The sequence below is a fragment of the Onthophagus taurus genome, chromosome 6 (genome assembly GCF_036711975.1).
Source record: "Onthophagus taurus isolate NC chromosome 6, IU_Otau_3.0, whole genome shotgun sequence".
NCBI lineage: Eukaryota > Metazoa > Arthropoda > Insecta > Coleoptera > Scarabaeidae > Onthophagus > Onthophagus taurus.
Window position 1 is genome coordinate 14,812,438 of NC_091971.1, and position 242,012 is coordinate 15,054,449.

General features: G+C 31.9%; 25 protein-coding genes, 3 long non-coding RNA genes and 1 other non-coding gene across 49 annotated transcripts; 16 read left to right on the forward strand and 13 right to left on the reverse strand.

Moving 5' to 3' along the window:
* Positions 1-17,437: 17,437 nt before the first annotated feature.
* LOC111419541 (gamma-glutamyl carboxylase) lies at positions 17,438-20,088 on the reverse strand. Of its 3 annotated transcripts, none has more exons than XM_023052368.2 (8): positions 19,921-20,088; positions 19,606-19,787; positions 19,399-19,554; positions 18,995-19,346; positions 18,776-18,939; positions 18,484-18,710; positions 18,201-18,426; positions 17,438-18,148 (listed from the first exon to the last, which is right to left on the reverse strand). In XM_023052368.2, the coding sequence occupies exons 2-8, from the start codon at positions 19,700-19,702 to the stop codon at positions 17,457-17,459; spliced, it is 1,914 nt and encodes a 637-aa protein (XP_022908136.2). In that variant the 5' UTR covers positions 19,703-19,787; positions 19,921-20,088; the 3' UTR covers positions 17,438-17,456. The 3 variants fall into 3 exon arrangements, with proteins under 3 accessions (XP_022908136.2, XP_022908134.2, XP_022908137.2); XM_023052366.2 differs by having other exon boundaries at positions 19,606-19,852; XM_023052369.2 differs by lacking the exons at positions 19,606-19,787; positions 19,921-20,088 and having other exon boundaries at positions 19,404-19,511.
* Positions 20,089-23,291: 3,203 nt separating this feature from the next.
* Positions 23,292-26,005, reverse strand: LOC111419531 (exosome component Rrp6). Its single transcript, XM_023052352.2, has 8 exons — positions 25,842-26,005; positions 25,305-25,697; positions 24,708-25,226; positions 24,457-24,647; positions 24,245-24,404; positions 24,032-24,180; positions 23,811-23,973; positions 23,292-23,748 (listed from the first exon to the last, which is right to left on the reverse strand). Exons 1-8 carry the CDS (start codon positions 25,926-25,928, stop codon positions 23,368-23,370), a joined length of 2,043 nt encoding a protein of 680 aa, XP_022908120.2. The 5' UTR covers positions 25,929-26,005; the 3' UTR covers positions 23,292-23,367.
* On the forward strand, positions 25,220-28,584 carry LOC111419550 (transmembrane protein 98-like). 2 transcript variants are annotated; one of them, XM_071196944.1, is made up of 5 exons: positions 25,220-25,306; positions 27,582-27,827; positions 27,887-28,121; positions 28,170-28,376; positions 28,431-28,584. In XM_071196944.1, exons 2-5 carry the CDS (start codon positions 27,670-27,672, stop codon positions 28,512-28,514), a joined length of 684 nt encoding a protein of 227 aa, XP_071053045.1. In that variant the 5' UTR covers positions 25,220-25,306; positions 27,582-27,669; the 3' UTR covers positions 28,515-28,584. The 2 variants fall into 2 exon arrangements, with proteins under 2 accessions (XP_071053045.1, XP_022908149.1); XM_023052381.2 differs by lacking the exon at positions 25,220-25,306 and having other exon boundaries at positions 27,371-27,827.
* On the reverse strand, positions 28,368-30,026 carry LOC111419549 (WD repeat-containing protein 18). Its single transcript, XM_023052379.2, has 2 exons — positions 29,828-30,026; positions 28,368-29,771 (listed from the first exon to the last, which is right to left on the reverse strand). Exon 2 carries the CDS (start codon positions 29,766-29,768, stop codon positions 28,581-28,583), a length of 1,188 nt encoding a protein of 395 aa, XP_022908147.2. The 5' UTR covers positions 29,769-29,771; positions 29,828-30,026; the 3' UTR covers positions 28,368-28,580.
* Positions 30,027-30,084: 58 nt separating this feature from the next.
* Positions 30,085-37,364, forward strand: LOC111419548 (uncharacterized). Its single transcript, XM_023052378.2, has 5 exons — positions 30,085-30,376; positions 30,430-30,728; positions 30,793-30,950; positions 31,006-34,303; positions 36,455-37,364. The coding sequence occupies exons 1-5, from the start codon at positions 30,210-30,212 to the stop codon at positions 36,529-36,531; spliced, it is 3,999 nt and encodes a 1,332-aa protein (XP_022908146.2). The 5' UTR covers positions 30,085-30,209; the 3' UTR covers positions 36,532-37,364.
* Positions 37,365-38,025: 661 nt separating this feature from the next.
* On the forward strand, positions 38,026-43,617 carry LOC111419540 (ypsilon schachtel). The gene is made up of 5 exons (XM_023052365.2): positions 38,026-38,192; positions 38,945-39,008; positions 39,071-39,104; positions 42,398-43,078; positions 43,145-43,617. The coding sequence occupies exons 1-5, from the start codon at positions 38,132-38,134 to the stop codon at positions 43,187-43,189; spliced, it is 885 nt and encodes a 294-aa protein (XP_022908133.1). The 5' UTR covers positions 38,026-38,131; the 3' UTR covers positions 43,190-43,617.
* On the forward strand, positions 39,176-39,318 carry LOC111419551 (small nucleolar RNA SNORA53). Its single transcript, XR_002706962.2, has one exon. It is a non-coding gene; the product is annotated as a small nucleolar RNA SNORA53 (small nucleolar RNA).
* Positions 43,618-44,839: 1,222 nt separating the features above from the next.
* On the reverse strand, positions 44,840-50,772 carry LOC111419539 (chitinase-like protein EN03). Of its 2 annotated transcripts, XM_023052363.2 has the most exons (8): positions 50,388-50,772; positions 49,863-50,110; positions 49,278-49,410; positions 46,048-46,218; positions 45,658-45,826; positions 45,342-45,598; positions 45,242-45,277; positions 44,840-45,129 (listed from the first exon to the last, which is right to left on the reverse strand). In XM_023052363.2, exons 1-8 carry the CDS (start codon positions 50,491-50,493, stop codon positions 44,918-44,920), a joined length of 1,332 nt encoding a protein of 443 aa, XP_022908131.2. In that variant the 5' UTR covers positions 50,494-50,772; the 3' UTR covers positions 44,840-44,917. The 2 variants fall into 2 exon arrangements, with proteins under 2 accessions (XP_022908131.2, XP_022908132.2); XM_023052364.2 differs by lacking the exon at positions 45,242-45,277.
* Positions 50,773-52,572: 1,800 nt separating this feature from the next.
* LOC111419521 (connector enhancer of ksr) lies at positions 52,573-69,433 on the forward strand. Its single transcript, XM_023052337.2, has 7 exons — positions 52,573-52,733; positions 52,814-52,977; positions 53,114-53,895; positions 53,970-54,159; positions 59,738-60,899; positions 64,444-65,966; positions 68,527-69,433. Exons 1-7 carry the CDS (start codon positions 52,676-52,678, stop codon positions 68,704-68,706), a joined length of 4,059 nt encoding a protein of 1,352 aa, XP_022908105.2. The 5' UTR covers positions 52,573-52,675; the 3' UTR covers positions 68,707-69,433.
* Positions 69,434-70,761: 1,328 nt separating this feature from the next.
* Positions 70,762-72,175, reverse strand: LOC111419530 (uncharacterized). 4 transcript variants are annotated; one of them, XR_011640763.1, is made up of 3 exons: positions 71,257-72,175; positions 71,153-71,203; positions 70,762-71,098 (listed from the first exon to the last, which is right to left on the reverse strand). It is a non-coding gene; the product is annotated as an uncharacterized lncRNA (long non-coding RNA). The 4 variants fall into 4 exon arrangements; XR_011640761.1 differs by having other exon boundaries at positions 70,762-71,203; positions 71,257-71,562; positions 71,630-72,099; XR_011640762.1 differs by having other exon boundaries at positions 70,762-71,203; positions 71,257-71,331; positions 71,387-72,098.
* Positions 72,103-73,998, forward strand: LOC111419529 (reticulocyte-binding protein homolog 1-like). 2 transcript variants are annotated; one of them, XM_023052349.2, is made up of 6 exons: positions 72,103-72,287; positions 72,367-72,456; positions 72,533-72,697; positions 72,824-72,979; positions 73,035-73,340; positions 73,398-73,998. In XM_023052349.2, the coding sequence occupies exons 1-6, from the start codon at positions 72,269-72,271 to the stop codon at positions 73,910-73,912; spliced, it is 1,251 nt and encodes a 416-aa protein (XP_022908117.2). In that variant the 5' UTR covers positions 72,103-72,268; the 3' UTR covers positions 73,913-73,998. The 2 variants fall into 2 exon arrangements, with proteins under 2 accessions (XP_022908117.2, XP_022908118.2); XM_023052350.2 differs by having other exon boundaries at positions 72,186-72,287; positions 72,344-72,456.
* Positions 73,999-74,138: 140 nt separating this feature from the next.
* LOC111419517 (AT hook containing transcription factor 1 homolog) lies at positions 74,139-94,943 on the forward strand. The gene is made up of 17 exons (XM_023052333.2): positions 74,139-74,430; positions 74,487-74,776; positions 74,833-74,977; positions 75,032-75,154; positions 75,205-75,404; positions 75,459-75,608; positions 80,107-82,168; positions 82,679-82,871; positions 82,923-83,274; positions 83,331-83,697; positions 83,760-84,119; positions 84,319-85,131; positions 89,952-90,682; positions 90,734-91,697; positions 94,534-94,605; positions 94,659-94,726; positions 94,788-94,943. Exons 1-17 carry the CDS (start codon positions 74,334-74,336, stop codon positions 94,845-94,847), a joined length of 7,047 nt encoding a protein of 2,348 aa, XP_022908101.2. The 5' UTR covers positions 74,139-74,333; the 3' UTR covers positions 94,848-94,943.
* LOC111419518 (EF-hand domain-containing protein 1-like) lies at positions 94,880-101,169 on the reverse strand. Its single transcript, XM_023052334.2, has 5 exons — positions 100,867-101,169; positions 100,459-100,812; positions 100,085-100,404; positions 96,422-96,587; positions 94,880-96,368 (listed from the first exon to the last, which is right to left on the reverse strand). Exons 1-5 carry the CDS (start codon positions 100,912-100,914, stop codon positions 94,992-94,994), a joined length of 2,265 nt encoding a protein of 754 aa, XP_022908102.2. The 5' UTR covers positions 100,915-101,169; the 3' UTR covers positions 94,880-94,991.
* Positions 101,170-105,094: 3,925 nt separating this feature from the next.
* Positions 105,095-106,108, reverse strand: LOC111414689 (Platelet-activating factor acetylhydrolase alpha). Its single transcript, XM_023046092.2, has 4 exons — positions 105,955-106,108; positions 105,688-105,894; positions 105,509-105,631; positions 105,095-105,457 (listed from the first exon to the last, which is right to left on the reverse strand). Exons 1-4 carry the CDS (start codon positions 106,018-106,020, stop codon positions 105,176-105,178), a joined length of 678 nt encoding a protein of 225 aa, XP_022901860.1. The 5' UTR covers positions 106,021-106,108; the 3' UTR covers positions 105,095-105,175.
* A 484-nt stretch (positions 106,109-106,592) lies between these two features.
* Positions 106,593-110,999, forward strand: LOC111414685 (fumarate hydratase, mitochondrial-like). 2 transcript variants are annotated; one of them, XM_023046087.2, is made up of 5 exons: positions 106,593-106,673; positions 107,020-107,092; positions 107,153-107,278; positions 109,602-110,365; positions 110,417-110,999. In XM_023046087.2, the coding sequence occupies exons 2-5, from the start codon at positions 107,090-107,092 to the stop codon at positions 110,919-110,921; spliced, it is 1,398 nt and encodes a 465-aa protein (XP_022901855.1). In that variant the 5' UTR covers positions 106,593-106,673; positions 107,020-107,089; the 3' UTR covers positions 110,922-110,999. The 2 variants fall into 2 exon arrangements, with proteins under 2 accessions (XP_022901855.1, XP_022901854.1); XM_023046086.2 differs by lacking the exon at positions 106,593-106,673 and having other exon boundaries at positions 106,880-107,092.
* A 3,262-nt stretch (positions 111,000-114,261) lies between these two features.
* On the reverse strand, positions 114,262-115,551 carry LOC111414697 (splicing factor 45). Its single transcript, XM_023046121.2, has one exon. It carries the CDS (start codon positions 115,490-115,492, stop codon positions 114,290-114,292), a length of 1,203 nt encoding a protein of 400 aa, XP_022901889.2. The 5' UTR covers positions 115,493-115,551; the 3' UTR covers positions 114,262-114,289.
* Positions 115,552-115,586: 35 nt separating this feature from the next.
* On the forward strand, positions 115,587-116,037 carry LOC111414698 (NADH dehydrogenase [ubiquinone] 1 alpha subcomplex subunit 7-like). Its single transcript, XM_023046122.2, has one exon. It carries the CDS (start codon positions 115,651-115,653, stop codon positions 115,969-115,971), a length of 321 nt encoding a protein of 106 aa, XP_022901890.1. The 5' UTR covers positions 115,587-115,650; the 3' UTR covers positions 115,972-116,037.
* Positions 116,038-116,766: 729 nt separating this feature from the next.
* LOC111414696 (TLD domain-containing protein mustard) lies at positions 116,767-183,054 on the reverse strand. 7 transcript variants are annotated; one of them, XM_023046110.2, is made up of 15 exons: positions 155,049-155,458; positions 150,125-150,416; positions 136,457-136,522; positions 136,272-136,366; positions 134,399-134,472; positions 133,696-134,335; positions 132,916-133,502; positions 129,926-130,065; positions 129,535-129,855; positions 129,215-129,348; positions 128,248-128,480; positions 128,067-128,189; positions 127,844-127,918; positions 117,910-118,188; positions 116,767-117,857 (listed from the first exon to the last, which is right to left on the reverse strand). In XM_023046110.2, the coding sequence occupies exons 2-15, from the start codon at positions 150,367-150,369 to the stop codon at positions 117,552-117,554; spliced, it is 3,318 nt and encodes a 1,105-aa protein (XP_022901878.2). In that variant the 5' UTR covers positions 150,370-150,416; positions 155,049-155,458; the 3' UTR covers positions 116,767-117,551. The 7 variants fall into 7 exon arrangements, with proteins under 7 accessions (XP_022901878.2, XP_071052797.1, XP_022901883.2 ...); XM_071196696.1 differs by lacking the exons at positions 129,535-129,855; positions 150,125-150,416; positions 155,049-155,458 and adding exons at positions 179,214-179,385; positions 182,674-183,054; XM_023046115.2 differs by lacking the exon at positions 129,535-129,855.
* Positions 134,592-135,278, forward strand: LOC139430073 (uncharacterized). The gene is made up of 2 exons (XR_011640637.1): positions 134,592-134,677; positions 135,076-135,278. It is a non-coding gene; the product is annotated as an uncharacterized lncRNA (long non-coding RNA).
* LOC139429926 (uncharacterized) lies at positions 181,816-182,315 on the forward strand. The gene is made up of 2 exons (XR_011640522.1): positions 181,816-181,919; positions 181,981-182,315. It is a non-coding gene; the product is annotated as an uncharacterized lncRNA (long non-coding RNA).
* Positions 183,055-187,585: 4,531 nt separating the features above from the next.
* LOC111414701 (ribosomal protein S8) lies at positions 187,586-193,530 on the reverse strand. 2 transcript variants are annotated; one of them, XM_071196526.1, is made up of 4 exons: positions 193,437-193,530; positions 188,275-188,657; positions 187,968-188,097; positions 187,586-187,753 (listed from the first exon to the last, which is right to left on the reverse strand). In XM_071196526.1, exons 1-4 carry the CDS (start codon positions 193,513-193,515, stop codon positions 187,644-187,646), a joined length of 702 nt encoding a protein of 233 aa, XP_071052627.1. In that variant the 5' UTR covers positions 193,516-193,530; the 3' UTR covers positions 187,586-187,643. The 2 variants fall into 2 exon arrangements, with proteins under 2 accessions (XP_071052627.1, XP_022901893.1); XM_023046125.2 differs by lacking the exon at positions 193,437-193,530 and adding an exon at positions 188,986-189,057.
* Positions 189,250-191,193, forward strand: LOC111414695 (Factor interacting with poly(A) polymerase 1). Of its 4 annotated transcripts, none has more exons than XM_023046108.2 (6): positions 189,250-189,408; positions 189,563-190,008; positions 190,080-190,198; positions 190,253-190,320; positions 190,484-190,649; positions 190,704-191,193. In XM_023046108.2, exons 1-6 carry the CDS (start codon positions 189,265-189,267, stop codon positions 191,045-191,047), a joined length of 1,287 nt encoding a protein of 428 aa, XP_022901876.1. In that variant the 5' UTR covers positions 189,250-189,264; the 3' UTR covers positions 191,048-191,193. The 4 variants fall into 4 exon arrangements, with proteins under 4 accessions (XP_022901876.1, XP_022901877.1, XP_022901873.1 ...); XM_023046109.2 differs by having other exon boundaries at positions 190,710-191,193; XM_023046105.2 differs by having other exon boundaries at positions 190,080-190,320.
* A 755-nt stretch (positions 193,531-194,285) lies between the features above and the next one.
* On the reverse strand, positions 194,286-201,535 carry LOC111414705 (karyopherin beta 3). Its single transcript, XM_023046132.2, has 4 exons — positions 201,372-201,535; positions 200,729-201,040; positions 195,521-197,611; positions 194,286-195,463 (listed from the first exon to the last, which is right to left on the reverse strand). Exons 1-4 carry the CDS (start codon positions 201,450-201,452, stop codon positions 194,636-194,638), a joined length of 3,312 nt encoding a protein of 1,103 aa, XP_022901900.1. The 5' UTR covers positions 201,453-201,535; the 3' UTR covers positions 194,286-194,635.
* Positions 201,536-201,771: 236 nt separating this feature from the next.
* LOC111414706 (nucleostemin 2) lies at positions 201,772-203,861 on the forward strand. Its single transcript, XM_023046133.2, has 2 exons — positions 201,772-201,860; positions 201,931-203,861. Exon 2 carries the CDS (start codon positions 201,931-201,933, stop codon positions 203,821-203,823), a length of 1,893 nt encoding a protein of 630 aa, XP_022901901.2. The 5' UTR covers positions 201,772-201,860; the 3' UTR covers positions 203,824-203,861.
* Positions 203,862-206,525: 2,664 nt separating this feature from the next.
* Positions 206,526-208,141, forward strand: LOC111414707 (mitochondrial nicotinamide adenine dinucleotide transporter SLC25A51). The gene is made up of 3 exons (XM_023046134.2): positions 206,526-206,930; positions 207,076-207,227; positions 207,278-208,141. Exons 1-3 carry the CDS (start codon positions 206,873-206,875, stop codon positions 208,016-208,018), a joined length of 951 nt encoding a protein of 316 aa, XP_022901902.1. The 5' UTR covers positions 206,526-206,872; the 3' UTR covers positions 208,019-208,141.
* Positions 208,142-210,276: 2,135 nt separating this feature from the next.
* LOC111414700 (S-formylglutathione hydrolase) lies at positions 210,277-212,608 on the forward strand. The gene is made up of 5 exons (XM_023046123.2): positions 210,277-210,802; positions 210,867-211,084; positions 211,158-211,397; positions 211,606-211,828; positions 212,291-212,608. Exons 2-5 carry the CDS (start codon positions 210,867-210,869, stop codon positions 212,471-212,473), a joined length of 864 nt encoding a protein of 287 aa, XP_022901891.2. The 5' UTR covers positions 210,277-210,802; the 3' UTR covers positions 212,474-212,608.
* Positions 212,609-212,958: 350 nt separating this feature from the next.
* Positions 212,959-214,998, reverse strand: LOC111414710 (rhomboid family intramembrane serine protease rho-7). Its single transcript, XM_023046138.2, has 7 exons — positions 214,681-214,998; positions 214,432-214,621; positions 214,243-214,362; positions 213,815-214,073; positions 213,638-213,762; positions 213,481-213,582; positions 212,959-213,247 (listed from the first exon to the last, which is right to left on the reverse strand). The coding sequence occupies exons 1-7, from the start codon at positions 214,716-214,718 to the stop codon at positions 213,059-213,061; spliced, it is 1,023 nt and encodes a 340-aa protein (XP_022901906.2). The 5' UTR covers positions 214,719-214,998; the 3' UTR covers positions 212,959-213,058.
* Positions 214,999-217,323: 2,325 nt separating this feature from the next.
* Positions 217,324-224,741, reverse strand: LOC111414690 (protein RCC2 homolog). 2 transcript variants are annotated; one of them, XM_023046093.2, is made up of 5 exons: positions 224,636-224,741; positions 223,940-224,273; positions 223,557-223,883; positions 217,947-218,600; positions 217,324-217,883 (listed from the first exon to the last, which is right to left on the reverse strand). In XM_023046093.2, the coding sequence occupies exons 2-5, from the start codon at positions 224,270-224,272 to the stop codon at positions 217,755-217,757; spliced, it is 1,443 nt and encodes a 480-aa protein (XP_022901861.1). In that variant the 5' UTR covers position 224,273; positions 224,636-224,741; the 3' UTR covers positions 217,324-217,754. The 2 variants fall into 2 exon arrangements, with proteins under 2 accessions (XP_022901861.1, XP_022901862.1); XM_023046094.2 differs by lacking the exon at positions 224,636-224,741 and adding an exon at positions 224,512-224,605.
* Positions 224,742-225,103: 362 nt separating this feature from the next.
* beta'CO (coatomer subunit beta') lies at positions 225,104-232,002 on the forward strand. The gene is made up of 5 exons (XM_023046091.2): positions 225,104-225,213; positions 225,280-225,631; positions 229,368-231,585; positions 231,646-231,769; positions 231,823-232,002. Exons 1-5 carry the CDS (start codon positions 225,211-225,213, stop codon positions 231,856-231,858), a joined length of 2,733 nt encoding a protein of 910 aa, XP_022901859.2. The 5' UTR covers positions 225,104-225,210; the 3' UTR covers positions 231,859-232,002.
* The last annotated feature ends 10,010 nt before the right edge of the window (positions 232,003-242,012 follow it).

The window sequence follows — 242,012 nt, forward strand, 5'->3', positions numbered from 1 at the left end:
GAGAAAACAATATTTGAAGTTTTGATAAAATTTTCGATGATGCAATCTTCATCGATAATTTTCAAAATTCGCTATAAAATTAATTTCTTGAAGGATCCTTGTGGAAATATCACTAATTATTAATTAAAGTATCCTCTTTTTAATGCAACAAGCCGTTTTGAAAAATCACTTTCAGTTTTTGAGAAATAAATTTTTGAAATGATCGACAATTTTTTCGCATTTTGCAATTTTCGCCGATTAAGTTTTAAAAATTCGTATAAAATCTATTTCTTGGAATATGAGTATGAAAATTTCTCAAAGTGTTAATAAAAGTGCGCTCTTTCCAATGAACCAACCCGTTTTGGAAGGTAACATTTATTTTTTGAGAAAACAATATTTGAAGTTTTAATAAAATTTTCGATGTTGCAATTTTCATCGATAACTTTCAAAATTTGTTATAAAATTCATTTCTTGAAGGATCCTGGTAGAAATATCACCAATTATTAATTAAAGTATCCTCGTTTTAATGCAGCAAGCTGTTTTGAAAAATCATTTTTAGTTTTTGAGAAATAAATTTTTGAAATGATCGACAATATTTTCGAATTTTGCAATTTTCGCCGATTAAGTTTTAAAAATTCGTATAAAATCGATTTCTTGGAATATATACTATCATTATTAATATCTACAACAGGCATATGTCATACAACTTTAAGGTGCTATAAAATTGCAATTTATATACTAGAAGTGAGGTCAAAAAAACTAAAATAATTAATTCACACTTTACTCAAAACTTAAAAAAACTAAAACTCGTCTTTATAACTATGTAGAAACGTTTTCACGGCACTTATGAAAAGCATCCTAATTAAAACTGTGCATACTTCCTTATTATATGCCTCATTGCAAATTGTACTAACTCTTTGATTGAAGATATTGCTCTATACATTTTGCACCTTTGGTTATCGTTTTGATTAAATTTATAAGGATGTTCTGCAAACTCTTCTTGGGTTGTAATAGTTGCCAAAAACTATGAGATAAGATCATATTGGTAAACAATATCTCTTTATTTCTGGTAAAAACACTTCTTGAACCTGTTATATATTTCAATTCAACCTTCTGATATTGAGTTAAATCAATAATAAAAACTTTCTTTAATAGAGATTAATAACGGAAATTTTATATTGCGCATTAATAAAGGAAAAATCTTATACAATGCAAAACTACGTGACTTTTTTCCTCTCTATCAAAGGAAATTCCCATTAGACATAAAAATACAACGAAACTCGTTTTAAATTAACTTTAAGCGATTATAAAACTGTTGTTATGAGATATCTTCGTTGTTACATGGTCTAGAATACTTAACGTAAAGTATCTTCACAATAATCATAAACACACCGGCATACTTAGAGCACGTAACTAATAAATTTGTGGTCATCGACTCATCAATTATATACTCTAATCACTATGTAATAAAAGTCATTTTATACTATATTTCTTATTTTGTAATTAGTTTTGATTAATAATAGCATACAAGACATTTAAATCTTGCGATTTTTTTCTTTTCTCTTTCACACAATTTTATTATTATTTTTTCCTTAATTATAACGTTTAATCACACGATTAAGGACACTATAGAATGACTACTCAGTACAATACAATTGAGAGAAATTTTCTAAGTAAGAAGAAAACTTTTGTTACAAATTAAAAGAGTAAAAATTAAAGAGTAAGTTTCCCACAGACACTTTTATCGTGGTTTTCAGATCCTTATTTCAAATGGACGATGCCGACGGTCCCCAGTGAGAAATTTCACACGATTCAAACGATAAAAAATTTTTGCCTGTCTTTCCTTCAGGTTGTCACCATCAGTTCGATGAACTCAAGTAAGTAAAAGAAAAAAATTGAACGTGTCATTCACTTTCTCTCTTATGTATTATGTGAACCGTTTAAGCGTTTAAGTGAAGTCTTTAAGATAGAAAGCTAATCAATACAATGTCTATTTTATGACAGTTAAAACTATGAATTATTCTTATTATATTATATAATAACGCAATTTGTAATATGATGTAAATCATCTCTATAATTTATGGTAAACTAATAGTTTTCCACTTTCTTCATTTCTACGTAATAACTAATAACTTTTTCCGAAGTGTTTACTGCGGGTGTGGACGAAGAAGTTTATTACGTAACTAACAAAGTGAACATAACGTACACATAACGTAATTCTTGGGAACCGCATATTGCAGATGTCGTTGAAGAGAACTGTGGAAAGAAGTAACCCCACTACTACTTACTTTCCGATCGAAACACCTGCACCTTTTGCAAATACGTCCATGACCGTGCTACAAGAAAATAATAAAAAAATATCAAAAAAAAATTCGAATACACAATAAATTGTTGGAAAAATAAATTATTTTGTCAATCTTCACTAATTTAGCCAATCAATTTTCCAGTCGTTAATCACACCAATTATAAAACTTTTCACAATTAAAAAAAATTGTCTACCAAAACGACGCACAATTTTTTTAGTTGCCACTAAAAATATTTTTTTTAATTACCATTTTCCAAACCATAAATTTTCCAATATCTAATTTTTTTTCGCTCCACTTTATACAAAACCAAGTTAATTGCGTGCTAAATAACTTTGCGTGCACGTTCTACAAACTGCATCACAACATTGTAGTTGATGGTTATTGAAAAATCTTTGTCAGAAGACAAATCGAGTATAATAACACGTTCCTATTAGCCCCATTTCTCGCCCCTCATACTCAACGTAATCGTAAATCGGTAATTACCACGGTAATTTTCAACGAGATCTACGATAAACGAAACCGATTTTGGTCATACCTCTTTTTGAGGTTCAATAACGATTTCTCTTGGATGCTTTTTAATTTATTTTGTTTCGTTACTTTTTTTTTATTTACACAAGTCGGCGAAGAACCGTTTTCTTTCTTTCACCGATTGACAGCGAAACTACAGCAACACGAACTCGATGATCATAATATATAAATTGCCGGAAATTCCACAGCGACCTATTACAGCAGGATGTTGAACGTTCGTCGTCTAGTTCTGGACTATGAAAGCGTTTCCCTATTTCTGCTTTCTAAAATTAATCAAATTTTTGTGGTTTAAGTATAAAATAATTCATTTCCAAATACATTATTTATTGGTATAATATGTATGTATAAAGAGATATATCTTAAAAATTAAATGATCAAGTTATTTTAATACAAAAAATAATAATAAGTTTAGCAGAATGTTAATTTGAAAGTATAAATTGAAGTTCACCAAGTTACTCAGTGCTATTCTTTACTTAACCCTTTGTGTCCCGACGGTGTTTTAAAGTACCGGTGGTTTTAAACACTCATTTTAAACTGTAGTCATCTATTCGACGCATTTAGAGCTGTCAGTACTTTCTACTATACAAGAAAGAATCTATATAAAAATGAATCCGCACTCTAGCGTTTTTAGGTATATTTAAACTTGTTCATCCAGATGTGAGGTTAGAAGTTTAGTGAAAAGTAATGTTGTGGAATTTTGTTGTTCAAAAAGGTATCTCTTTGATAAATGGTTATTAAGTGTGATTTTTACAGATCATTTTAAAAAGAAAGCATTGAGCTTTCATTTAAAATAAGTCTTATTCCTTAATTGCAATAAATACGGCTTCCAGGAATTTTTAAATTAGCAGCTTTTTTGACAATTTTAGGTGCGAAAATATAAGTTTTGTTTCAACATTTTTTTCTCAATATTTTTCCCATCCAACCTAACAATTACTATACACCATTTTAAAGAGAAAGCTTTGAGCTTTAATTTAGAATAAGTCTCATTCCTTAATTTCAATAAATACGGCTTCCAAGAATTTTTAAATTAGCATATTTTTTGATACTTTTAGGTTATACGAATATGTAAGTTTTGTTTCAAGATTTTTTTCTCAATATTTTTCCAATCCAACCCAACAATTATTATACATCATCTTAAAGAGAAAGCTTTGAGCTTTAATTTAGAATAAGTCTCATTCCTTAATTTCAATAAATACGGATTCCAGGAATTTTTAAATTACCATCTTTTTTGACACTTTTAGGTTATGCGATAATTTAAGTTTTGTTTTAACATCTTTTTTCTCAATATTTTTCCAATCCAACCCAACAATTATTATATATCACTTTAAAGAGAAAGCTTTGAGCTTTAATTTAAAATAAGTCTTATTCCTTAATTTCAATAAATACGGCTTCCAGGAATTTTTAAATTAGCATTTTTTTGACAATTTTAGGTGCGAAAATATAAGTTTTGTTTCAACATTTTTTTTCTCAATATTTTTCCAATCCAACCCAACAATTATTATACATCATTTTAAAGAGAAAGCTTTGAGCTTTAATTTAGAATAAGTCTCATTCCTTAATTTCAATAAATACGGCTTCCAGGAATTTTTAAATTAGCATCTTTTTTGACATTTTTAGGTTATACGAAAATGTAAGTTTTGTTTCAACATTTTTTTTCTCAATATTTTTCCAATCCAACCTAACAATTATTATACATTATTTTATAAAGAAAGCTTTGAGCTTTAATTTAAAATAAGTCTCATTCCTTAATTTCAATAAATACGGCTTCCAGGAATTTTTAAATTAGCATCTTTTTTGACATTTTTAGGTTATACGAAAATGTAAGTTTTGTTTCAACATTTTTTTTCTCAACATTTTTCCAATCCAACCTAACAATTATTATACATCATTTTAAAGAGAAAGCTTTAAGCTTCAATTTAAAATAAGTCTCATTATTTAATTTCAATAAAGACGGCTTCCACTTAGATTATGCGAAAATATTCAAATAAGTAAATAAGTCACTAGTTTCAAAACTTTTGCCTTCTTGGGACACAAAGGGTTAAAATCAGTTATCAAAGTGTTATCAAGTTGGTAATTCCTAGTAAAAGTACATATCGTGGCTTTCACTATAAATATATGGTAGCACTGTCTTTCAAATTCGACAAATTGATTAGATATAATAGTCCTATATAAGTTTTTTGCTGTTCAGATTCTTCCAAGAACTCCGACTTCTACTGAACGTATATACAGGGTGTAATATAAATAAGTGCACTAAATTTAAGGACGTATTATGATAATAGAAACAATTATTGGTAATAAATACATGGACTAATTAAGCTCATTTCCGAGATAATTGCAGTGGATCAATAAAGTATTTGAGCATCGCATATTTATGAAGTATACATATACTGTAATAATCTTTCATTTTGTAAACATATATATTTGTTTAACATTTATTTTGTAAATCATTTCAGTTATTTTTAAAAGATTCAAGCAACAAGTTTTTGTATTAAACAAAAACCAGAGAATCGAAGCTAGTAAAGTAATATAGCCGAGAATAAATATAGTTGTTCAGTCTTATGATACTATGAGGTGCTTCCCGAATCCAGATTTAGATCCAATTGAGAATTTTTGGCATATAATGGATTTGGAATTGAGGAAGAAAAATATTTCCAATAAAACAAACTTGAAACGATGTCTTCAGGAATCTTGGGATTATGCAATTTTCGATTGTATCAAGATCTTTTCAGGATAGGATTTGTACGGAGCATATAACATGTTGCGTACCGAGCGCAACATAACATAATCATGACCAAATAATCCGTAAAACCACAAGAAACACCAGATGATTCACGAGCACTGCCGATTCATTTGGCTATTAAAAGAGAGGAATCTCACAGCTATAAATTTTTATGGTTCGCAAACAATGAAACTTTAACTAAAGTAGTATTTAATTAATTATGTACTTTAACATATTACAAAATTAAATTTTATTTTTAGTAAATAAGAAATACTTCATCTAATTTAATCTTTGTTATAAAAAAGAACAAAGTAAATTTTTATTTAACATTATTTTGTATATTTACGACCTTCAAAAAATAACACAAACAATAATTTTTGTTACATTGTCCATTTTATTTATTTATTTAAGATACGCAACTTTGCCCCCATTTAACCATTTCTGTATGTTTTATGGTTTCTGAGATCCCGATGGTGGAGGTCGATTTTGAATTACCTTGTATACAGGATGTCTTTTCTTTGCTAAAATTACATTCAAAATAGATGTATTGTACATCAATGGATTCAGAAAAACAATCTCTATCCAATGACGCGAAGAAAAATATACGGAGCAATTTAAAAAACAAAAGTTAATAATCGCTTGAAATTGAAAATTTATTTGTAGCATGAATCGTAGTATTTATAAAACCATTTCATTTGATACCTGGGTCATGAAAATCGCAATGTAAATAACAGAGTTACAGCTTGGGGCGTTTTTTGTGTGACACTCTGTATATAAAAAAAAGTACTAGATGATTAGTACAAAAATTTTTAATGTAGCAGTACAGAAGCCATGTACAGAGTCTTAGGAACGCTTCTATTTTCATTGTTCGATGGTGACATGTTGATACTATATAGATGGGTCTCTTTTCCCTTTCACAATACTCACTTCAAGTGAGCATCATTTCATTTTCTTCAGAAGTATGGACGAGTATGCAACATTGATGTTGGCATCTAAATCTTCTATCACGTAGTCGTCGTAATTCCAGAGTTTCTTTGCATTCTTGTTCAACTCCCCTTTATTGTGTGAAATAACGTCTATACATGGCGACATCAGTATTTACTCTTCAATATTGCTATTTTTTAGAAAAAAGGATTTCTCAGTTACAGGTTATTTTGTCATAAAATATGAAGTTTATAGTTATAAAGTTTTTAAATCAAAACGATTGTTATACTTTATTAAGAAAAATGATACTTTATATGTGTGAACATAAGTTTATAATTAAACATTTCTTTTAATGATACATTGTAATTTTAAAATGTTTTGAGGATATCCTTAAAAAACAAATGGGTGTGAAACATTCCAAAAATAAATAAAATGTGTTTAATATGCTGACCACGTCAACATGTTTGTCACTGTACGAATTCTTTGATTAGCGGACCGTAAAAAATCCAGATAGAGAACCAAACAATATTCCAGTGTACCGAGTTATGCTGCGAAGACAACAGTAACCTTGACGCGTGTTACTCGTGAACAATCCATTAAGACCAATTTGGACAGTTAATTGGATTTTCTGTTCAACGTGTCTGGATAAACTTAAGTACGGAGTGAAAGACGTCTTTGATGAAAAAATTAGTATTCCTGCGCACCTTTGTTCTAGGAGTTTTAAAATAAATATTTGTTTTCTTTGCATCTAATTATATACTGTTGTTATTTTCATTTATTTTTTATGGTTATGTGATCGCTGATTATATTTGGTCAGTTCTAAGTAGTAAAATAAATACATAAGAACACGATTATTGCATATTAAAAAGAACCACAAGGTAATTTATATTCATTGAAGTGGGTTTAATAAATTTCACGGTCAATAGCTATCGTTAACACAAGTCAGTAATTATTTTTTATGATTACAAATAGAATTGTTTCTTGGTTTTCATTTTATTAAGCAAAAAAGTAAATTTAAAAAAATTTAAAATATACCTAAAAATAATGTAAAGTGGATTTACATGTTATGTTGTCTCATAAAATACATAATCATAGGATTTTTTTCCAAAGCAATAAAGTTGTTTCTTATGTTACTATTTTTAATATATAACTCATATATTAGTCATAATAAATATTTCCACAGTTTTAAAAATTAAATAAATTAAATCTCCTTTTAATTTGTTACGCAGAAGGATAATCTTGTAATAATCGCATTCTCATCCCTTATTGTTGTTAAAATTGTTAATAATGACTGAATCATAAGTGAAAATATCCTTGAAAGCAGAAATAATCCTTGAAGTCAACTTGCAATTTAATCGGCGTATTCAACCGCGAATAACACGGTAATTGAGTGTTGTTGAAGTGAGATTGTTGAGAAAAAAATTGTCTTTTCGATCACTTCGTGTCTCTTCCAAGCGCGTCATGAAATAAAATAAAATGTTTAAATCCAACAAATTATTTTTTTGATACAAAGTTTTTGATACGCTTTTAATCAATGTTGTGCCTTAAAAAAAAGGAAAGTTGAGAAGATTCAGACCATTGAGCAGTCTTAATTGCAAGGCATTGAACCGCGGTGAACTTGCATCATAAGTGACCACTGTCATTTTGCTTTCTCTACGTCACCTTTCACCACTTTCTCTCAACTTTATCTTAAGATATAAAATAAAATTAATTAAATTATCTTAATTTAATAAATTCCTGAAAAAAATGTATCTACTGGTTTCTAAGCAAAGTTGTTTGGTGTACTTGAAAACTTTACATCATGTAATCACTCGGCGAAGCGATCACTGATAAAATCGCGATTTATTTACGGTCGGAAGACGTCGGTAAAGGATTTATTTTCAAGTTTTCACGTTATGGATACGGTTCATAAATCAATCGATAATAACATAATTACGGTTGGGAAAAGTTTTGATGATCGGGTTGGGTTCTAATTGTATTTTAAAAGAATAAATATAAATTAAAAGGTTGAAACAAACAGTTGACCATTAGAGTTTGTCAACTTACAATCTGCGAACAACAATTTAGATGGTAAATGCAAATCAATACAAGGAAAACCACTGAATTTCATTAAAAGTTAATTCGCTTAAACAATAAGTTTGAATCAACTCAATATATTCTGCTTTTGCACGATAGAACCTTCCAGTTTATTTATTTTTAATATATATTTTTATTCATTTGAAAAATTTTAGTTTGGATTTTTACTTACAGTCAGTTTTAAGAGTTTCCTGCTTAAAATAGTTACTTTATATTAGTGATGGAACGGATAGTGATTTTGCGAAAAGCCGGATATTATAATTTCTGGTACATTTTTGAAGTGATTGCCACATTATTGCTTGATATTTATTACATTATTATCACATTATTGATATTTGAATAAAAATGAAATTTATAAGAAAGCTGATAAGACATTGTAAACTTATTAGGATCCAAGATACAAAATAAACTTTTTTGATGCTGATTTAACTAACGAAGCAACAATCTAAAAAGATGATACTTTAATTAATAATTGGTGATATTTCCACAAGGATCCGTCCATAAATGAATTTTATAGCGAATTTTGAAAATTATCGATGAAAATTGCAACATCGAAAATTTTATGAAAACTTCAATTATTGTTTTCTCAAAAACTAAAAGTTATTTTTCTAAACGGGTTGGTTCATTGGAAAGAGGACACTCTTATTAACACTTTGGGAAATTTTCATACTCATATTCCAAGAAATGGATTTTATACGAATTTTTAAAACTTAATCCGCAAAAATTGCAGAATTCGAAAAAATTGTCGATTATTTCAAAAATTTATTTCTCAAAAACTAAAAGCGATTTTTCAAAACGGGTTTTTACATTAAAAAGAGCACACTTTAATTAATAATTGGTGATATTTCCACAAGGATCCTTCAAGAAATTAATTTTATAGCGAATTTTGAAAATTATCGATGCAAATTGCAACATCGAAAATTTTATTAAAACTTCAAATATTGTTTTCTCAAAAACTAAATGTTATTTTTCAAAACGTGTTGGTTCATTGGAAAGAGGACACTCTTATTAACACTTTGAGAAACTTTCATACTCATATTCCAAGAAATAGATTTTATACGAATTTTTAAAACTTAATTGGCGAAAATTGTAAAATTCGAAAGAATTGTCGATCATTTCAAAAATTTATTTCTCAAAAACTAAAACAGATTTTTCAAAACGGCTTGTTGCGTTAAAAAGGGGATACTTTAATTAATAATTGGTTATACTTCCACAAGGATCCTTCTAGAAATGAATTTTATAGCGAATTTTGAAACTTGTTAATGAAAATTGCAACATCGAAGATTTTATCAAAACTTCAAATATTATTTTTTCAAAAACTAAAAGTTACTTTCCAAAACGGGTTGGTTCATTGGAAAGAGCGCACTTTTATTAACACTTTGAAAAATTTTCATACTCGTATTCCAAGAAATGGATTTTATACGAATTTTTAAAACTTAATCGGCGAAAATTGCAAAATGCGAAAAAATTGTCGATCATTTCAAAAATTTATTTCTCAAAAACTGAAGGTGATTTTTCAAAACGGTTTTTTGCATTAAAAAGAGGATACTTTAATTAATAATTGGTGATATTTCCACAAGGATCCGTCCAGAAATGAATTTTATAGCGAATTTTGAAAATTATCGATGAAAATTGCAACATCGAAAATTTTATGAAAACTTCCATTATTGTTTTCTCAAAAACTAAAAGTTATTTTTCTAAACGGGTTGGTTCATTAGAAAGAGAACACTCTTATTAACACTTTGGGAAATTTTCATACTCATATTCCAAGAAATAGATTTTATACGAATTTTTAAAACTTAATCCGCAAAAATTGCAGAATTCGAAGAAATTGTCGATCATTTCAAAAATTTATTTCTCAAAAACTAAAAGCGATTTTTCAAAACGGTTTTTTGCATTAAAAAGAGGACACTTTAATTAATAATTGGTGATATTTCCACAAGGATCCTTCAAGAAATTAATTTTATAGCGAATTTTGAAAATTATCGATGCAAATTGCAACATCGAAAATTTTATTAAAACTTCAAATATTGTTTTCTCAAAAACTAAAAGTTATTTTTCAAAACGTGTTGGTTCATTGGAAAGAGGACACTCTTATTAACACTTTGAGAAACTTTCATACTCATATTCCAAGAAATGGATTTTATACGAATTCTTAAAACTTAATCGGCGAAAATTGCAAAATTCGAAAGAATTGTCGATCATTTCAAAAATTTATGTCTCAAAAACTAAAACAGATTTTTCAAAACGGCTTGTTGCATTAAAAAGGGGATACTTTAATTAATAATTGGTTATACTTCCACAAGGATCCGTCAAGAAATGAATTTTATAGCGAATTTTGAAAATTATCGATGAAAATTGCAACATCGAAAATTTTATCAAAACTTCAAATATTATTTTCTCAAAAACTAAAAGTTATTTTTCAAAACGGGTTGGTTCATTGGAAAGAGGGCTCTCTTATTAACACTTTGGGAAATTTTCATACTCATATTCCAAGAAATGGATTTTATATGAATTTTTAAAACTTAATCCGAAAAAATTGCAAAATTCGAAAAAATTGTCGATCATTTCAAAAATTTATTTCTCAAGAACTGAAAGTGATTTTTCCACCACTACTTTATATTCTCAGGCGATTTTGTTAAATTGTCGACCTACCTTCTTCAATATGATTCTTCGATGTTCTTCCAACATGAGGCACTCGTTGGAGCTTTTTTTTCTCCACCAATAGTTATTTTAGTTCATTAGTTTTCAATTTGTTAATGATAAGACGTTTTTCCTCTATTCTTCTATGATTACCAATTCTTTTTGTAAACATATAATTTTTAACGCCATGATTTACTATTTGCGTGAGATTTTTGCTTGGGTTTTGTTATGAATCTTTTAAAAACTGTTGGTCAAGAAACCTATAAAAATCCTTCATTGCTTGAAAGTGACACATTATTGCACTTTAACCCTAACCCAACTGGAAATATTTCTTCAACGCAGATTTCTCTGCCAAATAATCAGCGTCAACACTACATAGTCCAAAATTGCGTATCTATGTGTATGTCTATGCCAATGACTGGAATTGATCTTACATAGGACAAGGTTCTGATTGGTCCCTATTGGTGGATGTGTGTGTCCACAAACCATCAACGAGATGATTAGTGAGGAAATATGATGAGGTTCGTGAATTGTCTACGGAAGGGATTTTCAAAAGAAACTCAATTGAAAATAACGGAATTGAGTTTCTGTTTTTGAGAAACTATTTGGCAGAGAAACCTGTCTTGAAGAAATATTTCCAGTTGAGTTTATAAGTTGATTGAGTTAATAAGTTGATTTTATAAGACTTCTGCAAAGGATGCCCCATGAATCTAAATGATTTAATAAGAACATGTTGAAATATTGGTTTCCATCATTTCAATGCCTCTTCTTTGCATTGTTCTGGAATTACCATGATTAATTTTATTAAGTAAACATTTTTACTACATTTTTCTACATTACACTAAATAAATCCTATTATTTTAAGAGTATTGAGTCATTTATGCAAGTTTCTCTTTGCATACATTTTTTTTTAATGGTACAATAGAAGTGCGTGTAAAATGATAATAATAAATTGCAAACAGTTACAAATCCGACCCTGATACGGACGATTATATTGCCGTCAGAATCGTTACTCAAACTGCTACATAAACGTCGCAGAATGACCGTTATATGAAAGTAGAAATTTCATATAATATGTAGGTACGCGAGCGCGTCCCGGTTCGACCGGAAGTGGCTGAGGTGCGTCGGAATGTTGGTCTTTTCAAAGAACAAAAAAGAAGATGAGAAAAATTAAACATCGTTTGAAATCTCCAACCGTAACCGAAACCTCTCTTGTTATTATCTGTTCCACGTCATAAAACTAACAATAAGAATAAAAGAGAATACTTTTATATTTTTTATTAAAAAAACATATTGGTTGTCTGCGACTATTTTAAGTTTAACTTTTTTACAACGTTCTAAACAAACCGGCGGAAGTCGTATATAACTTAAACGTAGGGTCAATTTGCATTTTCAGCGCACAAGAAATTACGGTAACTTTCCCAGAAGTCGTTCGAGTCATTAACGCATTCTCTCTTCCGAGTTATGAAAATCGTTTCGTGTCAATACACCTTTAATTACATGTCCCGTTCAACTTTTCAAGCTAGATTAAATATGAAATTAAACAATTTTATGTGTTAAACATTTTATTTTTTGTTAAAAGTGAAATGTAGATCACGTCATTTCCCATAACGAATTGAATCGGGTGAGAGATTACACGCCCACTTAATCGTTCGTTAAGAAATTTTAGGGTTTAAAAAGCCGGTAACACAGTTTCAAAATCGCCGCGGCACAACACAGACATCGAGTCCTCCTTTCGAAGGCACCAAAACGTCCATATACGGACGGCGTGGCTTCAATAGGGCCGAGATAACGATCTTGAATGAATGGAACAGAAGAATATCTTTGCTTCTTCATCTCTTTTGCTATAACCGCTCTTGGCGGTCTCTTCGTCTTCACCCAACCCCAATACTTTCTACTACGATGCAACGTCTCTCTAATGGCACACTTTGAATTTGTTGCGAAAGAATCAAATTCTTAGATTAAAAAAAGAACAATTGTCTTAGAAACTTGTGTCTATAAATAGTTCATGGCTTTTTACACGTAAGACTTTTAGATATGAGGTTATAACCATTTGTGATGTTTTAACAAATTTGTTTATTAAATAGAAGCGCACTTCACTGGTTCTTTTCGCATTTATTAAATTAACATATAAATAAAATCTTTTAAATACATTCTGACGACGTGCCAATAATACGGAGTTCTATTTTTAAAAGTTTTTGGTTTATTTATTTCATAAACGATAATTAACATGTATTACAGTATCAGTTTGGTTAAATAATGGTGTATTATTTTTTATTTATAAAGCATGGATAAAATAATAATAGAAATGATAAGCTGCGTAACAAACTGAAATTATCGAAAATTTGACATCGGCTTAACAAAATCGATTCGATAAATTCCTAAGCCGCCAGATGTTAATATTTTGTTTGGTAGAAATTTGCATTATATCTAAAACAAATATAACTCACATAAACACTCCTATACTATTATTGTTCGATAGTTTACACATCCTCTGCAGCGGGATGTTGGCTAAAATATTGCCTACAACAACCAACCACAATCCAATACAGCTTGTACTAACTTCTGCAAAACATTGACACACCGGTAATCTCTTCTCACGTCCAGTGCAGAAAAGTTGTGACGTTCTAGCAGTGATGCATAATCCGTTGCACGATCAGGGTAAGATCCGTCCAAGTGTAGAGACCAATATTTGAGAAATCTCCTCTGAAATCTTTCCATATAAGTCTATGACATACATATATACTGTGGTAACCAAATTACAAATCCATATTCCATTTTGGACAATAGTACACATTAATGTTAGAAACCAAGCGAAGAGATATTACACCACTCTACCAAGACGTAGACTCTATAAACGTGGGCTTAGTCATTTGTATAGACTATGAAAGTTTTTATGATTCCTGAAAACATAAATCTTCTTAAGAATTATTTAGTTACCACATAAACCTGAGCTGAAATGTACAAGATGCAACATAACGTGTTGCAAAAACATGATTGTGGAAAATTTTCTAAGGATATCTATAAACCTCAAGAGTAAAAACATCGAGGGAGTGCATTATATATACTTCGGCATTAGATAAACCGTGGCAGGTCGAATAACCTTGATTTGCTTCAACAACTTGGTTTTGAACCATCATAACTTGGTTTGTTTCACCACATCTTAATTTTCTTCTATCACAACTTACTTCACCGTAATTTGATTTTCTACTATTTTAATACCTACCACCTTTATTTTGTTGTACTACAACTTTTTTTTACTTCATAACAGAATTATGATTCTCCCTAACTTGTTTTTTTTGCAATCACTATAAAGAAAATCTTTTATCGTTTTATATATTTATTTATTTTTTGTTAATCGTTTTAAAATAAACAATGCTCAATTGATTTTCTTGGGAACATAACATTATTAGTATAATATGAAAGTAACGAAAGTTGACAGTGATGTAAAATTTTACCATAAGTACACCCTTTTCAATATGGTTTTCAAGGTTTCACCGAAAACTATTCATAACATAGCTCAATACCTAATAATGTCGATTGCATCAGTTTTGCAATGGCCATTTTCATTGCAACTAATTCACGCTAATTACAAACATTAGCATTCATTCAAATATCTCTACAAGCAAACGTCATAAGACAACAAATCCTAATTTGTCATTTTCACGACAATCATATAACGTTGAAGTTTTATTTTATGTGAACCTTATCTTTCCAACAATAACAGAGGAACTATTTAATAAAGTCAACAAATTTTTAGTAAACCATGGCTTGAATTAGATTTTTAAGGTTCAACTAAAAACTACTTTCAATACTGATAACTAATAACGTAAGTTAAGCAGTTCTATCCCATTCGAATTTTGCAGTTCTTCCTCTGAAGAGAATGTAATTACTATAATAATAAGGTCGTCTTATGCTAGCTATTTTGTGATAATGATAAAAAAACAACTCATCAAAATATTATAGTAATTAGCTAAATTTGTCAAAATTTAAGAAAATATGTAAACATCTAAAATTTATCACAATCTCATAATATCTATTAAAATTTAGGAAAATCTGACTTAGGTTACAACATACTAAATTTTTTTTTCTTCTCAAAACCATCAATTTTATCTTTGGAATTAATCAATATCCTTCCATGCAATCTAGTCACTAGCATACTTCAAATCTCTCAACATTGTCTGTCATCCACCAGTATCATACATCTTTCAATAACATTACAGACATTCCTTAATATCATCCCTGACTCCCTTACCACAAATTGCTGTTTCTAACAACCTTCCACATTATCTCTGGCATTCCTTAATATTGTCCTATTCAATACGGTTCCTGGCACACTTTAACATCATGTCGAAAATTCCTTAACATAGTTTCTATCGTTTCCCAATATCATCTCATACACATAGGTAAAATGTTGCAGACCATTGTGTTAAGGGTACAATTTGCTACAACTTTTGTTGTAAAAGTTTTTCTGTATCATGCTTCGAATACCGATTTTTTTAACTCTCTTCTAATTTTCATATTTTTGAAAAATTCTCTATATTGATGCATCTGGGAGCAAAAATGTCACACACCATTGTGTTTAGGGTACAATTTGCTACAACTTTTGTAGTAAAAGTCTTTCTGTGTTATGTTCAGGATACCGATTTTTTTTAACACTCTTCTAATTTTCATATTTTTGAAAAAATCTCTACATTGATGCATCTGGGAGTAAAAATGTTACAGACCATTGTGTTAAGGGTACAATTAGCTACAACTGTTGTAGTAAAAGTTTTTCAAACCATCGGTATCATTCTTGACATCTCTCAATATCATTTCTGGCATTCCTCAACAACGTCCCATTCGATTAGTTTTTAGCATACATAAATATCACATTGCACATCCCTTATCGGGCATTTCTCAATATCGTCTCATTCCAAACGTTTCTTAACATCATGCCTGTCATCTCTCCATATCATCCCATCCACCTCTCAACATCATCCCGGATATCCTTTAATATCGTACCTGGTAATTCTTAATATCGTCCAATACAATGTTCTCCTTGTCACACTTCGACATCATAAATGAATCAATAACATCCCAACACGTCTTAACATCGTCATAAATACCCCTTAATAATAATAATAATAATATTTTTTGGCACAACCCACATACTTTACATATTTAACATTAAAAAAAATCAAACCTGAATATATAAAAAAGAAAAATAAACATATATATCTATTATATTTATATATACTTATATTATGTATATATTACAATAGAACGGGGTTGCAACCAAATGGACTGCGTTTGGCTCGTAACATAGTCACGTTCCACTGCTCCACACAGCCCGGAAAAAATACTTCTTTCAAACAATGTAGATAGATAACAATATAGATAGATTAAGCTAATTACCTCAAACAGCTTTTGACCAGAACCACTAATTGACCAATTTGAACACATCGAACATTGCCACACCTAACGAACCTACCCTCACCTATAAATATTTAAAGGTGATAAATATTTTATGACGGCCTTTTTAAATTCATATCTCGACTTAAAACAAAAGCAACTATTAAGATCAATGAAATACTGTGCAACATTACATGAAAATGATTTCTTAAATAGTTGAGTCCTATGCCTTGGAATTGCGACCGACCTGACTTCGGTAAGTTATACGACAATACGGGTAAGGAGGCATTCGTCAAGTCACCACACTATGAAAAAACAAAGCGGTATGTAAAAACCTTCTCTTCCTCATATTTAGCCAATTGGCGACCTTTAAAATATGAGAAACATACTGAAGACGTTTAATGCCATAGATTAAATGTAAGCAACTATTCTGCACTCTCTGAATTCTACCAACACTAACTTGATCTATAAACGAATGATAAAGTGCATCACAGTAATTAAAATGTGATAGTACAAATGACTCGCATAACAATTTTCTAAGTTTGACATTTAAAGAATGTCAAATTTCCTCAATCTTAATTCTGAATCTATCCAGACTCCTATCCAGTATTTGGGAGTCATCTTTAGCACTCCTCAGTATCGTCCAAGATAGCATAGTGCTCTCTGACAACCATCGATATCGTCCCAGATATTCTTCAATACCGTATCTAACATCCCTCAATATCATACCATTAACCTATCAATATCGCTGCAAACAAGGAGTGTTAAAGGAGGCACCTTTTAGCATCGTTCTAGTCAGTACTCAATATCGCCTTTGATAACCATCAGCATCGTTGACACGTTAAAGTATTAAAAAAAATTGTTAAAATAAAATTTCAAATTTTATTTTATCGAATTCTAGTTCTTCGAACCATAGGAACATCAAATAACATATTAAGTATAGAATTATAAATAATACTAAACATTTTATATAAATTTTCAAAAAATACACCGCTCTCTTCAATAAAGGGAAATGGAGAAAATTGTCGTTTATTCCCAATTATTGATCGATCGGATTCTTTAAGATTTTCCTGAGTTTTATTGACATAAGTATACATATAAGACGAAGGTATATCACTTATCGTTGTTACTTTATGAAAAACACCACTTTGGACGTTAACTCTATCACCTTTACTCAATTTTATTATATTTTCTCCGTCTTCATCGTCGCAATATTCGACTTCTCCGGCCAAAACGGTTAATGAAACGTTTCTTAAATTATCTGCAATGTAATTGTCGAGGTAGAGTCCAGGAAAATCAGCTATAAAAAGTACATCACTGTAATTTGACCAAGAATAAACATGATTTTGAATTTCAGTCATCATCTTTCTATAGTCGTTGTATTCATTAAGTAAAGGCATTAAAAATTCTGGTGTTTCAAATATCGACCAATTTGCTTTTAATAAGTCATAATTTGGATCGTACATTCTTTGCTGAAATCTTCCATTCATCGAGCACCAAACGTCTAAGTAAATTGAGATATCATTCGAGGTTAAGTATTTTGTGATAAGACTTGAAGATTTTGGTTTTAATGATTGCTCTAAAAGAATTGGGATTATTTTAAGATCTTTGATTAATTTAGGATTATGAACCATGTAATTCGGTTAATAAATTTTTTTGTAAACATTCTGCGTATTGTACAACCATATCGGCGTGTTTATTCCATCGACTATTCGTAGTCCAAGCGGATGGATCCAAAAAATGTTCTTTTCCCGTACGATTATCAACAACTTTAACAACTACTAAAATGGTATCCCAGGAATGCACCATCATATCCCATGAGTAACCATATAAACCATTTGTCCAGTTGTTAAATCCCTGAAAGAAAAAGATTTTTTTGACCTGAAATTTTTATTATGATTTATTTTATATTACCTTGGTTATAAAATGGGAGTAAGGTAAAAATCCTTGTAGTCCGCAATATATCACAACTAAAAATGTAATAAATTTTTTTTTTAACCCAATGGTGTTGCCACCATATAAACAATTTTTATTCTTTTTGGTCTCTTTCCAAAAATTAAATTTATTTGTTAATAGATTTTTGGGCCAATCAGATAGGCAGAAAATTGGCAACGTTGCCAAACAAACATAAGGAAACATGCCTAAAAACGAAACAATTTTGTTGATTTATTGAATTAAATAGGGATAAAGAATAATAACGATTTACCTATATTAAACATGCGACTATTTACTAAATGGAAGGTCCCCACAAAAATCAACGCAATAGAGCGCGTTTTTGAGACAACCAAAAAGAAACTTGCTGTTAAATCTAATAAAAATCCGAAGCAATGTATCACAATGTAATCGATTTGATTTAGAGAAAGAATAAACCTAAAAAAATATTATCATAATATCATAATAAGTATAAATTTCTTAACGAATTTACTTTAGTGGGTCAAAAACCCAATGCAAACCTAAATTTTTCATTGAATATCCTTCAAACCACTCCATATCGGTTTTCTTTAACCCGGCGTAAAAATAAAGAAGAAAAATTTGGAATTTTAATAAGAAATAATTCCAATACGGAATTTGTTTGTTGTTTATATCCGGATTTAAAAGCGCGTCGATGGACCAAAAATAATTAGCAGAATTTGCAGTTAAAATTAACCCAATTAATCCGTATAAATAACTGTGATTATTCCAATATGATTTATCTAATAAAAAAATGTACCAATATGGAATAATGAACATTAAACAGCTCCACTTGTATTTAAACCCCAACATTATTCCCAAAGATCCTAAAACACCCAATATTCCAAAACGAAAACTTGTTATTAAACATTTATATACCCAACCACATAATTCCATAAAGTATACTAATATATTGTAGTGACGTCGGGCGAATAAAAGGAAATAATGGGAAATGACAATTTTTTGGTTCACCCCATATAATATCGATATTTCCACCACTTCTTTCCTCAACTATATCAATCGCCATTAAAAATCCTACAAAATAAAACCAATTAATAAAAAAAAATTAATTTAAAAAAATCTTACCAAAAAGAATCCTTATCACAGCTAAACTAGACGGATCACATGGTTGATACAACTTCTTTATAAACCAATTTATAACATTTAAAAGATATTCGAACATCTTTCAATAATTTTAAACCCGTCACTGAGAAGAAATTTCGCTCACCAACGAATTGAACTTTATCAAGATTTCATTACCTTTGACCCTATTTGATAAGTTCACAGACTATGTAAGCACGTAATTGCCGAAGAAAAATGTTTAAACGGAAAACTAAATATAAAATCGTTCGAAAATAATATCTATGAATTAAACGATTATCTATAAATTTCTATAATTACCGTTGTGTTTAAATTTTTTTTAAATACACAGATGTTTTCTTGGGAGACCAAAAATAGTGCGTGTATTAAAACATTTATGATCGGACTCTATGAGGGAAATGTAATTCGTTGCTAAGAAACGCAGCATCCAACGCAGCTTTTAGGATGGATCAATAAATCTTTATGTTTATTGAAAAAAAAATGTTTATCGACATTTTATTTTTAAAAATTAAGAAATTTTTATTATTAAATTAAAGTTAAAGAATTTTCTGAGTAATAAAATTTCTTTATGTGATATTCCATAAATAAATTTAAATGCAACTTCACAGTATACAATTAAAGTATTAACTGTTAACTTAAGTTTTATTTAATTAAGTTGGGTGGTCTACACTCAACTTTCTCAGAATTAGTTGCGGTGAGGAATATGGCTATCAAATTTAAATCGTATTCTACTTCTTCTTTAACGAAGACTATATGAACAACCTTATTCTAAACTCTGTAAAATTTAAATAACCTAAATATTACGATATACATACATCTCAACGTGTTCAATAGCTTGAGGTGTCATTTAGAATATCATTTGTCTTTGATGATGGCCCTAGCCGAAACTATATAGTTAGGTAACAAAAAATGTAATAATAAAGAAAATATAGCTTGAAAAGTGTGCCATCTTATGAAGTCTTATGATCATTTGTGGGTATTTAAAAGAAATTGGTATGCTACATCGATGAACCATTTATATAAACAATGGTAGGTTATAGCGAAAAAACAAATACGGCAGCAGGTTTTGAGAACATTTGGCAGTCAGTGGTTAAGAATAATTGATGTAATAGTATTTTGTGAGTATCGTTTCTTTGTGGGTAATGATATAATAGTTAATCCTGGCCTAAGGATTTACTACCTTTCTGTACTCTTTTAAAAATCGAATAGAAGAGTTGTGTGATAATTTTCGCAACAAGTTTTAAATGAGAAAAGTTACACCACCTTTCATATTTTCTTATGGGTCTGAACAATTAGCCCAATTAGTAAGTGTATTAAGTCTATACGCTCTTCTAACACTTGATTGTAATTAACTGTGATAACTTAGTCACATCTAAGATGGTTCATGTTGATGCAATTGTTAGATTCAGCTTTTTATGGTTTTCTCGCTTTTCACAGTGAGATTCAAGCCTTACGCAGTGTCTGTTCAGAAGGAGATGGGTAATAGAGTCGCCTGGATGATTAAGTGATATAGATATTTTAGATCACTTTTTAGCTTCTGTGCGTCTGAAAACGCAGACTTTCCACAATCTTTAATAGTAAACCATAATTTGTTATTGGAGAAGCTATTATATCAAATTTGAATAGGAAAAGCACACATATTGTGAGTTCATATTTATCTCATCGCCTATAATATGTAAATTATAATGGAAAACAATTAAAGCTGTAGTTTTAAAACCAACTTAGCATATTCGCTGATGGCACGTGTGTATTGAACCTAAGAATCGTGCATTACATCTTGGGTTGGGTTGGTTTAGTACTTGATGTGTTGCCAGACAATATCTTATTATATATGTATTGGTAGTGCCAATACTAGTGCGTAGTGCTTCACGAATGGAGAAGTATGTGTTGTTGTGGTCGATCTGAGATTTCATCCGTTCTTCCTATTGGTTTCCTTTGGAAAGGAGCAGACATTTCGTCAAGATCTCACCTGGTATGTTTAGTGGGTTATCGTAGTTTGCCGACAGGAGGAGCGTGTGTGCTCATATGGCTCAAGTGTAATATAAAACCACTGTAATCAATAAAATAGACATCTTGCTGATTAAAGCCAGCGTTACACGTAGCAGTCGACTGCTATGATAATAAGTGACAGTGGACGTTGTTTAACTGTTAGCGTCAAGTTGGCGTGTAACGCTACTGCTATACATAAAGTAGAAAATTAATTTAGCAGTGATAAAAGACTAGAGAAGTTGTAGACTGTGATAAATTATCAGTCTACAGCTATGGCAATAGACATGTTACACGTAAATTTTGACGCTAATTTAAAACCACCCCCTCTCTGTAGTTACTGCCATAGCAGTCGACTGCTACGTGAAGCGCTGGCTTAAGTGAAGTATAAGTAAAAAGCTGGAGATGGTGTTAATTACTATTATATTAGACGCAACACTAAATTTGAGATTGAAGCCTGAGTTTTATAGCTCATATAAATTCTTGGGAAGTGATTTCAATGACATTTTCCGCATTTATAGTTTATTCATGCGTACATATCATAAATAATAATTATTATTGTTAAATCCGAAACAATCAAGTTTGCTGTTATTAGTGTGCGCATTATATTATTCCTGCTTGTCTCATTGCTTTTGTAGTGAACTCATACTGTGAACAGTTGTATCATACTAAAAGTATATCCGGTTTCATGGAAACAACCTTAATGACATCATTCCTGTGTTCATTTTCTTGATACTCAAGAAGATCCTCAGGCAAGTTAGCGTTCACTTAAATAATTATTATATTCTTCCCAGATTCAATCAATTTTTAACAGTGGATTCGATTGTTTGGCTTTAGCGTGTGTTGACCTACTATATGTTCACTGTATATAGTTCAGATGTATTACATACGTTACTTAAATGCAATTGATTGACGAGCGTTACGAAAGATATAAACAAACAACTCCGCAACCTATTAGTTTTGTTTCACTTTAAGTACTTGATGTAATCTTAAAACAATTTACTGTGAGAGATTTTTACAATAAACATCACGTTTTAAAACATTGTGCTTTCCGCACATTTACTTGTTATTTATCTTTATGTATCTTATTGCATAAAGATTTTCAGCACTTAATATACCCTCTTAATAACGTAATAATTATCTCTAAAAAGCAAGGTATCATATGTTCCATGCTAAATTTGTATAGTTTCTTATCTTTACATTACGTTATTGTAAAAAATAAGTTATGGTGAAATTTTTCATAATACTCCATATTCTTTGTGCTCTGTGTTCACCAGAAATACACACAGCTTTTCCATCAGTGCTGTAGACTTCGAAGATCACTATGCTAATGGACGTATCTGGCAGACAGCCTAAGGGTAAACGTAGATGGAGGAGCCAATCTATTTTTTTCATAATTCTCGCCAAATTCTATACTCTAGTATACCATCAAATTCCAGCCATTGAAGAAGATATATCAAAGGTATAAAAAACCATATCCTTCCGTATAAATTACATTTAAATCATTTTGTCTTAATTATTCAAAACATACCAATTGATGTGGAGCTATGTAGAAAAAAGTATTGACAATATTCTCATCTCTTCCACTTTCTTTTAGAAGACCTAACCTTACAAACTCAAAAATTAACGATTTTTTTCTAAATAAAATAAAACATTAATAAAATGCTTTGGGGAATAAAAAAGTATTATAATCAAACTTTTTTTATTGAAAAAACAATATCTTACTTAAAAAATATTTAAAATAATAATTACCCAAAAAAATTAAGTGGGTTCTTTTTTAGATAGCGACTCTTTTTCATCTTGCTTAAGTTTTTTCTTAGCCTCTTCAGTTTCAACGAAAGGCCTCACCAATTTATATCTTTCATAAGGTGATAAAATCCTTAAAGACACCTTTTTTGAACCATCCAAATTCGGCGTATCATTCGAATTAAACGTGGAATGATTACTAAGTTTTTGTTCCAATTTTAATTTTTCATTTTTATGTTCTAAATCAAATTCTGTTTTACTATTTAATAAAGTTGGTAAATCATCCCTAAAATCAGGTTGATATGTCCAATCATGCGGACAATGAAGAGGATTTGACGTGTTGATTTTGTGATTTTGTACATTACCAGAAGTGCGTGTATTTTCTTTCATAATGGGCTAAAATCATTAAAAAATATATTACTTAATTATAGAATTTTTTAAAATTTTTTAATTTTTACTTTTACTAAAGGTTGTTCTCTGGCTTTTAATATTATATGATGCATTTCTAATAAATTTGATTTCACCAATGGTGGAATTGGGTTACAACATGCAAGAATTCCTTGCATTTCTTTTGGGAGAAGCTCTGATATTTGAAGTAACATATGATTGGGTAAAATGTATCTTAAAATTAATACAAAATTATTTTAAACCAAATTATTTTTGATGTTTCTTCACTTACTGCAAACTCTCATCTTCTTCTCGAGCCAATTTATCTCGCCAACTATACAAGAATTTTAATGCATACAATTGGCGATTATCAAACATTCTTTTACATTTTCTATAAAAATCTAAATAGCTATCTTCTTTTAAAATCGGTTTATAATATCTCTAAAAATAAAAAGAATATCTTACATAAAATTTTTTTTAATTAATTATCATTTAATAAACAGACCTTTTTACAAACTTCTGTACTTTTTTGAATAACAGACAAAAGCAAATTATCTGCACCTTTATTACCCTGTTTTAATAATTCATTTTTCAAAACTTGATAAATATATATTAAATAATGAGTATCTTCGCGAGCATAAGTTTTTAATTCATCAGGTAAAGGTCTAAAAAGTGTTTTAATTAATATTTTTTTCGAATAAAAAGTTAAAATTTTACCGTATTCGCCAATCAGCTAATTGAAAATGTTTATTAGGTTGAAATTTACAAAATCGTTGTAATAAATAAGCTAAAGAAAGTGCTGAATAACCGAGTTGTTTAGCAGCTTGGTGAGTATCGAACATATTTACTACATACAAGGATAAATCTCTTTGTAACCATTGAACATCACAATCAGCTCCATGAAAAACCTAATAATCATAAAAAAAAATACTAAAATATCTCAAGGATAATAAATAAATTTTTTTTACTTTTACAATAGATGGTCTTGTGAAAATTTCATTTAAAATTGATAATTCATCCCTTAACAAAAGTGTATCAATTAAATAATCATCCTCAATAGTAGAAATTTGCATTAAACAAGTAATTCCCATAAAACTCCTATAAGAATGATGTTCCAAATCAACAGCAATTACTTTATGAGATCTTAATTTCTCAACCAATTCTTTTAAATCCTCTACTGTGTTGATTTCATGTAAAGGTGTATCTTCAAGGGATTTAGGAACAATGGGTTTTTGTTTAAGTAATTGTTCCGGTGTAGGTTGGAATTGATCAAGTTCCATTTCGTACGGATGACAATAAGATTCACCAAATTCAGTTTCTTCCAAGTATAAAGCTAGTGGTTTTATTGAATTTGGTTTATCTGTGATTCTTGGTTGCCAAGGATAATTATTGCTGTTGTCAATTTTGTCTTTAAAATACGTTTGTGGTCTTATTATGTTCTTTCCTGTTAGGAGATGTACCGCAACTGGAAGATTCGCCTTCTCGGCCTAAATCAATTGACAATTAAATAAAGAAATAAATCGGATTTTTAACCTTAAAACAAAATTTCAATGTCAAATACTTACAGGTGAGTTTGTATTAATATTCATTAATTTATTATTATTCGTTTTATTCCATGCACCATTAATTGGTATATGTTGCACAACGTTTTGTACTTCAACCGGTTGTAGATTTTTCTTTTTAATTCCATTCATTTCATCGATATTATCACCTACTCGTTCCAAAATCATATCGTTACCTTCAACTATTAATTCAATCTTTTCTTCAGGGCTTTTTGTTTTTATGTTGTCGTTAATATTATACGTTTTTAAGATGTTATTCATTAAATTTAATAACCGATTACTTTCGTCTGTCATAATTTTTTTAAACGATTCATTTATTTGATAGAAATTAAAATCTGTATCGGACGGAAGAGCATTTGAATTTCTGATGCCATTTGAAGCCATTTTATAACCATCCTTTAAAAAACGGAACATTACCACTTAAAATTTTAAATTATAAGACTGTAATAATCAAAAATCAACAGACAAACCCCCCTTTTTTTTGTATAAATCTCACATGTCGTAAACATAACCTCAAAATTAAAAATGTTTTAAAATTACCTTAGAAAAGCTATCAAAGTCAATTTTAGGTCTGGTTGTTTCCGTTACATCCATAGGTTCTGTATCGTTACTTTTTTTAGAGGACATTTTTTTTGTAAAGATTAAATAATATTTAAGAAAATAACATAACCTTATCTGATGGTTTTTTTAAGGTTATGTTTGGAATACAGTCACTGCTGCCATCTATCATTCAAAAATATTTTATTCAAAAATAAATAATAAATAAAATTTATTGCAAAAGAATTTTATTAATGCAGAGGTTTTTTTGTTAATTCACTCAAAAGCTCAAGTATATAGAATATGATAACCAAAATTATGAAATTATACAGTCAGTCCCAAAAGTCATCGTACACCAATGGTTTTTGCAAAATTTCTAAAACTATCGTATACCTATAAAACTTATTTTATTTACCATAGTTATAATTATTTTATTTGTAAATTTGTAAATAAAAAAACACTTAAATTCCTAACCTTACCTAACCTACCAGCAATCGTTGCACTCCATTTATCACATAAACAAACCCCAGGCCACCCCGAAGAACGGAAAGAGGCGTAGAAATTAGAAAAATTGTCATAATCCCCGAGATCCACGAAGCATTACAGAAGAAGTTATTGCAAATCCTCGGACAAAGGCCCCAAAAATAGCTGCACACCTTCAAAATCAAGTTAATAAAACTGTAAGTGCAGAAACTGATAGAAAAGTTTTGCGATCTGCCGGCTACAACGGACGAGTACCGCGAAAGAAACTTACAAAAATGCATAAAGAAAAGGATATGCATTTTTGGAAAGGGGTGATGTTTGCAGACGAGTCAAAATACAACATTTTTGAATCTGGAAAGCCGGTACAGCGCTAGATTTAAAAATCTTCTACCAAAACAGTTAAGCATGGGGGTGGATCTGTTATGCTGTGAGGATATGGCTGCTTCAGGAGTCGTGAGTTTAGTTTTTATTGATAATATAATGGCCAAATGGCAATATTTAAATACTTTAAAGGCCAAAACAAAATGCTATACAATTAAGCCTTAGAAACAGTTGGATCTTCCAACAGGATCAAAACCCAAAACATACAGCGCATGTAGTTCGCGAATGGCTTTTATATAATGTGTCTAAGCAGCTACATTCTCTGTAGTGAGCTGAGGGAACAGACGATGGACAGGAAGCAGATTTTGGGAGAGGGTGATGAGGGCAAAAGATGGATGAGGGAGGTGATTGGGGCAAGGAGCTTATTTTCTTGAGTTTAAGAGTTTTTTTACTTACAAATCCGTTTAAAATGAATAATTATAACAATTTAAAATAGAAAACCGTTGGTGTACGATGACTTTTGGGACTAACTGTATTAAAAAGATACGAAGTTTTCAAAGATTTTTTTAAATTTCTTTAATATTTCCAATTATGCTTAAAAATAAGATTTTATTTTACCAATTATTTCAATTATCAAGTTTTTAATATTAACACTAAATTAAATATACTTCATAATCAGTTTAAGCTGAAACACATAAAGTGACCTTCAAAAGTTGTATTAATTTCATTCCCCACTATGGTTCAACTTTAGAGAGCAACCTGTAGCTCCTGCTGGTAGCAGGAAAACAGTATAGATAGACCCACCGCGTAACCAATTTACAACGCATATACGATTACCTCAAAACTTATTTCTTAACAACTTTTATAGTGTATCGCTTTTAATAAAATGTCGTAGTTAAAACACCATCTAAAAAAGATACAACCTTTTTTGCGTTCTAGATGTCTTTTCGGTTCATCTCTTTGGTGATACCAAATGTTAAAAGGTGTTAATTTTCGTTAATCCCAAGAACTTAACAAGTACGTAAAAATGTCTTCGGAATACACAGAGATGATGGCAGCGATTGCCATAGGAGTGCTTACGGCGATTTTTATCAGCGCTTTTGTAATATTAGTCGTTATATGTAGGCGACAACGAGTGTTTTATTATAAATCTACGTTTTGTGCCAGCCAAGAAGATTTTGCCAAGTACTATACTTATTAATCTTTAAAATTTTAATATATTATCTATAAAAAAAACGTTATAGACCCGAAGTAATGCTTATTGAACCAGATAAATCAGAAGTAGAAATTGACACAACAGAGTTATACCCAAATCTTGAACAAATTTTAACCGATGAACAATGGATTGACGACGCAACAGGTTTAATTCCCCATTGTTTATCGATTTTAAAAACTTGTAGATCTTTAACTGAACGTTTAACCGGATTGGCTATGAGTGCTACACAAACGTCAGGATCTGGATTAAATCAAATTATTGAGGTAAGAAGTAGTATTTAATTTAAGTTAAATTTAATTAATTGATTTTAGAGTGCCAGAAAAATTTCAAGTAGAGTTGATGATATGGTACGAAGTATGTATCCACCGTTAGATCCTCGTTTATTAGAAGCTAGAGCAGCAGCTTTAGCTCTTGCAGTATCTCATTTAGCACTAATTGCGAGATATGAGTGTGAACAAAAAGGAAAATCACTGAAGTGGATTGATAAAGCGCTTATTGAAATGGACTCGCACATTTCAGTTTGTATTTATTTATTCCTTATCAAATTAAATATAAAAAAAGAATTTTTTTAGGTATTAAGAGACTCTGCTTTACCTATATTTCAAGATGGAAGCAGATTACAAAGTGTAAGCATGACTAATAGTGCTATACATTGATTATAATGAATAATGTAATTTTTTTTTGTTTTGTATAAAAATTGTATATTGAATAAAATGATTAAATTAATTCGTTCCGAATTTCTTTTTAATTATCATATTTAGCGTTTCATATAATTGTTTATTAACAATTTCCAATTCTTCTACATTATTATTCGAACAACTTCTTAAACCACCCATCATTACATTATTATCTTTCTCATCAATGCTTATATCATCATTTTGAACAACAAACACTGTTCCCAAATCGTCTAATTGTGTTTTCTTTAACCCTTGTACTTGTAATTTAGGAGTAAACGTTTTTGAATGAATATTACTATGACCGGAAATAAATAATAACCCTGAAGGTGGTAATTCTTGTTTAAAAACTCTAATTTGCTTCCGCGTTTTTAAATCCCAAATGATAATAGAACAATCTTCAGAAGCGGTTGCTAATAAATTATGAGTTAAATTTATATCCATGGATGTGATCTTCTTAGAGTGGCCTTCAAATGCGTTTTCATGGTCGTCTATGTGTTGCATTTTTATATCACCTTTTATTTCAATAACATTTATTTTCCCATTATTGTCGCCAATGTAAACATTCCAACTTGTAGCATCTAATACAATTGATGTTAAGGGGGAGTTAAATGCAAACACGAGCAATGGCTCCCCACTTTCTAAATCATACATTCTACAAGTTTGGTCCAAGGACACTGAAACCAGACGAGAATGACTCCCAAATAGACCAATATCTAAATCAGTTATTGCATCTGCATGATCATTTTTGACATATAAAGGTTCAGAATTTCTATTTATTATCTTCGAGACTGCATCATCAAAATTATATGTTGTAAGGATACCATCCTTTCCAGCAATCACAATATGTTGAGTGTTAGAAATTTTTATACAAGATATAGGTTGATAATTTTTTTGTAAAACATTTAATAACTCTCCTGAGCAAATCATCCAGATATAAACACTTACTCCTATTCCAACTACTAAGTATGTACATGTATTATCAATGCATATTGCTTCAGCTTTATCAGGCAATATCAATCTTAATTGTGATTCTTGACCGTTGATGGACCATAAATGTAATAATGGTTTATTTAATTCAGCTATTAGAACGTAATCTTTTCGTAGTAAACACAAACTATTATTTAATGCTTTATGTTTACTTGAATAAACGTGTTCAACATTTCCAGTTGTATAATTCCAGCAATTAATTGTAGAATTATTAGAAGAGTTACACACCCCTAGTAAGTATTCCATATCCTGTAATCATATAAAGATCATGATAAATAAAAAATTAAGTAATTGGTGTTACTTACTTCAAAGTAAAGTTTTATAATGTAATACAACTCATGCTGTATTTCTACTCATAAGATAGTAAGGTTAGAATTTTGAATGACAGTATTGCCACTAGTAATATAAAAAACATATTTCTATAAAATATTGCATACAATTTCTTGTGATAAGCATAATTACATACAAATGTATATAATTAAGAGATTAAACGTAGTTTTTATTTATGTGGAATTAAGAGTGGTAATAGTTAGTTTAACATTTCATAGTTGGTAATGCGCAAATGCGTCACGTTTGAAGGTTAGGAACTCGTTAAGTCTCGTTTCGTTGTAAAAAGACGTTAAAATACTCATAGTATTGTGTAATTAACGATTAGTAGAAAATTTTAGTGTTTATCAGTGTGTTGCGATGTCTTCGAACAAACCGACGTCCAGTACGTTACGAAACGGTACCACTAGCACAGGAAAAACCGTTTTCAATGGTATCACATCGACCCCTATATCGTCTCAAAAAACTTGGATGTCAAATTCATCACTTTCGCCTCTTAGATTAACACCTTTACGGGGACCACCACGGTAAGAATGAAATTTAATGAATCATCAAAATAATCTAATTTTGTTTCTTTTAGATATTCATTGTCCGAAGCTCCAAATAGACCAACAAGTACTCCAAAACCACAAAGTTCGCCATTAACAAAATCATCAAAACATAATTATTCTAATTTAGTAGCTTACACAGATGCAAAAAGTCCTGGTTTGTCTAGTAGAATTGTTCAATATAGTAATGAAACGAGAGATAACCAAACCCTAACCCATCAAACTAGGTATGGAAGTCCGGGTATTTTCCCAGTGGTGCATTTTTTTAAAAAAGATGTTCCTGTTATTTCTCCTAAGCCAAAGAAAGTTATGGTACGATTGGCTTCTCCAGGTAAGAATATTATCTTATAAATTTTGGTGTGAATTTGTATTTATTTAAATTTATTTATTCACAGATGTACATTGGTATAATAAAACAAAATTTAATAAGCCTAATATTAATGAAACAAGAAATGGACATCATACACCTCAAGTAAACAGCTCTGAAACAGAAACAAGAAGTGTTCTAGATGCTCTAAGAGAGATTTCCCGGAAAAGAATTCACACTGATTCAGTAAGATTAATAAAATAAATATTTTAGACCAAATTAATGTATTGTTTTTATTTAGGAATTTGAATCTACGCCCGAAGCGTCATGTAAAAGACAAAAACGAACCGAACCCGATAATGGAACATTTGAAACAAATAAAAGAGCGAGAGAAGATTCTCCAAAATCGTCAGATAACTCTAATGCAATCTCTCCGACTTCTCACCAATCTAAAAAGATTTGTGTGGTTGATGTTTTAGCCGCTTCATTCACGTCGTCCCAATTATTCAAAGAAAAAATGCAAAATTCCCTTAAACGAAAATCAGAAGTTGAAATTGAGAAACCAATTAAATTAGGAGCTAAAAGACATACGACACTTTCTAATGCAGAAACGCAAACAGTAAATATAGAACCTAAAATTATAATTCAAAAAGTAGTTGATCCACGCCCATCTGAAGTATTACCAGAAAAAAATATTGAGATTAAATCCCCAGATCCTAAAGAATCTGATGGTAAGATGGAAGAAGATGAATCTTCAAAACAATCGATTATTTTTGATGAAAATAAATTGGAAGTACAACGTAAAAATAAATTAGCAGTTTTGCTTGGAGTGTTAACTGGCGAAAAAACAAATATAATTCAAGAGAATGACAAAAATGAGCAAAAATCTAATGATAAAGAATCGAATCATGAGCAGAAATTAGTTGGAATTCTTTCCCCTATGAATAAAGTAAAACATGATAAACATGTTCATTTCAATTTAACACCCGAAGTGAAATCAATTAGTAGCTCAGCATCTATTATAACTGAAAAAATTAATGAAAAGGTTAAAGAAGAAACAAAGAAAAATAATACAAATGTTAGTACTGGTTTAATTTCATTAAAACCTGAAGTTACAACACAAATTACAACTGCATCTTTATCAACAATCACAACAACTACAAGTACATTAGCTTCGCCTATTGTAACTACAATGGTAACGACTACAAGTGTGAAATCGAATGAACCAATTAATTCAAATCCAATTACAAATCTATCGTTTTCTTTTGGTACAACACCTACATCAAATAACATGGAAACCCCTAAAAAATCTACCGGTGGATTTAAATTTAATCTCACCCCACCAAATACTTCTGCTCCAATTGTTTCAACTACATCCACCGTAAAGTCTTCAGATTCTCAACCAACATTTAATTTTGGTGGTTCAAAATTACCAGCGGTTAGTACTCCAACACCTCCACCTACATTTGGTGTTAAAGAACCTGCAAAATCTAAAGAGAATCCACCAGTTTTTGGTAATAACAAAAATGACTCATCTATTCCAACATTTAATTTAAATACTACTATTCCACAAACGACCACTTCATTAAGCGGTTTTGGTACTACAAATACTCAAACTTCCACAACTCAGTCGATGTTTACTTTTGATGGAAATACATCTTTTAAAACCTCTCAAAATGCGAACAGTGTAGCGCCCATTTTTGGATTAACGCCGCCTTCAACTTTTGGAACACCCACTATAGAAAATAAGAGCAGCGGCGTTTCAATTTCAACAACATTTGGAAAACCAATTTCGTCATCAACCGCATCAGCTCCAAGTTTTGGAATTACGTCTGGATTACCTTCGACCAATCCTGGGGCAAAAACAACCCAATCTATGCCGATTTTTGGAGTAACAACTACTTCTACTAGATTTGGTACCATAACTACAAACGCTACGAATAAAACTACTTCTATATTCGGTTCAAATACCACTTCTACTCCTACATTTAGTTTAAATACTTCTACAACAACTGGTTCAACAATGCCTTCGACTGGATTTGGTACAGTAGTTGCTACGCCTGGATTTGGTACTGCATCTGCTGGTAATGCTATAACTGGATTTGGTGCGACTTCATCAGTGTTTGGCACAGCTACAACTACATCAGGATTTACAGCAACTACTGTTTCTTCGGCGTTCGGTACAACGTCAGGATTTTCGACAACAACTCCAACATTTGGTACGTCTACGTCCAGCGCTTTTGGAACACCCACAACATCTGATTCAAAGATAGCTTCACCGCCTTTTAATTTTGGATCATCGAATAATAATAATTTTGGCTCTCCTACTTTGGGCGGAAATGGATTTGGAACTCCATCAACAACAGCTGCTTCGTTTGGAACTCCATCAACAAATACTACTTTTGGTGGTTTTGGACAACCAGTAATGACATCTTCGTCGTTTAATGCTACTACTAGTACGAGCTCTACAGTTTTTGGAGGGTCTGGAAACAACGTTCACAAATTTGGCAATGCACCTTCGACCTTACAAACGTTTGGTAATACAAATGTGACCAGTGGTTTTCCTGCAACTTCAACCGCGGCACCTGGATTTGGAAATAATAACACATTTGGGACAGTATCTCAAGCAAATACTGTTTTTGGTGGACATAATAATGGATTTGGATCAAAACCACAAACAGCAGCCTCCTCCGTATTTGGTAATACAGGATTTGGAACCACAACAACTGCAAATACTACTTTTGGAACGAATACTAGCGGTGGTTTCACAAATCAAAGCTTTTTCGGTAAAGGCACATCCACCACTACCACTCCAAGTACTAATAATAAAGCGTTTAATTTTAATGCTGGATCAAATAATACCAACTCGGGATTTAATCCCCCATCATTTAATTTTGGAACAACAAATCCACCCGGATTTTCTGATAATAAACAACCTGGATTTGGAACAACATTCCCTTCAAATGGTTTTGGTTCAAACACGTCAACCACAACGTCAACAACCACAAATAGCACCACGAGCATTTTTGGGGCGGCAACGGGTGGTTTTGGAGGAAACTCCAGTTTTGGCGGGAACACGTCGTTCGGCGGAAACAACAACCAAGCTCCCCCACCCTTTGGAAGCAGCAACAATAATACGTTTAACGCTTCTGGTAGTAACAATAATACTTTTGGTGCCTCAACAACTAATAATAATTTCGGCACCCCTGCTAACACCTCTAACTTTGGTGGTTTTGGAAACGGCGATTCCACAACATTTCCAAAACTTCCAAGTACCGGCGGCTTTGGAGCTTCCGGCGATTCAACTTTCCAATTCGGCGGTAGTAACAATGCCGCCCCTCCAGTCTTTGGTGCAGCAAACCCAATAAACAATACTTCAAGCGGTTTAGGACAAGTTTTTTCGTTTGGCGGATCTAATACAACCACACCAGCTAATAATACAAGTGGAGTATTCGCTTTTGGTAGCACAGATCAAAAAAGTAATTTTCCAGCTAGTAATAATAATACCTCCGGCTTTGGAACTGGAGGTACTACTTTTGGATCGAATTCAGTTCCTGGAAGTTTTAATACCACACCACAATTTGGAACACCGACTGCAGGTAATTATATTAATTATTTTTTGGTGAAAATAGATTTTTATAAAGTAGTTTTAAAGTCAAGGACGGTAGAATCTAAAAGAGCTACTACATTCTTTGTTTTTTTTTTGTAAACCAGGATATGACGTCAGTATATGATTAATACGTCACACCATGTGTCACGCTTAGACAGTTATTGTTGTGTTCTTGGTGTGTCTTTGTTTAATGCGTCGTTAATTTGCCCCTTGTTATTTTCACAATTCGTTCTTGTGTCATTCGGTCGATGTGCTCATTCCATTATTTTTTTCTCTCCAATACCCAATCATTGATGTTGTATATTTTTATTGAACTAAAAGTAGAACTAACACTAGACCTAGAACTAGAAATATTCGGGTTTAGCCATGCATCTCATAAAACGGCTAAACCCGAATGTTTCTAGTTCTTCATCTAGTGTTGGTTAATTAAAAGTTTTTATTGTCAAGTAAGTGCTTGTAATATAGAGTGCACAAAAAGTATGGAATAATGGCTCTACAGCCTAAACTTCAACTTATATTAAAAAAAGTTTTAAATAAAAGTTACTTGAAACTATTTTCCGCATATCTTGGCATAGAAATAAAATAAAAATCTTGACGGCAGTCTGAGTTACGACATGGTGAGTGTGTTTTTAAATGGAACACCCTGTATATTATAAGGTTTTTTTTTGACAAGGTGTTGCAAAATGCCATAAGGTTTTAATGCTTTAAACTGCCTAGTTTTCGAGATATTGAAACTTTTATTTAAAAAGATTTGACCTAGCGACAACCAAATTATGGCGTCATTATGGAATAGACAACCTAAGCCTTGACGTCACAGGGATGGGCGGAGCTTATACTGACATATACAAATATACATATACAAATAGACATACACATGGCCGAAGTAAACCGTGAGGATGTACAAAGGGATCGCTGGGGCCTAAGTGCTTTGGTTATACCACCTGTGGTTTAACCAACCTCACTTGAAACTACATACAAGTGTTTATAATTTCTTGTTTAATACATTAAAAACCATACTTGACTTCCCTTATCACTTCCCTTCCTGCTACCTCGTCCCAACCACTTCCCTCATCCATCCCCAGAATCTGCCTCCGGTTCCTTTCTTCCTCTGTCAGCTCACTACATCCTCCCAATATATGTTCTAGCGTCTCCCAATCCTCTCCGCACAGCTTCACTCTCTCCTTATTGCCACAATGAAATCTGGCCACCAGTCTCTTCCCTTCCTCGCTCCTCACCATCACCAAGTATTTTGGAAGCTCCTCTGTCATTATCTCCTCATATCCTTCATTGTACTCTTATCTTCCTTCTCTCCTGTCTCTGGATGTCTATCCGTGTCGGTTACCTCCCCTTATATCTCCACTCTCTTCTGTAATTTATCTCTGCCATCGAATAACCCGTCCTTTTGTAATATTCCCTCCTCTCTCTTCCCCTCCCTAACTTCCTGCCAACACTCCCCCAAGATCCCACAGTATGGTCTTCTGTCTATCACTTCTTTATATTTAACAGCTCTTCTGCTCCACCCTCAATTCCTCCACCTTTACTTCCTCCCTCACAATATACCCCGGTGTTTCTCTCGCCAGACTTAGAAGCCACCTCCAGTATCGATTCTGTACGTCCTTCAGAATATCCTGCCTCTTCCATCCCTAAATCTCCGAACCGTACATTATTGCACTCCTCACTAACACATCAAACATAATCCCTCACATGGGCCGTCTCCTTGCTATCTTCCCAAGTACGTGAATTCTAACTCCAACTCCATCGCCCTGAAATACCTCTCCAAGTATCTCACCATCCCTTTCATTTTCATTGTCTAGTGTCAGTTCTAGTCTCAAACTAACAACGTTACAAAACACGAATAGAATAAACTAAGCATTTGATTATTTGCTAGCTAATTCAAAGTGTTGGCTACCCATGGGTGACGTCACGAACGAACTGTTGCAAAATTTTTCTTAGATTTTACCGTTTTTGGTTGGAAGTAGTAAAACTTACTTAATCACAAACTTATGGGAAATAGCATTTTATCTTTTATATAATTATTCTATGTTATTTCCAAGTTTCTTGGTGATACATTTATTTATAAAATACTATGTTTTTCTTAAAAATAAACAATCTTTTATATATAAATTTTATCTTTTTATAGGTATGTTTAGTATAGGTACTGGATCAAGCACTGGACCAAAACAACGACATCAACTAAAAGCTAAGAGAAGAACCTAGAAGTTGCTGTACTGATCAAAAAAGAATTGCGACGGTCAACACCATAAGGAAATGGAGGAAACTCAACATTTTCTTAGACTTTTGAGTTAGTACATTGAAGAAGAAAACAAAATGCTATTGAGTTGTTAATTAATTTTTGCATTGTTTGTATAATTCACTTCAACGTACTACGTTTTATAAAAATAGTGAAATTTATTTATTTCATACTGTTTTGATATAACTATATATTTTTTTAAAATTCTGTTTATTTCGTACCATTACCCAGTACATTAATATGAATTCGTACTGTTCAAAAAATGTTAGTAAGTTAGTGAAATTTGTTTTATGTGTATTTACTAAAAGTAAACTATACAATGATGTTTAAAGAAATGAACTTATGCGAATTTTAATAATGATACATAATCTGTTGTAAATATCGCTTTTGATCCAATTTACCATGTTTCGGTTTTTTTTTGTATTGGAATGGTTTGGTGCAAGTGTGTCTTTTTGTACAGGAGAGTATCAATTTATTTTTTAAAATTTGTATGGTCGTGTTAATTTGACTTAATGTCCTATTTGATTAATCTGTACGAAAATGTGTTACTATTAGACATTTTATCGTTTAATTTTATGCGACGTTAGCATGATTGTTACTGTGTAACGATTACTAAGTACTTCGATAGGAGGAAAATTCCCCCTTATTTTATATATTGTGTACATGTTATTTTTTATAACGGCGGAAATGTGATATGTATAATCATGCTTGCAGAAGCATAAGAAAATTATTGGTATATAATTAAATTTCTTGTATTTAACTATTAAAAGGAAAATAAACCTGTTAGTATTTAGATTCATGCTTAGTGTTTTATTTGTTTTTATTTTGTACTGTTTCAACTTGTGGTTAGATAAGAAAATTGGCGACATATTTTTGTAAGCAACATTCATCCTTATCTTGGTTTAAAAATAAGCCTTTTATCTAATGCTATACGAAATGAAATAAAACGCACAATCCGAAAATATGCAAAGACACGTACGCCTAACTGTAACTTGTTTTATAAAAATTTGCGCGTTTAACCGTTATCTTTTACTTTACATTAAAAACATTTTTAAGATTTCAACTTCGAAGTAAACACAATTTTTCTAATAAAAAATAAGCTGATTTAACATTAAATTTAACAACAAACATTAATAAGCAAATTTTAATCACACGAATTCTCAAAACAAATAAATACGTGTTTTGGAAGTTAAAATAAGCAAATATAAATGTTATTTTGATTAAAATGAATAATTATTAAAATTTTTATAATTTGAATTTCCCATACTTTTTAAAACAGTCATTTCCCCAAAAAAAATGCACCAATTAGAAGCGCGCGTTCTGTGACTTGGTTACGCGCAGGCGCGCTTTATTTTCCGCTAATTGAAACGACGTACGTCTCGCGTATTCGACGGGTGTTAAAAAGAGATACCGTATTAACGTCACGTCGTTTGTCAGCCGTTACGGTCTAATATTTATGTGGAACCAGTTGAACGTCGCTAAGACTGCAACAACTCGAACAGCAGGACGGAAGTTAACATCTTGGAGTGGTAGCGGAGTGACATCTTCCCACCGGCCCTTAACACCATGGCTGAACCGGAACAGGCGCCAGAACAACCTAAGACGGCCAACCAAAAACAAGTTATCGGTAAGAAAAGCCCCAAAAAAATCTATAACCGACGACGCCGTCGCGGCTTTTTCAGAACCGGCGGCGTCCATTTTATCTATCGTGAGCACATGTTCCCGTTTCGGCGCCTAAACAATACCGCCCCGGTCCTCAATCGACTGTAAATAAGCTCATTTTCGATTTAATTTAAAAATTATCGCATTTTTTATTTTTAAATTCGGAAATGTCACGTGTCTGTTTAAGCAAAGCACGCTTTTTAAAATTGGCGTCGTGTCCGCCATTCTTTTTAGGCATAGGGTTTTTTCCTGAATGTTTCAATTTATATTATTAAATCATCTTCCGCGATTTTGATTATTTTGTCATCACGGTTTATTGATGTTAATTGGATGAAAGTGAAGAGCGCGGAGCACCGGCGGGGGTCGTGTCCTGTTTGGTGCAGCACCTTCCGTTTCCCGTAAGTTTCTATTTATAGGACGCGGCGTCACGTGACCTCGGGGGTAATAACATTTGTAAAAATAATCCATGTGCGTTTTCAAACTAACGCGCATGCACAAGCTTTAATATGATTTGTTTTACAAATTTCATCAAAATCCATTCAAAGTTTTTCCACATTCATATTAACTATGTTTATAAAGAACGAGCTTTGGTTTTTAATAAATGAAATTACAATTAACCCAAAAAACTTTTCAAATGTGTTTTATTTTCTTAAATTTTTAAGATTATTGATAAAATATGTCCTAGCAAAAATTACAAATATGTTATTTTGTTTACAGCCAGCAAGGTTACAGGCACCGTGAAGTGGTTTAACGTAAAAAGTGGATACGGGTTTATTAATCGGTAAGAAAATCCATCTTTTAAGCAATTAACGTCTATTTCACTCTTTATTTGTGTTATTACAGGAATGATACCAAGGAAGATGTTTTTGTTCATCAAGTAAGTATATTGTTTTTATTATTACTTTTTGTTGTTTATTTATGTAACTTACAATTTGATAAAACATTTTTTGCACACTCCTTAGATCCACCATCTGTATTGCTGGATGGTGCTTGAGTCATAAGTGTGCTAGATAACAGTACCTCCAATGTTTACAATATTGTTTTTAACCATTCATTTAATTATTTTAAACTTTGTAAGCATTGGGGAACAATTAAATTGTTCTATGCTTACATGTAATCATTAATCAGGCACATCTTTTTTATGATTTAAGGTTAAATTATAATTTTTTTACATAAACAATAATCAAATGTCCTAATGTACAATATCTTTAAGGTCCTTTTATAATAAATGAAAGTAAGTGTTTGATATGGTGATATGTGGTTAACATGTTTTCTCATATAGATGTCATAGGTGTTCTTATTTTTTCCTGAATAGCTTGGATAGCTTCTTTTGGTATTAAGTCATGATTAATGTAATTTGCAATAGTAAATGTTGAAGTGAACTCATAAGATAGTCAACAGTATAGGGCATAAAATTAAGGTTATAAATTTTATTATGTTAACTCTATAGTAACTTTTGTTAATGTACATTTGTGATAGATAATTGAGTTTAAATTGTTTTTGTTATGTGGTAAAGGAAACTTCTGTTAAATATCAACCCAAGTAAAGAAGTCACTTTTCAAGGAATCACTTTTTAATGAGTTTACTGCCTATTTTCTAATTGTTAAATAACATTTAAAAAGTATTTAAAGTTATCTAAGAATTTCCCTAAGTAAGTAAAAGATATTTACCCCTTATCTACTTGCCAGCTAAGCAGCTATATCAAACAGAATTGTTTTCGTCACTCTTATCACAGTAAACTAAAATGGATAATTAACAATTAATAAGTATGGTGTTTGCTAAAAATGTTTTTAGGGATCAGAAAGATCCTCTTATATTATGTTGCAGCAGAAATGAAGAAACCTTAAAGTAATCTCAAGCCATTCTGTAGGTTAAATGAATTGAATATTGAAGTTGCTCCATTTTTTGATTAGTTTATGATGTATTTTTATCAAAATATAATCAAACGTTGAAGAGTTCATGGGATAAGCGATCAAATTCGCCAAAATAATGCCTATCTTTGTTTATGTCGTGAACACTACAACTAATTGTTTGTTGCGTCGCGCTTGCCGACTCTCCACTATGTCCTACAACGCTTTGTTCTTCGCTCCATTATGTATGTACCCTTACAGTGTCAGGGTGTTGAGTCGTTTCCTGTATTCTTGGCTGTTATTAACCAGGTTCTCTATTTGAATCTTTGTTTTCCTTCTCTTTCTGGTTGTTCCTTCCTCTAAATTGTTTTCCCAAGTTGTCCATGATTTTCTTTAGGTATCTATCATTGCTCTTGGTTTTCAATGTACTCAAATTTACCTCATATTTCTCTATATCCTCCACTATTTCCACTTCTTCACCTGTTGGGGATTTGACAGTTCCATGTTCCAAATATTATTTTATTTGTTCGGTCATGTTCCGAGGTTCGTTACATTGTTCTGAAGCTATATACTCCATGTAGGTGATTAGCCCAACGACAAGGCTGTACCTTGGCAGAGGGACCCTGACGGGGTGCCATTAACTGGGCAAGCTGAACCCCGGTTATTTTTACGACGTGCAATCATCCCCATTTATTCTGAGTTGTTTGGCAGAACCAATGTTGGGCCAAGGATAGCTGATTTGGGTACACAAATTAAACTAAACTTACTTAAATTGTCTCTATTCGAGTCGTTTCTTTCAGATGGTGAAAATTTGTCACTATTACATCACTGTCTTTTTCCAGGGTTATTATTAGTTCGTTGATTACCTCATCAAAACGTGGCTGCTGAACGTTATATCACAGTTCTATTTTCAGAATGTGTTCACATCGCTTTCAATCTTCTTTCGATAATGTTGGAAAGAGAATTCATCACATAAATTTTCTACGTAATTTCTTTTAAAAGTAACATTTTTTTGTAACTACAGATTATTTTATACACACTTAAACCAACTCTATAAAGTTATCATTTAGATGGTGAGGGAGTAAACAATGCAACTTCAACTTTATACTTTTTACATATGGGTTGTTTTGTTTTATAATATACAACTTTCTTTTTTTTTTCACAAGTTTTGTGATTTTCCCAAAAAGTTAATGTTTCGATGTTGCAACCACTTCATTATTTCAGGCATACGTTTTGTAGATTCTGAACATCTTCTTGCTTGTTTGTTATTGTATGGGGCGTTATACAGGTTCATTCAAAAAACCGTTCAGAAACTTCTAGTAAATTCATCTTAATCTTTTGATCAAAGCAATAGTTTTTAAGAAAAACACGTTTGTAGAAAATTTTTTAATCCAATCAAAAACTGTTGCTTTAATCAAAGTGTTATAAGAGATCAATTGATAGATAATTGATCACTTTACACGAAAATACTGCCCGTTTCACAAAATTAGCAGTGGCGTTGAACATATTTTTAAAAAAGGGATTTTTATTGCAGATAATGTTTAATTTTAAAGAAACTTTGACCCGCTATATCTCGTTAAGGAGGCATTTGCGACCCGATGTATATTAAGACTATTCGTCTTAACTTTTCATGTATTATCTACTCTAGAAGTCTGTCAGCGGTTTTATGAATTACCCTGTATATCACTAACACGCTGTTCTCCGAAAAATTAGGCATTAGTTGTTTGTTCAACCATTTCTTACTTATGGAAAGTAGTAATAGAGAATTACCGATATAAAAATCCGCTAAGGTAATATGTTTGGTATCTGTCAATTGCATTCCTTCTGTTTTAGCTGCATTATCTAACCAATAATCATTTCCTCCTCATACTGATAGTGTCCAGTAGCCTTGAAAACACGGCATACCTGTTGTGTCCATCAATAGTTTCTATAACAAGTCCAAAAAGTAAGATAAATTTGCCAAAAAGGTACGAATTTATGTGGTGCCTAAAAAATTGATATCTGCTGGAAGTATATATTATGGTGTTTTCTCAGATTCTGTGAGATCAACAGTTGGCAAAGAGCTACAGGTTATAATTCAAAATTTCTTTTTGAGCATCACTACATGCCATGTAGATCCATGTATATCTATATATTGGTATCTACTGGTAGTAAAACATCAGCAAAATGATTTCCCATAAAATACTTTGCAGCTGCCTTGCGGCGAAGATCGTGTTTGAATATTTTTAGCGCGACAAATCATATATTTTTTAGTATTGTTTAAAACTAAGGTTATGATTGCTTTTATAACTCTAAATATTTTTCTTTTTATTCATTTTAGTCAGCAATTGTTAAGAACAATCCTAAAAAGGCGGTGCGATCAGTGGGAGACGGTGAAGTAGTGGAATTCAGCGTCGTCGTCGGCGAAAAAGGTAATGAGGCTGCGAATGTAACAGGACCGAATGGATATCCAGTGCGCGGCTCACCATACGCTGCGGATCGTAGACCCGGTTTTCGCAAATGGTTCTATCCAAGGGGCGGCCGCGGAGGCGGACGAGGCGGAAATCGTAGACCGCATTCAAACACCCGTAGTGAGGGTGATAAAGAAGGCACTGAAGACGGCGGACAACAGGGTGGCCCACCGTTGCGCAAATATAGACCGAGGCGCGGGCGCGGCGGTTATGGCGGTGGCGGTGGCTATTATAGAGGCCCCTATCGCGGCGGACCGCCCGGAGATAACGAGCATGGCGATGGCGAAGGCGGCGGTGGCATGAGAGGTCGTGGAGGCGGTGGACCGCCACGTCGTTTCTTCCATAGAAACTTCCGTAGCCGAGGCGGCAGAAGACCACGCTCTCAGGACGGCCAGGGCCAAGCAGAACATAGCGGTGAGGAAGGAGGAAACCGCGGACAAACCCGCCCAAGATACCGCAGGCGTGGTATTGTTCGTAACCGCGGAAATAATTCGCAGTCGGAATCAACCAACATTAAGGCTGAAGATACCACTGCGACCACTAAATCTGAAGTAAGCAATTAAATTTTTGATCAAATCCAATTTGATCGTTTGATGTTAATTTTTATTTTTTTATAGGAAAGTCAACCTGTGCAGAATACCACCACTGAAAGTACTGCATAGGTACTTTCTTCATACCATCATAAAAAAAACAAAAAAAAAATAATCAGCCAATGTTTAAATAACAAAAAAAAAACAACTTAATTAGTGCGTGAATTTATAAAATAAGAAAGCAGACAAAAGACATTTCATAGCAATATGATCATCTTGAGTAAATTTGTAACTAATGAAGTAATAAAAAAATCGATAATGTGAATTTTTGAGTGAAGGTGAAGTTTGGCGATCGCTGAGCGCCGTCCTATATCCGTTTTTTATACAATTTTACATGTGTATATGCTGTCTACTTGGGCCTGAGCCGGTCGACGCCAACCTTCGACCTCGTCGTTTTCTTTCCAAACGAAAATGTTTGTGAAATGTCTTTCAACCCTTGTCTCGCTTCATTGATTTCTTCTCATAACCATAAATAAATAAAATTAAAAAAAAAAACAAAATTCAACAATTGCCGATCTGTCAACTCTTCGACAATTGTTGTAAACAAAAAAAGATTGCAACACCTAACTTTTCTTTCCAACCGATGGAAACAAAAACACTGAAAAAAGGAGAAAAAAAATTCGCAAAATAAAAATTAAGGAACGGACGTTTTAATCCACCCACGCCCACCTAAATCTCTCTTCGATCAACAGTGTCCCACTTTTTCGGTGTTACATTTGTGATTAGATATAGTATGATATGTATTTTTCTTTATTTTTTGGAATTGACGCTCGATGTAACGATGAATATCGCCGTTTCGATTACCGACCGTTTTTGTCAAGTGAATATTCAGTTTTTTAAGCGCTCTTTTTCGTAATCTAATTTACCATTTAGTTTATTTTCTGTACGACTGTTGGTGAAGAGAATAAATGTCTGTTCTTTATTCCATTATTTTTTATCATCTAAAACCTTTAAATCTATTTTAACGTGTTACAGATGATATAAGTTTTAGTTGCAAACTAATTATATTTTATCAAAATAATTAAATTTGATAACAATCTTATATTTGATTTATACACATGGAGTTTCAAAATACTTGCAATGCATATTTGATTTGTTGATGCAATCTAATAAAAGTATTAACTTTATCAGATTCAAATACAACTTTCAACTTGACTGTTACATTATTGATATTCTAAAGGGAACTAGAATTTGACGTTATTTTTTAAGTTATGTTTTATGATGGTATTTATTAATCGCAACTTCTTTTTAGGTGCAATATAAGCTGATGAGAAGAACTTCATAAATATCTGATATACTTATGCTTTAAAATTAAACTTGGCACTTTAATCAGAGCCTGCATTCAAAACTTATTATTTTCTTGTCATATTGAACTAAGTTGGCTTTTGTGGTACTGAAACCGGATCATGTAACTCGTATTATTTCGAAATTTAATTCCTCAAAGTTTATCTCATCCATTCTTATTAGCACTAGTTAATTTTTTAAATGCCAATCTTAATGAATGTGCTAATTTTCGTAGTTAAATACCAAACGAATACGTTAATAATCAAAAAAAAAAACGTTATTTAATTATTCGTGAATAATATCGAAAAATTTTAAGTTTGTGTACTTATTATTATATCGTGTTGGTGACACGACAAAATTAATCCCGATTTTTTAATATCAGTTATCGAAAAAAAAACGTAGGATGAGTTATTGTTTCAGTACTTAAATTTAAACCCATTATTAGTCCTTTGTGTATTATTTATTTATCGCAATTGAACAGAATGTAAAATAATTAAAAAGATATATTTTATATTTTTACAACCTATGTTTAGCTGTACGAACAATAGGGAATTTATCACCCGTACATAATCCTCTGAAATCATCCAAAGTTATGTCATCGATTGCAACACCGCCTAATCCTTTGGCACGTGCATAAGCAGCTTTATTTCCTGCTGTTTCTGGATCTTCGTATCCTACCCAAATACCACCTTCTTCATTGCTGTCAGGTAAACGGAATGCATATATTCCTGAAATAAGCAAAAAACATTTTATACTTATTTCATAAAGAAATGTTAAGGTGAAATTAAACAAAAACCAAAGGGATATTGTTGTTTTCCCTTTATAATTTTTTTTACCTACCATATCTTTTGTCTACATCTGTACTATTCCAACGTTCTAGAAAAACATTTAACATGCAAAAACCCCTTAATAAATAAATATATAAAATAACTTAACCCACCGTATCTTTTAGTTGGATCTCCAACTTTTCTTAAATGAGTTCCAGCTCCTTTCAGGTTGTTAGGATTTGCAATTTTGCTACAAACCTCGGGGTAACTTAAAATACCGGGGGTTTTTGTATAAGGTCCTTCTTCACCAGCTCCATCAACCGTGAAAGGTGGAACTCCGCTAATCGCTGAATCTTCAGTCATTTTCCATGATCTTCCGTATGTTGGGATACCCAAAATAAGTTTGTTGCTAGGAGCACCGGTTTCAAGCCTACAAAAAATTTATTGTACTCCTTTTATTAATGATTGTAATATTTAAATAATTATTACCAATGTCTGACAATTGTATCGGCATTTTCGTCCGCTTTACGATCATATAAAGCGTACAAAGGTGCTGGATAATCAGCTTCTTTTGGATTACGAGTAGGATTGTAGAAATCATAAGCCAGGATGTTTACCAAATCTACATGTTGAATTAGGTTCCTTGTGTCCATATAAACTAAAAGATTATTTAAGGATTCATAATAGGCTTACACAATAGGCTGTTTATGTGTATGACGTCATCATAAATGGTGAGATTTCATTAATTTAACCTTGTTGGGGACGACATAATCTAATTTAACTCTTAAAAAATAACGGTCTCATTCTATTGTTTAATTGTATTATTTCTTTTCGTTCTTTTTTTTTATTATTTTAGAAAAACATAATAAAAAATGTTACCTGTGCTGTTAACATTTGGAAGGACAGAAAGAGTAACCAATAATCCATCATGTCTGAATGTATTTTTAACTTCACGAACCAAAGCAGTAAATTGCTCCTTATGTTCTTCTTCTTTATCGTCTTTTTTTGATTCACCAACAATCTTCTTTTTTATAGAATGGAAGAATGAACCTAAAGAATAATTTTTTAAGCAATCAACATAAAAATATATTGATAGCAATTTTGTATAGAATCTCATGATGGTCTTTTGTGATTTTTTGAGGTGGCTTAACTTCTTATTTGTTTATTGAAATAAGTTTTGTTTTAGCAGTGTCTGTGAAGCCTTTATTAGGTGAGGTAAACTCTCAAATAATATGTGCAAAATTGTAGTTAAATCTTCTAGTACTTAACACGTTCGCTGCCGACCGACCCCGTTAACCATGGTTTAGATACGAGTTAACTCGTAGTCGGCAGCGAACGTGTTAATCTAGATGTTCGCGAGTCCATTATTTATTGGGCAAAAAAATAGGTAAACGCAATTCCAGATGGGTTTGAATATTTTATTTGATATAGTATGCAATGTGCATGAAAGTATAAAGATAGAGGAAGATAAAGTGTTTTTGCAAAAACGGGGTTATTTGGTTAAACTGCGATTTTCCAGTTAATATGAAGAAGCTCTTTTCGGGAGACATAAACGTTAGGAAAAAGGGGAGGAAAGGATTGTATTTCACATAACGTGATTGTATCTTTACACTGATGCCAGCCAGGTTTCAGTATATACAAATACCTAATTATAAACAGTCCAGTCAAAAGGTTTGACTTCAAATAAGGACAGAAAGGGCAGGTGTCATAAAGGATGTGCATGTTCTAATAGCATGTTCATTGTGACAGAAAGTTTATAGCTGGATTAGAGTCAGAAGAACAACTACTTGTTATCTCAAAACTGAATAGAATAAGATTAATCCAAGACAGATTTGAAATCATTAAGTGAGATTTCAACTGTTTTAAGGTTGGATTCTTGATAACAATGTGAAAAAAAAGTGTTTACAACCTCTAACACTGGCTGTTTTAGGGGTGAATGAACTTTTTTCCGCCAAAATGAAGATGTAAATCCCATCTAAAGAACAAATATAGAGATATCTACACAGTACTTAAAATGTATCTCCTGATGGATGGAATATTACTTACAATAAATGAGTCATGTAAGAATTTTTGGAGAAATCCCCCGAATTGAAAGTTCGAAATGCTATATCAGAGCCACTAGTGTGGTGGCTCAACTACTTTACCCATAATTATCTAACAAAGAGCTAAGAACTGAAGCAAGACAGCAATCAAGTACCTACAACAACATAGGTATTACAGCAATTGGTGGGATTGGTAGGATTACTAGAACCATCACATTTAGTATACTATCGGATCAGGATAACAATGCCAAGTTTCCAAGAATCAATAAAAGTAGCCAGAACATAAGAAACGTGTTTAAATTACAATTTACCGAAAGCGGTACAGCTCCTTCACTACCTATTATTCAAAGGAGGATAGTTTAGTTTACCAGAACAATGGATACTATTAATTGATGGATTAAGATAAAGTCTAAAGGCAAATGAAAACATAATTGATCTTTACCTGTTGCGTACGGGACTTATTTAAAAGAAACCAGAATACGCAGCTTGTAAATGGCAAATATGTGCAGATTCGAAAGTAGTGGCATTAATTTTAGAATTGTAATCTGGCTATATCAAGAAGTTGCACATCAAACTTAGTTTAATCAAATATTTTGGTGAAAGGAGTTCGTAAAGATGGAGTACGATTTCAAAAGATAAAATTCCTAGGCGCAGTGGGACCAGAATTAAAGAAAGGATATTTGTAGGTCCTCATATAAGAACATTGATCTATAATCCCTCTTTCGAAGTCTTACTTTCGCCACAAATTTCACGTCAGCCACAAATCTCCAGATTTACATTTCAATGTTTTGCTGTCAAAGATGAATCCTTTTTAAATAATACTGGACCCAAAGATACAATACCGGCACTAACCTAACTAAATGATTTTCACCTTTTGTTGGTCTACCTTATTCTGCATGTAGACTATTGTAAGCATATCTGATGGAGATATTTTTATGTAAAACATAATCATATTCATTTCTGCTACCAATGTATGCTGGAATGCTTCAACATAGTATTTTTGAACCCACAGCCGATTTACCTATGACAAAAACACCATGATTGCTACTTATGGGGCGACGCAGTAGTTATGGATACACATACATCTCTTGAAGTGCCGTCTCAACATCTGCAATGTCATTTACTATTGATGAAAAAGTGGCTAAAATAGTTGCAAGTAAAAATAAATTCTAGTAAATCACTTTCACATTAACAAAACTCAGTCTAGACAGTAAGTTGCTAGAACCTGTTTAGGAACACGGAATTTAGTTATGGAGCACCACTAGCGAAACATATAGATGCAGTGATTTCAATCTATATGTCATCAAGACATAAATATGCTTACTGTAAAAGAGCCAATTACCCAGCGAAGTTCCAAGTACCAGCTAAGGCTTGAAGTCCACCCAAATCGACTTGCAAAAATCCTATTACACCACACAAGTATTAAATACTGAAGAGAAAGAATCTATAAGACTCATCTTTGACGGAATGATTAACCTATCATTCTGCTATCCATCTGCAAATCGCGATACTGTATAGTAGTATTTGTTATCGAATGTTATAACTTTTAATAGATAGTTAGTTATAATTTAGATTTGTTTTCGGGTTCCTTCTATGTGAATTTGTGGTTTTATTTGTGATATATATTGTTAAACACTCAATAATATTCACCAAGAGTTATTAAACAGATTTGAAAGAAAGATCTAACAAAGGATGTATGGGCCAAAACATGACACCAACCTGGAAGGATGGGGACAATTAATAAACTACGAGATAAGACAACTGCAGGAAGGAGTGATCAGCGTGGATAGGCTGAAGTGGCTGGAACACGTCTGGAAAACTCCGGCAGAGTGTGTAGCAAGTAGGGTATTCACTCAAACACCAGAGGGTTGTCTACCAAGAGGAAGACCAAGGAGGGATGGATGGAAAATGTTAGGGAGGATGCAGGTGCAGAACTGGGGCCAGAATTTAGACCAAAAGCAAGATTAATGGAGACGTGTTGTAGAACAGGTCAAGGCTCACAATGGGCTGTAGTGCAATATATTTATTGTTGTTATATGTGATAGATTGAATAATTTTAAATCATACCAATAGAGCTGCGAATCTTCTTCGGTTTAGTTTTGGGGAATTCCCAACCAAGATCCAAACCATCAAAACCGTATGACTTTACCAATGTATGAGCAGAATTAACGAACGCCAATCTTGTATCTACCGATTCCAACTGGAAAAATGATACATAATGTTATAAAAGAGAAAAAAAAAACTTTTTTTGTCACCAGCGCGTGTTAAATGTAAATTACACTTACGCTTGCAAACAAGGTCTATTGGTTTATTCATGAACTAATTTTATTGTTCTTTATTTGAAAATGACTCATGAGTCATGTCGCGGTAAAGAGATTTATCATTGAGTGTAAACTTTCAATGAATTATTATAGCGATTAAATTTTTTTAAGAAATATTTTTATGAAATTTAAACAGTAATTTTATTATGTAACCAATACTTTTTCGCTTGCTTTAACTTTAAAAATAATCTTTTTGTTGATCTAAGATTATTTTGGTGTTAATTTTCTGTGCTGACCAAGTACTACGTGTAAACAATATCGATTAAAAACCATTGTGGTTTTTTAAAAACAATTTTTTTACTTATGTAAAGTTTTTTCTTTGTTAACTTACCAACGTTAAATATTTCGCTTTAGTTTCAACATCATCATAATCATGTCCAACCGCTAAAAGAATTCTTAAACCAGGATATCTTCTTTTCAATTCGGTAATTTTCCTGTAATTATCTTGTGTTACATCGTAACGTTCATTCAATGGCATCAATTTGTTAGTATCGGCGTTAATTACGGCTGATTTGTAAATTAAGTGTGTGCAGAATTGCAGAGCAGGGTCAATGAAGCCTATATCGAATTTGCCTTGACCTGAAAATTTCCAGAAATTTCACTTTAAACTCAACGAAGATATCGAATTTCTTTGTAATCCGATTCGTTTAATTATGATAAGTTATCAAGAATATTATTTATTAGAACTCTCAAAGTCCATTAAAAAAATTCTAAGTAGTGCAAAATTAATATAGTGTCAATGTCTTTCTCGAGAAAACTATTTTTAAAATATGATTTAATTACTTCAAGGTGTTTACAAATCACCTGACTAATTATTATAATAAAAATAGAAATTTTTCTTAAGGAAATTACTTACTTTCTCTTGTATTGGATCTACTATCATAATAACATACAACTTTAGGCTCTGCCTGAGAATATAAAACACTTGCCAAAAAGGCAAGAGCTGCTAAATAAAATTGCATTATGGACTGTGATCTTGATACTCTTGATCTTTAGTACTCAACGAATTTACAACAACTGGCCATTTGACCATTTCATCGATGTTAATATCTATTAGCACAGATTGCGTCACAATTGGATTAATTTTGGAAGGGGAATTTCAAGAACTCGGACTTCTTAAGAACATTTTAACAAACATAAAAAAACAAAACGTGTGTTGCTTTCGAATCTTTCAATTCGACGCTGTTAGGATGAAATCTTTTAGAAATCAAGTTCATTCTAGGAATTTTTTTTGTATTTTTCATAACCGGCTTTTTATAAACAATTTAAATTGTTAAGTAAAGAAATTTGAAGAGTTATACGATTTAAATTTTGTGGTTTTACTTGAAAAGTTACAAAACATTAGTTTATAATTTCAATTTAACAATATTCATTTAACGTTTCCTTTAGCTTGTTTATAAGAAAGTTTCAGATTTAAGATTAGTGAACTCAATATGATAACCTTTGATATTTATTTTTAAAAAGTAAATCAATGTTTACTAAATAAACGATTTCTGGGAATTTTTGTTGTTCTCCTTATTTGAGTAATTATGTTTATTCGAATTTAAAATAATACGAAAGAAATTATATGATTTTGAGTCTCAGCTGAAATATAACAATGTTTATTCTTTAAAAATGTATACATATTGTTAAATTTTGTTGTTAAAATTTAATTTTTCTATATTTCTCCCTGGATATAAACATTTTCTATTTAAAGATCAATTCTAGCATAATATATCATTTTTACTCTGTTCTCCAAATTAATCATCTTTGAGTTAGATGCAGTTTGACAGGATTGAGGTTGAGGATGCCCTAATGGGCATCCCAAAAATCAATTTTAACCAAGGAATATTCACACTATCTGTCCCTTCCTTTAACTATCTTATTTAACGCTTCATTAATACTGGGTGTCTTTCCTTCATTGTGGAAGCATGTTTTTATTCTTCCCATTTTTAAATCTTGGGACCGTGGTGTTATATCTGATTATTGATTAGTGCCCCATATCTATTTTGCCAGCATTTGGGAAAGTGGTTAAAGCACGTCTATTCTTTGCCCTTAAGTCTAAAATCAATTGCTGGCAACATGTTCTTTTTTGCTGGTCGCTCAGTTGAGAGTAACTTACTTGAATATACCCAGTATGTCTTATCTTCTCTGGATGACTCTTATCAAGTTGATTCAGTTTATACTAATTTTAGTAAAGCTTTCGACCAGGTGAATCGCAACTTATTTCTGTTTAGACTAATGTGTATAAGTAAGTTTGGTATTCAGGGGACATTTTTGCAATGGTTTGCTTCCTATCTGAATTAGAGATGCCAGATGGTGTTTTCTCTAATCCTGTGTCAGTTCCTTCTGGTGTTCTCCAGGGTAGCTATCTATCTAGGCGCTTTACTGTTTAATATTTATGTTAATCACATATTTGATTAAAGAGCTATTTTACCAACAATTAGAACAGGTATATGATGCGGCCCTAAAAACGACATTTGCTCTTGAATGCAGAGATTGGGGACTTGGGGATATGATTTGGGTGTAACATTTGATTGCAAATTATTATTTGATAAACATATTGATACTGTTGTCTCCAAAGCCTGGCATATGTTAGGATTTATTATGAGATCCACGGTTTTCCCTATGTCTACACTACATTTAACTTTTGTAGCGTCATTTGAACACTCATATAAATCTAGAATTGAGCATATTCAATCTAAATTCTTGAAGTACCTTTGTTTTAAATGTGTGTTCATGTTCCTCCGAGACTACTTCGCTTTGATTTTTTACTTATAACACCTACTCTTAGATTCTAGAACCAATTTTCACCAGTTACAGCATTTTTTCTATGCATTTAAAAAATTGCTTTTTGCTGCAGTTTGCTGTAATTTAACTTGTATACAACTGGTTGTTTGTAGAACAATATTATTGGGTTGGACCTGTTTCTGTACTCACTAGAGATAAATAAATTAAAGAAATGAATAAAAATGATTTAAATTGAAACAAAACATAACCTTAAAATCCCTGCAAATTAAGTTGCATAAGTTCAAGGTCACATACTATTATGATATTTCTTGACGTTTCTAAACTTTACAAGTTTTAACAGGCGCGGACAGGAAAACCGTGTCGATTATGTTTGAGGGTGAATAGTCTTTTTATTTCTTTTTTATGTGAATAATCATGGCATACGTGCATGTGAAGGAATGGAATGTGGACCAAGTGATAGAGTGGCTCAAAGGTAAATTTTACAAATGTAGACATAACCTTTCTTTGCTTTGTGATTGTATGAAAAGTTTCTAAAATTCTTGATGATTTTAGGTTTGGATGGGGTTGTTTTATCGTATACTAATAATTTCTTAAACAATGAGATCACTGGTACAAAAGTTCTTGATTTAACTGCTAGCGATTTAGAAAATTTGGGTGTTACTATCATCGGACATCAAGAAATCCTTTTAGAAGCTATACAACATTTAAAAAATTTTGTAAGTAATTAAAATAACATCATTAAATCATTACTCAATAAATTAGAGGTTATGATGTATTATTTGACATTTTTTTGAAGTTGACATTAAAAATACCAACATTCAAACAAAAAAATTAATTAAAAAATCTTTTTAGTATTATGATTTGGATAAAGAAAACCTTCAACTCTTAGCATTACGATTATCATGTGCAGCAAGATCTTTACATAATGAATTAAAATGGTTAGATAAAAAAACAGGTTCAATACCAACAGAAGTAATGTCGGAAGCTCATAATGTTATTCAAAAAGTAAAACCAATTGTATCTTGGTTAACAAGAAGACCATTCATAAACAACAGAGAATTTGCTCAGATACAAAGTAAATTATTAAATTTGTGTGTGGAAATGGCATTTAGTGCTCATAGGGATACTTTTTCTGAAAATCCTTTAGACACCATACAAAACGCTTGCCATCAATTGACATATTTAGCTGATCATATGGTACAATACACAGATCCTTTAATTTTACAACCGGCAGCGTTAAATCTTACAACTGTTCGAAAAAAAGAACAAGAATTAGGATTATTTATTTTCCCAAACTATCATTTGATACATCAAATAGCTGAATTTAAACATAATTCTCCAGCATCTCTAAGTAACAAATTAGAAATTGGTGATGAGATTGTTCAAGTGAATTATCAAACAGTGGTGGGTTGGCAGAGACAAAATGTTATGTTATTACTAAGAGATTCACCACCTGAAGTTGTATTAACATTGAAAAAACTTCCTCAAATGTCTAAAATTTATGGTCCTATTTACATAAAACCATATCGATTACCAAGCAAAAAAAGAGCAACACCTTACTCAAGATGGAATGAAAATTTACCATCACCACGACTCCTCACTGTTAATGACCTTCCACAAATACCAGCACCAAAGTAGGTTTTATCAAAATTTACCAGAATAATGATTAATTTTTTTAACATATCTTTTTTTAAATTGGTATTTATAGACCAGCACCTGCAATAACCGAATTGGAAAGTGACTCAAGTAGTGATAACGACATGGATCCACCAGATAGTCCATTGGATGGGCCCAGAACGTTATATCCTATGAAATCAAGCAGACCTGTCCTTCAACGAAGAAATACTATTAGTGGAGCTACACCTAGTAATCAAAAGGCTTATCCTGGTTTAGAACAGGTAAGATTTTTTTTATTGTCTTAAAAATAAATTATAAAACTTGCTTTTTACAAATGTAACACAACAATGCATGTTGTATATATGTATGTAAAAATGACAGCAACAAACTTCTAACAGTTTGAGAAAATAGGTTGTATCTGGACTACTATGGGTCTACTATCATTGCAACTTAATCAGTATCAGCCACTATGTGACAAGAAAATGTCACCCAGCTTTTATTCCTTTACATTTTAAACATAAAATAAAGAAAAAGAATGGAATAAAAGAAAAGAATTTCTGAACGCGGCCATGGTAGTAGGTTGCACGTGCAATCTGTAGTGCTAATCATCATGTTACTTTTGTCAATTGCTCTCATTCTTTCATTGTAAGCCAGTACACATAATGGTTTGATCTCATTTTCATTAGTAAGCTGCGTAACATTTATGCGAACAGTTCCGCAAGAGTTTGTCTTGTGCTCAAAAAGATAATTTGCCAAAGTTGGACTTGTATAGTAGTAGTTGTCACTTTGTTTAATGAGTTTAAAGTTATTTTCGAGTGTCTCAAGATAAGTTTCCTTGTGGTGTTTTTTTAATCTCGGGAAGAAGAAAAGGTCACAAAGACTCAAGTTAGGCGAATAAGGTGACTGAGAAGCCACAGGAATGTTTTTACTGGCCAAAAACTCATTTATTGAAATTGCTGTGTGACAAGGCGCATTATCGTGATGCAACCCAGTTGTCTTGATGTTTGCTCTCACACGAATGACCCTTTTTCGAAGTTTTAAAAGAACCTCTGCTAAAAATGTTGATTGACCCTAAATATCGAAAAAACAAATCAGCATGGATTTGATCTTCGACTTCCTCATTCTTTTTCTGGGTGTTGGAAAGGTTGAAGTGAGTCACTCCATGCTCTGGGGCTTGGTTTCTGGACTCGTCTCCAATAATGACATGTTCCAAAAAAATTGGGATCATTTTTAATCGATTCCAAAAGTCAAGGCACTTTTCCTTGCTGATGTCTGTGATTTTGGTCTTGCGAAACGTTTTTTGGAACCATTTTTGCGCAGATTTTTCTCATCCCCAATTTATTGGTCAAAATATGATGAACAGTGATGTGAATCAAATTTAACTCTTCCCCGATCATTCTGACTCAACCGACGATCTGAACACATAAGATCCCGAATTCTGTCCACATTTTCATTGGTTCTTGAAGATGAAGGCATTCCGCTTCGAGGTTCATCTTCAATCGACTCTTTTCCTTCTAAAAATGTCTTAAATCACCGAAAAACCTGAGCTCATGACAGAACACAGTCTCCATAGGTCTGCTGAAGTTTTGCAAAAGTTTTCGTTGCACTGTGCAAAAGTTTAAAGTAAAACCTGATAGCGGTGTGCTGCTCGAAATTTTTAGAATGACTTTATCGATCGAACAGTACGTTGCCAACCTCATTACTTAATTTACACACCTCGTATACCAGATATCCCAAAATGTAGCCTGTTTAGCAATCGCAAAAGACATAAAGTTTTATTCCGAAGCGATGCCTCTTGGCAGACCGTTTTGCCCAATTATTTTAGTTTAACAGTGATGTTTCGGAAATTTTTTGAAATCCGCCAGGTCGTTTTCGAAATAACCGCATCCCAGTCAACGTTCATTCAAAAAAGCTCTAAATTGGCACGATTACTCTTCGGATGCTGTCAAAATAGATTGTCATATATTGTATCAGAGTATCTTATACAGGGAGGTCAAAAATTGAATTACCGTTTCTCCATATTCAATGGGGAGAAAGTCGAAAATTTTAAATGGAACGCTCCATATTTTATTAGCCTACACGAAAGGGAATTTAATTCTCTACAATTTATCTATAAACATTCCTATACTTATTTATTGTAGTTTCTCTTATATTCGTAAATTTATCAAAACATGCAGGAAACCGTTTGTATTTTTATTAGAAGGCCATGACATTTTGACAGTTTTTTTGTTTAATTTATTTCTATTGTTATTTGTACTATTAACTATGATTGATAATCTTTTAGTTTATTAGCTTTTACTTACCAAAAATAACAAACAGAAGATCAAATAAATGAAACTATTAAAACAAAAAGTTAATGACAAAAATTAGATTTGAATAAAACTACAAATTTATAATATAAATTTGTTATTAAATTGAATTTGGAAATGCAATAAAATACGTTAAATTATTTATTTCGTTGTCTTCATCACTGGTGACCGGAAATATGCGATTTTTTTTGGTCTCGATATATCCAGAACTAATAAATTCTTTATCAATTTTTTGAAATTTCTCCTTGTGATGGGCGTTAGGTTTGTTAGGCACCTCTCATTAAGTGTTCGACACGTCTTGTCCGAAACTTTATTACATTCGCCACCAACACAAAATAAATTTCAAATATCGGCGTTGGAATAATGTACCATGATGTTCAATAATTTACATCCGTCGTCAAATGTAACTAATGGCAACAATAATACAAACATGGACCAAAAACTGTCAAAATTCCATAGCTTTCTAATAAAAAACCTGCATTTCGTGCATGTTTTAATAAATTTCGCAATATGAAGCAAACTACAATAAATAGGTATGGGAATGTTTATAGATAATTTGTAGAGAATTAAATTTTCATTTAAAATTTTCGACTTTCTCGCCTTTGAATATGGAGAAACAGTAATTCAATTTTTGACCATCCTGTATAAGATACTCCGATACAACAAATGACAATCTATTTGACAACATCTGAAGAGTAATCGTGCCAAAGTAGATCTTTTTTGAATGAGCTTTGGCTGAGATATGGAGTTTTAAAGAGCATGTTGAAATTTACCAAAAAAAGTTTAAAACCAAAATAACTCGAAAACGAAACACGCTAGGTACCAATAACTTTGATCAAAGTCAACCTATTTTTTACGTACAATTAAACTGTGTAATAAAAACTATAGTATTCCATTTAAAATAGCGAAGTTATGGTCTACTTCCGATAGACCGGAAGTTTTTGCCCGGTTAGTAGTAGTTGAGAAAAGCCGTTCGGAGATTCCTTGAATGCAATTTTGATAAGTAGGTGATATTTTACAATCGTGCAGTGTTTTAGCTTCTTATGGGCAAAAATTTAATTTCAAAAGAAAAATTTGAGTCATTTATTAAAAATAAACATGGAAACATTTTTTATTACCAGATAAGTCAAGTTATAAAACTTATACCTTGAATTTTATAGGTTAAAAAAACATTTCAAACCATGTATCAAAATTGTTTTTATTTTAATCAAAAATAACTAACAACTTTTAACAAAATTGTATTTCTTCACAAAAGAAATATTACAAGTTATAAATAAAACAAATATACAATCACCGTTTTACAAATTATACAATATTTAAAAACTAAAGAGGAGATGAATTAGACATTTTTGCAGTGAGACAACCAAACGAACCCATACTATTTTCAATATGCAACAATTTGCCATTAAGATTTACGCTACATTTTGTATTACACTGTCCAGAATCGCCCATATTTCCGATATTATTAACATCCCAAGTCCTTACTAACCCTTCGTTCGTTCCCGCACATAAAACTGTATCGTCACTATTCCACGATAATTTCACTATCGGATCAGATCCAACTTTTAATTCAAATATTTGTTTTCCACCCACTAAATCCCAAATTCTCACTCTTTTATCGTCGCCCGCACTCGCCAAATATTTCCCTTTAGAACTATAAGCTAGCGAATATATTATTCCTTTAGAACCAAGAAATAATCGAACTGGATTTGCGTCATTTATAGTCCACATTCTAAGACACTTATCCGCTGATCCTGTACATAAATATAAACCGTTCGGGTGAAAATCTATACTAGTTACTTCTTGTGTATGTCCAACATAAACCCGTAAAGTATTATTGTTTTCTAAAGACCATAATCTTGCTGTGTGATCATATGAACCTGATGCAATATAATTTGATGTTGAAGATACACAATAAACTGGGTAATTATGACTGTTATAAACTAATTTGTGTGTATAATTATTGAGATCAAATAATTGTAATGTACTGTCTTGAGAAGCAGAAACTAAAAAGTTATGTTTTGGAATATAAGAAACGTCATAAACTCGTTTTCTGTGTTCTCTAAAAACTATATCATTTAATTCATCAGCTCCTTGAAGTTGTTTTAACGTTATGATGGGTTTTATGAAAATACTGGAGTTGTATGAATAAATTGCAATGCCAGCTTCACGATTTATAAGCCCACATGTTGCATCTTCTTTTAAGTTTCTTAAAACCATAGAACAAATTTGTGAATGATCGTTTTTTAAACTATTTATTACACTTTTTAACTTATCCAAATCTGGAATTGAATTATTATCTAACCCATTTCCAATGTTCTCTACAACTTTATTATCTACATCCATTTTTTCCTCTTCAAAATTAACCTCAAAACATGATTGAAAAACTTGCAACATAACCATGTGGCAGGATTCTAAAAATTTCTTTAATATTTCTAATGATTTTGGTTTTAATTTCACACTATATTTATTTGTTCTAAACTTTTTCTTTAAATCACTCAAATCAGGAGTATCATTTGTAAACATATGAAGCAATTTTAAAATGGTCTCGTTACATCTACTTTTATCAATTGTATTGAAATGAGTTTTTAAAAAGTTCGCCGCTTTTTCTGTATAACCTCTTTGTATCATTTCTAAATATAAATGACAAAATAATGGCCCCAAAAGACTCAACAAATCTTCATAATCCTTACTTTTTCCCACTTCTTTTAACCAAGACACAAATTTTAAATAATTTTGGTCAATAACCGCCGGATCACTGTTATAACAATTATACATCACTGCGTTTGGTCGACTAATCTCTCTATCCACCAATAAATCCGAGTGCATTTCTTCGCAGGTTACCTCGCACGGTGAGGTTATGGGATAGTTGCGTTTTTGTAGGTAACTAAAAACCGCCTGAGTTACCTGGTCCTGTTTTGTACGTTTCGCTTTGTCCTTTTTCATGTCATCCATGATTTGAATTGGGTATTCGCCCATAATAAAGCGAAAACGCGCCGTTTTCTCTTACGACATATTTACCTTTTTGACACCATTTTGAGGTTAATTTTGTTGAAGTCGGTAATGTAGTGATTATTTTTTTATGTCAATTTAATTTTAAATTTTTTAACAATTCACAACAATTATAATAAAGTAATAATATTCTATACAATCAAAGTAACATAACGATTGGAAATACATATTTTAGCACAAATTTTAATAATTATTATAAAAATAATAAATTTTAAACTGATAAGTTGACAGTTGTTATGTGTCGCCATCTCTTCGTCCCTTTTATAACTTGAAACGCTAACCCGCCAAAAATTTAAAATTTACTACATCAATATTTTTATTTAAATATTTATATTTTATTTAATTTTACTATAAATTAAATGGGTGTTATATAATAAATAAAAAGAATTTCTCTTATACAAACACAAAATAATGAGTTGTTCTCGTATCAAAGCTGATGATAATACCCCAACTGCATAACATTATTATCACTGAACTTCCTGTAATAATAAGTACACTACACTTAAGAAGAGACGATAACGTAGCATTAATTTTTCAGTTCTTACAAATGTATAAACACGAAGCGTTCCATTCGAGTTCGTACAATCACATTCAGAACAATTTCGAAGACGAGGCCACTCTGTTACGAGATAAGAGCGCATCCTGCAGCCATGGTTTGGAGCTGTCGGTGAGACCAACGACTGTTATTGGTTTATCGCCGAATAGAAAAGATCGCCAAAATTCGTTAAAGCTGAAAAAAGTGGTGTTTCAAGAAGCCAAACCGAAGAACGTGATTAAAGAGGAGAAAATTTGCGTTGGTGAAGTGAAAAGTGTTAGCGTAAACTCTTTGAATAGCCTGACCGGAAGTAATGCTAATATAGACTTTATCGACGAAGCTGAAGACATCACCGATAGAAGTAACATGGGGGCTGATGACCAACACGATGAGGGGAGCGAAAAGGATAAGATGTGCGCCGAATTAAAAAACGTACATGTCCATAACATTATTAAAAAATTTGACGAGAAAATAATTTTGTTAGAAAGCAACCCCGCCGTTATTAACAACGCCGTTAGAGCAAAAATTCAAAACAGATTCGTTTCTGTCACAGAAAAAGATACTAAAGATGTTGAAACTAAAGTGTGGGAATACAATTTGGCGAATAAGCAAGAAAGGAATACCCCAGACTCTTCTGAGGGAATCAAATATGAATTAGGCATTCCCGTTGTTGAAACAAAAAATTCTTATATGATTATGACCCCTGGTAAAGATAACGTGGTTGATGTTCCACCAAAACCACCGCCAAGAACGTATTATCCTGATAATTACAAACCTAAATATCCGATTGATTCACCCAAACCACCAATTGAAACGCCAAAAAAGAGAAATAAAGATATTCCTCCGTTACCTCCACCAAGATCAGATGAAAAACGTATCACTGAAATAACTGAAAACGAACCAATTCTCTCCAAGGTGGTGCAAGAAGAAATTGTGAAACCAGATATCATTGAAAATACTCCAGAAAGTTGTTCCAGAAAAATTATAGAAAGCAAAGCAAGTTCAATTAAAAGGAATAAATTAGAAGTTGAAGATGGTAAAATAACTAGTCCTGTTGTTAAAAGTTCTTCCATGTCAAAAGTATCACCAACAAACTCAATCGTACGAGCTATGATTTATCCAAACAAAGGAAAATCTGCTAAAAAGAAGAATACATTAACTGCAAGTAAGTTTATAGTTTAATTTTTTTTTAATAAATACTTATAAACATTTTAAGCTCATAAACACAAAAAATATTAATTAAAATTGTTATGTTATGAATAAAAAAGTAAATTTCAAAGATTAACAAAACAAAAATAAAAGAAATGCGAGTAATAATTAATTTAGCGTAATTTAATGATTCGTCATAGGTATGACTCGCAGAAAATGTTCAAAAGAAGACAAGGACATATTAAAAATGTGTTTTTATAGTGAAAGTCGTTCGGAGTTGAGTTGAATAAGAAGTGAATTAAGGCGAACGAACCTTCACGCTTGTGATCATTCATAAAGTAAATTGGATGAGGCGGTGAATTTAAATAAAAACTAGAAATTCCAGTTATGCATTATCTGTTGTTCGTATAAAACATCATTGGAGATTATCACAATATTAATGACAAATTTTATGTACTTAAACCCCAGAAATCTTTGTTGAACCGATTTTATAAGGTTATTAAAAATTTTATACGTTTTAAGCTTAACCAAGGGCATTGTTGTCGAAAGCTAAAGTGATTTATCATTGTTATGAAAGGTGCTGTTTACTGCGCAGTATAAATAGATTCGATTAAGATTACCTTGATTGTTTCGTAGTTACAATTATTTGCAATATCTAAAAAAATGTTGCAATTAGTATTTAATAAAAATGGATTAAATTGTGTAGCAGTGTCTCTAATATACAGTGTGTTTGATTTTAGCTGTCACTGCAGATCCTGATTATTGTTGGAGATATGACAAAATGTTGCTTCACACTTAATATTCTATTATCTATTATATTCAAAAACAATAGAGTATCAAAAGTTGTAGCTAATTTTATTCTTAACAATATTGCTCCGTTTCACTTTTGTTCTCAGATTCATAAATACCAAGAAAAATACGAAAAAGTGAAAGATAAATGAATTCGTAGTTGTACATGTTGTTAATTGTAATGTTAGATATTGTTATACAAGTGTAGTTTTGTCAACTTCAAAAGACAATTCCAGCAATGATGAAAAAAACATCATGATATATTATATTAGTAGGAGAATAATGAACAGAAGAAAGTTTTGGGTCCACCCATACCTTGAGAGGTTTTTCACCCCCGTTTGTTTGTTACTGCAAAGGAACTCGAAATTTCAGAGGCTAAGTTTGTAGCATTCTACAAAATACCCAAAGAAAGTTATTTGGAACTGGTGAAGTTAGTCTCACTATCCAGAAATAGAAAACTAATATGAGGAAGTCTGTGGAAGCTGTGGAACGGCTATTTCGACCCACGCCTCTATTTCATGCTTTTTTGAGTAGCCTGGATGTTGAAAATTATAAAATTTTCCCACTTCCGCAACGAACAAAATGTTGAGTTGTTGGTCATTCATCCTGCTGGATTACTTGGCACTGGAAACTCAACTGGTTACAAACTGGTTTCTATGAATCACAGATGAGTCCGCAATTAGTAGCGCCGTGAGGGCGTCTCATTTGATTACATAGGAAGTGATTCAAAGTAAACTGGTTAGCAATTCGCGTCACTGATCAGTTTCTTTTCAGTAGCTCCGTGTGCAAATGACTTCTCTTAACCATAGGATGCATAAACCGGGCCTCTCAGGCCCGGCGAGCATTTAATTACTATAATTATTTTATTGGTTAAGTATCCTAGTTATCAAGTTAAGGCGAGAGGTTTTGTATAGATTTAAGTCTATACAAAACTTTTCTATTTAAAATTTCGAAATGATCCCGTATAAAATTAAATTAGTACAAGATTTAAGATATGGTGATTTTGACAGGAGAGCGATATTTTGTAATTGGCTAACGAACTGTCTAAATGTATTAAACTTAACACTTTTGAGTGATGATAACAGAATTTCTAGTAACAAGAAACGATAACTTCTGGGACACTGAAATCCATGTCAATTACGGAAATACAGATTTCAACACAGATTTTCTATTAATGCATAACGCTTGAAGCAGAACGATATGTCAATTTTTTTCTGACAGAATTCGAAGATTATTTGAATAGAGCACCTGGAGAAGTTTAGTACTAAATGAATTGGAAATGTTGGCCCCATTAACTAGCCAGTAAGGAGCAACTTCTATAACATTTTATCTCTAAACAAAAACTTCGTACTAAAACTTGAACGCATATGGCGCCATCTGTTGTGTATATTTTGGAATTATTCAGCTAAGAACCGAACCACTAGAATATAGGTTGGATTGGGTTTATATATAAAAGCTCCAACCACAGAATAACTGTTTGGAAAGTTAATTAACGTTCCAACTGGTTGGGAATCCCTCAGATGCAATCACCTATGGCAATTACACAAATGATTTGATGATTCAAATGATTTGAATATCATTGCATCATATGAGATGTGAGATTGCATCGTCAGATTCAGCTTTCAACAACTTATAACGTTAGCTGAAACAAAGCTATAATGTCAATTATAATCTAATTATTTAATCATACCATTATTACTTTAATATACTCTTACCGAAAAATCACTTTAAAATGACGTTTTCATCTGTCATTCTGAACAAACTTCAACTTTATAATTTTAAAAGTTGAAGTTAGCGGCAAATTTAAAAATATAACACGAATTGAAATCTATACTTTTTAAATTAAAAGAATGATACTGGTAATAATTGTTATTGCTGTCTCTCATCATTCCCACTATTAATAATAAAATTGTTAGTTTAATTAAATTATTTCAGTATAGACGCTAATGCCATCTTATGGTGGGATTTCGACATACAATCAAACACACTGTATATTACAAAGAGGATATTGATGCTTCGACATACAATGTAGGGTAAGAATAGTGATGAGATCGTCGAAAGAACCTCTCCAAGCAAATCTTGTTAAGCACCGCAACACCAGCTTTCTTATAAAAACATTTAACTGTATATTGATAACAACAAAAAATTGACAAGATTGTGTAGCTCAACTTAGCAAGTTGGTCAAGACATATGATTTTTAAGTTATTATGGTATTAAATTGAACTAAATTACATATCAAAATATGTTTGGGATTATAACATTTTTGTTGAACTTGCAACTAATTAATTAATATCTATAAAACGTAAAAATTTCAAAAAACGTCAATTTAATTCAATTTTTTAGGAGTTTCTAAAGATTTTATATTATCCTAAACAAATTCCGTTTTTTGTATGATTTAAGCATAAATTAATTAATTTTCGTAAAAAAAAACGACGAAATTGACATTTAATTTTGACAAATTGTTGTGAAGTTAGTTACAGTTAGTAACGTTGAATTTGTGTCACATTTGACGTTTAAACTTTTAAAAAATTTATTGAATCAATTTCAATAGTCATAGACAAAGTATAGTATTCTACTCACATATGAGTAGAGTATGCTATAGAATGAGCTATTATTCACTCGCTACGTTCGTGACATAAACTTAACCTTAGTGAATAATAGCCCTCATTATATGCTCATATAATAATATACTATTTTGTGAGTTTATTTTGATTTATTATAATATTTTTATAATATCTTCAATAATATTTAATTTTTGTTTTTTTATAAAGGGAAAAGAAAAGTATCAGTTGCTGATGTAACACCAGGAGATATGGAAGGATATCTATTTCAAAGATTTCGTCCAAAAGATGGTCAAGCAGCATATTGGGATAAACTTTGGTTTATATTAATCGGTAATCGTTTATATGGATTTACATCAAAAGAAGCAACCAAAGCTAACGTTTTAATCTACCTCACGGGATTTACTGTTTCCCTAGCTTCAGAAGTAAAATCAAAATCGTACGCTTTCAAAGTTTATTATACAGGAACAATCTTTTATTTTTCCGCCGAAACTCAAGAAACAATGAGCGGCTGGATGGAAATGATATCCGACGCGATTTTAAGATCCGATTTGGCAAAACCCGACGAATCCGTTCTGTATTCAGAAACGGACGATTCAGACACAGAAAAACCAAAATCTCCAACAGAAAAATCTCCCGGTGATGGTATTAAAAAGTTTGGTTCGCTAAAAAAGTTTACTTCGAAAAAAAATAATGACACTTCGCATAGCTTAGATCGTAAATGGTTTTTTAATAAATCGACAAGTTCGAAATCTTCAGTTCCGATTCCTACGGCTCAATTTCGTTCGTACCGTAAAATATTAACGACTCCAATGGAAAGTGTATCAACAGGGAATTTTACTTCGCATATTCCTAATTTTGCGACGAATTTTTCGTCCCCGCAAAACGTGAGCGTCCCAAATTTAGTTATTGAACTTCCAAAAACATCGTTACTAACAATGAATAAAAATAAAACAAAGAATTTTAGTCACGCAAGCAATCCTAGTTTATATAATTTAAACGAGTTTAATGCTTCATTTCTTGGGTCGCATCACACAAGGGATAATTTCGCTGGTTGTATGACCTTAGAAGAATTAATGAAAAAACAACAAGAAGAACAAAAAATTAATCAACCACACTTAAACGAAGCCATTAATATAGATTTAATAAAACCGGATGTCGTTTACGGCGAAGTCCCAATACGACCAAAAGAAAAAGTCGAATTAAAAAAGAAAAACAGCTTTTCAGAGAAAAAAAACGATTCCACATCGTTTTGTTTCGGAAAGAAATCCTCGAAAATCGACGATTCCGATTTTAACATGTCGACTTATCCAAAAAGTAAACACCAAGATTTAAAAAATAACCGCTCTTTACCAAGAGCACATAAAATTCATCCCACATACGATCAAGCTATATCAAACACCGCAAAACAATATTCAGATTCATGTAGGTCGCTTGCGAAAGTCGAAGATAACGAAGATGAATACAATAAAGATGTTGCTAATTCTAAATTAAAATCTGCAATACAATACACTCCGATGACGGTTCCTTTAAGTGACGATAAATCAAAATTAAATCCTAAATTAGCGTTTGAATTAAATTTGGATGAGAAAAATCATAAAGGTGGGGGAGGTTTTATGAATTTATTTTATAAATCGAACAGAGAAAAAGTAACATCACCAAAATTGGGAAGATTAATTTTATCGAAAAATAACAGTGGAAATAATGATAATACATATCAGTCACAAATACAGGTAAATTAAAATTAAAAAATAAAATCGTTTAAATAAATTATATAATTTTTTTAGTTTATAATAATAAATTATTATTATAAACATCTATGTGAAATTAGCCTCTAATTAGACAGGATTTTACAAACGATTTAGATAGGAAAACAATATTTGAAGTTTTGAAAAAATTTTCGATGTTGCAATTTTTATCGATAATTTTCAAAATTCGCTATAAAATTCATTTCTTGAAGGATCCTTGTGGAAATACCACCAAATATTAATTAAAGTATCCTCTTTTTAATGCAACAAGTCGTTTTGAAAAATCGCTTTTAGTTTTTGAGAAATACATTTTTGAAATGATCGACAATTTTTTGGAATTTTGCAATTTTCGCCGATTAAGTTTTAAAAATCCGTATAAAATCGATTTCTTGGAATATGAGTATGAAATTTTCCCAATGTGATAATAAGAGTGTCTTCTTTCCAATGAACCAACCCGTTTTGAAAAATAGCTTTTAGTTTTTGAGAAAACAATATTTGAAGTTTTGATAAAATTTTCGATGTTGCAATTTTCATCGATAACTTTCAAAATTCGCTGTAAAATTAATTTCTTGAAGGATCCTTGTGGAAATATCACCAATTATTAATTAAAGTGTCCTCTTTTTAGAGTTGCTTCGTGAGTTAAACCAGCATCAAAAAAGTTCATTTTGTATCTTGGATCCTAATAAGTTGACACATCTTATCAGCTTTCTTATAAATTTAATTTATATTCAAATATCGCAATAATGTGGCAATATAGGGTATCATTTCAGAAATGCACCAAGGTTTATAGAACATAAGGTTACCCAATACCGATTCTCCTCCTCTGAGAGGCAAGGTGGGTCAGTGACGTAGCTGGTTCTATGAACAACACAACACGATGCGAGGTTTAAATATTTTATATAGACTGTACCACAGTATAGGCACGTATAGGTTCTCTTTTATTTTGACTGTATCGAACCAGTGACGTCAATCTGCGGGGTAATAATCGATACTACAGAGGCATAGGGAATGAGGTAACCTTATGTTCTATAAACCTTGGAAATGCACCAGAAATTATAACCATAATGGCTGCTGCATCACTGATATACAGTGTGTCCGTAAAGTAACGGATATAGGCGATAAAATCATAATAAACGGTTTATGGAAAAATCCCTGAAACGGGTCTATTTAATTTTTGAGAGATTTCAATTTTTAAACGAGTTATGGCGTCATCGATATTTTTTTAATGGCAATCCCCCATTTTTATTGCGGAATATGAAAGAGGATTTTCTTCTGAATCTAGTACAGTCAATATTAATATTGGTTACATAAGAAAATTTTCGTGAAAAATTACTTTAAAGTTTAATTACTTCAAATTTGTATAATGATAAAAATAGCAGTAGCCATGAGTAACTATGGTAACCAATTATTCTAAACAATTCCCTGAGTGTCAAAAACTGATTTAGTAAAGCTTCTTGAAGTGTGGTGGCGCGCTATCTTGTTGGAATAACTGCTGTTGGAATTGAGTTGTGTCAACATTATCGGGATGGAAGGAATGAAAAAATTTAAACATCTCTTTCCACTTAAGGTTTCCTCAAATCTTTTGCGGATATTGGGCGTGCAACTTTCTTGGCTAATTTGGATTTTGGGTAGCGCAATACCGACAACTTTGTCTATTTACTTGTCCACTCAATGTAAATGTCCCTTCGTCGAAAAAAATATGTTTTTGACAAAGTTTTCGTCATCGTTGCAAAATTGTTGTTGCAAAAACTACGATTCATTGCTCGTGAATCAGGTATACTTTATGGAAATGATATTTTGCGGGTTTTAAAATTTTATGAACCGTTGATTTACTAATGTCGTCAGTCGACAGTAATATAAGGGTTTTCTTGCCCAGCCAAAACCACGATTTATTGAACTTCCCTTGCAACATTTAGTAGGCCAGACTTCGAGAGATGGCCATACTTTGGCTAATGAGTTGGCGATCAGGATATGTTGTATTAAAGAGGTCAACTACTTACTAAATCAGTTTTTGACACTTAGGAAATTGTTTAAAATAATTGGTTACTCATGGCTACTGCTATTTTCATCATGTCACCAAATCTGAAGTAGTTAAACTTTAAAGTAATTTTTCTCGAAAATTTTCTTATGTAAGCAATATTAATATTGACTGTACTAGATTCTGAAAAAAATTCCGTAATAAAAATGGGGGATTGCCATTTGAAAAAAATACCGATGACGTCATAACTCGCTTAAAAATGGCGGAAGAAATTTAATATCTACACCAAACAATTGCAAAAGATTTAAATCTTTAGACCCGTTTCAGGGGTTTTTCCAAAAACCATTTATAATGATTTTATCGCCTATATCCGTTACTTTACGGACAGACTGTATACCAATATGTTTTTTAGCGGAATTCGAAACAGATTTCGAATCGGGTATTTCCACTTTTGTATTGGATTAAGCCATGGATTAAGGTTTTGAATGAGATACTATACTATACATGTAAAATCCTATCTAATTGGGGGCAAACTTCGAATGATTATTATAAACTATTATTTTTCAGTCATATTCAACTCCTGTTTATCAACATTCGCATAAAACTGAAGAAAATCTGCACAGTCAAATAAGTCAACATGTTGATTATCCAGATTTAGAATATCCTCCGGTATTTCAAGCTGAAACATATTCTCTTTCAGATCCGCAAAGTCTCACGTTGCTTCGAAAACAAGCTCGAAACACATAAATGAAAATTTTTTTTATTAATTTCCAATTGTACCGTTTTTTATTAGGTTTTAGTAGTTTGTTGTGTAATTTAGGTCAAGTTTTTTAAATGATGTAGCAATATTTGCCAATTTGTTAGGTATACTTGTTCTTTTTACGTAATAATTGTATTCTTCCTGCAAACAAAAAAGTATTAATAATACTGTAAGAAATCGATAGTCTGTGATATAGGACATACACACCAACTAATCAGATAAGAGAGAAAACAAAATAATAATTAGAAAGGAGAAACTACTTGGTATTTTTGAACGTTTGCAATCGTAAGGCTGAATTCCAATAATAAAATTATGTGCATATCATATTATTTTTTATAATGTTAATGTTAGGTGAATAATGCTTAAAAATGTTAAAAAATTTATAACAGAGGAACAATTTAGGAATACCGTTACGATTAGTTATTTGATCAATTTATTAAATATTAAGAGTTATATCAATTTTCAATATTTATATGCCGCTACAAAAAATAGATCTTTTTTCTAATTCCTGCAGTTGTTAATAAGATGGTTAAGAACCTTATTAATTATAAGGAAATATATAAATTAAGGTATACGTAGGAATTCAAAAAAATCGATTTTTTTTTCTTATTACGTATTTTTATCCTGTATTGTTATTAATATTTATATACAATAAATAATATCAATTATATTTACAAAAGCCTTTGGGACTGAAATAAAGTTATGATTACAATATTCTATTTTTTAAGTCATTTTTAGGTTCATTATGTTCTTCCACCGGTCGGAACGCTAGAAGTTTCCCAAAAAACAAACTCAGTGTTTACAGATACCTAAAAAATGATATACAAGATATATAAAGAATTCTGAAACATGGAGAAAATCGTATTAAATATGAAAAGAAACAGGTTTAGAATTTAGAATGCTCATTTTATCAAAATAAAAATCTTTAATATAACTATAATTGCAGGTTACATTCCACCATTGGAATGTCTACCAGATGTCTTCCAGATCTGCTATAACCCCCTTGGAAGGAACTGGGGTCTTAAACCATACCTCACTTGATGACCAAAAACGAATCATAAGACAGTACAACAACAGCTGGCACAAATCCAGCGATTAGCATATCTTAATATAACAGCTGCAATGAGATCTTGTCTAACAGCTGCTCTTGAAGCCTTACTAGATCTCACACCACTTCATTTATACATACAAAAGGCTTCAGGTTTAAGTGTCTTATCACTGAAAACATGCTCTTCACTCAAGTTGATGCTGAGTAACCTCAGAGGACACCTCAAAATCCTCAAGGACCCATGCCTAAACCACTTGTGCATGGAATTAAATGTGGCAAAAAGTCAGTTTTTGTCCAGAATAGACAACAGCCACATCACCACACTCCATCACTAACACAAATTCAATTGGAGAATACTTAACTAATAACCATGAAGGAATTTGAAAACTCAATTAATAATAGAAAGGACACAGCAGCTGAGGATGATGGTATATTATTAAAAGTCTACCTAAAAATTGTAACGTAGCTCTACAATCAATCTACAATAAAAATTTTCATGGTGGTAATATACCAGAAGAATAGGAAATAGTACCAATAGCTAATTTACCTATCATGCGTTATGAAAAGCTTTAAACGCACTTGCATAGTGGTGTGAAAATAAGGGAGTATTTGACAGACATCAAATACTGTTATCTCAACTCACTGTTTAAGCTTACTAAATTACTTAATCCAAAACGTCTGGCAATATACTCCTGCCCCGACCCCTTTCGACATTTTTTGATCCATCTGTGAACATGCAAATAAATGCAAACTATAGAATTTTCATTTTCGATCCACAACTGCCATTCTGGCAGTATAATCTGGTATTAAGCATTAATCACTGGTAATGATTCCATCAAATCTGACAGCATTGATAGCACAATATTAGTGCAAGTATTCAAAGAATACAAAATAACACACGTTTTTCAATCATTTCCACACAAAAATAAAATCTTGCTTTTAACACATATCATAAATAATTATTCTATAGGTAGAAAGGTAAAATAAAAGCAGCTTATTATTATAAAAGTTTCTTAATATTATTTTTTCTTTTTACATTATTAATACTAATTTTTTCGTTTAAATCACAAAGTTTTATATAGGACATGACTTGATATGCCTTTGGAGTTGTACTTCGCAAAGATATTGCAGATGACATATCATCTGATGACCACTTAGTAGATTGTTTGCCTCTCTTTAAACATTTTATTTGTCCAGGTGTAAAACATTTTTGTAGTATCTTGTTTAGATGTTCTATTTCCATATTTTGGGATTTGATTTTTTTGTTTAGGATAGAAATTTCTAATTTTAATTTTACAACATCATCATCTCCTGTTTTTGTTGAAAGTAACCTACAAAATATAATAAGTTATACCTGGATGTGGTACTTTTCTGACATGGTGTACTATCATTGTTGGTTTCTTCAATCTTAAATTCAGTCTTAACTATATCTGAAACTACAAATATGTTTACTTTATAGCATTTATACAAGATTTATTGTATACTATACCTTCAGGAGTAAATGGCACATCTTCTGCCAATGTAGTTGGAGTAATCAATGGTGGTATTGTAGATGTTGTACAAACTAAAAATGTTTATATAAAAATATGTCAAACTTTGCTCACTTTGAAAATACCTACTTCTCTAGCTTTTTTCACATTGTTGTTTTGCTTAGTTATAGTAAGGGGTGATAATTGTGTAGGAATTGTATTTTCATGCAAGTACTGATTTTCTGCACATCTAAACCCCAATTCCTTTCTTACCTTATAAGAAATAGTAAAATCTGATTCTTTGAAATGCATTGAACATATTGAACCTGTAATATGTGGGCAAATTATTGATAAATCAGTTTGACCACAGAAATCAATCCATCGATTACATACACCAGGCTCACTTGGAAACTTAAAATAGTGTATATTTCTGCCTTTTGTTGAAAAACTGTGATTCTTGCAGCCTAATACTGAACTCTCCGGCATTTTTAACACTATATTTGGGCACAACAACTGATTTTTGGTTTATTGAGACCAACTGCAAATAGTGTCTAGTTAGGTGGTCTAGGGTTACTTCCAGGAGAACTTTGGATATTAGGTTAAGATATGTTCCAATGATATATGTCGGCCAAAAATTAGTAGATACCGTAAGAAATCCGTAGATTTAAACATAAAGTCAGAAATTGTTGTTTGATACAAGAAAATTGTAAATTCAGTGAAATCTAGTTATTTTTGTTTGTCTAGGGGTCACTTCCAGGAGGACTTCGGATATTAGGTTAAGATATGTTCCAATGATATATGTCGGCCATAAATCAGTAGATACCGTAAGAATTTCGTAGATTTAAACATAAAGTCAGAAATTGTTGTTTTATACAAGAAAATTGTAAATTGAGTGAAATCTAGTTATTTTTGTTTTAAAGAGTTGGTACTACATTTTAATTTTAACCTAACTTAATTGTCAGTTTAACGACTTTAACGGTTTTCAAATTATTGTAAGAGAACTGGTATTTTTATAAGCACGTTGTGAAAATAATGGAAAAAGAAAACCCGGGTATGTAGCAATCTAACAACAATAATGAGATAAGTGCAATTAACAAATAAACATAGCATTTTAATTTTTTGTTTTAAAGATTTGAATAAAGAATTACCAAATAATTACAAAGAAATAGTAGCAAATGAACAAAACGAAATGACTCAAGTTGTTGCGGCTCAAATAACTGGTGAGTATTGTGTTACAAAATAACAGAATTTTGTTGTCATCTTCATAGTATTGTTTATTTAAATTTATAAATGTAGACTCAAAGAAGGATGCTGGAAATGAAGAGTTAAAGCAATATCTTATGCCATGGCTTCATTTAGTAGATTCAAATGGAGAATTACCAAGTAATTATGAAGAAATACTAGCAACAGAACAAAAACAGAAAGCTGAAGCTATCAAGTACGAAGAACAGAAAGAATCTGGTGAGTATCACAATAAAAATATGTTTGCTACAATTAATAATAAACCATATAGAGACGAGAGAATCAAGTTAAACAATTTATAGTAAATCAACCATATCCTATTTCTACTCATAACTCTTTTTGTAGATTCAGAGAAGAAAGCTAGATATGAAGCATTAGTAAAGCAATGTCACATGCCTTGGCTTCATTTAATTGATGGTGTAACAGGGGAATTGCCAAAAAATTATAAACAAATTTTAGCTGAAGAAGAAATGCAAAAAGGAAATAAAGATCAAAATAATGGTAACTAAAATATACATAACTATGTTACTAGTGTTATTAAAACTGTTTGTAACAGATTCCAAACCTGCTGGACAAACAATGGTGGATCTTAACAATTCTTCAAAGTTATCTCATCTCAAAAGTGATAAAAAAATAATCAAACTATTCAAAAAACCCCCTGTAACAACAACATCAAAATCAAATTCTAAATCATTTCTTTTTAAAACCCCAAAGGTGTCTAATTGCAGTACAAAATTTGCAAGTAAAAATAAAAAGCCATCTACAACATCAAATAAAGATACCACCAAGTTAATAACAAATAAAAAACAAGATGTTAGAATTAAACCTTTGATAAAAATAGAATCACCTCCACTTCAAATTGGTTAGCACAATTCTTATATTGTTTCTAAACATATAAATAATTTTAATTACTCTTTAGAAAGTCATTCCAGAAGGCAATTATTTGCATCAACACCCAGAACACAACAAGAAATATCTCCTAAATCGCCGAGTCCATTAGCAGATTCCATTTTGAATACTACAGCAAACTTTGTTGAATTAGAAGCATTATTGCAAACGCCAAAAGTAGACAAGTTTAATACGTTACAAAAACTTGAAGCGTACATTAATGAAACTGAGAAATCAATTAAGCGACAAATGGATACTTTGAATGAGTTAAAAGAAGTTTATAAATCGTTAAAAAATGGATCAGTGCTAAAAGATTGTAATAAGAAAAAGAACTTAAATTTGAGAGTAGCCGTTTTGAAGAGTACAATTGATGTTAATGAAAAAGAAAATACAAATTACAAAGCTGTGAATCGTTATAATAACTTAAAAGCAGATATTGACTTATTAAAAACGCCTAATTATGCAGTGGTAAATGATATGAGAAATCGATTATCAAAAAAAGTTATGAATCAATGCGTAATGTTAGAGGATACACCCAAGAAATAGATGTTATATTTATATTTTAAAAATAGTTTTTATAATTTCCAAAGTATGTAATATTTGATATTTTTAATAAATAACTTTTAAATGCCGATTTGAATTTTGAGGTTATTCTTTTAAAATATATTTTAGATGGACACTGTAACTTCTTAATCTTTTCTCTCTTTTTATTGATAACAGACGTCATCTTCCCTCTCCCTCTTTTACGATCAAATCAAATTAACTGTCAAATCCGTGTAAATTGTGACAGTTATGTTTTTCATAACCGAAATTTATCACGGACAATTTGAATGTGTTTTAGTAAAAATTAATTTTATTAATAAGCAAAAATAATCTTAATACAATCTATTCTGTTTTGTGCGAATAAGTTTTTAACTACTCGTCGACATTTCCGATGATTACCAACGCTTAAGAACCTAACCTAAAAATGTCGGAAAATTGCGTGTTAAGAAAATCAGTTCCTTTAGGAACATTTGCTCAGTCGTACTTAACGGAAACCGAGAAACGAGAAAATGTACCTCCAGGTAAAATTATATCTAATTTACTTTCATAATTTTCAATTAACTTATTTCATATTTAGATGCCACATTTGGGGGCATTCTATCGGATAACAAGTACGCCTGGTACGTTAATGGTTCGAGGTTACAAGTCGTTGATGTTCGACGCGGTAAAACTATAGCTGGGTGGTGTTTTGGATCCATTGTAAAAGACTCTACAACGAAAGTTGTTTGCATTGCTGAAATCCCCATATTGTCTCGGGAAACTCCCGTGCTTGTTGTTGGTTTAGAATATTTATCCACAGGAGGGACTATATGTGTCTTTGATGTATTAACTTCTAAAGTTGTACGTGCATTACAGCTAAAAGAAAAGGTAAAAACATTGATTTAATAAAGTAAGAGGTTTGAATTAAAATTTTTGTTTTTTAGATATCTAGTTTGCATGTTATTGATGGTGGAAAAGATTTGTTACCCCTTCAAGGTCCTTTGAGATCATTTGATGGTGTTATTGGTGTTGGTTGCGTTGGAGGAGGAATTTTGTTAATTGATTTATGCCGACATTCTATTGAAGAAGGCAAGTAATCAAAAAAAAATTTTTTTTTGTTTTAATAAAAATTTTTTGCTATAGAACAAGATCGAGATGAAGTAGATACTTGCCGAATAGAGGAATTAACATGTAAAGATCTTCCACATTTAGAATACCACAAACAAAAATTAAGAAGTGGTGTTCACTTAGCCATTAATTTAAACAGTAAGATTTTTTAAATATTTTAAAATCCAAATTTTATTGAATATTTTTAGGTTCCACAAATTATATTAATAAACATAGACGTGGGCCAGATATGGCAATAACCTCTTTATGTTATTGTCCACAATTAGCTTCATTAATTGTTGGTTATAGTTTTGGAGCATGGCAATTATGGGAACTATTAACAATGAAATGTGTTTACACATCACCTACTTATGATAAAAACATACCAGTCTCTCATTTTGCAATACAAGTTAGTTTTAATAAATTGCTGTTATGTATATATTAAATATTTAACTTTTTTTAGGAACCTTCAGATGATCCAAAACCAGTTTGTTACATTTGGGCTATTTATAGTTGCTATAAAGAAATATTAACCACTTATCCACTAGCGGTTCTATACTCAGTTAATTATACAATTAAAGAATTTCATGATGGTTATGGTGTTTTATATCAGGTAGAGTATCATTATTAGTATTTTTATAAGCACTATTTAATTGAAAATTGTGTTTAACTCTTTGCATTTGAGAGACTTTGCTATGGGTGAACATTGTATGCTTGTTTCCAGTATTGTTCTTTAAATTTTATATGTGGCCTATAGCATACATCAAACCTGTTGGGTTGGGTTGGGTTGCTAGTACTGTTAGAAATTGATACTCAATGATCAAAATGGCTACTCAAGTATACCCCATCAGAATATGTAATTATTAAGAACGCGCGCGCTGGGTTTTTTTTTATTCATTTGATATCTATGGACATTTAGGGTCAAATATACATGAATAAATTGTTTTAGAACTGTTTATTAACCGAAATATACAGTGTCCGCCAAAAAGTCAGCAACAACCGTTTTATTTTTGTTCCATTGCATCAACGTTTTTGACATTTAGCGTATTAAGCTTTCTTTTAGCTTTAAAAGTATTTTTTTATTATTATTTAGGACCGGAAGTGGCCACCATCACTTCCGGTCCTCCGGAAGTAGACCTCAACTTTCGTATGCGAAAAAATATGTTGACTTTGATAAAAGTTACTGGTACCTAGCATTTTTCGTTTTCGAGTTATTTTGATTTAAGTTTTTGTTTGGTAAATTTCACCATGCTCATAAAACCCTATATCTCAGCCAATATTTATTCAAGAAAGCTGTAGGTAGGTAAGATTACTCTTCAGATGATATCAAATAGATTGTCATTTGTTGTATCAGTATCTTATACAGGAAGGTCAAAAATTGAAATTGTTGAAATTGAATATGGAGAAACATATTCACTGGCAAGAAAGCTGAACATTTTGTATGGTACGCCCCATATTTTTTTAACCTACCAGTGAGAGGATTAAATTTTTTATCCACAGAAATAAAACGGGTGTTGCTGACTTTTTGGCGGACACTGTATAATATGTATGGGGTAACATACATAAATATAACTGAAGTTTTTAGTTGCTGCTGTCACTTTCTATGTACTTATGGCATTCTAAACAAACAGGAACAACATGTTCTCTGCATATACTTTTATTACATTTTTCACATCGGGTTTTAGTTTTGCAATTGTTCCCAGATGAATAGCTTTGACATCTACTTGATGTAATCTTTGGACGTTGCATTATCCCAGGTGTCCTTACCTATGGGTAATAGAACTTGTATCTCAAAATCTCTGGATGTTCCTTATTGTTTATGGTTGCAGAAACAAGTTGCTTATTTCCATATTTAGCGATAAATACCAATAAGAAATTTAGAAACATATGTAAACATTTTTCAGTCAATTATTTGTCTATGCACTTTCACAAACACAGAAGGATGCGGTTGTCTTCTATTTGGATATCTTCTCCTATACTCTAGGGCTACTTCTGCTTTCCGTTTGCAAACCCATAAAGAAAATGAATATCCGCTAACTCTTGGTTAAGAAAAATAAACGGCATTTTATAAAGTTTTTATGCAGCAAACAAAAAAATTAAAAGAAAAAAACAATTTAACATGATTAGGAAAAAGAGTAATGAATTTAGCACGTTAATAAACAAAAAAAAATTGAATTTAACACGTTAACGAATAAGAAAAATTAATTTAACACTGATCAACAACTACTGGTAATTTGACACTTGATACAATAAACTAAAACATTAGTGAACTTACCTACTTTGTTCCAATGCAAACATTATTATACCTACCTTTAACAATCCTCTAAAAAAATCGGTCTATATCGAATAATAAAAAGCGGATTATCTTGAATACGATCAACTTTAGCGCATTTTGATAAGAGTACCGTTTTTGCTTAGAAAAGTACCGAGAATAAGAATTCTTATTCAAAAAGCCAAAAAGAATACGCTCAGAAAAGTTACTGTTATTTTAATCCGTAAAGAGTACGTTACAGAGCGATTATCGACTGTTAAAGTCCTGCTACAAAAACCTGAAACACCCTGTATAGTTAAAATTTGTTCCCATTGTGACCACATTATTGTCCTTCCATCAAACCATTGTAACCTCGAGTGTGATACCATCATAATCTTGAAATAACATTCTCAATTGTCAGTAGTTAAGACGCTATTTGAAGAGAAGTCCTCGTATGGGGATAGTAAGCGGTAATGGGTTAATTATAAACACATTTTTACGTCCCATGAGAGTGTTTGTCGATATTGTAATAGTATATTAAAAAACAAGTTTCGTAAGACATGCTTGAAATGCACGAATTCAAGTTGAAAAACGAGTGGCGAAGCCACAAGTTTTTTAATGAATGAGTGCTTTAAGTCTTATGAAACGTGTTTTTTATGCTATTTTTTGTAATTCGCGTTTTTATCCTTTTTTTTCTCAAAAATAAAATAAATTTTGACAATGTAGGGAAATAGGTATGTAGCAGTTGGTAACACCGTAACACTTGAAAATAGAAATTTGAATTGACAATTAGAAACTGTCAAAACACAAAATTTATTCACCTCACAAAAATGTTTCATGTACACCTCCCAAAATAAGAGAAATTGTTCAGTGTTCAATGTCCTCATCATTGTGAACCTTGTATTCGATGCTAAGAACGTATTTAAACATCCATAGACAAAAATTGTCACATTGACAACTAGAAAAATTAATGAAGCAATGTCACCAACTTGAACTGGCTCCATAAAATTTTACTAAAATCTCATTACAGCATCGGATGCTGTAAGGAGTCTCATTACAGCACCCGTTTGAGTACTGTTAGAGCTTTCATTACCGTCGCGAATTACAAAAATGTTATTTACATAACTCCAAAGCAAGGGATGTCAGGCAATCTCTCCTATACAAATTTTTTTGTTAGATTATTGTTTTTATGTATCACTAATGCATATATTGCTCCAATGTTTACCATACCCAAGAATATGATAAGAGGCCATTGAACTGAATAGAAACTGAATACGTTTCACACAGTGCATCTACAGTATCAACCTCACCTTTTCTTGAGTTATAAAATAATATCACTTCCGGTTTCTTTTTACTGAATTGCTGTCAACATCCATTATTGCATGTATAGTGGAATCGAAGAGAACTACTAGCCTTTTAATGGCAATCTATAGCCATCTGCCAGCCTACTCTCACCAGTATCATCTAATTATTTACCCTTAGTCTTCTTCAAGCAGTAAGTAGTCTACTGTAAATAGTATCTACTCTTCACCAGCATAATCTAGTTTTTGCCAGAAGTATCTAGTCTTATGCAAGTAATATCCATCCTGCAAGCTGGAAGTGAACTTCTGAAAGCAGTATCTAGTTTTCTTCAAGCAGTAAGTAGTCTTCTGTAAATAGTATCTACTCCTCATCAGCAGTATCTCTAGTGTCTCTTTAGTCTTCTTCAAGAATATCTACTTATTTGCAAGTAATATCTATCCTGCAAGTTGGAAATGGTCTTCTGAAAGCAGTATCTAGGCTTTTATTACCAGTATTTAGTCTCTTAGAAATAACATGTAGTCTTCTATCAGCAGTTCTGCTAGCATTCAGTCTTTAATTAGTAGTATCTCGTCCTCTCCACGCAATTTTTGTTATTTAGTCTTCTGCGAGTAGATCTGGCATCTAATCTTCTCCTGCAGTATCTAGTCGTTTGCCAGCAATGCTAAGTTTTTTGTAAGGATGGTCATTTAGTCATATGCAAGCAATACCTAGCCGTTTCTTAGCAGTACCTAGTCTTCCATTACCAGTATTTACTCTTTTGCCAACAAATATTTAAATATTCATAAAGCACTATTAAGATGAAGGCATGGGCCGTTATCGCACCAATGATATCGTCCGCATCTGAACAGCAGCACGGATTATCACGGGCAGAAACTTCAATTAATTGATTAAACTGTAGTGAAAAGCAAAGTATATTAACACAAAGCATTGTAGTGATAGGTTATTATTTTAATAAAGAACATGGATTTGATTTAGATAATTCAATTTAATTTTTCAATGTTTATTACCAAAAAGATAAAAAATTATCTTAAAAATCTCAGTCTCTCTGTTCTTTACTCCTGGCATAATATTCAGATCTGAACTCATTTATTTTTGGGCCAGAGCTTCTCTGTGGAAGTCCTCAGATACGCTATAAAAATTTTCCACTCCATGTTTGTCTTGTTTATAAAATTGTTTAAAATAGCAAATGATACCAGTTCATTTAAGAGTTATTAGTTTTCCAAAAAGTAGTTTTGTTGTTGATATATCATCCCTAAAAGAAATTTAGGCAAATTTAAAGCATATTTAACAAACATTCTGAAGAATTATTGAATTATCATTTTAAAAAATTGTCTCAAACTGTTACTTTGCCCAAGCGAGTGTAAAGAGTTAATCTTCCACCATTGTGGATGCAGAAAAGTTTAGTTCAAACAAATGAGATGATGACAACATCTCCAGTCAATTCCATTACAAACTAAGCTATTTCTTCCTTTTCATGGGTTTAAATCCTATTTGGAGATAATTATATAAATATAGATTATCTTAATGTATGAGTTTTTATGCAATTATTTTTTTTAAGGATTTCGAGTCTTGTATGGTGCGATATCAAATGGAACTCGGTTTCAATTCATCAAACAAAACTTCCCCCGAAACGAATATTTTGCGTCTAACAACATACAAATCAAATGGTTCAAAATTACCATCTCCAGATAATCCAGAAGACTCATTATCAATTTGTTATATGGCTTGGAATATCTATGGAACTGATGGGGTACAATCATACATTGGATTGTTCGATTTAAATCAGTGGTATAAAGCTCAAATGCCTGCATATACAGACAACGATTCCGCTAATTATTTATCTGTAGTGTGTGTCACTGATTTAATTGGAAACAGTGATTTCGTTTTGGATGTTACAATAGATGAGGGGAGTGTTAAACAGTTTTTGGGGGTTCAAAAACCTGAGGAACATTATTATACATCGGCTTTAAGTTATGAAATTACTTGTTGTGAAGAAAAGGTGACTCATTTCATTTGTCACCGTGGCCAACAAAGAACGTTGTTAAAAAGTATCGAAGAATCGGATTCGTTGATATTTTTGAAACCACAAGAAATATGTAAAACAGCGCAAAAATTTGGGTTGACTCCAATTTTTCTTGATTCTTCATATTCTTCTATTAATAATGCTCCAGGAAAATTCTTATTAAGTTTAGCCCTTGAACATCAAATGATTGGTTGGTTGTGTAAATGTGCAAAAATATGGTCAAATGGCCGATTTAAATCATCTGGTTATCCTTTGGAATATTTTTTGGATTGGGCATGGAATAGAGCCAGTGAATTAAAAGCAAATGCAGATTCTTTAACTGTGCCATTATTTGATTATTCAGAAACTATTATTGACGCGAATAATCAAAGAATAATGAACGTTTGTATTAATCAATTAAAAAACTTGGTAACAATTTATGAATTCATTTTGAATCAATTAGAAGAATACATTTTACATAAAGATATCATACATCAACAACACTCCAGTTTACAAATGGTTGTTACTCATTTTGAGGTTATACAATGGATGGTTAATTCTGGTTTATTACCTGAATGTAAAGATACTTTTTTATATCCAATTGAAACTTTTATTTCTTATTATAATACAAGAAGATTGGAAATTCAAAATGCCCATTACGAACAATTTTCTTCAAAAGAAAGTTTACTTTTCATTGATATCTTATTAAAAACTGAATTTTCTGATATGCAATTACAAGAATGTTGGAAAGAAGACGAGGGAAATGGGTTTTACCCACCACCTTCAATGCAATCGTTATTAAGAACATATTTAATTGATAATGTAAATTTTTCATTAAAACATACAGTCTTAATTTACGCATTCCTCGATTTATCAATGGCTTTGGATAAATCACGAAACACATTTATTATAACGCAATTAATTAAATTTCCAACGATTTTCCGTGTAAATCCTAGCGTTACAGCTTTATCTCAAGCATTTTGGCATTTAGATCATAAAGATTTTACGTCCGCTTTAGATCTGTTGTTAGATCCCGCAATTTCAAACAGCGACATAAAATTATGGCATCATCGTGTTATAATAAGCGCACTTTTAATACAAAAACAGTACAATTTGGCTTTAACTTATTATCAAATCCGTAAACCACCTTTAAAAGAAGTCGACGATATCATTAAATTAATCAGTTTGTTTGTTAAAAACGACATGATACACGAAGCGATCGAATTTCAAAGGGAACACGTTAATCGTGAAAATCAAGAAACGATTTTAACGCATCTTTATAGAGAATGTAATTCTGTTAAGCAATTGAAGAAAATTCTTCGGTATGCTTTGACGGAAACGGAAGAGCGGGTTATTATGAAATATTTAAAAGATGTTTCTCATCCCCAACAAGAAGAACTTGAAGTTATGTATTATGTAAAAAGATTTAGGTATACGGATATTATGAAAACGGCAACTAGGGAAGAACAGTCAGTTGCTGTTCCATCTGGTTTGCAAGGACAAAAAATGATTTCTTATAAAGAATCGTTTGCTAAAAGATTGGCTGGATTTTTTCCGAAAATTTCAACTGATTTATTTAAAGTTTGTCAAAATCAAAAGGAAGTTTTTCAAAATAAAGGTAACTACAGTAATACATTGATATAACGGATTAATATGGTAATCATCCTTGATTTATACAGGGTGAGTCAGAAAGAATGGGAAATCCGAATACCGGATGTGTATATAGCGCCCTCTACAAGCAATCACTAAATAAGTTTCAAATTCGTATTTCTCATGCCCAGAAACATAAAACTACCAAATTTTACGTTAATAGTACAAAAAATTTTAAAATTATCAAGAAATTTCAAAATAAGAATTTAACTTAGAGATGTTAGGTTAAATCGTCTAATGTCTCTGGTATTCGGATTTCCCATTCTTTCTGACTCGCCCTGTATGTCATACAGACAACTTGGGGAATACCCCGAGTTTATCTATAAATATGGATTAGAGCATCTATATGCATCAAATTTAAATGTATTTATTTTATTTGTAATATCCGAAATCCGTTATATCGAGATTTTACTATATTTAAACAAGTTAGTTGGATTTAGATTGGACTAATTAAAATAATTCAACTCATATTTTGCAGTTATTTCACGACCACAACCATTATCTGTGGTAATTCATGGTACAGATCAGCAAGCTAAATATAAATCAAATTTGATTCAAATGAGTATGGTAAAAGCTAGAGAAACTTGGAAGAAACCAATAGATGGGGAGACCCATGGTAGTGAAAATTGCCCATTTGTGAGAACTCCTTTAACTTTAATTTCCTCATCTAGGTAAAAAAAAATAATTTTTATGAATTATCATTAAAAAGGAATATTTTGTAGGAAAAGATCATTAATTTGTCCAAAAATCATTAAAGTTGATGGAAATGTTGATGAAGAAAATATAGAATCTCCATGCAAAAAACAAAAACTCCAACCAAGACAGTCGATAAGTTCGGTATCTTTAAAAAATTCGTTTAACGATAGTAATTTGTCGAATATAAGCGCTACGAAGTTAAATACGCCGTTAATAAAAAGGAAAGTGAAAAGGTTATCTGGGCAGTCTTTAGAAGGAAGTGAAAATTTAGCAATTTGTACTCCACAAAGTATATTAAAAGTTCGTAATTTAATTCATTCATCTACAGCTCAAGAAAGTCAATCTCCTAGTACTTCCAAGATTATTGCTTCTAATTTAGTAAGGAAAGATTAATTAATTAGTTTTTAATTAATACATCTTTTTTCCATAAACAGAGTTTAGGATTAACACCAAGAAAACCCACTTCACGATTAACAGTTCATTTTGAAAGCAGCACTAACGAATCTCGTTCAATCGAACCATTAGAACAAATTTCTGATTTTATGAATATTTCCGCCATTTCGAAACAAGATAGGTTTTCTGACTCTAAAACTCATGAAAATAAAATTGATGAAAGTGTTGATAACAATAAAATTGATGAAAGTAAGGAGATTAAAGATCCATCTTCAGATGATGTTTTTTATTCTCCTGATTCGTCGTTGGAAGATGATCTACAACCACCTGAAGAAAAAACTATGGATTTGGAGACAACAATTTCAAGTCCAATTAAAAATCAAATAAAAGGACGTAATAGTTATAAAGGTAATTAATAAAAATATTCTTTTAAAATTAATGCTTAAAATTGTTTTTTTGAATTATTAAAGATAAAACACCTGAAAAAATTTATGAAACTTTAACTAAAGAACCTATTGAAAAGCCGAAAACACACAAAGAAAATTCCATTTATGAAGAAAGTTCTGCTAAAGAACTTGAGAAAACCACGAAAGAAGAAAGTACATCAAATATAACTAAATCTCCTGTTAAGAGTCCACGAAGCGCTAAACCAAGATTACGTAAATCTTTGAGTAGAATGGTTTTGGAAAATAACGCACTTTCAACTTTGTCACCGACCGTGAAGAGGTCTGTAAGATATTCGTTGAACTCACCAAAATCAAAAACGAGTTTATCAAGCATTTTGGGTGAAGGAGATTTTTCGGGTTCAAGCAATCAAGGTGTTGAAAAAGGTAAAAATATTTCATTCCAAAAAATGAAAAATCCTTTAAAATTGAAACTAGAAAAGCATCTAGTTTTGATGTTTTCTAATAAATTATAGAAAATATATTCATAAAATCTCATTTTAACGGATTTTTTACATAAATCACAAATATTTTAAAAGTAACTAATTTTAATATTGTTTTTTTAACATTTTGGAATAACATTTAGATAAATTAGAAGAACCATCAATTACAGAATTAAATGTTTCCAAAAATTCTTCATCTCAAAGCGATTACAACCTAAGAGGACGGTTACAAAAAAGACGATCAGTTAGCTCATCAAAAAGGAGTAGTTTACAAAGTATTTCATCTTCTTTTGGTAGTAAAGAAATAATTTCGTTAAATAGTACTGAGCAATCTATAACGCAAGATCAACAAATGGTTCATGAAGACATCTCAGTGGAACAGGAGAAAGAAAGTAAACAAGAAGAAATTGAAAAAAGTGCAGATTTATCAAAAACTCCAGATAGTATAATAGAATGGATAGAAAAAATTAAAGCGACTGCCACCGTATCTAGATGTTCGTCCTTTGATAACACCAAATATAATGAAATAATTTCCTCAGATACTGTCGATAAATCTGTTACAGAAGAACCTATTGATTCATTAATGAATGCATCTGAAAACAAAGATGAAAGTGTTTATGAATGGATAGAAAATGTAAGAGTTACTATGGTACCTTCAAGATTTTCTATCTTTAACTCTACAAAACATGACGAAATATTTTCTTATGACACTACCACTGAAAAATCTCTTCTACAAGACCAAAAAGAATCAAACCAGGAGAGTTCGAAAATAAACGAAATTGAAGAAGAAAAAGCCGATGCAGTTGAAGAACAAAAAATTGAAGACGTTCAAACAGTAAAACCAATTCAAGAAGAAATTTTTGTTGCGGATGAGACTGTTGATGTAAATACAGGAATAGAACAAGATGTTGAAATGGAAGTTGAAATTGAAGAGGAAATGACTCAAAATGTACAAGGTATGTAAAGAATTATAAAGAATTGGTGTGTTCTAAAGGATTGACTGGAAAAATGGCTGACTTTTTCTTAAGAAGTATCTTCAACCTTAATTATTTTTCAAAATGTTATTACATTTAGGTTCATTGTAACAAATTTATTTAATATACGAGTACCAAGTTTGTGTGTTGTACTCAAGGTTTCTAAGGCAGTGTTGCAATAGGTTAGATGAAAAAGTTGTCTATTCAAAGATATAATAACAAGTCAAAAAAAATTGTGTGAAAAATAAATTAATTGCTTTATGAATAGAAAAATTAGATTTGAATCATGGTTTGTAAAATGTGTGGTTGTCCAAATTCTGCTATGATATTATTATTTTTAAAAGATTAATATGTTCTGGTAGTGTTATGCTTACAGCTGTTCAAACTACAATCATATAGATTAAATGTTGTTTCATATTGCTTGAAAATTATATGTGACTTGCTATGGATTTTTATTGTTTATGGCTATCCAAAACTGTTAGGGCACTATTGGTAAATCGTTCTTCCTTGTGTGTATAATGATTATTTTTATTCAAAAGGAGCTCTGAGCTCAGACTAAATGACATATTTTGATTAGTTAAAAAATATCTTGACATTAGCATAGTGTTGGTCAACCTCATTTTCCTACTATATTTAAAAAGTTATTGTGTCTCTATTGGTTACCTGGGGAATTAATTCAATTACGTGGTATAGAGACTTAAACACTATGACTACTGTCTATATGATAACCTAAAAAAGGTGTATATAGCTAATAAATATCTGTTAATAACTTAGTTGAGGTCAACACGCAGATAAAGAACATTACGACAACATGGAGAGGATTTAACGAACTCCTGGACTTCAATAACTAATGCTGTAGCCAACATAACAAAAAAAAATGGGTTATAGAACAACAGATAAAAAACAATATTCGATGACAGATGAGATGCTACAGTTAATGAATAAACGAATATATTATAAAAACAAAGACGACACCCGATACAAGAATATATAAAGAATAATCAGAGAATTAAAGAATTAAAGAGTGAAGCATCCTTCAAGTTACACAAAAAGTTAAAAGAAACAAAGTTTGGGAAAAATACATTGAAACACTATTAGGAAATAAGCTCACAAAGAGGTCTGAAAACAACGAATGTATAGCTGGTCCTGCTATATCTAGGGAAGAGATAAAAAAATCAATCCAAATCATTTGGCCCGCATGATATTCCATTAGAAATTTTGAAACTTATAGATAAAGTCGCATTGCTACATTATATCAAACATTTAACACAATTGATACTGGTTGCTACCCTCAATAATGGCTAGATCTATCTTTATCCCACTACCTAATGTAAACAAGGCCAACTTGTGAAGAATATCGACTTATCATCCTTATGAATACTCAAAAAACCTTCCTCAAAAATAATTAATCAACGTATATAGGGTGTATCTGAATGACTGCAACAAACTTCAAGGGGTGATTCCTTAGTGAATTTTAAGGGTACTTTGATATATGAACCATGGGCGACTTCGGCTCCCCTAAGGAGCTACGCCCCTCCAAAAATGGCGGAAAATTTTGGTTTAATTTCTTTTTCTCAAAAACCATAAACGCTAGGAAAATGAAATTTGGGGAATATGTTTAACTCATAATAGGGCACGTTTTGACCCTATTTGCACTTTCAATCTACCCTTCTAAACTACTAAACGTAACCACCCCCTTTACATTTTTGCTAAAATTTTTTTTATGCAGATGATAAATACATTAGAAAAATTTTACATAGGTAGATGAAAGTATCCTAAAACTTTTTTGTCTCTCTAAAATTTTTCCAAAAACGACTAATTTTTGAGAAAAAAAATAATAAAGCAAACACAGCCCAACGTTAAACAACGGGGTTGTCGATCAAAAGTAGGAATGAATTATTAATGAAAAAATCTTAGTAGGCTTTGCAATCTTTGTCAGAAATATTTTTGACGTTTAAATGTCAGTTTTTTCTTACTATTATTATTGTTTTTCAAATTAATTGTTAAATAAAGTTCTATCGCATTTACGCTCGTTCACTCGACGTTTCCAAATTTTAAATAAAACAATAATAATAGTAAGAACCACTGACATTTAAACGTCAAAAATATTTATGACAAAGACTACAAAGCCTACTAAGATTTTTTCATTAAAAATTCATTCCAACTTTCGATTAACAACCCTACAGCTTAACAGTTAGTGTTTGCTTAATTTTTTTTTTCTCAGAAATTATTAAATTTTCGAAGAACATCAGAGAGACAAAAAAGTTTTAGAATAGTTTTATCTATCTAACTGAAATTTTTCCAATGTATTTATCATCTTCATAAAAAAAATCTAGGCATAAATTGAATGGGGGTGGCTACATTTAGTAGTTTAGAAGGGTAGGTTGAAAGTACAAATAGGGTCAAAACATGCCCTATTATGAGTCAAACATATTCCCCAAATTTTATTTTCCTAGCGTTTATGGTTTTTGAGAAAAAAGAATTAAACCAAAATTTTCCGCCATTTTTGGAGGAGTGTAGCTCCTTAGGGGTGCCGAAGTCGCCCATGGTTCATATATCAAAGTACCCTTAAAATTCATTAAACAATCACCCCTTGAAGTTTGTTGCGGTCATTCAGATACACCCTGTATATAAAAATGTGAAAGGAGCATGGCTGATTCCCAGTGTGGCTTCAGGCGGGGAATGAGACATTTGCTTATGCTTCCTCAACTATAAAAAAGCATTTGACCAAGTGACAGAACATCACAAACTCATGTAGCTTCTCAAGAACTTGGACATAGACCAGGACATTAGGTTAATCGAAAACAACCTTTATTGGCATCATACTTTCTACACTCTTAGAAAGTAGTAACGACAGCAAAGATATACTGGTGCTGGGACCAATGGCTTGATGTTCTCTTCGAGGGACGGGGGTGGACTCTTCTGAAAAAATGTGACTGGACTCGAACCCAGGTAACTTGTATGTAAGCTATTTAGTTTGTCACTGAACCACCACGCCCTTGGGACCAGACTGTGCTGGTAAAATCAGATAAGCAGCACTTCGCGAAGCACTTGATGATGCTGAGGTTGGTATTAAAGTTAATGGGGTTTGGATTAACAACATCCATTAATGACATGATTGCTGACGACTTGGAAACCTTCCAAGTTGCAACAACGATGTAACGGGAGAAAATAACAGATTAATGAGCACGATATAAACATAAAGACCAAGTTCATGATAATAACAAGGAACCTAGGCGCATTTGAAGATACCTATCTAATAGTTAATGATGACCTTGAAACATGGCAGTTTAAAAAGTGGACATCAGACAACGAAATTAAAACTCTCATAAAACAAACTTAACAGGTAGACATTTCAAAAATTGGGAAGCGTATTTAGCTGTTCAGACTTCAATCAAAACTTCAAATTGAGGTTCGTGAAATGTTCCGTACCTTCTAAAAAACAAATGCAATAAATAAACTGGAAGCATTCGAAATGTAGACATATCGCAGAATACTGAAAAACCTTTGGACTGGAGGAGTTACAAATGAAGAATACTTATTCTACTAAATAAAGAATGCGAACTAAATAGTACCACAATTAAAAAAAGCAATTATTAAGTGTTGAAGCTGCTACAGTTCTATCTATTTTGGCTACCATGACACACGCAGAATGAGCCAAATGATAAAATATACTCGAAGTTTTAAGATTAACACTGCCAATTGGTGTAACGTATTAGAAATGATTTAACGATTTATTGAATGATTCTTGACTTTCAAGTGCTCCACAAAAATCTTACACATTACAGACAACAATGAGCATAGTGGAAGATATAAGATCATATTGTGGGATAGGCGTGGTTTTAGTCTTATGTGCAGTACTGGGTGATAAGCCAAAAATTGAATGTTTTATTAACATAGGAGTGGACATTCTTAAAATTTTTTTTCAAACGTTGACTAAATTGAATTGGCTAAGAAAAACGAATTGGTATCATTTACTTATTGTGTTAAAAAAGCGAAGAATGATTCTCAGGAAAAAGATGTCTTCTCTCTGAAATGTTTGACAATGATTGCACACCATCAAGGCTATAATCCATACTGTGAGGAATAGAGAAGAAATGGGAAATGTAATCGCAAACATCCATTAATGGATAAACATTACAAGAAGAAAAATAACTTACTGCGACAGACAGCATTTGATAAAGTTGAACATATAACGAAACTCTGATTTTCTTTATTGATCTTTATCTTCAGCTATGTACCTCATTATCATTGTATTGGTTAATTTTAGCTTATTTTAGTTTAATTAATGATTTAAACCGTTCTTTTAAGAAATAGACAGACAAAATCATAAAGTTAATCGTGATCTAACTAGGCGTTAATCGAATATTTCTAGTTTCTGATCAGTTAACGCATCAACATTACGTTCCGCATAATTAAAGTGACTCTAATCTAGGTTTTATAAACGTTTAATCAAGTTTAGCAATTTAGCATAACGTTGACCGCGCATGTTTGATTGATGGATTAACTAACGTTGTCATTCTGTTAGGTTAGCGATTTAAGATTATCTTCTTAATGGTTGAAATTGACTGAATTTGAAATTAGATATTCTTTTAAAACGTCTATTTTAAACTGTATAGCAATACGTTTTTGAAATTACCAAAGCAACGTCATTGATGTATTTAAATTCAAATTTCCCGCTAAAATATTCTTCTACCAACATAATTTTAAAAAATGCAAATTCAATAAAATTACTCACAAATATTTTGAATCTGCAATGTATTTAATAAAGCTATAAATAAATTTTTTATTGAAATTTTCAGAAATTATTGAACTTTCTGATCCAACAATAAACGATGAATCAATAAACGAAGTTCCCATCGAAATTGCAAGTAAATCGCATCAAATTGAAATCGATCAAGACTTAACATCCGTTTCCAATGAGAAAGATAAAACCATCGATAAGGGTTTTATTGCTTCAAAGAATGTAATTGAAACTTCAACTCTAGTCCCCATCGAAATTTCAGCTGTAGATGAGCAATTGTCAGAAATAGATCATATAAAACACTCTCCTGAAATTATAACCGGTCAAAACTTAACATCGGTATCGAATGAGAGTGATAAAACGGTTAATAAGGCTTTTATTGCATCAACGAATGTGATCGAAATTTCCGACAGCTCCACCGACGAAAGCTTAACCGAACCATCGTCCACTGATGATAATGACGATCTTAATAAGGCCATGATTGACTCAGACGAAACAACTCGAAAGCCAGTCCATTCTAATCCACCATCAGATAAATCAACAATTGGATCTTCTTCTGAAGATTCGTTTGAGTCAAATACTAGTTTTAAATGGGATTATGAATCAAGTCGAGATGAACGCCAAGAAGAAACAGTTGAAAATGTTCAACAAATCGAAACGGAAGTTGGAGAAATCGAAAGAGAAATGGTTGATCAAGGAGTACAAGTAACAATAATTCAAGAAGATGTAGTTGAAGAAGATGGGATAGTCGATAATTGGGTGATGGAAGAAGAAGTTCGATCTGAACAAGTAAGTTTTTTTATGGTAAAATTGAACAAAAATTATTTAAATTTGTTTTAGGAACCATTCCTCACTATTTTAGTAACCGAAGAAAATGAAGTAAATTTAGAATTGACGCAAAATACGAATGATGAGTTAGAAAGTTGCAAAGTAGAGGATGATCAAATCAAAGAAGAAATGAAAGATGTGGAAAATGCAATTGAAAGTACAGAGATGAGCAATGAAATAAAACAAGACTCAATACAAATCCAAGATGATGTGGAAAAAAATATTCAAGATAAACAAGAAATACAACAAGAAATAAATCCGATTCAAATTGAGGAAAATATTCAAGAAAAAACAGTAAAAATAAAAAAGAAATCCTCAAAAGTTTCAAAAATAGAAGAAGCTCAAAATATAGAAGATACAAACGTCAGCGAAGAAAAATCAAAACCAACTTCATCAAACACCGACGTTTCTCTCAAAAAAATTCAAGATTCCATCGATATATCAAAGAAAAATCCCCGCGTCATTCTCCACGACGTAACAAAATCTTGGACACCGGAAATGAGAGCAATACGAGGTATGAGTATTGACCGCGAAATCCCAAAAGACGAAGAAGAAATAGAACCGCCAAAAACACCATCTCGTAGATTATCGAGGAGTGTTAGTGTTGATCCAGATACCCCAGTCCGTAAATCGAGGAGATTGGCCGGATTGGGATTACCAGAAGAGGCAAATATTTCTGATGAACCTCTTCAAAGTGTTTCTGTAAGAACGAGGAGGAGTAGTATGTCGAAATTGGGACAGAATAATGAAAATGTGCCAGATAAAAAAGAAACGTTAACGAAGAAATTGAAAAAAGGGTCGGAAAAGGAACTAAAAAAAGAAACTAAAGGAGAAGAGGAGGTGGTGAAAGCACCTCAAAGGCGCAATAAAAGATCGAAATCTGATTGTGATATAGAGGTTGAGGTGAAAATGCCTGTGAAAAGAAATACTCGATCTAATTCTATGTCGTCTACGTCGGTGTTACCTACAGTTCCTGGTAAGCAATAATATTGTTAATTTAGTAATAATAATAATTTATTGTTTCCTAGAAGGTTATAATTTATATCAATACTTATAACATATACAGGTGTTTCTAAAATGATGGGAAAGATTTCAAAGGGTGATTTTAAAATTTTTGAAATTTAAGTTCAAAATCCCTTCTCCTCCAAGTTATAACCCTCTAAAGTTAAGAGAAAAAAATCTGCAACTTTCTTGACATTTTACAACTAACAAATTGTTAGTTTGATCATAAAAATAAAATAATGCTGAGATCGATTTGACATAACTTCATTTCTTTGACTAATAATAACCAAGCTCTTAATAATTAATTCATTTGAACCTGTGTATTATTTTATTTTTTTGTGATCAATCTAACAATTTTAGGAGAAAATGTCAAGAGACAAAAAAGTTGAATCCCTCTATTTAAATAGAAAAATGTGGACGCATTAAAAAGTTCTGATGCAAAGTATTGTAGGGGTTGATTTTTTCACCGTCTTGTAATAACATTTTAGGATTACAAAAATCGTCAAAAGGTGTCATTTCATTAGCAACAGTTATCTGCCAAATTTCATTCTTCTAAATTCCTCCATAGTGGATTTATTAATTAAAAACAATTTTTTCCCCTAACTTTAGAGGGCTCTATCTCGGCGGGAAGTGGTTTTGAATAAAAAGTTATATAAATTTTGCTGAAAAATCACGCCTTAAAATCTTTCGCATCAATTTAGAAACATCCTGTATAATTCTAATCCCTTTAACCAGCTCTCTTTCCCAGTATCTGCCTCCAATACATCTCCTCTTCTTTGAACTCACTGCACTTCACCAGCAGATGGTAAAGACTCTCGGCCTTCCCCATATAGTCTGCATCCTCTCTCCTCATCCTCTATCCAATATCTACTGGCCCTTTCGTCATTGCCACATCTAAACCTAGTCTAAATCCGTCTTCAGGTACTTTCGTAGCCCCTCTATCTTGCATTTCCACATATCTGTACCTTCTCTCCAGTTGTTTCCACATCTCAATCCATCTCCTCTCTTTTCCTGTTCTTCCATTGAATACTCCACCCTTCTGTAGTATTCCTTCCTTTCTCGCCGCCCATAACGACCTTTTGCTGCCGCAATCTCTCTGCAACTTTCCTTCCACGCTTTCCTCAAAACGCATTGCGCGCTTACCCGCCACCACTCTTACCTTATGTACCTTTTTTTTCCTTCCTACTATATGTTATTTCAGATGGTTAGTCTACGATAAATTTGCTTTTTGTTCTTGTATATTTTGGACATACAAGGTTGCAAGTTAGAAGTCAGTCCCTTCTAGTTCTCGGCCAATTTACGCTATACTTTCGGTCATTTTCTTTCTTCTGTTTTTTGCCCATTCCACTAGGTCCACTGCTTCAATACATCTTCTCAAGTCGCTATTTTTTATGTATCACAGTGTTCCCAGCACTCTTCTGATTTTTATTTTCAGTGTTTTAATGATTTCTTCTTTGCTTTTTGTAATCCTATTGTCCATACCTCTTCTCCTTACGAAATCATGGGAGTAAAGATTGTCCTCGATAACTTTATCTATTTGGCACGCTGAGTTTACTTTCTGGTTTTGTTAGTCTGTAAATTTTCCTCAATTTTCCTATCGCCATAACTTTCCTTCTTTTTACATGCCTCTCGAACTTTAATTGTCTATCAATAACTACTCTTAAGTACATTACTTATTTATTCCCTGAACGTTATTTTTCTATTATCTATAAGTAGGAAATTATTCTTTGGTCGTTTCTTCCCCAACAGCATAGCTTCAGTTTTGCTTTCATTTATTTTGATTTTCCATTTTTTGGCGTAGGTCTTAATTTCTTTGACGACTCTTTCCGCCCTATTTCTGGCACCTTCCGCATTTATGCCACCAGTGAGTCATTCGCGAATTGGAAGATTCTTGTGAGTTTGTCATTCTTAAAGAGATACGGGGATAGGGGAAAGCCCTGCGGTAGTCCTTCTATTGCAATTTTCCAAGTAAACACTGCTCCTTTGAAACGTACTTGAAATCTCCTTCCATTTAGCCAACTGGCTGTTACTATGATTATCCAAGCAGGAAATTCACTTTTTTTCATTTTCAATATTAAGCCGGCTCTCGAGACCTTATCACAAGCCTTTTCAATTTCCAGTAGAGTTAAAAGTGCCGCCTGTCTTGGTTTATTTTTGACCCTTGCTGCTTCCACTACATTCGTCGCTTGTTGTATGGCTGCTAGTTGCCTTTTGAAGCCAAATTGTACGTGGGATATTATTTCGTGTTCTTCACAGTGCATTTCTATGTCCTGCTTCAATATTTTTTCTGCTATCCTTGCTAAGCCCCAGATCAGGCTAAGTGGCCTTTTGGGATGGTTACGACGATAGAGTTCTTCCAAATACTGGGGAACATTCCATATCTTTTTATGGCATTTATAAATCGGGTGATTCTTATTGCATTTGGATGTAAAACTTTGATGGCTCTATTATTATTATTTCTACGATATCTTCCTTTACACTCTCTAGGAGTTTCCATATTTGCTCTTGTCACAGCTTTTCCTGCACATTTTTTCCGTTTTTAAATCGGTTTTCTTTATTTGAGAATTAACCTTCTGATGTTCTTATGTGCCTTCATTTCTTCTCTATATCCCAGAGTCTCCTTAGCCAACCCCAATACCCACCTCCAGCACCTGGTCTCCACCCCATACATCATAACGCTTTTGATCAAGCTCTCAAACATTCAATTAACATTGTTTATTACTTTTATTAATCTTTTATTTAATTATACTTACCAATAAGATCATCCACAACTTATTCTTTTAATCAATTAATTGTATTTTGTTTTTAAGAAAATGTTGCAATACCAAGCACAAGTTTGAGAAGGTCTTCAAGATCAAGATCGAAAACTCCTGATAAAACTGGTAAGAAACATTAAGATTATCTGATAAAAAAACTGTTATTGTTAAAATTTTAGTTCTAGAAACATCAACCAGATCACTTCGAAAAGGATCTTTAGCACAAATTCCAGAAGAACCCGAAATGGTAAGTTTTAAATACTAAAGATTATCAATTTAATACTACAAATTTATTATAACGAAAACAGGCCTCTGCGCAAGAACAAAAAGTTAAAAAAAGTCGACCAAGGAAAGGAAGTACTAAATAATTTATTTTTAATTACTATTAATAAGCACTAAAATAAAATAATCCTTTTATTGTTGAAAAGAATTAATAAAAAGATAACAACAAAAAGTAAATTAAATTATTTAAAACAAATTTATCAAAAAAAAAAGTCTCGTTCATTGTTTCCTCAACATTTAGCATAATCAGTGCAATCGCATGTTGTTTTTTCAAGATTTAATTCGCACAAATCGAATTTATCCCGCTCGCATCGATCGACTTCGTTCGAGAATCTAACCATTTTTACTTTACAAGCGTCTTCAGTTAACTCAACGGGGTTAACCATAATTGGTGTAGGTTTGTCTCCACTGGGACGATCCGAAACCCATTCATCACCAATTTTCGGTGCCGGTTGACATGGTATTTGTTTTGTATCGTTGCAAACTTCTTGTTGTCTTCTGTAAACGTCCGCGTAATACTTTTGACTGATTTCTTCCGGTGTGTCAACATGTTTTGGTGCCATTTGGAAGTTTCCAACCAACGTAGAACAATCCGTACTTTTAACATCACCAATGGTAACTGGTAAAGAACACGTTCTAACAGTTTGTTGGATACCATGCGGTGGTACTTGATAAGAATGTAGCAACGATTTTTCGTATTCATCTAATTGTTTCTGTCTTAATTTCGCATCGTACTCCGGATCCGTCGAGCCAACTCCCATTTGTTTCATACACGTTTCCATAAATGTTGGATCGTCTTTGATTTCTTTACCGATCGCATCTCTCATCTTCTTCTTTTCGGATTCTTTGTTATCTTCAACTTGATCGTCAATATCGTCTTTGAGTAAACCTTCTTTGTACATGTAATTTCTCATGTTTTCGATAACTTCGCAAGGAAATTTCTCGGGATTTGCTTGCATGTAGCGATAAACGAATAAATCTGCTCCGATTATAATAAATCTTTGTTTGAAAATTTCAATAACAGCGCCAATATAAAAATCGGCTGGGGTGTAATAACTTGGATCGAGTGGATCCGACCCAGGTTTTTGTAACAAATTAGGACTTAAATATTTGCCACCTACGATGCCAGAATTTCTGATCGGTGGTTCTAAAATGGTACATGTCCCATCGGATAAAGAATAATTTAAAACGAATCTTCTTATTGCATCTTCTGGATGCACAACATCGTACATCATTTCGTATCGAAGACGCTTATTTGCGTTTAATACTTGACGTAACACATCTTTACGAGGCGCTTTTGGCAGAACCGTTAAAGTGTTTTGCAATGAGTCTTCTAATGAGCCTAAACCATCGTGTGGTGGCATCGGTCTTTCCACTGGTGGTTTTTCTTTTTTCTGGATTTGTATCGCTGGTTTTTGTTCGTAACATAACGCTTTGCGATAATAATTTCGCGTGAATTTGTCGCAATCGTAAAGAAACACTCTTCGTCCTAATACGAAAATTGTGGCACCTACATAGAAATCTTTTGGTTGGTAATATTCGTTTACTTCTGCATCGGAACGTTCTAAATAGCATGATGGGTAAGTTACTGGTTGCTCAGTCCAAACCTAATTAATCAATTCATTTATGGGATCAATAATTATCGTGATAAAATAGTTACCTTTGGTAATTTCATTTTTTTTAATAACTGTGGAACTGGATCTCTTCCTGAATTCTTTTCATTAATTTCTTTGACAGCAACTGTGTCATCAGCAAGAAAATATCTTATCTCTAATCGTCTGATTTCACCATATTCTGAGTCTCTATCATCCCAAAGAGCATTAAACCTAGAAAGAAAAAAATGTATATGTAACAAAATTGTATTATTAAATTAGAACTAACACTAGAACTAGAAACTTTCGGGTTCAAGAAGAACAAAGATTTGCCAATCGAAACGGTCGTCATCAACCGATCAAGCGTCCCATTAACAGAGGAGGAAACTTCAGTACTCGCCAAATTGGATCCAGCCACCTAAAAGAAATTAAAAAAGGACCCAACCGAAGAGACAGTATTCCGGTAGACCAACAGAAAAGTTTATACGTACAGGCTCCAGTTCCTCCAAGAATATATGGGTTACCTAAGATCCATAAACCAAATGTCCCGCTACGCCTTATTGTCAGTACCATAAATTCTCCTACCTATCAGCTAGCAAAACACCTCGCCAAGATTCTGTCTCCTTTTATAAGTAAAACAAAATCATACGTCAGAGATTCTGCACATTTTGTAGAATCAATCAGGAGTATGAAGTTAGATCCCCAGATATCACCTCTGTCACCAGTGGTCGTCAATTTTTACATGGAAATGTTTGAAGAGGAAACGTTAAGAAAGAGTCCATGGAAACCGAAGCTATGGTTCCTGAAAAAAGCGACCCCAGGAATTCCTAGACCACCTCATTCAGAACATTCCATGATTAAATTTACCATGAAAACGGAAGCTGCAAAACAGTTGCCTTTCCTGGATGTTCTGGTTACTAGAAAAACAGATATATACCATCAGATATAGTTGATGGTAGTATTTAGTCAAGGTCCGTTGAGTAAACATACTGTATAAGGTTATCAAACTCCATATGAACGTATCCTCCCACAAAGGTCTTGCTGTGACGTCATTGGAAGAATTGACATTTCTATGTTTTTATTTATACAGTGTATTTCACTTAAGAAGCAATATACAAAAATATAAAGAAAAAGATAAAATAAAATTAAAAAGTATTAAAATTTAAAGCAAAATATTAACGGTTATAATTTTATTATTGTTAGGTTATCCAACTTGACACGGTTACCATGGTGATTAAGATCCAAATATTGCAGGTGCTTGTCAAAATAGAAATTGAATTTAAGTTTTTTTTTTAAGAAAAAAGTCTTATTTAATTGGTTTAAAAGGCTGTATTAAACTCAAAATTGGTTCATCTAGGGTATTATAAACAAGGTAAGTGGATTAAATCAAAAAAAAATATTTTTAATTTATTTCTCTTAATTAGAATCGATTTAAATTAACTACAATTAACGAATTTGTTATGAATGCGAGACAATCGTAAAGAATTCGAATTGCTTTAAAATTAATAAAAGTTAGGTTAGAATTGATAAAAAAAATCGGAATAAAATTTTATTATTTTAAGGTTATCCAACTTGACTCGGTTACCATGGTGATTAAGACCCAAATATTGCAATTGCTTGTAAAAATTGAAGTTCAAACCAAAAAGTTTAAACTTTCAACTTTTAATTTTGACATATTTGTCAACTTCATAAAAAATCCTTTAAAATAAGTCCAAACTCGACATATTTAACTTTAATATTAATAGAAATACAATCACTTCCGGTTTGAACCAACGTCAATTTTGACATATTTGTCATCTTCATTAAAAAAACCTTTAAAATGAGTCCAAAGATGATGCACTTATCTCAAAAAACAAAAAAGTTTGAATAAAAAACCGTTAAACCTGAAGTTAGCAACAATTTATACCAATTTAATTATTAAATATTAATAGCAACCTTGTTTTTTTTTTGTATTTTTGTTTTTGTGATAAATTTTATAAAAATTAAGAATATCTCAAAATGACATTGACATTTCAAACCGGAAGTTGCTTACCTATATCTCGAGTAATATTGGAATTAAACGTATCATGTTTGGGCTCATTTTAAAGGATTTTTCACGACAATTACAAATATGTCAAAATTGACTTTGACATTTCTAACCGGAAAATGACCATAACTTCGTTAATATTGAAGATAAATATGTCGTGTTTGTACTCATTTTAAAGGATTTGTAATGAAGGTTACAAATATGTCAAAGTTAAGGTTGATATTTTAAATCTGAAGTTAGTTATCATGTAATAGACAAATGGACAACTTCATGGTGTTTTTTCATGATGTATTCTTTATTACAAAAACCTTTAAAATGAGTCCAAACATGACGCACTTATCTCAAAAAACAAAAAAGTTTGAATAAAAAAACGTTAAACCTGAAGTTAGCAACAACTAAGATACCAATTTAATTATTAAATATTAATACCAACCTTAATTTTTAATTTTTTTTATTGTATTTTTGTTTCTGTGATAAATTTTAAGACATTTTATAAATATTAAGAATATGTCAAAATGACATTGACATTTCAAACCGGAAGTTGCTTATATTTCGACTAATATTGGAATTAAACGTATCATGTTTGGGCTCGTTTTAAAGGATTTTTCACAACAATTACAAATATGTCAAAATTGACGTTGATATTTCTAACCGGAAGTTGACCATAACTTCATTAATATTGAAGATAAATATGTCGTGTTTGTACTCATTTTAAAGGATTTTTAATGAACATTACAAATATGTCAATTGACATTTTAAATCTGAAGCTACTTATCATATAATAGGCAACTTCGTGGTGTTCATTTATGATGTATTCTTTATTAAAAAAAACATTAAAATGAGTCTAAACATGATGTTGCTATATATCACTATGTTGTATATTTTTATTGCACTAAAACTAGAACTAACACTAGACCTACAACTAGAAAGTTTCTAGAATCTAATAGCATTTTTCTAGTTCTAGGTCTAGTGTTAGTTCTAGTTTTAATTGTTACTAAGCGTTAAATTGTGGTCTTTTTTTACTGAAATAAAACTAACGTTAGACCTAGAACTAGAATCATTCAGGTTTAGCCACACGTCTCAAAAGACGGCTAAACCCGAATGTTTCTAGTTCTATATCTAGTGTTCGGAATTCGAGGTACTTGACGATCTCGAATATCTATTATATCTATTCATGTTAGTATTAGTTAAATTTTCTTAATAAACAATTTTTAAATTTTTTTCAATAATTTTCTGATATAAGAGTACTAAAATTTTACGTCATCGTAAAGAGAAAACAAATCTCTATCACATGAGCCTAACGAAAGAATACATTAGCATTTAAAAAATTTCAAGTGTTATTCGTTGCTCATTTGTTTTCTGAAATAAAAACAATTGAATGCCTTATTATGGCAAACAAAATATTAAACATCTTTTGTGTAACTTGTTTTTTTATAAAGTTGATACTTACCAAGATATGTACTATATTCCATACATAATAGGCATGCTGTATATTATATTATACTTTTCCTCCAATAACGTCACGTTTTTTCAACGTCAATTTGTTCGAGTTGGATAATCTTAACCAATACTCAATGGACCTTGTATTTAGTATCATGGCATCCAAAACGATAAAATTTTTTCAAAAACGTATGACTTAACCCGAAAGTTTCTTGTTCTAGGTCTAATGTTATTTATAACAAAATAGTAATTTAAAATTACCTACTTTAACACTTTTCCATCGTACTCCAAAAATCGTCTCATTATATCATCAGCAGCAGGAGTTTTTGACATATGCCGTTGACTCGATAAAATTCTGTTTTGTATATAAGGATCCGGTGGCATTTCTTCCGGTTCGCCCATAATCAAACCTTGACTTTTCATGTATTCGCGAGTAAACAGATCGCAATCAATAGTATGATAAACAACTCCATATATGGCAATATCCTTCCCAACATCAAAATCTTTCCAATGCCAACAAGTACCATCGTCAAATTTTTGAATTTTTCCTCGACGAACTAATTTTCCTTGATTTAATCCGCTATCCTAGAATTTCAAGTCAAATTGTGCTTAATTCAATTTTATTTTTTTTATATTTACATTCACACGTGGTTCCATCACTGTAATTGTATCATCTTCCAAAAAATAAATAATATTGACTTGTCTAACACGGTAATATTCATCTGGTGACTCAACCACTGATTGTTTAAAAAATGCTGGAAATGTTAAACATTTTTTATCATATTGAGCAAAATGTGGAATAAATTGAGGAGCTGGTACTGATCGTGTCCTTCCATATGTTAACGATGGATCATATCGAACTGGATCGATTTTATCGAAATAACCAACAGAATCAACATCAAGTGGTTGCCCCCCTATTCCGGGTCCTGTGAGTCTCGGCATTTTGTAACCATTACAAATATCAAAAGAATGAGGCAGATGAAAGCGCATAATCTGTATTTTATTAAAAATGTATTCAAATTTTTTTTATTTTAAGATTTTACTTACTGTTGGATCTGTAAAACTATATCCAGGCAATTTTGGCAATCCAGCCATTTTGGTTCTTTTACTTTTTTTAAGAGTAAAAAGTAAGAAATAAGTTGAAGATCAAATGAAAGGAAAATATAAAATGACGGTATATTGATATAACATTTCCATGGAAACTTAAGTAACGTGACAAATATAATTTATAATTTTGCTATTTTTTTTATTTAAACCTGAAAAGATTTAGATTTAGAATCATTCTGTTTAGTAATTGTTCTATAAATCTGATCTTTTAAGCAGTAATTGTTATTTATTGAATCTTAATGACAATTAATGTCAAATTTGATCTTGAAACTGTCTTCTGTTATGTGTCAGTTTTGACGATTAAGTGTCAACTATCAAAATTAGTTGTCATAATTAAGTTTAAAAATGGAATTTTATTTACATATGTTTGAGCTGTAAATCTTGATGTTTGAATAATTTTGGAGGTTAAGCGTCATATCAGAGAATTTAACAATATTTGAGTTGTGCGAATAAAATTTCTAGCTTTCAACCTGTCATAAACTGTCAAAACGTTTATTCAAACAAAGCTATTGAACATTTTTGTTGTTTAATTATCAATCTTCAGCAATAATGGGTGTTGGGTTATATCATAAAAATTAGTATTTAGTAAGATTAAAATAACACTCTAATTTATTTCATTATGTTTAGGGTATTATTTTATTTAAGTTTAAACTATAGATTTTGTAGAAGAAACAGTAGCGAGTTCGTAAAGGGCTCGGGTAATACTGTAATTTTTGGTCTGTATTGTATGTAACTTGACGTTTATTATAAATCATAAAGATTAAATGTCAAATATGAGGTTAAAATGGGGTCATACACGATTTTTTTTTTATTATATTTTCTGAAAGTTTATATAAAAATATAGTTACCGTTATTTTTTTTTTTTATATATTCGAACAAAGTCATTGTTAAAAAAATTATTGAAAATTTATATACCCATTGGCGCTTTTAAAATTCCCGCGTTGATGACGTACGATTCTCACTTTTGCGTCCCCTGCTCCCCGCTCAAATGCGAGAAAAAGATGAACGTCATTTAGGTTGTATTGAAAAGAGATAGAGTGTTTGTAGGTTATGTTTATTATGTTTTGTTCATGGATGTAATAGAGACACTCTATTACATCCATGGTTTTATTTTGACACTGTCACACCGCAAGCGCTATCTAACGGACAATTTAACTTGTTTTAGGCAGTGCGGTTCCTACGTCACAGAAAAGCCGCGAAATTATTTCGTTTGAATATTTGCTATTTTTCACTTCAAATTACGCAAAATATAAAATTGATCAAAATATTTCTCTTACTTTGTGTTCATGCATATACTTGCATATATCGTTTGACATAAAAATTTTCTCTAAATTTAATAAGTGTGTATGACCCCATTTCCTTTTGGTGGATAATTGTCAAGTTGGTACTAAAAATATAATTTCAAGCGTTTTTGTCACGCTCTGGTTTAAAATGTCATTTCATACAAGTTTGAACTGTAGATTTTGTATAAACAACATAAGCGACTTCCTAAAGGGCGCTAAACTGTAATTTTTGTTGCGTATCGTATGTAACTTCACGTTTATTACCAATCATCAAGATTAAATGTCAAATATAACGTTCAAATTTGCTTTTATGGATAACTGTCAAGTTGGTACTAAAAATGTAATTTTAAGCGCTTTTGTCAAACTCCGGTTTAAAATGTCATTTTATGTAAGTTTGAACTGTTGATTTTGAAGAAACAACATGAGCGACTTCGTAAACGGCGCTAAACTGTAGGTAATTTTTGTTTCCTATTGTATGTAACTTGACGTTTATTATAAATCATCAAAATTAAATGTCAAATATGACGTTAAAATTTCCTTTTGGTGGATAATTGTCAAGTTGGTACTAAAAATGTAATTTTAAGCGTTTTTGTAAAACTCTGGTTTAAAATGTCATTGTATATAAGTTTGAGCTGTTGATTTTGAAGAAACAACATGAGCAACTTCATAAAGGGCGCTAAACTGTAATTTTTGTAGCGTTTGTATGTGACTTGACGTTTATTACAAATCATCAAGATTAAATGTCAAATATGACGTTCAAATTTTCTTTTGATGGATAATTGTCAAGTTGGTACTAAAAATGTAATTTTAAGCGTTTTTGTCACGCTCTGGTTTAAAATGTCATTTCATACAAGTTTGAACTGTAGATTTTGTATAAACAACATAAGCGACTTCCTAAAGGGCGCTAAACTGTAATTTTTGTTGCGTATTGTATGTAACTTGACGTTTATTACAAATCATCAAGATTAAATGTCAAATATGACGTTCAAATTTTCTTTTGATGGATAATTGTCAAGTTGGTACTAAAAATGTAATTTTAAGCGTTATTGTGAAATTTGTTTAAAATGCCATTTTATGTAAGTTTGATATAAAAATTTTAACGTTTGGTAATTTAAAAAGTTAAATCAGGGATGACTTTTGATGTTTATTATGTCAAAATTGACACGTTAATAGGCTTGATCACACAACCTGTCAAACTATTTCTGACTGGTTTCAAACTTGATATTCCATTCGCACATGTCAAATAATGCAACCAAATCTGTTGACATTGCATCTCTGAATACTAGTTAATTAGAAACTGTTTTACGAACAAACCTGAGATTAACTATTTAATTTACATAAATATCATTTTTGATCATTCAATCTTAAGATTATCAACCTTGTTTTGAAATATCATTTAATATGTTTATTGCGTTAAACTTGCCTTGGTAATCTCAATTATCATGATAAAAAGGCAAATTGACATTTCTAGCCCTTTTTTACATTTGATACAAGTTTAATTCCTAAATAATACATGTTCAATGTCTTTCCATTGCCGTTTACAAATTTTGATGTTTATGTAAAGTTTGAAAGGTAAAGGTCATATCTGACTCTAATCATGCAACAGGTTACTAAAAGTCTGCATTATACAGTTTTTACAATTGCTAGGCAAACAATGATCCAGCTTTTTAACAAGTATTCATTATAAATATATAGATATCTTAAGTGTTAATAATTTCGTCATTGCATACACCTTGTATCTCAATACAGCTATGGTGTGTTCGTCATGTTTGCTACCAATAGCGCCTGCTGTATATTGAACAATATGTTTTGCAAATGCCAATAATAAAACACGTTTCTGTAATACCTCTGTTTTACGGGATTTAAACTGTTGTCATTATATCTTTGTAGGCAAAAATAAGGCATGATATGTCGTATATACGGGTTTTTGTTATAGTTTTATATTTTAGGATGTTGGAAAAAAGTTAACGCCAGAGTAGGCAAATATGGACAGAGTAAGGGAGGAAAATACTCTAGGACTGAACAGAAGAATGGAAGGATCTATGTGGGAGTACATTTAGATAAGAAGGTAAGAACTTGATGAAATTCAACTGTATTAATGAGGAAGGAGTCATTAAATAATATTACTGGTATATTTATATATAACAATCAAAAAAATTTTTATCAGGTATTGTAACTAAATTAAGCTTAAGATGATAAAAGAGCGATTATGCCAGTTTTGTACATCTGAACTGAATGAGGTAAAATAAATAATATTTACACCTTGTTCATGTTCTATTTAACTTGTTTCATGTTCTACCTGACATTGATAATTAGATTTGAGATGGCTGAATAACCAAGTTTTTCACAAAGCTGGGTCAAACAATAATGATTAGATCTGAATTAACAATATATACAGATGGTAAATGTATGTAATTCTTTGTAAAATGTTTAAATATGGTTTAGTGTTTTAATGTATATTAATTTAATCAATTAAATCTAGAAAAAAGATTTCAAAGATAAATTCAATCGCTTTTATTGTAAACATACAAAGAAATAAATTACAAAATAAGAATTAATCACAAATGCTCAATCAATTTCTCGCAAATAAGGGAGAAGCATTCATACTTTCAGTCAAAGCCCTAACATAATGACTAAAAAAATAATGTTGATAATAGATAATACAGAAGAATGTCTCAAAAGTTTTTGTACCAATCAAAACATCCTGAAGTTACAAAGAGTATATTATCACAATTTCCTCCCATTAAAAAAAAATAAATAAATCAATATTCCACACAAAACATACTTATGGACAGTTCACAGGCTGATTAGGAAATAAAGAGAAAAAAAGAGTGAAAATGAAAAATAGGAATGTGTACCCTTAAAGAATAATAATTAAATGATGCGCAGGCTTCCGCTTCTTCTTTTAGCATTCAATATAAAAATAAATAAATGGGTGATTCTATGAAAAACACCATAATCCGATGTTATTCGGTTGGTGTGAGCTCCTTTTCAACTTCTCCCTCACTAAGCAATTGTTGTAACATCTCATAAACTGGTTCAAAAGCTTTCCTACTACCAGAATTTGTTAATAATAAATAATCATACATATCATGGTGACTAATAGTGCCATCTGGTTGAATAAAACCATTTTCAATAGGCACAATTTCTACTTTAGGCAGTTGAGATACTTTTGATTTAATTAAATCATTCACTTGTAATATCCTGGTTCGTAATGGATTTGGATGTTGTCCTCTGGGCAAAAGTGTCTAAAAATACTTTTTAAAAGAATCAACAATACAAGTAAACCAAAAACTTACTGGGACTACTATATAAGTATTACTTAATTTTTCTTTTATAGTATTAATAATTTCAATTATTCCTTCAATGATTTCTTCAGGAGTATTTCCATGATTATTTGTACCTACATGCAAAACTACAACCTAAAAAAACTAACCCATTTTATGCGCCCCTCTTTACTTACAAAACCAAACCATACCTTGGGCTTAATATTGTCAAGTTCACCGTTTTGAACCCTCCACAAAACATTTTGCAACTGATCCCTATGAATACCAAAATTTAAACAATGCATCGGGACGAACCAATCATTCCAAATATCCGTATGTTGTAAAGCTTGAATAATAGAATCCCCAATAAAAACAACCTCGGCGTCTTTTTCCCTCGTTTCGGAAACGAATCGATTGTGCTATAACGAAGCAAAGTTAAAAAACGCCGAACGAAAATTTCGAGAAAATGTGGGTATTACTATACTCATCCATCTCTGATCGCCGTCCGGATCTTCGACAGGTAGCGGGGTTAAACATGTATTCATAATAAACGAATTTTCCGGGGTGGTTTTTCTATTTAAACGGACGATTGTTGTATTTTAACCTAGCAAACACAAAATTGACAGAAGAAAAATCAATTTGTCAAAAGTAATAAATGAAGTTAGCTACAAAAAAATTATGTTTAATTATTATAAAAGAAAATAATGATTTAATAAAATATTTTTCTTTTAAATAATTAGATTTGAATTGATTTATAATAATAAAAACGAGTTTTTTAATTTATAATTAAAATAAAAAATTAATTAATTTGGTGTTGGAATCATAGATGGCGGGAAATTCAAATTTTGGGAATTTCTAATTTAAATTTTAATTAATATTTTAAAATATAAAAAGGATTTATTGGTAATATTATTGTATATATCCGGGTAAAAAGGTTTTTTTTACAATCACTCAGATTAAAGCAATTATCTTGATTCACTTGAATGTAAATTTACATTACAAGGACTTTGATGAAATCACGCTATATTTCAAAGAAGCTAAATTTAGATTGTTTATAACGATGCTAGTTATCATATAAAAAAATCTAATGATTATTCCATTCAGTCAACAAGTTTCTATTCTCTCTTTAAATGAAAAGTTCATTTGATGAAGTTTACTTATAAATTTTTCTTTTTATAAAAGAATTCATCAAAATCAGGTGAATTTTTATTAATTTGTGTTAATATTTTAATTATAAGTCATCTCCATCTAAAAATAGAACGTATTTAAAATGATCTCTTTAATCATTTTAAGATTTACTCATTATTTGTGTATCCAGCAAAGAAGGTTTTTTCAATTCAAAATCTTTGATAACGCGTAATACCTGGTTAAAACCGTTCAGTACAAAACTCCCTACAACACACTAAAGTTATCCATTTCGTTTTAAAAAAAACCTTCCCATTATCAGAGCGGGACGAGACGTTCGTCTACCAGTTTTTTCAATTCTTTGTGTCTTTGGGGTCAGGGTCGATACTAAAAATGCCTTTCTCTTACCTTGCCCGTAGCTCTGCAACGCGAGGCGTTAAAAGCTTGGTGAATAACTGCAGGAGGTCGATTTATTCAACATCCACAATAATGGTATGTCCTATTATGTCATCAATTCAAAATTTTATTTATTCAAATTAAATCTTGTTTTAGGCGGAATTTCGAAAAGAACGTGATACTTTTGGTGAACTAAATGTACCAGCTGATAAATATTATGGAGCACAAACCCTTAGATCTGTTATGAATTTTCCAATTGGCGGCGAACCAGAGAGGATGCCTGTAAGATTTAATAAAAAAAGAAGTTACTAAAATAACAATAACAAATTTAATATAAAATTCAAGACGAATCATGTGGCTTAAAAATCGACGATTTTTCTTTAATCAATGTGAAATGACCCAAAAGAACACGTTAAAAATAAAAAGAAAGTGTAGAATATACCGAAAAATCACATTAAACTTTCGATGTGACGTCATAGCAATGGTAACCATGCATTTTTCTATTAAATCGGTTAACACGTAACCTACAAATTGTTTATTTTATAGCCACACACTAAATCAATCTGATAAACTTAAAAGTAAAGTTATTTTCACTAAAGTAGGTGACATTAACGTATATTTACGGACAAGCACCCTTTTTTTCTTAGGATTTCGATACATAACGACTGGCTACCTGTCGTTGATATTCTGTGTGTCAATAGACTCTGTCAATTGACACTAGACCAAGAAACATTCGGATTTAGTCGCATGTCTCGCAAGGCGGCTAAACCAGAATGATTTTAGTTCTAGTCTAGTGTTAGTTCTAGTTTTACTGCAATAAAAAATGCAATATAGGGATATGTTATGCTAAGTAGCGCTACCTACCACTGTTACTAGAACTAACACTAGACCGAGAACTAGAAACATTCGGATTTAGCCGCACGTCTCTCAAGACGGCTAAACCCGAATGATTCTAGTTCTAGGTCTTGAGTTAGCTCTAGTGCAAAACTAGAACTAACAGTAGACCTAGAACTAGAAACATTCGGATTTAGCCCCACGTCTCAAGGCGGCTAAACTCGAATAATTCTAGTTCTAGGTCTTGTGTTAGTTCTAGTGCAAAACTAGAAACATTCGGATTTAGCCCCAGGTCTCTCAAGACGGCTAAACCCAAATGATTCTAGTTGTAGGTCTAGTGTTAGTTCTAGTTTTACTGCAATAAAAAAATGCAATATAGGGATATGTTATGCTAAGTAGCGCTACCTACCACTGTTACTAGAACTAACACTAGACCGAGAACTAGAAACATTCGGATTTAGCCGCACGTCTCTCAAGACGGCTAAACCCGAATGATTCTAGTTCTAGGTCTTGAATTAGCTCTAGTGCAAAACTAGAACTAACAGTAGACCTAGAACTAGAAACATTCGGATTTAGCCCCACGTCTCAAGACGGCTAAACCCGAATAATTCTAGTTCTAGGTCTTGTGTTAGTTCTAGTGCAAAACTAGAAACATTCGGATTTAGCCCCAGGTCTCTCAAGACGGCTAAACCCGAATGATTCTAGTTCTAGATCTAGTGTTAGTTTACTGCAATAAAAAAATGCAAGATAGTGATATCTTATGCTAACTAGCGCTACTTACGACTGTTACTAGAACTAACACTAGACCTCGTCACCTTTAATTCGTGCAGCTAATATCAATGGCATCAGTAAACATGCGCAAAGTCCACTTCCTGAATATAATAAACGTTCTGTAGGGCGTTATAAAATTGGCTTGGTATAAAATAACGTCATAAAGTAGCCCGCTGCGGCCACACAAGGCAGATAATTTAACACCCCAAGGGCAGGGTTTTCCTTTTACATATTGCTTCACGTTGAGCTTTCCCTTGAATGGTATCATCTGCTCATCAATGCATAGAATGTAATTACACCATGCAAGTTGCCCATTAGAATGTGTATCCCCACAAATTGTCTTCATTCCTTCAACATTTGTGGGTACAAACTTAGTCTGAGTCTGAACCGCATGAAGATTTGTCATTTCTGACATCCTAACAAATAAATCCTCCGTAAAATATTTGTTAAAATAGTCCAGGGGAGTTGGAACAGCAGTAATTTGTTTCTTTTTCTTTCTCTTCGTACCACTGAATCGGAGGAGTAATATTCGTGCAATTTTTTCTCCAAATAATATTGCTTTTTGGAGTCAACTGTCCCTGCTCTGTGTCGGTTCTTATGTGAATCACCCTGTATATTTTTCTATGATGCTAACAGGTTAGTCCAGGTAGAGTCTATGTCATCTCTTAGACGACATGCGACTATGGGTATAGACTAGAGGGGGGTAGGGCGTTAGGTATAGATTTATGTTATCTTTAGTTTATAAACATTTTAGTCATAGTGCATGGAAAACCTAAGAAACAACCGTAAAAATATGCGTTTTAACAAAATGTGCTACCAAAATATAAGGTTAGCACGGTCGATGATGTCACAAAAAGTGACATCACGCCGAAACTTTAAGTTTTACACTTTTCCGCACTTTTTTTAATTTGTAACGGCTTACTCGAGTGATTTCCCGTCGATTAAAAAAAAATTGTCAATATTTAAACGATATTGAATTACACCCAAATTTATCTTTTAGATTCAAGTTGTTAAAGCAATGGGAATATTAAAAAAAGCAGCTGCTTTAGTAAACAAAGAATACGGTTTAGATTCGAAGATAGCAGATGCGATCTCGAAAGCTGCGGATGATGTAATATCCGGAAAATTATACAACGATCATTTCCCTTTGGTCATTTGGCAAACGGGTTCTGGCACTCAATCAAACATGAACACAAATGAAGTAATTAGTAACAGGGCCATTGAATTAATGGGTGGAACGTTAGGTTCAAAAACCCCGGTACATCCAAACGATCATGTTAATAAGAGTCAAAGCAGTAACGATACTTTCCCCACAGCTATGCATATCGCCGTAGCTAAAGAAATAAATGAGTGCACTTTACCTGGATTGGTCGCTTTACGCGACGCTCTCCAACAAAAATCTAAAGAATTTGAAAAAATCATTAAAATCGGTAGAACGCATACCCAAGATGCTGTACCCTTAACTCTTGGTCAAGAATTTGGAGGTTATGTACAACAACTAACTTTTGGTATTGATAGGATTAAAGATACTTTACCAAGATTGTACATGTTGGCTTTGGGAGGCACAGCTGTTGGCACCGGATTAAATACAAGAATTGGATTTGCTGAAAAAACCGCAGCCAAAATTGCCGAATTAACTGGACTCCCATTTGTTACCGCACCAAATAAATTCGAAGCTCTTGCCGCTCACGATGCTATGGTTGAAGTTTCAGGTGCTTTAAACACAGTTGCTTGCTCAATCATGAAAATTGCCAATGATATTAGGTACAATTTAATCATACAAAATAATTTTTAATCTAATTAAATCGTTTTTAGATTTTTGGCATCTGGTCCTCGTTGCGGTTTAGGAGAATTATCACTACCCGAAAATGAACCAGGTAGTTCTATTATGCCCGGTAAAGTGAATCCAACTCAATGTGAAGCTATTACGATGGTGGCAGGTCAAGTAATGGGTAACCATGTAGCCGTAACAGTTGGTGGATCAAACGGACATTTTGAATTAAACGTTTTTAAACCGATGATAGTCGCAAACGTGTTAAGATCAGCTAAATTATTGGGAGATAGTTGTCAAGCATTTACGAAAAACTGCGCTGTAGGAATCGTTGCAAATAAAGATAAAATTGATAAAATCATGAAGGAAAGTTTAATGTTGGTCACCGCTTTGAATCCCCATATCGGGTACGATAAAGCTGCCGCTATTGCTAAAACCGCACATAAAGAAGGAACAACGTTGAAAGAAGCTGCTATTAAATTAGGACATTTGAACGAACAACAATTTAATGAATGGGTACGACCTGAAAATATGTTAGGGCCAAAGTAAATGAGATGATTGGTGTCTGAAAAATTTGAGATACTCTCGATTAATTAATTAATTTTAAAAATATATTTGTTTTTTTGACTATTTGTTTTATTTGTTCTCATCCTTTTCTGCATTTGCTTATAATTAATTGAGAATTTATGTACGATGGCTTTCGTGGGAGGTGTTAATTGAACTAGAACTAACACTAGAAATTTTCGGGCTAAGCCGTGCGTCTTTTGAAAAAATGTTTGACGTTTCGAATGCCATGTTGCCACCTTCTTCAGAAACACGTAAGCTATTAGGTGGCTTGGCTTTCCTACGTAAATGCAGAGATAATGAAGAATGCAGAGATGTAAATCACTGCATTCAATCACTTCGTTGCTTTCATTAACCTCCACATTGGTGGCAGAATCTAATAATTTTAAATTATGAGCAATGAAAGTTATTTTACCAGCTCGTTCAGCCGTAAGCCGATTTCTTTTCTTTCTACTGCTTCTTTCTGTTGCTGCACTCGACGCAGGCATACTTACACAATTCTGCCATTACCTCTGCAGACTTATCTGGGCTTGTTACAGTAGCCATATTGTCTATAAACTTTGTTCCTTGTATATGTTCTTCTCTATTAAGATGAATTCCATTAAAATTTGGATTTAGAAATATTTGCAGCAAGATGAATTGGATTTATTGCCATTTGCTTTTTCTTAACTAAAAAGTTCTTTACTTCGTCTTGGTTAAGCAACAGCTTAACAGCAAAGGGCTGTTTCAAAATGACTTTCCAACTCATAAAAGCATTCAGCTACTTGGCTTAACCTTGGTTTTTCTCATTCCAGTTGGGTTATGTGTTTAACAATAGGGTTTATTAGGTGATAACAGTTTGAAAAATTTTACCCAAAAAATATCCACATCCAATATCAACTTTGCAACTCGTTTACTGAGTATATCTTCAACTGTTTCACAAACTGCTAATGTTTTTATGCATATTATTTTGTATCAAGAAGACTTTTTAAACTATGAATAATTGATGACCATCATGTTTTCACATGTAATTTTAAGGAAAATGGCTGCTTTGGTGTAATTTTTTTAGAGTATGCATTTTTTTAAAGTAGCCAATAAAATGTGAGAATTGTTAATTTCTTTAATGGCAGTCTTCCATAACAATAGACGTAGTTTTTATTTTGGACATGGTTAAATTTTTTCAGTAGCAACTTCTCTCAAAATTTCATCGATTTTTTCAGTAATATATCCTGCGGTATGTCGACAAATATTTGTTGGCAAAGTTTTATAAAACACAGGATTGGGTATAGTAATAATGAAGTTAAGTATGGATTCGTTCCTTTGGTTGCTCTAATCATCACACTGTAAGCTAAGAGCATTCGCTTTTCCAATTGTCATTTTAATGTCTGCATCAATTTTTCCATACTCGAAGTCTAGTAATTTATTTGATAATAAGTAACGGGTAAGCATTTTGAAATATAGTCTCAAATGTTTGCAAAATGATTGCCAGTGATTATTTTCAACAATGGCAAATGAAACCCTAGCTAATAGTTGATGTAGCTTCTCTTGTTCAACTTTTGATGAAATATCAACAAAACCATCGAGTATGGAACTTCCCAAAACGTCCTAGTTTTGTCAGGACCGACAGAGGGAGCCACCATGCACGATGAGAAAATTATCTCGGAGAATTTTCTAGTAGAGAATATTCTTCTCTTTCATTTCTAATCCTACCCAATTATGATCACTCTTGAGATTCACCTTCTTCCATTGAAATAGTGAAAATATGACACTTATAATGTCTGTCTTAAGGATACCATAAGAAATACACCTCTCTAAACAAAAACTTCGTACTAAAAATTGAACGCATGTGACGCCATCTGTTGAGGATATTTTTGAATTATTCAGCTAAGAACCGAACCACTAGAATACAGCTTGGATTGGGTTTATATATAAAAGCTCCAACCACAGAATAACTGTTTGGAAAGTGTTTGGAGCCACTATATGGCTCCAATTAACGTTCCGACTGGTTGGCAATTCCTCAGATGCAATTACCTATGGCAATTACACCTGTCAAATAATGCCGCTACATTTGAATACCACTGCATCATATGACATGTAAGATTGCATCTGACGAGCTTCCAACCAGTTATAACGTTAGCTGAAACAAAGCTATAATGTCAATTATAATCTAATTATTTAATCATACCATTATTACTTCTTACCGAAAAATCACTTTAAAATGACGGTTTCATCTGTCATTCTGAACAAACTTCAACTTTTTAAAAGTTGAAGTTAGCAGCAAATTTAAAAATATAACACGAATTGGAATTAATACTTTTTAAATTAAAAGAATGATACTGGTAATAATTATTATTGCTGTCTCTCACCATTCCCACTATTAATAATAAAATTGTTAGTTTAATTAAATTATTTCAGTAGAGACGCTAATGCCATCTTACGGTGGGATTTCGACATACAATCAGTCCCAAGTTCTCCTATCAAAGATTCCTGGGGCTGTTTGTTTGGAGGACACTCCATGTGGTGACAATACTTCCACTTTCCACTAGTACAGGAATCGACACGTTATCGTATATTGCCTTGAGATCATATTTATGAGCCTACCTAACACAAAAGTGATAGATAAAAATCAACTTATCAAACAAGAAGCTTGAAGTTAGTTACAAAAAAAGAAATATTTAAATGCATTTTTTAAATACTGGCATATTTTTAACCTTTTTTCTCATCATCATCTACAGCCCTATAGGAGGACCTCGACTTTCTCTAGCCTCGTCCTTTCCGGTCTCTTGCAAGGATCCTCCAGTTAGTGGCACCAATCTTTCTCTACTAATGCTACATGTTCTACTAATCTTGATCGTTGTTATTATGCCTCTATTTCCAATCCTCTATATAAGTTATCGAGTTCAAAGTTATATCTACATATGTCTCCAGACGTCATTTTCCTGCACCACACTAACATATATTTTCTGCAAGATTTTTCTTTTAAATGTTGCTAGTAGTCTCATTTGTTTTTGTTAAGGTCCATGATTCTGCATTGTACATCAACACCGGTACAATTAGGGTTTTATAAGTTGTGATCTTTAACTTCTTGATAGTTTTGGGTCACGCAGATATTTTGACAGATATTCAGACATAATAGCAAGCATAATGCGTCTCTTTATTTCTTTGCTAACATTTTAATTTTAAATAATAATAATTTAATAATAAATTTGAATTAAAATTTTTAAAACTATTTTCTTGTTTTAGTGTGCAAATTTTATACAATTCATAATCTATATTGTATACAAATAGCCATTTTATATAATTTGAACAAAACTTGAATTTAAAATGAAATAATAAACACAATTAATTATAGTTTTTTTTAATTTCTTTTATTTCTATTCTAATTGTAAATTATCAAATTTTTCAGTATCATAAAAACTAGCTTTAACTTGTCGGCCACCAAAAAATCTCCCATTTAAATCGACAACAGCTTTAATTGCGCTTTCAATTCGCTTAAATTCTACAAAAATCCTAACACCTTCTTCTGGATTGCTAGTATTAATTTCATGAATTATAACACTTCCCACATCTCCATACTTTTGATTACATTCGTCTTTAACTTCAGGTTCTAAATCGTCATCAACTTCACCTGGTCCAACCATATTTCTCAATAAAACCACTTTACTTGGAGCTTTCATCATTTCAGTTATAGTTGGTTCTGATTTATCATCAGGTGAATATGAATCTTCTATCATAGGGGCTGGTTGAATTTCTTTTTCATGGATAATCCTTCCACCACGTTTTGATGTTTTTTCAACTTGTAAAGCCATTGACATTCCTTGTTCTTGTTTACCTAATCCTTGGCCTTCTTTAAATCCATATTTCGCCATGATTTTTGCCGCAACGGAAGAGCCACTGTAACTACTACTGTTATTGTTGATATTATTGGTGGTATTAGTACCACTAGTAGGAGTTGAAGATTTAGAGGTAAGAGAACTACTTCTTGGTGGTGATAAAGCTTCTTGTAAACTAGGAGGTGGTGCAATTGCAGCACCTTGTCCCATTCTAGCAATTTTTGGAGGTGGTTCTATTTCTTCTTCATCATCAGCCCATCTTCCTGCAAAACCACTTCCAATTTGTGGTAAACTGGCTTGTGGGGGAGTATCATCTTCCGCTTCGCTAAATCTCGATTTTCGACGCCTATCCCTTCTTTTTTCTTCTTTTTCTAAGTCTCTATCGCGGTTATCACGAAGTTCTTTCACTATCTTTTCGTATTCATTTGGCCATAATGGGTCGTATTCATCAATAACATTCCAATCATATTCTTGTTTATAATTGCTTCCGGATATAATTGGAAGTTGTTGCTCTTTACTTCTAGTGGAATTATTATTTGAATGTTTGACGTCTTCATCGTGTTTTTTATGCTTTAAATCGATTACAGGGGGCAAACTGGCCTTCCTTTGTTGGTCTCTTTTAGGTTGTGTTACAGCGGCTTTTTTTAATTGTAATTGGGATTGAAGTAGTTTTATACTGGATGACCAACCTTGTACGGATTCCGTGGGGCGAGCTTTTACATCGAAATCGTCGTAAAGAGACATTTTATAAGATAAATACAATTTTGTATTGTTGACAGTTGACAGTTTTAGTTTGGGGATTTTTTTTTTTGGTTAAAATTAAAAGTAACTAAAACAAGATTATGTAACTAAATTTTTTGACAGTTGTAGATATAACCTCAAATTTTATCAATTTTATTAGAATGGCTTCAAAAGCAGATATACGCGATATTTCACCGCTTTTGAAGAAATTACGCGACTTTTTACTGGGGAGAGGTCATACTAAAGCGTTAAGATTTCCACCGGAAGTTGCTACAAGATCTCCACCGTTACCAATTCTTCCTGAGGGACCCTCGCATAGGTTATTCAATAATTATTATTACAGCAGAGATGGTCGTAGAGAATTGATGCCCCCATCTCTGATTTACCCAGCCCAAAAGCAAATTGCGGCTGCTTCCCCGAAAGAAGCTAGTGTTGGAGCACAACGTGCGCCAAAACCTGGTAATGTTTATGCGTGGGATTAAAGATGTAAAATGTATTAATTGTAAATAGTAATTATTTGAGAAATATAATAAATATTTAAAGAGTTATGGGGCTTTTTCTTTATTAGGTTGGAATAATAAAAGTTATTTCTTATATTCTATTTTTTTTTATTCATGTTAATGTTATATACATTATAATACAGATAAATATCTAGATAAACATTATAGTACACAACTGATGACACCGATCGATCTACTTCGCTAAGTTTTTTTCTGTATATATATGTTATAATTTGAACGTGTTCGCGATACGTTTTTTAATTTTTCCTTTTTAAACATTGTATTGACGGCGGTGACGCCAACATCATGCTCCGAAGCAAAATATAACTATTACATATTAAGAAAATAAACGCCACTCTGATATACTTGGTTCGCAGCTCACCGAACCCCGGAAAACAAAGTCTGCCGTCTCCGCCGCCGAAAAACAGCCTCTAACACACGTATTTTTATTATTTTTTTCTTGTAATTGGTAATTAAATTGACAACCGATGCATGCGTGTTATCTAACGCACCTACTTAATTGACAAAGACTACAACGGCCGATTTGTGTGGGGCCCTGCTTCGCTTGTTGTTTTTCCCCAGAGGTGGCTACATTGTTTCGTTGTAAGCTAAGCAACACAGTTTTTTCATCTCGCTTTTTTTTTATCTACGTAACAAAGCAACGAGGTGCTACCATCCACTGTAACTCCTCAGAATTAGAACGTTCAATGAAAATAAAAAAAAACTGTGTTATGCGTGTAATAAAAGGTGTCTTTAATTTAAATTAAATACAAAGTATTGTGTGTAATCTTAAATAATATATTTGTTTCAAATTAAATCACATATTTTTTATTTTTTTTTGATTAGTACATGCATATCACTAGAGTTTTCGGTCAGCTTTTTCTGTTTTTTTTTTAATTCTTAATATAATACATAGAAATAAAATCTTAATGAGTAAAATACTTATTTCATAAATTATTTAAAGAAGAGGATAACAATTGGTTAACAGTGTGGTGAAAATTCATCAGTGCTATTTTATAAAAACCGTCAGGTTATGAAAATATTTAAAGAAACCTGGTTTCATCTAATATTTTTCTAACCGACAGTATACATTATTTTATATACAGGATTATACAAAAGGAAATAAAATACTACATTGATAAACTCATAGCTTTTGAATCCCATAAATAAAAAACTACATTAGAAAAGAAAAGTTGTATCCAACATCTTTTATCAATTTCTTATAGAAATCAATTAAACAATAAATACGACAATAATAACACGAAGATAACAATAGTGGATGGTAGCAGGAATCTAATATAAGCATCTTGTTATTAATAATTTGTTAACAATTGTGCGGTAAGTGTCTACACCGTCCCACGTTTTGTTTTCAGCAATAATAGCGTATTCTACGTGGCGCCTCCCTCTTTTTCTCTCCCCATTAAACTTTTTTAAATAGAATTTCATTTCTCGCCTATTGAGCACGCTCCTCTTCCCCGTCTCATCGTCAAAAATACTCAACTAAAATGACCCTAATATCGAAGAAAATCATAGATGGCTAATATACGAAAAGGTAAATTAATTTAAATAAAAGCCCAACATTCCAACGTTTTAACCACAAAGTCCACGTTCGGCGTTAACGGCTCATTTCCGTACGTTTGGCACGGTTCCGAACGGCCTTGATACAAATCCCCATCGAGCCATAAACCAAATTTTCCATCGCCAGCTCCAATACTCAAACTCTCGTTGTTACCTTTAATAAAATATAAATTTTCACCAGTCCAGTTGTATACCTGGAATTCTGGACTAAAACGGAATAATAATGATTCACCAGTACCATAAAAATGATCTGATACTTGTAAAGCGCAGGATGTTAATGCACCAAACACCTTAAAAAAAATTAATTTAAAAAATTTCTTAATTAAATCAAAAAAAACTCACATTATTGTCTGTGTCTTCAATAACAAGTAAAATTGGTGATTCCAATTTATACATTTTTCGATACATTGAGTTTAAGCTAAATCCATGTTGGCTCGTACTAAAAACGAGAGTCCAAACGTATCCTTCCGCCCTAGCTGGTAAATGTCTGCACAACGCTTCGCGATGGGTATCTGTAAGTATTTCGGTAGCGCCGACGAGATCTGGTGGTGATAAATCGACGTCCAAGGATGGTTCCGAAATGTAAGTGGCTTTGCGTAGCTCGTCGGACATGGGCAAAACCTACAGCATTCCGATAAAACGTAAATTAAAATCAAAAAATTAATAAGATAAAGAACGATTTGTAGACATACAGCATAGCTACAACCAATTATGTGCAGCGAAATAAAAATAGGAGAAAAATAATCGAAATAAAAAAACTGAAATTAATCAAAGAAAGGAAATGGTAAATTTAAATGTAACTAAAAAGACTTTATTTAAAGATTATTGTTATATTTGATAAAAAATTAATTTATACTGAAACGTTCCTAACATTAAAGATTGTAATGATCATTATAATATTCCACGCAAACAGCTTATTTAGTGAGCTACATTATGATTACTATCTTGATAACTCTAAGTGGTTTGCTACAAGACGCCGGCTTGTAATAATCATTATTGTCATGTTTCTCGAACTTATATCATTACGATTCAGCAACTTAACGTTTTTAATGTTTTGTTGTCACTAAAGAAAAAACAAGTGTATATTTTTGTGTGTATTCCTAGTAGAAGAAAACTTAACGAAATTTTATGTTAACCAGAACATTTAAAACAATCTCAAATAATTAACACTTATTGCAGAAAATTGGGGGAATGCAGAAATTTGTACAGCGTTGATGATGAAAAGAATGTTTTTCAAATGTATGCCTCAACATTTCATCAACCTCATTTTCTCATAAATGTTACATTATTATTAATATTAAAAAATTTAATAAGAATGTTATAAGAATCAGAATAAATTATAAATTCGTTTTTTTTCTATAATACTTATCAAGGTAAATTATTTAGGATTTCTGTTGGTATTACTTAGGACCCTTATAAAATTTATGTTGTTTTCCTGATTTTTAGTAACATTTTTAGTAACTAAATAGTTGAGGTTAAAATACTAATAAATTTTTAGATAAATACGATTTTAACGAAGTACAGGGTGGTTCAAATTCGATGTCCGAATAGGCTATCTCGGAAACTATAAGAGTTAGAAGAAAAGTAGCTGTAAAAAAGTGTCCATATAATGTCTTAGTTATAATACTACACCTATAATAATAACCAAGTTAATTGCACTTCTTGGTTTTACGTTATATTTTCAGTTTTGGCCTCTAGGGGAAAAACAAAAGACGATAGCGCTTTGAGGTTTTCGGCATTAGCAGTTTCTCGAAAAACGAGATCATGACATGTAAGCTACTTTTTTTCTAACTCTTATAGTTTCCAAGTTAACCTCAAACCATGGAATTTGAACGACCCTGTACATATTTATTGTAAAAACGTGCTACAAACTAATGAAATAGAACAAAACACCTTTTCTAGGTAAACAAATGGCAAATATACACCCTAAAACATTTTTTATGCGTCTTCATCACTGACGTCAGTGTGACATGATACAATAATTTGACAGGTATTATAGAAAAAAACCGAACTTTGTTTTGTTATACTGTAGCTTATTTTATTGCCATAAAAGCACACTTGAACTTTATCCATAATAAAGTATAGGTAAAAAAATTATTATACTGTAGAACTTCAAAATGTTTGAGAATCACTGCACTAGACTTTATTTTATAAGCGCAAAAATTATTGCACTGAATCATCAATGATTTTGGGGTAACATTAATACAATTTGGACGACTAGAAGAGATAGTTTAACAGATTTAGTTGATGTGGATAGTATTTTAGATTGATTTTTAGCATTTGCATGCATTGGGAGATGTCTGATGACACATTACCGTATTATCTAGAAATTTTGTTTCAAAAAATCTGTACCTACTTCATTTGTGATCTACAACCTATGTCTACACTTCCGCTTCTGTCTAAGTTACTTAAGAAAGTCCTGGCGGGATTCATATTCACCATGAAAAATGTGATGCCTCATTATTTGTCTGCATTCGTAAATATCGATGATGATTTGGTCTTAGCAAAGGTGTTTTAACTTTACATGGATATTTGAGTGTATAATATTAGTAGTCAAAAAAAATTTGTCGGTTTTAGATTTTGAGATATGACAATTTTCGTTTTTTTAAATGGAAACAACCACTGATTATTCGCTTATTAAATTCGTTATTTTTTTCTGATTACAAAAATATAGGGTTTGACAGGTCTATTTCTTATTGTTTTAGAATAAAGCTAAAAATAAACTTTTTTTTTAATGTCGTCAAAGAAATTAAATTTACAGTTTCCTGTAAATTATAACTAAAAATTAAAAAAACATATTTCTGATATTTGAATCAAATACATTTGTTGAACTATTTCATTTATAGCTGTTTTACACAAAAGTTGGAATAAATTGCATTATTTCACATTTTTTATTAATATTTACTATTATTATTAAATGACTTAATAAATTATTGATAGATGGCGCTCATATTTTTTTTTTAATTCAAATAAACATAGCAACATTTGTTTGTATTCAACAATTTTCTGAAGTGTCAAATTAAAAATCCTGTTTTTTAAGATGGATTACGAAAAGCTTAACATGTTAGAATATTACATATTAAAAAACAAAGTAAATTTTATATAAATTTTTAGTAGAATAATTTTTAGTTATAGTACCGTAATTTACAGGAAACTGTAAATTTAATTTCTTTGACGACACTAAAAAAAAGTTTAATTTTAGCTTTATTTTAAAACAATAAGAAATAGACCTATCTAACCCCATATTTTTGTAATCAGAAAAAAATAACGAATTTAATAAGCGAATAATCAGTGGTTATTTCCATTTAAAAAAACGAAAATTGTCATAATATCTCAAAATCTAAAACCGAAATTTTTTTTTTTGACTACGTCATCAAATTCTCTGTTAAAAAGTGTCCATATAATGTCTTAGTTATAATACTCCACCTATAATAATAATCAAGATAATTGCACTTGCTGGTTTTACGATATTTTCAGTTTTGGCCTATCGATAGAACGATAAGATGATAGCGCTTTGAGGTTTTTGGCATTAGCAGATTCTCGAAAAACGAGATCATGACATGTAAGCTACTTTTTTTACAACTCTTATAGTTTTCGAGATAGCCAGTACAGTGCGGAAATTTCTAGAGAAAAAATGTAGCAAAAAATAATTTTCCAGTGTAGTGGCATTGAAATAAGATAGCATAGGTTACGAAAGCTGTATTTAAAGAATGATATATATAGAGCGTAGCCTTATAATTTTGCTGAACGATAAACAACAATGCAATTTGTTGTAACAAAGAAATGTATAGAAGAAAAATCCAAGAAATGGTGGAATCTTCCAAAACATAATTATTTTTAATAAAGACATTTTTGTATTTATGTACAAATCCATTTAATTCCTTAATTAGTCCGGTTTCAAAGTAGATTGTTTGAAAGTAATTAAAAGGATGGAACCGATTATCCGGATTATGCGAGATATTACTGTATAGTTGGGCTGGAATTGCAAAACGAGCATTTTACAAATTAAAACCGTTATATACTCAAAAATCGCTCCTTAATCGCGATTTAAAGAAACAATGGTAATAGTACAAATCTGATTTTTGTGGTTGAGATAAAAATAATGTTAATATGTGGCTATGAGGAGATATTGAAGGTTTCTAAACATATGTGTAGCTTTTTAATAAGTTAATTATTGCCGGGATTAATTACCTCGTTATCCATACTTAAACTACAGCAAAAATTCTCATTATATCATTTTAACCGTACTTAATTAGAGCAACATTTTAGTAGCTCATATTCCTTAAATCATTTTTGTTTGTGCGTTTTAACTTTTTTGTTTTATTTCTTTTTGTATTTTTTGTTTTGCTTAAATGTGTTTATATTACACACTTATTAGCCGATAACATTATATACACACATATTTTAAATGAGTTTTTTTTTTAATTGTAAATATTTTGGTTAATTATATATCCAAATATTATTTTTGTACTGCAGTCAAAAAACGTATTATAATTAAAAGTGTGTATTTATTACATAACACATTTAATTTGCTCTTACAAAAAATAATGCTTTCATATGAACAATTCCATTATTTTTTTTTGCTTGCGTGCAATAATCGCATAAACACACAATTTTAATTCATTTTACATGAAGTTTTTATCTTCAGTTTTATGTTGTTTTTCATTCGTGTAGTGACACTGAAATGAACTATCCAAAGCTTATTATTTATGTAAATAAAAAAAGATCGAAAGTTTTATTTCAAAGTCGATTATTTTTATTTATTATGTAAAAGTGATGAAGATAGACGTAAGTAGAATGCAGCTGTATAACGTACACCAAAAATAACATACAAGGATGTTTAAAATTTCATTTTCTCTGCGAATTATCTGCCTATAATGTGTGTATACAGCGTGTCCCGTATCTTCCGCATCAGAGCATTATACGGTTGTAGGATACATTATTCTGAAGCGATCTTTCTAATAAAATTTTTTCGAAATGTTTATAATAACCGCACGGGAACTGTTTAAAGGAACTGTTTTTCGTCATGGAAAGAGAAATAAACTTTTTCGATGAATCAAAGTTGTCCGTTATTGGTCGTCGTTAAACAGTTCCCGTGCGGTTATTATAAACATTTCGAAAAAATTTTATTAGAAAGATCGCTTCAGAATAATGTATTCTACAACCGTATAATGCTCTGATGCGGAAGATACGGGACACGCTGTATAGGTCAAAAGTAGAAATACTCATACCCTGGAATATATTTTTAGAAGCAATTTAGGTTTATTGTTGTAATTTTTATTAACATCATTTACTACCACCCTCACAAGGACATAACTTAGTATTTGTTAGTAAAATTATGAAAATTTTAACAGATTTAACCAAGATTACAATTCAAAACGTGTATACGTTGGTTTAAAAATAACTCACGAAACCAATCAATCTCAGATGGAAGTAAATTTTCATACAACAACGAATGCATAAATGAATAATAAATTTGATTAGATGATCTCAACCCACATTTCAAAGAAAACCAGACGTATATCGCAATAAATATCGCACATGTTGCGGTGAATTTTAATTTAAATTCAAATAAAGGTCAACTTATATTTATAAACAATTTTTTCGTACAGAAACAAATTAAGAAAGTAATTACAACGCACCATGACAAGCATTCAAATGCTTGCAAAAATTGGTCTGTTATCAATCTTATAATTTACATAACAGGGTATAATTTTCTCTACGATTGCCTCTAATTAGAAAAAAAAATTTGATATGTTTATGATACCACGTAGTACATGGTACTGCAATGAATCCTATTAAACGATTAACTAATAATTCATTAAATGTAATTATTTTCGACTAGGTAGGTAGTTAAATATAGTCGCAATTGGTAATAATAAATGAATTGATTTATGTATAAAAAAAGGGAATAATTTCGAATATTTTAAAACTACGGTAAAAATGAGGCTCAAACTAGATAATAATAACCTTAACAGTGAATAGTTTAAATACGCATAGATAAAAAAATCTTTAACATTATAAAGATTAAAAAAAAATAACTTATTTATTTTACACAACCGAGAATTTTAAATCATTTATAAAACGACTATCAAAAAATATATCGATCGATACTTTGGAATGTTAAAAGAAAGTGGTTAACCTTGTCCTTCCTTCGCCGCCACCACAATACAAGAAGTGAAGGTAGAATAGCAAACTTGGACAAAATAAAATAAAATTTAAAAAAAATTACACCAAACTTACAATATCCATCGTTCGAATAATTCAAAATAATACACAAAAGAATGAAACCACCGCTGTAAATGCTCAAAACAGACTGTCACTCGACGCACCTCTATTTACGTATTTAGAAGAGTAACACACCGACAATACACCAACTCCAATTCCGACCAATTAACTACACGACATGTACCGGGATTAACAATTATTAACAAACCTTAACGATCGCAAAAATAAACGCGCAACGGTTTATAAACAACAACGTTTTTCAAAGGTCCCACACACTCTTTATTATTACCTTTACTTCTTTTCTTTATCGCTTCGATATAAACCGGTTGTACAACGAACCGATAGCGGCGCGTAATTTTCGTTGAATGATTTCAAAATTTAAAAACGAACTGTTTTGGTTTTATTTATACGAAGGATTATGTCATCATCAAACCGAATTGATTAACGAAACGTGTAATTAAAACAAAAACGAAATCATATTGAAAGAAAAACAACAAAAAAAGGATGTGGTTATGATAAAAACGTGGGGAAATAAATAAGGGGGAAGTGATTATGTTCCTATCTCTAGTTTACACCGACAAAATTAACTTGCAACCACACACATTCTCTAATGAAGCTATTGCTACTAATAACAGAGAGAGCGTTTTTGCATCATGTTGAGTAGACAGAGATAGAGAAAGAGGGGGAAGGGGGGAAATCTAACTTAAGACATTAAGGCACGCTGCATTATGAGTTTCTAAAGCAATCAAAATGAATTCGGTTAATGACGCATCGGTTACAGAGCAAAGTTTTAAAAAATTATTTTGTAGTTAAAAATATACAGTGTGTCTGGATTATAAAGAGTTTTAGAAAAATTTTAGGTTTATATAATTTACTATGTTTTTAATATTTGTGTTAAAATACAAATAAATGATGCATCAGACTAATCTTTTTTATTAAAGAAAAGTTTGTGGTTTTTCAAGACGAACTTGTGATGAAGAGTGTTGATAATCCTTCCCATGTATGTGCTCTTTCCAAGGAATCAACGTTTATTATCATTACACAGCGTGCACATCGCTTCTGAGTTACTATGATTTTCTGATGGCTATCCTGTTATCCAGAGTGTCATATTCACAATAAAATTGGTTTTTGGACAGGTTTGGGCGATTGAAAAGTAGTATAAATAAATAGTAGTATAGTCTAAATAAATTGTAGACAATTTAAATTGGTTGTTTACAACAATTAATAATTCACCACGCTCCTTCAATATTGTATTGTGTAGTCAATCTAAAATCACGGATGAGAAAATGATTATCATCAAACTATCTAAGGTCTTATAGTTGTTCTCGTGTTTTGACTTAAGTTGTTGTATATTGTATTAGAATGGTTATTAAACATTTTATTCAATCTTGTTTCTTTCTTACAAATCGCTTTTAATATTACAACAATTTAAGTCATTGAATGTTTTTTAAACGATTGACCAAAGTAATACTAATGACAATTTGGCTAATGATGAATAATTGATATGCTCGAAACCGGTTCTAATTGATTTAGAATTTGCAACATGAATCCCGAATATATATCTGTACCTTAGAAGTAAAGGATTGTATCTCCGTTATTGTAGGCTTTTAGAAAACAACGTTTAAAGTTTTATAATACTATTATAGTAATTTTTATAGTAATTAACTCGATATTGACAAAAACTGGAGTTACGATCCTTTACCCCTAAGGTACCGATGTACAGGTGTCCAGAAATGACGTGTACAACGGAAGACCACAAGTACTACCGTAACCAAAAATATGACGATTTAACTCAACTTATCTATATACAAAATTGCTTAGTTTAGTCGCTAGAGGGCTTTAAAAATTCATGATGGATCAAAGATAAAACGCAAAACGAAAAATACGAATACCGCTGTCACGTTATAAATTAAGATATTATTGATTAAGTTATTATTAAAGTAACTATTCAGAAAAAAAATGGTAGTGTTTGTAAAGGGGTTTAAAAAGATATGGATGCATAATTTATGGGGACAAGGTTTTTAAACACCCTATAATTGTCGAAATTAGAGTTTATTCCACAAATAGCTGTAGTCTACTGATAGAAACGCATGACCAAAAAAATGAATAAAATCCATTAAGGATTTTTCGACTTATTTAAAAAAAGAAATATTATTTTTCAAGCCCTCTAGCGGCTAAACTAAGCAATTTTGTATATAGATAAGTTGAGTTAAATCATCATATTTTTGGTCAAGGTACTTGTGGTCTTGCGTTGTACACGTCATTTCCGGACAGCCTGTATAAAACTATCTTAACGCCATGTTCTAATAAAGTTGAAGCCTATAAACTTGAAATAGAAAATTTCTCTACCTCAATCTCGCAGGGGTAGGTAGAATTTCGATGTTTTGTCGCTGCATTTGTGTGCCGATTTTTATTAAAACATTAAAATGTTAAAAATGTACATATAAAATGTGTTTAACTATTGCTCTTTAATCATTTCAATGCACACCCCTCTTAAAGATGTAGAGTTCCTATACCATTTTGATGCAGTTGATTTGTTGCTTTTTAAGTTTTGTATTTTGCACTTTAGACTTGAAATATTCTCATAAAAAATAGTTACACGAGCTCAGCCCTGGTGATTCAGGAGGCCAATGAATAACTGACGAGCCGATTCGGAAAAAATTCTCTAAGAAAGTTCAATGTAACCCTAGCTGTGTGACAAGTTGCTCCATCTTGTTGGAAATAAGTTTTCTCAATCATAGACATATGTGGGATGAAAAAGGTTTCAAGTATTGGAACATATCGCGCTGATGTTACTGGTAAATGGTGGTCATCATCATTCTCAAAGAAGTATGGACCAATTATGCTATTCAAAGTCATAAGTTCGTGAAGTTGATAAGGGTTTTCAGCGGCCCAATAGCAAAAGTTATGTTTATTAACATATCCGCTAAGGTGGAAATCAAACGCTTTCGACAAATGTATAAAAGATAAGTATGCTGGGTTATTATATTCTATTGCATTCTTCTGTACTTGGTTAACTATGACTATGGTTCTTATTGTTGTGTGCTTTAGAACACGGTGCTGTAAGAGACGAGAAAACAGCTATATGAATGTGTGTAGCAAAGAAATTCCTCGGTAATTTTCTGGGTCTGAGGATATAAAATAATAGTAATTGAAATATTTGTGGAATGGCGTGCATACGACTGGAAACTTGACTCTAGGCATGACGACTTGGTGTGATTTGATGTATGTCGTGTGCAGGGCATGCCACTTAATTTGTAATCTTTGGTAAAACATTATAGGATAACTCAATAGTCTGTCCATTTCCTCCATTTCCTGAATTGTTGATTAAGATGAAAACCAATGCATTCTGCATTCAACCTTCAAATAGAGTGTCTAGATTTATTGACTTCCATTGGTCCATTTCTATTCGTTTTATTAGTATGCATATTAATTTAACTAGATTAATTTCATTTTGTTGCATCAAAATAGATACATTCTAGCTAAATAAAAAGCTGGTTACTAAATATGTAATTTGATTCCAATCACAATCATTGTTACTATGTTTGAATATTTATAAACATTATTATTTTAGTAAATGTTGCGTATTTTGTGCAATTTTCTCTAAAATAATTTTAACGTATTATGATTTAAATATTAGTTTCAAAATACTCTTAATATCCATAGACACACTGTATCTATACAAAAAAGTTGTATAAAAATTAAAAATATATCTTTGCATCTATAAACCATCATCAATAAAATAAAATTATTAAAAATTAACTATTCAACCAATACGATTGATTTTGCAGTTGAAAGAGAAAGTTTTTCATTTTGGGGGCTGAAAATAACTCAACATCTAGGAAGAGATTACTTCTCTAATTAATAAAGTCGAGATACGAGAAGGTGATCGATAGTGTCTTGGTATTTGTGGTGTGCGTGCACGTTTTAATAACTGATGTTTTAATAAATTTTTTTTTGTTACGGGATTTTTATCAGTCAAAATTTTGGCATTGCATTGCTCTTTAGAGGTTGTTTTTTTTGTTTTGTGGTTTTTAAAATGGTTCACCTCGTCACTGCCATCGGCCGACATGGTCTGCGTCTTGATGATGCTGTAGATCTTAACATAAGGGGCCTTGATGAGCTGCACGCAACAACAACAACAGAATCATCTCCAATTTCATCTTTCACAAATGATGATGTTCGATCAATTTTTTTAAAACCCGGTATGATTATATTGATTATAATTTTTTTGACTACGTGATTCATTCTTTTTTCAATTTTAAACTTACCTCCCAACTTTCCCTGGTTAAATCGGAGAGTTCCCCATCTTGACTTCCATGACGACTTCCCGTCTGTTGAGGTTCTTCAGTCCAAAGCTCTGTATCTAATTCGACTAAACCTCTAGCTTGTATCTTTAAATTATTTTAACATAAATAAAAATGATTATCACAAAAAAAAATTATTTCAAACCTGTTCTTCTGATAATTCCCCATATAAATGTGGAACCCAAACATTTAGGAACGTATAAACTTCATCTACTTTATTCTTTGGTACACTAAACCAATACTCCGGTCTCATCTTCTTTTTTCCATAACTCATTAGTGGAGTATTTCTAGGTATTGGTTTATCTATTGGTTTCCCCATTCGTAGCCTTAAGTAAAGCGGAGGATCATCGCATGATCTTGCCGGTCTCGGAATTAACTCTAAAACGGTTTATTTTAGTCTCGAATTTAATATTAACAACTTTCACAACATCATTTAAATTAAAAACATAAATTATTGAAATAGCCAATTCAAAAACGAAAAACCGATTACAAATTAATTTGATTACAATCAAAATCATCGTCATGCACCATCAGTTTGCGGCATTTATTACATGCAACCTACCGAGCGTATCAAGCCCAAAGTGCGGAGAGCGCACTGCAGCAAAATGTAACAAAAAAAATATACACAATAACAGTTACTTGTGTGTGAATGAATAAATGGAGTGAACTAGTGGCTCTATTTTGTTGAATTAAGTAATAAACTAATCAATGTCAATAAATACGACAATCAGAACTGTGAAAATAGTAATTAAAGTGAGGCGACGTCCAAAAAAAATGGTCGAAAGCAGATAATCAATAAAAAATACTACAAAAATTATTATAATGTGTGTAATAATACAATTGCAGTTAATAATTAATTTTTTTCATCAATGACTCTATTATTATAATTAAGAGGGAGATAACGCGTCCTGCTTTCTCCAAGTTTCAAAAATTGCACCCCGCATGTAGTATTCCCAATAGCTTCCAACCATTACAAAAACAAACCTTTAACCTAAATAATCCTTCATTCTGTTACTTTTGATTATAAAAATATCTACAACTATATACTAGATTTCATCTCTCTCAGAAAAAAATTAACAACCTTTTATGCTAAAAAACTATTAACCACTTACTGTCAAACGAAAGGAAGAGTTCTGGCATATCATCCACAGAAACCATTGACCGATAATCAAGCTTTGGAGGGGGAGCTTTTGACACTTTTGAGGAATCCGTCGATTGTTTCATAATTGTCCCAACAGACGACCGCCTAAAATTATAAATTATAATCATTTTATGGTATAAAATGTTAAGTAGGTGTACACAAAACCTAAATGCAAGAAGCGTGGTGATAAAAAACAATGTGTTGTTGTGGTTGAAGTAGCAATAATTATTTAAAGTGTTTTGTATAAGTGTAACAGCAAAAGACACTCTCTAAAACACATCTACAACATACCCGACGGCACCAACAGTAGCCCCAACTGCGTTAACAGCACCGCCTACAGCATTAACTGCCCCGCCGACAGCGTTAACGGAGGCACCGACGGCGTCACCAACAGCACCAACGGTCGCGCCGACGGTAGCACCGACAGAGCTAATAATGTTAGTTGGAAAGAAGCTAGCGGAGCCATCCGGATCAACCGAACCGCCGGTGGCCGGTGTAAGAGGCGGGCCCCCGCTTCCGCCCGAATGGGGACCGCCAGAACCACCGCTCTCTTCCGACGGCGTCTTGCTCAAGAATAGACCCGTGCCGAAATCGACCAGGTTAATCGGCGAGCTTGCCAAGCAGCGTTAGTACATGAGATGAACGCCAGAAAAAGAAACCCTTCCCAATTTGTTTAACTTACCTGGAGAAAACCTTTGAGAATACCGAGGAATGATGGACGTCAGCTGCTGAATGGGGATGTGCTGAAGTTGGTTTTTCGTCCTCTTTTTCGTTGCTAAATGTATCCATCCAAGATAGTGGGTAGGATAACCGTTTTAACATCTATTCAGAGACAAATAAATAATATTATTATTCATAAACAATTTTTTTTCTTCTAAACTTATTTATGATCATTACGAATTGATTTTAAAGTAACAATATAATAATGTCCCAGATAATTGATATTAGTCGTTCATATACAAGGACGGTAATAAAAAAAAAAATGTAACATCCTGGGAACAGGTGTATAGCTCGACGGCCCGTTCGTGACGTCACGTTTTGGTCTCACGCTTTGAATGATGACTTTATTCCATTCGTGTTTTGTAATGTTGTTAGTTTGAGACTTAATAAAGTTCATAATATAAAAGACAAATTTTGATTCAGTTTAGTCGTGTGTCTCTTAAGACGGCTTTTTAGTTCAGGGTCTAGTGTTATTTCTAGTTCAACAAAAATATACAATGACGCTGAATAACAATTAAAACTAGAGCTAACACTAACACTAGATCTAGAAACATTCGGGTTTAGCGGTCTTAAAAGACGTGTGGCTAAACCCGAATGTTTCTAGATCTAGTGACAATGCAAGTGGAAAACTAGAACTAACACTAGAACTAGAAAGTTTCCCGAATGTTTCTAGTTCTAGGTCTAGTGTTAGTTCTAGTTTTAATTGTTAAGCAGCGCTAGATTGTTGTATATTTTTATTGAACTAAAAGTAGAACTAACACTAGACCACATACACTACACTGTGTTAATTAATTATCGTAACCCACGTGACCTGTGTAATATTGGCCACCTATCTCAATATGTAGTGGTTGCTTTTAACTATATTTAAAATATTTTTTAATTATTAAAATACAGGGTGGTTCAGTTTTTAATCGGGAAACTTTACTAATAAGATGTAGTACTTGCCAAAATAACACAAGTTTTTTATATAAACGTAGGGTCGCAACTCTTTGTTTTCGAGCTATGAGCTGTCAAAGTTGAGCCAAAAATTTACATTTTATCTTTTATTTCGGGTATAAGTAAACCGTAGAATTTGAAATTTTGTAAGTACTGGTTAATACCTTATTTTCAACTATACCTTAAACTTTCCAAGTACCCTCTAAGGGTATGAAATTTACAACCCCTTTTATTTTTTTATAACAACTTTTTAATGCCATGGAATATTAACATAAAAAAATATGGGTTGTAAAGCTTATTCATTATTGGTACTTTTTGGCTACTTAGTTTTTTTCTTAAAGATAATAGTTTTAGCGTAAAAAAATAAAATATGCTACTTTGTACTGTGAAGCGCTGCTATTATTAAAGGAAAATTAATAATAAAAAAATAAATAAATAACACCAATTAATTGTGATTTTCATTAGAAAAACCATAAATAAGATGAATGTTTATCTGAACAAATTACATTGTTTTAAACAATATTAAAAAATCGATACTCTTGCTTAATAATAGTCAAAAATTATTAATAATCATTAACAGTTATGAGGAACTTTTAGAATAATTTTAACTAAACATTGCGACACATAGCGGTACATTGCACGACATTTTATTTCTTTACACAGAAACTATTAAGTTTAAGGAAAATACCAAAGAGACAAAAAAGTACCACTAAAGAATGAGCTTTACAACTCATATTCTTTTATCTTAATATTCCATAGCGTTAAAAAGTTCTTATAAAAAAATCTTATAAATCAAGGGGATGGTGAATTTCATCTCCTTACAGCGCTAGGGAAGTTTAAGGTATGCTTGAAGGTCTTAACCAGTAGTAAATATGTACAAAGTTTCAAATTTTTAGCTCAACTTTGACAGCTCATAGCTCGAAAACAAACGAGTTGCGACATTACGTTTATATAAAAAAAACTAGTGTTATTTTGACAAGTACTACGTCCTAGTAAAGTTTCCCGATTAAAAACAGAACCACCCTGTATATCTAAATATATTTTAAACGGCTTTTAAGTTAATGAATTGTCACCATCGTTTTTAGGAGCTTTCGTCGCGTTGCAATACCAATCTGTGATATTGGTTGCATACTTTGTCGGGTAGGATAATAGACAACCTAAGCCTTGACGTCACAGAGATGGGCGGAGCTTATACTGACTCCAAACATTTTCAAGGATAATGCTATTGCGGGGCCGATAAATGCACAAATAAGAAAAATATCCTTCTACTATGCAATTTTCTGACCTGCTGTACCTTTGTCAGTGACAAAATGACAAAGTACCTGTTTATAAACAAGTTCAAAATTTAGAAGAAAATCATTTTTTTTAATAATATTTTAATAATAACATTTTAAAACACTTTAATAATGTCATTTTAGATATTCACATGAAGCAACTTGCTCATACTTGTCTTATTATGCTATTTTAGTAAGAGCGCTTTCTTACGGAGCGGCCCGGCTTTTGCCTACAATGACAAATGTTGGTTGCATACCCTACTGGCATGCACTTGCACCCTACTGGATTAATACACTGTAGAACTAGAAACATTCGGGTTTAGCCGCCTTGAGAGACGTGTGGCTAAATGCGAATGTTTCTAGTTCTAGATCTAGTGCTAGTTTTAGTTTGAATTGTTATGCAGCGCTAGATTAGATTATTTTTATTGAACTAAAAGTAGAACTAACACTGTTCTAGCATGTTACTAGTTCTATGTGTAGTGTTAGGTCTAGTTTTACACTGTCACTACATTTTTATTGAACTAAAAGTGGAACTAACACTAGACCTAAAACTAGAAACATTCGGGTTTAGCCGTCTTAAGAGATGTACAGCAAAATCCGAATGTTTCTAGTTCTAGGTCTAGTGTTAGTTCTCTGTAGTGAGCCAATTACCTGGAACATCTTTTATTAAAAGTATATAATAAAAGAAAATATTTTGCAACTTCAATTTTCTTATAAGCAAATCAACAATCATCCTTCTAACCTTATTTTTTCTAGTTTCCAATTTCTCTGCTTCATTCTTTCCATCTAAACTTGAATTATTTGGATCAGTTGAATCCGAAGGACAATCTATACTAAAAGAAACAGACGACGTTTTTTTCCTAGCAGGACTTTCCGTTTCGCTCGTCGTTATATGCGTTGGGGCTATGGTGATCGGAGGAACCCAATCCTTTGATAAAACTATATCGGCATCACTATATATCTTTTTGGTAGGTGCAGGTACAACAGCAGGTGGGGAAGGTAACGGTGCAGAGGTTTCTCTGATATCAATTCCCGAATCGTGACAGCTCGACTTGACCAACATCTCCTCATTCTCAGCTGGCTCTTCATGTTGTAAAAGAGCGGGTGAAGGAACCGATAAATCTTCTGTATCAATTGAAGCTCTGTCTTTTGAAGGAATTGCCCAATGATGATCAAGTAATGATTTTCGTCGTTCTTCCGCTGTTTTCACATGCGATTCGGTATCTTCTAAGTTGGTCGGGGTGACTAAGTCTCGTTCGAAAGCCTTTGGAAACGCATCTCCTTCCCTTTCAGTGCAGGAACATACCGATTCAGCATCATCTCCTGTAACTAACAAAGTAAGCGGTATTATTATGACATTATAAAGGCTGAAATCTTTGAAATTATAATTGGCAACTTGCCATTTTTTCAATAACAGGAAGTTATAAACTTATTTCGTTTTTAAACAAACATCAAAAACGTTCCAGTAATTTATGAGTAATATGAATACATTAAATAAAAACAAAATAAATAAATAACTTACTCAATTCAGGAAACGTTTCGTCCTTGACTAGCAATGAATCATTCTGTTCTTTTTCAGGCTTTGGATAATATATTTCAGGTTTTTCTGTTCCACTGTTGCTAACATGACCTACTCTCATATGTGCAATATCGTTATAAATAGCAGCATTAACCACGAATTCCATAGGGGCAATAACTCCATACGATTCAGGACCATGTTCAATAACCAGAGGATCGGAAACATTAGGATCAAACATAACAGCATTGGGAGTTACTAAAAGTACTCCGCTCACAACACCCTGTCCATCTGTAATATGTTTTACGTTGATTTTAAGGAATCTCTTATAAACAGCTGATTCCTCCTCATTTTCTGTGGATCCGGTGGGACCGGACGGGGTGCGGATACGTTCCGCATGCCCCGGTTTAGGACTGACAGGTCTCAGGTTGTCTAACAATTCCTTTTCTTCAGGTGGTAAATCATCGTGGGTATCTTCAATGGGTGTACTACCGTCAGAGTCGTTTTCAGCAGTTTCCCGTAATGGCACGTAAAGTTGTTGACCAGGAAAGATAAAAGTGGTATGTAAACGATTCAATTTGGTTAATTCAGACGGAGTCGTGTCAAATCGAGCCGCTACTGAGGTTAGAGTGTCTCGATCGGCCACCTAATGCAATGAAAAACAACTTCATAGATTAAGTGTTAATTGTTTATGTAAAAATAAACAAACCGTGTATGTTGTTGTGTTTTCCGGCGGCCCGGCTTTTCTACGTTCCGTTAAGCTGGTCGTGGAACCGTCTATTTCTGTAAAGAAAACACGAAAAAAATTGGAAATTTGCCACCCAGGGTACAACATAACCTCACTTTTCTCGTTCGGCAAGTAAACAAATACAAATTCCTGCGGTTCTGTTGTGTATGTGTCACAGTTTGGGTTATCAAAATAATTTTCGATGAAATTCATCGTTGGAAAACCGCAAACACACGCATTATCTTTTATACAATAATAATGGTGATTATACAGTTGGCAACTCTGCATATGACAGTAGTCATTTCCCTTTCAGATAAAATTTGCATAGTCAACTACAACTATTTATCTGATGAAATTTATTTTTAAACTTTTATTATTATTTTTAATTTAAATGCTAGATAAAGTTTATTTAATAAAGATTTGCAATTAATATTAAATGACGTGTTTGTTATTACAAAACTGATTGATATGTATGAGTTATAAGAGTCAAGGATAAATTAAACAATAACATTGGTGCAATATTGTTTAAACTTATTTGAGGAAAATAATTTATGCGTTTATGACGTGATAAGAAACGTTGTTGTAAATTGGTGTAGAATGCAACGACGATTGGTAAAAATTGCTCGCTAATTTGCAACAATTGACTTTTATCGTTTTAGATTGCCAGAGATAAACTTCCGACCAACCTTTATTGGATCAAGAGGAAATTTAATGGTTTAAATTAACCATGGACAATGCATAATACGTTTGTTATTTTCATATCTAAAAATAAACTTTTGAATGTTTAATTATAAAAAACAACGCCATCTTTTGATAAATTTTTGTATACAATTAAAGTAATCAAATAAATGATTTTAACCAATTTTTTTTCCGACCAACCTTTATTGGATCAAGAGGAAATTTAATGCTTTAAATTAACCATGGACAATGCATAATACGTTTGTTATTTTTCATATTTAAAAATAAACTTTTCAATGTCTAATTATAAAAAAACAACGCCATCTTTTGATAAATGTTTGTATACAATGAAAATAATCAAATAAATGATTTTAACCAAATTTTTTTTGCGACCAACCTTTATTGAATCAAGAGGAAATTGAATGCTTTAAATTAACCATGAACAATGTATAATACGTTTGTTATTTTAATATCTAAAAATAAACTTTTGAATGTCTAATTATAAAAAATAACGCCATCTTTTAATAAATTTTTGTATACCATGAAAGTAGTCAAATAAATGATTTTAGACAAATTTTTTTTGCAACCAATCTTTATTGGATCAAGAGGAAATTTAATGGTTTAAATTAACCATGGACAATGCATAATACGTTTGATATTTTTAATATTTAAAAATAAACTTTTCAATGTCTAATTATAACAAGAACAGTGCCATCTTTTGATAATTTCTTGTATATAATGAAAGTAGTCAAATAAATGATTTCAGTCAAATTTTTTTTCCGACCAACTTTTATTGGATGAAGAGGAAATTTTATGCTTTAAATTGACCATGAACAATGCATAATACCTTTCTTATTTTTAATTTCTAAAAATAAACTTTTGAATACTTAATTATAAAAAATAACGCCATCTTTTAATAAATTTTTGTATACCATGAAAGTAGTCAAATAAATGATTTTAGCCAATTTTTTTTTGTAAATAATTACAAAGATTAATTTGCTCGTTAATACTTTATAAGTTTATACTATATGAGAGAATTCCAAAAATAAATTTTTGGTAATTCAATAAATTTCGAAGCAGCGCCATCTCTGGGTCGATTCGAGTAATAAATTATAGGTAAATTGGGGTCGAGATTGTATAGGATCGTACAAAAGTCGAAAAAAAATCCTATTCTTACCTAGATTTCTCTCTAAATGACCATCAACTTTAGCTCGCAGGGCTTCCAAGTCGAATGGTGCCGTTATACCATGATCCACGCTCCTGCTCTTACTCCTATAATAAAAATAATCATTAACAATAAAATAATGAGAAAAATTTTAAAAAAATTGATCGAAAATATAAATGATTAAAAAAAAATCGTACCTAAAAGGAATTTGGTCTGGATTTCTAGTACTAACTTGGCCAATATCCTGCGAGGCTCTCCGAGTCCTAATAAAAATCAACACAAAACAAAATAAAATCAAAAAAAAAAAATACATGCATAATAAATAAAATTAAAAATAAAGAAAAATATAAATTACAAATAAAACTTAATAAATATTAATTTTTTGTTGTTAATTTATACCGAAAAAGATAAAATATGGAACGTTTAAAAACGTTCAATTTGAAATGAAATTTTCCAAAAATCTTCTCAAACACAAACGAAAAATTATTACAACACATGTTCTCGCCAAAAGCATTTTACTAAAACTCGTAACTACCTATTCGTCAACAATTTTTTTCAAAGCGAAGAAATACACGTCGACATGAATCACAATTTGCGATAAATAAAGTGCGGATACATAGCGGTGGCAACACTGCGTTTGGATCACCTGGTAACAGGACGTTGCACGGAATTTCAAAGCGAAACAACGCTTTGTAAATTACCAAACTGTGCAAGACGCGAAAATTATGTCACGAGAATAGTAAGAGACCATTAATAACAACAACAATTATTGCGGAAGGTCACTCACGATCGTATTGATACAGAAAAACGGTACGGGGCGTATAAACAAACGTAAGAAATGTTGATCCTTTCCATTTTTATTACGAAACCACGTGGGAACAACAATGAAATGGTATTTATAACATTTCATACACGCCCACGATAAGAAGGATCGTATAAAATCGAAATGCATTTTATTTGGATAAATAATATTAATATTAATGGTATTTATAACATTTTATAAAATAAATATAAATATATATTATAAATAAATAAAAATGTATTTTATTTTTATTATTTTATGTTTTTTTGTATATTTTCTCTAAAAATTATCCGTTCTGTTGTCAATAACTAAAGGTTAAATTAATACATACTACAATTTCACAATGTTAACTTAAATGATGGTTTGGGTAAACATTTTCAGCTGATTAGATTTTCAGTGACTTGTTAAAGAAAAATGAAAATTTCTGAATCATATGATATAGTACAGTTTTCTGTAATTAACGTCACCTATTAAAACAAACTTTAAAAATCTAGATAGAATACAATTAGAAAAAAAAAACAAAATTTAAGTAAATTGTCAATTATAGTAAAACGCTAGTAATATAGTAAAATGCCGTGTAAATCATGTAACGGTATTGATCATTCAAGAGTTACTTCAATTAAATGTAAAAATTACGTACCACCACAAAGAAAACGATTTCTACAAAAGGAATCTGAAGAGATATCCGTCTAAACGATCAAGAAGAGTCTAAAATCTTGGTGTCAACCTTTACAATGGCCTATCTTTGGATGAAGAATTTATAATATCGCATCTATCCGATTTCTATTATCATTTACAAGGTAAACGTCAAACAAAGAACGTATCCCGTTAAATGATGAATATTTTGCTCTAAAATCTGGATTTCCTCAATACGATGGTAGATTATAATACAAGAAGCTATCAAGTCTCATTATACGATGATGGAAAATTGTATAACTGTACACTTATTCAGTAGAATCTGAAAATATATAAAAGTAAAATATAATTTTACAAAAGATAAAGTTTACAAAGAGTTATTTTCGAAAGATGAACTAGAGATGTAAGTTTCAAAAAGTATGATTCAGGAAAGTAAGAAATATTGGTGGAAATTGATACCGATGAGCTTCAAGATTGATTTATATTTGTATAGTTTACAAGATAGTAATGAAGAAAAGAAGCGTTTACCGAAAAGCTATCAAATATTTCCTATCTATAAACCTACCAGAAAACATATAAGATATACAGTTATGGGTTTAATATCTGTCTTTTTATTTAATAATCAAATACCTTTCGGTATTTATACGGCAGAATTATGACGCGGTGAACGGTCTCTGTATTTTATTAATTATCAATTCATATCAACATTCGTAAGTGTTGATTAGAATAACTTAATTTAAACCAAATTTTGAAAGGGAAATAGAATTTAAATAAAAACCAGCTCTAAAATTCTAACGTCAGGTGTGTTATCTTCAGGTGGTTGACAAAACGTAATAAAAATAACGTCGAATTGGAATCTTTTTCTATTTAAATTACGATAACTTTTTCTTCTTTCTCTTGCCCCCATTTATACCTTACGGTGTTGGGGTTTGGATCCATCTTTTATACATCTTCCTATCTCTAGCCATACAAAAGGAGGCGATTTTAAGTGCCTTATGATTGAAAACATGATCTTCACTCAAGTTGATGCAGGCTAACCTCAGAGTACACCTCAAACTCCTCAAATATCCAGTTGTCTGAAATTAAAACGGATCTTATACCAACAGAATATAATTTCGACCAGAGGAGCTTTTGCCTGATACACCGATGTTTTAAAGACAGTTGGATCCGGAGTAGGTATGGGCATTAGTGGACCAAATAACCGCATTAAATTGCTTCTCAGCTCGTACATAACCATTTTTCAACCGGAAGTACTTGCTATAAACTTCTGCACCGTTTCGGCCAATATAAATCCTTATTCCTGTCCGTTTTTTTTTATTATTGTCCTGAGGCTGTATATGTAGTCTTGTGTTTGTCTGTTTGGCCGATTCGATTTTTCTTTTATTTGGGTTCTCAGCCGTTTTTTTAGAATTTTTGAGTAGAGCTTGAACGTAACCGGCGCCAAATAGATTGCTCTGTAGTTTTCGCAGTTGGTTGTTTCCCCCTTCTTATGGATTAGCACGATTATATTCTTTCGCCATTCGTGGGGTATTAATTCAGTATTCCATGTCTGCTGGAATACTTTCCTCAGCCACTGTACTATTTTTGGACTTCCTCTTTTCAGTAATTCTGGTGATATACTGCTCGTGTTTTACTTACGGCTATTCGCATTTTTTCCTCGTTTATCTGCTCTTCCTCAATACCTGGAAGATCCTTCTCTCGACTCTCCTCCATGTCTCCTCAAACATGTTTTCCATGTTTTTAATATGTTATCAATCTAGTCGTCTGTAGTGCTCCACCTGATTCTTTATGTTCCGTACTAATTTTGCTTTACCGCCCTTTAACCTCTTGACTACGTTCCAGAATTGTTTTTGATTTTCCCTATAATTTTGATTTAACTTCTTTTCAAATTCTTCCTGAGTTTCCAACTTTGCTCTTCTTACAGCTTCCTTTGTTTCTTGTCTCTTTTGTCTGTACTTTTGCTTGTCTATTGCCGCTCCCGTTCTCCTGAAGTTCCTCCATGCCTGCTTCTTCTGCTTTATCTTATCCTTGACCGTGGCATTCCACCATTAGTTCTCTTTCGATTTTGGCCGGATTTGATTATTTTAGTTCCGCATACTCTGGTAGCTGTTAACGATAACTTCGAAATATATGTAATGTTGTACGGATATGTTGATTCTTCAAGAATAAGACTGCGATAATAATGTCCAAAACAAGAATAAATGTGATTTGAGAAAGACTGAATAAGTATAAGAAAGCAATAAGTGTGTTGATTAATCAATTATAGAAATATGTAACTGACTGTGATACTAATTAGACCTTAGTCACTACTTATATTTATAATCCCTTACCAGATCTAGTACTCTGAGAGGTCACCGTGAAATGTTTAATAAAAACATCATAACTTAACATTTAAGATATTTAAAATTCCAATTTTTAACGCAACCTAACTTCTAAATAATTCATTTTTAATTATTAAAATCTATTGCAGAACTAAATCACCTAAAAGCTAAACTTGTTTCATTTTATATGATAAATTAGGTGTTAAATTTTGAATGAAATTGATAATTTGCCAAAATCTGCAAGATTATGTTATACTTTATAAAACTTTCCAAGAAATAACGATGATTATTATGTTATTTCAGTTTCAAAAACAAAATAATCCTTAAATAAAAAGAATGTCTAAATTAGAAAATACCTCAAGTGTAAAATTATTATATCTAAATTTATCCATTAAATTAAAATGTTAGAGGACTACGTTCCAAAGAGCCTTTTCTTCCCACACGTCCTTATGATTTACGGTTATCAACTGGTGCAAATGCAATTGTACGTCAAGTACATAATATTGCCAAATGCAGTTCCGCAAACTAAACAGGACGTTGCAACCCAATTTCGTAAAAAAAATGAGCTGAATTTCTTCTACTTGAACAGGCAACTAAACTATCCGTCTAACGGCTCGCATCCGTTTCTTTCATTACGAAAGTTACCCGATATACTCAATTGAAACCGTTTCCAGCCAATCGGGTTAATTGTTGTGTTTACCACCACGGGTCTTGTGTTCCGCATGCATCTTTTCCGTTCGCAGTTAAAAATAAAGACTTCTTAACGCGACGATTCATCCGGGAATATTAAAGTTAAATGGAATGTTATGATGTTTTTCTTATTAGAAGAAAGTGGTGTCGCAATAATAAAATTTCAGCCACATGCAAATTTTTTGGCCTGCAGGATACAATTTATCGTTTAGAGTGCAGACACAATAGAATTCGTTTGCCAAGAATATGTTGGCTACTCATCATTTGCTCATCAACGTAATAAGTTGCATAGAAAATTATTGTTTTCTGTTTTTGTGAACATAATTGTCTATAATTTTATTGAATCCATTACATAATAGATGTAAATTGTCTGTTATTATGTTTTCAGATTACCTTAAGTAACAAAAGAAAATATTTTCGTATGTTAGTTCAAATTAGACGTGTTACTTTGAACATTTACGAAAATATTTCCACTTGGCACTTGAAGATATATGTCGGGTTTCTTTATGTGGACACGCCGAAGGTTACGTTCTAGCTATTTTTAAGTTGTTTTACACAGGAACACTAGGATTAGGTGTTTAGTTTATAATTAATAATAAACTCGCAGAACAATCGATTACAGGGTATATAAAATAATAACATTTTTGTATTATAAATTGAAAAGAATTATTTGATCTTTTTGTTTTTTGAACAACCGTCAAATTTATTTTCTGGTCATAGAAAATATCCTTAAATTCTATCCTGTTATTTCAATTATGATAACTTTTTAATAATTAAAATTGTATTAATGACAAGTTAGTCATATTAGTCTGTCGATTTAAAAGATAATAAATAAATTATAAGATTAAGTTTCAAACATATCGCGCAACCGGAAGTGATAGTTTATCTAAACACCTGTCCAATTTGACGAGAAAGTTCTAAAGAGAACACTCGCGATTTTCTTTAGTTCTACTTGACATTTAGAGGTTACGGCAAATAAAATGTTTATACAAAAGGTGATGCTAATTACGTTTTAATTTATTAAATACGAACATTTCATGGTCAGAAAAAATGTAGCATTATTTCGTTTTTCGGTCATATCTGTGTTGTACGGTCACAAAGTTATTTATAGCGATACAAGAAGTAAGTGTAAAAACAACGTCTATAAATTATTATTGCGTTTTGTATTGCACGTTGAAATGTTGGCATAGGACAGTTTAAAATATGATATTCCATAACTCAATATTATAAGCGCTATGTCAAAACGTCTTTCTTAATTTACTAAAAAAAATGTAGGATTTATTTTTTTATCATTTTCTTACTATTCCCCAATTAGAAGTTATTACCAAATAAATCTATTAAATAACCTGGTGTTGCAAATATCAAATCACAAGATTAAATAAATTTAACACATTTAAAGCAAAGAGTAAACATGATGCCAAGACTATGACGACTGTAGTATGTTTGGATGGGAGTACAAAACAAAAACGAAGATAATTGCCTTTCACAACATATGTAATAATAACTTCCATGCGCATCAGAAGTATACCAAGTAAAAATCTTATTCCACATTCCAGAGTGATTTGCTCATTAATGTAGACGCAATAGAATCGTTATAATGTTAATATGATAATTTATCGCTTTGAATCCAAAATTTGTACACCACATGATATGTTATAAATACATTGTATTTTAATAACAACTATATCATTTAAAATCATATTTAAGCCTTAAATAGCTTTGTTCCAAAAGCTCAATATGTATTAAGCGCACGTATTAACCTGGCATGAGAGAGTGGGTTTTAGTAACGTGTCGATACTACGAAAGAAACTAATTCTCGATGAGTGAAACATTACGGAATTGAAACTCGGGTGTATTTGATGAGAACGGTTGTAAATATTTATCTTAGAGAAAGTATTAGTTGCTACAGCAAAACTAACGTTACTATTTCTGAATCGAATCTGGAAAAATGACGATCTTGATGGGCACATCGTATAGTATGGGCACATTTGCTTTTCAATGTTGTAAAAAAGTTTTAAATATAATCTAGTTGATGGAGTAGACTACTAACTTAGCATACTAAGATTACTAAGTTAATGGAAATATGTTGTGAAGAGGAACATGCTATATATTCTTTCAGAAATTCATTAAAACAAAAGGATAAAAATAGAATAAGAATTTCAAGGAACTGATACTGGTAGGTTATGGCATACAACATAAAGTTTCCAACTATACAACAAATGAACCTTTGTTGTACGTTTTAATCGTGACGTAATCATTATGCGGAATGCACCTTCTGTTCTAGAGATTGCCGTTAAAACTGATGTTGACCTCCAAGAAATGGAAATTCAGTAATGAGGAGTACATCTGATACGACCCATCTTAATGATGGTATTCAGGAAGTTTAGGAAAATACAGATTAAGTTATGAGAAAAATAAAAAGAGTTCCAGAACCAAAAAACTTGTATGATTCTTAATTTTATTGGAAAGTTCTGCATGTAGAGTATCGCGGCAGATCCAATTTTTGTGAAAGAAGTTTTGGCAAAAAGTTAGAAAGACTATGAATTAGTTGACAAAGAAATGTCAATTGTAAAGTAAATTAGCTACAAATTTAATGGCAACGAGTTTTATTTTGTATTAAATAGTGATCTAGTGGGAATGGTGGTTCCAAACATGGTATTACATGTTTAATAAAGCACTCTAACCGATTCTTTTTATTTAAGCATAATTTTTGAGTTAAGACGTTTCTAATTAACGTTGATTGAGGTTTTGTAAGTTATAATCAAATATGAATTTTTCTAATCAAGAAAAGCGTGATATCATTGAGTGTTACATTTTATGCTATAAAAATGCAATACAAGCTGCAGAACAGTATTTTGAACAATATTTTGATCGTCGCCAGCCTTCTCTACTTACTTTTAAGAGGCTGATAATTTGGGCGAGTATTGTTCTTTCTGTATACCTACTAAGGATGCAAGAAAGAAGTAAATGTATTAGCACGAATCCATCAAGATGCATCGGTTTCAACACAAGTTGTATCTGAAGCAGGCACGTCATAACGTACTGTCGTAAGAGAACTGAAAAAGCATAGATTTCATTCATATAAAATGGCAGTTTCACAAACACTACCCGCAGATGACTACAATAAGCGTGTAGAATATTGTACGTGGTTTATTAACATGTGTGAAGCTGATCCATAGTTTAGATTAAAGTTTTGTGGACAGATGTAACACGATTTACAAACTGCGACATGTTTAATAGACATAATCAACATGTATGGAGGCAGGAAAATCCACATCAAGACAGGAGACCTCAAGTTAAGTTTGGATTTAATATTTGGTGCAGTGTCATTTGTTCAAGAATTCTTGGTCCGTACATTTTTTATGATGCGTTAAACGGAGATCATGGAAACTTACGTTTGCCTTAAGCCGTCATAACCAAACGTATCTATCAATTGTTTCCATAGCGTACTACTTGAACAGTTTGCAAATTAAAAGAATAAGTAAATGGCTATAATTTATTAATTAATAAAAATATCCATGTCAAGTGGTATATCATTAGTAGTATCATTGGTATATCATAGAATCTTTGAGAAAAGGCCTTTTTTTATAAAATCATGGCCAACTATGGTTTCCATTAGAAAATTTTCAAGTTTATGTCATAACTCAAAAATTATGGCTTAAATAAAAAAATCAGTAAGACTGTCTTATTAAACATATAATACCATAGAAATTTCCTAAAATCGATAATAACGGAGTCATAAGTATCGAACGATATAACAAAAAAAAACGTTTTTTCGAGATATCTAGTTAGCCATGCATTTCATGCAAAAAACCAAAAAGCTGTTTAAATTGAGTTCATGAAACTGCAATTCTTTCCCTATTTAATCGTCTCTCTCTCTCTCCGGTAGGATGGAGAGATCATCGAACAAGTTAAACAATTTAGGTACTTGGGATGCATGATCAATGAGAGATGGAACCCGGATCAAGAACAAGCTTACTAAGAGTACGAAAATTTTTTACTGGCAAGAACCTGAATTTCAGCCTCAGAAATAGGATGATAAAGTGCTACAGCTGGTCAGTTCTCCTATATGGGAGTGAGACATGGACGCTGAAAATATTATTAATCAACAAAATTCGAAATGTGGATCCTGCGGCGAATGTTGAAGGTGTCTTGGGTCGATCACCTGATAACGAAGACGTTCTCCGAAGGGCCGATGTAGGAAGAATGAGAACTTTTTAAATATATCAAGAAAAGAAAGATAGGTTATCTCGGACATATACTACGAGGAGAACAGTACCATTTCCAACGCCTCATTCTCCAGCAAAAAATTGAGAGAAGAAAAAGAGGAATAAGTAGAATATGATAAGAAAAGCGATGAACGCCTACGAAAGAATCTGCATGGCACTTTAAGAGAAAGATGCAATCTAGTAATCAACAGTAGTAGCTTAAATAATCTTAATAAATTTAATACATATTATCGTCGAAATACTGTGTTGCAAGTTAATGTTATTAGGGGTTGGTACAGGAAACAATATGCGACACTCAAAACCCGTCTAGACATTCAGACATAATTGTTGTCATTAACCATGAAAAAATGTAATGAAGCTGTTTTTTTTTTATTTAGCAGACGAAGTGTGAAGGTGGATGTGCTCGTTTTGTCGTGGTCAAGGACGAGTTGATGTAACTCAAACCAAATTGCAACATTTAAGTGCCCTAAATAAGTGAAATCAGCATTTTTAGATCTTTTAATGTAGTGTCATTAACTAAACTAATTACAAACGCTTTGTCAATATTATGTGCCAAATCATTTACGTAAGTAGGAAGCCATATAAAGAAGAGGCTGCAGGATTGACCATTGAGCGATACTTATACAAACACACCTTTTTCTTATAACTTCCAGTTAGGTTTAACCTTTTGAGGTTTATTAGTCAAACAACAAACGTTGAAACAAAGATTAAAATCAGAATTTAGTATCATTTAAAGCACCCTCTTTTTGCCTCGAAAATTGTGTGAGGAGTGTTTTCAATAAAAGCCTAAAAAATTCCAAAAACTAGTAACTCAGTGGAGAGAGATTTACGGTACAAATCGAAATTAGATTCGAAATAACAATGAAAATTCAGAATCACGTTTGGCAGCCTAGAATATTAGTGGTGTATAAAAAATCGCTTGCAGCTGTTGCTCAGTAAAGAGAAAGCAATACGGGAATTAATAAATTGGCAAATGCATATTAAGCTTTGTAATATAACAATGTAATAGGAATATATGGCTATAAGTTTTAAATTCAAATTCCTGCTAAGATAAATAACCTAAAACTGAAGATATGAATCTTTTTCTTCTCCTCTACAATTTCTAGATACCCTATCATATTTAGTTACAAAAATATACGTTTTTTTCTATGTTGTCATCAGATTTTCCATGTAGAATAGATAATAAACATAAATTTTTAATCTGAGGTTAAAATTTTATTCAAATTCATTTAGAACTTGTTACCCTTAAACATATAGATAGTAAGAAACGGAAATATCAGTATAGGTTATTCTCAACTTGTGGCAAGATTCCGCTCCAATAACTTTTTCATGTGTCAGTTTTGATATAATTCGAAAATATGTTCGAAATGTTTATTTTGTCCAAAAAGAAAGTGAAAATTGTTGTGCAAAAAAGTGATTGGGTAACGTTACGCAGTTTTGCATTAATGGTGTCACTTTATAGTGTTGCTAGGTACATGGAATATCTAAATCAAGGAAGTATTTTGATTAATTAGGGAAAAGGGAAATCGTTTTGTGTTTTGGCAAAATATATCATTTTTAGGTTGAACCCGAATAGCTCGCGACATTTCCTCTCGTTATCAGGTAGGTGAAGAACATTCAAGAAACGAATGTATCAAATTAACAGCATGTTAAACAATTTAACTCTAATTAATGAAAAACTTAGTGCCATACCAGAGCTTCTAAGAATATGTGTCGATGAATACTATTAAAATCGATTGCGTCAGTATGTGCTAGCAAAAACCACACCAATGAGGTGTGAAGCTTTTTGTATATGTCTTAGCTGGTGATAACGCTGTACTATCAATTAGAAGAATTTAGACCTTGCTAATACTTCTTAATATGCGAGTTAAAGTATTTTAAAAATTATACCGGAACGAGACAAATATATACATCCGCGCAAAAGGGATTGATATAATTAGGAAACTCAGCTTCTACGTACTAAAAATAATTTCAGTCAGCAAAGCTGGACTTTGTTGGCAGTAACCAAGGCTTGGAAAACAGCGATGCTTGAAATAAAGTATAAGGTTAGAACTTTTCAGTCCACTGTCGTATAGCAAATAACTTTTCCGTAAAAATAATCGTTTACGTTTTTCTGAACATGAATATTAATTTTCATTTTCACTGTTAAAATATTACGTTGAATGATTCATATCAGGAAAGAAAATATGTGGAATGTTTAACATTACATGAGTAGTGTTACGCTTAAATCCATTGTAAAATAAATTGTCAAAATATTTACCGAATTGCACATGTTGATAATTTTAAATAAGTAACTTCTAGGTTATTTTATTCACTTTCTCGCATATAAATTATTAAAATACCTTAATCCATTTAGACAATTTTTTGCATTGCATCTGAATGTATGTAAGTATGTATATAAGTGTAAACACGATAACTCAAAACACAAATAGCCGCAGTGATGAAATTCGGTGTATGGTTATTACACTCAAATAGTACATTTGTATCAACTTGAGCTAAATCTGTCTACTGTAAATGGCACTTAACCTGAATATTTATCGAACCTGTTTCATATAAACTTACATTTTAAATAATAATTATTATCATTATCAATTAATATCATTAAATTTTCGATTCAACTCTATTACTGTTATTATAATATAATTTGTTGAAATCTTATAACATTTAATTTGTCGAAATCTGAACTTAGGAGCAATTTTTGACTTTTTGATATGTTCGTAAAATTTCAAACATTATTATTAAAAATGTAATAAATAATTGTTGGGTAGGTTAATGTATCTTCTGGTAATGACAAGGCTCTATCTTTTTCTATAACTCCTAAGATAGAAACGTATTCTGGTAAAACTTGACATTAAATAAAGTATCCAAATGTATTTTCAGTGCATTTGCCTATTGTCCATAATGAAGGATTGCCTGTTCCAATCTCAAGATCAAGATCTCAATCTCCTGACACTTCGCCTTAGCTCTTTAATCAAAAGAACTGAACGATTTGGTTCGCGATCTAAAACTTTCGAAAGTGTAAGAACGAACTCTTGGTGTTAAGACTGCATCAACGGAACCTTCTAGCTCCAGGGACAAAAATGTCCTGTTTTATATCAAAAGGTACTTCCATCGCTTATTATTTTGACATGCAGAATTCAATGTGCGCCTGTAGAGATGTCAAAGATCTGATGATGCAGCTAGGTGTACAACATAACCTACAGGAGTGACGAATTTTTATTGACCTCCATAAAACGAGCTTGAAAGCAGTACTTCTGCATACTAGCAATACACTCCCATCTTTTTGGGCAACAGCACAGATGATAACTGTGTTTCCATTGTGAATGATTTGTTGAATAGCTACAAGAATATGGGATGAAAAATGTCGCTTATGGAACATTTCGATGATGAGCGACTACTGCTGGGGTCTTGTTAGAGAGAATAGTGGAACAGCTAACAAAAGATAACCGTTGTCGTATTTTGTGAATAATTAAAGCTGAAAATATGTTGCGATCTAATTTAGACATTTTATTGGTATCATGTCTATGTGGTAACTATAGATATAAAATAATATTAAGTTTTAAAACACTGATTATGGATTTCTTGTTTGTTATGTTTCAGCCAATGTTTGTCTGTACCGTTTTTGATTCTGCATGTATCTAGGAAATGTGACGTGATACACAAAACCTGATTTTACCAGTGAACTCATCAGCATTCCAAAATTAGTAAAATCTTCCCATTTACAGAGCACATGCAGAAAAAAAATTTAATTTGTAGCAAAATTCGAAAAAATTGTCAATCATGTCAAAAATTTATTTCTCAAGAACTAAAAGTGATTTTTCAAAACGGCTTCTTGCATTAAAAAGAGGATACTTTAATTAATCATTTAATTAATTTTATAGCGAATTTTGAAAATTTTTGATGAAAATTGCAACATCGAAACTTTTATCAAAACTTCATAATATATTGTTTTCTCAAAAACTAAAAGTTATTTTTTAAGACGGGTTGGTTCATTGGAAAGAGGACACTCTTATTAACACTTTGGGAAATTTTCAAACTCATATTCCAAGAACTGGATCTTATACGAATTTTTAATACTTAATCGGCGAAAATTGCAAAATTCGAAAAAATTGTCGATCATTTCAAAAATTTATTTCTGAAGAACTAAATGTGATTTTGCAAAACGGCTTATTGGATTAAAAAGAGGATACTTTAATTAATAATCGAAAGTGATAACAGCGACACTTCTGTTAGTAATGAATGTGATGATAAATTACAAGCGAAGAGAAGAAAACTAGACAAAACTGCAACAAGAGATTTTATATATCGTATTGGGATTGTTACAATGAGGTTGCTAATGATAAATAAACTTGTATTCAATGAAAAAAGTCCTATGGGTGTTGAACTTGATTATTATCCACAGTGTCCAATTTTTAAAAGAGATACTAATTCCTGTGAATGGTGGAGTACTAAGTGTCGCTGTGTCGGATTTTAAAAAATAGCCGGATAGTTGCCGGATATCCGTTCCACCACTAGTTTATTCTAGTGACAGTGCTAGTGTTGGTTCTAGTTGTTAATCAGTGCCAGGTTGTTACAAATTTGTATTGAACTAAAACAAGAACTAACACTAGACCTAGAACTAGAAATATTTGGGTTAAACCGAAACTTGTTAGTGCACTGTTACTAGCTACCGTCCAATAGTGGCATACAGCATCACAGTCCTGCAAGGACTGAAATTGTTAAAAGAATGTATTCAGAAAGTATTTGTAAATAGATTTCTTCAACTTGTAGTTTTCTTTACAGAATCAACACAATTTAATTTGGACTTGAAAGTGATATCGTAACTTCGACGAATGTTTAATATAATCCACAATAGTTAAACATTAAAATATTTCAAAACATAAATTTGTTGTTATACTCTTATAACAACAAATTGTTAACAAGTTGTTAGACAAATTAACTTCTTGATATTTTTTTAAGAATTTTTCGTTGTGATTGGCGTAATTGGAATTCCGTGTATTTTTTAAAACTAATTTCTAAGCAAATAAATTATTATAAACAAACTAATCATTACTAAAATGTACTTCCCATAGTTAGTAATCTCAAACAAACAATTAAACAAGTCAATAGAAAGAAAATATCATTCAACAAAGAAAAATCCCACACATTTTTATTTCATTGGTTAAATAAGTTTATTTTGTAACATACCTAGGCCATTGTTGTCCAGCAAAAATATTCCACCAAGAAGGTCTTTTCTGTCTAACTTCACCTATCGGTGGCGCATTTTCAATAATGCCCTTTTTACGTTTCCTTTCAAATTTAATCGCGTGCCACGATTTTCGTCTGGTTTTCTTTTCGGCATTTTCATTAGAATTTTCTTCGAACCAGTGATCGTCTTCTTCAACGATCCACGGATCTTTTTCATGAACCACGTGTAACACTTGAGAACTCATATTTTTTTTTGTCTATCTCAAAAGTCACATTACACTTTGTCGCAAAACTAAAGGAAGAATTTTGAATGAAATTTAAATATTAAACGACGACGAAGGAAATAAAGATCGCTAAATGGTGTATAGGTTGGAAACAAATTTATTTAGAATCGTTTCGATCCATTGGACACACACTATTTACTAGAACGTTCATGTCTTACATAAAACGGGGTCTAATTCGTTTTTAAGCACGCAATTATCTTTAAACAATTACTACTAAATGTTGTACGTGTATAAATATTTTCTTTTTTAAATCGATATAAAACAGATTTTAAATGCGATGAGGCACGTGTTGTTTAACGGTATTGTTTTGACAATATTTTGGCAAAACATTCCTCCGGTGATTATGAAATCATCGAAAATATCTGCGTCTTAAAACAATTTTTAAAAATCTTTTATATGTTTTGATATTTCTCTAATAGTAAAATAACTGGTGAAGATTGAATAATGAAGTAGTATTAATCTTGGTAAGTACAATGGCTTTTGTTATGTAAACTTAAATAGTTGAAAATTGTTGCAAATAGAAGTACACACGTCAGGGTCCGTTGAACAGTCGTCATACGAGTATTGTATTCGTGAACAGGTCGCAATTAGGAGGGAGAACGCGTGTTTACGACTGTAGACGCATATATTATATTTTTAAATGCTTAATCCGTTACGGTTGCGCGATAATCGCAACTTGATTGATGATGAAAAAACATTTTTAGTGCGAAAAAACGTAAAGATGTATCAAATTAAAACGCCCAAAAACATTTATCCTTCGTCAAATCTTTAATAAAAGCCGTAATTATTATATACACAGTTTAAAAAGTTAAAAAGAAGAGTTGAAAATTGATTAATTTGAGTTACAAAAATGAATAATAATACCGTATTTTTACAGTATTTTGAGGTCAAACTTTTAAATTTTACATTTAGATGTTAATTTCATAAGAATTTGTGTCTATACTTTATCAAGACCATCAACATTTAATATTTCTTTCTAAAAGCGTTCCATGATATAGAATCAGGAATATTAAAGAGCACTTTCACTACAGTATTCATTTATAAGCACGAACTAAAACTAAAACTAACATTAGCACGAAGAATTAACTTTCTAGGTCTAGTGTTAGTTCTAGTGATAGTGTTAGTATTAGTTCTAGTTTTAGTTAAAGTATTTATTTACTTCTTAAATTGAGGTTCGAAATAAAGACCGTGAAAATTTTGGTTATTCTGTCGTTGATCAGAGTATCTTGGATATGGTCTAGATCACCCTCTTCGCCACATTCGCATTGTGGGGTATCTTTAGTTCAAATTTTAAACAAATAGGTGGCGCATAGCGCATGTTTTATTCTCAATCTAGTAACGAGAGCGTAGAACTGGAGTGATACAACATTGAACCGTGGAGGTTTTTTGACACATAGCGTACCTAATCCCTTTAATTGAGCTACTTCTAATTCACTCTTGTTCCCAATGATGGTTTATGTCATCAATATCTTGCTAAAATAATTGTTTTCCATATATTTTTACTGTGTGTACCTCCTCCTGATGTTCCCTATTCGCCAATTTGTTTAATTTTTTTCATTTCCTCTCGCTGCCATATGCACCGGTGTCCACACCAGTCTGATATCAATATCTTTCTGATATGCCAAGTAAAATAGAGTTAAAGCTCTGCTGATATAAGGATGTAATTTCTTTTTAAGGTTTGTGCTCTTAATACGCTCGAGTGTGCTTCAGGAATCACTTTGGGTATTTCTCTTTCCAAAGTTTGTGCAATTGCTCTTACGATGTCGTAAGCCTCCGCAGAAAAAAATAGTTCATTCATCTGGAAAGCGGTAGTATTCTTCAATCTCCAATAAAGGGACATAAATCTCCCATGAAACACTTTTCGGCTCTTGAATATCTATTCGGCCATGTGTTCCTTATGTATCTTCTTACCTACCACACTAATCATTGCACTGTTTGATCTTAAGCAATTATACGAACCGGTGACAAATGTTATCATCGGTACCAGCATTCTGACGTTATATTCCATGGTGTGAACGTCATGCATTTGTTTTCTATATAAGTTTGGGATACCAGGCTTGAGTTTGAGTAGATTTTAGGATCAAAGATCTTAAACATCTTTGCCAACCGCCGTGATATGAAGATTTGCAAAATCCTATCTATTTTGTTAATCACTGGACAATCGATTATACTAAGACTTCTAATCAAAATTGATGTTTCACCTGCTTCAATCGTTAAAGCATTTGTTGGAGAAGATCACAGTACACTCAGTATAGCTCTATAGGCTTCATAGCACGTTACCTGAAGTTTATTCATCATAATTTTAGGAATAAGCATTAGAACTCACAAACCATATTCAATTCTGCATCTGACTATTTCTCTACAGGGTGTTTTAAAACAACGTTTAAATATTTATAGGGGTAGTACTATAGTCGAAAACAAGTCGAAAAGTCCTAATGAACATGGGTCCGCAAATCAATCGTTTTCGAGATACAGGATGTTCAAATTTTTTGGGACTCTACATTTTTTCTTTTAAACTATAACTACTACAGATTCGATATGAACCGAAATTCTTCTCTCACTTGTTTCGTTATTTTCAGCAACTGTATTTAAAATTTGTTCCTCTATTTCCGGTGTACATACGGATCTCTGCCGTCCGGTATAATAAGACCTTTGAACAAAACGTCAAATTAGTATATCTTAGCAGATTGTATGTAAGTCAAAGCCTACTCCTTGTAATGGCAAAATTTTGTATATTTTCCCATTTCGAGTTTGCCAACGATTTAATTAGGTTAATACCTCCTTTACATGCCTTAACTATTGTATTGACTTGTTTTTTCCAATTTAGTTTTCCGTTGATATGAAATCCCAAGTACTTAAAGCTCTCCACATACCTCCAAATTAATTAATGTTTTTTTGACGTTTCTGACAGTTAAGTTTTTGAGGTTACGTGAAAACTAAAAGATCTATTTAATTGAGACCTTCAACAATTAACATTTCTTTCTAAAAGCATTCCATCATATATAATCAGGAATATTAAAGAGCACTTTCACTACACCATTCATTTACTTCATAAATTGAGTTTCGAAATAGAGACCGTGAAAATTTTCGTTTACGACTACTCAAAAATTAATTTTATAGCAACATAATTTTTGTTGAAATCGTTAGTTTTTGATGGTAATAGTCATTGAACCTCGTTTTATGAATATATTATACCGAGCTGATTATAGGTATTTAGAGTTATTCAAATTAAAGTTTTTTTTTACGTTTCTGACAGTTCAATTTTTGAGGTTATGTGGAAACCAAAATATCTACTTTATCGAGACCTTCAACAATTAACATTTCTTTCTAAAAGCATTCCATCATATACAATCACGAATCTTAAAGAGCACTTTCACTACAGTATTAAAAGATTCTTAAACTGTGTTTCGAAAAAGAGACCGTGAAAATTTTCATCTTCGATTACTCAAAAATTAATTTTATAGCAACACAATTTTCGTTGAAAGTTAATTTAATAATGAACCAATTTTTAATTATTGATATTAATAAATATTGAATCTCGTTTTAAAAATTTAGTATTACAGCGGTGGTTATGTTTAAATGATTTGCATTTTGACGTTTCTGACAGTTAACTTTTTGAGGTTATGAGAAAACTTATTACAAATTTCAAAACATGAAATTAACGTTGTAATGGTATCTAATAATTATTTATAATTATAATCGTAAGTAATGATATAAACCAAGTTTTTAATTAAATTTAAATTAATTTTAATTTACTATGGTGTTGTGTTTATTTATTTACTGTTGGCATTCCTGGCGATTCATCAACAACATATTAATTATTTGACGTTTTACATATATATTTTATAGGGTGAAATTTAAACAATTAATGGAAAATTATGAAGCTTTACTCAAATAGCTACTGGAAACACCATAAATATACGAGATAAGGTGATAAGAAACGTTGATCTTAGGTTAAGTGTATTTTCTGTTGTCGTTGTAAATTAAATAAATAGAAAATCTGGGTCAACGACTAAGGTCATTTTGATATACAACATTCTATTGTAATAAAATATGTTAATCTTTAAGATTTTTGGATAAACAAATTTATTTTTAACGAGAAATTCTTTCCAGAACTAGTTCATACCAGATTCTTTTTTAAAATTCTATTTAAATAACAATTGAGAAATTATTTCTTTTAAACTTTCAACATTGAAATTCATAATTATAATTTAAGCAACAATTTGAAATAATTGTGGCAATTAGTGTTTGTCAAAAAAAAATGTTGCCGCAAAGAAAAGAATGTCACAAGTTACATTTAGTTAATACTGCTTCAAATTGCATATACACATAGATGAAATGATAATTTAAATCAATTTGTTAATAATAATTAACAAACAATTCTCAAAAAAAGATTGTGATTCATAATCTTATTAAATTCCTAAACAACAAAAAAACTTTTTATGAAATACAACGATAAAATAACCTTAAACTGAATGATTCACTCTCCATATCAATTCTCGGTCAGATTAAACCCGGATAAAGATTTTAAATGCCTAATCACCATTTAGCGATTCTTTTTATTTCCTTTTTTAATTTTATAATATATTATGCATATTATTAATTTCTTTCCTGGTTTAAATATAATTTTCTTGACTTACAAAAAAAATTGCAAACAACTATTTTATTCCTCCTCTCTTTTAAGTCCTGCGTAACGGCAACTTTCACAAGGTGTACAGCAGGACGCGGCGCCCCGCACACTCTCACCGCGCGACACACAACAAAAAGAAAATTCACAAAACAAAAAAAGAATTTAAAGAATTTTTGATTCGAAACCCAATAAAAGAATTTTGAAAATTTGAAATAATTTTCGCGCACAATTTTAGGTAAATTTTTGATTACTATTTTTATGATACGAGTTGGTTAAAGTCGTTCGTTGAAGAAGAAGCACGTTCCAACTAGCTCTTTTATAAAGGTGGTGGTAGAAACGCGAGTCGACGACGATGGTTTCGACTCGACCAAGTCGCATGGCAAACTGTTTTCCGCGACGCCGACGACGGTGCACTAAACTCGGAGCCAACAACGACGACGGCTCCACTACTACCCAACAACACAGACACCCAGACAACAACCAAGCCCCCCTGAGACATTCGTTTCTTAAGAGAAATGTGTATAGTATACTATAAGAATCATTTTGGATACAGTGAAACTCAAAAGTAAAAGTAAATAAAATTCATTGAGATTATTAAAAAATATAAATCAAGATTATCTTGCTTTTTCTGCATTACTACAAATCTTGTGGAAGTTTGCAAAATCATATTAAAGTGTTTGTTCTTCTCAAAATTTTTACACATCTATGTTGAAGCTATCTTAAAATCGTTAGTTACTATATTGGGTGTTAGTTACTAACTGTTTTGTTATGCTTAGTTTGGTGCCAAATCTAAAATCTTTCTTGGGATTGTGCCGAAAATGAGAGTGAGATTATGTAAATGTTACGAGATGAAAATGACGTTATCCTTGAGCTACTAGACGCGCAAAATGATGATTTTTTAATTACTGAGTCTTACACAACATTAACATCATATGTAGAGTAAATTAAAAACTTCCATAGCAAGGATTCATCCAAGTAACTTAGTGTAGGAACATTTCTATGCTTGAATTTCTATACTTATTAATTAATAACATTATTAAACGATAAATAACTGAAGTGGTTGTTAGAAAGGTTGTTGTGAGCAAAGTAACATTAGAAACACCTTTACCTTAAAATTGGTTAAAAGCCACAATAAAAATTACCTTCAATGCAATTGTAAAAGAAACATTAACACGTAAAAAGATATAAATAAACTTTGATAAATGTTGTGCAAAACATACGGCAAGGTTTCGCACAAGCTAACTCCTCAACAAACAAGTACAGAGCCTAAAAAGTGCATCTTTTGAAAAATATAATTACGACTTTAAGCTATTATGAAGCCTATTTTAGAACTATATCTGGAGTGTCTGCAAAGAGTCGATGGAAGAAGCATTCGTGGAAACTATAGAATAAAGCCCAGTAGAGCCTAACACAAAGGACTTTGAAATAGATGATCTTCTCTGACAACTGTAAAAAGTATTGATGCTTATATTTTGTGCTTGTCAAAGAAAACCCGACGATACAAGAGATGTTATCTTTATTTTTTTGGAATAAGAGACGCAATGGAGGTGTCCTGAGGTGAATGCAAGGTATACCAAGTAGTATGTGATGAAAAGTTATGAGATGCAACTGTCCTTGGTGGCAGAAATGTTTTGACACCGACCGCGATCAAGCAATTTCAAAACTATTATGGCTTGGTAACTAAAAAAAAACAGATTTTGTAGAAAAGATAAGAACAGGCTTTGTACTTTCAACTAACACAAAATCAACGTGTGAGTTTTGTCTATAGGATGAACCTTCAATAATGTAGCCAAACTCAAAAACGAAGGTTATGAGCACAAAGTTTTATTTGCATGAAATAATACTGATTTTTATCAAATCAATTTATCCAAGCCTGAAAAAATGTTTGAAAAGTAAAACTCAAAATATGATTGTGTCCTTTAATAATCCAGTTAGGACACATATACCAAAACGAGGTTTTGATAAATAGAAGCTTATGAAGCTGTAAGAAGGTCTGATAGTCACATAGGGAAATGCATAATTGGAAAAAATTTAAAGCAAAAAAATCTTTCATAAAACTATGAAGGTGTTAGATGCCAAACGCTATAAAAACGAATGCTAAACTGGCAAAAAAATCAGGCAGTGTTCAGGTTCATTCAAAAGACAGCTGAAAGGTATTATTTAGAAAGCCCTTAGAAAACTAGAGAAATGTATTCAAACAATACAATAATAACGGAAGATATTCGTGAAATTAAATTCCAGATACATTTCAATAACACCATTGAAGCACTTAGAGTAGTTTTTGTGCATTAACTAAGTGCATATTGGATGTAATGTCAGCGTATTTTTCTTATGATGTCAACAAACATGTGAAAATGGTGAGACAGGTCTTAGAAAATTCAATTTCCACCTCCGCCAAACAGTGCAAGTAAAACATTAAATGTTAATTAAACAAAAATGTTTCAAAACAGAACAAATTAAGAAGTTGGTACCTAAAATTCTTGAAGTAACGGGAAAGAAATCTGCTTCCACTATAAATTACAATTAATAACGATGTTTTCACTTGGAAAATCCAATTCTCTATACACAGATAAAATTTTATATAGATTGGAAATGAAAACATGGTAGAGCGTCATATTCAGGATAGATACGAAAAAATATGCCAAAGCTTGGCTATGAGCCAGTAAACAAAAGAAACACAGCCCGTCTCTTTTCTGACAACCATTTTCTTGTAGGAAATTATAAGTGTAAGTGAAGAATTGATTCCATTTTGGTACAACTGAATTGAAACTTGTTTATTGGCTCGACAAATTTATACGTTACGGAATACAGTTGGTATTTTATGCCTTAAACTCCATATCACCAATTGGCCAGCTATCAGAGGAAGGTCAAATAGTTCGGAATAACGATAACAAATACTATCATAAATTCAATAGTCGTTAATTTTAAATAGTGCGAACAATGAAAGCTATTGTGGATATGCTTATTTCTTCGAACCCATTGATCTATTGCTACTCTGTTTTGCATTGACAAATTACTTTTGGTCTATTAAAAGTTCTAACCAACATCGCAACATATTAGGTCAATTATTTATTACATTCACAGTTATATCCAAATATACGAGCTATGTATAGCTATGTATAAAATTTAAGGAAATTAAAGAAAAATAAATTGAAATCATAAACAAATTTGTTGGTTATAAATAAATACTAACACATATCCTTATCCTTACAAACCTATATTTTTATATTTATATTCCACTGAGTCATAAAAAATGAAATTTAATTTAGATATCCATGTTAATATTATTCCAAGATAAGATAGTTTATTGCGTAATGAAAAATAACAAGCAAAGAGGAAATAAAATTTAAATTTGTACATTAACATTAAGGCCATATCAAATAATTATTATTTTTACAAAAAAAGTTAAATACTATGGATCAATATTGAAATGCTGATAATCAGAAACCTAGAGATCATTAACACTATTTTATAAACTTGAACCACATATTTGTTCAAACATTTCGGAAATGGCAGGAAAAATGTTTATTATTGTAGATTCCTGCTACCAAAATTAGTGAGGAGGTAATTTACTATATTTGAACTTGTTTTACAGTTGCTATTATTTTTGGGTAACATTTTTGAGTAGCTGAGTGGTGCTCATCGTCAGGGATATTTAATAATCAACACCCAATTAATTCCGTATAAATCCTAATCCTTATAAAGAAGCGACGACGACTGTTTATAATTTCGTGCTACTTTCTAATGTGTATTTCAAAAACTAGAAGAAATTTTTCGAAAGTCGTACTTTTGTTGAAAATTTCATCTTTTTATTAAACAAATACTATCGATTTTGTTGTGTGCTTTTAATTCTTTGTTACAACATCAACGCTATATAGTTAGAAATGAGTTTGGAGAAAAGCTTTCGATTAAATCGAGAATACCGTAAGACAACAATTTGGTATTAACGAGGACAACAAAAATTACAAAGAAAGGCCTTAAACATAATTACGAAGTTAAGAATAATCCAACTACATACCAACAATCTGTTACATAACATAAGAAACGAAGAGTTGTATAACAAAATAAATATCTCGCCAATTACCGAAAGACACATAGGCGGAAATTTTTAAACAAGCACAAAGCATAGGTATAATTGAAAATATGAGTGTAATTACGCAAAGCTATGCGATAATAATTGAACAATAACTGATACAATTTTTTTAAATGTATCCTAAATAATGTTTCGGGATAAATCTGGTTATTTGACATGGTGACAATTTTTAGCGTCTGGATATATGGCTTCCAAGTGTTATAAATTTGTAGCCAATGTTGCCTCGGTTATGAGATGATGAGACGATATGTTATTAAGATGACTTTCGAAAAACTGAAAGTGGCACCATACAGCCAATGATGAAAACTATGTAATCAGTAACGTTTGGTTCAACCGATTTAAAACTTGACGCAATTGACACAACATTGCGAATAGTGTAAATGTGACAGGGTCCTCATGTCCTCAATGTGACCTCAATCAATAAATCAAACTGAAGAAAATGCCTAAAAGATTATGTGTAACGCTGATGACTATAAATTTTTAAAGTCGCTCTTAATTTCTTGTTCCGAAAACCCCAGAATTTTACAAAATTAAGAAAACGCAGAATTAGGTTGCCAGTAATTTAGAAATTATATGGTTTTTATAATTGTAATTGTTTTTCTAACAGTTCGATAATATTGTAGTAATTAAAATAATAGTGACAACAAATTTAACAATTCACAGCTGTGTCATGTTCAATTCAACAGAATATACTTACATATATAAAAAAGAAAATAAAAAATTGCTAAAATTTTTAATTTATACGGGACTAGTTTCGAGCTATTAAGCTCATCCTCAGCCGAATTGTCAAAATCAGTATTAAAACAGGAAAATCAATATTTGAAACATTTGCAAAATCCTTACATTACATGAATAAAATGTTTACTATTTATAGTTAGAATTAAATCTATATGTATAAATCCGATATAAGTCCGAATAAGATTTTAACTCTTGTTGTTTGTGCGTTTGATGTGTCGTTTAATTTTAATTCAATCAACTCTTTCAACAGTACTCCTGGGAACGCCTATCTGATGGCAGTCTTGGCGCTAATGTTAAATTTAATTACTTTTTTGGTAGATTTTTATCTACATTTCATAGAGCATATCCCATAGTCAGAAGACGGGTTAAAGACATGCAGGAATAAAGTGGTTTGACAGCACATTGCGTCAGCTAACAGAAAATTATGACCTGGCTTCAAATCTTTTTAACCGTTTTAAATCAGATAATTTTAGAGAAATGAAAGATATTTTTTTAAATGGAAACAACCACTAATTATTCGATTATTAAATTCGCTATTTTTTTCTGATTACAAAAATATGGGGTTAGATAGGTCTATTTCTTATTGTTTTAGAATAAAGCTAAAAATAAACTTTTTTTTGGTGTCGTCAAAGAAATTAAATTTACAGTTTCCTGTAAATTACGGTACTATAACTAAAAATTATTCTACTAAAAATTTATATAAAATTAACTTTATTTTCTAATATGTAACATTCTAACGTAAACTAAACTTTTCGTAATCCATCTTAAAAAACAGGATTTTTAATTTGACACTTTAGAAAATTTTTGAATACAAACAAATGTTGCTATGTTTATTTGAATTAAAAGAAATATATATATGATCGCCATCTATTAATAATTAATTAAGTCATTTAATAATAATATTAAATATTAATAAAAAATGTGAAATAATGCAATCTATTCCAACTTTTGTGTAAAACAAATATAATTATTAAATAGTTCAACAAATGTATTTGTTTCAAATATCAGAAATATGTTTTTTTAATTTTTAGTCATAATTTACAGGAAACTGTAAATTTAATTTCTTTGACGACACTAAAAAAAAAATATTTTTAGCTTTATTCTAAAACCATAGAAAAATAATATAAATATATATATATAGAAGCATTACTCCCCACTATTTTTTCGGTCAAATTGATTTCAACGCCTCTAGTGGTCTGTGGTACCTACTACTTTTAATAAAGCGCGAAATTTAAAAGTATTTTTATTCAGTTAATGGTTATTAATTATTGATTTCAACTTCTACCAGTCAACATGAAAATGATAACAGTAAAGGTATCATTTTCATGTTGACTGGTGAAAATTTGAATTTTGTTTTCACTTCGTTTTGTCTGCAACAAAACGCATGCACTTTCGACTCTTCAGAGTACCACGAAAAAAAATGAAAGGAATTTTGGCGTAATGTCATCAATAGAACGACATAGTTTTAAAGTTCCCGCTTGACTTTCAAAATGGCGGCAAACCGCGGTACTTTGTAAATCTAGGGACTTTAAGCAATTTGTGCTTACAGTGCCATCTAGCCGTCCGTGGTACCCATTAAATATCTGTCTTTTTTTATACGTATTGAGTTAACACACCGTGTCTAAAACAATAAGAAATAGACCTGTCAAACCCTATATTTTTGAAATCAGAAAAAAATAACGAATTTAATAAGCTGACTATTCGCTGTGTGGTTGTTTCCATTTAAAAAAACGAAATTGTCTTAATATCTCAAAATCTAAAACCGAGAAATTCTTTTTGATTACGTCATCAAATTCTCTGTAAAAAAGTGTCCATATACTGTCTTACAATTAGTTATAATACTCCACCTATAATAATAACCAAGATAATTGCACTGGTTGGTTTTACGATATTTTCAATTTTGGCCTCTAAGGGAAAAACTAAAGACGATAGCGCTTTGAGGTTTTTAGCATTAGTAGTTTCTCGAAAAACGAGATCATGACATGTAAGCTACTTTTTTTCTAACTCTTATAGTTTCCGAGATAGCCTATTCGGACATTGAATTTGAACCACCCTGTACACCTCCCAACATAAGAGAAATTGCTCAGTGCTCAATGTCTTCATCATTGTGGACTTTGTATTCGATGCTAAGACCGTGTTTAAACATCCATAGACAAAAACTGTCACATTGACAACTAGAAAAATTAATGACTCAATGTCACCAACTTGAACTGGTTCCATAAAATGTTACTAAAATCTCATTACAGCATCGCATGCTGTAAGGAGTCTCATTACAGCACCCGTTTGAGTACTGTTAGAGCTTTCATTACCGTTGCGAATTACAAAATAGTTATTTATGTATTATTTAACCAATACCATAATAGTAAAATGTAAGACAGACAATCAGCAGAAAATAAACAGCATTTAAAAGAATAGAAAAAGAAACATCAATAGTGTTTTGGGTTTCACACAAGTCATTGAAAAACCTAATTAGTTCTAAAACGCTTATTCATCAATCTCACCAAAGATTTATTTTAAAACATTATTATTACGTTTAAAATATTTTTTGTACTGAATTATCGTCATATCCGCTTTTTTCAACAAGTCGTTAATCAACACAGATGTTCTCTGTACTTTTTCCCTTCCAAATGTGAAATTTACATCATCACAGTTTACATTAATTTTTTTTTGCGTTCGATCATCTATCAATCTTTCTCCGTTACAATCACGTTGGGTTCGGTCGAAAATCGCAGTTTATTTACACAGTGTCAATCAAACAACGCGATAATTGAGGTCTTTCTAAAAATGGAACGCATAAACGAAAATTGATAAAAACGTACAAAACCGTTATTAAATTAAATTTTTTTTATTGTTATTGCGAAATTTTTTTATCGCATCCATTAAAATTTTGTGTTTTTACAACTTTAGGAAATAATTTCTTTATTGTAAAACAAAATCGAATAAACGCGTAAAGAAAATAACACGGATTGTATGTAAATTATTGATCCCGAGAAAGGAATAACAATTAAACAGGCCGCTGTACGTGTAACTTTTTAAAATTGTTTCCATTTCACATTTCCGCATAACACAAAGAAAACTTTAACAAACTTCCATCACAACCTCGCCGTTAAGGCGATTTATTGTTTAAAAAGAAAATAAAAAACATAAAATATAAAAGAATATAAAATGTAATTGCTGTGCAAATAGATGACAAAGTTGTGAACTCATACGACGGACAACAAACAACCTCTTTATCTGTTTATTGTATCAATATTGAAACGATATCAACACCACACGATTATAATTCAATGTAGTCTTCAAGAAGACTATATTTAGAACGTTTGTGTAGCGGTCGACTGTTAATTAAACGTGCTGCCATAACATTTTTTTTTTACCTAAGAAGCCCAAGAAAAAAAGCAATATTAGTATAATTATTTAAAAAAAGAATTTTATCGAAGTTATTGGCCTATTTAAAACGTCTTTGACATTCAAATAATAATTTGCAGTTAAATAACAAGTTTATAAAGTGCAAATAGGTGTAGATGTAGTAGAGTATGACTTTGACTTATAAACAATTTTAAATTGTAAATTAAACATTACAAGGACCGTTTTCAATGAAAACTATTGACGTCAATTTTTCAATTAATCGTTACTTAATATAAGTACGAAGGCTTTCACGGCCGGTGTTAATTAAACTCAAACTAGAATTAACACTAGCACTATCACTAGAACTAACACTAGACCCTAAAGTTTCTAATTCTAGGGAAAGAAACGTTCTAGAAACTTTAGGGTCTAGTGTTAGTTCTAGTGATAGTGTTAGTTTAATTAATGGTTAATTATTTGTAGAAAAGTTATTAAAAAGATTATAATGTAGTCGCATTTTTTTGTAGAATTTAACCGCAAAATTAAGATAGTGTGTGAAAACGTTGAAACTTTCGGAATTTATGTCGTTCTTTTATTTTCTTTAAAACAATGTTTAATTATAGCATTATAAATAGCTACACCATAAATTCATCAACATTAATTACATTTGACTCAAAAAAGGAAAGGCGAGAGAGTGCAGATTGTAATTACATTTATAACTCATTTCATTTTTAGATTATATGGCAGAAAATGAATCACACACGGTAACTTGTATCAACGAGGTTCGTTAGATGCTTCTTGTTATGTGCCACTCGGATGCATGCACCCCTTGCAACTATAAAATTTTAATCTCAAAATTATTAAATTATTTTTGCATAATGAAAAAGTTGCGTGAGTTGTAAAAACGAATGCTAATATAATTAATAAACAACTCTCTTACAAGTTATTATGCGTGCTAACCAACCAAATCTAATACCATAATAAGGAGATTTTATGGAGCTCTGAAAGCATCCATTATTACTTGAAAAACAACAATAAGTAGAATATGACCTTACAATAATTTTATTGGAGATTAAATCTTTGTTTATTACAAAGACATAGATTGCTTTCTCAAAAACTCACGTTCATACATTATATTTTAATTCGTAGTAACAAATTGGGAACAATGCATCAGAAGCATAATAGTTACCATTTTTGGTTACTAATTGATATGGATACTAATTCAGACGGTGAATTGATGATTCAGACAAATCATTAAATATCAGATAAATGTTTATCAATTTTCTTAATCATTACTCATTACTTATAATATAATATCTATTAATTTATTATTTATTTGTTACTTCATTGTACGCTTTGTTTGGTATTGTTATCTTTACAAGAATTTGCTTTTTTTAAACTTGCTAAGGTTTATTGACCTAAAATTCTAATCTAATTTTACTAAGGAATAATAGGAAGCACAGAAAGTTGTTTGATAATTGTCTACGATTGTAAAACCTTGATTTATGTAAATAGTTATCCAGTGTAGTTTTCAGGGTTTGAAAAATGTTTTATAAAAATCCGTTTATTAATTTTGAAATCCTGTTTTGCAATAGACGATGTTCATAATGATATGACAATTTTGATAATTATAAGAATTATTATGATCATTATGGTTATAATTTCTGGTGTATTTCTGAAGTGATACTCTATTTGCTGATTTAACTAACGAAGCAACTCTAAAAAGAGGATACTTTAATTATTAATTGGTGATATTTCCACAAGGATCCTTCAAAAAAGTGATTTTTCAAAACGGGGTTTGCATTAAAAAGAGAATACTTCTATTAATAGTCGAAAGTGATATACAGGGTGTATCTAAATTGATGCGAAAGATTTTAAGGGGTGATTTTTCAACGAACATTAAGGTGGTCTTTCATATAACTTTTTGGTCAATACCAATTTTCTCCTCCAAGTTATAGCCCTCTAAAGTTAAGGGTAAAAATATGCAACTTTCTTATCTCTTGACATTTTACAACTAACAAATTGTTAGTTTGATCACAAAAAATAAAATAATGCTGAGATCAATTTGACATAACTTCATTTCTTTGACTAATAGTAAGTAACCAATTTCTGAATTAATTCCCCTGAGCCTGCGTTTTATTTTATTTTTTTGTGATCAAAGTAACAATTTTAGGAGAAAATGTCAAGAGACAAAAAAGTTGCGTATTGAATCCCACTATTTAAATCCAGTTTTTGAATAGAAAAATGTAGACGTATTAAAAAGTTCTAATGCAAAGTATTATAGGGCTATTTATTTTTTCAGCCCTATTTCGCCCAAATTTCGTCCTTCCAGATGCCTCCATAGTGGATTTATTAAAGAAAAACAATTTTTCCCCTAATTTTAGAGGGCTGTAACTAGGACGAGAAGTGATTTTGACCAAAAAATTATATGGAAGACCCCCCTTCATTTTCGTTGAAAAATCACCCCTTCAAATCTTTCGCATCAATTTAGATACACCTGTATATATTTACAATGAGGTTGCTAATGAGAAACCTGATATAAATAAAGTTGTATTCAATGAAAAAAGTCCTATTGCGGTTGAACTTGATTATTATCTGCAGTGTCTAAAACCTAACAGAGATACTAATTCCTGTGAATGGTGGAGTACTAAGTAATAGGTTATTAAAAAATGGCCGGATACCGGATAGTTGCCGGATATCCGTTCCAACCACTAGTATCAACTATGTAAGGATACCATCAACCGAAATCGTCATGGAGTTTGTTGAGGCACTAAGTAATATGAAAAAGCCAGGAATTAGGTCACACTCCATCATAGCGATACATCTAATTCAAAGAGTATAGTATGACCATCAGAAATATTCAACTATATTTCACTACGAAATATGAATTCCAATAAATTCTCGGGCATTATGCAAGTTATGATGCAAGTATGGGTTGGCTAGTATTAATTCAGCAACACTTTTATCCAGATCGGATTTTACTGACCGATTGGCATATCTAGATAGATAAAAATATTTATCTATTAGACTTTAGTATTTCCAGTAATCGTAGTAACACATGGATTTGAACAAGGCTATTTTAGATTTGTACCCTTGTGAATATGATGTCTTGATAGCATACAAGAGTGTGGGTCATGTTGAAAAACGGATGAAAACAAGACTTTGCAATGTGAAAGAAAGTAATGAAACAAAGATAACAGCGGTAAAGGTACTGGGAATGTGACTGACAAAATTATCGTTGAATTAGCCAGGTATTATAGCTTGGCTATCCGACGATACTCCGAGTTTATGTATGATATGGAGAAAGCCACGTACTATCATAAAGGGTGAAACCACAGATGAAAAACCACAACATCAAAAGTATGTATCTGGAAGGCAGAGATAGTGGGTGTATGTGGCGTAAAGACAAAAACATCGGCATACTTAACAGGTTTTGTCACATATCGTCATTTACAAGTTTTAGAGAAATCAAAACTAATTTATCAAAACTTATCTCATAATGTACAGGTCGAATGCAGCTACTCTTGTTTTTCCACCACGGCAAGTAAAGTAGGTGCAAAAACAAGAGTATAAGTTTTTTGTACAAGTTTATATGAAGCGAATATTTTCTATATAAGAGCACTCCTACATCCTTTCGATAAATATCATTTTAAACATTTACTTTTTATATATTTTTAGTTTTTTCCAGTTGTGTTCATTTGTACACACTTTGCATTTATAGCCGTCATAGGTATTAATATTAACAAAGTATATTTTAATCTTTGTATATGATACGGATCAACGTTTCGATATAGACGTATACCATTAAATACACCGTGCTTTTTATTAAATTTATATTAAGCGTCAATACAAATCTTGCAACATTTTTGCTTAGTGACTTCAAAGAATCATTATTATACACATTACGTTTTGGTTAATTACTAGTTGTCATATAACCTTAAGAAATCTATCAACAATCTTTAACGGAAAGACTAAGAGTGATTTACATTGCATTTACTTGTTTCATCATATTATGTCTCTTTTAGAGTAACCACAATCACGCACAAGTCACGTATGTGTCATATTTAAATCATATTGTGAAATGCTAGTAGTTATTTCAATGGCTCTCTTGTGAGATTTTCTTTAACTAATATCATAATGACTATATTATGATTAAAAAAGATTTAAACGATTAAAATTCTACTTGAACGTAAAATTCATAATTTTGTATATTAATAAAAGCACGTTTATGATAACATTTTATTTCTATTAATTTATACGGATAAAATTTTTGCGAATAATTTTTACTGGTGTTAAAATTAACCTCGGCCTTCAATTTAAAGGTTTTGCCGGATCTTGAAAAATTACCATTAACCTTTTCATTACGACTATACATAAATGGCGTTTTTTCCGCCAACAAAATTTAACGATTCGATCTACCAGGCAAAGATAGTATATCTTCGCAATTTCGCCTTCAATTAAACTAAAGAAATCGTCCGTCGTTTCGTCGTCGAAAGGAAAAACGGTTAATTAACGCACTTGAATCGGTCCGATTCCTGAAGGCCAGCAAAGAATTTCGACGACGGGACCCGTTTGTGATTTCCGGTGGTATTTCGGAAAGTGGGTCAATATTACAACCGTAATTCGCATAATTATCAACTTTAAATCGATAAAATTTAATTTAGAATTTCTTCACCCGGAAAAGATCTCAATAAAATTATTACATAACCCGAACACGTATTACAAGTTATATTATTTTACTTTCAAATATGGGCTTAGGCCGTAAATGGGAGATGGATTACGACGTATCAACTAACTTAACGTTTAGACGCGCATACTAAAACCAATAATCGCTTTTGTAATGCATTGGAAGTTATTAGGCGAATAAAAATCGAAATAAATACGACCCGTAAAACCAATTTCGTAACGCCTCGGCGCGGTCACGAACACCTATATTGTTCACAAAAAAAATTATTATTATATGCGCGAGATGAATGTGAAACGTAAAGGTCGCGGTCTGATACAATACCAACGTGTGTTACGACAGTGTCGACATATTTGTTCGATTATTTCAAGTTCGATCATTTTTTTTTTTATTTCTACAACCTTAATTAAATAGTATTAAAAAATTAATATTGAACATGTTAAACAAGAACGTAATTAAGTTGTTATAAGATTATCTTTCACAACATATTTTAAAAATTAATTTAAACAAATTTAAAGATTATTAAAAACATGACGTTTTTATGTCGTCTTTATTATATTAATATTAAAACAATTTTTCATTAAAGTGTTTTAATTAAAGAAATAGCTTTTCCTGCAACCTTACAATCCAACTGAACTTATAGCTTTACAAATCGCTTTGGCGAAAAGTGATGAAAAAAAGTTTATGAGAATCCATTACAGCAAACTGGTTTTTAGTAAAAACCATAGCTGAATATATCTTGCCAACCGTTTTTTATTCCATAATCAAAGTCAAATTTTAGGGTTTCTGTTGGTATTACCTAGACGGTTTGGCCGGATATTAAGAATCTATTAGTACTCTACCATTCACAGGGATTAGTATCTTTTTTAGGTGTTGGGCGTTGTATATAATAATCAAGTTCAACCGCAGTAGGACTTTTCTCATTTAATACAACTTTATTTATTTCAGTTTTGTCATTGGCAACCTCATGATAACAGTCCCAAAACGATATATGAAATGTATTGTTTTAGTTTTTTCTAGTTTTCTTCTCTTCACTTGTAATTCATCATCACATTCATCACTAACAGAACTGTAGCTGTTATCACTTTCAGTTTGTGATGCAAGTCCTTTCAAAAAAAGCCGTCTTCTTTTATTTGTTAAATCTGCATCAAAAAGTTAATTTTGTATCTTTGATCCAAATAAGTTGCTAAATAATATTGATTATTAATATTATATAAAAAAATATAGCAAAATTCTTGCCAAGTTATTTATGCCAACGTTACAACGATTTGACAGGTATTATAGAAAAAATAAACTGTGTGTAACACAGATAGTGTTTTTACATATTTTAGGATGGTATCATTTTCTTGGAGCTTATTTCAGACTGCTTATTGAGACGTTGTGCACGTATTAAGTTATCTGTATTGAATTGTTAATTAACTCAATTGTTGAGCACAATTTTTAGTGCACTACAATATAAATTTTGTTGAAAATATGACCCAATGCGAGACATGCATCATTATAGAAGATAAACCTAGTGACTTTCAAGCAACAAACTTTCAAGCTGAAATTTAAGCAAAATCATACTGATTGGTGAAGCGAGAATGAGGTATCGATGTGTCTGTTTTAAAATTGATACAGCGAGGCGATAACATTGTCTGGACGAACGAACGATTCCTCTAATTTAGCAGCTATAAATCGTTTTTTAGAAGATATTTGGATAAATATTCCAGAAGATGTTGAAACTCCTACAGAAATCTTTCAATACGTATTTCAAAAAAAAATAATGGGTCAAATTGTTTCAAACAGCAATTTTATGTAAACAACAGTATCATGAACTGAAAACATTTTTAGGCGTAAATGTAATCATGACTCTAAAAAAGATTCTTAGGAGTCGAGATTATTGGTTATCCAGAATGGCACTGAGCGATATTACGGGACAAATGTTCGTGGCTGCTTTCTAATTTGCATCTCAATGACAAAATTACACCACTGCTCGAGATAATACGTTATCTGAAACTTTTATTGCATCATTTGACCTTAGGGAACATCAATCAATTGATGAATCAGTAATAAAGTTCAAAGACAGAAGCAATATACGACAATGCAGTAAAGTGCCAATTATTACTGGACCATTTAACATGCAACCCACGAAACAAGTTTACTAAGTTTTGGTGCGAACTGATTGAAACAGTTACATGGGCCGAAACAAATTTAGGTAGTCGAGTTGTATAATACCTAACGAGAATCTTAATTGGTAAAAGCCAAAGGTTTACTTTAATATTTATTTCGATTGTCAAATTGAAAAAAAAAATAGTTACAGTTGGTATTTATTCTTCTGGCAGATTGTTTAAAAAATAACGGTTATAAGTATAACTAGAACTTACACAACCTGCAGTCTAACTTTTTGTGAGTCCAAAATGTCTTGCTTTTGGTGTATAATGATACACAGAGAAGCCAAAAATATTCTTCTTCTGCGTCTGAAGATTCTTCAGCTGATATATTCATATGTTTTTTCTCATTGTTCTCTTTCTTTCAATATCTTGTCCTGTAATATCTACATTTCTCTTTACTGTTTCAGATTTCGATATTTTCAATTTATCTTAGTATTCATGACTTATTGCTTCTCCCTTGAGCGAATTAGTATAAATCCCGGATCTCTCGTTTTTGCGTTTCCTTTGTAAATGTCTTGATGAAAATACAACTGACACAAAACGGAATAGCATAGATGCAGCTTCTAAGTGTTTTTGCTCTTCAAGCTTTTTTACTAAGTTGCAGTCTCTTGCAAATGCAGATGCAAAATCAAATTCGGTAAATTCTTGTTTTACGAAGTCCTGCCTAAATATTATTTTACGAAAGAGCTAACAGCATAATATTTGCAATAATGCTTAGTATGTCATAAATTGGCATGGGTTTCACTGAATGGTATCCATGCATCACCAATTGTATTAATAGCTGTTTTGAAATGTCCAAACACAGACCGATCGAGTGGTTGGAGCTTATAAGAGCAATGGACGAGAAATGAAAGTAACACAATATAATTTTCTGTGCAACAATTCAAGCCTTTTAAATTAATATTTGTTTAATATTAACTGAACTCTGTGGCGACGGTGATGAATTTCTATGTTTAACAAATTGTTGAAGAAAAATAAGCAACGTTTCGTCATGCCTCCATCCTGAAGGGTTGGCAGTACCTGTTGACACAAACTGGTTAATCTTATATAAAATACTCGAAGTAGACTGGACAAAATGATCTTCCTACAGCATTTTCTGCAAAAGCTACAGTCACCAACATACTCCTTTCTGCTGAAGTGAGTGTTCCAAAATAATAAAATTAGGATTTAACTTCTAACCAAGCGATGTTTTTTATTGAAACAATTAATGCACAACTGAGTCAATCTCATCTTTTACCGTAGGTTCGTATCCTCTTTAAGTTCCTCGCTACACGCCACCCATAATTTGCTTTTAACACATCTTACAGGGTTTACATGCTTGAGTCTCTCGTTCAGACAGTTCATGACGTCAACGACGATTTCTGCTTGGCGTGACGGTTTGAACTTCTTGTGCTGGAAAAGGGCAAGCATTGCATAAACAATAAGCAATTGTTTTACGAAACTCCAGGATGGGTGTATCCGGATGTTTGATATATTTATACTTCCACCATTGTTCCTGATATTTGTGAGTGGCCGTTTTGTGTTACAATTTCGAAACATGTTTTTATTATAACCACAACATTCCAACAAAAGCAACGTGTCGTCAACGTACACGTAACAACTAGTTCTGCGTACCTTCAAGATTTGATCACATTGGCGTAAAACGTGTAATATTTAGCACTGACGGGTCATTATGACCGTGACACATTTCCACGAATATCTTTACAGGGATGATAAATATTTGAAAATTTTTTGATGGACATCATGCACCAAAATATGAAAATTTTATTAACATGTTAAATTGTCATAAAAACTATCTACATTAGTTTTATTGAAACTGAAATTCTTGACCAGCCGTCAAATCTCTATTCCAACTTGGTAGTGGCAAGTTATATTTCACCTTTTTCGTAGAAAGCCCTAAATATATTACTGCGCAACTAATTACGATATAGGGTATACAGAGAAGTTAAATATGCCACATGAAATACATAGAAAATCATGATCCTCTTATTCTGTATGCCTAAAGACATAGGGTATACCTACAGATACGTTAGACATACCACACGGAATACATAGAAAATCACGATCTTCTTATTCTGTATACCTAAGACATACAGTATAGAGATAATTTAGACATACCACACGGAATACATAGAAAATCACGATCCTCTTATTCTGTATACCTAAGACATAGGGAATACAGAGAAGTTAGACATGCCACGTGGAATAGATAGAAGATCCTATTTTGTTGTATTTTGAAGATGCCTGCGTGTAAATTCATGTTTATTCCAAGATAGAAAGACAAATGAAATGTCAACGAAAATGTTTCGTCTTGCAATTACGATTAGTCTAATTGGTGCTGCACTAGAAAATATAAAACGTTGTAGAAAGGCAAAACTGCAGGAACAAGTACAAAAAATGTGTGCCACAAGAAGTAAGATATGATAAATCAGCGGGATAGCTCATTGACAGTTCCTTTCCATCACTTGACTGAAATTCAAACTGAAATGTTTTAATTAAATATTTTTAATTGTATCCTTAGGAACAATGATGGTGGAAACGTAGTTGTTATGAAAAATAGAGATATTTTTACGAAAATTTTGGTTGAATTTTGAAACTTAACGAAATTTAATGATTTTTTTATGTCTGTTTAGAAAAATTTCAATCAACTTAAGTCATAAAAATGAATTTACGCCTAGAGAGATGAATAAGCTATTAAAGACAAATTAGGATTTATTAGCAGTTTCTGTGAATCCCAATAAAAACTTCAAACATCATTTAACACTATTTAAAATTCTTAAAAAAAAACCTATGATGATTCGGAAATTTTCATTTACCCAACTTTTGGTTGCTAAAACAATGAAAAAAAGAACTTGATCGTTTCCTTATGAGGTCAGTGCTACGACGACCGCCATCCCGTCTGTATGTGCAGGTTCGAACCGGTCGCCGTTTTCTATCTGGGGCAAGGACGTCGCCGATGCGGCCCAAATAATCGAACGAGAAGGCGGCCGTCGAAGCCCCTTCAAAGTCCCCCTCACTATGTGCATTTAACGCGTAGGCGTATACAAATCCAAACGTATATATCCATACTTCAAAAAAACGTGACTAAACTCACGTAAACAAATCTTGTCATCTTTTTATAATATTACTTTTCATAAAGACGATGAGTTTAAAAATTTCCAACGTTACTCATTCTTAAACGGTTTCTGTAAAAAAAAATCACCTTATTTCTTAATTTCTTTTTCTTTATTTGAAAAGATGAAGATAAACTGTTACATAAACAAGGATTGATTATTGTTCTTTCGGGGCCAATGCCGACATCATTATATACATTACACACACAAACGTAGCTGATGTGATAATGTATGCAATCTGAGAATCAGGATAAAAATGTCTATGGAGCTTGTCAACGTTATTATCTCAACCCGGGTCAGTCCAATGTCAACGCAAGAACTTGAACGAACGTTGCCGCTTGGATTTGTTGACCTCAAACTCGTGTTTAAACGCATTGTTCGATGTGACGCGTTGATGTCGCGAATCAGGGCCAGGAGAGAAATAAAGACACAATAAAGAATGAGCGGGCAGACAACATTGCGAAAATAAATCAACTGTTCGTTCGATTAAATAACTTCTTTGAACTGATCGAATTGGGTACCTGCACACCGGGGTAAAAATAAAACGGTTGAAGTTATGTAAAATTGATACCATATCGTTCGGAACGGGGACAACTTTCTATTGAAACCCATAAAAGTTTACGCGCTATGCCTTTGTAGCTACTATTTAGTACGGTTTGCGTTACGTGTAATTCATTGTAACGAATGGTAATGGATTAAAGGAAAAAAGAAGAATGAGTGTTGAACAACAAAAAAACAAAGTTTTGCTTGATGTATACATCTTTTAAGAAATTCATAATAAAAGAATTCTTTTTATTCTACATCATTATCAAATTGACTCAAATTGACAAATTTAATAAATTTTTCAATTATACACTGTAATATATTGGTAAACCGACTGGAGGACTTTCATATTAGCAAATACATAGACTCAATTCTAACCATACCATTCTAAAACAACACATAAAATAGACAATAATAATATTAAATTACTTCATCATCGCTATAGTAAAGGTATTGGTAAAGAAGATTGATCTTCTCGAGTATGTAGAAACTTAAAATTATGAAGATTACAATAATAACAACCATGAGTTTGACTTCGGATATTTATTTATTTGGCGAGTATTTGCAGCTTTTTTTATTGCCGCTTCTTGCATCACAACCGCCAGCGGTCCTTATCATTCCAATCATCTTCACTCAGTCCTTTCCTCTTCATCTCCACATCAGGATATCGATGTGTGATCTATTTTTCCTAGACCTACCTCTTTTGTTTCTTTCTGCTGGCACTCAGTTTCAAACCTTAAATGGGATTTACTCATTCGGCGTAGATGTCCATACCATTTTAGTTGCTTTTCATTTATAGTGTCTGTTATTGAGTTTTGTTCTTATTTCACTCACCCACACTTCTGACCCATACGTCATTAATGGTTCTATAATAGCCCTAAAAATATTTTTCTTTGTAACGTTAGGTTGTTATTCCACAGAATCGAATGCATTGCCTTTATCGCTTTTTTCCTCTGCCATCTTTCCTCATTACATCTTTGTTGTCCTTTCCGTCTTCGTTTATTGGTCTACATGTTTTATTATGCCGGTCTCCAATTTATTGTATGTCCTTTCCCGTTCCCCCAATTACCATATATTGGATCTTAGCTTTGTTCATTTCTAACCCTCATTCATTGTATTCCTCTTCTAGTTTATTTAACATATACCTCATATCCTCTTCGTCCCAGAGGACGAAGAGGATATGAGGATATACACACCAACAGCATGGTGTGTATGTGGCCGTCTCCTACCCATATTCCCATCGGGTTGCATTTCCTTTTCCAATGATTTAGGGCTGAGTAGATATAGATCTTGAATATTGTGGAAGAGAGGCAGCACCCCTGTTTGACAGCTTTTGTAGGAGAGAAAGCATCAGTTGTGAGTTGTGAGTTATCCCTGTATAACGCTTTCACAGCATGCATGTAAGTTCTGTTGATGCCTTTTGACGCTTCTTCTCAACTAGGTGTCTAAGCGTCAATAAAATATCTACGCAAGATCTTCCAGGTCTGAAACTACTTTGTTCCTCTTCCTCCCTAATTTCCCCTTCTATCCTAGCGTTCAGGACTCTTCCATATAACCTTCCAAGTGATGACGTTATACTTAACCCTCTATATTTCCCGCACTCTTTCCTATTTGCTTTCTTGTATATGGAGATTATTTGGGACTTTTTCCAATCTTTCCACTAGATTATTATCTCCTCTAAGACATTTGTTAAATATCGTGCATATTATTTCCAGGACTTTCATAGTAGCATGTTTGATTAACTCTATAGGCGGATGTTCAGGCCCGGGAGCCTTGTTATTTTTAATTTTTTGCAGAACGAGCTCGACTTCTTCTAGCGTTATATCCTCTATCTCGCTATCATCGATTTCTTACTCAGCTAGGCGTGTGTCTATATATTCCTCACGCTGCTCTGTAAACACTCCAGTAGTCGCACCTCCGGTTACTACAAGAGTGGGCGCATGTCATCTCTTAGATGACTTTTCAATGCATGCAAAATATATCTATATTTTTCTATGATGCAAAAGTATTAACAGGTTAGTCCAAGCAGACTGTCTACGTCATCTCTTAGATGACTTTTCAATGCATGCAATATATTTTTCTATGATGCAAAAGTATTAACAGGTTAGTCCAGGCAGACTGTCTACGTCATCTCTTGGATGACAAGCGACTATTGGAGTGTTAATAGATATTTGTAGTACTTTTCCCACGTTTCGGTGTTTAAGGAATTTATTTTTTTCTTCTCACTTGGGTTTTTTCTTAGATTATTGACAGTATTCCAGACTTCCCTAGCTGTCGACCCTCCTATTTTAGAGTTTATGTTTGCGCATTTCATGTTCCATGCTTCATTTTTTAGTTTTTTTATTTCTTTTTTGGGTGTATATCTATATCTGTTGCATTGCATCGTTCGTGTCCAGCCATTTAAAGTATAATTTCTTTTTCTCCTGTCACAATTCTGTGAGCTCATCCTTCCACCAGTTATTTCTTGGTGTAGCTTTCCTTTTCACCTAATGCTTCTGTGGCAACTTCATGCATTTTGTCTTTTAGTTCCTCGTAGATTTCTTCTGCCATGACAGTAATTTCTCACTCCAACTTCTGTGCCAATCGTAGTATGTAGAGGAAGCTTGAAATACTTCGGATATAACGGACAAAATATATTCAAGTCATACTATTAATATTATCTACTCTAAAAGTAAAACTAACACTAGTCCTAAAACTGTAATAGAAACATTCGGGTTTAGCCGTCTTAAGAGACACATGGCTAAACCCGAATCATTCTAATTATAATGTCTAGTGTTAGTTCTAGTTTTAGTTGTTATTCAGCGTCTTTGTTATTTACTAAAAAACTGTTTATCATAACAGATTTATTAAATCCGTTTTATTTAAAAGATGGTGTCATTTTAATTGTTTTGTAGATCATGAAATTAACACGAATAAAAGTGTGTTATCAGAGAATTTCGAAACGACCGACCATAAATAAATCTCAACATGAAAGGTGTCGTAAATCGGGCCGAGTCTCGAGTGTCCGGGACAAACAGTGTTTTCTGGTTGAAAACGGGGTTAACGCGAACGGTAGTAAAGCTTGTTGCTTCTTGCCAGAAGACGTTTTGATTACCCGAAGCTGAGTTTGGTTGGCTTCCGGCCAAAAATGCGATAATTTCGACGAATGGAATCGATTATCAACGCCACTTTTGTTATTTCTCTCGATCGTCGATTAACATCAAAAGTCTAAATCGTAATAAGCCGAGGTGGATTTTCTTTGAGGTATCCAAAGGATTGGATTTATTTACGTCCCTTAAGAAAATACACAGAGCACTTCGTGCGTTTTCTTTTCAAGCTATTGATTTTCGAAATTTCTCCGTTTCGAAAATAGATTTTAGTGTTAGTCGTAAAGATTGGCGAATTTTCAGAAATTACTTTGCGCCAAAATTTATCTTTACATTTAAAATTTAAAACCATCATAAATTATAATTTAAAAATCGCTATAACTTTTATCCTGTACATTAAGTTGCATAACCTGTAGAGAAATTAAAAGTGATTTATTGACATTTTCAATACAATGAAAACACAAAACACCAAAAATAATTAAGAGGACAAGGAATTTTTGAGTGAGATGTTTTTTTTTGCAGTTGTTCGCCGCCAAATTAAACAACAAAAGGCGTCGTGTATTGGTTAAAAAACTGTCAAGAAAATGATTTACTATCGACCTGTTTGCCCTCGTCGTTTCGTTACTCTTTCATAAATCGCGAAGTCGCAATAAATCCGCGTAACCTTTAACAAATAAGTAGGGCACAGACCAAACTGAGTGACTGTCGCAAAAAGATAAGAAATCAGTCACTTCTTGAACTGCTTCTTGTGTAAAATGAGTATTTTGCTGATTATCTGCTTCGAGTTATCATAAAAGTAATTTAATGGTCTACACTCAACATATTTTTGGGTATTTGGATGTGTAACAAAAATGTCTAGAATTTTAATTAAATAAATTCTAATTCATTGAAAATTTTTAACTTTGTATTTAGGTGAAATATCACTTGAAATTGTGTGATTGAATGTTTGCGAAAATTTGCAAACACGGTAATTAAAATCTGATTGTTAAGCGATATTATAAAAGAACAATAAAATTGCAAAACAATAATTAAAAAGAAACAAGTACAGTTTGTTTTTTGTCTTTAATACCTATCAAGGTCAAATTCTTAGGGATTCTCATTATTCTTACAAAATTTTTGTTGTTTTTCTAATTTCTGGTAACATTTTTAGTAACTAGATAGTTGAGATTAAAAATTTATCATAATATTCGCGTTTACATTTAAATATATTTGCCATATCCACGATTACATGTACAGTTTTGTCTGATTTATCTGTGATCGTTTGTAGTGAAGACGCTGTAGTCTGCATTATATGAAATAGTTGACAGTCCATGATATTGACCTAAAAGGTCATGACTAAAGAAGCCACTGAATGATGAGATGTAACTTAATCTAAAACATGTATTCCAGTAAATGTAGCAATATCCTTATTGTGGATGGAAAGAGTAATATCCTGCTGGTTAGAAAAAATGTAAGAAATGTGGAAAGCAGAATTATCATCAATGACGGATGATGAACAGAAACATGAAGAACGCTGAATGAAAGCTGATTACAAAATTCATGCATACAATAGAAAATAGAACAGTGTTATAAAATAAGACTCAATTAAATGAGAAACCAGCGTAAATTTTTGAAAAATAGGTTTCTAAAAATCTGTCAAAGGGGTTCTTTTAAGATTTTTGCGTATATTTAAACGTAAAACGCAAAGAAAGGAAAACAATATTTGTTTCATTATGTATTTTTTTTTATAAAATTTTATGTATGATAATGAAAAAAACCAAAGGTAATAAATTGTTAAAATTCATAAATAAATTGTATAACAAACGTTTTAGATTTCTTTAAACTTGCTGCGAAGTTAGATTTTTACGACATTTTTATATACCTACTGCCGTTTGAAGTACACTTATAAAATCGTTTTGTAGTTGTAAAACGAAAAAGGAACATAAGGCGTAACAAATCCAGTATTGTTTTCAATCATTACAGAAACACAAAAAAGACTATTTTAAGAAATTCTTAAAAATAAACAACTAGATTTTTTAAACGTTTTATGTTAACACAAATATTTAATAGAATCCATGTTGCAAGTTTAAAAATTATTAAATTATTAACAAGAAAACATGTTTTTAAAAAACTTTTTTTTTTTTTTATTTTATAAATTTCCTCATCAGCCAAATGATCAAATTTGATATTTTAAAAAACTTTTTCTTCCTTTCCAAAATGTAACATGATATCAGATTTGAGCATTCGGCTGATGATGACCAAATTGTAAAGGTCGAAACCGGTACCGAGGAAATTTATAAAATAAAGCAAGAAAGAAGTTTTTTTTTTTAAATCGTAATTTATTGTTAATAATTTAACAAAATAAATAATCAAAAAAAAGATGTCTTTTTTAGAAAATTTATAAAAAATAAAAATAATAAACTAAAAAAATAAATAAAACTCACACTGCTTGCCAAAGGAGGCCATCTTTTAACAGACTCTTAAAGGTGATACGACCACCGCCACCTAGTGAATTAGAGCGATGCTGCCGTCCGCGGCCTTGCCCACCAGAGTGCGCTGACATTTTCAAAAAGTTTCAGGAAATCGAAAAGCTACAGTTTTAAATTTAAAATAAATCTGAAAAGAAATAAAAATAAACAAAATAAAAACTGGAAAATATAAAAAACATTAAAAAAAAAACAAATAAATAAAATAGATGTGCTTTTAATGGAACGCAGTTAGTGTAAAAAACTGCTTCGCTCGATTTAATGCGACACCGTTAAATATACCGAACGAATCATTGGACGCACATAAATAGATGGATTACGATTAAATAGCGAGCGCATAACAAACATCACCTATAAAAATTCTTTTAAAGATAACTCTACAATGAAATTAATACGAAATGTTAGCAAAAAAAATATAAAAAAAAGATATGAAAGCTCTAATTTCCCGATAAATCAAACATTGCAACTAATTACATGACTCATTCGAACCAATTTAAAAGCAACCATTATTAAACCATGATCAATTAATACCATTCTTTATTTATTATATTTTTGTCCTACTTTTGAAAACGTACTAGCACACAGGTGCACTTCGACAAAAGTAAGTACAAGGTCTAGGGGGCTAAAAATCGATTATTCCGCCAGCGACGATGTGTGTCAAGACGGCTCGGAACAGATCACGAAGAACGATGATTGTGTCTTACCGTCTAGCCCCACTTCACGGACCCCGATCAATCCTCCCGGCAATCCCCTTTTCGCGGTCAAACCAACAAGAGGAAGGAAAACTCGGCGATGGGTTGGGGTGGAAATTGGTGTAAAAATGAAAGGTTTAAAAGTTTAATCAAGGCCACGTTTCCCCGAATCGGACGTTGTCCAATCAATAGGGTTGCGACGAGCTCCCCATTCCAATAACACCCCTGTTGCGTCCTACTTTTAAGAGGAAAACAAAAATGAACAGGTCGTATTCGACTTTTTTTTTAATATCAAAGCCAAACAATTTTTATCAAAAAACCATAAAATATGTTGATGACCTTTTTTATCTTTCAGTTTTATTTTAAAAATATTTAACCACAAAGAATTTATCACTAACTGAGGTATTAACTTGACATTAAAATAAAATATTCTTTATATTATGAGGTATATCAGAAAGATTCATATTCGCTAATTTGGAGATTTTAAGGAAAACAATGTTTTTTAAAATAATATTTATAACATCAGATAGAAACATCATAACAACACAATGAAAAATGAATGAATTTGAAACATAAAATTCGTAAAAATCATAATTTTTACGCTTTTACACAATTTCCCGGCTCATTTCATTTATGCTAGGGACGACAATAACACATTTAGTGCCGTCCAATAGAGATACCATGAGACAAAAGTGCCGAAAAATTCATTGAAGAAGTTTAAGCAAAAGTTTAAACGAAAGAATTTACTAACATTTCTAACATTGCTTTGTATGGATCAAAGATGATGATTGTAGTTTTGTAGCGAACTAAAGAAGCAAATTGACACCGAATTAGCACCCAAGTAAATAACTGGAGCAACAATGAATTCTTGAAGAAGGAAAAAAAGAATAAAGACCGAGACATCAGATAATCTCTTTCTCTAATGGTGTTACAGCCCAAATTAAGCTTTAGCCTCCTTTATCTTTTGCCCCCAACATTACCGGCGATCCTAAGTTGATTTAGCAAGTCGACTTAACCCATACATCGTGTAATCACTTTTTGAATGTTTAGAGTACATCCGGTATGCCGACTTGCTTGATTTTATCCAATCAGTACTAATAAACTCGATTAAAATTATTAATTTAGTATTATTGAACAGCAAAAGATAATACTATCAAACGTGTAAAGGATTTTTGACATGATTAAATACTCCATGCGTTATGTGCGCAAACACATTAGTAAAACGCAATACAATTGATATTAGTTGATGAATTTACTTGAACCATTCGATTTATTGAATGACAACACCGATGTTTTGTGCCGGCACCTCCGCCAAAATTAAAACATGGATAAAAAATATGATAATTTTGTTGTCTTAGCGTTTTAGATCAAAACAAGTAAACAGAAGTCAGCACAATGAATTATTTGGGTAATTTTTATGCCGGTACAGATAAGGCACGATTCTAACATATTTAATCAGTAAATTAAGTGTACATAGCATTCACACGTGCGCATCAACGAAATTTTCCTACAACCACGTGGTTTTTTTCTCTCCCTCGTAGACTATTATGTTTTATTTAGGTCAGCATGATAAAATTATATAACCCAACCAAACAAACGGAGATTTTAAATCCCTCAAGTTATCTAATCCCACAGATTTAGTACTCTTTCAATTATAAATTAAAACTCGAGACAAAATCGACTCTCACTGAATGATACACAATTATTTATTCGATTTTAACTTAAAGTTTGATTGAGTTAAAATGAGACAACATCTTGCACTATTTATACACAAGTTATTTTTAAATGTTGTAATCTTTCTATGAGATAACTCAAAACTTGATCAAACAAACCAAGTTGAGAGAGTAGTTTCAAATAGACTCATTTACTTTAAAAATGATTATTTAAACTTTAAAATTGATTTAATAATGCGAAATATGTTTATTCGCTTGCATTTAATAGATTCCAAAGCGATTAAATCATTTATTGTAATGTAATAAAAGTGTTTTGGTAAGTAAATTGTAAACGTTTTAATCGAACGTTGCAATTTCCAGTGGCCTTATCAAAGAGACGAAAACATAAAAACGCAATAAACACTCACATATACGCAAACATACTATAAAGCGGACAAAATGATATAATACGACTTCTAATCTACATTACGCAACATCGTTCCGATTTAATTAAAGTTTACTACTACGCGATAATTAACAACTCCTCCGATTTACGTATGGAAATGGGGCAACGATTCTAAGAATGTCTCTTTGATGTTATCTATTCTCAGCAAAAAAAAATAGGTCTTCGTTGTAATCGATGGATCAATAAATATTTAAAAAATTAAGAAATTTTGTATAAAAATGTTGTTAAATAATTAAAACACGTGGAACTACTTGGGTATTGTTTTTTGTTATCAGACGGCATATTTATCTTTATAAATCGTTTAGGTAGCTAAAAAAAAATATTGCAATAATTAAATGTTCAATAAATAAATTGAAAAAAGATTTTAAGTTGGCAACAAAAATATTAAACGTCAAATAGAAACAAGGGTGAGTTTTTGACAGATGACATCCCCTCCCCTTCGTTGACCTTGACCCGAACAGCTGAATATTGAAGATAACCATAAAAGAAAACAATACAAATCTTAAAAAAATTATTTAAAATCTTTAAATGATTAATAAATAAATATTGTATTTTATAACAAAAAAATATCTTAAAAATATAAGATTAATATAAATTGATTTACTTACATCGTTCTGATGGTTTCGATTTCTTCTTTTAACCGGACATGCCACGTTCAGAAACTAAATAAATTTATTAAATAAACGTCTAAACACTATCACGTATCGATGTAAATTAAACGTTATTTTTTATGTTGCAAATCGAACGAACCGCGCCGCACTTTACCCGTTTTTTTTGACAGTCAAAAAGTGATTACATTCACAATCGGAAATAACCGAATCCTCTTGGTGTTCGGTTAATCGGCAAACGACGTGTCAATAAAAAAAACGGTTTTTATCAGATCATTTTCACACTAACCGATTTGAACCGGACGCAATAGTATTCTGTTTCGCACGCACCGCGTAAATTCCAATCGATATTTGAATACTCTCTTCCCCCAAAACGTACACAGAAACCGCTTTCGTCTTTAACAGACTACGATTCAGCCGCATGATTGGCTCTTAACTGACGCGTGCGCACATAAAAATTTAACGTGAAATACGGATTAATTAGAAATCCATATCAATTTGTTGGTGTTTATTTTCTTTTTTTCATTATAAAACGGAATTTCCTTTTTAAAAGTTCCGTTAGGATACTGTATCATTAAAATTTTAATATAAAAATCAATGATTTGACTTTTGTTGCTAACTTCATTGTAGATTAATTTTATTTTAGGTTAATTTCAACACTTAGGAGATTGTTTAAAATTGGTTATTATTTATCTTTAAAATTAACGTTTAATTAGCAGAGTCAATGTTCTTATGTCCTTTGGAACTGAATAGTTGATATAGTGACGATTGTATTAGTTAAGTTATAAGACTTTCTATTCAATAGTTTTCAAAGCCGAACCATAAAATATAATGAAGTTATTAGGCCCACTTGAACTGTCATATATGGTTGTTGTTAAAAGGCAAATAATAAATTAAGAATATGTTTGGGTCCACAAAATCAAATAATGAAGCCATAATACAAGAGAATTATCAATTAGCTACGGATCCCAAATACTACAATTTTCTCTACATTGGATGCTAGTCAGGGATTTTATCAAATTAAGTATCGAAAGTCAATTAATCACAACATTTAATGCAGGAAGATATTGTTGCAAAAGAGTTTCTTTTGGACTTTGTTCAGCACCCGAAGTATTTCATAAATCATTTCAAGAGCTATTTGGTGACTTACCAGGGGTTGAAATTTACATTGACAATATTATAGTTTGGGGAACCAACAATGAAGAACATTTTAAAAGATTAAAAGCGTTATTTGAAAAAGCTAAATCATTAAAAGTTAGATTTAGTAGATGTGCAAGTTTGGGGTGAAAGAGGTAAAGAATGTGGGACATAGAGGTGTTACTGATACTTGTACCTGTTACTTAGGAACAGTTATTTGTATGTTGTTCCTTGGAAGTAACTAAATTTAACAAATAATAGTACAGGTACAAAATACTAGTTTTGTAAACGTTATGGAATCATCTCTATGTTAATTATTATTTGGTATGGGTAGGAACAACAAAGATTTGAAGTATTTTTCATAACAACTGACTGTTAAGTTTGTTATCCAGTAATAATTATTAATTAACTAAATAATTTTAGTTTAATTTAATAATACTATAAGAATTAAACAAGGATTTTATTTAAACTTTAGAAAAACAAACTTTACATCTATTTGGAATTAAAAAAGACTCAGAATAATAGTATAAAAACATAGCCATAAAAATTTGGCTCTTCTTTATATCTAAAAAAAAGTTTGTTTCAATTTAAAGTTTTTATTAGAAATAATTATAACCTTTGAATTTCCATTAAAGCTCGAGAATTCGCAGTTATTCTGGTTTTGTGGTTGATCTTTTAACTTCTTTGTCTATTTTAAATGATATGGACAATCATAGTTTGTACAGTTAGTAATGCCGTCCTTTGTAGGAGCAATAATAGGAGTACTTTCATCAGTTGATTTCATCACAAAGTGATTTTGTTCCACAAAAATACTAATTTATAACATCTCTAATGGGACATGTGCTTAGTGATCAGACCAATCAAAAGTGCAAGCTATTATGAAGATGTCAACACCAACCAAGAAAAAGGACTTACAATCATTTTTGGGTTTAGTGACTAAGTTTATATATTAAACCCCGAATGGAGAGGTATTATCTCCAAATTATACTACAAATTACAATACTTGAGTCTTATTTTTGACAACACCCAACTTCCTAAAACTCATCCAAAGATCACGAGATGATCGTTCCTGAAACAATGTGTTTAAGAACGCCCGTTTCTCTCTTAGAATGGCCGAGTTAGTGTAATTGCGTAGTTGTTTATAATACTGGAAGTGAGTGGGACACCTGCTCTGGCGGAATCTACTATAAGCCTGATCACGAAATCTTATAAGGAGCTTGATGTTATCAGTCACTCAAGGACAATAATTTTTATGGATGGAAACAGTACGCAAGGGCGCATGACGATCAAACAGATTATGAATTGAATCAACAAAAAAAGCCACCTTATCATTAATATCCTGAAATTGGAGTATCCGGCACCAAGGTACTGATAACAAATCAGCAAAAAAAATATTAGAATTAAGGTGTTTGAAATCACGAAATGTTAGTTTCGGGTATAAATTTTTAAATGTTTCATGCATCCCGAGATCAACGAACACCAAATTATGATCTGCGATATCATGAATAGGTTGAACACCACTATTTTCAACAATTGCATCCTCAAAAACTATAACATGATCTATTAATTATTAATTTTATTGCATTATTTTCTTAAAACTAAAGCAAATGCTCAAATTGTTTTCCGTCGGCACTAATACCAGTTCTGCATCGTCGCAGAAAAGATCTTTTTACTATAATAGTTGTGCAAATCTCTTTGCGTTTATTCTGTTGCTGTATAAATATTGTGGCGCAGTTCGGCAATATTTTCAATCGGTTTTTAATACATTTTTTCTTTTATGCAATACTAGTAAGAAAGAAAATCAAGGGGATTTAGGCCCTGAGAATGAGGAGGCCACGTAATCGAACCAAAACGCCCCATCCATCTTTCGGGATATTCTGTATTCAATCCCGTACAAAACAAACATAATGAGCTGGGCAACCTTGTTGAAACTGTAAATATTAAGTGGCACATCTTCTAGCAAAGTTATTAAATTATTTTGGAGAAAATACAAATAACATACGATAGTATGAATTTTTTATACAACACGTTTTTTGCAGAAAAACAGGCAATAATATATTTAAGGAAAAAAAAAAAAGGCAAGTATTATACCATTTTGAAAACTTGACTAAACAGGCCATCTTTTAAAATAACTTGCCAACTCAGTTCATTCGTCTTTGTGGTGTAGTTTTCTTGTTATTTTAGTACTTTTACATTAAATTTTTGTTAACTTATAATAATAATAATAAGCCTTTATTTAGATAATGTAGGTAGATCAACTGGCGAAGTTTAGCCCAAGGCTATTCTCTACTTAGCCAGTTACTCTCCCAAACAAAAGGAATAATAACATGTCAAGCCTTTTCTATCAAATAAAAGTCTACCACTCTAAAGAACTAAAACACAATACATAATAAATTACATAATAGCTTAATCATCTGAAGTAAAATTACTTTAATTCATACAAATCGCTAGTATTAGTACATCTATGATAATGACAAAAATAATTGTTTATTAGACCTGGAAAAACGTGTTATTTTATTTAAATACCTAAATTTTATATACATTTTCTATTTCAACTTCTTTTTATTTGTATTAATTTCGTTTTGAGCATTAATGCTTTTTTTTAACAATTATGGTATTATAAAATACAAACAGATCAATTTTTAGAGATACATAGTAGGCGAGTTAATGTTTAGACTCTACTTTTCCTGTATCTTGGTGCTTGCAAAACATTACTTAAATTTTTGGGCGTCCAAGAGTTCCATGTACTTTTCTTTTTTTTGCAGCATCCAATTACTATGGTACGTCCATCTAACTATGATTTGAGTTCCATATGTACTACAATAACCTATTTTAATTTACTTTCTATTGTTGTTTGTAGTTCCTCAGATTGAAGCAGTGATAGAATGTCGTCAATTAACTTCATTAGATATTTAGTCTAACTAGTACCTTTGGTAAGTAGGATTGAATCTTTTGTAATTTTTCAATAAGTTTAACTGGATTCATAACATATGGATTCGTTTTTGTGACATTGTAACGATTTGTAATAAATTTAGTTGCTCTTTGGATACCTCATTAAGAACCAACGAAAATAAGTTAACCAAGAGTTGAAATTCGTTTAACTTTTTGTATTGACTACCATGAGTAAGATTAATTAAATATTCTGTCATTCTTAAAAGTTGGGTTTCAATTAGGTACATTTTATTTCAAATCCTGTTTTATTAAAAGCTTGCATTGACATGTTGAAAACGGAAGTCATTAATGTTAGCAATGATTTTGATTTGTGTTCAATGTGCTTATTTGTTAACATAACTTGATACATTTTCTAGTGTTTCTGTTTCAATACTCAGAATAGAAAGTGAATTACTAGCTGAATTTAAAGAAGTTAAACCTAATGAGAAATTAAAATTATTGTAAAAGTAAAGTCTAAAATTTTTTATAAATAGAATCTCACTTTTTGGCATAAGCTAGAATAGATTTCAAAAATACTTTGCAATCACTCCCTGCCCATAAAATACCTGACCCTCTGATATAAGTAGAAATTATATTCTTCATGTAATCAAAATTTACGTTTACTTGTTCAGGAGTAAGAAATATCCAGGTAACAAGATAAATGTTATCAACCACTTTAACTAAATGTGGTAAAAGTGGGCCTTAATATTTTAAAATTAATCTAATCCACATTAAAAAGTATATATTACATTGTAGAAGCTATTTAAGAATAGCTTTGTGATGCATTTTCATAATAAACAAACTGTGGCACAACCATGATGTTAAAGATTTAAAAATACACAAGTTTCAGGTTACTCAACACCTTTATTTTTTATATATTATTATACCAAATTATTATAACATTACTTTGCTTTCTTAGATTTGGTTTTACGCATGTAAAATTCCAATTCTTTTCCTTCCAACACATATCCATCAGCTCTTCCACATTGTCCAGGGCGGGAAGCCAAACAAGCTATAACAAAACAATCATTTTTAATCAAAAAATAAACATTTAACCTAAAAAGGGATCTTTATCTTTTTGTTATTTAATCAGAGTAACTATGACTAAGCTCTCATCGTTCGATGGGTTTCTTCAAAACGAATCCGCCACAATTAAGAACTCGCTTAATTTTATCATCATAAAAAATGTATTTATTAATAATATTCTTTTATCATAAGATATTTACCCAAAAGTCTGCCAGCTTGGAATTGTTCTTCTAATGCTGGTTCAACTTTAGCAGTACGTTGCCTTACTTCATATTTCTTTTGCACTTTCTTGCTACGTTTCTTATTAAAAAGCGCTTCCTCCGTTTCAGTCTAAAAAAATCAATAAAAAACAATAAAATATCCCCAAATTAAAAACGCAAAAACAAAGTTATAAATTAAATCAGAATTAGCATAACCCAATTTATTAATCACAAAAAAATCAGCTGACACGCAAAGAATACTCATCATTAAATGTAAAAAATAAGCTAATACGGATAAATAACTTACCAATTTTGCACCCTTTTTGCGTCCAAGTGGTAAAACATAATGGGATTCATACCACTGCCTAAATGGAGTGGCATCAATAACAACAATCGCATTTTTTACCAAAGTTTTGGTACGGACCAATTCATTATTACTGGCATTGTAAACAACGTCAATAATACGCGTTTTGCGAGCGGTTCCTTCGGAACCCCAGGCGAAGTTACCCATATCAAGCCTTAAAGCTCTATGTTTGAGGTTACCCCCACGGGTACGGACGAAATGTACCCTACGAGGTCCCAATTTCGTGTTGGCGGCGGGTCTACCCAATTCAAACTTCCTCTTCTTGCGGAGGGGCTTCCTCTTGCCACCAGTGGCACGTCGCTTGTGCCAATGATCTCGACTAATACCTAAAAGCAAAAAAGATTATAATTTCTGACAAAAATATAAAAAAAATTATATGGAAAATATGAAATCTTATCAGAGCGCTGTGGTATAGTTTGTCTTCAGCACTAATAGTCGGAAACCAATTATTTTTTATCATCACATGTTTAAGTATCACAACAAATTTTTAACTTTAAGGTTAGGTTTAATTATTTTTGACACAATTCGTAATTTATAGGAAATAGATTGTGTAATGGATTCTAGAATGATAGATAAATGTTTTTTGAGAGAATTTATAAAGGAAATTTGTTAAATAACTTAGATGATTAACGATAAATAAAATTCACCACTCACCCATTTTGGAGAACTGAGTGAAAAGAGAGAAAGAAGAACTATCGCACTGCAGCCAGTTGTTTACTTCCGTCACATTCAAAACCACCAACTTAAATTACAACGAAAAAAATCCCTAAGTTTTCTCACAATTTTATTAATTTCCAGTTTATAGAGTACATTACAAACACAAATTTAAATAAAACAACCTCTATTTTTATTATTATCTTAGAAATATCAATAAATAATAAATTAAATTATAAATTAATTTTTGACATTCAAACTAGATTAGATGCGATAAAAATGGCGGATGATGTAGAAAACGACGACCAGTGGTTATACGGCGATAGTTCCGATCATATACCTCAAGAAAATGATAAACCAAGCGAAAACAATGAGGAAGTAGCCGATAAACCCATCGAAGAAGAAAAACCGCCGGAAATAAAGGTAAATTAATAACTTTCCGAAACATAACCTATAAAACCCCTGCCATAAGCACAACTGTCATAAATTTTTAAAAATAAAAATACATTCAAATTAATTTTACATATTATTTCCGAGTCTATCCTAAATAAAAATCAACCAAATTGTAATGTTTCAGGAAAGTGAAACTGAAGAAGCTCCTCCAGAAGAGAATCCCGAAGAGCAACAAGAAAATGATGAGGAAAATGGGGCCCCTGAAGATGGAGAGATTGAGAAACAACCAGGAGATAGTGATAAAGAAGATTTTGATGAAGACAGTGACGACGACGTCAACGTGGTTATTGGGGACATCAAAACAAGCCCCACTTACACTTCGTTAAATATAAAACGAGGGGGATTATTAACAACCACCACAAGTGATAAAACTAAACAAGCACCGGCAGGGAAATTTAGTATCGATGAATTTGATCAACCAGGATCAATAAATGGAGTCCCTGCTACAGACTTTAATCTTGATTCTCTTGAAGATAAACCATGGAGAAAACCGGGAGCTGACATAACAGATTATTTTAATTATGGTTTTAACGAGGATACATGGAAAGCTTATTGTGAACGACAGAAAAGGTTTCTGTGTATTCTAATTTAATAATAATAATGATGGACTGATTTTTGTTCAAACTGGATCAATTGTGTAGGTTACGTATGAACGAATCAGGTGTGGGATTGGCTCCGTTGAACGCGATAGGGATGCCCAGGGGACCAGTGCCAATCATGAACGACAACAGCAAATATTCAGGAAATTATTCAACACCACGTAAGGCTGGACCACCTCCTGGTCGACGTATGACTGGTTCTATTGATGTTATAGGAGGATTGTCCACCCGGATGGGTTCTGCCGCAGGAAAAATGGACGCCCCCAAGGAAAACGTCATTCAGGTATTGCCAACACCTCCACAGAGAAGCAAGCAAAAACCAACTCAAGAAACTCAAAAAAAAACTTTCTTCTCTTTTCACTTCTTTTTTCTAGGAAAGGAATTAAAACGCAGGGAACATAACTTTTAATTAATTTTTTTATTTATAACATTTTCTATTTTAAAAGGTGATGACAGCGGATCGAAGAGAATACAGTAGGAAACCACCAGGTTTCCCAGATATGTCAATGCCACCGCCGAACTTCGATGATTTCCAACCAGAATACGGATTTAATCCAGAACCAGAACCTTTTTATGGTGGATATGAACCTACTCAAGACTCACAATGGGGCGGTAAGGAATTCCTCGGATCACAAATCTTTTTAGGATAAATATATTCACACACAGGATCAGATACAAATGCGGGATGGCAACCTCAAGAAATTAAGTCATTAACAGGTGGTCCACCACCAATTGTACCCCCAGTAGGACCCCCAACAGGAATTCCACCGCCAATGGTAACAGCTCTCGGCCCAACATCTGGTCCTATCAAAGAAGGATCGCCACAGCGAGAGATACGAGATCAAGAAAGCAGAGGACGATCCGAAAAACCAAGAGAGAGGGAGCGAGAAAGATCACATCGTCGGGAAAGATCTAGAAGTCGGTCAAGAAGACATAAGTCCAGGTCCAGGAGTCCTAGCCATAGAAGTCATAGGAAGAAGAAGTCTAGGAGGCATGAAGATAGTGACTGACAAGAGGAGGAGTTTGAATATGATAGGAGGACTGAATATTGATAATTTTTTATTTTGTTTCCCACTTTCAATGTAAGGAATAAATGTAGTTTTCAAGCATTTATGAAATAATTAAGGATGTATAATATATAGGACTATACAAATTAGTTTTTGTTTTATTGTAATTTAAAATTATTTTTGTATCCTGTTATAATTCTTTCCAAAGTTATTTCTTGTAGGTAAACTTTTTTGACATGAACTAACTGGTCGTCAGTCTAACTATCAGATAACGTTTATCTAGAAGTTAACTGCAAAACTACTTTTATCATTTCGATTTAACTAGAGGATAGGCTATCTAGTGGTTAATGTAAAAATCTAGGGGAATGTTCTAATGACTTGGTGACCACGGGTAAAAGAGGTATTACAGGTTTCTACCTCCTTTATCCGTCGGTACTTCGTAGGTAATTCCCATAAACCTGTCAGTTCTATTAGTGGCAATTAACGTTCACGAAAAAATGAGTATCCAGGGTTTGCCCTCTGTGTGTGATTCGGATTCTGCACATACTTCTGCAGCAGTGACATCGTTAGCGTTAAGTGAGGACAATGGATCACTGCCTCAGTCCAAGAAACTGCTAGCTATAGGTAGTTCCTTGGAATGGGTTCGATTAGAAGTATGTATGGAATCAGATTTACTGTCAGAGGGAGGACCTATCTCTTCTGTTGGTACACCAATGGATACTCATGTAGAAGAGCAGAATATGTGGAACACATGGACTTCACAAAATATGCGGAAACGCAAAGCTATCATTTTGCAAACAATTAGAAAAAGTAAAGGTACAATCAAAATACTTACTAACCTATTATGTATTTATAAAAATTGATCTGTTTATATTTTATAAGGTGTAGTGTCCAAAATGACACCTACAATGAGTTATTAAAGAAAAGATTAGAGTTAACAACATTAATGTTAGAGAATGGAAAGGAAAGACATAAAGCAGAGATGGAAGTGATAAAATTAAAAAAGGAAGTGGAAATGGAAAAATTAAGAAAACAAAAAAGAGTTAATCTATTTTTTAAATACTTCTTTGAAAATATTTAAGTAATAATAATGTACATATTTATTTTAAATAGCGTTTTTTTTTGTTATTATTTATTTTTTTATAGTAATAAAGTTTATTTTTATAAGTTGCGAAAATAATTGATCACTCCTAATCTTCTGTTATTGACCTCCATGTCTTCAGCATTTTATTGGACATCATGCTGGATGTCTGCAAACTCCAAAATCAAAAATTATTCACGAGACAAAAAAAAACTCAGAAAATACAAGTATATACTTGATCAAATTAAAATGTCATTTTGAGATAAAAGTGGAGTTAGGCCAAAATCGAAAATTATTCACGAGATACAAAAAAAAAACTCAGAAAGTACAAGTATATACGTGATCAAATTAAAAAGTCATTTTGAGATCAAAGTGGAGTTAGGCCGTTTGCATCTTAAGCCGACGATATCGTCTTCAGGTGGTAAAACATCATTTATATTGATGCACATGTTGTGCAAAATGACTATTGAAAAGTAACCCTTTCTGTTCCTATAATATTCTGCATTCTCTCATATTCTAGAGAAACTAAAAAGCGTGTCTATAACAACACCTGATGATTGAATTCGAACATGTGTACATTCAATAGCACCAATTATTTGCGAAAAGCCTACAATTTCGTTAAATTCCACCTGATTCATCGAACTTCATTAGCATTATTAGACACCTTATTTAAATAGTTGGGCCTAAAATTCGCAAAAACTACCAAAACTAATTTTATTATGACGGAAGCAGATGATTCACTGATTTCACAAAAGTCAGCTACAGCTAATAAAATGTTGCCTGTAGCAAAAATCTTAGTGAGCAACAATCTATTTGAACGGGATTGTAGAATTTCTAAAAACAATCCTTTGATAACCGAAATCTTTTAATAAATTCATCATCACACTGATGGTGGACATGGTCCAAGATAAATATGGTGGTAAAACCCTATTTTTACGCTATCCGTTAGTTAAAGTTAACAACCACTTTAACTAGAGGTGGTAAAAGTGGGTCTAAAGGTGAGTTTAGACATGCATGGATTTAGTGGCGCCAATTCTACTTGCACGCCAATAAAGGTTTACATTACATGTGCCACTAGCGTGGCACATGTAAAAAATAAGTGACACGCCAGTTTCATTTTTAAAGTGTATTGCACAGAGTGTAATATGTTGAATGAGCTTTTCCGAAAGGAAAATACATATATTCTAGGTTTAAGGTGGATAATTATACGTTATCGTTGAATGTGTTAACGTAATTGGGATTTAATTTGAATGCAATGAAACATAACCTAAATTTGACATTAAAAAATTTTGTATTTTTGTGGACACTCACCTATGTTGCCATGGTTACATGTTTTAGACTCATCACTGGCGCCAGTAATTTCAGAAGGGTGTAGAGTTTTCCGATCCATGCATGCATGGTTTCAACTTGCATGCCAGTTGATGTTTACACATGCAATTTAATTTTACTGGCGCGCCAGTTTTTATTGGCACCACTAAATCCATGCATGTGTAAACTCACTATAAGTATAATATACTGATAAATTTCCCTAATAACTATTCGACCGATAAACTTATCGGGAGGATAAAGATATTTGCTGTTGTACAAACTGTTTTTGTCGGTGGGATTGCTATCGGCGAAATAAGAGTCGGTTGGTAGTAGCTTTTCCCCATATCTAGCGATTTGTGCAGTAGGTTGGTAACGCTAACGTCTTTCTTTGAAGTTTGAGTTATGATTTTGATAATTTATTGTTTAAAAAAAAATTTCACGACAGACAACGGATACAACGTTCGTATAGAGTTAACGAATAATGTTATAGGATAACCTATGCAATAACCATATGAAGTATTTGTATAAAAACCATAAATATCTGGCGGATAACTGTTTTATCTGTCGATAATCTCACCGACAAAAGTATCCGTACATTGTAATACAGTACAAACTAACTTATCGGCCAGATAACGCTGTCGAGAAGTTTATCGGTATATTGTACAACCGACCCTTAAACTCACTTTTACTAACTTTCTGATAAAGTACCTAGGGGATAGTTGCTATGGTAGCCATCTTCACATATGAGACTGCCATGAAAGGAAGATTATAAGAGTAACCATGAAGTTAATTTTGCTGATGGTTATTGGTTTTTAGGAATAATTAAAATTTGGAAATATTAAACAAATAAAATTCAGATTTAACAAGTGTCGTTTATATGAAAATTAGCCGTTCTTTTTATTTTAATAACGTTACAAGGTTTACAATAAAGAAGGAATAAAACACTAAATTAACCAGACGATAGTGTTAACGAAAAAAATATGACGTGTCTTGAGGAGAGGGGTCAAAATTCTATTGTTTAAACAAAAGTTAGAAGTATCACATACAGTCCCAATGTTCAGCAAATCGGTTTGACGATATCGGGACGCCATTCATCAGAGTCCTTAAAAATATATATAATTCTTTCCCTTAGTAAGAACGTTAATTCGTCTTCCCGATACACGGCAAAGCAAAAAAATAAAGCTCGTTTTCTTTCGCTCTTTCTATGCATTATTTAGGGCCACGTGCAGCGCTTGCTGCAATTCCGGCCTTAGGGCTGACACGATGTTTTGAAATAGCGTCCCGTTTCTTTGAACTTGCTGGATAATATTTAACGGTCTTCTACATTCTACGCTTTTTGGATCTAACGCATCCCGATAGAACGCCTCAGCAAATATACTAATTATACGAGGTATGTTCGCGTTTCCAGGACCCAAAATGACCAAATTATTCTGTTCTATCAAATCGCAAAGGTAACCATATACGTGTGGAGCTTCGTCGGCGTCTTCCACAACCGGTAACCAATTGAACCACATTGGCAAAACTTCATCAACATTAATTCCCGAAGAATTATACTTTAATATTTTCGTAACTGCAGATATGGCGTTTTCGGTGGATGTTATATTTTTGGGGTCTCGCGATTCCGGGTTGTTGATAACTTCGACGAGATGTGGCAAAATTTTTGAAAGCTCCCCAGCGAATTGTTCACCTCCAAATTGTGCCACGACACCCCAACCGTAAGCGGCGGCTTGCCGAACTTCGGGAACTTTATCTTTTACATATACAGATAATGGTCCTAAGAAGAAACCTTGATATTTTGCACATGCTGGCCCTGTGAATTCGATGACATCATCGAAAATACATATACCCCATTGATGATCTGCCCATGGTCTATTTGGTAATAACAAAGTAACAAAATGTTGACAAATCTGATCAAAGAAAGGCAGGAAGGTTTCGCGGTATGTTGTAAACAGGGCGTGGACTACTTCAGCTATTTTACTTAAAACGTAGATGTCGTCGGTTTCTTCATCGTCTAATCGTTCTTGGACAACCTATAACAAAATACGAAATTAAATTGATTAAAAAAAATCTAAATGTTTTAAGTTTACCTCATCATAGTCTTCATCCAAATGTTTCTTAGTTCTGTCTTGTGCTCTCTCAAAATGTTCTTGCATTAATTTATTCAAAATCTTTAATAACTCGCCCATTGACGCCTGATCTAAACATTGTGCCCCTAACGATTCTATACACCCAGATATTGATGATAAAAGTTCGTATAAAACTTCAGTTTCTGGTTCAGTATCTAACGCTTTTAATAATTCGGGGCAAATGTACGACCACATTCCTTGTACGAATGATGGCCCTTTAATGGTTGCGCATTGCAATAAATATGGTAAAGATTCTGCGGCGGCAGTACGTACGCCATCATGGAAGTAAAATTTCAACATTGGTACCATTAATTTAACAACTTCCTCGCTATATTCCGCAAAACCTTCTTTAAGTTCTCTAGCGTAACAAACAAGCATCATACAAGCGCCGGCCTTATCTTCGAGTCCAGCAGTTCGAATTCCAAAGTTTTGTTGCTCACCAAGTGATACAAATTGCCAGTCGACATCACCTTCTATTCCTTGCATATCTTCGTTATCCAAAAGTGCAACTTCAGGTTTTAAAGATGCCGTTTTCATTACAGGTCCCATTACTAGTGGTAGATACTGTTCAAATCGTTTACCCATAACTTTGCAAATTCTTGACCAAGCTGATATTAAATAACTCGTTTGTGGGTCATCATCAGGAAGTTCTGATCCTTCAGCATGGGTTTTAAGTAACATATCCATTACTTCACTTGCATCAGACATAAATTTATCTGATCCAACTGCTAATCCAATTAATGACACACACTCAATCGTTTTTCCTCTTAAAAGTTTCAATTCGTCTTTATTTGCATTTTGAATAATGTATTTTAAACAGGGCATTAGTCGATCGTAATAAACAATAAATTCTTTTTCTGCTGTATCAGCAACGCTTGCGATTGTAGTTACAACTTGTTCCAAAACAAGTTTTGTGCCTTTCTCAACCAGTTCTTTAAATTTAGCGTTGAGAATTTGCTCCAATTTCCCCATTATGCCATCAAGATAACCTGTTAAAATGTGTTTTGGACAATCCTCTGAGAAATTAACCAAAGCTGCACCTGCATGCGCTTGAACTCTTGGATTCGCGTTATCGTCGAGCAACATTAAAAGTCCCGGAATTATACGATCATGGAATTTCTTTTGAATAACACTTGCAAAGTCTGTGGACATTTGCCCAATTGCGTTACAAGCGGCGAATCGAACCCTTGGATGAGGATCTTGAAGGTATCTTAAAATTCCCTCCATTATCCCTGGTACTCCGTCCATAATCTGATTTAACATCCCCTCCATTTGTTTGTTACATCCCTCTCCAATTGTGCTTAATGCCATTAAAGCAGCATGTCGTTGTTTCCAATCTGCGCTCGTTAACATCGCGGGAATGTTTCGCGTCACCAAAGGTAAAATTGTTTTCCCGCCAAGTCCACAAGCTAATCGATCCAAAGCAGCTTCCGCCACTACATTATTACAATCATTATCTTCTTCTAAAATTTCGTCTTGTTCGCTCCAACCATCCTCTTCCTCAATATCCGCCATAAATTGTAAAACTAATGGAACTAGCTGTTCAACATAATTTCCCGCATTTTTCCTAACCATCGCCGGAGCCATTTCCGCCAAGGTAACCATACCTTCAAGAGCTAATTGCCTCCAACTATCCAAAGCCTGCGTATCTCTAAACACATTCATACACATATCAAAAATACCAACGATCTGAGGTCGTAAAAATTTAGGCGTGTTCTCGGCCAGTTCAATTAGAAGTTTTAAAAGGGCGTCATCTTCGCGTTGGCGAATACTTTCCACCATCATTTCCAGAATACCAGGTAGAAGATCGCCAAAATGTTTCAAAATTTGCGTTTGTTTTTCGTTGATCATAATAAACGCACCGATTGCGCGGACGGCTTGAAAACGGACCTCGTACGGTTCCGATGGATTCAAACTTTGTTGTAACATCTGTTTGATGAGATCCAAATAGTTTCCTTGTTGATTACCAAACACGCCCGGCACAGAAGCAAACATTTGCAAGGCCGCTTCTTTTAAAACTGGATTCGATGCATTTGCGCATTGAAATAAAAACTATAATATTAAAAATTATGTCAAATATGGATAAATTAAAAGAATTAAAGGCATATTTCAAGAATAACAGGGTCGCTTAAAAATCGACGATTAAATAATTAATCGATAGGAAATGACCTAAAAAAGACGTTAATAATAAAAAAAATGCGGAAAAGTGTAGAACATACCGAAAAATCACTGAAAAGTTTCGATTAACACAAGCAAATTGTTTAATTTATAGCCACACACAAAATAAATCTGTTAAACAATTATTTTCACTAAACTTGTTGAGATTACAACATATATTTTCGGATGAAATACCCTTGTTTCTCTTAGGCTTTCGATGCATAACGATTGACTTGTCGTCAAAGAGACTGTGTATCATTAATACAAAGTGTGTCAAAACCGCTGACAGACTTCTAGAGATACACTTCTAGATAATACAAGAAAAATTAAGATGAAAACTAATATAAATCGGGTCGCCAATGCCTTCTTAACAAGATATGGCGAATCAAAATTTCTTTAAAATTAAACATTATCTGCAATAAAAAGGCCTTTTCTAAAAATATTGTCTATGCCATTGCTAATTTTGTCAAACGGGCAGTATTTTCGTGTAAAGTGATCAATTATCTATCAATTGATCTCTTACAAAACTTTGTTCAAAGCAAGTTTAAAAAAAAAAAACACGTTTGTAGAAAATTTGTTAATTCAATCAAAAACTGTTGCTTTAAAAAAAGTTTTGTAAGAGACCAACTGATAGATAATTGATAACTTTACACGAAAATGCTGCCTGTTTGACAAATTTAGCATTGGCGTTGAAAATATTTTTAAAGAAGGGCTCACACGAATCAATTTTGGAAAAATTCTACAGAGAAATTTACTATAACGCATTAAAAAGTAAAAATGTTAAGAAAAACAAGCTTTCTAGACTAAGATAAAGTTAATCAAAAGAAACAACGTGCTGTAAGACAGCATGGTAGGGGAACAACGTTCACAGACAAAAGCATTAAAATGACGGACCAAACATTAATTTAATCATGATATTCAAAATTCTAACAATAACCAACTTGTTGAACTTGTTATTAAAAGAATTTTGAATACTAAAGAGTATGTTCATAACTTTACACCTAGATTTACCAATCTCAGCAATACACAGCTTTCACCTGTTGACATAAATATCTTGAACTTGGGCCATAAATGTTCAATCCATAATCAATTAAAACATATAGAATTAGCCATAGCATTTGAATCTCAACTTTGTAGGCACACTAATTTTCAAAATATAGCTAATGATAACTTAAATTTCATAAAAGCTTTAAACAAAAACAATAAAAGTTCATATAACAAAAGGGATATTATTAATGATGTTGAAAAACTTAAACAAAAAATTAATAACAACTTAATTGTTACTTAAGGTTTATAAAAAACGCAGGTATTGTTATACTTGACAGAGATACATATGTCATAGACAAATGGTTGTAGCATACAGTTTTATTCCATTTATTTCAGTCTAACTTCTACTTTCCTAGGCAAATAGCATATGGCTAAAATATTTTCAGGCAAATAGCTCTTTAAAAAAGGTGTACTTGTTTCAAAAATAAGATGATGTGCAATAGTAGATGCCATTCCAGCAACAATTGTCAAAACAAGTAAATTTTTGTATTTAATATTTAAGTCTTCAAGAAATAAATCGTTTATTTCTATTATTAAACTTAATAAAAATATATGAAACTGTTATGCATTTTTTGAAAATGATACGCAAATAATTTGACTCGTGTGATACTCATTACATACAAATAAATCCAAACTCATATCCTTTGATATCAAAAATCTATATACCAATATACCTATGACTGAAACTATGAACATTATTAAAAATGATTAGAAAATATAAATAATTTCAATGACATAGAACCCCAATATCACTATTGCTTTTAATAATAATAATAAAATCAGTCAATTACTTATAAATAATAAACATAAATTTAAACAGAACGAAAGGAGTGGTATTTAATTTATAAGATAAAATATAGTGACTGTGACACTTTCACATAGGTCAAACAGGTCGTAATATTAACCTGAGATGTAAAGAGCATATCACTAAGAAGATTTCTGCTTTTTGTAAACATCTTGGTGAAAAGGGCCATAAACCCAGTGAGCTTGACATCAATATTATCAAAAACCTTAAAAAATTAAAGCTGTTGGACTTTTATGAAGAATATTACATTGCTCTATACAAGGGAACTTTCCCAGATGTAATTCTAAATGATATTACCAAATTCAATCAGAATAGATTCTTCATGAAGCTAATGTAATTCGTCTTTAATATTTAAATATACCTGTTTTGACTCTATCACATGTTATTTTGTTGTTACTTAAGTGTTTTCTATACATGTCATTCCTTTAAACCTCCTTCTAAAAGTGTCAAGGGATTTGCTTGGTATTGTTGATTTGTATATCTTATGAATTGATTTACTCATTGTTAGTTTCCTAACTGATTTGTAAAGATTGAGGGTGTTTTAAAACTTAAACATTTGGAAAGAAATTTATTTGTCATTACTTTGTACATTTTTTTAAGTTGATTTGCTATGTTTATAGTTTTTAATTTAAAAAATATATTACGAGTTATAAAAAATAAACTGACTACAGGCTGAAGAAATTTACTGGCACATTAGGCCTTTTGCACCCTTTTCAGGGTAATTTTAGTTTTATTTTGTCCTAGAATGAAACGGTGGTACATTTCTAAAAGGTTCTACCTATCTTAATTTAAAAAGATCGGCTTCTTGTACATTTGGTTCTATTTTTTATTGGGTTTTGAATTTGAAATATGCCTTAAGTGGTCGATCACTGGCATGTTTACCCTATATTCTGTTTTGAATTTGTTTAATGTCCCATTTCTCATCATCCTATATGTCTCATACAATATACATTCCTTCAGCATAAATAAAATGTAGGTAGTTAATCATTATGCATCAAAAGTCTAAGAAACAAGGTATTTAATCTGAAAATATATGTTGTAATCTCAACAAGTTTAGTGAAAATAACTTTACTTTTAAGTTTATCAGATTTATTTTGTCGATTTTTAGGCGACTCTGTTATTATTGAATTATTCTGAATTAAAAGATTATATTTATTAACCTGTAAGAATTCCGGCCACCTGTTATTTCCATCATCATCGATTAAGTTCCTAGCAACCTCAGAAGCAACATCACAAACTTTATGTCGAGTTGTATAAGATTGTTCAAGCGGTATTGCAAGTAAAATTTGCTCCTTGAGTTGACTTTGACTCTCGACAGGCAACTTGGGGAAGAATTCGTAAAAGTCATTGGCAAATAATCTTCGTAACAGTACTGCGGACATTTGACGAGCTTCATCACTAAGACCAATGTTGTGCAAAGACTGAAGTAAATAGCTGACCTTGTTTTCTATAGAAATCCCATTGTACGCCTCCTAAAAAATCATTAAGGGGTACGTTAGCGAAAAGAATCACATTTTGGCGGGAAATTTGTACGAAATAAACTAAAAATTAGATATCTTCCTATTTAAAATAATTGAAATGTTTATTTAAAAAGCGGAAATAAATGGCTTAAAGGATTAGTATTCACCACGTTTTTCGCGGATGATTCACTCAATGTGCCGAAATGACATGACTGTTTCGTTCGTCGACCGAACACGTTGCCTCATTGCACGATATTTCCAAACAAATTGTCGCCACCACGAGAAACTATGCGACATAAATAATTGCAGAAACGATAGGAAATGATTAAATCTATGTACTCACCTCTGCCTGACTCCTAACATTATTATCTGTTGACAAAAGAGTCGATAAAAGCTGGGTAAACTGGTCCTGGTCAGCGGCCATGGTCCCAACAAATGAAAAAGAACAAGTCCAATACAGCCAACGACAGGCCGAAAGTTACTATTACGACACAATTCGCCGACTTATACACAAATTTTTAACGTTAAAACAGAACGAACGAATAAAACAAAAAAGGAATTTTTAATTAACTCCACAAATTAAACGTCAAACTGAAAAACGCTTTTTGTTGTTTTCTAGACCATGACAACAAGAAGTTTTTTGGCTTTTTCAAAGCAAATTATAGGGTTGCAATAATTTTATGTTGGCATCTCCAAGCTTATTCCCAAAATAATACCAACCTTAATTTACATGTCAAAAATATCACTAGATAAAGTCATAAACACGTGGTGCTTATAGGTTATGTTATTAAAAAATATAATTAATTAATTTTAATAATTAATAATCAATAAAGTAAGTAAATAAAATATCTTTAAAACAAATTCTATTAATACAAATGATATAATTAATTTATTTTTTTAAGATGGGTAAAGTAAGATCAACTTCTGGGCCCCCCAGAAAACAGGGGTTCAATCGATCAGGTCACTCAATGAACCCTGAAAGATCATCGGAAGGATTGAAAGGGGTGGCCAAAATTCGTACAAAATCGACAATAAAACGTCTTCAAATGTATCGTAATTTCAAAGCAAAAAGAGATAAAACCGGAAAGATTTTAACCCCAGCCCCATTTCAAGGATGGTTACCATCCGGTACGAGAGCGCGAGTAGAACCAAATCAAAAATGGTTTGGGAACTCTCGAGTTATATCTCAAAACGCCCTCCAAAAATTTCAATCGGAATTAGGAGCTGCTATAAAAAATCCTTATCAAGTTATCATGAAACCAACGACTTTACCTGTAACACTTTTAAGTGAAAAAGCAAAACATGCCAGAGTCCATTTATTGGATACTCAGAGTTTTGAAAGCGTTTTTGGGCCTAAAAAAAGTAGGAAAAGGCCAAATTTAGCTGTTAAAGGTCTAGAAGAATTAACAGAGTTAGTTGAGAAAAATACTGAAGAGTATATTGATGAGAAAGATTCGAATATTATCAGGGATGATGGAGGTGTTAAAGCTTTGAGTAGAGATTGGGTGATGGGGGCTGGGCAATCAAAAAGGATTTGGAATGAGCTTCATAAAGTGATTGACAGCTCAGATGTACTTCTTCAAGTATTAGATGCAAGAGATCCAAACGGAACTCGCTCAGCTTATTTAGAAAAGTTTTTAAAAACGGAAAAACCCCACAAACATTTAATTTTTATTTTAAACAAAGTTGATTTAGTACCCACTTGGGTAACTCAACGTTGGATTGCCATTTTAAGCTCAGAATATCCAACAGTCGCTTTCCATGCCAGTATAACACATCCATTCGGAAAAGGATCATTAATCAATCTTTTAAGACAATTCGGAAAATTGCATGTCGATAAAAAACAAATTTCCGTCGGGTTTATCGGTTACCCCAATGTGGGAAAATCATCGGTTATTAACACTTTAAGGAGTAAGAAAGTCTGTAAGGTAGCCCCAATTGCGGGAGAAACAAAAGTTTGGCAATACATTACTCTAATGAGACGTATTTATTTAATCGATTGTCCTGGAGTTGTTTATCCATCATCAGAAACGGATACAGAAAAAGTTTTAAGAGGCGTTGTAAGAGTCGAACTTGTAAATAATCCCGAGGATTACATCCAAGCGGTTTTAGAACGCGTTAAATACGAATACTTAGTTAAAACTTACAAAATTTCCGGGTGGACGAATCACGTTGAATTCTTAGAAAAATTAGCATACCGAAGCGGAAAATTATTAAAAAAAGGCGAACCTGATATTGCAATTGTAGCTCGAATGGTTCTTAACGATTGGCAAAGAGGAAAATTACCGTTTTATGTCGCACCACCTGGTTTCGAAGTACCTTTACCTAAATCAGATGAACAAAAAGCTGAGGAAAATTTATCTGTCGTACAAGATTTTAGGAAAATTAAAGTGAATTTGGAATATGAAGGTGACGATATTAAAGATTTAGAACCAATTCCTAATGTAACTAAAAGTGAAAATGGCGATAATGATGAAAATAATAAAGATAAAGAAAACGAACATAATGAAATTAACGATTTAAATGAAACTGTAGCGAATGATACAGAAGAAATTGATAATCATTCTGATTCTTCATCAGATATAAGCAATTTTTATTCCGATTTTGAAGATTTTGTCGCTGAAACAACCAGCGGGGACTTTACTGTTGAAAAAACTGATAATAAAAAGAATTTGACAAGTCGACAAAGGAGAGCTATTGAAAGGCGACTCAAAAGGAAGAAGATTGGAAGTAATTTCTACGAAGTCACGAATGTTAAGAATAGAAACAGAAAAAAGAAAAAGATTGTTAAATAAAATAATTTTATTTGTCCAATAAATAATTAATGTCGCAATTATTTTATTCTGATTGGCTTATTCGATACTTTAGCAAAATTGAAGACTTCTATAATTTTATATTTTTCAATCTGGGCTTTAGTTTTTCCAAAAAAAAAAAAAAAAAATGAAAATTTGAAAAAACTTTGGCGACGTCATGTCGTTTCACACGCGGTTGGTTGAAATAAAAAGCAATAAAAAGTGCATGAGCGAGATGCCACGAGAATCTTATGCGCTAGAAGAAGATATCCGAACGTTGCACGTTTGTGTCTTCTTGATCTTACGCGAAAACTTCGTAAACGTCACCAAAGTTTTTATAGAGAGTATTTTCTACTTTAATATTGATTATTGCAAAAATTAAACAATTTTAGGATCTGAAAATGTTACCAATCCTTCTATTTTTACATAGTTTATCGACTTTTTGAAAGACGGTTTTTCTATTCGATTGAGAATAACGGCCCGATTGGTTATATATTTTTGGATTAACCAAAGTCCGTTGAGTAAACATACTGTATAAGGTTATCCAACTCCCTATGATGTTTTCATTTATACAGGGCTTCCCAAAACTCCCGGGACAGAGCTATAAGTTTTGAACCAGTAAAAAACAAAAATTGAATATTTGGGGATCACTAAAGCGTCATAAAAACTACATTTTTAGATAGTTTAGAACTTCCATGCAATGTGGAGTTTTTTTAGAGGATGTCCCTCTCTACCACATTTCAATAAAATCGTTCAACAAATTCTAGGTGTTGCAATTTTTATGGAAGTCAGTATATATATAAAAATTCGTCTTTTAAACACTGTAGTTGTTATCGAACCTTCTCATCCTAAGAAAGACTTACCACAATGTAAGCGATACCAATATTTTGGTCATACAAAAGCTTACTGCAACAGTGATCCCCGTTGCACCTCACTACCGATTGTCCCCGTCAAATACGAAGTGACCACGTCAAATGTGTTAACTGCGGAGAAAACCATCCTGCAAACTACAGAGGCTGCCTTGTTTATAAAGAACTGCAAAAGAAACAGTTTCCAACTTGGTTCTTAAACATATTCCTGAGCATGGGCTACGAATAGTACTGCTTATGTTCAACGCAAGACTAGGATTATTCCCGATACAATGGAAGGTGTCCCAGGTAACTATGGTGCTGAAACCAAATAAAATCACGAGCGGCGTAACTTCCTACCGCCCAATAAGTTTATTTCCTTTGCTTTCAAAAGTGTTCGAAAAGCTCTTACTTTTTATGTTAATTCCTAACTATCAATTTGGATTTCGAAAACTGCATGGTACTATAGAACAATTACATAGAGTAGTGAGATCAGCTAGAGATGCCCTAGAGGCCAAAAAATATTGTACAGCAGCTTTTTTAGATGTATCATAGGCTATCGACGCTACGGCATGACTCTGTAGCCAAACTTAAAACCTATCTCATATCTTATTTTTCGTTAAACAAAATGACGCATATTCGCTGCTGCTACCGATACATGCTGGAGTTCTTCAAGGTAGTATTTAGGGGCCTACTCTATATTTCAGCAAGCAGGAATAGCCCGCTGTAACATTGTTAGCCCCCCATCATCAAGCTTCCTGGGAAGTGAGTCTGCATGAGAAGCCGAGAACTGCCGTCAGATCGCTTAAGTGAGCTCAGTGGCAGTGCCGAATCTCTAGCGAGAATTCTTGCACTCCTGAATGTGCCTTTCATTCAGAGCCGGATCACACCTTTTGTGGGCCCGAGGCGCTCCACATTTTTTCATTACCTCACAGAACCTCCTCCAAAACTCTCCTTTTGCCTTACGAATTCGTTAGAGCTTGTTTATATTGCTCCCATTCACCTAATGTCTTGGTCCGGTTAAAAAGCCTCCGGACCTCATGTCTTTCGGAGCTCTGTCCAACTGTTACGTTAAATAATGCTCCATCACCTATTCAAAATCAAGTCAAATACCTGGGAATTTACTTGGATCATCACCAAACCTGGAAAAAACATATATGGACCAAACGGCTTCAATTAGGACTGTTATACAGGAAAATGCACTGGGTTATGAATAAAAACTCACAACTCAACCTAGACTTGTTGCTTATATATACTGCCATACTGAAACCTGTTTGGGAATACGAACTTGGGAACGCAGCGATTTCAGTCTAAAGTTCTTCGAGAAATATGTAAGGCACCTTAATTTGTACCTAATTACATCTTACATCAAGACCTCAATATGCTTACTTTAAAAGAAAAATGCTGCAAATTCATCCAAATCGACTTGCAGAAAAATCTGTTGTGTCGGGCAACTATTAAAAGATTGAAGCCTACCAGAAATATCCATGTCAGAATAAAGAACGTACCTATCTTTCATTTATTATACTATACAAATATGTTATTGTTTGTCACAACCATGCATTAATATGGTTTTCTTTTGGACCTACTATTGAGCGGGTTCCTACTGTGTTATTTGTTTTTTATTGTTAAACATACTGTTTATTGTTGTTGTAAGCGATAGATTGCAGTAATAAAAGGACAATGAAAAAAATAAATAAACAAATAAAATTAAAAAAAAAACATTCCGTCACTACTAAAAACTAATTGCGTTTTAACTGTGATTTTAGCCAGGACCAAAGTACTAAAAATTCAACGTGTTACATAAAACCACAAGGTTTAATTTTTAACTATTTTTAAAAAAATTTCAACCTCATGTTCCCGAATGCATACGTTAAAATCACGCGCTGCAATGTTGCAACATTATTTGCAATTGTTATTAACTCAAACCGCTAATCAATCTTAATTTAATCAATTCTCGTTGATAATTTTAATAAACGAAAACAACCAGACCTCCCAGAACATATTACCCTAATCGAATTTGTAATTAAACGTGATAAATTTTTGTTATCTTTCGATGTGTTAAAACTGGCAACGAGGTTTCATCTGTCACGTACGAAAAGTTCCGTGTACACAATGGCCCCAAGTGAGACGATATAAAATTGTTTGTATTAAATTGTAAAGATCAGCCATAATTATGTAGGGGTTTTAACAAGGAATGTGAGATGCTCGTCTCGAAAATTTCAAATGATCACGCTGCCGATACAACATCATGCGTTCAAGGTATAATTAAAAGTTACATAACCTAAAAAGTTTTAGTAAACGTCAAATTTTGACGTATATATGTCAAGTCAATGATTTGTTACTCGATTTGAGTTGTTACTGTAGTAAAAAGGAATGGATCTTAAAGCAGGAAATTCTTTTGTAGAAACAACCACGATGGCCACAACAACAACCAGAACCATCGTGGACTGGAGATCACAATGTGTACCTGAATGGAGAGAGTTTTTATGTGGTTGCGGTTCTGCTATTATTAATATTACAATTACTTATCCTATCAATAAATTAATATTTCGACAGGTAAAAATATGCTTTAACTTAAAATTTTTATTTAATATTATTTATTTTAGATGTTACATGGAGTTAAAGCTCACAGTGCATTCCGAGATTTACGCCATGAAGGGATTTATTTCCTTTATCGAGGAATGCTACCACCAATGCTTCAAAAATCCTTATCTTTCTCAATAATGTTTGGTGTTTATGATGAAGTAAAACGCCCATTATCATATTTAAACGTAAACAGTTATATTGCTCGAACAATCGCCGGTCTTGTCGCAGGGTCTTTAGAAGCCGTTTTCACTCCATTTGAACGAATACAAACTCTTTTACAAGACTCCACGTACCACCTTCATTTTCGCAACACTTTCGATGCGGTCAAAGTAATCGGAATCAACTATGGCCTGAAAGAATATTACAGAGGTGCACACGCAATCGTTTTACGAAACGGACCAGCGAATGCGTGTTTTTTTATTCTAAGAGAAGAATTATCGTGTTATATTCCAGCGTATAGTTCCGAAATTGTACGGACGTTATTTCAATTTATTTGTGGGGCATCGATTGGTGCTGGAGTTTCATGTTTATTCTATCCGCTAAATGTGGGGAAAGTTAGTTTACAAAGTAAAGTAGGGGGAACGTTTGATTCGATTTTTACAACTTTACCGAAGATATATCGCGAACGAGGTTCGAAATTGAGATATGTATATAGAGGAGTACACGTAAATTGTACGAGATCGTTTATTAGTTGGGGTGTGATCAATGTTGCGTATGAGAATATTAAAAAATTTGTGTACGAAGAACGACGGAAATTTTAGAGACGTGTTGTGTATGATATACATGATTATATATTTTTTAATTTATTTTTTTAGAACAAGATATTGTGATCAACTTAGGAAATCGATGAGTCTTTTATTTTCCATAAATAATTTTTAAGGATACCTCAATGATGTTATTTATTGTGTTTATTTTATTTTTGTTTTAATTTTTTTGATCTCTAAAACTATAAATATTTTTACAATTTAATAACCAATGGATAATTAATTAAATTAAATTGAATTAGTGAAATTGTTATAGAAATCTTAGATGCTTTTTTAAATTAAATATTGTTGCCAAATATTTTTATTATTTAGCAGAGTTGCAAATAGAAACGAATCTTTTCGACAAATAAATGTGAATGTTACCGATTGATATTTTCTTATACTTTTAATTCTCTTCCTTAATTACAACTAAAAATATCATAATAAATGCATTTGGCACCTATTCTTTGTCCTCCTTTCCAAATAATTAAAGATACAAATAAGAATTAAAAGCAATTTTGATTTACCGACCACAAAAAGCTTTTGATATACAGTATGGTCCGTTATTATTATTGCTGCCTAAAGTCCCTAGATTATTCGTTGAGTAAACATACTGTGTATGTCATGAACGTATCCCCCCGCAAAGGCCTTGCTGTGACGTCATTGGAAGAATTGACGTTTCTATGTTTTTATTTATACAATGTATTTCACTTAAGAAGCAATATACAAAAAAAAAATAAAATTAAAAAAATATTAAAATATAAAGCGAAATATTAACGGTTATAATTTTATTATTGTTAGGTTATCCAACTTGACTCGGTTACCATGGTGATTAAGATCCAAATATTGCAGGTGCTTGTCAAAATAGAAATTGAATTTAAGTTTTTTTTTAAGAAAAAAGTCTTATTTAATTGGTTTAAAAGGCTGTATTTAACTCAAAATTGGTTTATCTAGTAGGGTATTATAAACAAGGTAAGTGAATTAAATCAAAAAGAGATATTTTTAATTTATTTCTCTTAATTAGAATCGATTTAAATTAACTACAATTAACGAATTTGTTATAAATGCGAGATAATCGTAAAGCATTCGAATTGTTTTAAAATTAAAAAAATTAAGTTGAATAGATAAAAAAATCGGAATAAAATTCTATTATTTTAAGGTTATCCAACTTGACTCGGTTACCATGGTGATTAATATAAATATTGCAGTTGATTGTCAAAATTGACCTTGAATATAAGTTTTTTTAATGAAAAACACATAATTAATTGGATTTAAAGGTTGTATTTAATTCAAAATAGGTAAATGAATGAAATTATAAGCAAGGTAAGTGGATTAAATCCAAAAAAAAAATGTTTAGATCAATTAAAATGTACAAGAATTTAGGGTTAAATAACAATTAAAAGTAGAACTAACACTAGAACTAGAAAGTTTTAGGTTTAGCCGGGCGTCTTAGACAAGAACTTAGAAAAATCTGAAGACGCACGGCTAAACCCGAATATTTCTAGTTCTAGGTCTAGTGTTAGTTCTAGTTTTACATTAGCACTATCACTAGAATGTATCACTAGATGTTTGTAAACTGTACATACCTTATATACCTTATAAATAAGTTTTCTATAACAAAAGGGTAGTCATTTTTATTCATGGGTAGTCAACTTGACAAACTAATAATTTGAAACGTTAAAATTTCAAAAAACGTCAATTTAATTTAATTTTTTTAGGACATTCTAAAATTCTAAACAAATTCCTTTTTTCGTATGATGTAAGCATAAATTAATTAATTTTAGTAAAAAAACATGACGTTTCATAAAATTGACATTTCATTTTGACAAATTGTTGTGAAGTTGGTTACGGTTGGTGACATTGAATTTGTGTCACATTGACGTTTAAATTTTATTCAAAAATTTATTTAAAAAAAATAAATTTATGGAATCAATTTCAATAGTAGTGGTAGTCTTGGAAGGTTATTTTTTAAAGGAAAAGCTGTGTCTCCGTCTATAGCTTTATCTATATTAGTCCCGGGGAATTTTTTAGAACTTAGGTATTTGATTTTGACAAAATCCCACCATCACTGTCTTTGCCGAATACACCGACGTTTACAGCTATAAAGTTATAATTCGCGTCAGTCATAGCCAAAAGTACAATAGAACATGTTTTCTTACAATTAAAATAAAGAGGAGTTAGTATTGGACTAATTGTAAGATTAATTGGGTTAAATCATAATAATTTAACGTAAGGAATTCACTGTTGCTTTGTGCCATTACAAACGGACCACCTGTATATAAAAGGGTACGGAAATTCAAAAATACTAAGATATTTTTAAAGATCAACTGAGTCGAAGTGAAAAACCTCGTTTTAAATTCAATTATAAATAAAATGTTCAAGAACTTGGGTTGTTTTCAAATTTGAACCCATAAATTTAATCTGCACAGTTTTTGAAGGAAGTTATTTTTAAAACTCTCCGGGTGTTTTAATAAATTAACATTCACGTGTACAACAAGTGTTTAATGATTTGTAAAACGTCGGAAAAGAAATATACTAAAAATACGTACGGCGCGGTCTTTGTCCTGTTCATCCTGTTGGGGCTATAAAAGCAGAATCTTGGAGGAAGAAGTTTATTTTGTTATACCACATCAAAGAGATTGGATGATTTAAAAAGTATTACTTATTTTTTATAACATATTAGAATTTGTTTTAAGGTCAAGGATAAGTATTAACTTATTAATCTTATCGGGAATTATTTAACAAAAAAACATAACCTAAAAATCTAAAGTCATCTTTACCCGGTGAGTTATTTATTAAAATGTAAGTTATTAGACCATATTTTTTTGATATTTTAATCTAAACATGCGTTATATTTCTTAATTAGATGGCAAATTCTACGGAAATCACCGAAATCTCCAACAACAAAATGTTCGGGGGCCACCAAAAAATATTCTCCCATAACTCCAAAACCGTGGGTTGTGTTATGAAATTCGCCGTTTATTTACCACCACAAGCTGATGAGAAAAAAGTTCCAGTCATTTATTGGTTATCAGGTTTAACATGTAATGAGCAAAATTTTATTCAAAAATCTGGAGCTCAAAAGTAATTATTGTTAACTAAAAAAGAATCTTTTTGATAACTTAGGACATTTTAAATCAATTATGTTTTATTATAGATATGCAGCTGAACATGGAGTAATTCTTGTAGCTCCAGATACTTCACCAAGAGGTTTAAACATTCCCGGTGACTCCGAAAGCTGGGATTTTGGAGTTGGTGCTGGGTTTTATGTTGATGCCACCCAAAAACCATGGAGTGAAAATTATAAGATGTTTAGTTATGTAACTAAAGAATTAGTAGAGATTGTTAAAACAAATTTTCCTATTTTGGAAGGGCAACAATCAATTATGGGGCATAGGTAAAAAATAACAATTCCTGATTTACTTTATTTACTATAATTTATGAAGGCATGAGTTTATTTTTGACATTGAATATTTATTTCAATAGTTTCCAATTTTAATGTTTTTTTACTGGTGCCAAAATGACAAAAACAGGTGCACCATATGTAAATCTAAAGAAAAAATATTGTTTGTGTTTTTCTAAGAAATACAAAACCTTATTTTTAGTATGGGAGGTCACGGGGCGTTAATTTGCGCATTGAAAAACCCAGGTTTATATAGAAGTGTATCCGCTTTTGCTCCCATTTCGAACCCTATCAATTGCCCATGGGGCGAAAAAGCTTTTTCTGGATATCTCGGCCCAAAAGAAACCGGACATTGGGAAGAATGGGATGCCACTGAGTTGGTAAAGAAATACAATGGACCATCTTTAATAATTCTAATTGATCAAGTAAATCATAAAAATATTCGTCCACAGCTACCTTATGATATTGTATATACCTTATAAAAGGGTAGTCATTTTTCACACAATGAATTCAACTTGACAGACTAAAATAATAATTATTTGAAACGTCAAACTTTCAAAAAACGTCAATTTAATTTAATTTTTTTGGGACTTCAAATCTTTAGATTTGACATTAAAAAAACGTAAACAAATTCCGTTTTTTCTATGATTTAAGCATAAATTAATTAATTTTCTTAAAAAAAACGACGTTTCATAAAATTGACATTTAATTTTGACAAATTGTTGTGAAGTTGGTTACAGTTGGTAACATTGAATTTGTGTCACATTGACGTTTAAACTTTTTTCAAAAATTTATTTAATTTATGGAATCAATTTCGATAGTAGTCGTGGACAAAGTATAGTATTCTATTTTAAAAACGCTTATTTTAATTATTATCAAATTTTTAGGGCAGTGCGGATGAATTTTATGCAAAAAAACAACTTCTCCCCGAAAATCTTCTCTCTGCTTGTCAATCTTCAAACGTTCCAGCAATTTTAAAGCTTCGCGATGGTTACGATCACAGTTATTATTACATCGCTAGTTATATTGGTGATCATATTGAATATCACATGCAAAATTTATCACTCTGAGATACGAAGAATGGAGATGGGCCAGCTTCCCGTTTTTACAGCTTGGTTTTTCTCCCACTTTTTTATGATGCAGATTTTTGTTTATGTTGATTTAATAATAAAGAAAAGACACATAATAAAAGTTTTATGAAATAATTTGTTTGTATAGTTATGCATAGTAGAAATCACGAAGCTGGCAGTGAGTCATCGCTTAAAAATGACTTAGATTTACTACGTATAGCATTTGTAAGAGCGGAAAACGATGATTCACTGCCACCTCTTGTGGTTTCTACTTTACATAGTTTTGTAATGAAATATAAATAACCTCACAATATATCTGCTTGTCAACTTTTAAGCATTTGAAAGCTTTGCGATTTTTTAGAATACCACATGCAAAATTAGTTTCTCTGAGATACTTAGAATAGAGATGGGCTTCCTGTTACAGCTTGGTTTTTCTCCCACTTTTTTACATTTAAAGATATTTAAGATAAAGAAAAGACGCATAATAATTGGCTAATCATAATAAAAGTTTTATTAAATAAGTTTTTTGTATATTTATGTACATAGTGTTTGTAGATGAAATATACACAACCTCACAATGTATGTTCACTTTATTGCCCCTCTTATTTCGTGCCAATATTGGAGGATTGGGTCACGTTTTAACCACATATGTTCATGACCCCAATAGGCCCAAGCTACACCGCACGCTGCTCCACCTAAATGAGCTGCATGATCGAATATTTTCCAACCTAATAATACTCCAGCTGTATCTAAAGCTATTATAGCTTTAATTGCCTAAAATAAATATATAAAGTTATAACTACGATTTCTTATATATTAAATTGAGTGATAATGTGTAGTGTGTTAATTAATTATCGTACCCGACGTCATCACTGCAAGTATGCAACCAATATCACAGTATTGGTATGCGATTTGCGTCATAGCTGTGATATTGGTTACATACTTGCAATGATGACGTCGGGTAGGATAATTAATTAACACACTGTATAATAATAAAAGGAACTTACACTCCCTGCTGAAAATGTTAGGAAAGGTAATAAAATAATTCCTAGCTTTGTATCTGGATATTGAGTACATACATAACCTAAAATAGCCATTATTGCTCCTGACTAAATAAAAACAAAAATTACTAAAACAAAATTCCAAAATTATTACTTCACTTACTGCACCAAGTGATAGTCCTGGTTGTTTTGTAACAGCTTTGTACACATAGCTTGTGAAACTAGATATTACACCTGCGCTAAGGTACAAACCTAAGAATTGTTCTTTTCCTAAACTTGCTACAGCACCTACAATTTTGCGCATGTAATAACATTAAAATTAAAGGTGTGTAATACATACCGGTACTAAAACTATGTAAAACATACATATTTGCTAACAAATGGAACAAAGAATAATGACTAAATGTAGATAGCAGCATAGGCCAACAAATGGAAGAGCTGGATGGGTTAGAACAAAAATATTTCAACATGGTAGGTTGCAATCGAGGTATACGCCAAGCGAAAAAGATTAGAACATTTATAAAACATATTGGGGCAAAAACTTTTTCCCCTGGTGACAGTTTATTCCACCATGTATTCATTTCCTTTCTTAGAGATCCCTGTAATATAAAAAAAGAATTATTTAAATAATATTCATACCAACTTTTTAATATAAAAGCTTTTAAGAACAATTTTTATTTTAAAAGGCAAAGCTAAATTAAAACTGCACTAAAAACAATGTTCTTAAAAGCTGAATTCAAATCAACAATGATATAATAATAATCTTACAAATTTATTGTCAATTCTCTTTTGCATAAAGTCCATAGGTCTATGCAACATACTTATTGCATGGGCTCTCATGTTTTCATATTGCCATATCACTGCACCTCCAAAGCACAGCGCACTAAACTAAGAAAATATATTAGAATTTATAGTTTTATGTTACTTATTTACATTAAAATTAAATGTTTCGCTTACACCAACAGTAAATCCTAACGGTTTCAATAATGTAGTAGCATTAACCCGATGGGTACTAAGATTAACATTAGCAAAAGGTGGAGCTATACTTTCAAAAACGTTTTTCTCATCTTGTCGAACTCTTTTAAAACGACGCACATGTTTTGCCGGTTGTAAAAGGAGCCTCTGGTTAAATAATGTTTTGGTTGGACTAGAAAAAAAGTGAGGTTACGTTTTAAATTTTAAGATTACATTTTTAAAGTGATTTACCACAATTCACCAAGTTTTATCATACGAGATAGTGCCATTACATCAATTAATGATCTCCGAACGTAGGGCTCAGTTTTTGAGGGGTGTTTTCATAATTTTTTATGATGTTATATGTGCGTCGTATTTCGAGGAAATGTCAAATGATTTAACACTTCCGAAAATTACAAACATTTTTTTGAAAAACCCAAAGTATTTTTGTTGATTTAGATAGTTGTATATAAGTTTAATTTTATAATAAGAGGTTAATTTAAAAAAAAATAAATAAAAGCAAATACAATATATGCGATTTTGAAGAGATAAATGTCAAAAAAATGTGTTACCAACATTAATTTGATTTACATAAAATTAAATATTTCAATAAAACGAGGACTAAAAGCAAAAAAGCAATAATTATCGTGGTACACACTTTATTAAAAAAAAGAAAATGTAAAGAAGAATACATATCACTTAAAAAACTAATTTGAGAAAATAAAAAATTGACTAGAAAAAAAGTGAGGTTATGTTTTGAATTTTAAGATTAATTTTTAAAGTGATTTACTACCATTCCCAAATTTTATCATACGGGATAGTGCCATTACATCAATTAATGATCTCCGAACGTAGGGCTTAGTTTTTGAGGGATGTTTTCATAATTTTTTATGAAATATTTTTTTTTTTGTATTTGTTATACAATGTGTATCGTATTTCGAGGAAATGTCAAATGAGTTAACACTTCCAAGAATTACAAACATTTCTTTTGAGACACCCAAAGTATTTTTGTTGATTTTAGATAGTTGTTTATAAGTTTAATTTTATAATAAGAGGTTAATTTCCAAAAAATGAATAAAAGCAAATACAATATACAGGTGTCCCGTATCTTCCGCATCAGAGCATTAACGGTTGAAGGATGCATTATTCTGAAGCGATTTTTATAATAAATTTTTTTCGAAATGTTTATAATAACCGCACGGGAACTGTTTAAAATTCTCCGCTTTTGTCCAATAACAGACGATTTTGATTTATAAAAAAAGTTTATTTCTTTTTGCGTGTCGAATCTATTGGTAAGAAACGTGTTTTGATCGGTGCGGCGGCCTGACCTAGGGTTGATTTGCGATTTGCCATTGGACGTCGAAAAACAGTTCCCGTGCGCTTATTATAAACATTTCGAAAAAAATGTATTAGAAAAATCACTTCAGAATAATGTCAACGTCAATTATGATATATTTGTAATCGTCGTGAAAAATCCTTTAAAAAGAGCCCAAAAATGATACTTTTAATTCTAATATTACTCGAGATATAAGCAACTTCCAATTTGAAATGTCAATGTCATTTTGACATATTCTTAATTTTTATAAAATGTTTTAAAATTTATCACAAAAACATAAATACAATAAAAACAATTAAAAATTAAGGTTGGTATTAATATTTAATAATTAAATTGCTATCTTAATTGTTGCTAACTTCAGGTTTAACGTTTTTTTATTCGAACTTTTTTGTTTTTTGAGATAAGTGCGTCATGTTTGGACTCATTTTAAAAGTTTTTTTAATAAAGAATACATCATGAAAGAACACCATGAAGTTGTCCATTTGTCTATTACATGATAACTAACTTCAGATTTAAAATGTCAACCCCAATTTTGACATATTTGTAATCTTCATTACAAATCCTTTAAAATGAGTACAAACACGACATATTTATTTTAAATATTAATGAAGTTATGATCAACTTTCGGTTACCAACGTCAACGTCAATTTTGACATATTTGTAATCGTCGTGAAAAATCCTTTGAAATGAGCCCAAACATGATATGTTTAATTCCAATATTACTCGAGATATAAGCAACTTCCGCTTAGAAATGTCATTTTGACAAATTCTTAATTTTTATAAAATGGCTTAAAATTTATCACAAAAACAAAAATACAATAAAAAAATTAAGGTTGGTATTTATATTTAATAATTAAATTGATATCTTAATTGTTGGTAACTTCGGGTTTAACGTTTTTTTATTCAAACTTTTTTGTTTTTTGAGATAAGTGCGTCATTTTTGGACTCATTTTAAAGGATTTTTTATAAAGTTGACAAATATGTCAAAATTAAAAGTTGACAGTTCAAACTTTTTGGTTTGAACTTCAAACCGTTGAAGTCAATTTTGACAAGCAACTGCAGTATTTGGATCTTAATCACCATGGTAACTGAGTCAAGTTGGATAACCATAAAATAATAAAATTTTATTCCGATTTTTTTATCAATTCTAACCTAATTTTAAAACAATTCGAATTCTTTACGATTATCTCGCATTCATAACAAATTCGTTAATTGTAGTTAATTTAAATCGATTATAAAAAATATCTTTTTTAGATTTAATTCATTTACCTTGTTTATAATACCCTAGATCAACCAATTTTGGGTTAAATACAGCCTTTTAAACAAATTAAATAAGACTTTTTCTTTAAAAAAGCTTAACTTCAATTTCAATTTTGACAAGCACCTGCAATCAAATGTATCCTGCAACCGTGTAATGCTCTGATGCGTAAGATACGGGACAGGGTGTATACGCTTTTGTAGATATAAATGTCAAAAAAAGTGTTACCAACATAAATTTGATTTACATAAAATTAAATATTTCAATAAAACGAGGATATTTTTAAGCAAAAAAGCAATAATTATCGTGATACACTTTATTTAAAAAAAAGAAAATGTAAAGAAGAATACATATCACTTACAAAACTAAGTTTGAGAAAATAAAAAATCGTATGTAAATTTAAAAAAACTATTAAGATATTCCTAAAAATTACAATCGAAGAAAAATATTCTCCTTATTGTTACTTATTTAGTATGATTGTGTTCCTAAATTTTATCCTGTAAACAATAAATACGCCATAAAAAAATACTGGAAATCTAAAACTTAGAGACGTAATTCTCTCGGATACACTAAAAAAAAATTCGCGGATTTGTGATAAAAAGTATCAAAAGAACGGGAGGCAGTAGTAGTAGTACTGACGACAATGGTGCGTGGCCTTTAACACGTACAGAAACAGTCACGTTATTCTTATTTAGACCTGATGTTAGTAAAAGCCTTGCATTTTGGACAGGATTACAATTCAAATTTATCGAAAGTATCCAGTTTAGCTTTTTGATCATCTGTATCATTTTGAGCTATCAAAAGTGTATGAGAAAGACCCATCGCTAAGTGTAATACCTTAACGCCACTCAAACGAGTTACCTAAAATAAAAAGGTTATTTAAGAAATAATAACAATTGCAAAATTTTTTTAAATAAAACTTACTTCTTTTGGTGTAGTCGAAGATTTTGTAATATCACCAAAACCTAATTCCCCATAAGTTGGTGAAGCTCCCCAAGCAATAACAGTATCATCAGCAGCTATAATAATTGATGTATTCCCAGTGGCAACTAAATGAATGTCCCACCCAGCTAAATCTTGAACTGGTTTCGGATACATATTCGCTTCCCCGGTACGTTTGGTTTGTCCGAACATAAACAGCGCCCCAAAATCGGTGACGGCAAGACTGTACGTGGAACCACAATGAACGGATCGAACACCTCGAGATTGAGTATCAAAGTATTTTATTAATCGGGGCACGAATTCGTCTTTTTGTTCTGCGTGCCCAAGTCTTCCAAACCCACCAAAACCCCACGAAAAAGCTCGCTTTTTGCTATCAATTGCCACAGTGTGGTTTTGACCACAATTAAAATCAACGATTTCGGTTACATCAACGGGCGAAACATGACCATCTTTACCTTTCTCAATATAAAGAACAACCCGTTTAGGACTCGTTTCAAAATTGTAACAAAGTTTTGTGTTTGTTTTAAAGTATTTTCCATCTGTGTTATGTCCAAGTTGACCATATTCAGGTAATCCGAATGAATGTAAGCCTCCTTTTATATCAAGAACTAGTGAGAATTCCGCACCACAACCAACCTAATGATAATTATCGTTAATTTTCTTTTTTATTCAAAAATACAGTGAAACCTCAATATAACGGATTAATATAGCGAAGACACTAGATCTTAAAATAGAAACTTAAGATGGCTAAACCCGAATGTTTCTGATTGTAGATCTAGTGTTAGTTCTACTTTTAGTTTAATAAATATATACAACAATATAGTGCTGAATAACAGTTAAAACTAGAACCAACACTAAAATAACATAATAAAAATGTGTCTAAAACTATGTAAACTTGTCTAATTATTTAAAACAACAAAATTTATTTAAATTTGGCTTATCATTCACAAATTTTAAATATACATAAAATGTTCCACAATGATCAAACTCCATCTAAAATTATGTAAACTTGTCTGTAATTGTTTAAAATCGCAAAATTTGTTCAAATTCATCCAAACTTTTACAAAATTGTCTAAAATCATTCAAATTGTCTAAAAACAACTTGTCTATAATTGTTTAAAATCGCAAAATTTGTTCAAATTCATGCAAACTTTTACAAAATTAGGGTTAAAGTGCAAGGCAGTTAATTTATTGGGGAGTTTTTTGGATAATAGGGTGCAACGTGTGAGTGTGGATGGTCGGGTGTCGGAGGCAATGACGGTATCGACAGGTGTCCCACAGGGATCGGTTCTCTCCCCGCTCCTTTTCTCAATATACACTAGCGATTTTCACAAGCATGTATCTTTTTGCAATATGCACCAATATGCCGATGACACTCAGCTTTATGGGTCTTTTGGCGAGGGTGAGGTGGAGGAGGCCTGCAGGCGGATAAGTGCTGACCTAGATAACCTTGTGGATGTGTCTCGTCGTCATAATTTATTAATTAACTCAGCAAAAACCGATGTTATTGTTTTTGGCCCGAAAAAACTTAGGGAAAGAATTAAACCCAAACTTGACATACGTATAGGAAACCAACAATTAACGTGCAAAGATTCAGTTAAAAGTTTGGGAATAATTATTGATGAGAATCTAACTTTCAATGAATATATTAATAAAAAGATCCGGGCGGCATACTGTCAATTAAAATCCATTTATAACGCGCGTCATTTCCTAACCGGTAGCAGTAAACGTTTACTTTGTGAGAGCCTGGTGTTATCGGGTTTTAACTATGGGGACATGTTGTACTCCTCTTTTATATCTAAACGTATAGCTCAAAAAATACAAAAAGTACAAAATTCATGTCTGCGACTAATTTTTGGTATAAGGCGACGAGAGCACATTAGTCACAAGTTGATTGAAATAAGCTGGTTAAATATGATCAACCGCAGAAAATTACATTGCGCAACAGCTTATTTCAATATTATAACGACAGGTCGACCACCCTACCTTCGCCAGAAGATACGGTACAGGACGGACGTGCACACCCTCAATATTAGGTTTAAGGGAACTCTCACACCACCCATTCACAAACGTCAATTTTTTAAAAAATGCTATTCTTACCAAATTTCAAAACTGGTTAACGAGATTTCTGGATCTGTAGGACTGTGCACGTCCGCTGCATTACTTAAACGTCGATATAGGGCAGCCTTGTTTTCGGCTCAATGCACCTTTCAGGGTTACCGATGATGTTAATACCTCAGCTCTGCCGTATCTGCCGTATTTGCGCATAAGTTCTCTCTTGTTCGTGTTTTCTTTCTCTTTTCATGTTCTTTTCTGTTTTGTCTATGTTTATGTTTATTATTTTTAAGGGGGTGATTGTGGAAGAACGATAGACTATCGAACATCACCTTTTGTTCATAAATTTAGATATGTAAAAATTTTTTGTATTTTCAATAATATGTACCATGTACCTATATCGATTTTTGTGAACAATAAACTTGTTTATTATTATTATTATTATTATTAAAATGATTTAAATTGTCTAAAATTAAAAAGTTTGGCGTAATTTAGATAATTTTAGCCACCTTTTGATCATAGTAGATAGTTTTGAACAAGTTTTGTCGAAAATTGTTTATTAGACAAATTTTGCGCTTTTAAATAATTTTGAGCAAGCTTACATAATTTCAGTGATATTTTGAACTATTTTGTAAAATTTAGATAATTTTAGAAATAAACAATTTTATACAATTTTGGAGTAGTTTAGATAATGTTAGCCACATTTTGATCAATTTTTTACAAGCTTAGACAAACTTAAATTATTTTTGACAAATTTTGGTTATTTTAGACAATTGTTCGACGAAATTGTTCTTGGCGCAAGTCAGTTAACAGATATACTTGAATTGGTCGATGCGAAGAAATATTGAAAATGTAACGCCCATTAATGATGATCTAACCACTAATCGACGAATTACGAAATCATTCTGTGCAAAATGTGATAAAAGTCTGTGTAGTGAGCACAAAATAGAGCTTTGTCCCTCTTGCATATACAGTAATTAAGTTCTCATGAGAATGTGTTTACTTTTAAGTTAATACATTACTTCACAAGATAAAAATATATTTAAACGATTTACCTTAACTTGATCTTTTTTAACACTTTAGTTGTGTAAAATAATCCAAATGACTACAGCCATGTATGTTGATTTTCTAAAATAAATATTTAAAAATGAACCATTTTTGTTTTTTCTTCAAGTTAAATAAACTAATTAATTAAATACAATCGATTTTCAAAGTTGGTGGTGCATAGGTCCATTTGTATGACTCCTTTTTATATAAAAAATAAGCATAACCTTCCAAAGTTAAATAATTTTATACTCATTTCAATTATTTTAGGTAATTTTAGTAACATTATGATCATTTTAGACAATATCAGACAGCTGGTCACGTAATGACGTCAAGATTGTGAGAGATTTAATTTCCAGTCATTCCAAAGTTTGAATTTAAAATATTAAAATAACAAGGATTATATACAAAAGCACTAAGTAGTGTGTATGTGAGGCAATGAATCATTCTAAATGATTCGCGAACACTTTTATCGATTCGCATTTTGTTAGACTTGAGAGAGACCCCTACTTCTCGATGATGTAAAATTAGAACTAACTCTAGACCTAGAAATATTTGAGTTTAGCCGTCTTAAGAGATTTATGGTCTAGTGTTTGCTCTAGTTTTAGTTGTTATTCAGTGCAAGATTGTAGTATATTTTTCATTCACCTAAAACTAGAACTAACACTAGAGATAGAACTAGAAAGTTTCTGAAGTTTCTTCTTCTGTCTTCAGACGCATGGCTAAACCCAAACGTTTCTAGTTTTAGTGTTGGTTCTAGTTTTACACTAGTACTTTTACTAGAACTAACGCTATACTTAGAAATAGAATCATTCGGGTTTAACCGTCTTGAGAGATAGTTCAATAAATATACAGGTGTTTCTAAACGTAATATAAATCATCTTGCATATAACTTTTTGTTCAAAACCCCTTCCCCACCGAGTTACACCACTCTAAAGTTAGGGGAAATAAATTATTTTTCCTATTTACTATTTCTCCTATTTAAACTATATTTCCAATCCAACCCAACAATTATTATACATCATTGTAAAGAGAAAGCTTTGAGCTTTAATTTAGAATAAGTCTCATTTCTTAACTTCAATAAATACGACTTCCACGAATTTTTAAATTAGCATCTTTTTTGATAGTTTTATTTCGAATTTTTTATTTCAACATTTTTTTTCTCAATATTTTTCAAATCCATCCCAACAATTATTATACATCATTTTAAAGAGAAAGCTTTGAGCTTTAATTTAAAATAAGTCTCATTCCTTAATTTCAATAAATATGGCTTCCACGAATTTTTTAATTGGCATCTTTTTTTGACACTTTTAGGTTATACGAAAATGTAAGTTTTATTTCAACATTTTTTTTCTCAATATTTTTCCAATCCAACCCAACAATTATTATACATCATTTTAAAGAGAAAGCTTTGAGCTTTAATTTAGAACAAGTCTCATTCCTTAATTTCAATAAATACAGCTTCCAGGAATTTTTAAATTAGTATCTTTTTTGACACTTTTAGGTTATACGAAAATGTAAGTTTTATTTCAACATTTTTTTTCTCAATATTTTTCCAATCCAACCCAACAATTATTATACATCATTTTAAAGAGAAAGCTTTGAGCTTTAATTTAGAATAAGTCTCATTCCTTAATTTCAATAAATACGGCTTCCAGGAATTTTTAAATTAGCATCTTTTTTGACACTTAGATTATGCAAAAATGTTAGTTTTTGCTCAATATGTTTTTTCTCAATATTCTATCAGATTTTCGTTGTTCTGTAAATACAGGTCTGATAAATAAATATTCAAATTTACTGCGTCCACGGAAATGTTGTAGCGCAAGTTCAAAATAAAGAGGAAGTTGTGAAAATTGTTCTGCCAAAGCTAGACCCCACTCAAAATATACTTCCTGCAACGTTTATTTATGTTGCAATTAAAGAAAGAACTGTTTTTCTGAATGTCATAATGTGGTTTAGATAAAGCAAGTGTTACTTATTTTCTAACATAGATATAAATAGTTTTTGTATACAGAAAATATATTATAATGCTTGATGGTACCATTATCCCCCTGGACTGAGTGTATTTAGATGGCATTTTAATTCTGCCACAAAGTTTCAAAATTTTTGAGTTCTTGGGACACAAAGGGTTAATATATTTAGTGTTTATAATTAACTGTGGTAGTAAAACGGAAAATAATTCAACTTAATTTTTGATATAAATTCACTTATCATAAAATAATTGAGGAAAACTAAAGTAGTAATTGCCAATTTATGTTATATTAGAGAAGAAATTTCAACTCTCACTAAACATGACCTTGAGGTTGCGCGCGCAATCCACCGCCACTTACGTCACGAAATACTCCCGCTCTTAAAATTAAAGTATTGCAGTCTAAGGACCTAGACAACCTTTTATATTTATATAAACCTTGATCAGCGCCAACATTTATATTTAAATATACTGATGATATTAAAAAAATCCGTTATATCAAGGTTTCATTATAATTTCTATACCTTTACTATAGGTGGACCTCTGTAATTAATTCGAGTGGGTGTGAGTATATTGGGTTGCTGATTACCCACACCACATTGTCCAGAGCGATTATCACCACAAGCATAAACTGTTCCGGTATCAGTCAGGAAAAGTGTATGATTACGACCGCATGCTGCGGAAATTACATTCATATTAACCAATGCATTAACGTCTGTTGGCACATCTTTGGTGGTGGTATTGTCAATACCCAATTGACCATATTGATTCCTACCAAAAGTCATTGCTTTTCCATCTTCTGTAATTATAACACTATGTGCTGCAACACATCCACTTACGGCTAATCGAACCTACATAAATTAAACCATTAAATGTTGTTTAGTTTTAATTTTTGGTTATTACATACTTTGAGATCAGTAAATCGATAAGGACTGTTTAAATTAGGCAGTGATCGTCCACCAGATTTGGTATCCTTTCGCCCGGCAGTATCCCAATTGACATTGCCAAACAAAAATAATTGACCAGCCGGTTTAATAAGCGTCTTGAGTAGTTCTTGAGGTAGCTGCATAGGTTCGTCAAGGACATCACCATGTCCTGCAATCAGCACTTCGTCTGGTTGTTGGGCATTTTCATTGTCACTGATATCACTCAATTCCGAATCAATATCACTTTCTTCTCTTTTCTTAGATCGTTTATTTGCTGGTTTCTTAGCCGGCGCTCTTTTGCGTTTCGTCGACATCCTATAAATTTTCAACGTTATTCTTAAACTGAGTTTGGAGTTTTATTTTTGTTTTAGTGTACTTAAATGAAATGGGGAGGTTAGTATTTTAAAAGAAATTATATTTTTTAAATTATGTGCACATTTTTTTCATTAAGGAAAATATTGTTAGCGTCTTTCAGGGGAAGTCGTGTCCCCAAAGCAAAATGGCTAATCATAAAATGTTCAACCAATCCGTTTCAAATTATTCTATATCATACTTTTTTAATAACGCCACAGTATTTTTTTCGTCGAGAAAGTGTGTCGATTGCTTATTGGTTTCACTTAAATGATTTTAATCGGTTCATGTGGACATAAAATACTGTTTCTTCTACCATCACTTACCTGCATAAAGAATAAAACTACACCGCATAAATCTTGTATCTAACAAGGTACAGTTAACTTTCAAGTTGAATTGTTATTTGTAGTGGAGAATAAAACACGTCAGCGGTACCAAAACAAATTTAAAATAACCTAAACTGTATAAATACCAACTCATATATAGATAAATTTTCTCGGCTTTATCGTAAAAATTATCACAGACCGTTTTTATTATTAAAAAATTGTTAAAATATTAAAAAAAAATTTAATTATTAATTTTTTTAAACATTTTTTGAACTACTTATGAGAAAAATTCGAAATTCATACTGATCATAAATCCTTCAAGACAATTTTATTTTAATGTTATCAATAAAATTATTACTCATATATTTTTGAATATCACAAAATTTTCCTTTTTTCATAAAATTAATAAAATAATAATTAATTATTTAAAAATATTAACTTCTTGTTTATATTTTTTTCATTTTGCACCGTTGGCATCATCCCGGCCACGTCTTGTCGTTCAAATGACAGATGTGTTTATAATTCTCTCAATTATTGCCAAATAATTTATTAAAAACGAACGAAAATCGCTTAAAATGGTAAGGAATTAAATCATTACATTAACTGTTACATGTTTTTTAATAAACCGCTATGATTTATTATAGCCATTAAGGTTAGACATTAAACGTAAGCTGACGGCTCGGTCTGACCGAGTCAAATGCGTGGATTTACACCCGACGGAGCCTTGGATGCTATGTTCTTTATACAACGGGAATATAAACGTTTGGAACCATGAATCCCAACAATTAGTGAAAACGTTTGAAGTCTGCGATTTACCTGTCCGGGCAGCAAAGTTTGTACCTAGGAAAAATTGGATCGTAGCTGGTTCTGATGATATGCAAATTCGAGTTTTTAACTATAATACTTTAGATAGAGTGCATTCATTTGAAGCTCATTCCGATTATGTTAGGAGTATTGTTGTTCATCCAACTCAACCCTATATCTTAACAAGTAGCGGTAAGAATTACTTTTTTAAAGTTTTAATACAAAGTATTTAGCTATGGGCCATCTCAGGTTTTAACCAAACCGAGTTAACTGAGTTTAAAATTTGCATAAACTGAGTTCCAACCTAGTTGGTAGCAAAAATCTGCTACTGGTTTGAATTGATGGATGTCTATGTCAATATTGTGTTCTTTGATTCACATGGTTTTTTTTGGGTAGTGTTGGACATTGTTATTAAAATTGTACCATAGGCAATAAATAAAGTACTTACTATAATTCAGAAAAGAATATATTTTAAGGAATGTACACTTCCACACATTCATAGTGGAATTACAAGAATAATTTTTAATACAGTGTATTGAGAAACAGTATTTGATTAAGTTTTTTGGGTGCTACTCAGTTTCTTTGATCATTACATAAAATTGAAAATAAACTTTAAAACTTTAGAATTGTTTTCTGTCTATGGTAATTCAATATACAGGGTGTCTCAAGTAACTGGTTTGTTAGAACTTTTTCAGGTTCCACTATTCCTAGAGATTTGAAATTTTGGTATCATGGGTTGATTATTCGGAACTTTCGATTTAAAATATTTTCAATTTGGCCGCCACTTCCGGTCTACCGGAATGTCATCCATGTCAACTTCGTTATTTTAAATGGAATATTATCGTTTTTATTACACCGTTTAATTGTACGTAAAAAATATGTTGACTTTCATAAAACCTCTTTCAAGTGAGGTTGACATGGATGACATTCCGGTAGACCGGAAGTGGCAGCCATCTTGCAAATATTTTAGATCGAAAGTTCCGAATAAACAACCCATGTTACACCAAAATTTCAAAACTGTACGAATAGTGGAACCTAAAAAAAGTTCTAATGAACCAGTTACGCGAGACTGCCTGTGTAGTTTTATTATCGTGGCTGTTAAACAAGTTGTAGTGGAGCTTGACTTCTCGACGGTTTCTGATCTTCAATAGTAGAAGTAGAAGCAGCGCCAAAAACAGTACATGTAGAAGTTTGGTCGGTTGAGTTCAAGGTTTCCGTTGATAAGTAGCCGTGTAGTTCATTTATTATCCACATTTGCCCATTATTAGGGTTGCTTTCTGAACTAAATGTTGATTTTTTTATATAGCGGATCAAGGAAAGTAGCTGTTACTGCTGTTCTATTAATCTCATAACCCCAAGTTGCGTCTCTATTATAACAGCAAGAGTTCTTTGTAAGTGCTTGCCTGTCTGTGTCATTGGAGTTTTGCTATTTATGGCATGTCACATAAAATTGCAGTTACCTTTTCAAACAGATGTAAGAACCCCACTACATCTTCAGCAAATAACGCCGTGCAACAGCCATCTTGGGGGCTAAAAAATTCCAAGTCAGGGTGAAAGTACTAGACCAGTATAGTAAAACCTCCAAAGGGTTCTCAGCCCAAACTTTTTTTTATTACCTTTTATATTTTTTCCTTATCTTGATGTTTGTTTGCTTAGTTTTTCAGTTATAACTCAAGAACCATTGATGATTTCTCATTTCATTCTTCAGCAGAATTGTAGCTAAGGCTTAAAGAAATAATTTTTATTAATATACCCCTGTACAAAATTAATTTGGACTAATTTTATCGAATGAAATCTGCAAAAAATTGTCAAATTATTTCGAAAAAAACAAATTCTACGAATTGTAACTATAAAAAAATATTGTTTTTATGGAAATTATTAACAAAAATTAAGGAAAAACAAGGTTAACCTTAGTAAACCTTTTTGATGGTGATTGTTCAGGGCTAGTGTCATCGCTATCGCAATCATCGCTGTCATCAATTTCTAAGCCACACATAATGTCAATTTGTGACTCCACTGCTGGCCCTACTGCACCTTCTGAAAATTCTTCATCATCAGGATCATCCATGTCTTTGAACACACGCTTACCTCATTTCAAATGGCATAGCAACTTGATGATAGCGTTTTCCAATAGACTGCCTAAGTCTGACGTCACAGAGATGGGCAGAGCTTATACTGACTCTAAACAATTTCCTTGCTAAGATAAATCGCTAAAAAATGTCATTTGAAATGTCATCACTTAGTTTATTTTATTTTAACACTATTGAAAAATTGCATAATGGTGATTTACCGTTAACAACACAGTTAGCAACGAAAATGTTTGGAGTCGGGATAAGCTCCGCCCATCTCTATGACGTCAAGGCTTAGGTTGTCTATTGTCTGCTGGAGTAGTCCAAATGATGATGTAAATAATGAATTTTCATGGACGTGTGGTCGCCAATTTTCGAGAACGATGTTAACATCTTTGCTACAGAATTATCGTAGTTGCTTCTTTCATTGCCTTCCAAGCATCCATTTCAGCGTTAATCAAAATATTGTTGAATACGTCACTTTTAATTTGCTTTCTTATATCTGGACCATTTAGTACGCCTGATGGAAAAAATGAATTTATTTTAATCATGAGAAAGAAATATGTTTTGAAAAATTGGAATTTTTCACGAAATTGAAAAAATGAATATGTTATTACATTTAACTACCTTCTTTAATTTTACTTTCGCTGAGTCTCGGGTAAATTAATTTCAACACAAGAAAACTGCATCTCTTTTGGCGACAGTTTTGATGAAATTCTTAACAATTCCAAGTTTAATATGCAATGGAGGCAGCAATATCTTCTCTTTCGGCACGAATAATTTTGGCCATTTCTAACCTGCTGTGCTCCATTCGTGGCATGCATATTAGTCTCTAGTAAATCATGTGTCCCAATCGCACAAAAAGCACATATATTTTATATAGCCGCATGGAAGATCGCAAAGCATTGCTACAACTTTTAAATCACAGCATATCTGCCACATATGTTTAGTGTAGTTAACGTGCATCATAGGTTTTTTTCGTTTTTGTACTATTTGCGATTGGAACCGAAGGTTTTTCATTGGTCTTATGCAGTAAAACCGTTTTCAAGCTGATTTTGGAACTGTCAATAAATAATCTCCAGTCATCTGCTTCATATTTTATTTCATCAATTTTCCAACATCAGGCCAATATGCAGAGGTTTTTCATCATTCACAACGAATAACCTTTGGAGTGTTGCCTGACGACTTCGATAAGCGGGTATCAAAAGATTGTTTGATTTCAAAAACGAAGCCAGCTGTTCTGATTTATGCGGTGTCAATTCCAATTTGGCAACAATTGAATCTAGCTGATTTTGATTTATTAAAATGGGCTGATCATTACTTGAATCATATGTTGGTGCAAAAGTCGGAGCAGTCATAGAAGATAGAACATCTGGGCTGGAACTTTCTGACCCAGGAATGTAGCTCGAATGAGGCAATGGTCTTTTGCCACTTGCAATACCAATCTAATTGTACGCGGCTCCTTTATTCGCACATGCGTAGCAATTCAATGATGTTTTCTAAGAATTGTCATAGAAAGAACTTATCTGATATCAGCTTTGTTAAAGGTTTTACAGTCAACTTATCAAATCTAAAAAAAAACGAGAACACAGTTTAGCCCTGGTGGTATGACTCATTTAATTTCTAAAGAGACGTAGCCTTTCGTTTATTACTTTTTGAATATAAGATAATTTGGTGAATTGTCACAGTAATGCCCTAATGACCACTGGTGGTCGCGCAAAACGTAAACCCAACTCGTAACAGTCTAACTCGAATTGCCTTAAAATAACCTCATCTCGAGTTAACTCCGTTTGAAAAATCGAGTTGACCCATCTCTTAAAAGTATTGATTGTTAATGTTTATTTTATTGTATCTAATAGATGATATGCAAATAAAATTATGGAATTGGGATAAATCTTGGGCTTGCCAACAAGTTTTCGAAGGTCACTCTCATTATGTAATGCAAATAGCGATCAATCCGAAAGACAATAATACTTTTGCGAGCGCCTCTCTTGATCGTACAATTAAAGTCTGGCAATTAGGTGCATCAACCGCTAATTTTACATTAGACGGTCATGAAAAAGGAGTAAATTGCGTCGATTATTACCACGGAGGTGATAAACCGTACTTAATTTCGGGCGCGGATGATCGTTTAGTAAAAATTTGGGATTATCAAAACAAAACGTGCGTTCAAACGCTTGAAGGTCACGCACAGAATATTAGCGCTGTTTGTTTCCACCCCGAATTACCGGTTGTTTTAACCGGAAGCGAAGATGGAACCGTGCGAGTTTGGCACGCGAATACGAATCGATTGGAAAGTAGCTTAAACTACGGCTTTGAAAGAGTTTGGACTATTTGTTGCTTAAAAGGATCAAATAATGTTGTACTTGGGTACGATGAGGGTAGTATTTTGGTTAAAGTGGGTCGCGAAGAACCTGCCGTTAGCATGGATGCTAGTGGTGGAAAAATAATTTGGGCTAGACATTCCGAATTACAACAAGCCAATTTAAAAGCTTTACCCGAAGGAGCTGAAATTCGCGATGGTGAACGTTTACCAGTTGCTATTAAAGATATGGGAGCATGCGAAATTTATCCTCAAAGTATCCAACATAATCCTAACGGACGATTTGTCGTTGTTTGCGGGGATGGGGAATATATTATTTATACCTCTATGGCTTTACGTAATAAAGCGTTTGGTAGCGCGCAAGAATTCGTTTGGGCCCAAGATTCTTCGGAGTATGCTATAAGAGAAGCTGGATCCACAGTAAAAATTTTCAAAAATTTCAAAGAAAAGAAAAGTTTTAAACCTGATTATGGCGCGGAAGGTATTTTCGGTGGTTATCTTTTGGGTGTTAAATCCGCTCCTGGGTTAACATTTTACGATTGGGATACTCTCGATTTGATTCGAAGGATTGAAATTCAACCTAAAGCTGTTTATTGGTCAGATAATGGAAGATTGGTTTGTTTAGCTACGGAGGATAGTTATTTTATTTTAGGTTATGATCAAGATCAAGTTGTTGCTGCTACTTCGAATAATCAAGTAGCTGAAGATGGTGTTGAATCGGCATTTAACGTTCTTGGTGAAGTAAACGAAACTGTTCGAACAGGTTTATGGGTTGGGGATTGTTTCATTTACACAAACGCTGTAAATCGTATTAATTATTACGTCGGTGGTGAAATAGTAACAATAGCACATTTAGATCGACCTCTTTACGTTTTGGGGTATGTGCCTCGTGATGATCGTCTTTATTTGGCTGATAAAGAACTAGGAGTCCTTTCCTATCAATTATTATTATCTGTTCTCGAGTATCAAACTGCCGTGATGCGACGTGATTTCTCAACTGCAGATAGAGTTTTACCATCGATACCAAAAGAACATCGTACTAGAGTTGCTCATTTCTTAGAAAAACAAGGTTTCAAACAACAAGCTTTAGCTGTTTCAACTGATCCGGAACACCGATTTGATTTGGCGTTAGCTTTGGGTGATTTAACAACCGCGAAAACTTTGGCGCTAGACGCTAATAATCCTCAAAAATGGAATCAATTAGGTGAATTAGCAGCAGCATCGAATAATTTACCATTAGCTAAAGAATGTATGCAACGTGCCCAAGATTATGGTGGGTTATTATTGATTGCAACCAGCACAGGTGATGCTGAATTAGTTAAAAAGTTAGGTGAAGCTACTTTGAGTGAAGGCAAAAATAATATTTCGTTTTTATCGTATTTCTTATTGGGTGATTTAAAGAAATGTTTGGATATTTTAATACAAACCGATCGATTGCCAGAAGCTGCCTTCTTTGCTAGATCATATTTGCCAAGCGAAATTTCTTATGTAGTTGGATTGTGGCGTCAACAATTATCAGCGATTAATGAAAAAGCGGGGCAAAGCTTAGCTGATCCGAAAGATTACGAAAATTTATTCCCGGGATTGGAAAATGCAATAGCTGCTCAATGTTATATGCAGCACGAACTCCATAATTTACCAGACGCCTCAAAAGCTATGAAAATTCCACCAAATCACGAACGCAATCCAATTGAAGAAGTTAAAGCTGCTATTGCAAGCGGAATGTTTTGTTACACCCCACCATCAGAACTGAAGTAAGAAATAATAATAGTAAATTTTAAATTATTTTGATTTGTTTTTTTTTTTATTTATAGGAGACAGGAGAAGGAAATGACTCAATCTGAATTTGGCAAAGGTGCTTCAAAAACTGTTTTGACAGATGATGATCTTGATTTGGATTTAGAAGGAATGAATTTGGATGAAAATATAGATACGACGGTTAGTATATCTCAAGATTACATAAATTTTTTATTTTTTAGTTATGATTTTAGGATATTAATATAGATGAAGACCTCTTGAGTGATTGAACACTTAATTTAAGAATAAATAAATGTATTTATAAGTATTATTTTTTAATAACAAAAGTTTCATTCCTATGTCTAAAGTTCTAATATAAGTTTGTACGTGTTATATAATAAATATTGTGTTAATTAAAATATCGTTTTAACTCAGTTATGGTCTTTTAATGTATAAGTAGCTTTCGACTTATAGATGGCGTTTAAAATAAAGTTGCTGATATACTTTACCTTTTTAACAAAACATATATTTAGTTGCCTATAGTAATTTATTATATCAAAATTTAGTTTTGATGTACAATTTTATTTCCACAATAAACATGTAATACATAATGAAATATAATAAATCACGGACGGTAGAATCTAAGAAGACTGCTACATACCGGGAAGAGGTCACGCTTACTATTGCATACTTTGAACTAGTAAATGCTTAATATATTCTATTCGTGCTTTGTAATGTTGTTAGTTTGAGTCTTAATAAGGTTTATAATATAGAAGAAAAATCTTGGTCAAGTTTAGCCACGCGTCTCTTAAGACTAGAGCTAGGAACATACTGGTTTAGCAGTCTTAATCAACTTATGTGCTAAGTGTAGGAACTTTCAGGAATGAAGAAAAAGCAGAATTCCGTCACTTTAAAAGCAGACGATAGCACACACATACTTTAGGTGGCGTCTCCGATTCTGAGGATGGCAATCATCCGCGCAATTCTAACTTTTGATACAACGGATCTTAATAGTTCGTTGCTTGGGCAGCCAAACCACTCTTGAAGGTTCTTCAGCCAGAAGTTATGTATTCTTCCTATGGATCTTTTTCCCAGATTTTTTCCCTGCATAATGATTTGGAAAAGTTGTCTCTTTTCCCCTCGCATGATATGGCCCATATATATTTTTTTTGCGTAGAGCAGTAGAATAGTATATTAAAAACCAAGTTTCGTAAGACACGTTTGAAATGCATGAATTCAAGTTGAAAAACGAGTGGCGAAGCCACGAGTTTTTTAATGAATGGGGCCTTTAAGTCATATGAAACGTGTTTTTTATGCTATTTTTTGTAATTCGTGTTTTTATCCTTTTTTTTCTCAAAAATAAAATAAATTTTGACAATATAGGGAAATAAGTATGTAGCAGTTGGTAACACCGTAACACTTGAAAATAGAAATTTGAATTGACAATTAGAAACTGTCAAAACACAAAACGTATTCACCTGATAAAAATGCTTCATGTACACCTCCCAAAATAAGAGAAATTGCTCAGAGTTCGATGTCCTCATCATTGTGGACCTTGTATTCGATGTTAAGAACGTGTTTAAACATCCATAGACAAAGATTGTCACATTGACAACTAGAAAAATTAATGACCCATGTGACCAACTTGAACTGGTTAAAAAATGTTTTTACGCACCCCGGCCTACTGTTGGCGCCGAGAGGTGTTCGTAAGATGTGTTTCGGCTAGGAGTCTGGGACTCACAGTGTCTACCCAGTAAAAACTCTTTAGACGAACAGCTCCACAACACAAAATTTTTTTGAAAACTTTCTGTCAGTCTGAAGGACTCAATATTTAAGTATCTCGGAGAAAAGTGGCCGAGAAAGTATAGAACCTAAGACCTATTTCCTGGCCTTTGAAAATCCTTTTGTTGGCTTATGTATCTGCTCGAAGTTTATGTACAAGGGAGTGATAACTTTATTTTTGGCATGTTGTGATTTATTAAATTATTACGTATAGACCCTCAACAAATAGGTATCATTAAAGGTAACAACAAATAATTTATCAATTCAATCCTATATTTTATAGTTAAAATATATTCGCAAATTTAACAGTTTAAATTCCCAAAATACGTTGCTAAACTATATAGATGCTAATTCGCTATAATAGTGCCATCTATCAAATCGTCTCAAAACTAATTTGACATCTCTCTGATTTGATGTGTAAATTTCAATAAAAAATTGATTTTTAACAGAAATAAACTGTTTAATACATAGCAACAATTATTTAACCTTTATTATGTTTAAATTTATTAAATGTTAACACATGAACATGGCGAAAAGCAGTTTAACTAGGAGTTTAGTTCAAACTCTTGGCAAGAGATGTCGTTGATATAATAGAATTAAATTTAAAAGGTATTCGAAAATAAAATCCATTATAGATTTTAGAATTTATTGATGTTTTCTTTGAAAAGTTTGAGTTTTCTGAAATTATTATTGTATACACTAAAACGTATATCTAAAACTATACTTCAGTTAATTTTAGATTTTCATAATGAGCGTGCTTAAAGTGTAACTAAAATTTAAATAATTCTTGGTAAAATAAACAGTTTAAAAGAATTTTAAACAAATGATTTTTACGAATTTATAGAGTGACTGACTTGAAGATTCAAGTCTGCTGTATATTCGGAACTAATTGGAGGGCAGGTTTTAAGAATCTGCAGTTATAGTTAGCTACACAAGATAGGTTCTCCAATCTTTGTTTCTCCAGATGTAATTATCGCTTATATACATAAAGCATGGTGTAAATACTCACCGTATAAAGGTTTATGTAGGTAACAATGTACTAAAAAGTGCTTTTGTGGGTCACAAAAGCTCCTACTAATTCCTACTATTTATTTATACTTAATTCTGTAGTTTTTCAAAAGCAAAGCTCTAGAAGATGTAGCTGCCGCTCTAGTTATTGCAAAAGTATCGTTTACATATTCATCATCATTAATTACTCCACTTGTAGACTTGTAGGTTAAGAATTTTGAATGTAATAAGTTTTAGGTTGGTATCACTTCGAGTGAAGTTAGTTGTTGGTTAACTATTATTGTCAATTGTCAATTATGAGTTTGTTACCTAAAAAAGAAGATTTGGAATTCCCTCGCACCTAATATCAATAGAATGCCAGGTACGAATACAAAACGACCTATCTCACCCGTTCTTAACATATACGGGGTTGCGACAAGGGGGTCCATTATCAACCCTTTTATTTAACACAGTGCAAGCTGGCATTAATTAACAGAAGAGGGACAATTATAAATAATAGAACTAAGAGGGATTAAGACGGAAACTCAGAGTTATTATAAGGACGTCACCTGTTCCAAGCAAAACTTTTCCTTTCCAAAACTACCTACCCAATGCTTGTACTATTAAGCTATGTTGTATTTTATGTGGGACTGTGCAAGTGGTATGTATTGCGAGTTATATGAAATTCCCGGTATGGAGGAATTTAAGAACAGGAACTCGTTTTAACCATGAACTGTATCAAGAATTCAAGTAACCGGACAACTATAAAAATTGGAAGATTGAGATGGATAGCACATGTGGGACGGATGAAGGAGGTGTAATTAACGAAACAAATAGTTAGACAAACACTGGTAGGACAGAGATTGAGAGGAAGGCCAAAGACAAGATATATAGACCAGGTGGAGGGAAAATGGAGAGTGGTGGAGCGTAATAGAGAAGAATGGAAGAAAATCCTTAAGCAGGTTAAGACCCTTCTAGGGTTGTAGAACCAATGATGATGATGACCCAAAAATTTTTCTAAAGTAGCCATAAGTGTTGAGAGTGTAACATAAAAGTAGGTATATTCATTCAGAACATTTTTATTTGAAAATGCCAAAATGTCTCCTTGTATTTTACGCAATTCACGTCTTGGTAAACAAGATTAGCCCTAAACGTGTCGTTAATCCATTCGAAATTTAAAACGAAACGGTTCTTAAACCATACTCTCGCGACGCAATACATCATCGCCGTGATTTACGATCTCGAGGTTTAGGTGTTAATTGCGACGACGCGACGGAAACTCTCGGTGACTCTGTCTTTCACGACGTTCTCGCTCTTTGCGTGCCCCGTTTACGATTAAATAAAACGCGACTAATAATAATATCATCGCTGATGGTGCCGTTTTGGCACGCACCGGGGACCACTTAAAAAATGATATTTACGATAGGGCGATGTGTTTGGGAACTGCGCGTAATTGTTTGTTGAAATGTTCGGGGACCCCCGTTTACAAAACACCCGGATTCCGAATGACACTTTTCAAAATAACGTACTAAACATTCGTATAACCCATCCCCCCACTTTAAACAACATCTTCACGATATTCTTGAGCGAGATCACATCTTGTTATATATGTTGAGGCGAATTAGATTTTTTTGACACCTAATGTAAATGCGTGTATTTTAAGAAATGGTTTGTTTATTTTTAAATTTTGTAAAGAAATAAAATAAAAATCCATTATTTTATCTTAATGGGTCACTTTAACACCCAATTTCCACGTGCTGACATAACATTCGGCGCTATTTCATGGTGTTTATCTCGACATTTCTCGTCGGTTCCAAATTTTTCGACGTAAATAGCTGGTCGATGTGGAACGTGGAGACGTGGATGGAGTTAAAAAATAAAAAAAAAATGAAATGGTACTGTTGCGCAGGCGGATTAACCCCGGTGGAGTAAAGTTGAACGCTGTCGTCACAGAAGAGTTGCTATAAATAGAGAAGAAAGTAAGCCCCCGAAACTCGGTAACAAATAAACGGCGTCGATTTAATTCACCCGGGGTCCCCGAATTAGCGCTCCCCGTATTAGCGGTCGTGATTAATGACCCTCATTTGCCGGCTCGACAATTTGTAGACGTTTAGGAAAACGCCTTTTTTTCACCACATAAATCTCGCTTTTAATAGATCGGAATGCCGACCATTAGGAGGGCCACTCTTTTACATTTTCAACGGTACGTTAGAAATGAAGTTTTCCTGCTTTTTTCATTTTCAGTTCTTGGGAGATAGTAACTCAATCTACGCTGAAAAGCAGAAAAACAAAAAGAAATTTATAAAATAAAAGCCCCGATGGAGGATACCTGCGTATTGTTTACCTCTGGCACCGAGTACTTGTTTTGGAAACAGCGCAAGAGAACCAAGCAACAAGCGTAAACAAACCCTACAAATCCTACAACAAAAAATTCACTCTAACAAAAAAATAACCTTTAATTCAGTTCATCACTCCGCTTTGATTACATCATCTTCGTTTAATCTTTGTTATAACATAGTTTTTTTGATTTAAATATTTCTAGTTTTAATTTTGGTGTGTTATAGAAAAGATTCAAGAGAAACGTATTGAGTTTAAAATTAGCGGGGCTCCGGTGCGCGGGTGCGTTTTGAGAAAGACGTACGGCCAACAGCTGAAGCACTCCTCGGTTCTCCTGAAGTCGCGCCGGTGCCTCGCATATTTTCGGGTCCGTTTAGCGGCGGCAACGACACGTCTCCACCCGTACATTAGCTCGACTAACAGATCTATACGTCAACCGAAGAGACATGTCGCCGTTCACCACTTATGCACTCCAACTAAATAAGATTAGAAACTGAAACAGACTCGCCACAATTCTTAACAGATATAAAGATGATATATTAAAAATAAGAATAGAATAAAAACGATTAAAAGAATATTTCCCATCTTACCGATATCACATTATAACACTTTTGGAATAACTCATAAAGTCCAATAATCGTTTTGCCATACATTTTAAAACCAGATCATTTTTAACTTCATACAATAGCTACATCGTTTCCAAAGATTAATAAGAACGCTTATTTAAACCGTAACCAGTTGGACACAAGCATAAATTTTCGGAGAACACCGAGAACGGGATGTTTCATACTGATATAGAGTCTTGTGACAATGTATGTACTATGTTGTGATGTTAGAGTTCTAAATAAATAGTCATACATTATTATACAGCCCATTGTGATTCTCGATTTTGCGATTGACTTCCCTAGCATTGTCCATCCATCATCCCCTTGGCATTCTTCTTGATTGATAGCTATCTGGTGTTTGGGTGATGCCACTCTCTCTGCCAACATTCTCCACACGTGTCCCAGTCATTTCAGTCTCTTGGCTTTAATCCATGTTGATAGTTCTGGTCTTTTCTGCAGTTTTCTTATCTCTTAGTGCATTAATTAGCTTCATCCTCCCAAGCTTGTATTATATTTGGTCCCATAAGATCTTTCTTTCAAACCTTTTTAACAAGTCTTGCTGAAGATTATTGAGTTTCAGAGCGTTTTGTACAGCCTTTCTTTACAGTCTCTTGTTAAAAGTTTGTCCAGCTTCTCTATTCCCTGCTAGTATTCGGACCATTATTTCACTATCGATGCAGTTACTTTGATTTATGATGGAACCTAGATATTTAAACTCATTCACCAGATTAAAAGTTCTCACCCTTCAATCTGGATATTTACTGCTTCCTGTTGAGGTAATCTACGCCCTGTTACCATATATTTTTTGCTTTTCTCATCACTTATTTGCAGACTCAGGTATTTTGCACCATCGTTTAATTGTTCAAGGGTTTCCTCTAACGCTGCTCTGCTTCTTCCAACCAATGCTACATAATTCGCATACGCCAGTACTTATATATCGTACCTCCAGGGTTCAGTGCAATTCCTCGGACGAGATTAAATAATAGCGGCGATAAGACGTCCCTCTGTTTCAGACCGCATTTTACATTATTTAGACGCATTTATTTTGCATTAACCCTTGGGTTCTTCCACTGCTTCTTTAGTGGGATTTGGAACTCTTCCAGTATTTTCCAAATTTCTTGTCGTTTTACTTTATCATAATCCATTTTGTGATCGATGTAATAAATGAATATCTGGTCCACTGTGGATTATTTCTAAAACTAGCCTGGTAATCTCCTATTATCATTTCTGCCACTGGACTTACCCGCTTATGAATTATCAAAGTATGGACACTTTGTGCATAACCACAAGCAAGGTTATTCCTCCATAGTTCGAACAAATCAGCTTTTTGAATACAGGACAAATTATGCCGGTTTTCCATTGCCTCAAATAATTTATGAATGGCCTTCAACAGCTCCTCTTCTCTGACTTGCATTAGTTCTGTCGGGATTTCATCAACTCCCGAAGCTTTGTTGTCTTTCAGTTCTTTAATCGCCCCCTAACTTCATCTAAGGAAGGTTCCTCAGTGATCATGATGTTCGTTATATCCTTTTCAGCACTACCTCCATTGGACTCCAGGTCTTGGGGGCCCTTCCCCTCACCGCCATTTGCATTGGTTTCATCAAAGAGCTTCTGAAAGTATTGTGTTGATAATTTCGTCATTGTCGTATACTAGGTATCCTATGTTTCTGCATATGTTGCTTCTTGGCTGAAATCCTGAAATAAAAAGTCCTCGGAAGAACCTTCGATTGTATATTTTATTTGCTGAAGTAATAATTAACTGCTCTCTACCCTGTTTTGCTCTGTATTTTAAATTATGGAAAGTCAGTTGACTGTAAGCGATGGCGTTATGAAGTTCAATTGTGTAATAATCACTGGTTACATACAAAAAGAACCACAACGATTGAGCCAGCTAATTGACTTGTGTTTACGAGAGATTGAAAAGGAAGAAATTGATGCAGATTTAGAAAACTTTGAGATCACAAAGTATCCAAAAAACTTGCAGACGAAGAAGGCCCTGAGAATTGTTGTGCTGAGAACATAATGTTATATTTGCCAAGGCCAAAAGCAATACATCAATACAAAAACTAAACATCCTGATATTCTTGAAAGCTATTAGTATTTGTAGCCTCGTCCGTAGGCAACCTCGGGCGAAGCATAACATCGATACCATATCGATACAGAAGTTGAGCACTTTGCATCGATGGGCAGTTTTATAAAGTCGAGGTCGCTAGCGGTCGAGGCGCTACATCAATACAAAAACTAAACGGTTTTCAAGAATGTCAGGATGTTTAGTTTTTATTTTAATGTAGCGTCTCGCCCGTAAGCAACCTCGGCTGAGGAATAACATCGATACCATATCGATGCAGAAGTTGAACACCTTGCAACGATGGCCAACTTTATAAAGCCTAGATGGCTTGTGGGCGAGGCGCTACATCAAACAAAAACTAAACATTTTTGAATACTATTTTGTTTTTGTGTTGATGTAGCACCTCGCCCGCAAGCAACCTTAATTAGGCATGATGCGTGGCTTAATTAAGCTGAGGTTGCGATACAAAACTTGAATATAAAAATATTGAGGTTGAGTAACAATATGACAATACCCATATAATAATTCTTCTCATGTTATAGTAGAAAGATTAATCAAAAGAAAATGAAATCGAGTATCAGTTCTTGCATGGAGCAACTTAACGAGAAGTTGTTAAAGTTTCTAATAAATATAATAATTTTAAAACGAAAGGTTAAGTGAATCTTTGACAACATAAAAACATAAATGTTATGTTAAATAAATCATTTTAATTAATTGTTTTTAATATATCTAATCTACATAATCAAATTCGTATCAATTAAAATCAAAATAAACTTTTAACTTTTACCAAACCGGAAATGTCTTGATAAACGGTCGACAGCTGAGAGGATACAAAAACCCTCTCACCTTATCCCGAACACTTGCGCAAGCTCTTCAAAGTATCCGACGGAGCTCGAAGGATTTCTGAAGTGTTTGGGGATTCCCTTGGGGGTGTGCGAGACACGTGATGGTTAAAAATTCAAGGGGCGCTTACTAAGACACTTAAAGGCGTGAATTATGTAATTCATAGCTTAGCTTAGTTTATGGTTTATTTAGATGAGGGGAACTATAAAAGTTTACCTAGTACGGCTATAAACAAACATAAATGGAGCGTTTAAAACGGTGATTTATATTCTAGGACGGATTGTTTGAAGTTGTTTTATTGCGCTTTGTATGCAGATCGTATAGATTTTTAAAGTTTTACATTTTTCTTGATTAATTTAACTAGAACTAAAACACTTACCTGCAATATTAAGGTCGCTTTTATCTAAGACAAAAAGGATTAAATAAAACATATTTTATTACTATGTTGTTTTATCAAGCACATCTAAAATACAATATTACAGGGCTTATATTACGACTTAATGTTAAGAAGGAACTAAAATGAAATTGTTAAAAAAAGTTCATAGAAAAGGGAAAAAGATTAAAAATTAGTACTTAATATAAAAAAAGGAAAAACAACAAAAAATAAGTAAGAGATAGGACGGAATTATAAATATATGTCAAAGAATAATAATAAAACAGAAAAAAAAACAATAATAATAAAATATTTATAGACTTTTCCTTAAAATATTTGTTATCGTCTAAACAACATCCTTAGCTAGAAGATAAGTAATACCACAGCGATTTTTCTCTTCTTATTTACGATATATTTTACATGAAGGTGGTCCAAATTTTACACGGTGAAAAAGAAATTTCCTTTAAAAAATTAATTCGTTAGAGTGTCATTATAAACTTAAATTTGATTCAAACAATTCAAAATTTAAACATTTTTGCGAAGCTGTCAAATTTTAAAATCTTCATTTGACATTTGTATCGTCTTTTTATTTTAGCACTATCCCAAGATGGATTATTTAAATTATTATTATTATTTGAAAGATTTCAACTTAAAACATTGGTTTAACAATCAAAAATGACAAATTAGATGAAAATCTGGGTTGGTGTTTTTGTTGGTACTTTTTTACATCTGTCAATGTTGGTAAAATTACCAGGGAATTTTGTTATGTCATGTTTTGAAATCAATTTGTGTCAAATTAATGTTTGAATTATATAAAAAGATAAAATTTTTGGTTATATATTTAACAAATTTCTTATCTTCAATTATTTAGTTACCGAAAATGTTGCTAGGTAATACCATCATAAACCCTAATAATTTGACGTTGAAATTAAAGCAAAAAAATAAACCGTGGTTGTGGATATTTTTTAATAAATATGTTATAAGAGCTAAACTTTCGACCAAAGTATAACACAAGTTTACAAATTCCAATACACATTTGGACCCGACCAGATGAGAACGTTTATCAACTTAATTTGATGCGCTGAATCCCAAACTTCAATGAGTTTGTCAGGATTGATTCTGGATTTTGAGTTTTTTAATTTGTTTTAAACCAACAGTTTGGTAAAAGGTAACCATAAATTTGGAAAAAACGGTAGTAATTTTGTAGAATGTTTAATAAAAAAATATTTAAGGTGATATGCCATTTGAATTTAAGTTGGTAATATTGACATTTGACAACCAACATCTAACCTAAATCCAAACGTCAATTCAATTTTATTCGAAACGTTGTGATTCTGTTTAGAAATTGGTAAAAATGCAAAAACAGCTTTGTAAAGTGGATTCAAAACGTTTTTGTTGCGTTTTCGGAAGGAACACGCTCGGTAAAAATGGCAAAATAATAATAAATGC

What these genes read in the sequence shown, in the direction of transcription:
- LOC111419550 (XM_071196944.1), top strand. Translation starts at nt 27,670, where the DNA reads ATGTCTTCGGAATACACAGAGATGATGGCAGCGATTGCCATAGGAGTG. An exon ending in AGCCAAGAAGATTTTGCCAA is followed by an intron (nt 27,828 to 27,886) that starts GTACTATACTTA and finishes AAAACGTTATAG; the next exon opens with ACCCGAAGTAATGCTTATTG. An exon ending in AAATGGACTCGCACATTTCA is followed by an intron (nt 28,377 to 28,430) that starts GTTTGTATTTAT and finishes GAATTTTTTTAG; the next exon opens with GTATTAAGAGACTCTGCTTT.
- LOC111414710 (XM_023046138.2), bottom strand. Translation starts at nt 214,718, where the DNA reads ATGGCACTATCTCGTATGATAAAACTTGGTGAATTGTG. An exon ending in ATAAAACTTGGTGAATTGTG is followed by an intron (nt 214,622 to 214,680) that starts GTAAATCACTTT and finishes CTTTTTTTCTAG; the next exon opens with TCCAACCAAAACATTATTTA. An exon ending in AGAGAATTGACAATAAATTT is followed by an intron (nt 214,074 to 214,242) that starts GTAAGATTATTA and finishes TTTATATTACAG; the next exon opens with GGATCTCTAAGAAAGGAAAT.
- LOC111419549 (XM_023052379.2), bottom strand. Translation starts at nt 29,768, where the DNA reads ATGGAATACTTACTAGGGGTGTGTAACTCTTCTAATAATTCTACAATT.
- LOC111414705 (XM_023046132.2), bottom strand. Translation starts at nt 201,452, where the DNA reads ATGGCCGCTGACCAGGACCAGTTTACCCAGCTTTTATCGACTCTTTTG. An exon ending in ATGTTAGGAGTCAGGCAGAG is followed by an intron (nt 201,041 to 201,371) that starts GTGAGTACATAG and finishes ATGATTTTTTAG; the next exon opens with GAGGCGTACAATGGGATTTC. An exon ending in GGTGGCCGGAATTCTTACAG is followed by an intron (nt 197,612 to 200,728) that starts GTTAATAAATAT and finishes TTAATATTATAG; the next exon opens with TTTTTATTTCAATGCGCAAA.
- LOC111414707 (XM_023046134.2), top strand. Translation starts at nt 206,873, where the DNA reads ATGCTCGTCTCGAAAATTTCAAATGATCACGCTGCCGATACAACATCA. An exon ending in TACAACATCATGCGTTCAAG is followed by an intron (nt 206,931 to 207,075) that starts GTATAATTAAAA and finishes ATTCTTTTGTAG; the next exon opens with AAACAACCACGATGGCCACA. An exon ending in ATAAATTAATATTTCGACAG is followed by an intron (nt 207,228 to 207,277) that starts GTAAAAATATGC and finishes TATTTATTTTAG; the next exon opens with ATGTTACATGGAGTTAAAGC.
- LOC111419529 (XM_023052349.2), top strand. An exon ending in TGTTGCGGCTCAAATAACTG is followed by an intron (nt 72,457 to 72,532) that starts GTGAGTATTGTG and finishes TTATAAATGTAG; the next exon opens with ACTCAAAGAAGGATGCTGGA. An exon ending in ATCACCTCCACTTCAAATTG is followed by an intron (nt 73,341 to 73,397) that starts GTTAGCACAATT and finishes ATTACTCTTTAG; the next exon opens with AAAGTCATTCCAGAAGGCAA.
- LOC111419518 (XM_023052334.2), bottom strand. Translation starts at nt 100,914, where the DNA reads ATGGCTGGATTGCCAAAATTGCCTGGATATAGTTTTACAGATCCAACA. An exon ending in TGATGGAACCACGTGTGAAT is followed by an intron (nt 100,405 to 100,458) that starts GTAAATATAAAA and finishes TTGAAATTCTAG; the next exon opens with GATAGCGGATTAAATCAAGG. An exon ending in TACGATGGAAAAGTGTTAAA is followed by an intron (nt 96,588 to 100,084) that starts GTAGGTAATTTT and finishes TTTTCTTTCTAG; the next exon opens with GTTTAATGCTCTTTGGGATG.
- LOC111414685 (XM_023046086.2), top strand. Translation starts at nt 106,994, where the DNA reads ATGCCTTTCTCTTACCTTGCCCGTAGCTCTGCAACGCGAGGCGTTAAA. An exon ending in ATTCAACATCCACAATAATG is followed by an intron (nt 107,093 to 107,152) that starts GTATGTCCTATT and finishes ATCTTGTTTTAG; the next exon opens with GCGGAATTTCGAAAAGAACG. An exon ending in GCGAACCAGAGAGGATGCCT is followed by an intron (nt 107,279 to 109,601) that starts GTAAGATTTAAT and finishes TTTATCTTTTAG; the next exon opens with ATTCAAGTTGTTAAAGCAAT.
- LOC111414697 (XM_023046121.2), bottom strand. Translation starts at nt 115,492, where the DNA reads ATGTCTCTTTACGACGATTTCGATGTAAAAGCTCGCCCCACGGAATCC.
- LOC111419517 (XM_023052333.2), top strand. Translation starts at nt 74,334, where the DNA reads ATGTCGGAAAATTGCGTGTTAAGAAAATCAGTTCCTTTAGGAACATTT. An exon ending in AATGACTCAAAATGTACAAG is followed by an intron (nt 85,132 to 89,951) that starts GTATGTAAAGAA and finishes TGAAATTTTCAG; the next exon opens with AAATTATTGAACTTTCTGAT. An exon ending in AAGAAGTTCGATCTGAACAA is followed by an intron (nt 90,683 to 90,733) that starts GTAAGTTTTTTT and finishes AATTTGTTTTAG; the next exon opens with GAACCATTCCTCACTATTTT.
- LOC111414700 (XM_023046123.2), top strand. Translation starts at nt 210,867, where the DNA reads ATGGCAAATTCTACGGAAATCACCGAAATCTCCAACAACAAAATGTTC. An exon ending in CAAAAATCTGGAGCTCAAAA is followed by an intron (nt 211,085 to 211,157) that starts GTAATTATTGTT and finishes GTTTTATTATAG; the next exon opens with ATATGCAGCTGAACATGGAG. An exon ending in TAATAATTCTAATTGATCAA is followed by an intron (nt 211,829 to 212,290) that starts GTAAATCATAAA and finishes TCAAATTTTTAG; the next exon opens with GGCAGTGCGGATGAATTTTA.
- beta'CO (XM_023046091.2), top strand. An exon ending in CTATATCTTAACAAGTAGCG is followed by an intron (nt 225,632 to 229,367) that starts GTAAGAATTACT and finishes TGTATCTAATAG; the next exon opens with ATGATATGCAAATAAAATTA. An exon ending in ACCCCACCATCAGAACTGAA is followed by an intron (nt 231,586 to 231,645) that starts GTAAGAAATAAT and finishes TTTTATTTATAG; the next exon opens with GAGACAGGAGAAGGAAATGA.
- LOC111414695 (XM_023046105.2), top strand. Translation starts at nt 189,265, where the DNA reads ATGGCGGATGATGTAGAAAACGACGACCAGTGGTTATACGGCGATAGT. An exon ending in AAAAACCGCCGGAAATAAAG is followed by an intron (nt 189,409 to 189,562) that starts GTAAATTAATAA and finishes GTAATGTTTCAG; the next exon opens with GAAAGTGAAACTGAAGAAGC. An exon ending in TCAAGACTCACAATGGGGCG is followed by an intron (nt 190,650 to 190,703) that starts GTAAGGAATTCC and finishes ATTCACACACAG; the next exon opens with GATCAGATACAAATGCGGGA.
- LOC111419540 (XM_023052365.2), top strand. Translation starts at nt 38,132, where the DNA reads ATGGCTGAACCGGAACAGGCGCCAGAACAACCTAAGACGGCCAACCAA. An exon ending in CAACCAAAAACAAGTTATCG is followed by an intron (nt 38,193 to 38,944) that starts GTAAGAAAAGCC and finishes TTTTGTTTACAG; the next exon opens with CCAGCAAGGTTACAGGCACC. An exon ending in AAGATGTTTTTGTTCATCAA is followed by an intron (nt 39,105 to 42,397) that starts GTAAGTATATTG and finishes TATTCATTTTAG; the next exon opens with TCAGCAATTGTTAAGAACAA.
- LOC111419541 (XM_023052368.2), bottom strand. Translation starts at nt 19,702, where the DNA reads ATGTTCGAATATCTTTTAAATGTTATAAATTGGTTTATAAAGAAGTTG. An exon ending in TTATGGAATTATGTGGTTGG is followed by an intron (nt 19,347 to 19,398) that starts GTATATAAATGT and finishes TGGGTGTTTTAG; the next exon opens with GATCTTTGGGAATAATGTTG. An exon ending in TAGTCGCATGTTTAATATAG is followed by an intron (nt 18,711 to 18,775) that starts GTAAATCGTTAT and finishes TTTCGTTTTTAG; the next exon opens with GCATGTTTCCTTATGTTTGT.
- LOC111414701 (XM_071196526.1), bottom strand. Translation starts at nt 193,515, where the DNA reads ATGGATCGGAAAACTCTACACCCTTCTGAAATTACTGGCGCCAGTGAT. An exon ending in ATGTAACCATGGCAACATAG is followed by an intron (nt 188,658 to 193,436) that starts GTGAGTGTCCAC and finishes TTTTGCTTTTAG; the next exon opens with GTATTAGTCGAGATCATTGG. An exon ending in GCAAAAAGGGTGCAAAATTG is followed by an intron (nt 188,098 to 188,274) that starts GTAAGTTATTTA and finishes TGATTTTTTTAG; the next exon opens with ACTGAAACGGAGGAAGCGCT.
- LOC111419548 (XM_023052378.2), top strand. Translation starts at nt 30,210, where the DNA reads ATGTCTTCGAACAAACCGACGTCCAGTACGTTACGAAACGGTACCACT. An exon ending in AAAGAATTCACACTGATTCA is followed by an intron (nt 30,951 to 31,005) that starts GTAAGATTAATA and finishes GTTTTTATTTAG; the next exon opens with GAATTTGAATCTACGCCCGA. An exon ending in ATTTGGAACACCGACTGCAG is followed by an intron (nt 34,304 to 36,454) that starts GTAATTATATTA and finishes ATCTTTTTATAG; the next exon opens with GTATGTTTAGTATAGGTACT.
- LOC111414696 (XM_023046110.2), bottom strand. Translation starts at nt 150,369, where the DNA reads ATGAGTTCTCAAGTGTTACACGTGGTTCATGAAAAAGATCCGTGGATC. An exon ending in TCATTTAGAGAGAAATCTAG is followed by an intron (nt 134,473 to 136,271) that starts GTAAGAATAGGA and finishes TTTTCTTTACAG; the next exon opens with AAATAGACGGTTCCACGACC. An exon ending in TTGAAGACACAGACAATAAT is followed by an intron (nt 117,858 to 117,909) that starts GTGAGTTTTTTT and finishes ATTTTTTTTAAG; the next exon opens with GTGTTTGGTGCATTAACATC.
- LOC111414706 (XM_023046133.2), top strand. Translation starts at nt 201,931, where the DNA reads ATGGGTAAAGTAAGATCAACTTCTGGGCCCCCCAGAAAACAGGGGTTC.
- LOC111419521 (XM_023052337.2), top strand. Translation starts at nt 52,676, where the DNA reads ATGGCATACGTGCATGTGAAGGAATGGAATGTGGACCAAGTGATAGAG. An exon ending in TACAACATTTAAAAAATTTT is followed by an intron (nt 52,978 to 53,113) that starts GTAAGTAATTAA and finishes AAATCTTTTTAG; the next exon opens with TATTATGATTTGGATAAAGA. An exon ending in CCACAAATACCAGCACCAAA is followed by an intron (nt 53,896 to 53,969) that starts GTAGGTTTTATC and finishes TGGTATTTATAG; the next exon opens with ACCAGCACCTGCAATAACCG.
- LOC111414690 (XM_023046093.2), bottom strand. Translation starts at nt 224,272, where the DNA reads ATGTCGACGAAACGCAAAAGAGCGCCGGCTAAGAAACCAGCAAATAAA. An exon ending in GAGGTCCACCTATAGTAAAG is followed by an intron (nt 218,601 to 223,556) that starts GTATAGAAATTA and finishes AATTATCATTAG; the next exon opens with GTTGGTTGTGGTGCGGAATT. An exon ending in CTTCGACTACACCAAAAGAA is followed by an intron (nt 217,884 to 217,946) that starts GTAAGTTTTATT and finishes TTTTTATTTTAG; the next exon opens with GTAACTCGTTTGAGTGGCGT.
- LOC111414698 (XM_023046122.2), top strand. Translation starts at nt 115,651, where the DNA reads ATGGCTTCAAAAGCAGATATACGCGATATTTCACCGCTTTTGAAGAAA.
- LOC111419531 (XM_023052352.2), bottom strand. Translation starts at nt 25,928, where the DNA reads ATGTCCTCTAAAAAAAGTAACGATACAGAACCTATGGATGTAACGGAA. An exon ending in TTAGCTGATTGGCGAATACG is followed by an intron (nt 24,405 to 24,456) that starts GTAAAATTTTAA and finishes AACACTTTTTAG; the next exon opens with ACCTTTACCTGATGAATTAA. An exon ending in GAAGAAGATGAGAGTTTGCA is followed by an intron (nt 23,974 to 24,031) that starts GTAAGTGAAGAA and finishes ATTAATTTTAAG; the next exon opens with ATACATTTTACCCAATCATA.
- LOC111414689 (XM_023046092.2), bottom strand. Translation starts at nt 106,020, where the DNA reads ATGAATACATGTTTAACCCCGCTACCTGTCGAAGATCCGGACGGCGAT. An exon ending in TTGACAATATTAAGCCCAAG is followed by an intron (nt 105,632 to 105,687) that starts GTATGGTTTGGT and finishes TAGTTTTTTTAG; the next exon opens with GTTGTAGTTTTGCATGTAGG. An exon ending in ATACTTATATAGTAGTCCCA is followed by an intron (nt 105,458 to 105,508) that starts GTAAGTTTTTGG and finishes AAGTATTTTTAG; the next exon opens with ACACTTTTGCCCAGAGGACA.
- LOC111419539 (XM_023052363.2), bottom strand. Translation starts at nt 50,493, where the DNA reads ATGCAATTTTATTTAGCAGCTCTTGCCTTTTTGGCAAGTGTTTTATAT. An exon ending in AGATCCAACTAAAAGATACG is followed by an intron (nt 45,278 to 45,341) that starts GTGGGTTAAGTT and finishes ATGTTTTTCTAG; the next exon opens with AACGTTGGAATAGTACAGAT. An exon ending in AGATGTAGACAAAAGATATG is followed by an intron (nt 45,130 to 45,241) that starts GTAGGTAAAAAA and finishes TGCTTATTTCAG; the next exon opens with GAATATATGCATTCCGTTTA.